Source organism: Rhinolophus ferrumequinum, chromosome 24, assembly GCF_004115265.2.
Source record: "Rhinolophus ferrumequinum isolate MPI-CBG mRhiFer1 chromosome 24, mRhiFer1_v1.p, whole genome shotgun sequence".
Classification (NCBI taxonomy): Eukaryota; Metazoa; Chordata; class Mammalia; order Chiroptera; family Rhinolophidae; genus Rhinolophus; species Rhinolophus ferrumequinum.
The window spans coordinates 6,668,346-6,956,703 of NC_046307.1; the positions used below are offsets into that span (position 1 = coordinate 6,668,346).

General features: G+C 36.5%; 2 protein-coding genes across 3 annotated transcripts; both read left to right on the top strand.

Moving 5' to 3' along the window:
• Positions 1-11,040: 11,040 nt before the first annotated feature.
• Positions 11,041-237,870, top strand: ADAMTS19 (ADAM metallopeptidase with thrombospondin type 1 motif 19). The gene is made up of 23 exons (XM_033096500.1): positions 11,041-11,213; positions 11,810-12,468; positions 60,180-60,345; positions 67,344-67,516; positions 69,077-69,160; positions 69,847-70,004; positions 81,044-81,087; positions 121,326-121,431; positions 141,634-141,774; positions 143,557-143,707; positions 155,280-155,381; positions 160,747-160,877; positions 161,792-161,964; positions 168,873-169,000; positions 172,865-172,985; positions 179,896-179,976; positions 192,229-192,386; positions 196,289-196,442; positions 208,188-208,323; positions 212,398-212,602; positions 215,442-215,594; positions 234,270-234,447; positions 236,346-237,870. Exons 1-23 carry the CDS (start codon positions 11,123-11,125, stop codon positions 236,495-236,497), a joined length of 3,645 nt encoding a protein of 1,214 aa, XP_032952391.1. The 5' UTR covers positions 11,041-11,122; the 3' UTR covers positions 236,498-237,870.
• Positions 237,871-243,961: 6,091 nt separating this feature from the next.
• MINAR2 (membrane integral NOTCH2 associated receptor 2) lies at positions 243,962-256,559 on the top strand. 2 transcript variants are annotated; one of them, XM_033097098.1, is made up of 4 exons: positions 243,962-244,126; positions 247,325-247,375; positions 252,487-252,714; positions 256,380-256,559. In XM_033097098.1, exons 1-4 carry the CDS (start codon positions 243,962-243,964, stop codon positions 256,557-256,559), a joined length of 624 nt encoding a protein of 207 aa, XP_032952989.1. The 2 variants fall into 2 exon arrangements, with proteins under 2 accessions (XP_032952989.1, XP_032952990.1); XM_033097099.1 differs by lacking the exon at positions 247,325-247,375.
• The last annotated feature ends 31,799 nt before the right edge of the window (positions 256,560-288,358 follow it).

Genomic DNA, 288,358 nt, shown 5'->3' on the forward strand with positions numbered 1-288,358 from the left:
ACAGAATGTTTTTCTTACTGGTGGGGGGTGCAAGGCACAGCAAAATATTTCTTTACTTTGAAAGGGAGATCCTGACTTGCCCCCAAATCACTAGACCCCCAGAAACTTCACTAAGGTGGTCGGCCCTTGGTCTCTCACCCTTCCCTATGTATGCTTTTCATCAGGACTGGCTCCATCATGCTTTCTGTGTTCTATCAGCTTCATTATTAATTTAATAGACAAGCATTATGTCCCTTGGGGAAATAGAAACTTTAACATTCCTGTGGATTAAATTACGGACAACATTAGAGAGTAGACATCATCCAGGAGGCATTTCTACTTTGATCTTTTTCAGGTAAAAACAAATTGTTTCCATTACTCTCCATTTATAGGGATAGAAGAGAAAAATACTACCAAATCAACAGCTGCCTAGTAATTGTCGGAAACTATATTTATTTGCCCAAGTAAAAAGACCACATCTAGAATAGCAGGTAAAATAGATTAAATATACAATGATCATTTTATTTTTCAGGGCCTGTCACCTGCACAGGTGAGTTAAACAGGAGTATTAAAACATGTCACCACCTTTGCATCTCCTAAGTCTTTGATAGAGGCACTAATTTCTATGGTTTCACAGTAATTCAGGATTACTTTGATTTATAGCTTTGTTGGAGGCGGGGTCTAGTAGTTTTCATTTCGAAACTTATTGTAATAGTTCTTACCCGATGTGTTCATAAATCCATGTGGGAGATCTGCCAGTTCTCAGTATTTCTATTTCTAGTATATACTCAGCAAGTGGAGAAAAAGCACAGCATTGTGACAGAGATTGCTAGATTTTTACTAAAATTCGCTTCCCCTTTTCCCTCAGTAAAAGGTTAGGCTATATTTTCTGCCATCCTTGCATATAGAGATGATCCTGTAACCAGATTTTGTCAAAAGAATGTCACCAGGCATGATGTGTTCCACTTCTAAGGTTTCTTGGAATCTTGACTGTCTCTTCACGTGCCTCCTTTCCTATAGGCTGGGTGCAAACAAGGCTGTGGGACATGGAAGTGCCCTAAAGAGGAAAGAGCTTGGGTCCTGACGTGTAAGGAACACCTGTCTCGACTGTTAACGTAATTGAGAAACACATTTCTGTTGTGTTTCAGCCATCATATATTTGGGAGTATATTTGTTAGTCTTATAAATATAGTATGGATTCAGGGTTTTACTGGGCCTTTCATAAGCAGACCGAAATCCAAATTCATTTATGACTTTCAGAAGCCCCCACTCCAACATGTAAATTGCAATGGATGTTGGATCCTCAGGTATGAGTGTATTCTGAATTACTGTCCAAAAGTAAGACTCAAAAGATCTGGGCATATTCTAGTCTCCAAAGCAAAATAATCTCAGTAAATAGTTATAGATTCAACCGTGCTTCTGTCATTTTCTTTGACTGTCCTGCCTGTCGTATGGTGATGTCGGCAGGAAAGAAGGAAGATTGGCTTAGACGATGTAATCAGGTATCTAGTGGTGTCTAGGCTTTCCTTCATTCAAGGGACTGGGGGCTACGTACTGAGGCAGGTCTAAGAATCTGATAAGAAGCATGTGGATGGATGGATGGTGGTAGTTCTTACTTAACTGGGGAATCCTGGAGTACATATACTCATTGATGCCTAAAATTGAAGCATTGGGGGATATCACATATTCATTTTAAGTCTTTCCTTAAATAAGTTTATTGAGACATATTTTATATACAATAGATTTCATCAATGGTAAGTATACAATGTGAATGAGTTTAAAAAAACTACAGATAAGTACCCAGTACCATAATCATGATATAGAACTTTTTCATCACCCAGGACAGTTCCCTCATGCCCCTTTGTCCTTTGTGCACCACAGGCCAGTTTCTAGCACTGATTTTTCTCTTACTTTAGTTCTGCATTTTCTAGACATTCATATAAATGGAAGCATTATTCACCTAGAAAAATGCTTTTAAGATTCATCCATGTTGTTGCATGTATTAGTATTTGTTTCCTTTTATTACTGAATGAAATTCCACTACAAGGATATAGTAAAATTCGTTTATCCATCCACCAATTGATGAACGTGTGGGTCGTCTCCAGTTTGGGGCTATTACAACTAAAGCTGGTGTGAAAATTCCGGTAGAATTTTGTCTACACATGTATCTATTTCTCTTGGTAAATATATCTAGGAATTGGGTCGCTGGGTTGTACAATAAATGTATATTTAAAGAACATAAGAAGCTGTCATTTCTTTATACCCAAAGTGGCTATATTTTGCATTCATATCAGTGATACATGAGAGTTCCAGTTGTTCCATATCCCAGCAAACATTTGGTATTGTAGGTATTTTAAATTTCCTCCTTTTTAATGGGTGTGTTGCATTATCTTCTTGTGGTTTTAATTTGCATTGAATGTTTATTTCTCTAGTTACTAATAATGTTGAGTATCCATATATAAAAATATAAACCTTTACTTTGTCTCACTTCACCTACCAAAATTAGGACAAAATGGATCAAAGACTTAAATGTAAGAGGAAAACCTTTAAAACTTCTAGAAGAAAATGTAAGAGAAAAGCATTTGATCTTGAGTTATGCAAAAATTTCTTAGACGGCAAACCAAAAGGACAAATCATAGAGGAACAATTAATAAGTTAGACTATCAAAGTCAAAAATGTTTGCTCTTCAAAGAACATTGATTGGTAAATAAAAAGGCAAGCCACAGACTAGAAGAAAATCTTCTAGTTTCAGAGGGTGCCAAAAAAATGTAGACATATTTTAAGAAAGGAAAAAACTGTATTAAAATTGTAATGCTTAATATACACTGATAACAAAAGATGAATACAAGTCACGTTTGACTTCTGCAACTACAAGAGGTTCTCAAAGTGGTTACCATCTGTACCCAGACACTTCTGATTACGGCGAACATTGTTTGGTAGACTTCTGTGGTGAGCTGTAAACTGTTCCAACACCACAGCAGAAGCAGCAGGACTTGTTGCTGTGCAAGGTCTCCCAGATCTTCCTTTGCTCATCACACAGTACCATGTATCTCAAACTTATCATGGATGTGTGAAATCATTAGGAGTGTTGGAGGTTCTCGTGCATACTCACGCCTCCATTATTGTTGCACTTCCACAACATCCTCGAATTTTAAATACTGCTTCAAAATAGGCTTGCGCTCCTTGAACAACAACCATGCTTCTGCCATTTTCTTTGACTGTCCTGCCTGTCTTATGGTGACGCTAGCATTCATTTGATTAACGCCATCTTTTGAGCAAACATCGTACTGCACAGCGCTACCGTAATTCAATTCTACTTCGAAAAGTAATACGTAGATAACATCTCTTAAAATGGGTATACATTTTTTTGGCACCCCAGTATATATCTGCTAAAGGATTCTCTCTCTCTCTCCCTCTCTCTCTCTTTCTGTTTTGATAAGTATTTCACTGTCCTTTTTGTCTTTGTTTCTCTGCATAATGTGTCTTTTTTCCTCTGGCTGCTTTTGAGATTTTCTATTTCTCTTTGATTTTTAGCTCTTTGATTAAGATGTATGTTGGCATAATTTTCATTAGGTTGGCATAATTTTTATTAGGTATGCTCTGCTTGCATGTATATATTTTCATCAAATTTGGACAATTTTCAACGTATTTCTTCAGATAGTTCCTCTTCTATTTCATTTCTCCTTCTAGGACTCTATTTACTCATATCATGGATCATTCGTTATTATCCCACAACTCACCAATGTTCAAGTCATTTCTTATGTTTTTCTCTCTGTACTTGACATAGTTTCTGTTGCTGCATCTTCAAATTCACTCATCTTTTTTTTTTTTCTTTTTTCTGAAGTGTCTAATCTGCTTTCAGTCCCACCTGATGGGTTTTTCACTTGAAATATTGTATTTTTTTTAATCTAGAATTTCCAATCGAGTGTTTTTAAAGTCCTTCTTCATCAGGTTCATCTTTTCCTCTGTCTTCTTGTAAGGTTATAGCATATCTACAAGAGGCATTTTAATGGTTTTGTTGACTCATTCTATTCTGTCATGTCTCGATCTATTTTTATTAATTGACTTTTTCCTCTTCGTTAAGAGTAATATTTTTCTGCTTTTTGCAGCCTGGAATTTATTCACTGGATGCCAGATAATGAGAAATTTACATCCTTGCTGCTTATTATTATTATTATTCTTTTAAATACAATGGACTGTCCTGATAGGCAATCACATTACTTGGAATCAAATGGATCATTTTATATCTCACATTTAAGCCTTGTTGGAATGGATTCAAATCAATTTTACTTATAGGGCTAATTTAGCCCCACCAAGCAGATAATTTTCTAAGAGGATTGTCAAACGCCCCTTGCATTATGAGGTCTTTCCAGTTCAGCTGGTGGGGACACATGGCACTTAAAGTATTGCTTGGACTAATGCTTTCTGCATCCCCTCATCCCAACTGTGGGTAGTTTGTTCACATGCATTCACAAATCAGGACACAGACAATTACTTCAAAGTTTGCTCAGCAAATATCCAGAGAGCGCTCTCTCTCTCTCTCTCTCTCTCTCTCTCTCTCTCTCTCTCTCTCTCTTTCTCTCTTTCTTTCTCTCTCATTCTTTCTCTCTCTCTCTCTCTCATTCTCTCTCTCGTAGTTTTAAGACTATGTCCACAAATGATTTGATTATTCCTCCCACCAAAGGGTGGAATCTTATTGTCTTCCCTGTGACTATGAGTGGGACTCAGTGACCCATGTCTGACAAATAGATTATGGCAGCAGTGATGAGATATCACTTCTGTGGTTAGGTCATAGAAATATTGTGGCTTCCTTCTTGGGTACACTCTCTTGCTCCTTCTTGGTTAGCTGCTCAGGGTCTGTGAAATATGATTGAGTTTTTTGATGGTGACCTTGCATCCTGTGATCTTGAGATCTAAGAACTTTTATTACTCTGAGAATTTTTTTTGCATTTATTTTGAGGATTTTCTACATAAACAATCATGTCATTCGCAAGCAGGGACAGTGTTATTTATCCTTGTCTAACTTGTATTACGTTTAATTTATTTTTCTCGCTTACACTTCTTAGAATTTCCAATACTGTGCTGAAGATGAGTGGTGAGAGAGCACATCCATGCCTTGATCTCAATTACAGGGGGATAGCATTCAGTCTTTCACTCTTAGCTGTCGTTTTTTTTTTTTGTTTTAATTCTTTATCCAGTTGAAGAATTTCCCTTCTACTCTTATTATAGATTGCTGAGAGTTTTAATCATGAATAAATGTTGAATTTTGTTAAATACTTCTGCATTAATTGGTATACTAATGAGTTTTTCTTCTTTAGCTTTTTAGGGTGCACTACCTTGATTTTGGAATATTGAACTAACCTTGCATTCCTTAAATAAATCTCACTGGTCATATTACATTATTCTTTTTATGTATTGCTAGATTCAATTTGCTAATATTTTGTTGATTTTGCATCTATATTCATGAGATATATTGGTTTGTATTTTCCCTTTTTGTACTGGCTTTGCCTGGTTTTGGTATGAGGGTAATGCTAGCCTCATAAAATTAGTTGCAAAGTGTGGTCTTCTATTTTCCGGAGAAGATTATGTAGAATTGGTGTTACTTTGAAAAAAAAGGTTCGGTAGAATGAGCCATTGAAACCATCTGGAACGAGAAATTTCTTTTTTGAATGTTTTTAAACTACAAATTTAATTTCTTTAATACCTTAAAAAAGCTTGTAGTTGAAGCTATGTGATCTTTGGTTAGGTTATAGGTGAGGGCTTGTAGGAAAGCGAGGTAAATATTATTGGAAACAAAAGGAAAGGGAATCCTTATTATATGGTGGTTAGAAAATTAAATTCACCAACACTGTTGTCTACAGTAGAAAATGGGCCTAATGAATTGGTTCATCAAGCTAAGGACATTTCAAAAAATTTTTGAAGGTGCCACCTGGTTTCTTCCTGCTTATGAACATGTGAAAGGAGAGAAGATGAATAGCAGAACACTGTTAACCAAAAGCAGCCAGGATTTGATGGCTTTGAAATTGTTCAGTCTCTTTTTTTCTGGAAAATAATGTTAAAATTAAGAACAAATTGCATCATAACAAAGATGAATTCCAGGGCATTTTCAGGAAAGCATGGTCTAATGATGAAGCCAAAGGTATGATTGTAAAATCATTTGTTAGGAAATCATAAAGATCACATGTGGCCATCCAGAGTCTCTTTCAGTCAGAGTGAAGGCCCTCTGAAGTGTTTAAGTGTGTGTCTCCCAGACCCTTTCAATCAAATATTAAGGCTTCTGAGAAGTCTAAGAGCACTGTCCATGCAACATGAAGAAGGGTTTATCTTAAAGAGATTTGAGGGTGTGGCTTTTGTCTAGTGGACTAAACTCCATAAAGATTCACAGAAGACTCACAAAGTTTGAAAAACAGAATTACGTATGCAGAAACATTTCTGGAGCAGAGACTATATAAAATAATATGGAGTGGTTGGACCCATAAATTCTACTGTCAGGGAGCCAATGGAGAAATCTACTCAGTTGCGAATGCATACAACCTTTCATGGAAACGGAAGCATGACTTAGAGGGTAGAAACAAGTTCCCAGAGGGCAAAGCCCAGAGCCATGGAGAGTTCTTCTCAGACCCTGAGACATAATCAAGGAACATGAAACATTTTCCCAGTTGGATTTCAGAATTACTGTGGACCAGTGACTCCTTCGTGCCTCTTCTTTTCCTCCCTTTTGAACAGAAATGTTTATAACAGTTATCCCCTACAGCCATATGTTGGGTGTATGGCAGGCAAATAAACTGTTTCTAATTTCACAAGTCTATAGAGGGAGAAGGACTGAATTCAAGGAGCTCTATTCAATGAACTTCACTGAGGACATTCACGCACAACTAGACGTGATTAAGATGTTGATGTTCTGGACTTCGAGCTGATGCTTTAATAGGATGAGCCTTTTGAGGGTCTTGGGAGGGGATGAGTGTAGTTTGCACATGGAGGAAATGCAATATATTTATGGTCACAGGGTATAAATACTCTCTGATGGTCCACGCATTTTTTTGATATTTCTCTCTTTGGGTGTGGGCTGGACATGGTGATTTGCTTCTGATGAATAGAATATGGTAGAAGTGATGGTATGTCACTGTCAAGAATAGGTAATAAAAAGACCATAGCTTACAGTTTGGGTGCATTTTCTCTCTTGGATCACTTGTTCTGAGCAGACACATGTAATAAGCAGTCCTATGGAGAGGTCCATGTGGCAAGTTTTCTGGCAACAGCCACGTGGCTATGAAAACATCTCTATCTCCAGTTAAGTCTTTGGAAACTATAGCCCTGGCCAGGAATTTGACTGCAATTTTGTGAGAGCTCCTGAGCCACAAATATCCAGCTTAGCTACTCCGAGATTTCTGATCCTTAGAACCCATATGAGATAGTGAATATTGGTTGTTTTACACTGCTAAGTTGGTTATGCAGCAATAGATAAATACTGCACTCTCTGTTTAGCTCCCTCATCTCTGGTACCCTGCCCTGTAAATTCCAGTCATCTCACTCTGTCTTCTCAACTCTGCTAGTCTTCAGGGTTCTTTGGATTTCTCTTCCATGTGCTGAAGCCTGGACGTTACCTCCAGATAAAAAGCTGGGTAAATTGTAGTGATCACTTGTTTGCTCCCCTTCACTCATAGGTCATAATCGTAGGCTGCCTGTTTTCCAATGTCTGAAAAACCATTGTTTTTTACAGTTTGTTGTTTTTTCTAATTGCTTAAAGTGAGAGTTAAATCTGGTTCCTGTTACTCTGTCATGGCCAGAATTAGCCTAAGTCTTGGTGTCGATTTAGATGTGAGTGTTACGGGGAGCTGGTATCCTTGCACAACTCAGTGAAAGGGGTCTTTGTATTTTCCTAAGATTTTATGGTTTCTTGGAGGGGAAAGGATTTAAGATTAGCTTTAGGTAGTGAGAGGCTTAGGGCCAATGAGGGAAGAGAGTGAGGAAGGGCTGAAGGCATCAAAGTCAACTTTATAGAAAAGCGTGGCTTCTAAAATGCAAAACGCGAGCACCTTGTGTATAAAAACAGTTGGTTCCACTTACTCTGATGCTTTGTCACTTACCTCCACCCCACAAGAGCAGTGCTTGGTTGATGCTAGCTACCATCTGGTAACATATGTATTGACCTGTCTTAAGCAGCATATTTTTCCCAGCTGCTCTCGTCTTCCCTCTAAGGTTGGTAATGCACACACATGTCACAGCCCTGCCTTTTCTCCTCTGTTTCACCACACAGTTTACTCAGTTCCAAATCAGGCTAGTTCTTTCTTTCTTATACATACATACATACATACATACATATGTGAAATTTACTCAAACCCACTTTAACTGATGCTCTTTTTTGCACATCTAAGTCTCTTCTAGTTAGAGCACAAAAACTTCCCACAAGTCATTTCTCTCTTAGGCTTGTTCTCTCTGAGGGCCAGATAAATCATGGTGATAGTCACTGATCACCAACTGAGCTAGCGTTGTAATTCCAGATCAAGAAATTGGAATTGGAATAAAATACCATGCAGATCTCAATTGCCATCATCTTCTTAAGCATCTTGGAGAATTTCCACAACTTTTCAGTGTAAATTGTTGAATTAGAGTGATGTAAACAAACAAACAAACAAATAAAAGAAATCATTCCTCCCTTTCAAAAATTGATTACTAGGAGAAATATGTACACAAACCATTATAACCCAAATGATTTATAAAAGCCTTTGAAAATATACCAATAAATTATAACAATATTTTAAATGGGAGAAAGAAAAGAGCTTGCTGGGCATTAGGCAAACCTTTCTGTAACAATTAAGACGAACCTCTACTATGAGGAATTGGTAGGGATTATGTGTTAGTGGGGAGGGGGAGGGACGGGCGGAGGGGGAAGGCAGAGATGGGGACATATATAGGCAACCTGTGTTTTTTGAGAAGTATATTTAATCGTAAAGCTCATCTAGTTTTAAGGAATCGCAAATATGTTCCAATAAATACATATAATTTAATATGTATACCTTCTACAGTTTTACACTTTTGTTGTTGTTAAAATTACATAAGAAACATTTAAGACATATCCTAGTGGAGGTATTTCATTGAAACTAGCCTTTTGCTTAATGATTTCCTCTATTTCTTAAAAATAAACTGCCTCTGATTTCTTGCCTAGTTTTAAGTCTGTATAATTAAGTTCTTTAAAAAGACATGTGTGGGTTCCTAATTCAGATATTTCTTGAGTATCTGGATTCCCACACCCATCGTAGTAACTCATTTTAGAGCTTTTGCAAGACAAGGTTTGGAGACAGGTCATTTTTGACAAACACACCTAGAGTGTCTTCATGTTTGTTTTTAAACTCTGGACGACTCACAGAAAGTATTCTAAGACCCAGCTTAATCAAACAGTGGCTTTCCTTTGAAATAAGATAGTCTGCCTCCCTTAAAGGCATAGTAGTCACCTTTGACACGAGGAACAGAAGGTAAAACAACAAAGGATGTAGGGAACCAATCTCAGTGCTGGCATTTTTTAAAAAACTGCATTAACTCTTATTTCTTGGTGTCTCACTTAGTCCAGAGGGTGCAACTGGCAGGTTAGATCAGTCACCCATGAGTCTGATGTGAAAGGTTTGATGTGGCCCAAAAAACAGGTGTGGAAAAGGGCATAGGTACCATGAAGAGCTGCCAAAAAAGAAGCAATAATATTTAAGGTTGAAATTTTCCCAAAAGACAGAAATAGCAAAAGAACAAACAAAAAAACAACACACACACACACACACAAAAAAAACAAACACGAAAAAACATACAAAAAAACACGAAACATTTGTCAATGTACAAAAAAAGTAAAAAAGGCAAATAATCTCACCTGGCCTGAGATCTTTAGAATAAATATTTAACATTGGACCCTTTAATCTCACCCTCATTAGGGGAGTGTGTGTGTGTGTGTGTGTGTGTGTGTGTGCTTGTGAGACGGAGGGGGAGGAGGAGAGAGAGGAAAGAGAGGGAGAGAAGGGGAGGAGGCGGGAGAAATTGATAGCGCTGATGAATGGGAAGCAAGAAAGATAAGGTGGGATAAGGGGCTCAGAAATGTCAGGGTGTCTACTGTCCTGGAAACCTTTGAAGCACACTCCATGACGAATTACATTATCTCCAGGCTTAGGAAATTCCTAGAGACAAAGATGGGAAGAAAAATCAAAGGTCTTTGGTAAATGGGGCTGCTGCTTTGTACTAATGTCTGCTTTGTGTGATGTGCGATGGGGGGGAGGGGTGGGGGGCGGGGGACTCGACCAAAGGAGGAGCCTGAGTAAGGGGTGGCAAGGGGGAGGCACTTCTACCTGCACGCACCTCCGCTGAGGGTGGGTGAGTGGGTGCTGTGTTAGGATGCAAATCCGGCTCCCAGAGTAGCCAATCAGGAGTCAGGTGAGGAAATTTGGGTCCCCACCCATCCCAACCAGGAGTGTGAGCACGTGTGTGGTGTTCTGGGACCTTTGTCCCGCAAAGTAACACTTGGCGGGCACCCCTTGGTCCTTTTTCTTATTGGATCTGTTTGCATCTTTTCAACTCCACACCCCACCTAGCGAGTCGAGTCTCCTCTCACCCCCCACCCCCGCCCCAAATTCCCTCCCACACCCTGCGGGTAAGAGCCTGCAGCAATTTGGTCCCCAGGCGTATGTGGAGATTGGCACACCAGTTTGCTGGGGCTGCAGCACTAGCCCCTGGCAGTTCGGCGCGGGTGCGGGCGGCTACCCTCGGCCGGGACACCACGGTTCTCCTGCCCGCGCGGGGCAGCACTCCCCGCGTCTTCAGGCAGTGCTGTGCCCGCCTTGCGCCTGCCGGCTCTCGGCTGACTGTGGGTCGGTCCTGTGGGGCTCCGGAAACTTCTGCAACATCCAGAACACAGAAAATAGACTCATCACCTAATTCGCCAGGGAGCCGGAGCGCTGCGGTGCCTGCCCCCGCTCCTCCCCCCACCCCACCCCCGCCTGTACTCAGGCAGCCTCTCGGAGTCATACAGCAGCCCCCCGCCCCCCCGGCAGACAAAGGGCCTGGGCAAACTCGCCGCCCGGCCTCCTTGCGCTCCGGGGAGGCGGCGGCGCCCGCGGTGGATCGCGCAGAGAGGCGCGCGCGGGACAGGGAGCCGCGGGAGCGCGGGATGGGGAAGAGCTGCGAGATGCGCCTGGCTCACCTCTGCTGCTGCTGCCTCCTTTACCAGATAGGGGTCTTGTCGAATGAGACCGTTTCAGGTAAGTTCTGCCGGGTCTTGCGGCTTGCTTCCCAACGTCCCCAGCGGAGAAGGGGAACGCACGGGTCGGTAGGGCTAGTGCAGCCTGTGCGTGGCGAGCAGGGCTCAGTGGGCAGCAATGAAACGAGCGTGTGGGTGCGGAGGAGGGGGTCACGCTTGAGCCCAGAACTATTCTCCAGGCCTCTTTTTAACGATCCCGAAAGGATTAGTTCCTCTATGAGAGTAATGATGTTTGCAAAGGTGCATTTACAGCACCTGGAGGAAAACTGGGAAGCACGTAAATGGATAGCTCTGCTCTGGCATGTACTTAAGAAACTCATTTAATTGTGCTCGAATCTTTGCACCTTTCAACAACCAAGTACTGTCACCAGACTTGACTGCCTCCCTCCCTCACCCCTCCCCCACATAATCGTACTTTTATTTTGAAAATGCTGGGGTCTGTAATCTGATCGCCAGGCTTCAGAGGTTGCACGACTTTCAGGGGCTAGACGGGTGGTCTCTGCCGCCTTAACGCTGGAGCCCTGGGGCTGGACCAGTGTGAGCCTGGGCATGCTTGTGCACTTCAGCCCCGCACTTCTCTGTCTGCCCCGCCCGCAGGGCTGCAGTTCGCCCCCGACCGCGAGGAGTGGGAAGTCGTGTTTCCTGCACTCTGGCGCCGGGAGCCGGTGGACGCGGCTGGCGGCAGCGGGGGCAGCGCCGACTCAGGCTGGGTGCGCGGCGTTGGCGGCGGCGGCGGCGGCGTCCGGGCGCAGGCAGCCGGCAGCTCCCGCGAGGTGCGCTCCGTGGCCCCGGCGCCGCCCGAGGAGCCCGCGGAGGGCCCTTCCGAGCGCTGTCCCCGGCCCCCAGCGCCTCCGGGGGGCGAGGAGGATGAGGAGCTCGAGTCTCAGGAGCTGCCGCGGGGATCCGGTGGGGCTGCCGCCCTGTCCCCAGGCGCTCCGGCTTCGTGGCAGCCTCCGCCGCCCCCACAACCGCCCCCGTCTCCGCCCCCGGCTCAGCAAGCCGAGCCGGAAGGCGACGAGGTGCTGCTGCGGATTCCGGCCTTCTCCCGGGACCTCTACCTGCTGCTCCGGAGAGACGGCCGCTTTCTGGCGCCGCGCTTCGCGGTGGAACAGCGACCGAGTCCCGGCCCCGGCCCCACGCGGGCAGCAGCCGCCCCGCGCCCTCCCGTGCCGCCCGACGCCTCCTGCTTCTACACCGGGGCGGTGCTGCGGCACCCCGGCTCACTGGCCTCTTTCAGCACCTGTGGAGGTGGCCTGGTAAGCGCCCTCCTTCCCACTGCACCCCGCCCCCCCAGCCACTCCTCCCTCGCCCCCCATAGGCCAGGCTGATTTGCATGCACCTCGTTCCCTGCCGAAGTGCTCGCCCTGAACTTCACCCTGGTCTGCACTACCCAGGAATCTGCAGCGCTTACCTTCCAGGGAACACATCAGGGCAGTTAGTGAATCTGAAGGCTCATTGGAAGGGTTAATAGCCTTCTTCCAGATGTTTATACGTTTCTTCCGAATACTGTAGGAAACTGTCTCCTTAGAACGCTTCCCGCTGGTTTTACTTCTTTCTGTTTTCCAAAGTAAGCCCACCACGTGGTGTCTTTCAAGAGAGTGGAAGACAACCAATCTGCTCACTGCTGAACCTCTCTCCTCCGTGTGTGTCCCCCACCTCCAGTTCCTCATCTATTTATCTTATAGTTTTTTTCATGTCCTACTTCAAAGTTGTCAGAACAGTTCTCTAAATTACGTTCTGACGACTGTTTAGAATTTAAACACATCCACAGCCTCACCGGTAAGGGACAAGCGCTGAGCTGTACCAACGGAAAGCCTGGGAGCAGTTGGCTCATGGCTGACATGAGATCCAGTCGGTTTTCAAAAGGTTATGGTTCCATGATTTAACATTTTCTTTTCTAAGGTTTGCATTTTATTTGGCAATAGTTCCTTTTCTTCTCTCCACTCCATGGAGGAAAGTAGCAGGCGCAAGAGACTTGCTAAAAGGCCTGTTGGAACTGGAGATTGAAAAAGCCATTTGCTCGGTCTGAACAGTAGAGATCTCATTCGAGTTTTTCCTCGTCTGTCTTGACGCAGGGTTTGGGATAATTGTTACCTCCTGTAAGTTGGCCTTTATTTTGTGGTAAAGTATACATAGCATAAAAGTTACCGTTTTAACCATTTTTAAATGTCTACTTCAGTGGCATTAGGTACATTCGCGTTGTTATTCCTAGTGAGCTGTTGATGAAATCCACAAGGACTTGTCTGAAAGCAACGTGTCTATTTGGAGAAAAATCTAATAGTAATTATTTAATCCTTTTCAAAGTACTTACTCTTTCTGGACCTCATTTTTCTTATTTATAGCAGAAAATATCAGCACAATCAAACGTACCCCAAACCATGAAGTGTCAAAAGATGGTTAAAAATCCAAACAAAATGAAACTGGAAATTTTTACCTATGCTCTCCTAAGGTCCCATAGTCAAATGATGTAAATTGCTGGACAGGGCTAGATTTTACCAGATGCTCATAATGATGAATATTCAAATATGGACATTTTTAGCCATGAGTGAGAAGAATTGGCATGGAAAAATCACATGAAAAGCTTTTAAAAATGTTTTTTGTGGAACTGATGTTTGAACACTTCACTGGGAGAAACTTTTTGTGGGGATTTCATTGTCCACTAGTTTTTGGCTGGGAATTAAGTAATTACATATAGAGAGTTCTTGGTGTGGTGGAAGGAATAGGGGATAAAGCATTTCACTGTGTTGAAATGTGGGCTTTTGGTCACATTTTCCAAATGAGCTATGCCTTCTCTCCATACTTAAGGGAGCAAAGTTAGAATTATGAGTAGGTTTTTCATAGACTGAATAGGAGTTTGACATACCTCCCTGTTTATCATGTTGGACTTCTACTCACTTTTCCAATTAACCACATATGTATATGTTCTGAACTGGGAAGTCTTTGTTATTGAGGAATGCTGACGTTGCCAGCAATACAGTATAGCAGTCGAACTTTGAGTAAAAAGTTAGGCAAATAGCCAGGAAGGGTGGGTTTGTTACTCCAGACTCTCCCCTGCCAGCCCTTTTCCCTGAGGGTGGGTTAGGAAAGAGTGAGCATAATCTGTTATCTGAATTCTAGCATCGGCTTGTTTCCCAATGATTGACATGTCCTTTACTTCTCTGGGCTTCAGTTTTCATAAGTAAAAGGAGAGAATTGGATAATGTAATTAGCAATTGGATGGTAGAATTAAAATTCTATTGGATGTTAAATGTATTCTTGGTCCTGTGTTAGGGGCTCATAGATTAGGAGAAGGACATCATATACAAGTAGATGAGACATAGGTTGTCATGAAACAGTGACATACTGACATGATGAATCAAATGTTATGCTTGAGGTAAAGTCCCGCTTGGGCAGTTGGAGAAGGCTGCCCAAAGCAGACAGAATTTAATTGGATTTGTAAGCACAGAGAGGCTTTCTCTTGGCATAAAAGGGCTGAAGAGAGTTTTAGATGGAGGGAAGAGACCGAGTGGAGATGCGGAATTGCAGTGTATCAAGGGAATGAAAAAAAATCTCCCATGACTAGGTCAGATGGTGCGATAAGGGAAAATGATCCTAAAATACCTGGTGAGATCAGACCTCAAAAGCCTTGGATGCTAGAGCATGGAGTTTTTAGCTGGCTGTTGATTATCACAGGACTACATTTTTGCTCCTCTATATTTCCAGAATTCTGTGATCCTGTAATTCTAATGTGAGGAATCACGATGTCTTGATATGAAGGTGAATTACTTATAAATGCAAGTGCCTTTAATTTTCAACAGTTTTTCCTTCTCTGGACCAGCTTTCTGACCCTCAGTTATCCTTTCCCTTTTCTCAGTGGCTATGCCTACTGGTGCCTGAACTCCTCAACACCTTTTGGATTGTTACATATTTGAAAGGATCCAAAAGTCTCTTCCAAAGGAAATAGACCGTCAGCTATCCAGTATTGCAAAGTGGTGAACATTTATGAGATTAGCCACTTCATTCTTAGATTTCAATCTAACTTGTGCTGTGAAGGGAAAAGTGCTAGAGTGGAGATTTTGGGTACTCGGTCAGGTGCTGCCTTTTCAAAGTGCATAATCTTTCTGGGTCTCATTTTCCCTATTTATAACATGCACACATGCACAAATGGTATTGTATATTTAACAATTGATGTATGAAGTGTTCCCCTTATTAGTCTCTAATATTGAATAATAATCTTATTTGAGCCATACAGTCACTCTAACAGGCACACAAATATCATAATACTAAGCAATTAGACATTTATTGAACAATTCATTTGAGCAAGGCATTGTGCAGATACACAGAATAAGACGAAGAAGACGAAGAAGCGTTGGTAGGTTTCAAGGAGTTCCCAACCTGGCCCTGCAATCATAAATGTAAACAGGGAAATACAGTAGGTTGAGATATGTACAAATGTAGGTATGCCCTAAGTGCCATGATGGGACTATCTTGTTCATCTCTTTTCATTTCTGCACCATTGTAAGATACCTACTTTTTAATAGGCATTCAATAAAAATCACTGAATAAAATACAACACGTAGCACTTTATTATGCTTGAAATAATCTCTAAAAAATTATAATTCAAAAAGCAACAAATTAAATTCCATGAAAAAGTGCAGCAATTATGGTTGGTCAAAATTAACACAATACTTACACACATACACACACACACACATGCACACACTAGGCTAAGGTAAACTAGATCAGCACAAACCTTGCTTATGGTTCTCTTTAGATGGACTGTTGAAATGGCTATCAGTAATATTTAGATTAATTTTCCAGGGTGATAAAAAGTGACTCCTAAAACAACTTAAATGTAGAGTTTTATATAGTAGTCATTTTGATTAGCTCTTGATACATAATCTGCAGCTTTGTGTAAATGCATTTTCTTTTTTTTGCAATTTACTCCCTTACTTGAATTAAAGTATTTGATGCCATGGCAAGTGTTGAACACTTAAATATTTGGGGGTACCCATTTTGGGCAAGGTACTTTACCAAGTACCAGTACGAAAGCAGGAGGGGAAAGTGTCAGCGCAGGGGCCGGGGGAAGAGTACTGCATAATGAGAAGAGCTGGGGTAGAAGGCACGTCAACATCCAAGTGGAAAAAGTAACACAGACTCACCTCGCACATCTACCTTCTCCATTTGAACCAAATCTTAGGAATGACAGAAAATGTATTCTAAATAAATCTAAAGCAGTATTATGAAAGAATGCCATCAGTGCATCAGACATTTTGAATATCTCCTGAAAGACTGCAAACAGTTTGGATTGGATTAATGGAAAACATATATGGATGTTAGAAAACATCTGTGAATGATGGGAGCTATGTCAGAGGAGCTGCTGCATACACAGAGAAAGAGGGTGCAGTGGGCAGAGGGGGGCCCAGAACAACAGTGTCATTGGCCTTTTCTGATGTCCAGTTATGCCAGCCAGTGGAGGCCAAATGTGTGTCCCTAGGCAAGAGCAGAGAGAACAGACAGAGCTTTTCGGGGCATATCGGTGATACCAGAGGACAGGTGAATTATTGGCTCCCTGCTTCCAGGAGATGGTCCTGTCTCTCCAAATAACTGGAGGAGAGCTGGGTACCTGAACTAGTCAACAGGTGGGGAAACCAAAAAGGGATGAGCTGACACCCAAGAATATTTTTTAAGAAAATGAACCATATAAAAGAGAGTCATCAAACTCTGGTTAGTCAATACATGAAGCAACAGAAGTAACAGAATAAATAGAATACTTCAGCAGAGAAATAAGAATGGATATATATTCATGGAAAAAAAACAGGAGTAGCTTCTATTCAGAAAAAAATGATTAGATACACTGGAATTAAAATTTTTTGATCATTAGAATTAAAAACTTTGAAAATGAACTGATGAGTAAATTTGTGACGTAGATCAAACCCAGAAATCATCCCAGAACATAATATAAAGAACAAATGGATGCAAAATATGAAAGAAAAGTTGTTAGCCATAAATCATAGATCTAGATGGTCCAAATTTCTCTAATAGGAGTTAATTTTTAAAATAAGTTATATAGAGTTTTAAAAATACATGCAATGTATCTAAACATTGGATTCTCATTTAAATCACCAAACTATACATTCATTAGCCAACCTTTGGATGTAAGGCCAGATAGTACTTACTCCACTGAGTGTAGGTCAGAGAACTGGTGTTCCAGACGAACCTAACTCAGCATTGCACCCAAACCAATTTCCAATATAGGTTTCTATATTTGGAATAAAAATTAAAGACAATTTATGTGCAGAATCCTGGACTTCTAAAATTTTCAAATCTTTTTTTTCCATTTTTACTTACATTTATTAGAATAACATTGGTGAATAACATAAATTTCAGGTATACGACTTTATAATACAACATCTGTATTCTGTAATGCGTGCTCACCACTCAAAGCCTGGTTATACAAGTACATGTGACCGTCTTTACCCTCTTCGTCCTCCCCTCATCCCCTGCCCCTCTGGTAACACCATTCTCTTGTCTCTATCTATGAGTTTGTTTTTTGTTTGTTTTGTTTGTTTATTTGTGGCTTTTTGTTTTATGTCCGACATATGAGTGATAGCATATGGTTCTTGTCCTTATCTGTCTGACTTAGTGCACGTAGCATAATACTCTCAGGCTCCATCCACATTGTTGCAAATGGCAATATTTCATTGTTTTTATGGCTGAGTAGTAGTCCGTTGTTTACATGTACCACATCTTCTTTATCCATTCACCCATCAAAGGACACTTAGGTTGTTTCCATGCCTTGGCTATTGTGAATAATGTTGCAGTGAACATAGGGATGCATATATCTTCATGAATAAGTGTTATAAAAATTTTTCTTTTGAATTTTTTACAGTTGTTTCATCCCAAATGAATTTAGAGCTTTTTTAAAAAAGTGACTTTCCAAAATAATCATGGAAACAAAGACGTCTTTTGTACTCATAATTCACTGGCTATGACATTTAGTGTTTGATTAAGTTATGTAATTTCAAAATGTTGTGCCTACATGTGCTCAAACAAATACAGTTGATTGTTGTTAAATATGCCAGCCTACTGGTGGAAATCATTGTTCGCAGTAAGACAAGGGAGGAATCTACTAGCTTTGAGCGATCAGCATGCAGTGGGTTCTGAATGACGTGTACTGTTATTTAATTCAATGATATGAGTTGCATTGGCTAATATGACCATTGTTCGTTCGTTAGACGTTAAGAGAGCTTTCTTTGTATCAGAATCAAATTTGCCAGAGATAAAGGAAGATACACACCTTCAGATGGAAGGACCGAACTCCAGACTCTGAGTGACATAAGAGAGACCCAAACACAAGCACATTGTGGCAGAATATTAGAAAATCAAAGGTAAAAAGAAAATTCTACAAGTTTAATAAAGGAGAGATTTTTCTACAAAGGAATGAGTGTCATGTTGACAATAGAGATTGAGTCTGTAAATTGGACACTAGAGGATCATGAGTTGATAGCTTCAGGGTTCTGAGGAAACGTTCTCAGGATTCTCAGGGTTCCCAGGATTTTCAATCCTGAACTCAGCCAAACTATCATTTAAACCCATAGGCAAATTCAAATCATTTTCAAAATTATAAGCACTCAAATCTTACCGCACAGAACCGCCAAAAAGTTGTGCAATGAAAAGTCTTCCACCAACACCCGTTCCCCAGTTATTACTCAGCGCTCCTTCCTATTACTCAGTATTACTCGGTTATTACTCAGAGCTTAGTAGTTCCTAATGTTTGATCTAGAGCTAGCTGATGCATAAACAAATAAATATCTATATATAAATTTGTAGCTTTTTAAGCCAACATGGTTTACACATACATGTGAAATTATTACGTCTGAGTATATTAAGAGAACCCTTTTTGTTTCGGTGGTTCCATTTTATTTGCAAGTGTGTGCCATAATCTACGTAATCAGTTTGGAGTTGCTGTACATTTGATTCCAGTATTTTCCTATTATGAACAGTGCTAAATAAATATTAGGTTGGTGCAAAAGTAATTGCAGTTTTTGCAGTTTAATCTTTTAAACTACAATTACTTTTGCACCAATCTAATAGGACTCTGTAGATATGCCGTTTTGAACATCTGCATCCAAGGGCATGTGTATTGGTCAATTGAGGCGATATTGCCTGATTCATACCATAAAGTGGTGCCGCTTTACACTCTCAGGCTCGCAGAGTATAAGAATGCGTCTTTCTCCTATGTTGTTATCAATATGGGTGTTACTAAAAATTTTGATCTTTGTGCAGTCTAATAGGCAAAAAAGTGTTTATCTCAATGTAGTTTTAATTTACATCTTTTTGTATGACGATGAGGCTGAAATCTTTTCATATTTTTATGCTTATTTCCTCTCCTGTGAACTTTCTGTTCATATCGTCTCTTTATTTTATTAGGTTTTTGGTCTTTTTCACTTCTAATTTCACAGCTTTTTTTATTAGAGCATTTTAAAATGATAAATTGTAATAACAGAATAATATATGCTGAGTATAGAAAGTTTAGAAAATATGTAAAATAAGGCATCTGTAATCCTACCCTCCATAGATAACCGCTGTTAACTTTTTAGTGGATATGCTTCAAAGGAAATACAAGTATCAAATAAACATTCACAGTATTTTTTAAATTTACTGGTAAGCTAGGAAAAGAAAATTTTCTCAAACATCATTTTTGTTCATAATATTGGCACAAATTATGCAGATTGATAATATCCAGTGGGCATGCTTGGGGAACACTTAATATTATACATTATAGGAGAATAAATTGGTAGAGCATTTTGTATGGTACATATTTAAATTTTAAATGTGCTTACCCTACTTTTCAGCAATCCTGCTTGTAGGTATCAATGTTACAGGAATATTCATATATGTGTAAAAGATTTATGGATGAGCCTATTCGTTGCAGCTGTTTTCTAGAGCAGAACACTAAATATTCATCAGTAGTGGGCTCGTTATCCCTATATTGTGCTGAATGTCCAGAGAACAAAAGATACAAGGAATGGTTCCTTGCTTCAAAGTATTTACAGTCTTCTAGGAACCGTTTCTTTGCCTCACCTTTCTGTCCTTCGTGTGTTCATCACGGTTCTTGGATTTAGTAAGTGTTTGATGTCTTTTATTAACTTAAGAAGGATCCTGTGGTTTTCCAGTTTAAAACTTAGAATGACCCAGATGATCATGGTCCTGCCGACACTCACACCTGTATTTGAGTGGGGCAATATGCAGCTACGGCATACTTAAGTCATTTGTCTTATTTAAAAAAGCAATACAGTGAATTCTAATCAAAAGGATCAGCATGCTGGTGGAATAAGTGCCGTTGTACTTTCAAAGTTAATAAACTCTTTAATCATGTATTAGTCTATGTCTTAGTGAGCTGAGAGAATTCAGGCATGGGCCAATTTTCTGAGAAGAATTTTTGTTTATTTAAATAATATTTATTAATATTAATATTATATATTTTTATGTGAAGTGTATTCACTGAATCATAAGTAGAGTATACTTTTTTAATTCAGGAAATTCTTTATAGGCGTCTTAAAATGTTTTTATGCAACAGTAAAACAGTACATTTTTATTGTGCTCGTGCATAATTGAATGTTTTTGCTTAATTGCAATGACATTTTTACCCCACATGGTTTTATTGCTTTGTGTTTGCAAAATAAAGAATAATCAGAGGAGTTCCAGGTTTCTGATAGATGGGAAGTGTGTTAAGTTAGGGACATAATCTTGACATATCTTGCGGCAGTGGGAGAACCTGTGGTCCGTTTTGGATTATGACTTGGGGGGTTTCCTGAAAGGAAGCTTTAAGATCCCCTTAGCCAAGTGAAGACCATAAGTTGATACAGAGTGCATTTAGGGTGCAGCCATGGTGAACACATCATCTTGTCTCCATCTCATCTTTATTCTAATGCCAAGCCCTAGACTGAGAGAAGTGAGAAAATGGGAACTCAGCCATTTCAATGCTCCCAGATATTTGAACAGAATTATTGCATGGCGGTGCTGGGAAGGCCCTTGGGGATGAGATAGCTTAGGACTTGTCTTTCCAGCAAGAGAGACTTGATGTCATTTCATAATTCATGTGCATATATCTGCAGCAAATTATTAACTCTTCAGGCTTGCACTCAGATGATCCAGGGGCTGGTGCTGCTGAGCCCAGGCCAGTTTTGGCATTATTAAACAGGTTCTGCTTGCTGGTTGTCTTCCATTAAAAAAAAATAAGATCTAAATATATGTTTTTCTTCACAAGCACGTAAAGATATTTTGCCCCAGCTGTTTTTCAGCCCTCTTACCTCTGCCTGGCTTCATCTAAAATATATGAGCATTTCTGCAGAGAGCCTACATGGCCAGCTATTTCCTTACACTTCTTGGTGCCCTGTTTCTTAAAGTCTGGTGTGCAGACACACCTTATCAAAGTCATGGTGGTGGGAGTGAGGTAGAGGAAGTTGGGGATTCCCCATGTAACATGAGAATCCCAGACTGAGCCTCAGACCAAGGAAATATATTTAAAAAGAATCCAAGGTAATTCTTATGCAAGCTAACATTTGAGAGCAGCCACTCTGCTGGCTCTGAAAACTCAAGGACTCATGATCTTTAATAAGTTGGTTTGCATCCACCAAACCTTACACCCTAGGTGTCGCGAATGAATTTTAATGCTCTTTTTTAGTTCCAATTATAATAAACTAGGATACCTTCTGTCTGGACCTTTAACATCCTCCCAGGAACCCCCTTAGATCCCATTGAGCTAGAAAGGATTTTATGGATTTCAAATGATAATTCAATAGGCTATCCACATGAACAAGTTGGAAGATCATATAATGGGACCTTAAGGCCAATATGAATGTTTTCCTACTCTTCAGGTGAAAAAATATTCACAAGTTGAAAGTCACTTCCCATTCTAGACTTTGGAAGTAAATAGAACAAATTATTTCAAACTATCATGAATATGGGTAATGTAGCAGGAGACTTACTCCAGATATTTCACAATTGTTATTGTAATAACATAAAATTTATCAGAATTAAAGGAAGAAACATACTTTCAGATCTGAAGGGGCCTACCGTATCCCAAGTTCAGACATGAGTAGATGAAGACCAAGGCACATTGTAGAGGAATATTAGAACATCATTGAGAAACAAGTTCACTCTTTGTGGGAGATTATCTACACTGACTGGCAGTGCATTGTGGTCAAGTTAAGAGGATGCTGGAGATGCATGAGAATTAAATGGTAAGCTATTCAAATGACAGAAATAAAATAGCAAGTTTTATCTACGCATTCACCTCCTAAGAGTTTGGATGTCCAGAGTCCCATAGAACTCATTAGAGTTAACAGTCAAAAATGAAAAAAATAACACGCTAAGAGGAGTGGTCAGGCAAATAATTGTATTGGCTAATCTGACTAGTGCAAATGGTCTGTCTCCATTATAATTTAGATTTAAATGTATGTAATAGCAGCTAAAGTGTGATACATATATCTCCACTATAAAAGTGTCACATGACCAGCAAATATTTTAGTGTGCCCTGTTCACAAATAGGCAATTCAATTATTGATAGAGGAACTTACGTATAACTAGCATAGGGTTTTTGTGTTGTTTGAGTCTGGTTGCCGGCAAAGTAAAAATAACTTCAAAATTTTATTACAGCGAAATAGAAAGTTTGAGTAATTTATCATGGAAAGAACAATTATGTATAAATGTAATTAACAAAATATTATGCCTGAGTAACTTACTGTGGAAATATCTGTCTTTTTATAAATTTAATTGTTTAGTGCACCATTTTATCTACTAACATGGATAATTCCTGTGTTTCTATAACTCTTTAATTAGAGGTGGTTGTAATTAGTAATGTTTGAAAAACATCGAATTGGTTTCTTAAGATGAAAATGCCTATGTAGAAACTTTTCTGAGAAGAACCTAATTATTTCTCATTAGTAAGATAGACTCTTGTATATGTCCATGTATATGATTTGTCAGTGTAACAAATTGAAAAGGATATTGTGAATGCTTTTTTTTTTCCTAATATTTTTTTTCTGGTATGATTTACATACCATGAAATTCACCCAAGTGTACAATCCGGTGATTTTTAGTACATTTACAGACTTGTACGACCATCATCACAATCCAGTTTTAAAACATTTCCATCACCCCAAAGAACCCCTCATGCTCAGTTGCACTCACTCTATTCCTACCTCTCCAGCCCTAAGCAACCATTAATCTACTTTCTGTTTCTATAGATTTGCCTTTACGTTTTGTATAAATGAAATCATATAAAATTTGGTCTTTTGTGTCTGGTTTCTTAAATTCAGCATAATGTTTTTGAGGTTCATCCATGTGGTAGCATGTGTCCGTAGTTTATTCTTTTTCCTTGCTGAGTAATAAACCATTGCTTAGATAGACCACATTGGTTTTACCCATTCGTCAGTTGATGGGCATTTGGATTGTCTCCATTTTTTGGCTTTGATGAAGAATGCTAATATGAACATTTGTGTACAAGTCTTTGTGTAGATACATATTTTCATTTCTCTTGGGTAGATACGTAGGAGTGGAATTACTAAGTCATATGGTAAATTTATGTTTAATATTTAAGAAACTGCCAAATTCTTTTCCAAAGGGCTGCACCATTTTAAAGGGGTTAGGGTTCCAGTTTCTCCACATCCTCAACAACACTTGATATTGTATCTTTTTTTATTATAACTCTTCTTGTATCTAGGCAGTGGTATCTCACTGTGGTTTCAATTTGCATTTCTCTAGTGACTAATTCATAGCCACTCATATATCATCTTTGGCAGAATGTGCATTCAAATTTTTTGCCTATTTTTAATTTTTTGTCTTTCTACTATGTAGTTTTTAGAGTTCTTTATATACTCTGGGTGTAAATTCTTTGTCAGATACATGATTTGCTAATATTTTCTTCCAGTCTATGAATTTCTGTTCATTTTCTTAATGATGTCTTTTAAAGCCAATTTAAAAAAAAAAAAACTTTGAAAAAAATCCAGTTTATCTGTTTTTCTTATATGGAATGTGCTTTTGGTGTATCTGAGAACTTTGTGTCTAACTCAAAGTCACATTTAGGTCTATGATTCATTTTGAATTAATGTTTGTATATGAAGTGAGATAATGTCTGAATTAATCTCTTTGAGCATATCTATATCTATATCTATCTCTATCTCTATGTCTGTATCTTTATATATATTTATTTATACTGGGGATGCCAAAAATGTATGACATGACTTGTATTCATCTTTTGTTATCAGTATATATCGAGTATTACAATTTTAATACAGTTTTTTTCCCCTTTCTTAAAATGTGTATTAGGTTGGTGCAAAATAATTGTGGTTTTTGCAATTATTTTTAACCTTTTAAACTGCAATTACTTTTGCACCAACCTAAATACATTTTTTGGCATCCTGTGTGTGTATAGATAAATAGATAGATATAGATACAGATATCTATATAGATATAGATATCTGTAGATATCTTCAATTTTCTCTCAGTACCATTTGTTGAAAAGACCATCCTTTCCTCATGAAATGCCCTAGAACTTTTCTCAAAAAAGTTCTATAATTAGTTAATTAACCATAAATATAAATGTACTTTTGAACTATAAATAGTGTTCTTTTGATCTGTATGCTTATCCTGTCAGTACCATATTGTCTTCATTTCTGTCATTTTATAATATGTTTTAAGTGCAGGACATTAAAGTCCTTCAACTTTGATTTCCTTTTTTGAAACTGTTTTAGCTATTCTGGCTCCTTCACATTTCTATGTAAACTTTAGGATCAGATCATGAATATCTCCAAAGAGTCTGCTGGGACTTTGAAAGGGGTTGTGTTTAAAGATCAATTTTGGGAGAGTTTTTGTCTTAAGTAATACACAAGGTTTTTTTTTGTTTTTGTTTTTTTTGCTATCCAAAAATGATTATCTCTAGAGCAATTATTAGAGGATATTTATGAACACCCCACTGATTAATAAGGAACAAGGTTAGCTACTGATAACTTATAATGTTTAAAATGGATGAGATTTAAAATTCATAAAGGATTTACGGAAACAAGTAATCAAAGCCATTAATTTGAGGTTCACAGACAAGGAATACAGATAAGGTATACAGATAAGGTATACAAAAGAGGAAGTTATTATTTAGTGTCTTTGCAGGATAAGGACATGAATCCAGGTATCAGACTTAAGTATTGTCGCATACATCCCACTGCTGTGAAAAAGACCACAGAATTCCTAAAGTTTATGTAGAAATGCAAAGGATCCAGAATTGTTAGGGTCAGGGTTCAAATCAAGTAAACAAATAAATGCAAACAAACTAACAAAACCCAAATCAACCTTTTCAGGAAGTAGATTTTAGGTGTAAACATTCAGAGTTATTCTGTAAATATAAACCTGTATCCATATTATTTTGTGTGTTTATTCAAACAGAACCAAGAATTCCAGGACAGTGCCTTTTATTAAAAGCCAAAGCAGTATACTCTCTCTGATCATCTGAGTTTAGGCTATAGGAATCGTGACTGAGGAAACCTTAGGGAACTAAAGGCATTTAGATAGTTATATATTAGGCGTTAATTTAATAATGACATAAAGAAGCCTAGTAAAGGTTAGAAATACTGTATTCCAATAGATAACTTTTCGCATTTTAGCAGCTCTTACATAGGGGAGTTTCATAAAACTGACGGCATCTTAAAACTGATGAAATTTGATATGAAAGCAAATGTGGACTTGGAGACATTTTAGGAAATAAGTGTTTATGAAGGTCTAGCTTCATTTGTTGTCCTGGAAAACTTGGCTCCGGAAGTAACAGGGAATAATCCTGAATGGTTCTATTCAAATCTTGGATTTTGAATAATAATAATCTATGGAGCTATACATAGGAAAGCTTTATAGGTTTTTGTTTTTTTGCTGTGCTTAAAAATCATCTGTTTAAGTTGACTCTAGGTCAAGATTAAACCAAATTTTCACTTCTATAAATTTTATATTAATTCTGAGTTTCAATGGATAACATGATGGCCCAAGAATTATATCAGGAGAGATACTTTGGATTAGTCAGAGGAAAGTGGACAAGACATATACAAATATCACTTGGAAGTTAGGCCCACATCTTAAATGGTAAAATGGTTGTAAGTTAAAGAAATATATTTGATTACTGTTTATTTTGCATTTTTCAGTTTATAGAGTTCTTTTTCCTTGTGAGGCCCCAAGAGTTGACATAATCTTTATGAATTGACACAACCTTCTTATGAAGGAGGTGGAGTCATGAGGCAGTCAGTGGGTGGAAAGATAAAAGAGAAGTAAAGTCACTGATGCATATTTAGAGTATGTTTTAAGCTTAAGAATATGGAAACCTCTTATTTTTATTTGAAATGCTTTGGAATAACATACTAAAGAATCCTTGGGGACAGCCCAACACTGCACATTAATATGGTTTCAAAGGTTTCCAAAGCATTTGCCTATAGTTAGCTCAGTTGTAGTATTTTAGTAAGTGTTCTAATAACTTGGCTGCTCTTGCCTTTGGCGGTGGAGTCTCCACAAGTGCACAGTGTCCAATTTTGGGGTGCTTGGTCACATGGTCTTACATGTTCTGAACCTATTAATAACTCACCATAGGCTTGTAAGAGAATACCTCAGACTCTATATTAGAACTGCATAATCAACTGTATACTTAATCCTTCTCTCATTTCTTCCATTACCTATTCCTCTAGAAGACACACATTCAGTCTTGTGTTCAGTGCTTCTATCTCCTCCTGTTCTGGTAATTTTGAAATAGATTTCAATTAATTAATCTTGGAGAGTTAAAAAATAATACAATATAAGTGAAAGAGAAAACAGTGGAGGACCACCGTAATAATAAAAATGGTTATAACCATAATAATAACGTAGATTTTTAAAGTACTTTACAGTTTATAACCTGCATTTACAAAACCTTTTGGTTATATTATGTCTACATGGTTTTAGGAAATAAGTGACCTGCTCAAGAAAATGCTTATGTGTAAATCTAGTTTTTATAAACTGAATTATATTTTAAGGGCCCTAAAAGGTGTAGCTATGTAAGGAAAAACTATTGGAAATTTTTTGGTAAATAAATTACAACCCCTAATTTAGAGTCACTTTTTTAGTGCAAATCTGGTTTGGAAATGCTTTATGTTTTACCTTTTAATAATTTAGAATACTCTTTATATATTTTGAAAGTGCTCATAAACTTTACATATAAAAAATAAGAATAGCTTTTTACGAGTTGTGACAATTAAGTTTGTGAACTTTGTTGTGACACTGTTGCTAACCTTTTTTTGATATCAGAGGGATTATTCATTATGAATTTGTACCAATTGGACAAATAGTTAACCAAGTTTACTATTTGCAAGTGCTGAAAAAGCTGCGTGAAAAAGTTAGATGACCTGAACTTTTGGCCAACAATTCATGGCTCTTGCATCACTACAATGCACTAGCTCACAGAGCACTGTCTGTGAGGAATTTTTTTGCCAGCAAACAAATAACTGTATTGGAACACCCTCCCTACTCACCTGATCTGGCCCCCAATGACTTCTTTCTTTATCCAAAGATCAAGGAAATATTGAAAGGAAGACATTCTGATGACAGTCAGGTCATCAAGGGTAATAAGACGACAGCTCTGATGGCAATTCCAGAAAAAATTCCAAAATTGCTTTGAAGGGTGGATTAGGTACTGGCGTCGTACATAGCTTCTCAAGGGGAGTACTTCAAATATCACGTAGTGATATTCAGCGATGAGGTATATAGCACGTTTTCTTGGGTGAGTTTGTGAACTTAATTGTCTGACCTCGTATGTCATGGCAGTGGTGCGTAGTAAATGTCAAGAGACATACCTGTAAGAAATAGAAAAGGTACTCGAGTCTTCCACTCTTCCTACCTGCAAGGAAAGGAAGCAAGTGACACCTCCACCTTTTTCTTTATCAAATCAGGGAATGGAAATGCTGCTGTTTCTGTTTACATCAATTTTAAATAAAGAATTGAGGCTGAGAACATACTGTAATAGCTACTATGTATTGAACACTACTATATGCCATACTCATACTACTATAGGCATGGCTAATTTTCATAGAAACCCACTGAGATCCATGCTCTTACTGGGTCTCATAGATAAGGATGTTGAAGCCCCTGGAGACTGAGTCGATCACCCACATCAGGCAAAGCCAGGTAAAGGCTGGAGGTGAAATTCAAAGCTGTGTGTGTGTGTGTGTGTGTGTGTGTGTGTGTGTCTATATGATGAAAATATTTTGTTGCTTCAGTGTTATCAGAGATGTATAGTACATTCGCATCATTTTAATTCTTTGATCCAAGGTATGGGGTAGAAATTGACATGGAGTAGATATAGAAGTAGAATTTGAAATAGTAGAAATGACTGGTTAAAATTTTTTTTCAATTACAGTTGACATAAACTATTATATTAGTTTCAGGTGTACAACATAGTGATTAGACATTTATATACCTTATGAAGTGATCACCTCGACAAGTCTAATACGCACATGGCACCACATAGAGTTATTACAATATTATTGACTATGTTCCCTATATGCTGTGCTGTACATGCCCGTGACTATTGTGTAACTGCCAATTTGTGCTTCTTAATCCCCTTCACCTTTCTCACCCTGCTCCCCAACCCCCTCTCCCATCTGGTGACCATCAGTTTGTTCTCTGTGTCTATGAGTTTGTTTCTGTTTTGTTTGTTCATTTATTTATTTATTTATTTTTAGCTTTCCACGTATAAGTGAAATCATATGGTAAGAAATTACTCATTTATAAGATAATCTATCTTCCTTTTCTCCATCTTGTTCCTGTCTTAGCATTCTTACAGTTTTAAAGCAAGAAATTAGCACACAAGAGAGGGATTTTCTTTAAAATATGCCTGACAGAGCCCAATATCATTAACACTTCTAGAAGCAAAGAATTTATTCATTTTGCCTACCAGTTTTATTGCTGGAAAATTCTCTTGTTGGAAAACCCTGGCATCTTGGAATTAATCTTGGTTTTGGTCTCTAACTACACAGAATGCTCCTTTGTGGTGAGACAAAGCAATGACGATGGCAATGACTACTACCAACAGTGAGAATTTATGAATTAATTAAGTTTTGGGCACCATGCCGTGTGTTTTTTAAAAGTTACATGGTTAGATTTCATAGTAACTCTGTGAGGAAGGTGTTATCACACCCATTTTGTTGATTGTGAAGTTGAGTACAGTCTTCCCTGAGTATCCATGGGGGATTGGTTCTAGGACTCCCTGTAGACACCAAAATTTGCAATGCTCAAGGTCCTTACATAAAATGGCATAGTATTTCCATATTACGTCTGCGCATCCTCCTGAATCCTTTAAATCATGTCTAGATTACTTAAAATACCTAATACAGTGTAAATGCTGTGTAAATAGTTGTTATGTGTATTGTTTAGGAAATAATGACAAGAAAAAAAAAAGTACATGTTTAGTACAGACTCAACCATCATAGGCCTAACCACATGTACAGTTAGCTATGACGTAAGTTATTTTCCCAAATATTTTTGATCTGCGGTTGGTTGAATTCACTTTGATGCAGAACCTGTGGATAGGGAACGCCAACTGTAATTTGCCTAAGGTCACCAAGGAAGCAAGCTGGCAATCAAATCAGGTCTGCCTGATTTCAAAGCTAATTTTCTTCATAGAAGTGGTTAGAAGACTGGGTTCTTCAGAGCTACACATTTCTGAAGTACTGTCTCAGGAATTGCCATGTTTCAGGTTTTGGGGTAAAATGAAGTGAAGGGAAGTAGAAGGTGACCTCTGGTCTCTTCACCCTGACTTTGGTGTGGTCAGCTCCATTGTTTTCTGTTTAATATGTTGTCTTTATATTACATTTGTTTAGAAAAAGTATCCAAGAGGAATAAAGTTTAAGAACTCCAAAACTTCACCTTCAACCATGATGAAACAGGAAGTAGAGAAGCAGATAAAACATAAATCAGTGATTTTTTAGGTGCTGGACAAAAGGCAGCACATAGTGGTAATCCCTGACAGAAAAGGAACAAATGAGGGATCTGTGCATATGTCCCAGCTTACAACCTGAGAGGTTCTGGGCTGAAGTCCTGAGAGCGAATGAGCATAGAACCCAACATTCTTGTCCAACAGGGTATGGATTTAAGAAAGCACAAGGAAACTAGGATTTGCAGAGGAAAGACCAAAGAAGAGGGAGCAGTGTACAAAGAGAGCCCTCACCATCTGCAGAGGGTGCCTCTGGAGTATTTGGCTGAAGACTGATCTAATTGGCATTTGTAGAACATTTGATTCTACCACCCCAGCATACACATTATTTTTTCAATGCGCAGAGGGTGTATTCCAATATAATACTTTATTCTGGGCTGTAAAATAAGTGTCAGTAAACTTACGGGGAATGAAATAATACAAAGTTAAGTTTCTTACTCTAATAAAATTAAATTAGAAATCCATCAGAGAAAGATATCTGGGAAATCCTCAAATATTTGGAAATGAAATAATACATTTCTAGATAATGTATAGGTCAAGGAATAAATAACAAAATAATTAGAAAATATTGGGAACTGAATGATAATGAAATACAATGTATCATAATTTGTTGAATGTGACTAAAGTGATACATAGAAGAAAATGTATAACATTAAATACATATAAAAGAAAAGGAAAAAGATCTTATTCAATGGCCTAAGCTTATGTTTGAAGAAATTAGGAAAAGAAGAGCAAATTAAACCCAAATTAAGCAAAAGGAAAAATAAAAATAAGAGTCTATCTCAATGAAAAAGAGAATAACAATAATAGGGAAAATCACTCAAATAAAAAATTGCTGCTTTGAAAAAAAATCAAAATAATTAATAATCTTCATATTTGTCAAGAACAAAAGATAGAAAACACAAATACCTAGTATAAGTAGAGTGAGGAAACCATTACAGACAGAGAGATAATGGAAATGTAATGGACAACTTTGCAACAAATTCAGCAACGTAGATGAAATGGATAAATAATGTGAAAAACACAAAAATGTGTACTGTCCAAATTTTTTATCAATTGTTGAGATTTTCTAAATGAATGGTTATGAGAACATTATCCTTTTAGAAAAATTACATTCTTATATTTTTAGGATGTATAGGGTCATAGATAAATAACTATGATATATTCATATACTTAACTTTGCGTAGATATAAATTAAATTACATATTATGGGTCTTCTATAACTTTTTCAGTTGTTTATTGACTTGTAGGAGATCGTTATATGTTTTGGATACTAATATTTTATTAACTATATACAAGCATCTCCAAATTCGTAGCCTGGAGATCACTTCATGCCATTTGTATAAATCTACTTTCTTAAACAGCTATATAATAGTTCCTGACATGAGAGCACAAACATTTATTTAGGCTGTTAATATAACTTCTTGGTTAAGAACAAGCAGCTCTGCAGTCTATTATCTTTGTTACTTTGGATACCGTTTATTCTCTCTGAGGCTCTGTTTTCTTCATACGAATAAAACGAGAAAAAACGTTTCCTACTTCATATGGTTGTAGCTGAAATTAGAGAAACAATGTGAGTAAATTACTCCAGAGCTGGGTTTCTCCACCTCAGCACTAATGACATTTTGGGTAGGATAACTGTTGGTCTAGGTGGTTGTTCTGTGCATTGCAGGATGTTTACCAGCATCCTTGGCTTCTGCCCACTAGATGCCGAGTCCTGACAGCCAAAAATGTGTCTAGACTTTGCCAAATCCTCCCCACCCCGACCCTCACCCCCATCCTGGAGTTGGGGGTACAATCGCACCCATTTGAGAACAACTGCTCTAGAGAAGAAGAGCCTGGCCTGTGGTGTCAGGTCTGCCACATGAAGCTGGACCACGCACAGCAGATGCTTTCTCTTTGATGCTTTTCCCGTGGCTCATCTTATGGGGGGTTCTGGTGCCATGGAGCCTGCCACTGCTCATTAAGAAAGGTTCCCATATTGCAAAGCTTTGACGTTGATGCCATTTTATGTTAACACAAATAACAATAATTCCACAATATACAATCAGGTCTATAGCTCTTTGCACCCCTATGTAAGTCCATCTGCAAAAGATATTCCTGGAAATACCTTTGAGTTGGGAGAGAGGGGACACAGCTTATGGTATTGCAATTTTGGTATATTCTGCCAAATCATCTCCTAAAAATGCTAGACCAATTTACACTCTCACCAAATATACCTGAGTGCCCTGTTCCTCATATCCTTATCCATAGTGAATATTAATACTCTACGTTCAAACATTTTATGAATGTTTAATCCTTCTTTATTTTGCTAATCTGTGGATTATATACTCATCATCTTTGCCCATTTTTCTATTAATCTTTTAGTCATCAAAAGCTACAACTAGATGTTCAGTTCTAAAACTATTTAAGTATACAGAAAAGTACAGAGATTAATACAGCTAACATCCAGATTTCACAAATGTTAACATTTTACCATTTTGACTTAAAATCTTTATTTTTAAATTTTGCACAAAATGTTGAAGCTGTCATGATACTCTTCCTCCAACCAATTTCTTTTCCGAGTCCCCAGATATAACCACTATTCTCACATTTGTATACATATTTTCCATACACATATTAATAACTGTGCTAAGTATGTATGCATCCATAAAAATATATGTAGCATTGTTTTGTATTTTTAAAATGGAATCATATTGTACAAATTCTTCTAGAGCTTATCTTTTTAAAATTTATGTTGTGTTTTTGAGATTTATCCAAGTTGACTCTTGTGGTTCCAGTTCACCCGTTAAACTACAATATTTATTTGTTTGAATACAATGCAGTTTATCCATTCCCCTACTGATAGATGTTCACCCCCCCTTTTTTTAGTTTTTTTGAATTACAAGCAATATAATAATCTTTTTTCCCTGTAAGTCTCACATGCACACGTGCAAGAGTATCTCTTGAGTGTATATTTATCAGTAAATTTTTGGCTTGTTTAGATCTACATCTTCATATTTATAAATATTAAATTGCTCTTCACAGTGATTATAGTACATCCTCTTGTCAGCTGTGTATTTTTCCACATCCAGATGAACAAACTCCTGGTATTCTCAGTCTGTTATTTTTTCTTCTACTCTTTGCTCACATCTCAGTAATTAGTAGAACAAATAGAAAAATAAAAAATACACACATATATGGAAAGAATGAACAATACCGTCAACCGACTTGATCTAATCGACACAGAAAATTTTGTATTTAATGCACATGGAAGTCATCAATATAGATCATATGCTGGGCTGTTAAATTAGTCTCAACAAATTTAAAACAGTTGAAAACATACTCATGTGTTTTCTCGCAACAGTGGATTTAATAGAAATCAACAAAAAGATATCTGAATTCAGCATAAATTTGCAAATGAAACTACACTACTAAATAACACATGAGTCAAAGAAGAAATCACAACTTAGAAAATATTTTGAAATGAATGAAAATGAGAACACAATATACCAAAAAAGTGGGATGCAGCTAAAGCAATAATTATGGGAAAATTTATAGCATTAAATACCTATGTTAGGAAGGAGGGTATGTGAATACTAAATTAGAATAAGAAGATAAATTAAATCCAAAATGTATATAACAAAGGAATATGTATAGGGGCAGAAATCAATAAAGTTTAAAAAAATATGAGAAAAATAAAATTTCTGAGAAGAACAATAAAATAGTTTTATCTCTGGATAGATGAATCAAAGAAAAAGAGAAAACACAAATTATCAATACTAGGAATGAACGAGAGACGTCACTACAGTTTCTTTGGAATTAAATTGTTTAAAAACTCAATCTATAGTTATTTATAAAAGTATTTCTATTTTATTGCTTTTGAGGTCTGTTTTTAAATTTAATAAAAATGTGTTTTATAACAAATAGGTATGTACAGTTTATAATAACATTAGGACAGGTGTGGCTCACCATCTTGCATAGTGTCTTGATCTACTTGTAAATGGTGAGATTTCTATTTATAGATCATAATATGTATGAAATATATTAGCATACATATGCTAATTAATATAATTGTATTTTAAAGTTTTGTTTTTCTTCTTTTTGTATATGTAAGATAATAAGTACATCGATCTTTTGTTCTGACACACTGAATTCCAACTACTGTAACTTTTCTAGATAACTTTTCTCAGTTTGAAATAATTAACCTCAGTTTGTTGAAATACTTAATTTCAGTTTGTCAATAGGGATGGTCTGTGTCCTTATTAATTGATAGTCTAATTCAGGAAAACGTGTCTTCAACTCTTAAAGCAGTTTACTCTGGCACATACTGAATTAGTGAGAACTGTCATTCATATGTATTCTTTTGGGTAGCTGTTGAATTAAACCTGAAGGGACTCATACCCATATGTGGTTTTGAAATTTACAAGTTGAATTAAGTTGAATAAATAAGTCGCAGATAAATTGGAAGACCAAAAGAAAGCATGAGGTAATGTTGTAACTCTGTATTGTGTGGGTGGCATGATTTTTAGACCTCTGGGTTTATTCATTTTTTGTAAGAGACCCTATTAATAGTCATAGCCAAGGAAAGATACCAGGCTTTTAGGTTGAACTGAAAATTTAGAATAGAATTATCTAGAGATCAAGTACTTAGGACTTTGTCAGGTAGAGCACAGGAATGGTTTAATTTCTGTAGAGATTTATAGTTGTGTAAAGTGCTTTCATGTATACCATTTCATTTAATGGACAGGAAACTGTTCTTTGTAAGATAGGAAAGAATTGCTTTAATTTCACTCTTAATGTTGCCTTTGTCCTCAGCTTTACACAGACACTCACTCCCATTTTTATCTGCCCAGCATCAGCCCAGCTCCTTAGGCTGAAAAGTGAACCCAATTTGGTGTGAGTTCCTTTATGCGAGTGAGCGGTATTTAAGGAAATTAATCCAAAGTGGAGAATATTTTAAAATGTTCCAGAGCCTCATGAATCTGTGAAGATCAGGCTTTCAATGTTACAATTGAGCCTGTTTCCCTTTATTTCATAGTTTTGGGGTACTCCCCAAGGCAGTAGATAGTAATTCTGATATCATCAAAGGCAGCACTTACTAAGTGCTCATTATGCAAAGTAAAGTGTGACTTGTACACTTAATTCAAACAGACTGTGGCTCTTCTCATCTTAAAGCTTACTATCAGAAGAAAACGAAAAATGATGTGGTAGACCTGAGAGGAAACTGTGCCCATTGAAGGAAAGGGTTGCTTAGAGGTTCTGTTTTCTGTGCTGGTTCTTGTATTCATCTCTCTGATTTAGAATCCTTTTGGTAACCAAGGTGATCCCATCTCAGTTGCATGTGGTGGGATGCTCAATGAAATCATTCCGAAGCAGCCCATGTTGTACAAAGTCTACTGGCCCATGACTGTTTCAATTTTCATTTTTTTTTTAATTTATTGGGGTGACAATTGTTAGTAAAATTACATAGATTTCAGGTGTACAATTCTGTATTACATCATCTATAAATTACATTGTGTGTTCACCACCCAGAGTCAGTTCTCCTTCCATCACCATGTATTTGATCCCCTTTACCCTCATCTCCCACCCCCTCCCCCCTTACCCTCTGGTTCAATTTTCATTTAGGACTGCAGGGCACTTAACCTTTCCTTTCTTGATTCTGTGATCTCCAATCTTCCATTTTATCTTTATGAGAATCTGATTAGGACCTTTGGCTCTTAGTTTTCTGGGTGGATAAACAATTCAGTTATCATTTTCCTGAGATTGCTTGTTTTTGTATTTTCTAGGAAGCATATATATTTTTTTCATGTTGTTGTTGTTTTTATTAGCATATTTTTATTGTTAAGGAAGCATATTTTGAATTATGCTTTGGAATACTTTGGAAGTGCCCATCTTTGTAGTTAGGGCTCTGGCTCTCTTCTTTAGAATAGTGCGTAGCGTTTGTTTTGCACGTGGTAGTTGATGGGAACTTTCTTCAGATTAATCTGCCTATTTCTTGGTAGCCATGATCAATGATCTTAGTATTCCCACACTAACAATGAGAAAATAAAACCCATGAGGCTATATTACTTGCTCCCCTGGGAGGGGCGAGACATTGACTTGGGTCTTCCAGGGCCATATCCTTTGCTTTTCCTTTATGCTTAAGGTTTCTTCTGGTTAGGTTGAATTACATGAAATTGTCCATATAAGAATATTTGACCTACAATAAAAAGCAATTTTATATGCCACAACTAAAAAAAGATCCAAATGACAACAAAACTCCATTTAAGAAAAGCTCATTTTACATGCAGCTAAAACTGAATTTTCTTTTGAAAGTTTAACAGTAAGTTTGAGGGGGAAGAAAAACTTAGTCATTAATGTTTGAAAATGAAATGCCAGGACAAACAAGCTTACTTTTGGCGTACTATTGGCTCCTTTAAACTGAGAGCATGGACTCTGGAGCCGCAGAGTGTATGGCTTTGAATCCATTCTCTTCTTTACTACCCCAGCTGTGTAACCTTAGACAATTTATTTACCTCTCAGTGCCTCTATCTCTTCACCTTTTAAGATTCAGTGAGTTACTTACATCAGCATCTGGCATCATTTATAAGGACTGAAAATAAGATGGAGATGAGAAATAGAGACAGAATATGTTCTGATATAATTCATTAAATAATTTTCTAAACCTTTCAAAACACTATTAGATATTTTGAAATTAATTAAATGGATATAGAATATTAAATTAGGTTAACATAAGTAACAGTTTACCCAAGTACAGTTTGTCCATTAATTTAAATGTACAAATTGTTTAAATAAGTCTGAGAATAGACATATAAAACTAATTATCCTTGGCATTTGGGAAATATCGGTTGGTTGATTAAACAGTTGATTGAAGTTTTCTCACCAATATTCTTTCCCCTAAATTCCTTTCAATATTTTTGTGCTGAAATGCCATCCAGAAACTGATCTCTAAGAGGACTCTGACACTTTCCCATTCAAGGACAGATAAATGACACAGTGACTTCCCGTAGCCAAGTGATCAAAGTAACTATAAAATGCACACCCACAGAGATGATGGGTTGATTTGCTTGTTTTCCTGTAACCTTCAATTTCCTATCCAGCCTTCACAAATTTCACAAGAATGTGTAGGAAACAGAAGTGAGAAGAAAATGTGCCTTGGTAGCCTGCTAGGGTCTGTGCCAAGTGCTTTACAAGGTAAGAATAAATTCATAATGTTGTATGAGAGGCAAATGAAGCACTCTAGTTCCTATGTTGACTCTACCAAATCAAATTAAAAATTACAATACTTAATTTCAACCTTGCAAAAGATAGAATAAATATTGGTCAAATGGAATCGAAGTCTAGGTAGGTAAGGAGATAAGAGAATCCCTAATTCTTCAACTAAATCTATGGATTCTGATGCAGATGTATCATTTTATCTCTGGTGACTGAGAGAATTTGCAGAGTAAACACTGAGCTGCTATTATCTTTTAAGAGCATATGTTATATAACCAACCACCTCATTTCAAATTGAACCACACGGAGGTCATTTAGGTTGTTTCCTTTTCCTTTTTTTTTTTTTAAATTATGAGAAACAATTTGCACTGCCAGTCTTGAATGCACATGTGCAAGTATTTCTTTTTGGTGAAACTGCTGAGGCATTGCGTGTGCAGAGTTTAGTCTAAGAAATAGTGCAAATTGCTCTATAACCACTCTGAGAGAGTGTTTCTACAATTATTCTACAGCCAACACTGTTTTAGAGCACCTGTTAGTCCAATAACCTCTCAACCTTCGATATTCCCTGGTTTTCAATTTTATTTCCATGTAGATGACTAAAATAGCATTCTATTAATTCCATTTTAATTTTCTTGATTATTGGTCAGTTTGGGCATCCTTTCATGTCATCGGCCATTAGGGTTTCTTTTATTATGAATCGCCTATTGTGTAATTTGGGAAGTCTTCTACTGGATTACCTTTCTATCTTAGAATTATTTATCTGAAATAAAATCCTTTATTATATATGTTGCAAATATTTTCTTCCAATCTGCCTAATTTGTTTTTGTTGTGTTTCTACATTTTCATGTGGCCAAATTAGATAATGCTGTCTAAAACGATTGTTGCATTTGGGTGCTTCTTTAAGAAGTCCTTTCCTTCTCTAGAGTCATAATCAAATCACTACTATTCTCCTATTTTAATACTTTTGTATTGAATTTCAATAAAAAGCAAGTTGCACAACAATGCAAGATTATGTTGTTATTTATGTTAAAAATAACTTATAATACTATTCAATTTCTTGAGGGTGCCTGTATGTGTATGTATAAAGATGTAAGATGATCTAGAAGGAATGACCTTAAATTGATAATAGTGAATATTTTTGGAGATATGAAGGTCAGATAATTAAGTTTGCGAACTCATCCTAGGAAAAGTGCTACATACCTCTTTGCTGAATATCACTACGGTCACCTTTGAAGTACTCCCCTTGGGAAGCTATGCACTGACACCAATGGCTAGTCCACCCTTCAAAGCAATTTTGGAACTCTTTTTCTGGAATGGCCATCAGAGCTGTCGTCGTATTACCCTTGATGTCCTGAATGTCATCAAAATGTCTTCCTTTCAATATTTCCGTTATTTTCAGGTAAAGAAAGAAGTCATTGGGGGCCAGATCAGGTGAGTAGGGAGGGTGTTCCAATACAGTTATTTGTTTACTGGCTAAAAACTCCCTCACAGACAGTGCCATGTGAGCTAGTGCATTGTAGTGATGCAAGAGCCATGAATTGTTGGTGAAAAGTTCAGGTCGTCTAACTTTTCACAGTCTTTACAGCACTTCCAAATAGTAAACTTGGTCCAGTTGGTACAAATTCATAATGAATAATCCCTCTGATACCAAAAAAGGTTAGCAACATTATTGCAACAAGTTCGTGAACTTAATTGTCACACCTTGTACGTGGAGGGGTATAGTATTGAGGATGGTAGTCTAAAATATCTTTAAATTTATTGATAATTTAGAAGCTGCTTGACAGAGAGTGCTTATGTATTGGTTGTATAATTAAAGGTCAATGTATGTGTGTACATACATATTTTTAATTTATGTACTTTAATTTATGTATTTTCATATTTTTTAACATATATTATGAAAACAGTGTGTAACCACATGAGAATTTTTTTACAAATGAAAGACATGTATATATTTTCACTATTTATAACCACTGTTACAATTTTGGTATACTTTTTTTACTACCAGTCTGTTCCCCTATGATTGCATTGAGTTTTAAAAGCTCAAATTGAAGTCAACCTACAACTTTTATCATTTTAAAAAAAACGTAACATATCATATGCATTTTACAATACTGTCACATAGACTTCAGTAACATCACAGTTAAAGACTATATAGCATGTGTTTTCCCTAAACATGACATAATTTAGCTTATTGTTTCTTTGATGGTGGACTTTGAGAAGACTTCCATTTTTTTCCATTTTGAAAAGTGAGTATTATCCTATGTGGTTGGTACTTTGTGATGTTTCTTTAAGAAGATCTTCCCTACCTCCAAAGTCATAATCATTATCCCTTCTACATATTTTTCTTTAATACTTTTTATATTGTTGAATTTAATAGAACAGGGCAAGGAGGTCTTATTTTGTAAGAATCCCCCAAAATAAATGACCAGAACTGCAGTGACTGAGTCCGAAGGTATAAGTAACGTGGCTCTACAAGGATTTCCCAGAGAACACTGCGTGATGAGGCCATCAGTGAAGTTTGAGAGCACCAGGTTGACTTTATTTTAGCCAGCTACATGTTATATAGTTTTATATGCTTATTTTTAATTGCTATTTGAAACAGTGAAATTGTGCCTGATTGTTGGAATTTACATTCTTTTAATTATTATCCAGTATGACCATGACTCCAGACATATTTCTCTACTTGTGAACTGTACATATCAATTTACTCATTTGGCTCTTAGAGTCCTAGTGATTGTCATTTGCATAACTGGCGTTATGTAATCATATTTATTCCAAATGTTTTCTCTACCTATTTTGCTTTTTCAGTTGAACTTTGGCTAAAGTTCTCCTTTTGGAGTTTCGAATAACCTTTTTTTCTATTAAGTAGGACGCTTTATAATTACTTGTTTTTTAAAGTAGCTCCTTAATCATTTGGGATAAGACTATTTAGGCAGATTTCTAACTATTTAAATGAAAGTATCTTAATACTAATATCAAACAGAAAAGGGGTTTCTAGGAAATGTCATGATTCTCTTTGATTCTGTATGTTCAATAATTTCAGTAAAAAAATAATTTCAATCAATCTCTTAGATAAGAACATTAATATGATTATAATTCAATTTGCAAATGCTAAGAATCTCTAAGTAGTTGCAAATATCCAAAAATATTTCTAATATCTTGGTTGCATCTAACAATATCAAACTTACATGAATAAAGGTGAAATCTACAATTAGTTTAAATAAAACTTTGGATGGAATAGAATGACTTAACTCATTCTGTATTTACAACTAAGATAGAAGACAGAAGTGAAAATTACCCATGTGTTATTTATTTCACAAGAATCACACCCCAGTTACTTGTCTGTTTTTCACGGTGGATTGCTCTCAAATATTTTATTTTTCCTAATATTTCATTTTTCTTTCAAACTACAGAGATTCCATGCATTAATATTAAAATTGCAAAGTCCATATGTTGTGTGATGAATTCTGAGGTCAGGCATTTTCCCCATCTTCTATTGAAATTTACGTTGCATTTATCATTAGTGAAATAAGGAATGGTAGTACTATCTAATTTTTTATTTGACTTGTAAACGAATAAGTATCTGTATTTCAGAAGAGTTCACTGCAAAGGGCAAAGGATGTGTTGCTGAGAGTGAAGTATTCACTTGGGGGTTCCAATTTTGAGTCCTCGTCTTACTTCACCATCAGCAGCTTTGGGAAGAGCTGATCATGCCCTCCCTCCTTCTTGATGTATGTTTTTATCACTTGCCATCCAGGACCCCACAACTCGCTGACTGCTCCCTTTCAGGATAATTTATTGATTATTCCTCTTCTCTGCACCTTCTTTATATTGGTGTTTCCTAGTATTCTGTCATGGGCCTTCTTTTCTACACTTATTTCATGATTTTATCCAGTCTCATGGCCTAAATGCCAACTATATACCAATGACTCCAAAATATGTAACCCTAGTTCTGACCTCTCTGTTGAGCTCCAAGTTTGTATGTCCAAGTACCTACTTGATGTTGCAATAGAAGGTCTAACAGATAGATCAAACTTAATATGTTTCAGATTCAACTCATCATTCCCCCGTCCTCCATTCACTTCTCCCACGTTACTCTCATCGTACTGATGGTCAACTGTATAGTCCAATTTGACAAGCACCAAACCTCACATTGTGGTTCTGAATTCCTCTCTTTCTTTCAAACTGCACCTTTAAACATCAGATGTTCTGTTTGCTGTACCTTCGAAATTTATCCTGAATCTGACCTGTTCCATTGCTGTTCATACCACCCTGGCCCGAGCCATCAGTCACCTCTCATCTGAACAATTTCACTAGTCTTTCTCCTTCTGTAGTCTGTCCTTAGTAGAGCCACCATCGTGATCCCTTTCGTATAGGTCCACGTGTGTTCATTGCAAAATTTGTAATAGGGAGACATAATGTAGTGAAAATTTAAAACACGAATGTAGAAGTTACACACATCTTCATTGCAGTAGTTACCTTTGAGCAGTAAGAGCAGGAACTTGCTTTTGGGAGGCGGTGCAGGTCCATTTCAACGGAATCAATAAATTGTTATATTTTTAAAAAATGATCTACAGGGAATAAATGTTAACATTTGTTAAATATTGGGAGTGGATTACTAGACATTCTACTATCGTGTGTATTTCTGAAAGTTTGAAATATTTCTAATACAGAAATAAAAAATAATAAATGAAAACACTTTCCGTCTTGTTATCCTATACCAGTCTGTACTGGGTTCTTAGACTGTTACTTTTTTTTTCAGCTCATCCTGTGTGCTAAAGACATTTTCATTCAATAGTCACTTCCATATTTTAAAATCAAAGAAAATCCAACCTTTTGGGTTTTTATAAACTTGACATTTATAAACTAGAGAACATCCAAGGAAAATGAAAACAGTGACGAAGGATAGGGAACCCGTTTCATGTCAGGAATAGTTATAGTAACTGGGCACATACAGAGAGGCTGTGAGAGTATTTGTCATATATTTGAAATGTGAAAAGGTGCTTAGGATACAGAGTCAGGACTCATGGTTTAAAGTAGTGGTGAAGAACTTTCTGGACCTTTTATAAGATTTTTTTCTGAGAGTTACCACTGTCCAATAGAGTCCTGGATTGCTTCAGCGTGGTGATTGCTCTATTAGTGATCGAAATGTGTAAACAGAATATTAAATATTCATCAGGGATGTTGATGAATGATTTCTCCTCTGGGTGGAATTTGGAACAAACTGACCCCTAATTTCTTTTTTGGATGTGCTCATGTTTATAAATGTCTTTCTTAAAACGTGACGCATGGATGTAATATTCTTGATGTGGTCTGGGATATGCAGAGTGCATAGGGTTCCCTGGTTCATACCAGATAATTTCAGCTCTTTTGGTGTATGACGTCCCGAGGTAACCTCTAATAAATAAGCCTGAGGTTACATTAGGCTTTTGAGCCTCTGTGCTTATTGATGGGACATATATGAAAAAGACTAAAGAAAGGTTGGGAGGTAAAAGGTCACGTGTGTTCTTTCACCTCTCCCTAGTCATACATTTGTATTTGGGGGTCTTGTGGTTAAGAAACAGGCCACGTGAGGAGGAACTTTGTTGGTACCAGATTTATCACTCCCTTTAAGGGGGAGAAACACCAATATAATTTATTAGATATCACTTAATGCCATCGAGAATGGGGGTAGGGGAGAATATTTGAATTATCCAAAGGTCCTAAATGGAAACAACAAGAACAACAACAACACATTTTGCTGATGTGGGTGCAAATGGGAAAGAAGACTTAAAGTCTACAACAGGTATATATATAGATGTCTGACCACTACGCTATACAGCAGAAACTTATATGAAATAATATTGAATGTCAACTGTAATTAAAAAAAGTCACGGGGATGAGTAGTGCAGTTTAGGGAATATAGTCAATCATGTTCTAATAACTATGTGCGGTGTCAGATGGGTGACTTGTTGGGGTGATCACTTGTGAGGGGTGTAAATGTCTGGTCACTATTGTTCTGCATGCCTGAAACTAATTAAAAGAAAACTACAACAAGTAAACTTCTTAATGATTATAAAAGATACTTAAGATTGTTTTAAAAAGACAGTCTGTTTTGTACACTGGTATAGTTCCCGCATCCATCACATGACATGGTTTGCACTCAGTAAATATTGTTGAATAGATTAATTATTTTATTTATTTGACCTTTAATTGAATCTGGAAAATAAGTTGCAGCACATTTTCCAAGTCTCTGAGCACCAGTACTGTGGTCCTTGAGCAGTTTGCTCCACTGATCTTGTTTCCATGGTGAAATGAATTTGCATCTACTCTCTAGGGGTGTGTAGGAGGTTGGCAACATCTCTGTTAATTGTGAGGTCACCAGAAAGACCTGGCAGCTGAGAACCAGATGAGAACTTCCCCAAATTGCAGCTGTGCAGCTTTCTCAGTGGTCTCATTCCCTTCCACGTTAAGCACACAACTGGGCTGGAATAGCATGAGATAAGTGCTGCAAGTGCTCAGCACCGTGGTGAATGGCTCCGAAAAATCGCCGAGTGACTAACCCTCCAACAACTAGACATTCCACGGAGTACACACCAACTCATTCAGTGCTAAGCTGGGGGTCAAGTGGGAAGCCTCCTTTAAGAAAGTAGATAGGTCAAGCAAAGTTAGTTAACAAGTTTGAATTTTTCTCGTGCCTCCACAAAATGGAACAAAAGCGGACCACGTTGTTGTGACTTTTGAGAACCCTGATTGATCGAGGCAGGGCAGTGTCCTTTAGCTCCGTTTTTGGGGTTGAATTTCATAGCAGCATAAACACCTGTGTTGGGTCATTTTGCAGAGGACTACTAGATTTTTAACCTGAGCAATATGGGTTAGATAAGACAGTAGCTTTTTCAGGGTGAAATGAAAGAGATTATTATGGTCTTTTCTTTCAAGCTAATATGGAAAGAGTTAATACCGTTTTTTTTCCCCAGTTAACTGTACAAACTCCCACTTTTCCTTAACCTCACCAGCCCTTCCTCTTCAGTCTCCTTCGCTGAATCCTTCTCCACTTCTCAATGTCAGAGTCCTCAGCGTGTGGTCTTAGGCCCTTTGCTGTTCTTTCTCTACATTCTCTTGCTAGATAACATCACTCATCCCCCTGGATTGAAAAATTATTATGGCAGCTCCCAGATTTAAGTTCTAGCTCAAACCCCTTCACTGAGCTCCATTTCCCAACTGTCTACTGGGCTGCTCCACTTCGATGTTTTACTTTATATCAAACGTAATAAGGTCCCATCTTGGGAGTGGCCGATTAGCTCAGTTGGTTAGAGTGTGGTGCTAATAAGGTCCCATTAGATTCTCTGCCCCCCAAATCTCTTTCATCCTTAGTGTTTGGCGTTTATATCTCAGTCACAGATATCTATCTTCCCTTCTTGAGTACTTAAGACAGAAATGCTAGAGTCATCCTTAGTTCTCTGTGTTACTGTCCCTCCATGTCCCAACATCTAAACCATTAACAAATTTGAGTGGTTGCCTGCTGGTGTGTATGAGAATCCAAAATTAATCTGAAATGTACTTACTTTTCTTCACATCCTCAGTTTAGCCCCCATGTATTGCCACTTCGTCATGCACTTGAACTACTATAATTAAATTCAAACTGATCTCCCTGATTGTACTCTTGTCACCCTATAATCTGCTCTTCAAAATTTGTATCAAATTATGCCATCCACTGACAGTTGCTTCCAATTACACTTCAAATAAAATCTAAATGCCTTATCATGGTCTTCAGAGCTCTGTATGAATATGTCCTGCCAACTCCTCTGTTCTATTTTGTCTGTGACTCGTGCTGTTGCTTCAGTTTCCATTTCATTTGTTTAACTGTCCTGGCTCATCTACAGATCTTCCTCACTGATAGATTTTATACTAATGCCACCGTTACTTATTGTTTTAATTACTACAGTAGCCTTCCAACAAGTCTTGTGTCCCGCTATTTCAACCTCTTTCTAAAATTAAAGGACAATCGAAGTCATGCATGTCCACTGTTTGAAAAGTCAGTACTTACTGCAAAATTGTAATGGGAAAATAAACTCTCCTGCCCCCTCCTCTCCATCCTAGATTTCTGCCCACTGGGAGCAATTGCATTTCTTTCTTTTAAAAAACACACATAAATATTAAAAATTTATTTACATAGCATTTAAATGTTTTTCGTTAAACACATGGCATGTGAAAATATTTATTAAAGAAAAATATTTTTGTGTCATATGTGTATAATAAAAATGTGTATAGTACTTTAAACTATGCTCCTTGGCTTCTAACTTTGCAGCAGATTTTGTGAATGAAAACATGCACTATTGAGTTTTACATACTCCAACTGCCCAAATAGCAGCTGTTTAAACAACACCCAAACAACCAAGTTGTCATTCATACTTCAGCAGTGTTAATTGATAATGTTTTTTGTATTTTTCCATTAACGTTTTTAAAAAAAGACTTTTGTTAAAATATAGCTAACATACAATATTATATTAGTTTCAGGTGTACACCATAGTTACTCAGCATTCATATACCTAAAGAAGTGATCACCATGATAAGCCCAGCAACCATCTGACACGTACCACACTATCACAATATTATTGGCTATATTCCCTGTGCTGTACATGACATCCCATGACTTATTTGTTTTATACCTAGAAATTTGGGCCTCTTATTCCCCTTTACCTTCTCCTCCCCCACTTTTTATTTTTTCAGTTACAGTTGACATTCAATATTGTTTTATATTTCAGGTGTACAGCATAGTGGTTAGACATGTATATAATTTAAGAAGTGATCCCTCTGACTAGGCTAGTACCTAACCATACATAGTTATTATCATATTATTCATTATATTCCCTATGTTTTACTTTACATCCCAATGACTATTTTATAACTACCAATTTATATTTCTTAATTGCTTCACCTTTTTCACCTTGCCCCCACCCCCTCCTGTCTATTGCCCCAATGAATCTAGTACCAATATGACACCATACATAGTTATTACAATGATATTGACTATATTTCTTATGCTGTATCCTACATCCCCATAACAACTGTGTAACAACCAATTTGTACTTCTTAATCCCACACCCTTTTACACCCACTCCCAACCCCCTTCCATCTGGCAACCATCAAAATGTTCCCTGTATCTAGGACTTTGTTTCTGTTTTGTTTGTTTATTTTGTTCTTTAGATTCCACTTATAAATGAAATCGTATGATATTTATCTTTCTTTGTCTGACTTACAATACTCAATATAATACCCTCTAGGTCCATCCATGTTGTTGCAGATGGCAAGATTTCATTCATTTTTATGGCTGAGTAATATTCAATTTGTGGCATATATGTACCACCTCTTCTTTATCTCAGGCACAGCAAGATTGCCTTCAGATCTTGGCTATTATAAATAATGCTGCAATGAACATATGGATGCATTCGTCCCCTCAAACTAGCATTTTGAGTTTCTTTGGAAAATTCCCAGAAGTGGGATTACTAGGTCCTTCTTTATCTCTTGTTATAGCCTTTGTTTTAAAGTGTATTCTATTTGGTATAAATATTGCTACCCCAGCTTTTTTGTTTGTTTCCATTTTCATGCAATGTCTTTTTCCATCCCTTTACTTTTAGACTGTGTGTGTCCTTCAATCTGAAGTGAGTCTTTTGTAGGCAGCATATGTAAGGGTCTTGTTTTCTTAATATTCAGCCATCCTATCTTTTGATAAGAGCATTCAATCCATTTATATTTAAAATAATTGTTGATGGATATGTAGTTACTTCCATTATTCATATTTTTGGTCTTTTTTTTTTTTTAATCTTAAAGAAGTCTTTCTAAGATTTCTTGTAATACTGCTTTGGTGGTGATGAATTCCTTTAGCTTTTTCTCATCTTGGAAGCTCTTTATCTGCCTTTCGATTCTAAATGATAGCTTTGCTGGGTAGAGTAATTTTGGTTGTATGTTGCTGCTTTTCATCATTTGGAATATTTCCTGCCACTCCCTTCTTGCCTGCAAAGTTTCTGTTGAGAAATCAGTTGATGGTCTTATGGGAGCTCCCTTGTAGGTAAGTACCTGCTTTTCTCTTGCTGCTTTTAAGATTCTTTCTTTGTCTTTAACCTTTAGCATTTTAATTATGATGTGTCTTGGGGTGGGCCTGTTTGGGTTCATCTTAGTTGGGACTGTCTACACTTCCTGGGCTTGTATACCTGTTTTCTTTACCAGGTTAGAGAAATTTTCCATTATTATTCCTTCAAATAAGTTTTCAATTCCTTGCTCTCTCTCTCTTCTCCTTCTGATATTCCTATAATGTGAATGTTGGTATGCTTGATGTCCCAAAAGCCCCTTAAACTATCCTCATGTTTTTTGGATTGTTTTTTTTCCCTTTTGGCTGTTCCAATTGGGTGTTTTCTGTTACCTTATCTTGTAAACTGCTGATTCGATCCTCTGCTTCATCTAATCTACTATTGATTTCCTCTAATGTAGTCTTCATTTCAGTTATTGTAGTCTTTATTTTTTTTTAAATGTTTTCTATCTCCATTTTTATGTTTCCTGTCTCATTGTTAAAGTTCCCCTGAGATCATTGAGCATCCTTATAACCAGTGTTTTGAACTCTGTATCTGGTGGATTACTTATCTTTATCTGTTTAGTTCTTTTTCTGGACCTTTGTTCTGTTCTTTTATTTGGGACATGTTTATTTGTCTCCCCATTGTGGCTGCCTCTCTGTGTTTTTTTCTATGTATTAGGTATGGCTGCCATGTCTCCCAGAGGCAGGTGCTCCAGGCGTGTCCCTTGTTTGGGTTGTATGTGCCCTCTGATTGTAGTTGAACTTTGGTTGCTGTTTGCACATCAACGGGAGGGACTGACCCTCAGGCTGATTGATTATGAGGACTGGCCCTGACTGCCATGGAGGAGTGTTGGTGCAGGGACTGACCCTACAGAAGAGGATTCTCTACAGCAGGGTCTTGTGCCTGCCTAGTGTGTCCTTTGTGTGTGTCATTCTTGGAGGCAGCTGGGTGATGCTCTGGCTTGTTTTGAAGTTGGCCACTGAGTGTGCCAGCCCTGGGGCCTCCTGGGAGGGGACCCACCACAGGCCAAGTTCAACTGCAGTCTTTGCCCTGCCGGGGGCCACCTGGCATGTGCTACAAAGTAATCCACAGATGGCTGCTGTTCATGCTGTGCTTGGAGGTACCTTGAGAGGCCATGTCATGAACCAAGGCCACCTGTTGCTAATGCCAGGCTTAGGGTTGCTCAGCCAGAGGTATGGGACACAGTGACTCCAGTTGCTGCTTGTTTGGATTTTGTGAACCTTTGAGAGCCTTAAGGAAAATCTGCAGCATTGGGCAAGGCAGGCAAAAGCCACTGGAAGCAGGTTGGTTTTGCCTGAAAGTTGTGTGGGGTGCTGTCTCAGGGAATCATCAGGGTGGGGCAGATGGTGTTAGTCAGGTTGATGGAGACTTAGATATGGTGGCCACACACCCGAAGGTTGGAGGATTCAACAAAAAACAATGGCTTCTGCCAGCTTCTCTGTCAGAGAGAAAGCTGCCCCTCTAGCCCTCGCCCTGAAGCCAGACAAGTCAGTTCCTCACTGTATATCCCTGTCACTTTTCCAGCTGCTGCCCTAGCACTGGAGCTCAGAGTAATTGAAGCTGTCAGTGAGTAAGTCCATGCATGGGCCCTTTAAGAGGGTTGCCTAGGATTGCAGCTGTCCTAGTCTCACTCAACCACAACCTCTGCTGGTTTTCACAGCCAAAAGTTATGGGGACTTCTCTCCTTGGCACTGGAACCCAGGGCTGGGACTCCTTGCTCCTCCAGAGGGGTCCTCCACAGCTGAGATATTCCAATTTTTAATGGTCACATGTGGGTGTGAGACCAGCTTGGTTCCACTTCTCTGCCCCTCCTACCATTCTCCAGGTAGTTTCTCTGTATGTCCTTAGTTGTACGGCTTTGGTTCAGCTAGACTTCAGGCAATTCTCAATGATGGTTGTTCTGTAGTTTAGTTGTAATTTTGATGTGGTCATGAGAGGAGGTAAGCATAGCATTTCCCTACTCCACCATCTTGACCAGAAATCTCACAATTGCATTTCTTTTAGTACTTGTCTGGCTTCTATATTGCTAAGGAACATATTATTTATTCCTTGTTTTTCATTTTAAAAATATATTTAACTGTGACATAAACATACAAAACACAAACCTATGCTGTTATAAATAATAACTAAAAAGTGTATGCTTGTACAAACACAAAGTTGATATATTGAGTTTCTTCTGTATATCTTCCAGGGTCATAGCCTTGGTTTGTATCATCATCTGCCTAATGCAACAGTCTTCCCTCACTTATATTCTTTTTCATATGACTGGCTTCTTTTTTAGGTCTTTTCTTAAATGCTATCTCCTTAGGTGTTATTGGGCCAGACTCTCTAGTATCTCAACTTCTGTTCTATTTCTCTCAGATCCTTATTTCTTTAATGATTCTTTCCACAATTTATAATTTCTTAAGGACATTTGTCTGAATACCTGATTTTCCCTGTTTTCCCCCTAATGTATAAGGTTTATAAAGACAGAGATTAAATCTGTTTTCATCGTTGAATCCTTAGTGTCTTGCATATTGCCATATAATAGGTATTCAGTGGGTACATTTGTAATGAACATTAAACAATCATTAAGAAGATGCAATGGGACATAATAGTTTTTGGGTAGACTGGTTGATGAACTTAGAAGTAGATTTAAAACTGACTATGCTTTCTATTTCTTAACTAGCTTTTTGGATATTTAAAGAATCTATAGACATCCCAAGGGATTAATTAAAAAGTCACTATAAGCAACAAGAGATTACAGTAAAGTGAATGGATACAAGAAAATATATATGAAAGTCATAACTTGACATGAGCTAAAATTAATTAGATTGTAAAATGAGAAATGAGGTAAGCATCATGATAACAAAGTCAATCATTTTGATAACTAAATGTTTGGATGGGACATTTGTTTTCCGTTTTATCAGTTTTTATCACTTCCATTTCACTTCTTCAACATAGAGCACTTTCTGTTTATTACCTTATTTGTGGTGTTATTTGTAATTCAGCTTAAAGGAAACATTTAGAAATTGTTTTTAAATCCGTATCTCTGTCACATGTTGGAGAAAAGTTAGAAGAGGGCGGTGTTTTTCAAGAAAATGGGAAACAAAGCATATTTTTTTCATTTGTAGGAGTGAAATCTATTCCTGTGTAATTATTATGTAGGTAAAATAAGACTGTGTTACAAAAACATAAACCCAGAAGGCCATCATGAAGCATCCCCTAGTAAAATCTGTAACAGTGTCCAAGAAACGTTAGATGATCTAAAAACCAAAGGAGGAGGGGGCTGGCCTGGTGGCTCAGGTGGTTAGAGCTCCGTGCTCCTAACTCCAAAGGCTGCCGGTTCGATTCCCACATGGGCCAGTGGGCTCTCAACCACAAGGTTGCCGGTTCAACTTCTCGAGTCCCGCAAGGGAAGGTGGGCTCCGCTCCCTGTAACTAAGCTGAGCTCTGGATGGCTCAGTTGGTTGGAGCGTGTCCTCTCAACCACAAGGTTGCTGGTTTCGATTCCCGCAAGGGATGGTGGGCTGTGCCCCCTGCAACTAGAAAACGGCAACTGGACCTGGAGCTGAGCTGCGCCCTCCACAACTAAGACTGAAAGGACAACAACTTGAAGCTGAACGGCACCCTCCACAACTAAGATTGAAAGGACAACAACTTGACTTGGAAAAAAGGCCTGGAAGTACACACTGTTCCCCAAAAGTCCTGTTCCCCTTCCCCAATAAAATCTTTAAAAAAATAAATAAATAAAAACCAAAGGAGGACTTCATCAGGGTTTATTTTGAATGTAAATCAAGTAAGTGACACTGCTTGTGTCACTTATTTGGAATGCTCCTGTGTTCCTTTCTAATAATCATTTCCCGGGTATCACTGTACTAGCTTTGCTTTTCCTGAAACATGCTAAACTTGTTCTTATCTCAGGGTCTTTGTTTCTCCCGCTGCCTAGAATGTTCTTCCCCTCTCCTTGGCCTGGCCATTTCTAATAATCTAGGCTTCTGCTCAGATGTCACCTCACCCAAAAGGCCATCTATACATCACTCTCTAGCCCCTTCATGGTACTTGGCACCTGAATACATATTATGCATATATAACTTTTCATTGAGTAAACAGGACTCTAGGGATGTTATAATAAAACAGGTGGTTTTTTGGGGGGAGGGAGGTGTTCTTCTTTCTGGTATTGTTTACTCTTAGGTTGGAGAAGTCCCCTGGTCAATTTAGTCGCAGAAAGTCTCTGTTTGCTAATTAAAATGTTTATTATATAATCATCCGACAATCCAAATTCACATAAAGTTAAAATTTCTCTGGCACACGCAGTCCAGGCTTACTTCGAGGTAATAACATGCAGTGAGGAAGGGGTGATGAGGCCAGAGCCCTCGTTATTTCCCCACCTAGAGCTTTCATTCCTTCTGCTCCGCACTCGGGGCTTCCTCTGTCTCCTCTAGGACAGAAGCTGCAGGGGAGGCGAGACGGAGGAGCTTAGGTGACTGGAGGTGACGTGGATGGTATTGCTGAGTGCTGTGTTTGATAGCTGCTTAAAATGAGCACTCTCCATCTCCCAAGGGCCACATTTGTGGGTTCCTGGGAGGTTTTCCTCTTCAGAGGCGCCCCTCAGTCCCTGGGACCTCACACTTGTGCTTGGAAGAGGGTTAACTCATCTTCTCCGGATGGTCACTTTCAGCTCCTGCCTTGGCCCCTAGGTGTTGGATGAATGGAATGCTTCCAGGCTACGTTTTAACCTTGCTTTTTCTCATGAAGTAGGACACGGACAAAAGTAAGTGTATAAATCATCAATGTAAAGCTCATTAACCAATGATCATGGAGCAATTATGTGTCATTTTGACCCAGTGTATAGGTAACACATTCTCTCGGCTCCGAAAGTGTGAGTTGGTGATGGGTCTTGCCAGCCTTATTGGCTGCTGCATCCTGAACTCTGGCTGTACAGAGTTGTACTCATAAACATTTTGTTGTCTAGAGAGTTGAATGAATGCATAGCTAATAAAATTATGATACATTTAGAAGCTAAACTATTCAAGGATTAAAAAATTAGAAAGATTATTTAATACTATTAAGAAACAAAATAACTATGAGGCTATTTCTAAATGGGAACATAAAGTAGAATATAAGACTTTAACATTTTTTTGTTTTAAAAAGATTTTATTGGGGAAGGGGAACAGGACTTTATTGGGGAACAGTGTGTGCTTCCAGGACTTTTTTCCAAGTCAAGTTGTTGTCCTTTCAATCGTAGTTGTGGAGGGCGCAGCTCAGCTCCAGGTCCAGTTGCCGTTTTCTAGTTGCAGGGGGCACAGCCCACTATCCCTTTTGGGGCTCGAGGAGTTGAACCGGCAACCTTGTGGTTGAGAGCTCACTACGGGGCCATGTGGGAATCGAACCAGCAGCCTTCGGAATTAGGAGCATGGCGCTCCAACCACCTGAGCCACCGGGCCGGCCCGACTTTAACATATTATGCATGTGTATAGGCAACACGCACGCACATGCATTGATACACACATATGTACTTAGAGTAAAAAGAAATATACATTCTATTTATTCCATATGATAGGATTTGGGATGATTATTTTCTTTACGTATTTTAAAGGTTTTGCTATTTAAAAGTTCAGGTTTTATGATCACATTTTAAGAAAGAAAATAAAGAGAATTAAAGGAAAGGAAGAAGGAAAGAAACATTAAAATCTGGAAATATCCTCCCAAATCTGCCGTGGGGGAGCTCTGGGGTCTCCGCCATTGGAGAAAGCCTGGAGATGAAACCCTCAGCCCACTGAGAAAGCCAGTGTACTTTTGGCAGCTTATAAGTCTGGTCACATAAAACAGTCAGCTTCAGATAAAGTTCAGAGTCTAATGCAGTATTTTTGTCTTCTGCTTTGTGAGGGATGGGGCCTGGCCTTGCTCTTGATATCAGATTTTGGACATCTGCCATCTGTGAGGTGTTGTGCTTGACGTCAAATCCTTAGTGCAAAATTTTTTAAAGATGAGAGTTCTTTGGAATAACAGTCCGATGGCAGGCCCAGCCTTTTCCAGATAGCCTTACAAAGCAGCATGTGCCTGAAGCCAGGCAGTCTTTGGTTTGAATCCCGTTTCGCCACTTACTGATTTGTGACCTTAGGACACAAAATGTCTTTTTGAAACTCAGTTTTGTTTTCCAACGCTAAAACTGGTGAAATGAGCTTATGTGTCCTTGCTGTTGGATAAAATGTAATAACTGACGAAATGCATATATAGTGTCTGGCACACAGGCATATCAATTTCTTATATTATTGTTTTCATATAGTAAATATTTTTGCATAAGTTTGAAAAGGGACACGTAAAGGACTATTTTTTTTTCTTTTTTTTTAGCCTGGGAAACTAGCAAAAAGAGTCATGAACAGGGGTCCGAACTTAGAGCAGAGGTGCTAGTTTGGGGAGAGTGATGGTACATGGTACAACAGCAGTGAGATGAGAAGTGACAGACACGGAGCGTGGTTCTCGATTGGAAGCAGTGGGCTGCGAGAGGGCATTTGGGAAATCATCTCTGTAGAGGGGGTTATAAAACTGTTGGGGGTGATAAATGCAGAGAACAATTGCTGACCAAAGACCTGCCTCCGAGTGAGGAACACGACCTGTTTAAGGAAACAGAAACAGTTGCTAGAAAAGAAGAAAACTAGAGCAACATAATATTTGTGGAAGGGAAAAATGGTCCAGGTTCAAATGCCTTAGGAGAATAAAGGAAAGGAAAAGGAAAGGACACTGTGGGTGGCCCAGGACAATTTCTGGAGATCAGTGGGGGAAACTATAATGTAGTTGAAAATGTAAGTAGAATATAGGTAGCAAGCAAGTGTAGAGTGATGGATTAAAACCCAAAACCACTTTGGAAATTGGGAGGCTTAGGTTGTAGCCTGGACTTTCACATGAAGTCTGTGATTTTAGGCACGTCTGCAACATTTCAAAGCCTTGGTTTTCTTGATTTTTTTAAAAATTAAAGTTTATTGGGGTGACAATGGTTAATAAAGTTACATAAGTTTCAAGTGTACGATTCTGTAATACATCATCTATATATCACAGTGTGTGTTCACTACCCAGAGTCAGTTCTCCTTCCATCATCGTGTATTTGACCCCGTTTACCCTCATCTCCCACCCCCTTCCCCCTTCCCTTGTGGTAACCACTAAGCTATTGTCTGTGTCTATGAGTTTTTGTTTATTTATTTGTTTGTCTTGTTCCTGTGTTGTTTTCAGTTTTATATCCCACATATAGTGAAATCATATGGTTCTCGGCTTTTTCTGTCTGACTTGTTTCGCTTAGGTTTTCTTGACTTTTTAAAACTCCAGTGATGGCCGGATGATTTCTAAGTTTCCTTCTTCCATTGTAGTTTCATGATTCTTTTCAAAGCCCTTTGTCAGGGAAAGAAAACAGAACAATGTTCATGAGGTGGTCACCCGCTGCTTTTCCTAAAGATAGACCTTGGGCACACAAGGAAAGCAACACTGGAAATGCCAGAAGGAAGAATACACTGAGTACAAAGCGACATTCCTTGAGCAACTGCTACGAAGCAAACCTTGCATTTGGAAGGCACGGAGAGAAGCCCTGTAGCCAGAGCCTTTCCTGAAGTAGCTCATGGTCTAATCAGAGAGACACAAAAACAACCACCTTGGTGGATTTTAGTGCAATAAGGAAAGGTCCTTATTAGTGTAGACGTGGATGGGGGAGGCAGTCATTCCTTTGGGGAGAGGACAGGGTTGGCTTGATTTTGAAGAAATAACTCTCCACAGTGACTTTCTGGACAGAGAAAACAGCATGTGCCGTGTACCAAGATGTGATCATCCAACTAACAGTTATTCTGAAACATGTTAAAATAGAAAGTTTGTTCTCACAATTAAAATTTGTTTGTTATGGTTGCAAATGACGTGTAAGTAGTAAAAATAAAGCTGGAGTGGTAGGCAAGAGTTTGTCATGACCTTAAACCTTATCTATCTTCATTAAGGATTTGGAGTTTATCCCTGTCGGCATAAAGGGAAAACATTGAAAGGATCCAGTCGGGAAGAGTATTTTAGTGTGATAAGACAGTAAGACATATGTGGTGTCCGAGTGTATTTTCCTACAGATTTGTGTGTATGTATAGAATACACAAATGCATGAAAAATCACTTACAGTAATATTGAAAGGGACATTTTTTGAATAAAGCATAAAACAAACAGTATAATTTATGTCAAGCCTATATTGTGCTTACATTTTAAGCTATATAATGCTTTATTTACTTAATGAGATATACATTCTCACATTACCATACAAGAGATACTTAGGAAAATAAAGTCAAACTTATATAGAAGTTCAGATCATGAAGAGCATCAGACATTTGTCTAAAATGTTTTTACAAGCACACACCGATGCCAGATATTTTCAGCAACTGCTATGACTGTTGTTTAGAAATAAAACACTTGTGCTACTTCCAGTATGTCACTAATTCTCTAATATGTCTTATAGTCCGGCAATAGCCTAGTTATCCTCAAACCTTCAGGATGTTGACTTTCCTTCTCCTATCAAGTACTTTGTCATTCGATGTTTTCGATTATATGCGTTCGTTTTGTAGTTTTGGGCTACATTTCCGCAATTCTCTACTCAAGCCAGGCATCTTCCAGAACTGTTCCCCAGACCCAACGTCCTCTCTTCCCTCGCTTCCCATTGCCTCCTCTCACAGGGAGTGTCCTCTCCCCAGTCTAGTCCAAATCCTGCTATCCCTCAAGACGCTTCTCCATCCTGAGATTAGAATGATGTAACGCCTTTCTCACGTCCTTTAGCACTTAGATATTTAGTTCTTGATAATGCCATATCTTTTTAAAAATAAGGTATTATCAAAGACTCTCAGAATACATAGTCTGAGCCTCAGATAAATGCCTTCGGCCGGTCCAGTGAAAGGTTAGCTAGAAAACCAAGGTTCTGGAAAATAAAGAAAATTTCCAGAAAGGAACATGGAAGAATGAAGAGCACGCTTGAGGTAACCAGAGCAGTGCGTCAGTTCTGGGAGTGAATTGGAAGAAAGGCAGTGAAGGGGATGGGTTTAACCAAGCAGGAGTGGGAATGAGAGTGGAGAATGCCATGTTGCTTTCTAAATTTTTAGTTACTTTTTAGTTATGTTTACATTAGAGCTTTAGAATCTGTTCGACCATAATTAATTTAAATTTAAACAAATGAAACATTGAGATTTGGTGAATTGAAGCAAGAATATATAAAAATTCGTGCATTGTCTAAATCAAATTTCATGTCGTGATGAGAAGTTGGTGGCATGTCAATATACCTGCATGAAGATCAGTGTTAATAGTTGTTTTAAAAAGCACAGAGGCATCTAAACAGACAAAAAAAAATATCAGAACCAGTAAGAAAAGAAATGGCAGGAAACTTATTTTCACATAAGTGATGGTCAATTTGCAAAATACTGAAATTCTTGCTAACTTGTCAAATCAAAGAATAATATTCATGAGAAAAAAAAACAAAACACAGATGCCACCCTATGAGGAAATGTATATGATGGCGGAAATAAGGTAGGGAACAACTGTCAAAATTTCATTTCCAAATATTTGCATGAAATGTCTCCAAATAGTTAAAATCATTTTGAAAAATCCAAGAAGGGCAATCTGGGAGAAAAACCTTATGTCGTTTGCATTTACTTTAGATACTGAATTGTGTCATATTAATTCACATAATCTTTTCTTTCGTTTTAAAATCGAAATATTTGCAATAAGTGAATACTGCCTGGTTGTGGACTGTTGAACACAGGGGCCGTTGTGCAGAGGAGTTTCGTACAGATTTGTGTTCTTGCGTGGCCTGTAAAATCACAGTGCAGGGAAAACAATTTATTTGATTACCGGAAAAAGCAAGTCCTTTGTGGAGACATGGAAAACCTCAAGATTTTCTGCATTTCTGCTTTATTTTATTTTACTTTTTTAGGGTGCATATTTCCCTTCCTTTTTTTGATTTGAAAGACATGTATATAACTTACGAAGTGATCCCCCTATAAGTCCAGTACCCCCCTGGCACCATACATAGTTATTACAGTACTATTGACTGTATTCCTTATGCTGTACTTTACATCCCTATGACTATTTTGTTATTACCATTGTGCGTCTTAATCCTTTCAGATTTTTCAGTTCTGCTATAATACAAGTCATTATCTTGAAATATAGCGACCTCAGCTAGAGCACTTCCTGTGCTGCAGGATAGTATTCTGGTCTCAGACAGAAAACCTTTCCCTGCAGAGAGAACACTGAACACTGGGGGCTGAGTGTGCCCCTGAGTGAACTGAGTCTGGCACACTGTGGCCAGACAGTAAATATATATTAAATGAATGAGTCACCATTTATAATTATTCCAACATTTTTTTCCTTTTTAAAAGTGGCCTTCTCATTTTAAAAAACGTCTGTCGATAACATCCTCACACAACAGATAATTCTATGTTTTGAAGAGGTTTCCAATTCTAACTAAAAGAACCCATTTATTTCAGACAATATTTAATATGCTAATAAGTGGATACAAAGAGGAATAAACTTTGCTTGTTTGGACTCTCTGAGCTCTTACTCCACACTCAGATTTTTGGGTCTTTATAGTTATTGTGGGTATTCTTATTAATAAAATAAAAATATGGTGAATATTTATGGAGTGGTTACCCAATATCAGATTGTGTGATAAGAAAAGTACATGTGCTTTTAAAAAAATGAATCTTACAGATAATGGTGCTGTAACTTTCTCATAGTTGCATAGCTAGCAGTAGGTTATGAACTCAAATAATCTTAAATCCAGAATCTGTTCTTGTAATCATTAAATTTTATATGATAGTATGCAATTACATTGTATAGGATTTATTGTTATAAATCTAACCATGCTTATATTCTTTTGAAAGAATGTGTTATGATTTTGAGACACTGAGCATGTTTATCTGAGATGCTCTAACTATCACAACAATTATTATTTTAATCATCAGCCACACTGTCAGTTTCATTAGTGCTCTTGAATACTGACAGAACCTCAGAATCACACTAACATACTATAAGAGTAACATTTCTGTATTTTCACAATCTGGATCCTCAATCCACGTGTAGACATGCTACATTTTAAATGATTATTTCCATTTATAAATCTATGTTATTCTCTCTTTCCCCCCATCAAATTACTCTCTAGGGACAATTTTTTGGGTTTCATAGAATTACTTTAAAATGCAAGCTAGTTTCATATTCGAGAGAATGAAAAACATGTATGAAAAATGAAAGAACTTATTGGAAGTCGTATTAAAATTACACAAAAGATGGCCCAAAGATATACATGTTTTGAAAGAATCATAAGAATAAATCTTTTTTGCATCATCTCCACCCCCAAATGATGTGTACATGTATGTATGTGTATGTGTGTGTGTGAAAGAGAGGGAGAGGGGGAGACCAGGAAAGAGAGAAGGGGACAGACGGAGGTGGAGGAACTGTTATTCTAGTACTAGAGAATTTTGTTGGTTATGTAAAAATTTAATAAAATGAAATTGATGAGGATTTTTAGATTTATTCTTAATGTCAATTCTTACAGAATAAAATGAGGTGGCATGTTGGCAATCACCTGGTCTTTCTGTATAGAAGAAGCAACACACTTTAATAGTTAAAACAAAAGAATAAACCCTCTTCTACACTTCTAAGGAAAACATACCTTTTTTTTTTTTTAGTGTAGATTTTTTCTAATATTCAGTTTGGAAGCATTACTATACATGAAGAAGTAATTATGTTATTACTATGCTAGGTTTAGGTGGATAAAATTAAAATGAACTATACATTTCACATAATTAAGGCAAAAGAGATTTAAGAACTTTGATTTAGCAGATTGGATATGAATAATGCAGATTCTCAGGGATTATTTCTTCAACAGTATTTACTAAAGAGTTAACGGAATAGTCAAATATATATTTATATATATTACAGTTGAGTAAAATAATAAAAATTGAAAAGATTGAGTCATATGTTCTTCCATGTGAAATATTTTCCTAGTTATAATGCACATTTATATTCTAAAAAAGGAAGGAAAGAAATGACTAGGCTTAGCCTCGATATAATAAAAGGATACCTACTTGTTATAAGTTCTTTTTATTGATCACAACCATATTTTATAGTTTTTAGCCCTCTGTCCTCAATTGGCAAATGTTAAAAACATGTCACTGTATGAAATGAAACTTGTTTATGTAAGTGATGCTTTATTTTTTCTGTAATTTATTATTCAAAGGTTTTCCAAATGTTTAGTAGAAGACTTTAAGAATATTTTTATAATAACTTCAATGCTATGTCTCCTACGTTTGCTTTGATATGTTACATGACTTATTTTATTAAATAATGATTGTCAAAAAGTTGGACTGTGTATTGTATGCAATTAAAAACTGTATTGCTCTTCTGTACACGGTGTACATGTAAGTGACCCCATGGGTCTACCAAAGTGAGCCTTTAACATTCCAGAATTTTTACTGTGCATCTGTTGCTGGCATTTAGCCTCCCACCCACACAGGCTAAGACTAACTAAATGAAGTTTATGCTGGTGCAATAAAGTACATAAAGATGAAGTAATAAAATGGGAAGACAGTTACTTTATTATGCAGTTGCTAAAATAGCTTCACTAGAAGAATGTATGCACATATGTGAACGAAAACAGAGTGTGTGTGAATAGGAGAACCTAGAAAGTAGTTTATTCAAATGGTATTTCTTATATATCTTTTTGTGTTATATATTCCAGATGGGATTTATACAGCTCAATGAGGACTTCATATTTATTGAACCACTCAATGATACAATGGCCATAACAGGTCACCCACACCGAGTATATAGGCAGAAAAGGTCCATGGAGGAGAAAGTCACAGAGAAGTCACCTCCTCACGGCCATTACTGTGGTGTCATTTCAGGTAATGCTTTCTCCTGAGAGATTTAACTAAATATGCAATGTGAGATGAATCCTTCAAATTTTTTTCTCTCTTCAGCTCTCCCTCCCTTCCTTCCCCCCTGCCTTCCACTCTCCCACCTGCCCTCCCTCCCTCCTTCCCTCCCTCCCTTCTTATCATCTACCTGGCCATCCATCCACTAGCTTTATCAGTTTTTGTTAGTATGCAATCTCTTTTGGTTAATGGCATTTAAATATATTTATTTTAGACTTGTCTTTTGAGTTTCTGTGAAGTGCTACATTTTAATATAAAAAAATAGAAACTCAAAAGGACTTCAGAGATTAATACATACAATGCCCTATATCTTTCCTGAATTGGGAAGTGTTCCTCATGGGATATGGGTCACCTCACTGGAATAGAAATGACACTGACAGAATTCCAGCTCTCCTGAAATTGATACTGTGAGCTCATGGCCTTATTTTAGTCCTCCCCTGTGAGAACATCACAGCTACCTCCTTCCTTTGACCAGAAGATTCTTCTACTCTTTCTTTTTTTCTCTTTTTATTTGACCCAAGTAAAAGTCATCTTCGAGGTTAAAATTATCAGAGGACTAGGAAGGAGAGTAAAAATTTATTCCTTTGAATTGTATTCTCAGTATCAGACTCCCTTAAATCTGGCAGTTTTCAGAAGCACATAAACATTTCCAACCACCAAATCCTCGCCTCTGTTTGTCTGCCAGTTCTTCACAGAAATAAAATTGTGACTATTTTGTACACTTCCTTACTTCATTTGGCAGAGCTCTATGGCATTAGCAAGAATGGTAAGGGAAATGAATGATTTCTCTTATTTAAGTAGAACCTGAAAGTCATAGCCATCATTCAGAAAATAACTAGAAGTTCCCTGAGGAAACATTTTTAGACATATAAACCGGACATCTCAGTGACTATCCACTGATATGAGAAATATTTCTAGTTAGAATCTAAGGAAGTAGGAATTTATTGAAGAAGTTTTGGTGTAAAGACTTTAAAATTTGACTTGCAGATTTAAAAATTAGGTGTGAATGTAATTAGTGCCAGGATATTAATTCTAAAGTTGGTTATGGTGTTTGAGGCTGGTTTAGATGTAGGAATTATGATGATGGTAACATTTACAGAGGCCATAGGTTGTTCATATCATCAGTTGTCTAGGGTGTTTGGATTCAGAAAGAATTACTGTATGTTTCTGTTTAGATATATTCACCTCAAATTAACTGTGATTTCTGTTCTCTTTCGTGAAAGCTCATGAGATCAGTCTGTATGGGGATCATCTTCAAAAGTGGTTAAGTGGTTTGTCTCTGTCACACAGTTCAAGGCACATGATCAAGTCAATCTAAATAAGGCACACCCCCTTCTTCATTTTTAGAGCTATAAACACAAAAGACATAGTAGCTGGACGAAAGTCATAGCGTGACGAACAAGCAAAAGAAAGGCTTTTGCATCCAGAAATGATAAGAGGAACAACTTGGATTTAGTCATTTAAGTAGATAGCCTTGTATGAGTTATACTGGAAATCTACACTGTGCAACTTTTGAATCATAGTAAGTTCCAGCTGTTCTAATTACTCATGTACACGGATGACACAAAGCAGGCTTTGTGTGCTGTTGTGCCTGGAGGAAAGGTTTCTAGAAAATTCTTAATTTTAATAGGTTTATAAAGCATAAATACATGGTTCGTATTTGGCAAGCATTTCTCATAAAGTTTTAATTATTTTTTTGTTAGGCATAACTGTTATATAATAATTGACCCATTTGGATCAAGCACTTGTGTGCCAGAAGTGCCAAGCTGTCATTAGTTGGATGATTTATTGAGCTTACCTATTTTCAGTTGCGTTTTAAGAGGCTAGAATTTAAAAATTCATTTTAAAATTGACAATCCGTGAAATAAAATATTAATTTACGGTATGTCTAATTGTAGCTCTTTCCTTCTTACTTCAGGATGATGTATTAACATATTAGATGCATGATTCGAATTTGAATAACATGGAAGCATTTGCCTTTGTACAATGGAATTGTCAAGTTTACTTGTATTCAACTTGGTCTTCGCACTATTTCCCTTCATCATTGTAAAGCCTTAGGTATATTAGTTTATATGTATTTATTACATGACATTTTTTTGAAACAGGGACCTTCATACTTTCAGATGATTTTGTCCTGTTCTTTTATTAAAAGACAACATAAAGGTGGGGAGGGCACATGAGCTTGAGGGTCAGCAACCCCGAGTTCAAGGCATACATTAGTCTCACTCCAGCAAGGTACTCTTACTCAGTTCCCTTAAACTTTTGACCTTTAGCTTCATTATTTGCCACATAAACACAACCTGTCACCTGACAGAAACGTAGAGCTAAATGACACAACTCTTTTCTCAAGAGGCGACCAATGTATTATTTTAGGCAAACTGTAAATGAGTAACTACACTGTAATGTGATAAGAAGTGTGAGAGACTCAGTACACAAGATCCCAAGCTTCTGATATTGGGGGGGCTGAGCCTCAAAGATAAAGTAAAACTCATCCATAGCACAGGCAGGAAAGCGGACAGCACGTGCAGTTCCCGATAATGGACTTTGGGGCCAGATGCCTGTGTTCACAGTATTGTGCTACCACTTACTAGCTGTGTGACTTTGGAAAACTTACTTTCTCTCTCAAAAGCTCCATTTACACTACACCAAAGGGGGATAGTGATACCCGAAGCTCAGAGCTGTTGTCAGAATTAAGTGAGATTATGTGTGCAAATGAAAAACGTATGTGAAATTTTTAGTGCATGTTGTTAGTCAAGGAAAGAGCATTTCGGGCAGAAGGAACCATGCATGCAGAAGTATAAAGGCAGGAGAAAGCATCGACCAGGGGAGCAGAAGCCAAATGTCTGCAATATGGTCGTGAGCTAACCCTGGGGAGGTAGTCATCGACTAGATAATGAAGGGACTTGTGTGCCCTGGGAAGTGCTTTATCTGGAAGGCAAAAATGTGGTCTTTGAAGATTTTAAGCAGGCAAGTGACATTATTGATATATATTCCTTAACAGTTTGGTATAAACTTATGTGTATGTGTGGGACTCAGAACAATACTGAAATCATTTCCATACGCCGTCCGTGACGGTTGTGGAGATTATTGTCATTATGTAAAGGATATGATGGACATCATACACCGAGCACTGGTGAACACGCATATTAAAATCTCTTCTCTAACTGCAAGTGTGCGGTATCAATTACGTTGTTTTTATACATGCATATGGGTAGAAAATGGTCTCAAGATTTATGAGATGAAGAATGAGCTCAGCATAGTTGATGCAGACAATGAAAACTTCAAAGGAAGCGACTTAATAAAAAGATTACTTCAATATGATTTTCACACACAGTGGCTAACTTTTATGATGGCATCTACCATGAAGTTCAGATTCTTAAGAAACCTAGAATGTTCCAAGTAGCCTATTTAAATATAACATGCAAATATGGGCGCCACACACTGACAGTTTGGGGCCAACAAAGCTGTCACTATATGGGGCAAGAAAGGAAACAAACTTCTCTCTCTTACATGGTCTATTTACCACTCTTGGTACAGTTCAGAAGCCCCTCATTTTATAACTTTTTATCCCCTTGGTTTCATTTTAGTTCTCCTTCAATTTTTCTTACCTCTGTCTTCTTCCGTGGCGTGTCTTCTTCCACATGAACACTCCCTAAATATAGGCATTTCCTAGAACTTCCTCCTTTTTACTTTTTATTGCACATGCTTTCCCAGGGTGATAAAATCCAAATTGATGGGTTCAGCTTCACTTACACATTGATTAGTTCCAAACTCTGTCTCCATTTAAACCTCTCTTCTGACTGTCAAGTGTGTAGTAACTTCTACTCAGATGTCTCTCAGACACCTCTGACTTAATAAATCTAAAGCTGAACCCATCATCTTCCCGCCCAAACCTCCCAATATCTACCCAGTCACTCAAAAATCAGAACTAAACAACTCCCACCCTATGCATTAACCAAAACAAACAACAGCAACAAGAAAGAGTAATTCTAACTACTTCCCTTTTTATTCCCCTAAGTTTGATCAATTTTGCTTATGATGATGTCTACTTTCTAATATTTTGCCAATCATCTTATCCTCTCTTTTCCTAGCACTGCATGGTTTTCACTCACATCGGTCTATCTATCTATCTATCTATCTATCTATCTATCTATCTATCTATCTATCTATCAGTCTGTCATCTAATTTTTCCCATCATCAGTTCATGAGGTGTTTACCCTGCCAAGATGAGTCTTTTCACCTGCTTGTACGAACATCCCCTCCTAAATATTGTAAGTTTATGTAACTGTGTACTAATGTATAACTGTAGGTAGGATTGAGATTACAATTAGAAAAACTAAAAAATTCATTCTTCACTGCCATAGATCTTAGATACTAATAAAACCACTTTCTTATGTTGTCCTTCATCAAGATCGTTGATATTAACTTCTGGTACTGCATATAAATCCCTAAAATTTACTTTTAAGTATAGTGATTCTGTTGCAGAAGGTTATTGTTTTTTCTTACATTATCTTGTTTCGTGATATAAAGCTTAATTTCATAAGTAAGGAGTCTTTGTATTTATTTTCATAACACTTTGGTTAACTTAATTAACTGACACTATTGATATTTGGGTAAAACTTTATTTGTTAAATAGCTTTTTAATCTGTGTTGCTGTGAGAAAAAGTGAGAAACTGTAAATTATGGAGATACCTGAGACCAATGAAGTTTTCAGCAATGGTGGTGAGATCCAGTTCATGTTAGCACTCAGAGCTAACTGAGTTGGCTGTAGAAATCAATAAAAGAAGGGTTCAAGAATTTAAGAGACAAATTAATTCTGGCACATGAAAAGGTGTTAGAGGGCAATACAGGTGGAATAGAGAATAGAATAGAATAGAATAGAATAGAATAGAATAGAATACAATACAATACAATACAATAGAATACAATAGAATAGAATACAATAGAATAGGCAATCCAAAGCCAAAGCACCTGGAACAAGACTCAAGAAAAGGAATTTATCAGAGACCAAGATGATGGACTAGAATGTGAGAATACTTATTTCCAAATTCAAAACAAAGTTAGAGACATCCAAGGAAATATGAATAATGAAATACACATGTTTACTTCCAGGGACTCCACAAAAATTATAGGAAGGAAATACAAGTCCAACAAGTTTGGGAAAGGCGTTGATAGCAGTTTAGTGATATCAACAGAATTTTGATAAATGGCAAGGAGCGGAGCAGGTGATACCTGATTTAACAGTGGATTGTGGAGATGGTGGCATAACTGTAGAAATTTATTAAAACTAATTGAATTGTACACTTAAATGGCTACATGTTATGGCATGTAAATTATACCTCAATACAGCTGTTAAAGTCATAAATTAATTATTGAAGAATCACATGCTTACAGGAAGTTACATAAATGATGTATAATTGCTGGATTTTCCCAAAATGAACATAGCCATGCAAATACCACTCAGATCAGAAATAGAAAATTTCAGTACCACAGATGCCCTCCTCGTGCCCACTCATAGGTACAAGTCTCTTTTGCCCTAAGATTTCCTATCCTGATGTTTAACATCATGTCTTTCTAGTTTTTGATGTTTCTATAAATGGAATCCTACCCGGCCTAGTCTGTTGTAACTGGCTTCTTGTTGTGCCAACCTTCTGTTTGGTTATGAGGTTCATCCATATTTTCACAGATTGCAGTAGTTGATTTAATGTCATTGCTATATAGCATTTCATTGTATGAATAGCCCCAAATGTCTTTATTCTTTATACTAGTGTGGTTATTTGAACTGTGTTCAAATATAGTACTGCTCTGAATAATTTGTGTATGTGATTTGCATGCATTTCTGGTGAGCATATATTTTAGACCCTGGATCACTGGGTACACATACGTTCCACTTTAGTGCGTACTGCCAATCAGGTTTTCAGTGTTTGTCCTAATTTAAACCCGCAACATGTATGTGTATGGTACTTGCAGCTGTCCCCACATTCTTGTCAACACTTGATATAATCATCTCTTTATTTTAGCCATTCTTGAGATTTTAATTAATTTAATTTATTGTGGTTTTAATTTGTATTTCCCTGAAGACCAATGAGACTGAGAACCTTCTCATATGCTTCTCATTAGCTATTTGGATATCTTTCTTGTGAGAAATGGTTGTTCAAGTCTTTTGCCAATTTTTCAATTGGGTTATCTGTCATTGATTTAGAGTAGCTTTTATTTCTTTATTATGGGAAAGCATTGTAAATATCTTCTCCCAGTTGGTGGCATGCTTTTCATTATGATAGTGGCATGTTTTAATAAACAGAAATTTTACATTTTTATGTAGTTAAATTTATAAATATGTTTATTTGTGGTTACTACTTTTATTTGGCCCTGTTTGAGGAATCTTTATTACCCTAAGGTCATAACTTGTATATGATCCTGATGGAAGGCAGAACCAAATCCTTTGTAACCCATGCATAATGTTTTAGTAATTAGGGGCACCTGCCTGAAATTAGGATGTGTGGGGAAGTCATCTCAGGCACGTTTTGCAAGTAGGCCTTTATTTTGTCACTGGTTTCAAAATAAAAATAGTGTTATCTTTTATTTATTGAGTTATTTTATTTATATGAATCTCTATGCTAGAATTTTACTAATGGGACTTATTATAAGCCCTCAACAACTCTAAAAAGTAGGTGTTAGTATTTTTCATTTTACAAATGGGGCAACTAGGGCTGACTTAGTGATGTTAGTTTCCCACATGGCAGAGCTAATGAACGTAGAAGTCCAGTGGGTCTGTTTCCAAAGTCATACTCCAAAGCCAAATGTCGTTTTCAGTTCCAGGTGTGAAGGGAACTTAACTTGGTTTTGCTCGGCATTGTATCATCATTACATGTTGGTGTTCAATACACATTTTTATAACTATTAAACAATTTCTTTTGTTCACCTTGCCAAGATGGAGGCACATTTAAAAATTCATTTCTCTGTTACAGATAAAGGAAGACCTAGATCTAAAAAAATAACAGAAAGTGGAAGAGGGAAACGCTATTCATACAAATTGCCTCAAGAATACAACATAGAGACTGTAGTGGTTGCAGACCCAGCAATGGTTTCCTATCATGGAGCAGATGCAGCCAGGAGATTCATTCTAACCATCTTAAATATGGTAGGCAAACTTTAACGTGCGCTTGGAATTTTTTCAAGAAAACTCTAAGGAAGAAATGTGTGAGTATATGAAGTTCTTTAAAAATTAACTCATTGCTATTCCTTTCTTTTATTGACATCAGTAAAAAAATTCTTTAGGTTTACCAACTTGATCCATCTCAAAAGAGATATCAGAATAATAATTCACATTGTCTAGTTAAAAGAAAAACAACAAACCCTTATCGTTCATTTTGATGTGGCAAAACTTTCTCTATTCTTTCCTCTCTTTTTTGGTGTCCTTCTTTTCATTCTCATTTATAAAGGGTCATTTGTTGACATTAGCAGAAATGTTGTAATATTTGTTTACCTGCACGGCCCCACCCACAGTACTATGGATTATGAGGTGGAAGAAAAATGGAGGTTGGTAATCCATTGAGCTCTTATATAGGTATGTAAGTGTGGATGTCAGTAATAATACTAGTTGATGAGTAAGAGCTAGTAGCTAAAATTTTAACCAGCAGAATTACATGTAGCTAACTTCAGCTGACAATTTCTGGACTGGAGAAATCTAATTTGTACCTACCATCTTATGGATGCTTACTACCCAATGAATCCTTTTACCTAATTGCATACGGTGTTGGGTAAACCGTCTTCAAGGCGGAATCAGAAGGTTGTAGTGAAGAGTGGTTCTTAGAGGACAATAAATATAAATAGAAGCCAAAGGCAAATGTCCATTTATAATTCCAGTTACCATATATAAGGGAGGGTAAGCACCACTGATTCAAGGATAAATATGTTATGTTTTTGTAAAATCGACCCCTTTTTTTAAACTATTTTTTTTGCTATCATTTGGCTTGTGTTTCCAGTGAACAGGTTTTCTCACGCGTTAGTCATTTCTGTGTACATTCAGCGACCTCCTGCACACACTCCACCAGCTTTCTGTATAGGGTAGACTAACAACCGACCGATGTCAGTCTCTTCTAAATAGTGCTATCTCAGAAAGCATGGGTTTTCTGTGCCACTTTTATATTCTATTACAAATTAAATCAATGCTGAATTTTATAGAAACTCAGGATACCACGCAAAACACTCACCTGGCTTTCCATCATTCCTGCACACACTCCGTTTTGAGAAAACCTGTTATAATGATGATCTGAAACCATTAAGCAACAATGGCCCACGAACTTGTCTTCAATGGGCACCATTGGAGGGGGGAGCTTTGAAAATCCCGTTTCTGTTTGGCCGCTAGCCTGGGAGAGAAACAAAGACTCTAAGGAATGAATTGGGAGGTGACATAAAGCAGGCTGGGTTTTCAGGACTGTTTCTCAGAAGGAAAGAGGACACTTGCGTTTTGTGAATTAAGAATTAAGAAAAATTCTAATGCTAGGTCTAAATTTCTTGGTGTCTAAAATGCATTTACTACATTGTTATTGCTTATTAAGCTAATTTTTAAATAAGTGAAAAGATTTAAAATCTATACGATTTCTCAACTGAATTGAGACTTCTCCCATGTCTGGGCTTTAAGGAAAATTAAGATGTTTCTCAGTTTTATTTTAGGATTTTTATTTTTATTTGTTTTTAGGTTTTTAACCTTTTCCAACACAAGAGTCTTGGTGTGCAGGTCAATCTTCGTGTGATAAAGCTTGTTCTGCTCCATGAAACTCCAGTAAGAAAGTCTTGAGTTTTTTGTTCAATTTTGTGGATGAGAAGTTGTGTTCAGGTTCTTTTAACTGAAGGGAATGTTACAGATGTTCTTTTTTATTGACTTAAAATCCAGAAATGTCCACGGAGTCACTTAGCGTATACATAAACTGGTCTTTAGTTTTGGTTAATGCCTCCATTTTATTCCAAAAATGGAATGTTCTGAGTTTCCAAGGATCCTGGCCACAAACCTTAACTTTCTAAAAGTAATTTTAAGAAGTCATATTTAATGACAGTTTTATTTTCTTTTGTAAACATGATGTGCTTCTAAAGCCTTTTCTTATCTGTAATTCATTTGAAGTGAAGATTGTTCTGTGACATCATTCTAGCATGCTGCTTAAATGGCACTTTGTAAAACCTTTTTTCTTAAATTATAGAAATAATGAGTTAAGTCTAAAAGTTCCACATTCTCGATATTCCATTGCACCTCTCTCCTTTTCCTGAGTAACACTAAACAAACTTTGTAATTATCGTACCTTCACAAAGTTTTCAGGTTTTTCGCTCAGGCTAAATTAATCCTGAATCGCTTTCAGGTTCTAATTAATGCCATGGCCAGCATTTGCTTTAGTAATTCAGGAAGTTCGCTCAGGTTTTAGTGTTTTTGTATATCTGAGAATAATTGGCCTTGAAATGAAATCTCTTCTTTTGTAGGCAGATCTATATATCGGGCACCATGGAGAGAAAATGCTAGAAAGCTTTTGTAAGTGGCAACATGAAGAATTTGGCAAAAAGAATGATATACATTTAGAAATGTCCACAAGCTGGGGAGAGGACATGACTTCCGTGGATGCAGCTATACTTATAACAAGGTAAATTTTCCAAAGCCAATTAAATGGCCGTTAATCTTATTAATTAATCCCTTCTTACAGCGCTTTTATTCCAGAAGGCCAGATTTTGTGTTCCAAAAAGCTTTTGGCATAATGATGTTAGTCATTTGCCTCAATTCATAATAACTGATTTTTGAACTGCCATTTATTGGATGGCATATGGACAAAACATTTGATTAGTTACTGTTTAAAAGAATAGTTTACCCTCAATTTTTAATGTGAAGATACAGCCATTGATGATGATAAGTGAAAACTATGGTGAATTTTGGTGGAACTTCGAAATTATGAACCCACAGTGTTGTCTTTTTCAGTCATCACCGTATAAAGTAACCCAATTCAGGACCTGACAAACTTTCTGGTTCCAGCTGAGAAAAATGTTTCAAGTGAATGAAGTTTGAGCTGCATTATGAATGTCTGTCTTATCACAAGCATTTGTAATAAAGTGTTATGTATATATATATATAAGAAAATGAGATAATGAGCAACAATATACTGCATATGAGCACTCTTTTAGTAATTATTGATAAATGTATCTTGTAGAGCTAGTAAAAATGAATGATAATTACTTGTTCACTAGCAACTTAATTTTAGTACCAATGGTGTTGACATTTCACATCCCATAACACACAGTAACATTTAAACATGATTTTCTGTAATGAGTGTATTGAGTACATGATAGCGTCTTGTTGCTGAACTACATAAAAGCTATCCTAATTATAAATAATTCATAAAGGTGAAAAAAATCTCTATGTAAGAACACAGTTGGACTTACACAGTCAGGTGTACCTGGTACTGGACTTTTTGTAATAAACAACCGTAAAACTGGAAAATACTTTTTTGGCTACTAGTTTCAGTCATTGGAGAATGAGCAATGCAAGACTGCAACTCTGAAAGAAGGAAGAATGATTACTGGAGCCCCACAGTCAACCAGTGTTTTTCCTGGGGACAGTGTTTGGTCAGTGTGGGGACAGAGCCCCAAAAAGCAGTTTCCAGGCTCTTGGCCTCACATAGAAAGGTGCTGGCTCAGGTAGTAAATGGCCATCGACTGTGATCAAATGGCCATCAGCTGTGGCTAGTTGGCCGTCAGCTGTAACCAGTGAGCCATTAGCCATGAATATAACTGCCGTGGCTAGGCTAGCAGGAAAAAGGGGGAGCTAGCAAGAAGATGGTGGCTGAGCCTGCAAGCGGCACAGTGAGGGTTGAGAATTGTGTTGCTCCTATTTCCTGTTTCTCCAACCCAGCCGCCAGCGAGAGTATAGAGATATGACTCTCCTACTTATGGCTCCGTGGGTGTTCCTTTTTGGCCTCACCATGTCCTGCGTTCTTATGTGGGGAGTGGGAGCTGAGACCCTGCAGGCCGTCCTGCGTGACACTTGGCGTAGTCGGCAGGATCTCCTGCACGACAGTCAGCAAGCGGAATCTCGGTGGAGTACAGTGGTCCTGCTGAGGGCACCAGAGGTGAGGGCTCGATGCAGGGAATGGTGCCAGAAGCCCATATGCAGGTCATCTGGGAGAACTTTGAAAGGCTAGTCTGAATACACACAGATGTAAACTGCCCAGAATTAACAGATGCTGTTGCTATGGAGTTTAGATGTTAAAAAGATACTAGGAAGTGAGCAGATTCAGGCCACAGGAGTAGAACAACCTTGTGAATACCTGATTATTACTCCTGACTTTTAGCTGAGAAAACAGACAGGCTGTGCCTTCATACTAGGTAGGGATCATGATTCAGGGAAATGCCTGCTCTTGATCTTCCCTAACAAATCCTGAAACCTCGTCCCCATAGTATCTTTAGGGGAGACAGCGTTTGGAGGCTGAGTCCCACCAAATTACAAAGCTGTGGGAATAATCTTGAGCTTCTGATAGATCCTCCTAACCAAAGAATAAACTCAAACTGAGCGATCAGCCAGTAACTGAGCTGCCTCCCCAAACAAGAGTTAGTACTCTTCAGAGGAAGGTAACAGAATCCTGAATCTCCATAATATATTATCCACAATGTCTAAACCATAGTAAAAATTAGCCAAGCAGAGAAACATGGAATTGTGAAGCATCGTCAAGGAAAAGTAGTCAATAGAAACCAACCCTGAGATAGCTTTGACGTTAGATTTACCAGTTAATGTGGTTGTAATTGGAATCCCTGAAGAAGAGAATGAGAATGGATAAGACCAATTATTTGAAGATGTAATGGCAAAAATTTCAACAACTTATAGACCTAGATATATCCTAGAGAAAGTGATCAAAACTAAAGATACAGAAAAGAAATTTTGAATTGGCTGGAGAAAAGAGATACATTACATAAACAGGGGAAGCAATGTTAAGATCAATGACTCACTCACTACCTGTCAGGAAAAAAGTGAGTCCAAAAGACCATTGTCTTTTCCTTAAATGATGTTTTCATTTTCATTAGATGATATCTCTTATGTATGGGGAAAAAAGCCCTATCAACAAAAATTCTTAATGAATTCTTAAGTGTACTTTATTAATCTATGAAAGGGTATTTACATGCACATAATTTATAGCCAATATCACACTTAATAGCTTTATTAAAAAAAATCAGTGTTTTGTAAGATTATAGGCAAAATAAAGGTGTGAGTCCATTAAGTTTTTTGGCAAGTAACTAAGATTTAATTCCTTTATCTCATAATTTTCTCAATTCTCTGCTAAATTTTCACAGATTTATTTAAAATATGTTTAATTCTTTGAAAATTATATTGTTAGGATTGTTAAAATATATTTCAAAAACATGTATTTTTTCTATGGTAGAGGTCCTTAATATTTCAGAGTGACAGGGTAGATTTGGAAAGATCATGTAATTAAATGTACAGGCCATTGTCAGTCACTTCATTTTGGGGGTCCTCTAAGAAATTGACTTATACTAAAATTTACCTGGTGTATGACTTTAAGCACTTTTTTGTTTGAATAAGTTTAGCAAATGTTAAAGTTTACTTAACCAAACATTTTTTAAAGAATTTCTTTGTAAAAATAATAGAGTAGCAAATATTGCTCTTAATGAAGATGATTAGGATTACTAGGGAATGTATAGACCTCATTTTTTTATTTTTAATATGAAGTTATATTTTGTAATAATTTTGCATGACAAGATTCTTCAATCTATTATAGTACTAAATATATTTCTGAAAAAAGTTTATAATGCCATATACAATCCATAGTATTATTTACGATCACATAAGTTATTGCATGTGGTTAATTTGTACTTCTAACCTATATTGACCGCCACTCTGACGTAGAGAAATTAGATTTCCAGCATGCTTTAATCATGAATCGTTTTTATATACTTTTTTCTCGATTGGTAAAATCTGTCTTCCTTCTCCTCATAGGAGTAGGTTATTGTTCTGAGACTAAAGAGGATGGTAATCATAATTAAACTACTAATTCATATTTTTCTTATATTAAAAATGTAATCCATTTATTATAAAAATTTGAGAAAGACAAGAATAAAGATAAAATATTAGCTTGTGATTCTACTACCTAGAAATAATTATAGGTAACTATTTTAAGTATATTTCTACAGTTTTATATGTTATGTATTTGTGTCACTAAATACATATATGTATAATATTGGGGTCATACTCTACATGCAAGTTTTGTCTTGCCCCACCGGTATTTCCACATTAATTCTGTTCCTTAACTCCAATACCATTTTTCTCTTTAAAACTGAAAAAAAGAATCTCCTGCATCCAATATTTTCTCTTCTGTTATAAAGCTTTAAAAGCAATGCTTTTAACTAACTATTCATCATTTGTTCTCTTGTTGCCAGCCTTCAATAGCAGTGTAAAAGGTATTCTCTTTAAAAAGAGTTGTGTGATGTATTTCATATAAAGAAAATATAGGGAATAATAAAATTAACAACTGTCTATTCACCCTTCTATGTAGAAAACAGAATATTATCCATGAAATTGAAGTCCCCATTTTATATACTGTTTTATAATACATATTTTCCCTTAAAAATCTATTTTAAATACGACCTTAGGAAATAGTTCTTTAGGAAACACTGTAGCATAATTCTCTCCCTCCCCACCCCCAAATAATGCATGAACATGTTCTCATGGTACAAGTTGCCCAAAGGTAACCAGTGTTGAGTTGGTATGTATTGTAGAGGACATCATGTCATGTGATACACTGTTTGCTCTATTTGTTTTCTGTTTTTTCCACTTTACACTATGTCTTGCAAGTCTTTTCATGTCATTCATTGTGGAAAGCAGGATAATGTGCCCCAAAGATGTTCACACCTGAATCCCTAGAACCTGGGAATATGTTCCCTTACATGGTAAAAGGGACTTTGCAGATATGATTAAGGATGTTGAGATGGGGAGATTATCCCAGATTATCTGGATGGGACCAGTGTAATCAAAGGAATCCTAAAAGATGGAAAAGGGAGTGGAAGGTCAGAGTCACAGACAGTGGATGATGCTAATGCTGCTGGTTTGGAAGATGGAGGAAGGGGGCCACAAGCCAAAGAATGCAGGCAGTCTGGAAGCTGGAGGGGGCAAGGAAACAGATTCCACCTTTGAGCCTTTTGGGAGAATGCAGCCCTGATGGCTCTGATTTTAGCCCAGCAAGAACTATAGCATTTGGCTTCGGATCTCTAGAACTGTAAGATAATACATTTCTCTTGCTTTAAGTCACTAAGTTTTGTGGTAATTTGTTACAGCAGCAATAGGAAACTGATACACTTATTGGTCTATATCATTTGGAGGGAGGAGCAGACATATTATTTTATTGCATATAAGTATCCTTATTCATATAACTACTTGATATTTGTTTAACTGTTTGATTTTTCACATTTAGAGAAAAACATCAACATTTTTATCTATATATGGTTATAAACATGCTAGTATTTATTTAGGGTCATTAAGTAGTACTTGCTCTTATGTTTAGAAATGTCTTCTTCCTTATTGTCAAATGCTCATAAAATGCAATTAAACTGCATGTTTAGTTGTAAGCTAGGGTAATATATTAAAAGAATGAACTGAAAGTGATACTATCTGGGATTTGTGAGACTACTCTAGATAATATTCTCCAGCAAAACACACAATAACCAGTATTTTGTAGTCTCAAACTGCTGGATTAGGTCAATTGATAAAATAATTATTCATCCTCAGAGTTTCAAAACTTGAACTACTACCACAGAACTAAATATGTACTTTGTATGCTCAAATTATACTTTTCAAAGATAAGATAAACTAAGGCATTGTTATTTCGAATGTATCTTTTAGTTATGGGATGGAAAACCAAAGCTTCACTGTCTGAACAGCACTTCTGCTCAAAACCAATGGAAAAGCCTTTCTTTGAGGGTAAAATTTACTACAGTTTTGCTAAACCACTTCATGTTTATTGGAAAAAAAAATCTTTGTACATCTCCTCAATCCTTTAGCAGAAATGTTGACTTCAATTTTTTTCAGCCTCATACGTAGGACTTAACAGATTGCTTCTGTATTTTTCGAAAGCAATGGAAATAAAAATCTGTGGTTGAAAATAGAAAAAAAAATCTGTCAAAGGCTATACACATATAAATTTGATAGATTCTGACAAATAATTCTCCCTTTACTCACCTGTGGAGCTAAGGTTTGTGGGGACGGTCGCTGTTTCTCCATATCATTGTTTTCATTGCAGTGAAAATCAGCCCACTAAAGGAAATGTTTTACTGGTAAGTGGCTTAGCACTGTTTGATCAGGAAAGTCTAAATGAGTGGTTTGAGTAATTAAAGAAGAATGAGGTTTTTGTGTTAGTGTAAATATAAATAAAGGTGATCAGATCTTCAGCTTTGCAAGGAAGTTGTGAAAAATAAAATAAAGATTTTAATCTCCATGGATTTCATGTTCTTATCCATATTTGACAAGCTAAACTCATAGTCAGCCTAGTTTCTAATGAACGTTCATCTTACAACATACAACATTGAATGTTGTGTGTTAAGTGAGCACATTAGAAGGAGGAAATTTTAGCTTGGCTAATTTTGGTTTCAACTAAAATGAATAACGTTTGTATAAATCCAAACCTATCTGCAGTAATATATTTGTGAAATTGTTCGGTGTGATACAATGAAGCAAATAGTTTCAAGCTGACCTAGTGCTTGTGGGCTCATAGTAACAAAAAACACAACACATATTATCCCAACCATCAACTCTATGATTTCGCAGTGTAATTTTCCCGTTTCTCTTTGAAATTGTGGAGAACAAACACTCTTTGAAATTGTGAAAACACTCTTTAATTTAGAATTTCATTTCATTAGTGATAGTTTCGCTTTTCCTATTTACTGAAATGCTTTTGGTTTATGTACAGTACTTCTGAAAATTAGTTTCAAAGTAATGCCTTTGGCAAGTAAGATAGAAAATTTAATAAAATATAGAAATGTCAGGAATATATTAATTTAATACAAATCATAGAATAATATTTGAATGAGTCATTTATAGGTATATCCCAGGGCACTATAAAACTCTACAATGAGACTTATTCTCAGATGCATCTTCATTCTTGGAAATTAAAGGCTACATTTCATTTTTTTCAATATAAATCAGAACTTAAGCAGAATTTATTGGCTTTCCCCATTGCCAAAGTCTAACAGTATCATTTCCATAAACTCACATAATGAAACTCTGTGAAGTAGACTTCAGGCACACTGAGCCAACATGAGCCAAAAATGAGAGAATTTGAATCCACACGATCACAGGTCGAGGCAAACAAACCCTCCAGCCCCCTAATAAATCTCTGAATATTATGAAATTAAGAATATATTATTTTGGTCCTCTGGAAAGAAGTTGAAGATTTAGAATTATAGTCTGATCTGAGGTTTTGAAATGCTGCTGACAATTTATTCTTCAGTTGCACCGAGAGGTTCTTCCAATGCTTTTGGATAAAAGACCTCGTGTTTTTTGAAATAATGTGCTTTATTCATTTGTTTGCTAAGTGAACAGAAATTGGCCGTGTGAGGGACTCTAAGTGCCCTTGACAATAAGCAGTGCATTTGTCATAGTTTTACCATGTTGTTTAGTTACAGATGAAGTCCCTTGTTTCACATTATGTAAATCAAATAGTCATGTTGCAGCCTTATGCTCTATGATATGATGTATTTTACGTTTAGAAAAGGCACATAAAATCCCTTTCCCCTTACATCTGAATATACTTTACACTCAGTGATTCTTGGCCCTAAGGTGAAGATTTGATTTTATGTGGTTCTTTAATTTTTTGCATTACCATATTATTCAATATCATCTGTTTTGGGTGTTTCTTTCTCCATTGCTGGCAAAGGCGATTGCAAAATAGAACTACCCATTATTTAATACAATTCCCCAGGCTTCTTCCTGGGGTCCTTATCACTTTACAGAGGTGATGGTGTTCATCCTCTTCTTCGCCTTCAGAGGAGAAGCCTATTTTATTTACCTTTGTATTCTTCCCCTTAGGCAGTGCTTGGTGTATAAGAGGCACTTAATGAATCCTAAGGTAGGTTGTATGTGACACAACAGTAGAGGGAGCCCTTTACGTCGTTGTATATGTAAATGTAACCCTAGAATTAAGCAGTATACAACCTGTACAACTAGGCACGGTGTTCCGTCATGTATTTGATTTCTGTTACCTTGTGAGGCAGAGAAAGGCTAAATGTGTCTGGCCATTTACTTGTTAAAAAAATGTCCGCAAACCTTTTCCATTCTTCTTTACCTCTAATTACGTGTATAGTCAGATTATGATTATGTTACATATTCATAGCGGGGTATATTTTCCTGTCTCATTGGTGCTTTGAGACACAGAGATCAACTTTGCCCAAGCTGAGCACCAGAAGTGTTGTCTTTTGTATTTTTTTTTTTTTTTTTAATAGCTGAAGAAGATTCTGTGTAGTACCGAGAATCAAAGGAAGAATTGAAGAACCAGGCATCAAGAAAAACAATGAAGGGATAGGGGGTCGAAAAGCAAAAAAGAAAGACAGTGAAGAAGGAAATTCTAGAAATCTTAATCACTGGGTTTGGATGATCCAGGGACATTTACATTCTCTTCCTATATCATCCAATTAAGATCCTCTGAAAAGTGGAGCTGAGTGGATGGTGGGTGAGGGGAGACAGATTCTGGGATTAGAAGCTGGTGGCCAGAACATATGATGTATTTGAAGGTGGTTTCCCAGTGGGAAGATACGAGGGGTTGGTGATAGTTAGGATTGGCCTTAGTGGCTGTTAAGGAATCCCTCAGCCTTTTAAAAACCCTGATTACAACCGTGGGCGCAAGTATTCCAATTAAGAGCAGTCTTGTTTTGCCCATATTTATAAGGGTTTCAGTTTTGTATCTTGAATATTGAAGGGGAAGTCGCCCCCTCGTTTAACTTAGGAGTTTAGGGTAGAGGAGCTTGAGTGGTTTACCTTTTACAGGATACAATTTCAGTGTGTCTTCCTTCACTTATCTAGACTTTTATTTCTAATTTTGACATGAACTTTCGGAAAGATGATTTTTTTTACAGCAAAAGACATAAATATTAAGACCCCCCCCCAAATGCTGATGGACAATCTGATTATGTAGTTCATTAAAGTTTCTAAAACATTTCCTTTTTAAAAGAAACTGAAGGAAGGAATTGGATTTCAAGAATTTGATGTGCTCGAATTTTTCAGGAGAAGACTGAAGACAATGTTTAACTTGAGCCATTTCAAATGAATGTGGTCAGTGGACTAATGTTTGTGTTCTGATCTGCAGAACCCGTGGCTGTGTTATCTTTTGTGGCAAAGGGACTTTGCAGTTGTGATTTTGTTAAGGTTTCGAGAGGGGACGGCCTAATGTAATCCCAGGGTAGAGGGAAAGAGGGAAGCAAGGCAGTCAGAAAAGGAGTTGGGACGATGGAAGCAGAGGTCAAAGCTATGCAGTTGCTGACTTTGATGGAAAGGTACCATGAGTCAAGAAATCCAGGCAGCCTTGAGAAACAGGAAAAGTCAAGGAAATGGATTCCCACCTAGAGCTTCTGGTAGGAACACAATACTGATGACGCCTTCATTTTATCCCAGGAAACTCCATTTCAGACTTCTGACTTTGAGACTGTAAGATAATGAATTCGTATTAAGGCACTAACAGTGTGGAATTTCTTACAGCAACCATAGGAAACTTAATACAGTGTGCTTTAAAATGTAAAAGTAACCATAAATTGAACATGGTCTCTTGTTACTTTTCAAAACAGTACCAGAAAAAAGAGAAAGGAAAATAAAACTAGGTGGGAAGAAAGAAAAATAAAGAAGAAAAAAATAGATAATTAACTTGGTAAATAGAATCACAGATAATAGAAAAATCCAAATACGTGTATATCCATAATAAAATATTAAATTCACTTATAGATATTATATAATGAGGTTTTACTGTCTAACCATATGATATGTGTAAGAAACTTACAAAAATGAAAGTTGAAAGTAAAACAAAGGAAAAAAGATGCCAAGCAAATATTAATGTATTACTAATAATATTTGTTAATGTCAGACACAATTGATTAACAAAGAAAACATTAAAAGGGATAAGTGGGGTGTTTACACAATAATAAAAAAACACTTCAAAATAAATTATAAAAATTTAGGGATAACTAATCTTCAACATAAACAAAGCAAAAATTGGCAGAATTATAAGGAATCATCAACATATTATAACCATATAGAATTTTAACAACTCTTCCTCAGTAACAGATGTAAAAACAAGTTACAAAATTCTCATTCTATTGAGCAATTGTATGTCAGAGCTTGTTATAGTTGGTCTAATGGATGTGTGTAGAGCTGCTCCAAACAATTAGAGAATATACATTTAAACATGCATGGAACATTTACTGGACTATGCATCGATATTAAATCACAAACGCTGCTGAGGAGCCAAGCAAAACATAATTGAAAATTAACCATTGTAATTATCAGTGTCGGTGTCATTGGTGAACTTGACAGGAGTGTAGCACTTAATTTTTAAAGTTAGTTTTCATTTAGAAATGATATTCAGATGGCTATAACAGAGAGAATTAAAAAAAAATTTTTTTTCTTTTTTATTTCTCCCTCACACACACAAAAAGACTGATTGTGGCATTGTATGTAACAGTAAATTTCTGTAAAACCTAAATGCTCATTGATAGGAAATTGCTTAAATTATGGTATAGGAATAGCAGCAGCAGCAGCAGCAACAAACAATGAAAACATCAGCTAACTTTTGAGAGCTTACTATATGCCTGGCTTTGTTTTAAATGTCTTGTATGTGCTAACACATTCAACCACATACAAAACCTATATTTTAAATGTTTTATATGTGTTAAATCATGTACCCTGTACAATACATCACTGTGCTAGACAGGTGTCATTATTCTATTTTGTAGGTGAGATGACTGAGGTACAAGAAGGTTAAGTTGCCTAAGATTACCTTGCTAGGAAAATGTAGATAAAAAGTTTTGCCTTCATACAGTTTGCCTCTAAAGTTCGTAATTTGTCAGGGAATGCTTTCCCCAAGATATAGTAGTCAAATGGGAAATTATAGAATATTATTCATGATTAGATCTCACCTAGGTAAAAATACTAATTTCTGCATGCCCTAATGAAAGTGATTATTGTCAGTCTTTTAAAATTTTTGCCAGTCTTCTGATAGAAAATGTTGTTTTAGGTTGTATTTCTTACATTTAAATCTTCAATCTGGAACTTATTTGTGTCATGTGAAGTAGAGGTCTTACAATATTTTTCAAACAGAAAAACATGTCCCAACACCACATTACTATTTTTTTGGTAATAAAAAAATGAAATCCTATAAAATTCAAAACAAGATGGAATTTTATTTTTGAAATACTGTCTATGAAATAGGACAACATGCAGGATTATGTCAGGGGAAAATGTATCAAAATTTTAAATATTCTCACATTTTCTTAGAACTAAAAATTAGTCTGATTTTCAGTTTTATTAAATTCTTGGAGATAAAGGTTGTGGTTCAGTTATTCATATAACTATTAAAAATGAGTCACAAAATCTTTATTGTTTGTGGAAAAGTTTATTTGTACTTTAATTTTCTATTTTCCTTTCTAGGAAAGATTTCTGTGTACACAAAGATGAACCATGTGATACTGTTGGTAAGTGTATATAAAATTTTTACGCTTCTGAGGAGTTCTGGGGATCTTGCACACATCATCTGTTTAGATATAGGAAATTATGTAGAGTGCTGCTTTTAATGGAATGTTTCTAGAATATCAGAGATATATATTTTCAACCTATATGTTTAATTATTTGCCAATACTTCAGTTATTAATGAAATGACTTAAAGACATGTATACACTATATATTGGAGAAAATTGTAAACAATGCTTTAAGACTATCATGAGTTCCTTTTTGTTATTCTCCCAGAGATATATACATGAGTTTAATAAAATTCTATTATTGTTGGTAAACCAAGGAAAAATGTATTAATGACAGTATGATTGACCTACTTTAGGCTAACAGATTTGTTTTTAAGTTATATATGCCAGAAGTTCTTTGCAGTGAAAGAAAGCCCATCTAATTTGCATAACTAATGATGATTTTTCTGTACATAAAGTAGCAACTTTTCTATATTTTGTCCTGGCTATCTAAAATCCCTAAGGCATAACCATATAGCCAACAGAATCCACGAAACCAGAGTTCTTAATTACAAAAGAATAACCAATATATGCTAATAAAAATGCACCTATATAAATTTACCTATCCAAATATACTGGGGGTACCAAAAAAATGTACACATTTTAAGAGATGTTATCTATGTATTACTTTTTGAAGTTGAATTGAATTACATTAGCAATGTGTAGTATGACGTTCACTCAAAAGATGACGTTAATCAAATGAATGTTAGCATCATTCATTGTATTACAATTTTAATAGTTTTTTCCTTTCTTAAAATGTGCATACATTTTTTTGGCACCCTCTGCATGTATATATAGCTATATAGTTTATATAGGTTATATACAGTTATATATATAGTTTTAAATCATATAATTGTATATTATAAGGTACTATTGGTAAGGCATATCTAAGAGTCATAATCTGGTGTTTGACATATGTGAGGTTCATTTGTTCTTTGTAAGATGAACAATAAAAAGGGGTAAAAACAGAATAAAAGGTTATAGGTTTTTTTTAAAAAAAATTCTAACAGGTTCTATTAACTTAAGTTCTCATCAGCCTCCTCAGACGATTAAAATCTGAGGTACATAGGTGGAAAATAGAATAAAGCTGATGATGTTTGGTTGAGAAGAGATTTTAAACATAAAAAGAGTTGGACCCCTAAGGAAAAACTGACTGGGTTTAGGGATGATCTTCGTAATGTTAATGCACTTTCCTGCTGCCTGCAGTTTTCTTCTCCTCTTCTTGCCTCAATCTCCAGAAATTAAATCTTGCTGTAGTTTTAATCTAACCAGGGAAGCTTGTGATTACCAATAAAGCTTGTCTCGAAATAATGACCTTTTCCTCCACTTAAACATCTCTGTTGCCCCCAAAGCCTCTTTAAATAGACAGATCAATTCGCCTCATTGGAGCATCTCAGAGAAATCCACCAGTAGGCAGTGTCTTCCTTAATTATGCCTCTTTCTAACATGGACTCACCACTAAGGAAGCAAGTACTATCCTGAGGCGAATCAGTGTCTTTTTGATGATGACTATTTCACATCTTGCTAAATCTGCTTGTTGAAAATAGCATTATATTTGTGATATATATTATCTGTGAAACTTATTTTCTGGTTTAAAGCACATTTGAATAATGAAGGATCTTGGTGTGTTTGGATGATCAGAGTATGTCCGGTTTGGCAGGGACGTCGTGTAGTCAGTCCCCAGCTCTATTAGTCCTGCCCATTACGAGCTTGTTAGAGTGCAGGATGTGGGAAGTGCAAAGCCCTGCCTGAGATCTCTCTGGATTTCTGAGTGCCTAGATTGTCAGGGTCACTGTTGGTTTCACTAAACCCTAGTTTTCCCCTCTGTATCTTATGGCAGTTCTTTTTCTCAGCCCAAATATGAGACAAGCATCTTTCTCCTATTTAGTCTTGAGCAGAATAAAAATCTGAAATATTTCTTCAGGAGGGAGAAAATGAAAACCTATAATAACCAAATCAGAAGAGTAGTCTGTTCATTCCAATCCCCACCCCCACAAAAAATCTTGTTATGCTAACCATTCTTATGCCTAGAGATGTATACACTGGTAGGATTTATAAAGACATCTGTGAGAAAAAGGCATGGTAGTTGCTACCCCACTTTCTGTGCTTCCACATGGTGTAGCCGCAATGCCATGTAGGAAAGGACACTCCTCTAGCAATGGGACTTGATTAGTCTAGGCCTGTTCAGGGGATCATTTCTAGACCTCAGGTCTCAGCCAGTCAGCAAATGGCACTGCATGTTTGGGACATGTGACCTGTCACCTGTTTGCCTCATTAAGCTGAAGAAAGGAACATATTTCATGGTGGAAGCTTGTTCGTATATGTCCCCACTGGATGTAAACAAGGAAGGATGCAACTCTGATTGCTATAATCACAAAGGAAACCAACCTTCAGATGAATCTGAACTCAAACACAGCAGGATGGAGAGATGAAAGGTGCCTTTCTCTTTATGACTTTGTCGAATCACTGGTCCTCCAACCTTGGGCCCAGTCTAACATCTGGGCTTCTGAATGAATGAGCCAATAAATATCCTTATTACTTAAGCCAATTTAAGGTGTTTATTTCTGTAACTTGCAGCCTAAGGCATAGATCTTCCCTGCCACTTATATATGCATTTATAAGAAAAAAAGAGTATGGGGCAATGTTAATAGTTTTCACTATTATTCAGAGGATGCTGGTATCCTGCTCTGTGACTCGTTCCAAAATTAAATAAGCATGTATAGCTTAATGGTCTTCTTAACAACTCTCAATCTCTAGTATAACAAACCAAAAGAGATTAAGGGCTTATATCAATAAAATGTTTATGGACACACATTTTTTAATCTCCTCATGTAATACTATGGGTTGTATGCTTTTCTTCACAAGTCAGTGTGTACCTTCTTTCCTCTTTTATCTATTACTGATGTGAAGTCAGCCCATTTCATTTTGGATACTATAATGAAAATACTGAAAGAGGAAGGAAAAAGGAAAGAAGTGAATTTAGCATTTATTAGTTTGGATAATATGGGCCTGAATGGTAAGTTTAACATGATAATTTTCCATACTCTCCTGGGTATAGTGAGAGAAGAAGGACAGCAGTTAAAAACTTTGAATATAAATTATTAACTTGAATTATAAATGGAGAGGAATGCCTGTGTTTTATTTATTTTTATACTTCTTTTTTGAGAAGAGAATTTTTCATTGGATAAATTTGACAAATAACATTGTGTAAATTTAAGGTGCACAGTGTGGTACTTTGATACATTTATACATCCTTATTACTACAATATTATTCTCTATATTCAATATACTGTACATTAGATCTCCATGGCTTATTTAGTGATCATTATAAGTTTTTACCCTAAAATCATCAATCTTATCCCCTTGCACCCCCATCCTCTAGTAACTACCATTTTATTCTTGCTCTCCTTTTTTTAACGTGTTTGATTTTTTTTTTTTGGATTCTACATATAAGTGATATCATGTAGTACTTGTCTTTCTCTGTCTGACTTGTATTACTTAGCATAATGTGCTCAAGGTCTATCTATGTTGTTGCAAATGGCAGGATATCCTTCTTTCTCATGGCTAAATAATGTTCCATTGTGTATATATATTACATCTTGAAAATTACTTTTTATTTTTCAATTATAGTTGGCATACAATATTATATTAGTTTCAGATGTACAACATAGTGATTAGACATTTATATACCTTACAAAGTGATTAGTCTAGTACCCATCTGGCACCAGATATAGTTATTACAATATTACTGTCTATATTCCCTATAGGAATGCCTATATTTTAAAAGCAATGGTAAGATTTATGCGTTGTAATTTGAGTCACACTTTCATGGACATTATCTCATTTAATTCCTTAAAATTCTGAACTCTCCAATTTTATTATCATTACTTTTATAGATCAAGAAAACTCTGAAATAGAACAGAACATGGATTGTCAAGTCAGACATCTAGATTTAAATCGGAGCTCTGCTGTTACCTACGTGAATATGGGCACATTATTTAACACCTTGGAAGTTTAGATTCCTCACATTTAAAAATAGAGGCTATAGTATCAAGTTCAAAGAATGTTGTGAAACTCTGACACTTGCAAGGCAGCTAGTTTTTAATTGACACTCAGTATGCACTAGTTTTTATCACATCCTGTTATTTCCTGCAGAGAGGTTACAAATTTGCCTACCATCACTGTTAGTAAATGGTGGTGCTGGCCTCTGCCTCAGGTCTTCTGACTGCAATTAATGAGACTCAGCTTTCCTTTATAACACGATGCATTTGTATAATATAGGACAATATAATTAGAATACTGAAGGTGAGAAAAATATCTTTGAATGAAGTTGCAGAATAAAATTATATAAATTAAAATGCAAACAAATGGCAAATATAAACTTGGAGATTCTTTTATTTGCCACCTTTTTAACTTTGAAACAATAAGGTATTTTGCTCATTTCCTGATGTAAAAGATAAGTGAATTTTATTTATTTATTTATTTATTTATTTATTTATTTATTTATTATTAGTTTCAGGTGTACAAAGCAACATAATAGTTAGACATTTACACCCCTCATAAAGTGATAACCCCCCGCCCCCAAGCTACTACCCCTCTGACATCTTATATAACTGTTACAATACCATTGACTATCTTCCTTATGCTATATTCCACCTCCCGTGACCATATATATATTTATATATGTGTGTGTGTGTGTGTGTGTGTATATATATATGTGTGTATATATATATCAATCACTCACTGGTCAGGCATCTACAGTCTAAGAAGTGATCCCCTTGATAAGTCCAGTGCCCATCTGGCACCTTACGCAATCTTTACAACATTATTGATTATATTCCTCATACTGTATTTCATATCCCCATGACTATATTGTGTCTACCAGTTTGCTCTTTCTAATCCCTTCACCTTCTCCCCCACCCCTTTCTCCATCCCATCTAGCAACCAAAAGTTTTTTTTTCTATATCTCTGAGTCTATTTCTGTTTTGTTTGCTCATTTATTCTGTTCTTTAGATTCCACATATACGTGAGATCATATGGTATTTGACTTTCTCAGTCTGACTTATTTCACTTAGAATAATATTCTCAAGGTCCATCCATGTTGTTGGAAATGGTAAGATTTCATTCTTTTTTATAACCGAGTAATACTCCATTGTATAAATGTACCACAGTTTCTTTATCCAATCGTCTATCTATGGGCAGTTTGGTTGTTTCCATATCTTGGCTATTATGAATAGTGCTGCAATAAACGTAGGGGTGCATATAGTTTTTTGAATCAGTGTTTTGGATTTCTTTGGATAGATACCCAGGAGTGGAATTGCTGGGTCATGAGGTAGTTCCAGTTTTAATTTTTTGAGGTACTTCCATATTATTTTCCACGGTGGCTGCATCCATCTGCAATCCCACCAGCAGTTCACGAGGGTTCCCTTTTCTCCACATCATTGCTAATACTTGTTGTTTGTTGATTTATTGATGATTGCCATTCTGACTTTCATCACTTTTATTCAACATAGTACTGGACCTTCTAGCCACAGCAGTCAGGCAAGAAAAAGAAATAAAAGGCATCCACATTGGAAAAGAGGAAGTAAAATTGTCATTATATGCCGATGAAAGATAAGTGCATTTTAAAAGAGCTGGGCCACAGCAATGTTATGGGATATTATAAATAAATGTTTCAATTGATAAGTTATATGAAGTGTGATCAAACAGTACGGTGAACGTTTAAATTAAAATAATTTATTATAGTAAAGGACACATTGTCATTAATCCCCCTCAAAACACTCCCCCTCACTTTGAACATACTTATCCCATCGTTCTTGCCGCTTTTTGAAGCAGTTCTAGAAGCCCTCTTTTGTGAGTGTCTTTAGTTGCACTGTTGTGGCTGCCTTGATGTCCTGAATCATTTTGATTTTGGGGAAGAGCGAGAAGTTGCATGGTGCCAGATCCAGTAAATAGGGTGGACGATGACACACCGTAATGTTTTATTTGACAGAAATTGCCATATACCAGAAGCGATGTGTGACACGGAGCATTGTCATGATGGAGGATGACTTATAGCATACTTTAAAACACACCTTCTCTCAACCATAGCTCACACCTGACTGACTGCACTGATTAAGCTAAAACTTGTAACACTGTTACTAAGGCTGGATGCGCTGCGTCCCATATTGAAGATCCCTGCCTTTCCTTTGGATGGCACTCGACAGCAGCATTCATCGTATTCTGTGAACACAACAGAAAGGCTCCGTGTCACACATTGCTTCTGGTACGGCAACTTCTGTCAAATAAAAACATCATGGTGTGTGCTCATCCACCTTATTCACCAGATCTGGCACCATGCGACATCTGGCTTTTCCCCAAAGTCAAAACAACCATGAAAGGTAAATGTTTTGAATTGATTCAGGACATTTAGGCAGCCACAACAGTGCAACTAAAGACACTCACTAAAGAGGACTTACAAAACTGCTTCAGAAAGTGGCAAGAATGATAGGATAAGTGTTTTCAAAGCGAGGGGGAATATTTTGAGGGGCAATGTGTCTTTTACTATGTAATGACGAGCGGAGAAAAGACAGGAGGACATGCTAGAGAGGGGCTAATTGATTTATTTGGCAATATCTAATCAATTTATTTAGTGAAATGTAATAGCAAAAGTCAAAGGCACTTAAAAGAATGTGCTAATGACAGAAAGTAAAGGTGGCTAAGACTAAACTATATACATTGATAACAATGTCATGTCAAAGAAGTATACATGCTTATAAGTTTAAGAGGTCTTAACATATGTTTACTATTGATTAAAAAGTCACTTGGCTAAATACACAAGTAAAATCAATAAGGAGTATCCAAAAGCGGTAATAAACTCTATAGGATAGCAACTATTACAGTAGGTGCTGAAAATTCACCAAACCATAGGAATAACACTCGAACAGTCAGGAATCAAAACCTTGCCAGGTCTTCAGCTGAGAGAAACTCAGGCATCTCCCACTGCTGCTTGCTAGTTCCCCAGAATGTTGCTGCTATTGCTGTTCCTGTTGTTGTTGTTGTTGTAAGTTAGGAAGTCTTCTGATACTGCAAGCTGCAAGCTGCATACAAGATACTAGAATGATGACAACTTGCCAACAAAAGAAGTCTTTACTGTCCATTGAGGCAAGGTCCAATCTCTTACTCTGAAACAATTCTGAAAAGCAGTCCTGAAACAGCAAATCTTCTGAATAGCAGTCTCTTGAAACAGCAATCAATTAATCCATATACCACCTGAGGTCTGTCTTATGTATTTCTTTAGATGCACCCCAGTGCCAAGTTTTGTGTTCCAGCCTCCCCTCTCAAGGAATAGCCAGTTCCGGGAGGGTTCGGCAGTTAATGATAAGATCGTTGCCTATCTGGCTGATGAAAACAATACCTACTGTTCTCGCCTGGGACCATCGGCCCAAGGTCTTCCAGAACTTGGCAATGTGCCTGTCACGTCATCCTGATATAACTTAGCTACTTCTTCACTTCATCTGCTGATGCAGGCGAAACAGACAGAGAGCAACATCATCTCATATCTCCCCTGCCGGGAATGAGACAGAAGGAGGAATTCTCTCAATCCCAACCCAAGAATTCTCTTAACCCTAAGCTAACCATCACCTCACAGGCAGTCACAGACAAAAGCTAATAGACAAAAGTTAACACCAGCCAATGAAGGCAAATTTTCTTAACATCTTCCTCACATACTGTGATAAATTTTTATTTAAACATTCACTGTATTTATTGATCACACCTCGTACATATTTATTAAGCTTATATTTGAAAAGCGATTTAGAGGGTAAAACGTGAAAGTTGTTTTAACACCCCCAAATCACACATTTTTGTGTTGTTTTAGTTAGGTGTATAGTTTGGTAGATTGGTTGGTAGGTATATAAATCCTGGAATTTTAAAAATGCTATTAAATCATACGGTTCTTGATTACAGAATTGTACACTTGAAACCTATGTAACTTTACTAACCATTGTAACCCCAATAAGCTTTAATTTAAAAATGTTATTAAATGTTTTCATCAACAAAATATTAATTTTAAAACATGTGTGTTCGCCTTTTAACATTCCTGAAATTGAGATTTATTTTGTAATCAATGGCCTACTAGAATTGTGTCATAGTTTCATTCAAAGCTTTTAAAATCTTAGTTGAATGAACCAGGATGTATGATAGTAACCTTATATTTCAGGAGAAGTAAAATATAATTCTGGATATAGGTGGCAACTATTTATCTGCTGGTATTGCTAGTGAAGTTGCCTTACTTCCTATAGCAGGTGGAATGATGGTTCCCAAAGGTGTCCTTGTCCTAATCACTGGAGCCTGGGAATATGATTACATAGCTTACATAGCACAGGGGAATGAAGACTGCAGATGAAATTAAAGTTCCCAATCAACTGACCTTACACTAGGAAGATTATCTGGGCCATCCTTGTATGCCCAGTGTAACCATAGGGTCCTTAAAAGTGGATGAGCTGAGAGTCAGGGGAGATGTGATTGCTGAAAAGGCACAGAGAGATGTTATGTGAGAAGGATTCAACTTGTGACTACTAGTTTTGAAGATGGAGGAAGGGGGCCCCAAGTAAAAAAGGCAAGGAAAAGGATTCTCCCTTAGAGCGTTCAGACATGGACGCTCCCTTCTGAACGCTCTAAGGGAGCGATGTAACTGACACCTTGACTTTAGCCAGTGAGCTCTGGTCAAATTTCTAATGTAGAGAATTGGAAGATAATAAATTTGGGTGTTTCAAGCCCCTAAATTTGTGATAATTTGTTACAGTAGCTATACAAAAACAGATACTTTCTAATACATAATTACTCCTCTAATTACTTACATAGAAGGGATAAAGAAACATGGTGTTCTCAAATCTTCAGATTGTGGCGTCATCAATTCTGGCTCTATAGTTGTAAGAATTGATGAAGATTTTGGGATTAGATTAAAAAATATAAAATTGAATTATGATATATAAATATATATGAAGAGCAACAAACTGGAGCTATGCTAATAAACACTATTAGTTATAGTTGGCCATTTCTAGCTGAGAGACTATACCAAAAAATAGTCTGTATCATCTACTATTTAAAAAATTGAATCAATTTTCAAAAATCTTTCTAAGAAAATACCAAGCCTGATGATTTACAGATGATTTCTACTAAAATTACGTATAACAGATCATTCTGATATTGTGCAAACTATTTTAGAGAATAGAAAAGGGTGGATAAAAGCCATATACATTTCTTACCAAATCTTAAAGAGGACAGTGTAAGAAAGAAAAATAATAAGATATTTCACCCAGGAACAAAAAGAAAGAATTCGAAATCAAGTATTAGCAGATATTATCTCTCAGTGTATTTTTAAAATAACCAAGTAGGGTTATCTTATTCAAGATTTATTCCAGAAATGCAGGGGTAGTTTAACATTAGAAAATCTTAACATGTAACTATGTAACCTAATTAAAGAAAGAAACCATGTGATCATCACAACAGATAAAGAAAATGTGTTTCATACAATTAAAAAACGTTCATGATAAAAACTCATGACAAATAGGACAAAGTAGGGATGAACTGGGTTAATGAAAGAGATTACAAAAAACAAACAAAAATAAGTATCTTTTTAAAAAATAGCAAAGCTATTTAAAAAGCATTAAAAGCATCCCTTTTAAAATCATAAACAAGAAGTGGATTCTATTATCACTATTTCCAGTCAACAATGCATTGGAAATGTTAGGCCTTAAAATGAAGTGGCTGTTTTGATTGTCTACATTTTAAAAAAACGAGACTATGCAATTAAATTATTAAAATTCACAGGAGAGTCAGGGGGTTAGGTATCAAATCATATTCAATAACCAATTACATTTTATATACCAGCAATTAGCAGTGAGACATTTAATTCAAAAATTATATTAAATATGTGGAAAAATACAATTCTAATAACATACATAGGACATATGGAGAAAATTATCGCGCCATCTGCCATTCAATAAAAAAGACATAACTCAATGAAATTCTAATAGAAGGTAGGGAGGAAAATTGACAGGCTGATTCTAAATGTTGTATGGAAGAGCATAGGCCTTAGAATTGGCTGGACATTAATGAAGAATGTGGAGGGGTAACCTGCCCTATCAGATATTAAGGTATCATATATAATAAAAAATAAGTAAGATATTGTATGTAATAAATAAGTAAGCCATTGTACATATTTGGGAAATTGATAAATGAGGCAGAACACTGGGTGGGGAGGCACATGATGTTAATTAATTGTTCACATGGAGAAAAGTTGAATCCCAATGGTTTAAAAATTTTTTTAATTTAGAAAATAAAATATGGAAAAATAATTTTATATTTTTGAGGTAGAGACAGATTTCTTAGAAAGGACACAAAATTGCTAACCACAAAGGAAATGCTTGATGAGTTGAACTGGATTAATACTTAAAATTTCTGTGCATCAGAAGATGATAAAGACAATGGAGAAAAAAACCAAGCTTCTATCACAGAGAACATACCATATTTCATGGATTTTAAGGTGCCTTCATTGTCACTGATTTTAAGACTATTATTTTACGTACCACTCAAGAGAAAAAAAAATGTGGTAAGTTCCAATTGTAAGACATTTTTGATTTTAAGACATAGGTGATATAGCATTTGCAACACATATAACCAACAGAGTATTAGAACCTCAAGTATAAAAACAACTTTTATAAATCTGTGAGTAAGGAACAAAAAAGCAAGTAGACATACTAAATAGGGCAAAAGACTCTAATAGCCATTTTTAGAAGAAAATACATCAAGAGTGAATTAAAAAATAGGGAAAAGTGTCAACTTCATTAGTAATAAGAGAAAGGCATATTCAGATGACAAGGAGATTTCTACCAATGAGGCTGATAAAATTACAATGAAATTTCTGACATTGTCAAGTGATGGGAAAAATGGGACTCTTAAACACTTCAGAAGAGAATGTAAATTTGCTATAAGCATGTTAGAGAACTTTTGGCAGTATCCACTAAAACTGGCATGAGTATAATCCGTGACCATTTTTAATCCCATGCTTAGGCATATACCTAAGCGAATCCTAGGTACACTGAAGACATGTACTAGATCATTAATAGTCATCAATCAAGAGTAAGTTAATTGATCGATATTTGATGAATCAGGAAACCACAGTGTCTGCGTGGTGTGTAACTGGAAAATATCGCCTGGTGGGAGAGTTGTAGAGATGATACAGTAAAAAGCCTCAAACTAAGAAGAATTTCAACATTTCCACTTTCAGTGAGAGGATGAGAACTCAGCAAGTGAAGCTGGGGAGATACATGTACCCTAGAAATTTAAACATGAATATATAACATATCAAAGTCTAAAGTTAATCTTTTTTTCTTTTCTCAGGATTATATGGTCCTTAAAACACTTCACGTACCCTGCCCTGATTGTAGGCTATTATCATTTTGAAAAAATTTATTTTATTTTTAAAACGCATAGATGTTATGGTTTTCTGTAGTCAATGCTTATTTACATTTATCCACATATTTATAATTTTATTAGTTCTTCATTCTTTCTTAAAACCCAGATCTTTCCGATCAGACTCTCCTGTTAACTGAAGTCATATTTATTAGAATTTCCTTTAGTAAAATCCGCTGGTGGCAGACTTTTAAGTTTTTGTTAGTCTGAAAAGGGTTTTATTTCACGCTCATTTGTGAAAGGTATTTTAAGTGAGTACAGAATCCCAGGATTCTGGATACATCGTTGTTTTGTTTCAGTACATCGTAGATCTACTTTATGTGTCTTCTGGCATCCATTGTTGCTCTTGAGAATTCAACTATCGGTCTGAACTCTTTTTAATGTAATCCATCTGGATTTAAGATCTTTTTTAAACTCCTTGTTCTGTGCACCCACTACGATCAATGTCCTTCCTCCCTTCCTCCTTCTCTTCTTTCTTACGTGTCTGCCTGTCATCACCCTTCCTTCCTTCCTTCCTTCCTTCCTTCTTCCTTCCTTCCTTCCTTCCTTCCTTCCTTCCTTCCTTCCTTCCTTCCTCCCTCCCTCCCTCCCTCCCTCCCTCCCTCCCTCCCTTCCTTCCTTCCTTCCTTCCTTACATCCATCCAACATGCCTAGTTCTTGAGTTCTTTTCATCCTTCTTTGTGTATTTGTCATACTTCCCGAATCTAAAGTTTCATGTCTGTTTTTGTATACTGGAGAATTCTTTTTACAGTGTTGCTTCAAATATGGTGTTTACCCTATTTCTACCATTTTTTCTGGAAATCTTAACTTACGTTGCAGCTTCTTGTTCTGATTTCCATTATCTCGTATTCATTCTTCATATCCATCTCTGTCTTTCTATATTGTGCTCCAGGTAACTTTTTAAGCTGTATTTCTTGGTTTATACTACTTTTCTAGTTTTTTAATATGCTATTTTATCTGTTTAACATATTTATCAAGAATTTTTTTTATTGCAATAACTCTTTACTTCTATACCTTCTGTTTGATCTTTTCCCTGTATCTGCTAGGGTGTTTTGATAATATATTGGGCCTTCCTCATGTTTTCAATCTCTTCTTTTTCTAAAGTCTAAATCACTTAAAGTATATTTTTGAATAGTCACTAACTAATAATTCTAATATTGAAGTTCTTGTGGTTCTAGTCCAAATTGTTGATTTTCTTGAATTCCATTAATGGTGACTTGTCATTCATAGGTTATATAATTTTGTATTTGAGCTCTTATTTCTTAAGATTTTTTTTTTCTTTTTTAATCTGTGGAAATCCTGTGTGGCCTAGAGAAGAATGGGCCTCTCTCAATAAATAATTTTTATTCACAAATACCTTAGTGGTTTTTAAATTAAGTCCTAGGGTTAGTTTTCCTGGGACCATGCAGGTAATGTAAATTAGATGTTCCAACTATATGAATGTTCTCAGGGGAGGCTTTTTAAAAAATAGAGTCTGTCAAACTGGACAAGTTTTTATGCTATGAGCTTTTGTCAGGGCGCAGTTTGTTTTTCTCACCTACCCTTTCCTTGGGTTAGCAGTTTGTGTTGAGGGAGAAGGACATGGTATCTTATTCCCCTCACTATATGTAGCAGTTTTAGCTCCAAAGCCCTACTCGAGCTGTCTCTCAAGGCTCTTTGTCTCAATGTGGTGACCAAAGCTGAACACTTTGGGGTGTGAGTTTGACAAATGCCCACAGGCCGCCCGTGCATCCGTGCTAGCTCAGAACTGCATTTCCCCTTCTTTTCTTTGTGCCCATTGGACGGTTTCCCTTACTCGTATCCCAAGCCTTGTATTTAAGAGGATTTTTGTGATTTTCATTCCAGCATTTGTATGTATAGAGTTGCAAACAGAATCATCTTGCAGCCAGACATGGAATGCCAAGAAAAACCTTAAAAGCATTATTGTCCCTATTGTTATATACTTTGCAGCTGCACTTGGTAACACAACCCACTTTCTCAATATTCACCTGTGCTCTGGCACTGATTTGGAGAATTGGTGTTATAGGTATGACAACTCCACAGGTTTTTAAAGAGTAATTTTAGAAGCTGTTCTGTAGCCTAAATTGGCTATATGCTATATGCCAGTGATGCACAAACTTTTTGGTCTTAGCATCCTTTTATATTCTTAAGAATTATTGAAGATCCCGGTGTGCTTTTTTTCATGTAGGTAATATTTATTCGTTGTCACCATATTAGAAATTAAAACAGAAATTCTAAAAATTATTTATTCAAAATGAACAGTAATAAACACCAGATATTAGCATAGAGAACATGCTTTTTACAAAATTTACTATATTATTCAAAACAAAAAATAGTGAGAAGACATGACTTTGTTTTAGATTTTTGCAAATCTTTATATCTGGCTGTAGAAGACAGCTAGCATCTTATATCTACTTACGCTTGTCAGTTGTTGCCATTTGTTATTTTGATTGAAGTGTATGAGGAAAATCTGGCCTCAAAGATTTGTAATTAGAAAATGGGTGAGTATTTTCAGATTATTGTGTATATTCCTTTTTGAACATGTCTTAATGGTTAGATGGTTGTGATGTGGAATGTGAAATCACATCAATAAACTTTTATACTTTGTTGCATTAATATCTGTTGGTATAGTTTACACTTTAAGTGGTTGTTTTAACTAAGCATGGATTTTTAGCATCATTCATTGGGCACTTAGAAGACATTGGTTCACTGAATTAGGCAGATTTTCTAAATATTGATCATTTCACCATACAATACATATTTAAAAACCTAATTTCTCAATATCACCATCGATCTCATCAGAAAATTCATTAAGTGTTGGGAGACTGTCAAGTTCAAAGCGGCAGATAAAATTTTCCAGTATTTTAATTTCAATTGAAAGTTCAAATTTTATCATTGGGGAAAAAATATCATCAGTTGGTTTCCTTGGAGTGACAGATTCCCTTTTTTCATTTTGGGGTAAATGTCAACCAAATTCCCAACTTTGAATAACTATGTTTGTTCATCAGACATTGTTTCAAGTACAAATGGTAGTCAACAAAACACAATTATTTTAGCTCATAACTCACACAATCTCATAGTACTTTCCCCAGAGACATCATCTTTTAGTCTGCAGCAGAAATGCTTTATCTATACTTCCTTTTTGTTACACGGAATGTTAAAAAATGGGGCTACTCTCCCTTGCCCTCTGGTAACCACTAATATGGTGATGGAAGGAAAACTGACTCTGGGTGGTGAATGCAAAATGCAAATTATAGATGATGTATTATAGAATTGTGCACTTGAAACCTATATAATTTTACTAACCCATGTTATCCCAATAAATTTAATAAATAAAAAAAATGGGTGTACTCAAGTGTTCAGATTTAATAAGATTAATACATTTTACTGCTTCCTTTAGGACATTTTAAAGTAGAATTGGCATGTTTTCCTTGAGGGTGGGTGGCAGTGAAAAATAAAATAAGGGACAGTGAATTTTGGTGTCACTGCCCTGATTTGTGCTAGACAATTTTATGTACCATTGCTTTTGCGCTATCAGTGCAAACATTGACAGTTTTGACCTTGTGGACCTCTTGAAAAGATCTTAGGGTACTGTCTGAAAAGATACGATGGAAGCCCAGATTCTGCAGAACACTTGGAAAATTTTGCCATTACCCAGGAATGAGGGATAATCAGTAGCGACAGTTAGTGATTGTGTGTGTGTGTGTGTGTGTGTGTGTGTGTGACGAAAACTTTTAAGGACTTTAAAGTATAGAAAATTGGCAAATACTTAGAGCTGGCAAAGGTATATGTTGATCAATATGAGTTTGCAGCTGTGAATATTTTACTAATCCTTGTTGATGAGAGAGGCTGTGTAACCTTTACCACCAGATTTCCGGTTGTGGGGTGCTTTGATTCTCTTTCCATTCTATTGCCAACTTTGATGCTTCAGTATTATTAATAAACTTTCTTCTCCTGCCTTTCAATAGGTTGAAATGATAGTTTATTCTTCTGTACACTCCTGAATAATTCTGACTTTATGTACTTGCTGATTGTCAAAGAGGCATACAGACCACCTGGGAAGCAACTGCCAAAAAGAAACATAGTCAGAGACTAAAACATACTTAAATCACCCTGTTATGTTGATGCATGTGAGAATCTCCAGACACTTCCCTTTCCAAACACCAGCAGGTTCTCCAAATTCTCCAAACCACATTTCAGCAGAAGAAATCATTTTTATTGGGTGAGAAGGAGAGGTCAAGCCAATTTTTTAAAGTAGCTTGATTTTCATTAAATAGCAGTTGTGACATTTTTTTTCTAGCATCATGACACCTAAAGCACAGAGGATTTCAGAGAATGAAAGTACTTAAAGAAATTACTGAGATCATCTCTCTACTTTAATACCCTTCTGGTTAGAACTGTATTTTTTCTACTGAAAAACTGTATTAGTTTAATATTCAGTATTTTGAAATTTGCAATCCTTTGAACTAGGCAAAGAATAAAGTGAACTTTTTTTCTATATAAATCTTTCGTAAGTGAATTAGTAGTGTAATTCAGTCTTCAAGGGAGTTCAAATACACTTATTGGGTATTTAACGTATGCACAGGTCCATGGCAAGCTTTGTGATGGATTCAAGAATGACAGTGGGACATGCATTTTACCAAAAGAGATCATCAAACATATTAGAAGTATGTATCAGCCTTAAATGTGGATGATTTTATATAAACTAGGGTCAGGTTTGAAATACCTAAAAGTCATTGCATTTGTGTGAGATATGTTGTTATGAAGTGCTGCTCAGGGTTTGATGTGCACGTTGTCAGAAATGCAAATGGAATCTATTCAGTGCGGTAGACAGAATTCTGAAGGTGACACTCCTAAAATTTCTTTACTGTAGTTGTTCACTAATCTAGGTTCTGCTATGAAGGGATTTTGCAGGTGTAATTATAATCCTTCAGTTAATCTTAAAATACTGAGATCTAACCCCATTTGCCGTTTAAAGCAGAAGCGAGGAACTGAATTGTGCCAACAACCTAGATGAATTTGGAAGCTGATGCTTCCCCAGAGCTTTAAGATAAGAGCCCAACCTGGATGACACCTTGATTTTGGCCTTGGGAGACCATAAACAGTTAAGTTGTCCCAGACTTTGACCTATAGAACCATACGATAATAAATGAGTGTTGCTTCTCCAACTCCCCCCGCCCAACATGAGTGTTATTTTAAGCCACTACATTTATAGTAATTTGTTATGCAGCAATTGAAAACTAACACATTCAGATTAAAGGATGCATATTATTATACATTGATTTGGGATTTAAATACTGGAGGAAATTAGGCCTCTTGGATGAAAGTACAGTTTATGGCCCTCTGTGAAAGCACAGTCAGAAAAAAGAAAATTGTTTTGTAAAGAATGAAATTTCAGGGAGAAATTCAAAGAGATTTCCACTCATCGCACCTAATGGGACAGCAGAACAATGAAAGGATTTTAAGAGGATTTTCCAGCGTTCACTACAATCCTTCAATCTTTGCAATTTCTCCATATTTAATATTTCTTTTCTCTTGTCTCATCAGTGATGAACAAAAACACACTAAACTGAAAAGGGTCTAAACAGTTGTCCTGTGGAGCAGAAAGGAAAGAGATGTGAAAACTGGGTGTTGATGGAGGAAATTGGGTGGCACCAACTCAGAATATAGGAAAATGTATCACTCTATGGGCTTCCAGCAAAGAAAATAAGAAAACCTTAGAGAGTCAGACAGACAAAGCTGGGGTATGACTCTAGCTCTGCCACAAAAAGCCCATGTTCATCTTTTGATAAAGAGATTGGATAATCTATATGCATACTGAGACACTTTGAAAAGTTAAGGGAGGTATAATTAATAATTATGCTTGGACAAAAGCATAAAATGAGGTGCTCCAGGCAAACTAAGCTATATGGTCCTCTATTATTAATGGACATGTTTGAGACATAGTTTTATATATTGATCAAAATTGTATATTATAGGAGGTCTGACAATTAAGTTTGTAAACTTGTTGTAACAGTGTTGCTAATCTTTTTTTGATATCAGAGGGATTATTCTTTATGAGTTTGTACCGACTGGACAACAGTTAACCAAGTTTACTATTTGGAAGTGCTGAAAAGGCTGTGTGAAAAAGTTAGATGACCTGAACTTTTTGCCAACAATTCATGGCTGTTGCATCATGACAATGCACCAGCTCACGTGGCACTGTCTGTGAGGGAGGTTTTAGCTAGTAAACAAATAACTGTATTGGAACACCCTCCCTACTCACCTGATCTGGCCCCCAATGACTTTTTCTTTACTCGAAGATAAAGGAAATATTAAAAGGAAGACATTTTTTTTCTTTAATTAAAGTTTATTGGCAATTGTTGGTCAAGTTACATAGATTTCAGGTGTACAGTTCTGTAATACATCATCTATATCTCACATTGTATGTTCACTTCCAGAGTCAGTTCTCCTTCTATCACCATATATTAGATCCTGTTTACCCTTTTCTAGAATTCCCCCTCTCCGCTTACCCTCTGGTAGCCCCTAAACTATTGTCTATGTCTATGAGTTTTTGTTTCTCCATTTGTTTGTCTTGTTCTTTTGTTGTTTTCAGTTTTATATACCACATATCAATGAAATCATATGGTTCTCTACTTTTTCTGTATGACTTATTTTGCTTAGCATTATAATCTCAAGATCCATCCATATTGTCACAAATGGTACTATTTCATCTTTTCTTATGGCAGAATAGTATTCCATTGTGTATATATACCACAACTTCTTTATCCAATCATCTATTGAAGGACACTTTAGTTGTTTTCATGTCTTGGCCACTATAAATAAAGCTTCAATGAATATTGGAGCACATATGTCATTATGGATAAATGTTTCCAGATTTTTTTGGTAGATATACCCGGACCGTATTACTCAAAGCAATATAAAGATTTAATATGATCCCCATCAAAATCCCAATGGCATTTTTTAAAGAAATGGAACAAAAAATCATCAGCTTTGTATGGAACCACAAAAGACCCCGAATAGTCAAAGCAATCCTAAGAAAAAAGAACAATGCTGGAGGCATCACACTCCCTGACTTCACTTTGTACTACAGGGCAAAAATAATCAAAACAGCATGGTATTGGCAGAAAAACAGACACACAGACCAATGGAATAGAATTGAGAACACAGAAATAAAGCCACATAAATATGGACAGATAATTTTTACAAAGAAGCAAAAAACATACAATGGAGAAAAGACAGCCTCTTCAATAAATGGTACTGGGAGAATTGGAAAGCCACACGCAAAAGAATGAAACTAGACTGCTATCTGTCACCTTGTACTAAAATTAATTCAAAAGGGATCAAAGACCTAGACATAAGACCTGAAACAATAAACTGTATAGAAGAAAACATAGGTAGTAAACTTATGGACCTTGGGTTCAAAGAGCATTTTATGAGTTTGACTCCAAAGGCAAGGGAAGTAAAAGCTGAAATAAATGAATGGGACTATTATCAAACTAAAAAGCTGTACAGAAAAAGAAACCATCGACAAATAAAGAGGCAGCCAACGAATGGGGAAGATTTTTGCAAACAAGGAAGATATTTTGATGACATTTAGGACATCAAAGGTAATATGACGACACCTCTGATGGCCATTCCAGAAAAAGAGTTTCAAAATTGCTTTGAAGACACTGGTGTCAGTGCATAGCTTCCCAAGGGGAGTACTTCGAAGTTGACCGTAGTGATATTCAGCAATGAAATACGTAGCTCTTTTTCTAGGATGAGTTTGCAAACTTAATTGTCAGAACTTCATACAGTAAGAGTACTTATTTCAGAAAAATTAAGCTATAAAATTATTTTTGTAATATAGATAATTCATTACTTAATCCCCCAATAATAATAATAATTAAACTCACTAAAAATCAATGTATGAACATATTTGCTGCATGTTTTAGAGGCTTTTTTCACCCCATTTCTCTCAACCTTGCTTTCCTTCAATCCAGAGGAACCCAGAGCATTGGCTATTGTACATTATAATGGTCTGAGTCTCAGGTATTTCAGATATTAAAAGGGTATAATCCTCATCATGTTCTTAATTCTGGTATTTGAAATGGTTCTCTACTGTTATGCAGCAATTGAAAACTAACACCTTCAGATTAAAGGATGCATATTATTATACATTCAGATAGAAACATATTTAGGACGCCTAGAAACATACTTAGGAGGTCATAGGAACTGTGCTTTTTTATTTGTCTTTCTTCCTCAATTTTTATTAGTTCTTTCATTTCAGATGATCTTCTTTTCACTTCTCTGGATCTTTATCTCTCGATTTTTGTTTATTTACTTGATTTTCTCTAATACTTTGGATACCTGCTCTGTGCCTGAAAGCATATTAGGTGCTAGAGATAGAGTGGTGACAAAAATGAATCCCTTGGTACATCTTTTAAATCTTTTTCTTTTTGCTATGCTTTTCTTACTCTTGCCTTGGAAACAAAAATTTTTTTGTATTTGTCTTTCTTTTACTGTGAGCCAACATTCACTCCATAATTAAACTATCATGACTTCCATGCATACATAGATTGATACACATCTCTTAAGCATGGAGAAACCTTAGTATTTTTTTAAACCTGTGTATCACCTGTCATCAAATTTTAGTAATTGTGTCATGATTGGACAACCGTGTCTTGACACATTAAAATTTTTTCTATATAATTTATTTAGGTGTATTTGAGAAAACTGACAGTTTACAAATTATTTTTACTTTCTATCTAATTATTAGTATGTAATAACATTAATATAACCTATATTATTTTAATGTAACTGTTTGGTAGGTCAGTTCTATGGTGTATAGAATATTATCAATTAGTACAAGGCAAAAATGCGGAAATTGTGTAAGCCCGTAGAGAAGGAAATGCTTTTTTAGATATTGCAGTGATTTGTGTCTCTAATGCCTAATAATCCAGTGTTGTGTTGTGTTTGCCTTCGTCTTCCCAGTTGTGGTCCTTAAGTAGTTGGGAAATGGTAATGACTCTAGAGAATATTGAGATTATTGAGGTGCTTCATTTGCATTGTAGAAACAATAAAATTTCATAGGTAATTTTCTTTAAATTACAAGTGCTAGTTTTTATTGTCTTTTTGTAGAAAGAAGCAATCTGTGCCTAGTTTAAGGTAAGCTGGAGTCAGCACACTCCACCCTTTTCTTTCATTGAATGCAGCTATAAGATGTGGGAGAATGGAACAGCTGCTAGAGGATTTTAAAAGGCAAATAGTAGCATGCAAATTGGGAAGAAAACAAGGATTTGCAATGCCACAAAACCAGCAGTGAGTTTAGTATTTTTCTCTCTCCTGGGCTTAACGCAGCCCCAATTTAGGGCATGTACAGAGAGAGCTCTAGGGATCCCTCTAGTTTGGATCAAGGATTAGGAAGGTCCCTTACGGTTCAGAGAAAGTAAGGGTAATCCCCACTTAAAACAATTGTCTGCATTCTGTCCTGCTGCATCCGCAAAGAAATCCTGTGATACTGGCAGTGAGGACAGCGACCGTGCCAGCAGATAACGGTCACAAAACTCTGAGATGAACCTTCCACTCTGATCTGCAGAACTTTTATTCTAGGAGGACAGAGACAAAAAACAAAGGGGTCAATCCATCGCTTTTTGTCTCTGTCCTCCGTTTGCTCAGACCTAGAAGTAGACAGAGTAATGAAAAGTGCACAGCAGAGTGAGGTAACTAAAGCCCAACATTTCTGGAAGCAAGACTGAAATGAGAACCACAGGGAGATGGAAGGTGCCAGGGAGATAATGGAGATGCAGAAGCTAGGGAAAGTAACCCCACAAAGTTGTTTGTCAACTCCTTTGCTCTCCTCTAAGCTTTGCATGTGTGAATATGACCCTAAAATTTCTTTGGAAAATGAGCTGCTAAGATACTATACCACCCAGGTTCCAGACTGGTTACTAGGTAACAAACACACAGGATAGATTCGAATAACAATGAAAAGGCTTTGAAAATTTGGCAAACAAAAGCCCACAGAAGACTTGGAAGTTTGGAACTTACATCCTGAACCCAACTAGGTGATTTTACGCTAAAAAATTTAAAAGATCAGCATTCTTCATAGGGTTTCATTAAGACTGAGGGTCTCAATATAAATTCAGAATTCCAGGATACAGTCCAAAATTACACTGCCTATAAAGAAATGCAAGAATCTCAATTTACATGGGTGAAGACACTCAACAGATCCCAACTCTGAAATAGCACATTTTTGGAATTACCTGACCAAGATTAAAACATCTATTATAAAGATGTTGCAAACAAGGGCAAACATTCTTGAAATGAATGGAAAGATAGAAAGTTTCAGCATACAACTATTCTTATATAAAGAGAAACCAAGTGGAAATAATTAGAAATAAGAAAAGAATAACAAAATAAAAATCTCTTATGTAATGAATAATAGACTGTAGATCACAGAGAAAAGAGTCAGTGAACTTATAATGACAGATCACAAGAAGTTATCCAATCTGAGCATTAGAGAGAAAGGAAGATTGGGAATAAATACAAATAGTCACATATCTGTGGGAAATATCACAGGTCGTCATCATGGGCCTCAGAAGGACACAGAAGGAGAGAAGAAATATGACCGAAGACTTCTCAAATTTGGCAAAATTTAAATAATCAGATTCAAGAAGCTACGGAAACTCCAGACTAGAAATACCTGAAGAAATGCACAGTCAGAAATATAATCCAACTCTGAAAGGTAAAGATAAAGGAAAAAAATGATACAAACAAACCTTGTTATTTTTAGGGGACAGGGATACTAATGACAGCAGATTTCTCATGAGAAACCGTGAAGACCAGAGGGTGGCTCAACGTTTTTAAAATTCCAAAAGAAAGGATTGTCAGTATAGGTGTGAAGGTTAAAGAAGGGCATTCTCAGATAAAGGAAAACTAAGAAAATTAATAACCAAAAGAGCTACTTTAAAAGAATCAGCAAAGTAAGTAATTCTGCCAGACGGAAAATTATACTTAAAGAAAACTTGGAACATTAGGAATGAAAAAAGAGAGAGAGAAAAAAAAAAAAAAGCAAATATCTGGGTAAATACAATATGTAGACTTTTTCTCATCTTGAGTATTTTAAATATGTTAGATAATTGGAAGCCAAAATTATAACATTGTCTGATGAAATTTATAATGTATGTGGATGTAATACATTAGAGAACTGCAGCGAGCATGGAGAAGGGTAAAGGGACCTACATGGTATTAAACTTTCTACATGTCACTTGAAGTGGCAAAATACTGATTCTAAGTAGACTTTGAAAGCCGAATAGGTATAAAGTTAAACCTATAGTGAGCAACCACTAAACAAGTATATAGGAAGATATAGTTAAAAATATAATAAATTAAAATTGAATTCTAAAAAATTTGAAACCTTTCCTGTTTTCAAAGGTTTTTGTTTAAGTGAGTAAAAGAAAGGCAGGAAAAGAAAACAGAGGGTACAAACAACATCAACAACAAATAACAAAATGGTAGCCCTAAGTCCCAACATACCAGTAATTACATTAAATATCAATAGTCTAAAACATACCATTAAAAGAAAGACATGACCACAATGGATTAAAGAAACAAAGAAACAAGTCTTTGCTGTCTGTAAGAAACTTACTTCAAATATAATAGGTAGGCTAAGAGTAAAGATATGAAAAATATATGCCATAAAAAAACTGATAAAAATTAAAAGTCTCAAGTGGCTATATTAATATCAGACAACTTAGATTTCAGAAGAAAGAAAATTGGCAAGAACTAAGAGGGACATTATATAATAATAAAGAATCTTAATTCATTAAGAAGATAATAATTATCTTAAACGTTTCAGCACTTAACAGTAGTGCTTTAAAATTCATGAAACAAAAAATGAAGAAATAAAAGGAAAAGAAGACAAATGCACAATTATGTTTGGAAAATGTCAACACCCCTCTTGGTAATTGACAGAACTAGTCAACAGAAAATCAGCAAGCATATAAAAGAACTGAATTACACTATTACAGATTCTGTGTGCTAAAATACAAAATGCTGATCAGAGCAATGAAAGATCTAGATAAATGGTGAGACATACTGTGTTCATAGATTGGAAGACAGCATAGCACAGATGCAAACTCTTCTCAAGTTTATCTATATTTAACACAATTTCAATCAAAGTTTGGACACTTTTTTTTGTGCACATAGACAAGATAATTCTAAAATTGATATGAAAAGGCAAATAACAATAGCCAAAACAATTTTGAAAAGAAAAATAGTTTCGGAGGGATCATACTACTCAATTGTAAGACTTACTACAAAACTTTAGTAACCAGACAGTGTGGTGTTGGTTAAGGAATAGGTACATAGGTCAGTGGATCAAAATAGTTTCCAGAAAGAGATCCGTATGAATATGGCCAATTGTTTTTCTGCAAAGATACAAACTGTTCAGAAGAAAAATAGTCTTTCAACAATGGTCTTGAAAAGATTAGACATCAATATGCCAAATAATGAACTTTATATAAAATGTAATATAAAATGGATTATTGATCTAAATGTAATACGTAAAACTATAAAAACTTAGAAGAAAGCATAAGAGAAATCCTTTGTAACATGGAATTAGGTAAAGATTTCTTAGCTATGACACCAAATGCATAAACTATGAAAGGAAAACTGAGTAAACTGGATTTCATTGAGATTAAAACAACAACAAGAAAAATACTTTGCTGTTAAGGGATTAAAAATACAAATTATGGACCAGGAGAAATACGTATCACATATGCAGATACAAGGGCTTGTATACAGAATATATAAAGAACTCTCAAAGCTCGATACTAGAAAACAAACAATTTAAAAATATGCAAAAGACTTGAAATGACAGTTCACAAAAAGGTTATATGGATGGTAAAGAAACACATGGAAAGATGCTCAATGTCATTTGTCATTAAAGATATGCAAATTAAAACCACAACGAGACATCACTATATATCTCTTATAAAATAGAAAACACAAATAAAATAAAAATACTGACAATACCAAGGGCTGACAAGAACGTAGATCAACTTTAACGCTCATACCTGGCTTGTGAGAAAACAAAATTTTGCAGCCACTTGGGAAAACAGTTTGGCAGTTTCTTATAAAGATGAACATTCACGTACCACATGACCCAGTATTCCCATTGCTAAGTATATGAAGTGTGACAATTAAGTTTGCCAACTTGTTGCAACGATGTTGCTAACCTTTTTTGATATCAGAGGGATTATTCACTATGAATTCTGTACCAACTGTACAAACAGTTAATCAAGTTTGCTATTTGGAAGAGCTGAAAAGGCTGCGTGAAAAATTTAGACGACCTGAACTTTTCGCCAATTCATGGCTCTTGCATCACAACAAGGCAGCAGCTCACATGACACTGTCTGTGAGGGAGTTTTTAGCTAGTGAACAAATAACTGTATTGGAACACCCTTCCTACTCACCTGATCTGGCCCCCTATGTCTTCTTTCTTTACCCGAAAAGAAAGGAAATACTGAAAGGAAGATATTTTGATGACATTTAGGTCATCAAGAGTAATACGACAACAGTTCTGATGGCCATTCCAGAAAAAGGGTTCCAAAATTGCTTTGAAGGGTGAACTAGGTGCTGGCTTCGGTGCATAGCTTCCCAAGGGGAGTACTTTGAAAGCGACTGTAGTGATATTCAGCAATGAGGTATGTAGCACTTTTTCTACGACGAGTTTGTGAACTTAATTGTCATACTTCAGAAAAAGGAGCCTGCGTTCACCCAAAACCTACTCATGCATGTTTATATCTGCTTTATTCATAATTGCCCCAAACTGGAAATGTTCCAAATGTTCTTCAGCAGGTGAATGGATAAACAATCTGTGGTACAGTCATACAATGCAGTGTTATTTGGATAGGGACGGGAATGAACTATCACCCATCTGACAGTTTGGAAGAATGTTGAAGAATTATGCTGAATGAAAGAAGCTAATTTGAAAAGGTTCTATACTGTATGAGTACTTTTTCTGACACTCTCCAGAAGTCAAACCTACAACGATCACTGTTTGTTAGGGTTGGGGATTGTGTAACTATAAAGCACAAGGCAGTTTGGGGGAATGATGGACTGTTCTGGCACTTGTGGTTACTCACATCAATACGCATGTTCAAACTCATAGAGCTGTACAATAAAAAGTAAATGTTACCGTACAGGAATTTAAAAAGTAAGTGAATACAACAGGGAAAGAAATTATATGGTCATTAGGTTTTCTTTTAGCATTACAACTGAGAATTCCACGAAGGTTTCCGGAGGCTGTGTCCTGCACAAGGGTGTCTATCTACGCAGGGCTTAAGAGGGAGGAGGGACTGAAATTCTGCCCAGACTTCCCCTACGAAACTCTTTCTAATCCTTCCATTTGCTTGGGAAAACTTTTAAAAAGATTGTCTGCCTCCCCAGGGTTGTGCCTCTTTTAAGAAAAATTTTATTAAATTTATTGGGGTGACTTTGGTTAATAAGATTATATGTTTCCGGTGTATAGTTCTGTAATACATCATCCGTATATTGCACTGTGTGCTCACCACCCAAAGTCTAGTCCCTCTCCGTCACCATGTATCTGACCCCCTTTACTCTCTTCTACCCTCACCCCCACATCTCTTTCCCTCTGGTAACCACCATACTGTTGTCTGTGTCTGAGTTTTTTGTTCGTTTGTTGCTTTCTGTGCCTCTTTTTAATTCACACGAACACATTCTTCTATCTGAGGCTCTGCTAAGAACCAATAATTTTTATAGATTTTAGTGTGTGTTTAAATGTATTGTTTTAGAATTTCCAAATGGAAGGCTATTTGTTTGTTGTCCTTTTCCCCCGTTATCCCTGTTTATGTTCTAGCCATTCTTCAGAATTCTGATTAATTTCCACTTTTGGACTTCCTGGATTGTCTCTCACTCTACCACCCATGAACTTGGTGGACATCTGTACACTTTTCGGTAACTTGCCTTCCATTCACTCCTTCTCCTTCTAACCTCTTTGTGATCAAGGACCTTGTTCAATGCTCTGTGTCCTCAGCAAATAGTACAGTGATTGAGCGTCCCAGATGCTCAGTCTATGTATTTCTGAATAGAAATGAATTCCTGATAAGACAATTACATTTTTTCTATGGTTTACAATAAAAGCAAGGCTGAACTTATCTCGTTTAATTCTTGGCAGCTGGTGTCTGTCTATTAGGCACTGGCCAGAACATTAATCAGACACTTTATATTTCTATTTTGGCAAGATGTTGCAGCGATAAGACTTGGATACATAATTCTTAAGGAATTACTATGAAAAGAGGTTGTTCTCTTCTCAAGATATTTCTCTTCTCAAGAGCCTTTATTGTTAAAAATTGATTTTAATTATAGAATTTTCTGTTGTTAGAAAATGTTTTAATAGTGTCAGTAAACACCATATGAATATTAAAACATGCTGAATATACCCTTGGGAAACAAAAACCATCTTAATTAGAATGCTCCCTGAGGTCTTGTAGATTTTAGAGTTGTTATTCTAAGTGTCTGGAAGTATAGCTTTGTGTTTCACATACACACACAATATTGTCAGTGAACAGTGACACTTGTTAAGTATCTACCATGTGTTTTTAAATATATCACCTCTTTTAACCCTTCAAGAGTTCTCTGTCATAAGGGATTGTTACCTCATTTTACAAATAAGAAAATTACATTTAGTATTTAATGGCTACCATGTTTCAGCTATGCCAGCATATGCTTGCAATATGTTATCTAAATATATTAGCATTCCCAAGACAAGTTATTGATCTCCCAGTTGTACTGTTTGGAAAACTGAGGATCGGAAGACAGAACTAACTTTTCTATGGTCACAAAGCTAAAAATTGAGGCTGGGACTCAAACCCTAGAATATTTGACACAAAATCATCAATATTTAAAACTTTCTTTGCATTTGGCCTTTTTTTTTTTTTACACTGAATTAGAAACCAGGTCACGAAAAATTATTATTGAATTCCAATCAGAATTTTAGAAAGTGTCCAATTATTTTGGAGAAAAATGTTAACCAATTTACTATTAACTGCCTTTGTGTACAGAGCTAAAAAACATCTAGAGTTGGAATCACTTGTTCTTAAGTAAACATACATTTTACTTAACAAGTTATGTCAAACTTAATATTTTAAATATGAGTAGTTGAGATTAAAGAACATCAAATATTTGTAACCGTAACTATATTGTAATTTTAATTGTATTTTTTAGCTTTTTCTCAGGTTATAGAAGTATTTCTTTACTTGAATAAAAACACTGACCATACTAAATAGAAAGCACTTATGAATAAAAAATGACTAAAAACTGACCTGTGTAAAAAGAATGTTTTGTCAAACTGTTTTGAAGATTGAGTTGGTTTGTAGTTATGTTGCATGCTGTCAATGTTTTTACTAGCATACTAAAAAAGCAATTTAAACAGCTTTTTAATAACATGATATTTTTAGTTTTAATTGTCCCTGTTTAATGCCTTCAGGGTATGATTACATTATAACATTATTAAAATGCGTTAGCTGTAATTCCTGATTTATATACAATCAGAAAACTTTAAATGTTTTCCAGTTGTATACCAACAGTTACTTCACGAAAATCTTTAGCTGTGATTCATCCTACCTATTTTTTTTTTAAAGTCATGACAGGTGTTTAATCTCCAAGGCAGATGAAATCATTAAACTTAATTGGTCTTTTTTTCTGTTTTTTTTGCTTGCAAGCAAAGTCATAGAGAAAGCCTAAGAACTCTGATTTATCTATTTTTACATTAACATAACAACGAGAACACCAATTTCCAGCCATGTTTGTGGTAGACTGCGCAGTAAAGTTCTTGTTACTGATTTACAAGAATTAGATGTGTAATCTACCACATATGGCTTTTTCAGTGTGCCACAAGAATTATGTTTTTCAGAGTTGCACTGAAATCTAAATTAAGAATTTCAAGTGGTATGTAATATTAATAGTGTATTAATGATATATGAAAACCACAATAATGTACATTGGAGTCTGGCTTAATTTAAATTCTCCAGGGATTTGAGAGTTTAACTTTTAAATCCATCCAGTAACCTGCCCTTAAATTTTCTGATGAGAGGTAAGAAGTGAATGTGAAGTAGAATTAATCTAGGATACAATAGCAGGAGCACAAAACTATCCTGCAGACATAAATTTTCTTAATTATTCTCCCTTCCGTACAAAAGCAACCCTTTTTATTATCTTAATGTGGGTGGGAGGAGGTGGGTGAACTTAATGGTGTGGTTTATTCTAAAGCTTAAAGGAAGCGTGAAAACAACAAAAACAAGAAAACCTATTTTGGAACTGTCCTGTACAGTGACATCCTCTCCATCTCTCAGAACAGAATTTAGGAATTGGCCACCTGTACTTACCCTATATTTCACTCTCCCTCTGGACTCCCTTTCTTTCACTAAGTTTCCTAAACACTTACTTGAGCCATCTTTCACCTTCTTCTTCCTGCATGATATTAATATTCCACATAAAAGCTTGCCAAAGATTTACAAGTGGTGTGTATATGTTCTTTAGTCCAGTAGTTCACTGATCTTAGATACCCCCATCAGACCTTAAGACAATAAAATAAAATGACTTGTTTTTCACTGTTTTATTTTCCTTTAGAAACCCATTATGAATCACACATTTCTTAAATGTGCCTATTCCCATCTGTAGTTACTTTTGTCTCAATACACATACCAAGGTCAAAAATTATACTGTATTAGGTGAAGAAAATGTATCTAGCTTTCTACAGTGTGTTAAATCTTTCTCTCACAAATCCTTACCTCACTTGATTCCAAGAAAGTGAAAACTTAAACTTGTCAATTAATGTTATTTTTCTTCTAGTTTAAATGACTTTATTCATATACCTTGTATTTGTGTTTGCCTTGTTTTAGCTTATACTCATTTTTTCCCACATAGTCCCCCGAAACTCTCATTTGATCTTTTCCAAGTCGCTGGGGTGGTGGGCTACAAACGGCAATCAGTGCTTTGACAGCCTTCAGAGACCTTAGGTCTTTGTATCTTTGCAATGAATTCCTTAGCCTGCATGACATCAGAGCTCACTCCTGGACTTGGCTACCAGGATGCAGGTTGGGTTCAAGTCAAGAATGTTGGCTTGGTCAAGGCCCTGTGACCTTTCTCTTCAACTCTCTATGGTCCCACCCACTCCATACCCCACCCTTTCAGCTCTTACTGCTGCTGAGGACACTGCTAATTTTAGCCATATCATCCTTGCATCCCCTACACCTGTAGCCTCCTGTTCAGGGAGAGTCAAAGGCGGCTCAGAAATAACAGCTCTGCCTAGTCATGGTGGTATGTTCAGTAATTCTCTACTTGAGCCATCCTGTATTGGCCTGCGGTTTTCAATCCACTGTCTCCCAGAATGCCAAAAGTCTACCACTAATCCTTATCCCTTCCCATCTGCTGTCAGAGAGAAGCCTTTAGGTGACGGGGAAGACATCACCAACATGGCAATGCAAAGGAGAAATGCCCGCTAATGCACTTCAACGTTTATATGACTGTACTGTGCAAACCATGGTTCTACACACTGGCGATGAACAGATTGATTTCTCCATGCTTTCTTTCTCTGGTGGTGCTTACATTCTGATAGGTCACTACCCATAATAAATAATCAAATTAATTGGTATAGTAAAAAATTAAACTGGCATAGAAAAAAATAGATCTAAATAAGGGATAATCTGGGAGTTCCAGGGTGGGGAGAAGCGTACTTAGAATTTTAAATCTGGTGATCAAGAAATGCCTCATGGAACAAAAGTGATATTTTAAAAAGATTTGAAGAAGGTCTGGGAAGAGATAGCTAGGAAGAGAATGTTCCAGACAGTGAAAAGCCAGTGAAGAGGTCTTGAGGTGAAAACATGCTTGTCACATTTGAGAAATGACACACAAATACACACACACACACACACACACACACACAAACGCACACACACACACCAATGTAGTTGGAGTAGAAAGAACAAAGAGGATAGTTACAGGAAATTTCAGATTTTGTATTTCTTCTTTTGACCACTTTGGTAAATTGTAAAGTTTATTGGCATGGTTTCTTTTATATTACCTTGATGTGTTTAGGAATTGTTGAGATAGTTCCATATTCATTTTGATACTGGTAATTTGTATTTGTCTCTCTCTTATTCTTGATCAGTTTACTAGGGAATTATCAATTTTTGCCAATTACCTTTTACATTCACTTTATTGTTTGTTAATCAATGAACAAATAAACAATGAACAAATAATCTTCTTTATTATTTCCTTTCTTCTATTCTCTTTTTTTTTAATTAAAGTTTATTGGGGTGACAATTGTTAGTAGGGTTTCCAGGCGGGAATTCCTGCCCGTTCTCAGGAATTGTTTTCACTTTCCCCTTCCTGAATCCCAAGAAAAGTTGGTCGGGAAATCAGGAAAATCGGCTCCTTGAACCCAGTAATACCCACAATGGGAAATAAACGTACTACTCACAATGTATCTCTTCGACATATTTCCTATTTAATGCTAGGGTTTCTGGGCGGGAATTCCCACCTGTTCTCGGGAATTTTTTCGCTTTCCTATTCCCAAATCCCAAGAAAAGTTGGCTGGGAAATCGGGAAAATCGGTTCCTTGAACCCAGGTGGTTGGTAGTATCAGCCGTCACTTTGTGGAAACGATTCATCATGGAGATCAGAAAACAGTTTATATCTCGGGATTCGGGAACAGGAAAGTGAAAAAGATTCCTGAAAACAGATGGGAATTCCTGCCTGGAAACCCTAATTGTTAGTAAAGTTACTAGATTTCAGGTGTACAATTCTGTAATACATTATCTATATCTCACATTGTGTGTTCATCACCCAGAGTCAGTTCTCTTTCCATCACCATATATTAGACCCCTTTTACCCTCTTCTAGAGCCCCTCTCCCCTCTTACCCTCTGGTAACCCCTACCTAAACTGTTGTCTATGTCTATGGGTTTTTGTTCCTTCTTCTGTTTGTCTTATTCTTTTGTTGTTTTCAGTTTTATATACCGCATATCAGTGAAATCATATGGTTCTCTAATTTTTCTGTCTGACTTATTTCACTTAGTATTATTATCTCAAGATCCATCCATGTTGTCACAAATGGTCCTATTTCATCTTTTCTTACCACCGAACAGTATTCCGTTGTGTATATATACCACAACTTCTTTATCCATTCATCTATCGAAGGACATTTTGGTTGTTTCCAGGTTGTGGCCACCATAAATAAAGCTGCAATGAACATTGTAGCACACATGTCTTTATGGATAAATGTTTTCAGATTTTTTGGGTAGATACCCAGGAGAGGGATTGCTGGGTCATATGGGAATTCTATTCCTTATTTTTTGAGGAAAAGCTTTGATTCTCACTTGTTTTCCCAGATTCTCACTTCCTTCCAGGGAAGGAAGTTTAACCACTGATTTTCAGTGTTGTTAAAGTTTTTCTAATATATGCTATGAATTTCCCTAAGCACTGTTGTTTCAGCCCACACATTTTTGATATGTTCTATTTTTATTATGATTATGTTTAAAATATTTTCTAATTTCCATTATAATTTCTTTTTTCACTTGTGGACTATTTAGACATGTATCATCCCATTTTTAGGCTGTTTTGGTTTTTCTAGTTATCTTTTTAGTTCTTGATTTCTTAATTATTTCTACTGTGGCTAGTGAACACACTTTGGATGATTTCCACTTTTGAAATTTGTTGAAGTTTTTTTTTTTTTCACTTCTCAGTATGTGGTCAATTTTTATAAATGTATCATGTATACTTAAAAAGAAAACAGTGTAGAGATTCCTCAAAAAATTACAAATAGAACTACCATATGATCCAGCCATTCCCGTTCTGTGTATTTGTCCAAAGCATACGAGAACACTAGTTCTAAAAAGATATGTGCACCACTATGTTCATTGCAACGTTATTTACAATAGCCAAGATACAGGAGCAACCTAAGTGTCCCTCAATGGATGAATGGATAAAGAAGATGTGATGTCACACACACACACACACACACACACACACACACACACACAATAGAATAGTACACAAAATGGAAGCCATAAATAAGAATGAAATCTTGCCATTTGTAATCACTTCAAATATTATGCTAAGTGAAATAAGTCATACAGAGAAAGACAGTGATTTCACTTATATGTGGAATCCAAAACAACAAAACTAAGGAACAATCAAGAGAACAACAAACTCATAGATACAGGAACAGACTGGTGGTTACCACAGGGTAAGAGGGTTGGGGGGTGGGCTAAATGGGTGAAGGGATCAATTGTATGGTGATGGATGGTAACTAGACTTTTGGTGGTGATCACTTTGTAGCATATATAGATGTCAAGTTACAATGTACAATTGAAATGTATATAATGTTATATATCAATTTTACCTTAATAAAAAAAAGAATGAAATTTGTTGTTGGGTGAAGTGTTTTAGTATGTCAATTAAGACATACTTGCTAGATTTTGTTCAAATATTTAGGTCCTTAGTGAATTTTTTTATGGTTCTATGTGCTATTAAAAGACACATGTTAGGGTGGCCAGTTAGCTCAGCTGGTTGGAGCGTGGTGCGAATAACATCAAAGTTGCCAGTTCGATCCCCTCTACTGTGGGGATACACATTGGCTACTGTGAGCTGCGCCCACCTTAAAAAAAGAGACATGTTAACGTCTTCCAATTTAGTTGTGGATTTGTCTATTTCTCTTCTTAATTCTATTCATTTTTTGGTCTGTATATTTTGAGGATTACTTATTGTATAAATATCGATATAGAATTGTGATGTCTTGATGGAGTGATCCTTTTATCACAAGAATATCCCTCATTATCTCTCCTTATGCTTGTGGCTTAAATTCAATATGTCTAATTTTGTATATTTAAAATATTTATATTGTCACCCTTGCTCTGTTTTGGTTAATGTTTGAATATTATATCTTTTTCTGTTCTTTTGCTTTTAACCTACCTATGCCCTTATATTTAAAGTATATTACTTCTAAGCAGAATAGAGTTGGGGTTTATGTTTTTTAACCCAGTCTTATAATCTTAGTTTTGACTTAGCACAGTCTTTTTTATTTAATGAAATTTTTAGCATGAAATGCTATCTTTCTGTTTGTTTCCTATTTGATGTTATTTCATGTTTTTTTCCTCCTTACTTGCATTTTAAAATAGATAAATCCAATATTTGTATGCCATTTTCTATATACAATTATTGGTTATGTATTAGTTTACTATTCTTTTGCATTTATCCTATGTATATGACATGTATTCCTTTATCACTCTCCTGATATTGCTAGAACTTTTGAACACTTGTACTCCATTTGGTCACATGTATTTTGGTTCCCTATATTTTAAATTTTGAAGACATTAAAATTAGTGTTTTGTGTATTTAACATTTGTTTATAGTTACCCATCTACTTACTCTTTCTAGTGTTCTCAGTCTCCTCCTTCATTTCCATGTTTTCGTCTGGGATCTTTTCTTCTGCTTGAAGAAATTTCTTTAACATTTCTTTATACTAGTATTTTGATATCATGATGATTGGTTTCTTTCTTTAATTTGCGAAAACATGCCTTTGGATTGTGATGGCCCAGTGAATGTGGATTTCAAGCTCCCAATCTTTATGTTAAAAATGTCTTTATTTCATTATAATTTTTTCTATAGTTTTTATATCAGTGGCCTCCCTCTCACAGCATACTACTTTTTCCATTTGTTTGTAGTTTTTATTTGTGAGCTCATCATCAGTGGGAATTTACTGCTTGCTGAGATGCTAAAGTGTTTTATCATAGTGAAAATTCTTTTGTTTTTACTGAACTGAAGTGGATTTCCCCAGTGTAGGGCCAATTTGTACCTTATATTTATGGATTAGTATTTGTGTATGAATCTTAGTTCCTTACTCACTAATACCTGTCCCTGAGATACTTTGAAACACACCCATTATTTAATAAGACTGATATCTTATCTGATACCCAGGTTGTGACATCAGTAGCTCATGATCTTATCATTCCAGATCTGAATTTTTAAAAATTAATTCTTATACTTGGGAATTCTTTTTCCTTCAAGCTTAACTATAGGTTAAAATTTATGTACATTGCATGTTATTTGGCATGTCTATATATTTTTCTCAAAAGGAGGCTCTGTTTACCATGATGCAGGAACACATAAACAACATTTTAGTGCCTATACAATATTCTGCCTTATCTGACTCTAGAGATTCACTATACGTTTATTAAACTAATATCTTTTCTTTTTGTTAAAAGTCACTTTTTCCTTAATGTTCATAAAAACTGTACTGTTAAGAATGCTATAGATTATGTGAACATTTAAGAGAATCTGGAAGCCTGTTTTAAAAACACATTTATAACTATACTGATATTAAACTCATAACTTGTATAATTGTACTTTTATATTATTGGATCATCATCTTGCCTTTTAATGGAACATAGACAGATAATTAGCAAACTAGTAAGGCAAATTATTGTTTTCAGTTTGAATGTAATCATGTAAATGGGTTTCATATTATCTGGGCACCATCATTAAATCATCCTACATATTTTTTTCTAATTAGTGGATAAAATACATTTTGATTTCTCAAAACTATATTTTTATTTAAGGCCCTGCATTGAATCACATTTTATATAAGTCTTTGTTTCAGGGAATTTCTCTATGTAATTTCTTTAACACACCCCTTATTGAGGATGTACTAAATACAGCGTTGATGCAGACATGTACTACATGGCTTGCACCTTTAAAGAACCCAAGCTATGAGTGACATCAGCTCTCGCAACCATCTCCTTACCCTTTTTCCTGCTTAATCCTTTGTTCAGGAGTCCCCACACCCTCCCAATTTCCACTCAGTGGAAACCTCTGGCTAACCTCTGCCCACTCAGTGATACTGCCAAACTGTTTCCTTCTCTAAAACCCTTTCCAGCTTTGATTTTTCCCTGTCTGTCTCTTCTTTTATTCTCACATAAGATCCTATGTACATCTTTATGTCTTAATGATCACATTTTAAAATGAGTATTTGTGGCTCACGCTTCTGAAGGCATGATCAGCATGTATTCATCTTTGGACCTTTGGTACTTATCACATATAACATTACTTGTCCCATTAGGCCCCCAAGTAATAGTGGCAATCATAGGTAAATAACACATATGGTACAATCACAGCATAAATAAGTGACCTAGGACTGTGCCAGGATTTTGTGTTAGGAGAACAAGTATTTTGAACTCAGGTAGTCTAGCCAGTGGTGAAAAACAACAGTTCTGGGGCTGAATCACTTACTTTTGTTAGGATACATCCATCTGAATACATTAAAACTCTGATTTGCCAATTAGTCCATTGTTGTAGCATGCATTTTAGGGGTCTCTGATCATCTTAATAAGGTATATCATATCATGTCCAACTGTACGATGTGTGTGTTGTTTTCAATGAGAGATTCTGTTGACTCCCAGTGCGTGCTTTGATTCATTTTTAGGTGAAAAATTATAGGTTATTTTGATTTCCTTTGTATTTCCAGAATTTTTATATTAAAAAGAGTGCTTTAAAAAGGGTCTGTACTACATCTATCTTTAAATAACAGCTGTATTAAATCCTTTTTCCTCCTAACCTCTACCCCTTATTATAATAAGAAACATGTGAGCTTTGGAAGGGAACCGAAAAGCATGGTCTTTTAAGCAGAATAATGCAAGTCATTTAAATTAGTCATGGTTACAATCATTCTCCATAACTTTCAAGTCAAAGAAAATCTTCTTGGTGTGCCAAATGAAAGAACAATGAAATTCAAATTTATCAAAGTCTTAGTCAAAGATTCAGACCTTACACTTAAATAAAAGAAGATTAGGAATAGAGGTTCATATTTGGTTGTCAAATTATACCCTGGTCTGTAAGAGATTCTATTAATTACTATTTAAATTTCATAGACATGATTATCATTTTTACAACTTTAATTTTCTCATTATAAACACTTACGTGAATTTGAAAAATGGGGAAAGAGGGAAAAAATTACCTACAATCTCTCCACGTAATACAATTGCTATTAGCTAGTTAACATATTTATGTAGTAGTTTTGTTCTGCTATGAAAATGTGGTTGTATAGATTTTTTTAATACTTAGTTGTAATCATATGTCTATGTCAATATGTACTCATCATTCTTGAATTATATTTTATAATATATATCTTATATATTAATTAATATTTATCACCATGATTTTTTACATGACTACACAATATTCACTGATTTCCCATAACCTTGTGAGAAATCGAGTGCTCCCAGAGAGGTCACTGTTCATTCTTTCCCTTCCCCTCTACCACGCGCTGGTGCCAGGCAGATACCAAAGTTGCATTCCTCTAGCTTCCCGCTGCTGCTTCTAAATCAAATCTCTCCTGCCTCATATAAAAACTCTTCACTTGAAGCTGAAGCTCTTGAGCTTTACAGTCTTATCCCTCATTGTCGCTGTGATTGATTTATCTCCTTGATTCTCACTCAGATGTCCTGTGAATATTGGCCACCTTTCCCACCTTCCTGAGTTCATTGTGATTACGTGCAGTTTAATGTTTGTATAATCAGCCCACCCGACACTACTTAATAATTCTTTGACCTCATTCTTGATGATTTCTACCTCTTCCCTTTTCTACTCTCGTGGCAATACCTAATCATGTCGTGAAACTTGACTTCTGAAATCTTAAACCCCTCAATCCCAACCTCTTACCACAATTTCCAATACTTTTTTGGGAAGTGTCTACTCTTTTTCTTCATTGGATGACTCCATTCTCCTGACCACTGTATTCTGTTCTCCAAATTATCAGGTTCCCTTTGACCCTACTTTTTCACTTATCTAGCATAGAGCCCTACAAGTTCTGTTCCTTCTTTTCACTCTCAGTTTGATTGACAACTTTTATACTCTTTGATTCTTCCTTTATAGCTGATCTACAAAACCTCAACCCAAATTAATTCAAATATTACTCTTCTCTGCTTCAGCCATTAGGTTGAATGTCACTCAACTGGGTGTATTAATGTTCCTCCAGGCGCATGCTCTCCATCCTCAGCTGAACCATGTATTTTCTGACCCATGTACATTAAATATTTCACTAGTACTTAATCAGCTGTCTTTCCCTTTTCTCTCTGCTTCTCTATTCTAAGCTTTCATTTCTTTTCCAAAAAATATTATCTAACTCCCATCCACCTTTGACCCATGCATCAGATTACATTGCCTTCTTTTTCACCTAGACGCACAAGAATATCAGAAAGTAATTCCTTAACTTAACAAGCTATAACTATGAAAGTCCTACAGCAAACATATTCTATTGTGAGACTGTAAACAATATAGAAATGTAGAAGAGAAAGAATAATATAGATGGGATAAGAACTGGAAACAAGTGACAAAACTATTTTATTGGGGGGTCGTATATTTGAAGGGGTATAGGAGAAGAAATGTAAAACTTATTAAAGTGAGTAAATTTGATATGTACTGGCCCATGGAGCAAAGGGATATATGAAATGGTGACAAGCCACATTAACTGAATTTTAAATCTTTATATGGTGATGGATTATTTTAGTTGTGCTGAAAGAAGTGGTGAAATAGATGGGTGTCCTAAGGGAAATTTCGTACCAAACACTGGTCATTGGCATGCTGAGCTCAATTTAGTATTAATTTAGTATTTTTGTGGGACATTTAATCCCAAATTATATCTTTAAAAAATGTTTAAGTGCTCAAGAGAATTTTAATACTCTATTAATAGGAGATACATTTCTTTCACCTTCCTTCCCTCCCTTCTTTCTGTCTTCTTCCTTTTTTCAATTATGACACAAGTTAAATTAACTCCCAAGTCTTCCTTTTCCATTTTTGATTGTATTAATAAGTACGTGACTTAGCGCTCTTAAAATTCATGTTACGTTTAAGAATTTTAACAGTTTTTATTTCATTTGTTGTTTAATGGAACTAGATAAAGAGTATTTTCTCTTTCTCCTCTTCTGTCTTCCCCAGCCCCTCTCTGTTTATCACTACCTCAGTTTTTCCTTCCTATTTTATTTTGATTTAACCCTGAAGTAAGTTCAATTGCCTTAATAAGCCAAAGTAGGGCTTATTGTGTCTATTCATCCATTATCCGTCCATCCACCTATCCATTCATAAAGAAGTCATTTCATCTTTTTGTAGATTTCATCTATTTGTAGATTTAAGTTCTATAAAATCTTTATTTCTAAATATATAGCGAAAATAACGTCTATATGTATATTTCCCCTCTTAGCTGTTTTTTCCTATAATTATATTTTTAAAATAATAGGTTTATACTACATTTTGCTTAAAGAATATAGCTCATTTCACTGGTAGGCCAGTGAATACCAGGCATTGCCATTCTGCATGAAGGTTTGAATGTGTAGTTGAGGAATTCAGATATACTTTCAGCTAATTTCCATTTTCAACCTTCCTGCGAGGCCTCTCCTTAAACCTTGTATGCTTTTGTCTTCAACCTCCCTGGGGGTTCTGCCACACTCATAAAATCCTTCTCTCCTGTCACTTTGGCTGTGGCTGCACTGAATTAATTAATATCCTTCCTCAATCTTCTATGTTTCCCAAACATTGGCAAAGTGAGTTATTCTTTTATTTAAACTTAATGATTCCCTACCATTTCTTTTTTAAGTTTCTGGAGACAGGAGAAAACTCAAAGGCAGTCAGGTAACCAGCAACTCTGCACTAAATTGTTATCAGAAGCAAAATAAATGTTGGCTGGTAAATGGATTCAAAGTTGAGTTCAAACCCCCATTCTATCATATTTAGTAGTCATGTGATTTTTGGCAAATCATTTTGCCCATCAAGACCTTAATATTTTAATAAAATAAGATTAAATTTATTTTATAAGGATATGAGGATTAGAGAATATACAATGAATTCAATAAATACTAGATATTACTTTAATGACTTCTGTTATTAGAAATGCATTAAAACCCTTGGAAGATTCCAATCCCTTTTGTTAAATGATATCTATTCAGGGATTTATCTTAATTGGTAAATAGTACATAAGTCTTTAATTAAACAGTATCAATGATTTCAGATATTATCATCTTTACTGATAATTTAAACCAAAAGATCAAATATCTTGCTGTAAGTTTTATCTTAAATAATATTTCAGTATCATATGCTCTGCAGTCAGGCCATGTTATTAGCCTACAAATTTTCAGAGGCAACATTTTCAATTTTTCAAGTATCACAGTTTTTATGTCCTATTAGTTAAAATAGTGTTCCACAAAATTAAACTTCAAAATTTTATTAACTGAAAATAGAAATCTATGTTCAAGAATGTTCTATATGTACTTTATTTTATTTTAAGGTTTTTCTTTGAAACTAGGTTCTTCATGAGAATTGAAAAATATCTTAACATAATCATTGTTTTTAAAATTTACATTTCTAAGTTGTAACTGTTCATTTATCTTCAATGACAATGAAAAGTAGTATTTATAAAGTGCATTCTTACAGTTTGCCCTTTGAGAATTGGATAACTGATAAAATAATTTCAGCTAACATATAAAATTGAAGAGAATACTAACGCTTTATTGAGTGACTTATCCATGTGCATCTTCCCCTAAAATTCCATTTACAAGGGCTAGATACCAAATTTAACATTGACATATTTTTTATTTCTTAACTTTTTGTTTGTTCTATTAATACCTAGCATAAATATTTACATTTTAATTCTGACACATCACAATTAGTGTTTGTATTTTTCTAGGTATCGCTTACTTGAGTGGAATGTGTAGTGAAAAGAGAAAATGTATTATTGCTGAAGACAATGGCCTGAATCTGGCATTTACAATTGCTCATGAAATGGGTCACAAGTAAGTAACAATTCTGGCTATTCTGGCATATTAGCATATAACATTATAATTTGAGTTGTTGAATTACTTGCTTATTTTTTCTTTTTTTCTTTGAGCTCAAGTTTTTGAAAACTTAGGGGAACAAAAAGAGGTGGAGAAGATCATCTAAATTTAAAGAGTGTCTTCTGAATGTTGTAACCATTCCTGACAGTTTGAATAACATTTTATTACATTATTAAAATCCTTATCAGGACAATCATTGCATGGCACATGATTGATTTCACTACACATTTTCAAGTGATAAAAATATTGAAATAATTGTGACACTGCAAAGCTATGTATTATTTAAGCATCCAAGGAAAATACTTCATGCAAGTGAAAATACTTGCAGCCTGTAACAGTACGATGCTTGTCACTACCCAACACAGAGTGAAGCAATTCATCTGCATGGTTTAGGAGTAATGAAATTGGAAGAGAAGTAAACTGGACACACAATTTATATGTAATGTACATTAACTATATCTCAGGCACAACCTAAGCACTTTACATAGATTAGTTCATTTAAAACTTACAAAAAGCAAGGATCTCATTTTACAGATAATATTAATAGTAGCATCAATAATTAGTAATAGTAACACTTATATAGCACCTACTATGTGCCAGGCACATTTCTACATGCTTTATATATCCTTACATTTTTGTGTGGTAGTGCTGTTAGAGTACTCATCTTACATGGGAGAAAACTGGAGTATAGAGAAGTTAATTTACCAACCCCACCACCATAGTTATAAAAATACTAAGTGTTGGAAGAAGGATATGAACTCAAGTCATTTAACTAGGTCATACTATTTTGAATTTCTTCATTAAGCTTTCTGCTACCTTTGGGCCTTAGATACCTCATCAATAAAATGGGGATAATACATGTGTTATTAGGTTGGTTCTGGATTCCAATTACATAAGAACTATGCACATATTTACAGGCAGTATATTCTCGTAGAAATACTGTGGGGTAGGGAATCAGACTTAATGTTGACTGGTTTCCCTACATGGTAGCAGTATCAGCCATACAGATGAGAAGTATTTTAATTGGACTCAGATTTAGTAAGGTTTTTCTCAGGGAGGTGATCTTTCTGGAAGCTTCTTTGGTCAAAGACATATTTAGTTTGGCTGGCAGTGTTTTAAAACTTGAATCAGCTGCCAACATTAAAAAGTATAAATGTGACATAAAAATCAAATTTCCAGACCTGGCAACACTAGAATCACAGTCCCATACGGCAGTAATTCCTGGGAGCTGAGTAGCATCTATACCCTGGAGACTGGGCCCGTCTTTCCCAGCCCATCACAGGCTATAACATTCTAGTATCATACACCCAGCTCACTTCATTTTCATTATATGCCTGGACTTTGTAGACTATTGAGTAAAGTTAAGTTGGCAGTGAAATTTGATTGGTGTCAGAAAGCTTAGAAGATAATTTATACAGGACATAGCAGTGTTTGATTAAAAAAAAATCCTTTTTATTCAAGTAGACTGAAGTACAGGAAAATGATCAAGTCATAATTATGCAGCTCAATGAGTTATCAAAAATTGAATATCTCCATGTGCCCATAACCTAGTCCGAGATATAGGACATTATCAACAGTGATTGATTTTTGAGGTCACTTTTTATATGTGTGGCTAGACTTTCATTTTCTCCCGTGCAGGCTTTGAGTCTTCAGTCGAGTGCTCTAGAATACAAGTTTGTTATTCAAAAAAGAAACCAATAAAATAAATAAATAAATGAATAAATACACATTAAAGTCATCATCCTTTAGGGAAAGTATGAAGTGCAATAACCTCATTTAGTATTGCCCTGCAGAAATGATGGGATTTAGAATCTTAATTCTGATACAATTTTTTAGATAATTTTAGTTTAATCATACTAGGAAAAACCACATGCATAATTTGAATGAAAAATGTTGAGAATAATGTCTAAAGGGAAGAAAAAGTTACTACTGTAAAATTTTAAGACAATAAATGCAAATCAATCCTAAACATAATTCTTATAAATTAAATGTTTTGAATTATAATTTTCACTCTTTAGCTATGTATTAATAGCTTGATATATAAGCAATCTGAGTACATTTTAATGAAACGGATGTTAAATAATTTTGTTAAATACCCTAAATAGTAGAGAGTTCATTTAGAAAAGTTCATTTACTTTTAAAAAGCAGATAAGTAAAATTACTTTCTTCAATTTTGTTGTATTCTAAAATGTAAGAAAAGCACTAATTCAGAGAAGCAACCACAATACATGTTACTTTATGAACATGTAAAAGCTTGGTCAAGAACCTACAACTACTTAAACGAAAAACTAACTGATATGATTTAAAGAAAGGCCACTTCAGCTTTATGTAGTAGAAACATTGGTTTATGATCAGGAACTCAGGTTGGAATGGTGAAAATGGTAGTAAAGTATCCTTTTATTTGACTTTTATAGAGCTGTACCCAAAATCAATAGAGATGTGCTAAAGGTATGTGAAATGTTTGATGAATTAAGACCAGTAGGACGTGCAATATATGTTGAACTACTTAGTTGCTAAAAGTTACTAATAAGCAATATTTGTCTTGAAAGTAGAGACTAGTGTTTTCCTGATGCTAGAGAGTGGGAGACACCAGCAGGGAGAATAACGGTGTCTTTATAAAGAACAAGCAGACAGGAGGGAGTTCATCTGTTAAATTAGATCATCATCATCCAGTGTAAGACATAAAGCACAACGAAAGAAAAATGTAGGAAGAGGAAATTTTAAAAATGTGTATCTATATATAGCCTCTTAAATAGGGAAAGTTTTCATAGTTATCAGATAATTACATCTGTGGATCCTGTGTACGTACACACACACACACACATACACACACACACACACACACATCAATAGAGCTCTTTTAATTATAGGTATAATTAAGAGTCAGCTACTTAAGTAAAACTATTAAATTCTTATTGTTTTTTTTCTTTTTGGATTTCTTTCTCTTCTTTTTTCTTTTTTTGGTTATAACTTCTTCCCATATAGGTCCTAATATAGGCAGAAAATGGATCATATAATTCTGCAACCCACAATTTTAGAGTGGCAGAATGATCCCATTTAGATTTGTCAATCCAAGAATGCCTTTGTAATCACAGATAAGATGTTTTTAAACTGATTTGGGGTGAGTATACTTATGTTTGTTGCCTTGAATTTGATTTCTAGAAAATCCCAGAGCAACACCACATATAGCTGGAAAAATCTGTATGGACCACTTGACTCTTGGGGTGAGAATTTAAGTAACTGAAGAGAAGAAAAAAATTCCGTCTTTGACTATTACAAAGGAATCTTAAATAATGTCAGCAGAAATATATTGAATTTTTCCTTTGGGAAATTGCTAATTTAAAAAAATCTTATATATGATTATATACAAAGTGTGGGTTAGAATTCATAGTAAGAAAGGTGCAATAAATGATTTATACCAATGTTTTATGTTTCCCTTTCAAAATTATTTTTCCTTTTAAACAATAGGTCAGGGGAGTGATTATTTTTCTTATAACCAAAATATTTCAAGAATGGAATTTTTATTGGTATTGTTTTTATAATTATGAAATATGAGTGAGATCTTTATTAATTTACTGTGACAAAGGCTGAAAGTTTATTTTTATAAATAAAAGTATTTTAGGTAACTGTGCATGTATTTGACAGGATTTGTTCAGTGCATATGTATATACATATTTACTACATTTTATATATTTTAGATGATCTTTATGAACAACAACTTGTTTGATTTCAAGCCATAATTTATTATTAATATATTATCTGTGGTTGGGGGCCAGATTCAGTGATTTGCTAAAGGACTCACAAAGCTCAGCAAAGCTGTTTTACTCACAGTGATAGTTTATTCCAATGAAAGGATATAGATTAAAATCAGCAAAGGAAAAAGGCACACAAGGCAGGGTCCAGGAGACACCTGACACAAGCCTTCCTTTGTCCTCTCCCATTGGAGTTGTGCAGACAGTGCTTAATTTTCCTAGCAATAATGTATGAAAAATACACAGCTTATTGCCAACCAGAAAAGCTAACCTGAGTCCTGGTGTCCAGGGTTTTTACTGGAGTTCGGTCATGTGGCTATCGCTGACCACCCACAAGACAGACCTTCAGTCTCCATCCCCTTCAAAGGTCAAGCTGGTCCAAGTCCCCTCACCACCAATCACATTGTTTGTATCAACTGTCTGGCATGTCCCAGGGTCCCCAGGTAAACAGAGATATTCTTATCAGGCAGGATATTTCAGAGGCTTAGAAGTTGCCTCTTAGGAGCTGGACGAGGACCAGACCTTTCTTTGGAACAGTGCAGGTTTTGGACCACCCAAACTTGCAGAGTTAACTCTTTACTGCCCAATTACACAATATTTTTAAAGTCTTAAAAAATACTTTTATTAGGTTGCTAAAGGCTACCTAGCAAAAATAATGCCTTCTTTTAACAGCAGGCATTGCACTAAATACTGTGTATTCATATCTAATCCAATCTCACAAAAATCTTGAACTGAGCATTTTTTTGCAGAGGAGGAACTGAAGCTAAGAGAGATTAATTTTTCAGGGGTTCTTTTGCTATTAAGAGCACACTTTTCGTATCAAATATATACTGTTAAGATTTTCTTTTAGTTAACTTAATCTTGTTTTTTAATGTTTTTGATCTACAGATAGTGTTTAGTTGTCAAATCTCATATTGTCTTTTATTATTTATAGTTTTTTTGCAATTAGAAGTGCTTCCTCATTCTAAAATTAGGTAAACATATTTTTGTCTAGTTGTTTTACATTTTCTTCTCTCTCTCTCTCTCTCTCTCTCTCTCTCTCTCTCTCTCTCTCTCTCTCTCTCTCTCTCGTTTTCTTTCTCTCTTTATCTCTAGCCATTTAACACCAGAAGTCCATCTAGAACCTACTTTAGTGTATGTAAAAAAGTTCTCTCCATTAAATTTGATTTTCTCATTAACTGCTCAGTAAATGATCTTACTTTTCAAAATGTGGTTTGTGATAAGGAGCAATGCCAGAATATATATAGTACATTTCTTGCTTCATTGAAAAAGTCTTGAAATGAAAAAAAAAAGTTAGCTGAACTAAACTGTGTGCTTAGTGATGTACCTGACTTACCTTCTATGCCAGCTACTTATCTAGATACAAATCTGTAAAAAGGAATTTGCCTAATGGAGCCCGGGGCACAGACCACACGCTGAGTAGCCCTGCCCCGTAACACTTATTAATGCTGAGTCAGTATTGCATAGGAAGTCACATGTGAGCTGCTAGCCAGCATTCTTTTTATTTTAGCCTGAAAGGTGGTCTGTGCATGGATCATATAGCTCTGTCCTTATATATTTATGAAGTACTTTTAGACATAAGTCCTGGATGAAATCCATTGCAAATATTAAAAGTTGTTCTTTTATACAGGTACTTTGTGGTGTTTTAGACTGTTATATAAATATAAAAGTATATTCACACCATACACACCACATATGGTATATCTACGGTATATATTTATACTTTTTGTTTTATATATGTTATATATTATACATCTCACATCCTTTTTTCTTTAGGACCACAAATAAATTCAGTCATCTGTGAATTCCAACCAAAAGTAAAATAACCCCTTTAATATTGCAGAAGATTTTGCTAAAATTTAACATCAGGTCTTGGATATTATGAAATATGTAAAATATCAGGGAAATAGTAATTTTAAAAGTAATTGTTAATAACATAATCCTGTGAGTATTCTTCTGACCTTTCTAAATCTGGAGATGTGTTGGACAGCAAAACTTTCCTGGCTTAGCATTGAGGCCAAAGACTTATGCTCCTACATGAAAAAGGAAGGCAAGAATATTAGCTTTATTTTAGAAATGATGATTGCCAAAGCTCATAGAGCTAATAACCTGAGTGAATGTTCAAATTCAAGTCTATCCAAATCTAAAATGCATATTATTAATTACTTCAGGAATACCGAAGGGTACTTCTAGTTAACTTAACTTTACTCAGTATACTACTGGGCTGGTCTGTATTATCTGCCCCACCTATTTCTTTCACTATACTTCAGACTATGCTTCCTTTCTTTCTCAGCACTAGAGTTTTTACAATGTTTCTAGTGTACCATGGTTCCTCACACTTTAGGATATTGTCGCATGCCACTCCCTCTGTCTAGAATACTCTTACTTTCCAGCTTTGAGTAATTGTCTCCTGCTGCTCATAATTCATATAGCATATCTACCATTTCTTGCAGTATGTGTTCTGTGTAGGGCAGTCACTATATTATATACGTAAGAGCATCATTGCTTTATAAATGTACATTATTTATCTATTAGATACATAATTCATAGTCTGTAAGCACTAAGAGGGAGTGAACCATGCCTATATTTGATTATCATGGGATTTCGAATGCATTTCACAGTGGTTGGTTCATATTAGACAGTCAATAAATAGGGATTAAATAAATGAATGCTTTAATATAGTAATTAGTAGAATATTCTTATGCATAGAACATCCATGGAAATTTATTAGAGAAATACATACATTCCAAAACTTACAAGCATGCTTTTGAAAAACACATAGGTCAAAGAAAGAATCATTAGGGAAACTAGACTATTCTCAGGTTTAAACAATAACAAATATACTATTTAGCAACTTTGTAGCATTCAGATAGAGCAGCAGATAGAGGAAAATAAGTAGTTTTCAGTAAACATAAAAATTGAATGAGGAAATAAATAATCTAAGTCTTAAAATTAAGAAGTTAGAAAACTAAAAATAAAGGTAAAGAAATTAGAAAGTAGAAATCATAAAGACTAGGAAATAATAAAAGAGAAAAATGCAATAATAATAATTAGATCTACTAAGTGCAAATAAAGTAGACCAATTTGATTGATCAAGAGGAAAAAAGGGCACAATTCAACAGTATTAGAAATGAGAAAAGGAGGCATAAAAGGAGGCATAAAAGATACCAAAGATATTAAAGATACTGATACACTGAATATTTTAGTGGCAAAAAAAATTAAAAACAGATGAAATAGAAAAATTTGAAGAAAATATAAGAAGAACATAAAGCTCTATAACCATTTAAAGAAATTGAATCAGCACTTTAAGACCTTCCCCCCAAAAATACCAGGTTCAGGTATAGGAATAGATTCAAACAATAAATAATACTAATATTAATCTAATTTTTCTAGAAAATGAAGGAACATTCTCCAACTCATTTGAGTCTAGTATTATTGTAATATACAAATCTAAAAAGGGCAAATATGAGGGTGAAAATTACAGTCATAATCTGAGAATGTTGCAAAAGTGACAAGGAAACATTTTCTTTCTTTTATTTTTTTAAATTGAGGAATATTGGGGAATAGTGTGTTTCTCCAGGGCCCATCAGCTCCAAGTCAAGTCACTGTCCTTCAATCTAGTTGTGGAGGGCACAGCTCAGCTCCAAGTCTAGTCCAAATGAGCCATCCAGCCGCCCCTCTGGGGGCTCAGCGAGCTGGAGGGCACAGCTCACTGGCCCATGTGGGAATTGAACCAGCAACCATGTCGTTCAGAGTCCATGCTCTAACCAACTGAGCTGTCCAGCTGCCCAGGAAACATTTTCAAAATAAAGCAGTCATGTATAAACAAAGGTAATATACAAGGGAATAGAGTTGACTTTCTATCAGGATAGCAAAGGTCACTTATCATTTAAAAATCTTAATCCCCACATTAACAAATTAAAGATAAAAACTACACTCTCTCAGTAGAAACAGAAAAAAATCCAATAAAATAAAATTTACTCACATATATTACCAAAACCAATAGGAAACGTTATTCTTAGTGGTGAAATACTAGAAACATCCTCTACAAAATTAAGAAAACAACAAGGATCTCAGTACACCTGCTTCTATATGTGTGATGGGAATACAAACAAGTGCAGCATGTTGGAAAAATAAATAAAAGGTATAGGGATGAGAATAGAAGACACAAAGCTATTTTAATTTGCAAATATGATTGCCTATATAAAAACACGAAAGAATGTACAAGTATGGAATTAATTGATGAGTTTAGTAAGATTATTGGATATATGACAGATATACAAAAATCAAATGTCAACACAGAAATAAATAATATTTTTAAAAGGATACTATTTACTATCACAATAGAAAACACAAAGTACTTAGGAATAAATCCAATGAAATAGGGAAAGTATATACTCTTTAAAATTCATTAAATTAAACCTTTACCAACGAAAATATGCCATGTTTGTAAATAAATACAGTAACTTACAGCTGTCAATTCTGCTGTAAATGATTTAGAGGGAGGTTCATGAAAATTCTAATAAATGTACCATCACAGCTTTTCTTATGGAAATTGGCAAAGCATTTCCAAAATTTGTGTATAAATCCAAATTGCCAAAATCGTCTTGGAGAAGGAATAGATGAAGGTCGAGGCAAAGGTAGAGGAAGATGAGGAAGAGAATGATGTGGGAATCTTGCTCTAACAGAAATCAAGACCTATTATGAAACTATAGGAGCTAAGACATTTTGATATTTATGCAGATATGGTCAGATTAAAAGAATAAAATACAGTCATAAACAGGTCCATGCGTATATGAAAACCTGATATCTGACCATGGATTGTAAATCAGTAGAGAAGAAAGTTGACTATTCAGAAAAATGTGATGGTTTTCTGCATGTATATAAATGAAATTAAATACCTTCATATGATTTGTAAAAATCAATTCCGGGTAAAATAAAGACTGATAGATCACTGATAAGACTTTTAAGAGAAAATATGTGCATAACTTTAAAACTTAAGGCTTGAAATGATTTCTGAAAAGCACACTTTTTGTGGGCCTTCTTTTTGAAGGCAGAGGCATGAGGTATGATGGAAAAGTCTGACAGCGATCTTAGAATTGGTCTTTTTCACATTTCTTATTTGTGTGATGTTCCCTGTGATACTTAAGTTATATTAGCCTGTGCAATACACATACAGATACACACATATGTATATATATAATGTATAAACACATAGCATTTTTTATGAAAATATTTCATAATTGTAAAATAAAAATAAAACTAGAAAGGAATGGCAAAATGAGCATTATATGTGTAATTGGAAAACTCAAGACAATCTAAAAAAAACCTTTTATAACAATAAAAGAATTTTTATTGGCCTGTTGTAAAACTATTTAAAAATTTTGCTTCCCAATGCATAAACAACAGCCACTTGCAAACTATTAAGAAAGAAAAAAAAATCAGTGTATATTGAAGATACCAAAAAAATAAAGTAAAAATTTAAAAGATAAAGTACCTAGGAATATACTTACAAAGGAATGTATAAGATTTATAAAAGGAAAAATTTATAACCACACAGAGAGTCATAAAAGTGGTTTAAATAAATGGAAAGACATTTCCTGGTTTGGAATAGGAACAGACGATATTATAAAATGACAATTATCTATATATAAATGTAATGCGATCTGCCCAAAAATACCAATATAATTTTTTTTTCATTTCTTTTTTTTATTGGACATACTGATTATATAGTCCATATGGAAAAATCAACATAAGAAATTTCTTGTTAAAAAAGTGGTGGAGAGAAGAGAGTGAATGCTATCAGATATTAATACATTTCATAGTAGATAAAGCAGTTTGTGTTGGGGCTTGACTAGGCAGACAAGTCAGTGGAAGAGAGAATAAAAAGAATTCCATTATAAGCAGGAAGTGATATGGAAACGTAGCATACACTACTAAAAGCTGCACTATAATCAGTGGGAGAAAATGAATCATTCAGTAATGAAAGTAGTCAGAACCGGATTCTGTACCTTAGACATTACATCAGAACACACCAAAATGATTCTGTACTTTGAGATATTTCGTTTTGTTTTGTTGGCTTTTTTCGTCTTTTAATAGGGGATGTCAATGATTCTACATATGCAATTCTACAAATATTTAGGGAGAATTCACATAAAAGTAACTACTTGAAATTAAATACCAACTCAAAGAAAAACATACAACTATCAGATGTACCACAATCAGTGAAAGTATTTGCAACATATATGGCAAAGTAATATTTTCCTTAATATAAAAAGAGCTCTTACAAATCAATACACAAAATGAACAAAGCCCCACTTGAAAAATGGCAAAGGATGTAACCACACAGCTCATAGAGATATATTCATGGCTTATAGAAAATAATTTCAGCATCATTCATAGAATGCGTATTCAGACCATAAAGCAATTCTACTTTTACCCATCAGATGACATAAATCTATACAGATGAATCTGTGTTTACTCTCCCTATAAGGTCCATTTGTTTCCCTTGGCAAGAAAACTTCTGCTCTCTTCCTTCATTTTCTCTTTCTCTTCTTTAGATCATTTCTTCAGTGAAGTAGTCCACAAGTAGGTTAAATCCCTTAATATATGCTCTTATAGAGTCTATGTAGTTTTCACTTCTAATGTTTTTCACAGTTGCTGGTTTACGTTATTTGTATGATTATTTGGTGCTTAATTCGATTGTGCTTCCTGAGTACTGTGTGTTGTTTGTGTGTGTGTTTGTGTGTGTGTTATTGTTTGACAGTGTATCTCTAACACCTTTCGTACGTGCTCAGTAAATAGCTGTTAAATGATGTTTTGATAACAGTGTGAAGTAAATGAAAAGTGTTGGAATGTGTGGAAAAACATATTCTTAATATATTTTTGAGTGGAGTATAAAGTGGTGCACTATTTTTGGAGACCATATGGCACTATTTATCTAAATTTAAATAGAGGATTGCTTGTGAATACAGTTTCAGCTCATTTTGCCAGCTTGAGTAGAGAACATTTTAAATTATAATTTAATTTGTATTTATGTTTCTTTGTTTACTAAAATGGTTGAACATCTCACCTTTTTCTGGCTTCCTATATTTAGCTCCATTACATAAAAATATGTAGCCAATAAAAATAATCATAAGGACTTAAAAATGGTCACTGTTTTACATTAATAAGATAGTACTTATTTTTTGACCATTTAGTACCTGATGGTTTAGCACTGCCCTTTTCTAATTATAAGAAGTGCCCCTTTAAGATATGTTATATTCTTGAAATAATTCTACGGACATAAAATTGTGCACAAAATTGTTTGTCTTGATATCAGTATATGAAATCAGTATATGTAATTGGACGTTAGCACATTTATGAGAATTCATACTTTTAATAGTGTCAAGAAAATGAAAAAGCTCTACCAGAGTTCTATATTTTTACAAGTTAAAACAAACTGCATTAAACATATGCAACGTATTCACTGATTCAGAATCTCATATGGTAATTAGATTGCTTACTTCATAAAGATGTGGAGTGGATATAATTATGTAAGTTAGGGAAACTTAGTTATAAATCATATCATTATAAAAACAGAACTTTTTTTACCTTTTTAGATGTAATTAATTTCATTGTAAATTTATACAATTTGTCTACAACATCAGAATCTCTGAGAATCTGTTTTTTAAGATGCCCCTCCGTGTGGTTCCTGCACACATTGAAGTGAGAGAACCTTTATTTTTTTTAATTAAAACTGTTTTTCAATTATAGCAAATGCTTATGTGTTTTTGGCTTTTGTTTTGCCTTTTGAATCGGGGGGAAAGACTAATATATATCACTAAACTTGGGCATGGAGACATGGTGTTTCCACTAAGTTGGCAATTCAGAAGTTTCTTCAGAACAGAGAGGCTAATGAGGCAATAAATAAATATACAAAGTTAGCTCCTTGAAGGCAATACAGATTTGGGACACCTGTTAAAGTTTTAAGTATTGCCAGAGTACCAAGAATACAGATGCCTGCCTGTGACTAGTGAGCCTTTGAAGTCCATGACATTTGCTTACATAATTCTGCTGGAAATCGTATCTGGACAGAACCAAGGGTAGGGCCAGGTTAGAAACCCTCTTCTTGGGACATTTGCATTTCTGTTATTGCCATCAATATTGTTATCAGTTCTTTAGCGGAGCCATTGGAAATGTCTTTATCTCTTTCTCCCCTTAGTTCTCCACAAATTCTACTCATTCTTCATCTGAAATAGCTATCTCATCTGTCCGTTCTCTGTTGCTACTCCTTCTGGCTTGGACTACTGCAGTATCTACCTGAGCGGTCTTCTTGCCTTAGCGTGTTGTCTTTCTAATCTATCTCACACGTTAGATTCAACTTCCTGAATCACGGTCCTGATCTTCAGTTTAGGAATTTTTATTGCCCTTCACCACCTAATGAATTCCAAATTCCTCAGCCTTAGATTCGTGAGTTTTATCGAGTGGTCCCAATCTACCTTTCTAACTTTATAATCCATGTCTCTATTTCATGAATGCAAACAGGCCATACTTTTCAAACTTCATGTCTTTATTAATGCTTTTTTCTTATCCCAACTCCCAGCTATACCTTTTCCACTTTTACTTATCCATTAATGACCAAGACAAATGCTGTCACTGGGGAAATTAGACCTGAAATTTGGCTAGAAATGTATTTCCTTTTATAACTCCCTTGCACTGTTCATTGTAAATATTACCTGTCACTTAATTTCTAATATGTACTGATTTATACTGATATTTACTTACACACACACTCTAATGGACAACAATCTCTATGAAAATAGGATTACCTTCTAATACATTTTTTCTCCCGATATTGAGTACATTGTACATTATAGGCATTTAAACATTGGTCTTATGAATGAATAAGCATTTGTTGTACAAATACTCATCTCTTGAGATCCGGAGTAGAAGGTAATTGAGTTTCACAAGTAGAGAAGAGGAATTCTTTTAGGTTAAAGAATGCAATTGTCTTCACTGAGTAAAAGGAAATACTGTTTTATGACTATACGAATATAAATATGGCAAAATATATTCCTGTTTTGATACATGATATTTTGAATTCCTATGTAAAATAAACTATGTGGAAACACAGTAGGTAAATTATGTATCAGTTATGATGAGTCTACCTTGAAGTCTGGTTCCAGGCCTATCCAATTATTTCATGCAAGTCCTGAAGTCATGGACTTGGAAGAGCCAAATCCAGCAGTTTCAGCAATTGAACTATTTAATCTAAAATTCTGCTAATTCAATGAGAAGCTAGCATATACCCCAGGAGGCACCCTGTCAAACATAGATTTGGCTAGTAGCTCTCATCTTGCCGGAAGAGTCCTTTTTAGACGGGAATAAAGTTTTTGCCTTTAATTCTGCATTAATGTGCAAAGTATATCGACTACAAGAGAAGATATATTCTAAGGGGAGAGTAGACACACAGTAAGAAGTAAATAAATGAAAATAAAGGCAATACATCATCAGCTAGTACTTTTATTTAGGATGGGAAATATATGAGCTGATAACAGATTGCAATTAATAGACAAAAAATAAGGATACTCTTACCTCTAGAAATCCACTGTTCCTTAAAATGTTCAAAATTAACTATTCTGTTATTAATCCTCCTTGGCCCACTTAAATTGGTAATAGCTGCCTGTAGATTTTCTGGCCCCACATTGTACTTTTTAGAATTCCCTGTAGTAAAAGTCACAAGTGTCTTCCTCTAACACACACCCCTTGGTTAAGGTTGGAAACTACAGAGTGGGCAGAGGAGAGAAAAAGCACATGAGAGAAACGCAGACTTGGACCTGAGTTTTTGTCCTGCCAGCCACTCACTGACTGACATTTAGGCAAGTCAAACTGAACTGATTTTCTTTATCTCTAAAATTTGGATAGCTTTTCCTTTTATAGTTCCTTATTAGATTGGTGTTGCCCTAATTGCATGACACAATGGTTGACACATAATACAGAGTGAATTATTAATACTAATAATGCATATTATAATGTTTATGAATACTTTGATTTATACAGGAAATTTTCAGCCCCCGATGGGCATATATCTCTCAATTCATTCAAGGAGTGATTTCACATCCTTCCGAATTCTTATTGGATTGGCAGGAAGTGTGCTTATTATGGAGAGTCTTGCAGACCACTAACAGAGCTTTTGTATTTGATACTTTATTTAGATGATACCAGTTAGGGTAATAAGGAGTTTGTCCAAGTTAATAACGATAGTGGACTTCAGCCAGTGTAGATGTGGCAGCATTCCCACACCAGATTCTAGCCAAATGCAGGTTTGGATGTCATAGTCAGTAGGTAGAAGAGGGGCATAAAACCACTCAGCTAATGAGTGGCCTTACAAGAACTAGCCTTCTCTTTGCATTTCTCTAACATATCTTGGCATACGTATGTTCTAGAGTAAGGCAAGCAAACTTACTTGAGCAGAGTACCTACAGACTTTTCAGGCTACAGTTTCTCTAAGTCAGTAAGAGTCCACATGAGTTTCAACGTTCCCTCAGATTTACAGAGAATATTTTAATTGCTTCTATGGTTCTATATCAGTTGATAAACCTGTTGACATGTATTTAATATGGTATTGAACTAAATAGTTGAAGGAATTAAAAAGAAAAATGTGACAACTTTTGTTCTCTGGACACTTAAATTCTAGGTGATAATAGTTTATATATATTACTAAAACTTCACCAGAAACAAAAGGTAGTCCTGATATGTTTTACATGCCATATATCCAGCACAGAAGTTAAGGATCATGAGAAATATATGCTAGAATTTACTGAAGAATCCTTTATACAGGAAGAAGGCTTTACAATTTGAGTTGTATTTGTAAATGCAGATGAGCTGGGGAAAGGATTCTGGTAGGACAGGAGTATACGAAAAGGTAGGCTGGAATGAATGTTCTAGTGAAAATTTATTTCATTGAAGTCAGTTTGCAGAACATTTGAAAACCAAGATTAAAAGTTTGGATTTGATCCTGAAGATCATCGGTTCTCAGAATTTTGAGTAAGAATTACCTAGAAAATGTGTTAAAATGTAGTTTCTTAGGTCTTATCTCTAAATATTTTCTTTAATTGGTTTAGGTTGAGCCAAGGAATCTGCATTTTTACTAACCTCCCGTCGTCATGCCCTCCGATTCTGATGCCCCTGGGTCACGTTTTCAGTATTAGTGCTTTCCAAGAAAAATGAACTGACTTTGCCTAGTACACGAGTTTTTTTTAAAAAAAAAATATTAATGTATCCATAAGAAACTAGGGCAATTAAAGTATTGTACAGTAAGACAAAGAGTTAAGGGGCAGGAAGTCAGCTGGACAGACATTACAGCATCCAGAAGAGAAGAGAATCAGTACTCATTTTGCTTGGCAGCAGTTGTAGTCGGGAGGGAGAGACGATGGGTAGAGAGTTTTAAGGAATATAGAACTAAACAGGGTCTCCATGAGGGCAGGGGATAGCGTGTGCCAACCCCAGTAGATAGTCAACTTCTTGAGGGTTGGAACTGGATCTTAATTCATTTTTACAAGAGTTTTTCAAATTGCTAGATCAACCCATTATATCATACACAGCAAAGTCAAAAAGAATTTTTTGCACCTCAACCTTTTTTAACCTGTGATTTTTTTACCTAGTTGAAGTGCTTTACGTTGCCTTTTGACTTGCCAATAGAAATACATATTTGATTATTTTGTGCAAGTTGAAATGATTTAAATTATTGAAAATATAAAATGTAATGAAAATATCTTGTATTAATGTCGGGCTTTGTCCCATGAGGACACAGCAGTGGAGCCACATCAAAGCAGATACAGCCACTGAATTATATGAAATTGTCATTTTGTGGAAATATCATCCACTTCCAGTTAGATATCATCCACTTCCAAAATACACATTATTTTCAAATATACATGTCACTAGGGAGAAGGTAAGGTGAAAGCTATATTGATTTTTTCTTGTTTAAATTGATTTTTCTTCATAATACATGGCTTTTAGTGGGAACTATATCCTGATAAAGTGTTTAATATGTTCAGCACAAAAATACTTACTCTTTTAAAGTATCACTGTTAACAAATCTGATCTTTGCCAAATTATCCAAAAAATGTGAGTGAATTCATAAATGTTCTCTAACTCTTTAAACATCAAAAGGGACCATCTTCAAACTCCAAATGCTTCTCCAGCTTTCCGCAGGATATCACAAAACTTCCTGGCAGGGACTTTTAAACAAGTTGAGAAGTTTTATAAGATAAAAATATTTTTTCAGTTGACTTGACAACCATGTACAATGTTAGTGGAGAGTTTATTTGCCCAAGGCTCTTTGTCAAAATGAATTTAAACTGAGATTATTAAAATGGAGCTCAGTTGCACAGTCTGAGTGAGGTGTTGCTAAGGTCTTACTTCGAGAAGTTTTCCATACAATGCATGCGACTTGGGGATGGGACGACATATTAAAGGTGCATTTCTGCTGACTGCGAGGACACATTTAAAATTATTCAGAATACAGTAAACCATTTGCCTAAATGGAGAGTTCCGATCCAGAAAGAGAAGCACTGTAGTTTGGAGGTTTCGAGGTCTCTGCTTGACCCTCGGGTGGGTTGGTTCCGAGTCCCCGGCTCCACCATGGACTCAGCACCTTCCTCAGCTGTGCAATGGAAGTCATGATAATAGAAACGCGATGAGGATATTGTGAGGAGTAAATGATATCATCATTGTACATGATTAATATAGTGACTGGAACAGATTCACGATTAATTGTTTTATTTCAAATCTGTGGAATCAGGACTAAGCAATGTCTCCTGATGATAGTTCCAGATGTGTGGTTAAAAAAAAAAAAAAGAAAAAAAAATCTCTGTCCCCATGTAACGATAACCTTTTCTGTTTCAAGTTAAATAGCTTTAGGAAAATTTAACTAATGGTAAACAATGCTTGAATCACCAGATCTCTCCGTGGCTGTAGCTAATTTCTTACATGAGAATCAGGATCCCAAAAGGAAAATGATCATCTGGATGAGAAGTTGTAATCTTCCCAATTTGGAAAATCACATTACACTACTTTTGGGGAAATGTCCAAATTGCTAAATCTTGGAAGTAGTCCCTCTTCTTCTCTCAAACGGACACATTATTTAAGAAGTTTTTATTATTTCTGAAAATGACCAGTTGCCTTTCAAACATAATAGCATTTGTGTATGGTTTGAAAGACTGCATACCACAGATGGAAGAGTTGAGCGTGTTCCACATGGCAAGTGGCTGCTGTCACAGGGTCACCCAGCGACTGTGCCGCAGCCAGAATCTCTGGTAGAGGTGAGACAGTGATGCTGGCAGGGCTGCATCAGAACCGTGCAGTTAGAAATGCATTAGGCACCTTTATCCCTCCATGGGATTGTGCCATATTTACAATTTCTTATTTTAATTTAACATCCGAACAAAGTGAATTCTTGCCATTATCATGTACTTGGTTTTCCTTAAGTCCATGACTTTCATCAAAGTCAGTAAATACAGCAAATTACCTTTAATGATGTTTACCTCTTTGTGTGTGTGTGTGTGTGTGTGTGTGTGTGTGTGTGTGTGTGTGTTTTGACAAATAAGAATGATAAGGTAAAATTTCTCTGATTTACTGCCCCAATAAAAAGAACAGTTATTCATTCCTATTGTAGTCCAGCATTGTGCAACCTTTTACATCACCCTCGTGTAATATTCACAGTCAGGCAAGTACCGTGTTTCCCCGAAAATAAGACCTAACTGGAAAATAAGCCCTAGCATGAGTTTTCAAGATGACATCGCCTGAACATAAACCCTAATGAGTCTTTTGGAGCAAAACTTAATATAAGACCCGGTCTTGTTTTCGGGGGAACATGGTATTTTAAACAAGTGAGAAAACTGAGACACATTTTTTAATTATTATTATTTAACTTGCATCTGTTCACATAAATAAGGAGATATAGGATTCAAATCTCTTTCTGACGCCAACATTTTTCACTCCACCCCCCAGTAACCGAACTGGCCTATACCTCTAGCATCTCTTATTTTTTCTCATCATCTTCAAAGTATGAAAAACACATATCTTTCTATTCTCTCTGTCAGTCATTCTATTAATGTGTGTTGATACAGACCCTATTTAAAGACATCAATTAGACTAGAAAAGAAAAATATGATTCGTCATATAGCTGAGTTTTTCTAACACCAAAAACGAAAAATAGTATTCAATAATGTGATTTTCATTTTATTTAAACCATAATTTTCACAGTCTTGAAAGTTAGGAAACATAGTGAGCTTTTACTTCATTACTTTTATTCATAAATTAATTAATTTATTCCATGTATATAATTCCTTCTTTTAAATATATTAAATATAACTATTTGTCTTCACTTTTTAATTTATTTTGGTGAAAATGTAGTTCGATAGTCTTGAGAATTTTTATTTTTCTTTGAGAAAATTTAGTTGTGGTTTTCCTTGGCAAGTTCTATAATAATTCTTTTATTAGTGTTTTAAAGTATAATAGAGATATTTTGGTTATTCAGAATTTTTCATTATGAAAGACTATTACGTAGATCATTGCACAGTGAGAAAAGGAAACGTTTGACCTTCTCTGGCTATCATCTCAAAGTAGGATGTTCAAAACCAAACTTTCCTTTTTCTGCTTCTTCATTATTAACCCTCACTCACAACCAATTATTTTAATGGCCTCATTATGAGAATTTATAGGAGGCTGTGTGAAATTTTTACTGAAATAGAAGTGATTCTGAATGCTCACTTGGTTCAGCAGTGAGGCATGGTTTATAGAGTCTGATTCCAATATGCCAGGATCTCAGAGAGATGAGTAAGTCCCTATCCTCAAGAAATCTCAGTGAAAAACAAAACTGTATAATGCACTGTAGGAAACGCTGTAACAGTGCTGTTTACATGGACCCTATGGTGGGAAAAACAGATCGTACACATACATGAGGTGGGAATTAATAAAAGAAAACCTGCTGAAGGTAATCTACATGAATCTCGAAAATTAAGTAGAATTTATCCAGGTGAAGACATTGAAGGAAAGGCACGTGGGACAGGACAGGGGAGGGAACGGAATTCATAGACGGTAAATGTGCAATGGTTAGTCACATGATTCTAGAGCCAGCCACCTCAGTTCAAACATCACCACTTTCCACTTTTTCACCGAATACTCTTAGGAAAGTTACTTCTCATCAGCAAAGTGGGTGTTATCATAGTTCCTACATCCTAGAATTAACTCAGTCTTATAAATCCTTTTGAATAGTGTCTGATGCATAGAAAAATGCTGAAGAACTATTAACTACAAGAGACTAAGAAATAACATAATGTTTGAGAAACTAGAAATAATTGGATATTACTGAAAAGAAAATGTAAAAAGTGGCTTGGAAGAAGGTGAAGAGGCTATGTACAGTGTTAAACAACTGGAAATTACATATAGGTCATCGGAAAGCAGAGGAATGGCCATCCAATTGCATTTTAAATAGACATCACTAAGGCAGAGTAGGAAGAGTAAAAGGGAGAATGTTGGTAAAGATTAGATGCACAGAACCCAGTTAGAATGCCATAGTAATTGCCCAACCTAAATTATTTTATAATCCTCTTTAATAGTAACAAAAGGAATTGAAAGGAGATGACAGTTGAGAGAAATATTTATACGGTAGAATTGGCAGGGCTTGCTCCTTACATTTAGTAAGTAACATAGCCTGGGTGATAATTTGGGAGAGGAAGGAATAAATTAGGATCTAAAGACTCTTGCTTTGGGAGAGTGGGTGGCTAGCAAAGGCACACAAAATAGCAAGAGAAGAAGAGAATACAGGAGCAAACAGAGGTTAGAAAGAGAAAATAATGAGGGCAGTTTTAGACATATTGAATTTAACATTCTTTTAGCACATGCTAAGTCAGAATTTTAGAATTGAATTCCACCTTAAGAGAACAGATTCAGGATTCAATAGAAAAGATAAAGATGACCATGAATATGAAGGTTTCCCAGAGACAGTTTATTATGTGATGAGTGGAAGAAGATGGTCCAATGAAGCAGATGGGGAAAATAATAGTTTAATGTGGTTTCAGATTTGATAAAAGGTATGAATAAAGGATCTCCAGGAAAGAACAAGAATGTGGTTGAATAGAAACTTACTATTTCTATGTGTTTCGTACATACTACTATGTGAAACCTACATCTATAGGTCATTTACCAGGTTGACTGGGAAAATGTCTTTTACGAAATAAAAATATTTACTTTTAATCTAGAGAGCAAATTGTAAAAATAAATCAATCAGAAATCTATTATTTTAACCTTTAAAACTAACTTTTCTCCCATTATTTTAAGTATGTAGCTGTTATTTGCACTTATAAAAAGCTAAAAAAATATCTAACGTCATTTTTAAAATTTTAATTATATTCCAAATCAGCATGGGCATTCATCATGACAATGACCACCCATCATGTGCTGATGGTCTTCATATCATGTCTGGTGAATGGATTAAAGGACAAAATCTTGGTGATGTTTCATGGTCCCGATGTAGCAAGGAAGATTTGGAAAGATTTCTAAGGTACTGAGGTCACTTACTGTTGTTGTATCATGAATGTTTGCGTGTGCCTGCTTCCTCTCCACCAGGGAAGGTGGTGTGGCAGAGCAGAAAGGACACTAGGTTAGGAATCAAGGTACTTGGTTCCACTTCTGGCTCTTCCATTGACTCATAGTGTGAATTGGGACATATTATTTAACGCATCTGCTTCTTAATTTCCACATTTTCAAATACAAGGATGGGCAACATGATTTGTAAGGTTGAAAAATTATTATAATGATAAACTCTGTCACTGTATTTAATTGCCTTTTCACAATTTCCCAGTGGAAACATTCTCATTGCTTATCATTCGGCACATCTGTTGTTAACACAAAGAACCTCTTTCACAAAAGCTCCACCTTTTCATTGTGATACTTCTCAACTCTGACTTTTTTTTCATTACTACATAATTTTCACCATTATAAATAGTCTTCGATTCTCATCCATCATGAAGAGCAATAACACTTAGCTTCTGCCTGGTTGGAAAAAGAAATGAAAAATGTTGCTATTGTTCTAATTTTTATTTTCTTTGTTTGAGAGGCCATATGAAATCACATTTAATTTTTGTTGCTAAACTACACAGGTTTTATAATATACTAAACTATAATATAATAAACTATACTTTAATATAATATAATAAACTATACTTTAAAAAATACTTTAAAAATCTGATGAGTTCTTCGAATGCCGTTTTTTAATGACAGTTGAATATTATGGGGAGAAATTATATTGAATCCCAATCTTTGTCTTACCATTCTATATGTAATATGTATATGGTGATGGAAGATCTAATTTTCATTTTAAAGCCCTTGTTCTTTACTTATTCCTTTGGTAATAGAAGGAGCAGCTGAAACAGTAGGTGATATGCACAGTAGTGAGTGAGTGGTGAGAGTTGCTTAAAGTATCCAAAAGTCTAAGTCAGAAATAGAGGAATACCTAGCTAGCTAATTTCATTGCACAGATCAATTTCATTCATTTTTTCCATACTATTTAAGTTGGCAAGACTATTTTTTCTGCTAAATGACTAAATACACTAAATATTAATATACTATACTATAGTAATATACTATTAATATACTAAAATATAATATATTATCATAACTCTGCTCTGAAATATATGCAACATAATCTATACATGCTCTTTGTCATGACAGTATAGACGACGGCGCTCAGAACATGGAATAGTTTGAACACACCACCTCACTAGAACAGTGACCCTTCAGTGGGTGCTAATGAGTTCCTTTGGCTGCCTTCACGTGAATCAGAACTATGATAAAATTAAATGTCACCTCATAAATGGAACTTGTGTTACAATGTCAAGTACAAACATATTCGTACTATGAATACTCCCTAGAGAATGCTTTCTGTAGTCTTTCAGTCCCTGAATGCAGTTGATTTCTTACCTTCACACATGACTTTTGGGCAAGTTAATTTCTGAGTCTGAGCTTTTTGAACTTATAAATGTGTAAAACAGTAAGCCCCTCCCAGTATTATGGAGATTAGCTGACTTAATCCATATGAAAGACCTTTTATAAACCAAAAAAATTCTGGTACCTTGAACAGTATTATTCTTAGGATTATCTTAAATAATTGTAAATAAATGATTCTCATATTTGAAATAATTTCTATACGCATGAAATAGAAGAGCTTATCAATAAAAGTAAGAAAATATTTTTAATATTATGCAGTGTTTCCTGTAACATGCTAATGATAACAACTTTTGACATCCTTAAATTCAAAATTTTACACCTATCTGCATATTGCCAGGTCAAAGGCCAGTAACTGCTTGCTACAGACAAATCCCCAGAGTGTCAATTCCGTGATGGTTCCATCCAAGCTGCCAGGGATGACATACACTGCTGATGAGCAATGTCAGATTCTCTTTGGGCCGCTGGCTTCCTTTTGTCAAGAGATGCAGGTAAGGGCTGTGTCCAGGTGGGGTTTTCAAAGTGTATGTTCACATTCACTGTTTGCAAGTATTGTCTAGAGGAGAGGAGGATGACTTTGTTTTAGAGTTTGTGGCTCAAAATCACCTCAATCTTGGAACGAGGGAATTTTCTAAGAAAACGTTTCTGCATTTTTTTTCCCTGGCACTTAGGCAGTGATAGAAATAAGGTGTGGTTCTTTAATTAATGAGGAATGACCCAAGAATTTCTACTTTGAAATAGCACTGAAGACAGGGAAGTACTTGCATTATGCCATTTCAGTGGTCCTATTTTGAATCTTTTGCTTTCTTACATGGTAGGAAACTGGGTGAAAATGTAATAAAAGTGTTATATGAATATGTAATTGTGGACGAAGAGTTACATATTTTAACCCTGAAAATAACATGTTAACAATATGTGCTATAGGAACAAAAATTAGAGGGTACATTTTTAAATAGTTCAACTAGAGGAAAAGAGTGAATGTATAATGGCAGACTAAGCAGTGTCTGTATGTGAGTATTTGCTCATTAATTACTCAGGCCAGTTGTACCAGTCTAGAAATCTGAGGTCTGAAGGAGTGAGCAAAACGACCTTCTTAATTGATGTAAGAATTTTAACTTTATTTACCCTTTCTTCCTTCTTTCTTTCTCTCTTCCTACTGCCCATCCCCTAGCTGCCCACCTCTTCCCAATACACACACACACACTTTGTATTTCAGGAATAAACTGATAGCCATATTTAGAGTGAATTGGTAGCTGTATTTCACTCTTCCTAAGTTTCTATGATGAGGTCAAAGGAATTTGCTTTTGTTGGAGATAATACTGTTTTGGATTAGGGGCAACGTAATTAAAATCCATTATAAGGAAAAGAGTATAAATCCATTATAAAAAAAAAAGAGCATTGTGACATATTTTATGCTCTCTCTGCTGTGTAGTTCTTATCAAAGGAGTTGTTTACTAGTTTGTTTATTATTTTTCTCTTCTTAATTCCCCACACTAGTGTGTAAGCTCCCAGAGGAAGTTTCTTTAGCATCTAGTCCAGTGGCTGGCACATGGTAGGCACTCGGTGAATATTTGACTTACGATTAAAATGAGTGAATGTATAAAGGAATTAGAACTGCATTAAATATGATGTGTGAAAGGATGTGTAGACTGTAATACTCATCTGGCAATAGTGGAGCTCGAAAGGAACTGGTACAGGTGAATGGTTGTGACCTGATACCCAAGGGTGTGCATGTGGCAGGATCATGGATGCATGGAACGTGACATCATCATGCTGTGATGATGACAGCAGCAGCCAGGCTGGTTCTGCGATCTGTTCCTGACAGCTCTCTGTTCTCATCTACTAGTCTTCTTGTCCATTCTACTGTCACCTCCAGACCTTTAGATAATCAAAAATTGGGTCACAATCGTCTTTCTTAAATTTTCAAGGTAAAATAAATGTTTTGAGATACATAGGGTTGGTTTTGTGGGTAGACACTCCTACACGCTGAGATTATCATTGTTCTGGAAAACAGAGTAGGCCATGCATGGTTACTATTGTAGTGTTGTGCAGGAGATCGTTTCAATTTATGCAGCGTAGAGAATTGATAGAGCTGATGAATGGAAAATGTTCATGTTTTATCAAGTCACCCAAGTGTTAGGAAAACTCAGCAAATATTCAACTACAAACATGATATTGGTAAATTTTAGATTATTTTACATAAATGTTATTTTTAAAAGCTTTTTTAATGATATAGTGCAGTTAGTTAAACTTTGCTAGTACCATTCTACAATATTTTGACTCGAAAATATATGCCACAGTGTGTAAATCAATTATGTTTATGATCCATTTTGATTCTTATAACAATTATATGCTGGAGTTAGTATTCAATTCTATTTTACAATTCGACAATTTTATCTGCTATAAGCATCTACACCATCAGGATTAGAAAATATCTTAATCGATATATTTTTCTAGGCATTTTGCTCTATTTATTTGATTATTTCTTGCTGACTTACTGGCATGGATTTTTTTTTTTTCATCTCTGAAAGTATAAATGGTTTTAAGGGATCTAGGTTTCTCAATATCCTCGCAAATAAAATTAGGCTTTAGGTTTTAGTTATCAGAAATGTTCTCCTTTGTTCCCCCTCAAATTATATGTATGTGACATTTTTATTTATAGAATTAGTTTTTCTCTAGTTGTATCTGTCAGTATCTTTATCAAGGACAATTTAAAAAATAATACCAGAAAGATTGAGTTGTTGTGGGCAGCCAAGGAATAACAGTGCCTCTGAGTCTGGGTTTGGTTGGAGATCTCTGGCTGGAGAGGCAGGAAGCCTGGGTTCTATCTGTGGTTGTGCCTCTTATTAGGTGTTAACCTCAAAGCTCTTTTTCTTTCTACGCCACAGTCTGTAGAATGAGAAGTGGGACTACATTATCCTACAGAGGCTCTTAGGGCCTGGACTTCTGCGATTCCAAAATATTATTTTGATACTGCCCTTAAAAATCATCATTTCCATCCCAAATTGGTGCAGCGTGCAGTGTGGGAACTAGATAGACTGATCGATCGATCGATCGATAGATAGATAGAGCCATTGAAGAGATTATTTACAAATTCAATCTCTGATTTGGCAAATGTTTATTGAGTTCCAACTACTTTCCAGGCACTGCCATATGCACGACAATAGAGCAGAAAAAAGATCCCACCTTCATGGAGCATACATTTTAGTTTGTGGAAACAGACAATAAGCAAATACATACATAATATATCTGTTGGTCGTTAAGTGTTTTGGAGAAGCATAAACTCAGATAAGACGGTTAGGGAATACAACCAGTAATGGGAGAGTGGGAATGGTGCTATTTTATATGGGGTGATCTGGGGAGGCTTCCTGTAGAAGTTGGTATTTGTTTAGAGATCTGAAGGAAGTGTGATACCAAAACATGCATTTATCTTGGAAGGAAGATAACAAGAGGAAATAGAAAAACCAAATGCCCTGCAAATGGAGTTTTGGTTATATTTTAAGTTTAAAATGTCCATTAGCCATCCAAATAGAGATGTAAGTAGGTCCAGGATTGATAGTATCAGGAAGATAACTTAAAAATATAAGGGGAAATAGTTACAAGTGTAGAAGATTGAAGGGTTCTACTTAAGTCACACACATACACCATCAAGTGGATACACGTGGAATCACCACATCTACCAATCTGACATCTAGACTACACAAAACAAATCTCTTAGACAGCAAGCTCCGTAGCCTCAAAAGAGTTGTCAGTCCTTTTAATCACTGTACCTCTAGCACCTGAAAGAGTGCTCCATAAATATTTGTTAAATTGAATAAGTGAATCCATTGAATGATGGAATAGTGATTCTAAAATTTCACTCATATAAATAGTTGATTCTTAGATAGAAACACGCATACTCATTTTATTGCAGTTCATGTTATTGAGCTTTGCGAATATTGTGGTTTTTTTTTTTACAAACGGGAGGTTTGTGGTAATCCTGCATCAGGCAAGCCTACCAGCGCCATTTCACCAATAGGCTCAGATGACGCTTAGCATTTTTCAGTCCTAAAGCACTTTTTAATTAAGGTGTATGTACATTGGTTTTTAGGCACAATGCTATTACATGCGTATTAGACAACAACATAGTACAAACACAAGTTTTACATATACTGGGAAACCACAAAAAATTGCAATATTTGCTTTTTTGCAGTGGTCTGGAACTGAACCCACAATATCTTCAAGGTATGCCTGTATATAACATATCAAGATAACATGAAGATAACCTTCTAAAAGATTGATTTAACCAACTGAATTAACGCATTAAATTCAATAATTCATTAATTTCATAAAATAGTAATTTATGGCTACATAAAAACCAACCTACAAGGGCAGATAGCTTGTTTCACAACTTATAATAAGGTAATCAGGCATCCTTATCACCATCCATTTCCAATCAATTATAAAGAACTATCAGGCTGCATGGAGTGAGGATTCCTAGCAACTTTTCAACATGTGTGTTTCTGGTAGAATCTTAAAGACAACAGCAGGCGGTCTACTATTTGCATTAGCCGTTGCTCTTCCATACTTGTAAACAGTTATGCACAAGCACTAGAGACTCCAACCTACCCTACATGTTGATCTAACTTATGATATAAATTTACCCTTAGGATAGCAACCTACATCTGCAAAATGTTGCCAGGCATAGCTGTTAGAGGTGCTTGGGAAACATCTTGACTCCGAGCAAGAATAGCTCACTCTTCTGCACTAACATGCTCACTTCTTGGATGTCCTGATTCCCTAGTCCTTAGCAAGTGGTGCCTCTAGGCCTCTGGCACCTGGTGGCTGAGCCAGCTCCAACTGCTTCAAGTTATTTAGCTGCCTGAAATGACTTAGCCTCACTAAGGACACAGAGGTATGGATGTTTCCCTAGAATCAGGAAGAAGTGGCCATAAAAGAGTTATGTTTTTGAGTAAGAAGGAAGTGTGCTAAAAAATTGACGACCTCCAGGAAACTTAAGGCTCTGCCTTCGGTTTTGGACTAGGCACAGTGTGAATTGCATCTATAGCATATTGTATAGAAAATTTTTTAGTGTAATTGAATCATATGGTAACTTTAAAAAGTTGCCTAGAACGTTCCAATTTTACATTTCTCTTATATCGACTCGATGCATCAAAATCTGTCAGACTTCTCAAACCTCTCTTTTGATCCAGTGAACAGGCTGGCATGGAATTCAGATACCCTACGAAAAGTTCTAGAAGACTAAGTCACTGTAAGTTGGGATTGTGTAATGCCAGAGGCAACAGGAATTTGGGCTTTAAAAGGCTTAACAAGAAATGGCCTTTGATGGCTAGTAGTTGTTTGGGCAACTAAAACAGCATCATTGCTAAATAAAATGTTGAGATTCATGAAGTTGTAGGTTTATAAAGTCCTTCCCTCCTATAAGATCTATAAAGTTATGGTGGGTTCAGGCTACCAGGAATTGATTCTGCCTGTTTTGCCATCTAATCAAAGCTCCATCTTATTCTTTGAGTCTTAATGCTACACAGTCTATGAGTACATGAGTTTGATGGCAGCTTGTTTGACTGGCTAATCTAGCTCTTTAATTTGTTTTCTTAGAACTAATTTTTTCCATGACTTCTTATTGACATGTTGTTCTCTCTTGTTTTATGTTCCATCTTACACAAATTCTTCCCTATTCTGGAATTAAATTCTTATATGGTACATTCATTTTCTTTTAGCTTAAATATTTCTTTAGCACCAGAGACATTTTGCATTTGTTTTGTAATTTATTAATGAAGGCGGTTTTTAAAAGATAACTTTTTGTTGTTTATGCCAACTTTTATTGCACTGCAATAAGATGAAGTAGTCTATATGATGCCAAATCTTTACAATTTATTGGTTTCCTGTTTAATGTAATACATGGTAAATTTTAGTAATTGTTCTCTGTATACTTGAAAGAATGTGTGTGTTCTTTAAAATTCATTATCTGTCACTAATCTGAGATGAAGCATATTAATATTATTCAAAATATCTATTTGTTTGCTTTACTTTGGTTTGATTGATCTATCGGTAACTGACAGACATGTGCTAAAATACTCATCTCTAACTATCGATTTATTTATTTCTCTCTGTAATTCTGTCAGTTGTTATCTTATAAAATGTTTAGTTATATTACAAGATGTATACACATTTATGGATTTTCATCTATTTGTGTATGTGTTTTCATCAGCTAGTTTAACATTTTTACATTTATTTAAATTTGTGTTTTTAGGATCTTTATTCTGTCAACCTATTTTGTGTTTGTGTTTCATTTTTATGCCTATTGTTTCCTCTTTTTCTCCTTTCTACTTTACATTGGAGAAGCCAAACTTCCTCTGCATTCAAAAGTCATACACTCTTTTTATGTTTTTAAGTATATCAGTAATTGGTTCTTTTTTCTTGCTGAATAGTAGTCTACTGGTAGATAAAATATTTGGTTTATCACTTCACTTCTTAGTAAACATCTGGGATGTTAGCTATTCTGAGTAAGGCTACTCTAAACATTTGTGAATGATTATTTGTGTAGACATGTTTTTATTCTGCAATATTAATACATTAACACATTATATATTAATAGATTAATTTCTTTTAAACTCTGACCTAGGGACAGGCTAACTGTTTTGGGAAATAAAGTCTTACTGGAACACAGTCACCCGCATTTGTTCACATGTCCTCTTTGGCTGCCTTCAAGCTACAATGACAGTGTTGAAGACTTGCAACAGAGTCCATATGGCCCACAAGCCTAAAATAGATACTATTTGGTACTGTACAGAAACATTTACTGAAACCTGTTGTAGCTACTCTGGCTTCTGTTATATTCCTGCAAAGAATGTTTGTTTGTTTGTTTTACCCACAGGCAATTAAGTTTGTTAGATTCAAACTGGAAACTTCGTCTTACATACAGTGTACAGCAGCTCATATCTTGGATCAATTTGCTCTTCCCTTATCTCAGCGATTTTGAATGTGTCTTATGTATGTATGGGTCAGGTGCCTGCTGAAGACTTAGGCTTCTCTAACGCTTTATCTTTTGGGATTATCCCTTCAGTTTTTGTCAGCTCTGACCACCCTCGTTTCTGTCTTCAGGCGTCTAAAACAATGGCATGTTTTTTTACTGCTGCTTTAGCCACACAGTGTCATGCCATGACCACAGGCCATTATTAGGTCAAAGCTGCAAAGAAAGTGAACTTAACTTGTGCCAATCCTTTCAGCTCCCCCCAAAATTTACTTGCCTTTGTTCACTCTCTGGAGCCATCAGAAAGTTGTTTTTTTGTGTGTGTTCTATCCATAGTTTATGGTTGTTATCGACAGGAGGGTAGGTCTCTGGGGATTTACCCCACTCTTCCAGAAGGGGAAACTGTTTATCTTATATCTTGCTTTCATACTAAGGAATTCTGGATCATTTTTCTTTCACATAGTTTCTTCCCACTTTTCATTCTTTTCTTTGGGGCTTCATTAACTAGATATTGACAGTTCTTCTTTCTCTAAATTTCCTATTAGTCTTTGACTTTCTTTAACACTTTCTGATGTGTTCCATTGAGGAGTCATTGCAGCTTGCTACTTCATTTGTTGGCCAGGCATAGACTACATTTTCCTTCCCATGTCTATTACTTAATTTCTGCCACTAGCAATCTGAAAGTACATGGAGTCAGGGAGGAAAAAGGAAGACATAAACTTATTTAATAGTTATAGGCCAACTCTTCTCTGTTAAGGGTTAAAGTTTTAAGATGTAAATAAGCTACATTTCTAGTATTTCTCCCACTAAAAAGGTTTATAATAATGGCTACTATCCAATTATTGTTGCTTTACGATGAGTATGTAGTCAATGTTTGTTTAGATGTATCCTCATTTTTATCAGTTTCTTTGCCATTCATTGCTTTTCAGCCCTTTCTTATCAGATCATATTCCTTCTTGAAATGCATTATGTCAGTGTTGCTTTTGGGCAGATCTGTTGGTGGTAGATACTCAATGTTTGTTTCCTTGTTCCTTTATTTAACTTTCAGCCTTGAGTAAAATTTTAGCTGAGTTTAGAAGTATAGATTGACAATCATTTTTTCCTCTTGCCACTTTGAGTATATCGTGTATTCACTTCCTTAGTTGGTGCCAAGGTACCATTTTTGCCATTTTCCTAATCTTAAAAGAAAACCTCCAACATTTCAGTGTTTTTTTGTAATGTTCGCTGTAGATTTTCATAGATGTCCATTAGTCATGAAGACACATCCTTCAATGTCTCGTTTGCTAAGATTTTTCTTTTTAAATGAATGTTTGAATGGACATTGAATTCTATCACATGCTCTGTATCCATATATGTAAGAATCAGAGATTTTAAAGTTATTGACATGCTTGGTTGCATTAATTAAATTTCTAATATTGCGGTAACCTTGTATTCCAAGGAAAAACCCAACTTAGTCATGTTACATTGCATTTTTTGTGCATTGCTGGTCAATCGCTGGTTAAAATTTGTTTAGCGTATTTAGATCTAAGTTAATAAATGAGGTAGATCACTATTTTCACTTTCTTTTAAAATTCCTGTCTGGTTTGGGTATCTTAAAGTGTGTTTAAAAGTGTTCTCTCTTTTTCTGTTCTCTAGAGAGTTTGTGTAAATTGAGAATCTAAGTTTCTTGAAAGATTGTTAGTTACAATCTTGTGGTTACAGAATTGTGGTTACAGAATACTTAAGCTTTTCTATTCTTGTGTCCATTTTAGTAAGTTTTAAAAAAATATTTTTTCCATTTTTTATATTATCAGCTTTATTGGCATAAAGTTCATAAAGCCTTCCTATTTCTGTTTAAACTTTACATTATCTGTAGTTATGCCTTCAGTTTTTATTCCTAACAGTGTTTATTTTTGCCTTCTGTTTTTTCTTGATAATTTTCAATTTGTACTACAAAGAACTAGATTTCAGTTTTTTATTATTTCTTTTGAGTCTTTTTTCCTATTTTTTAATACCTCTCTTTCTTCCTCTCTTCCATTCTTAATAATACTAGGGTGTTCTATGATGGCAAATGCTTTTGAAAATATTATCCCATACTGAATCACATTTGCAGTCAAATGTTAAGTTATTGAAATTGTGTTTTGGAAGATACTATATGGAAGAACAAAGAGTTACATGTTCAAGATTTAATTGTTACTTCCATCTACTTAAGTTTTTTTATTTTAGCACAAATTTTAGAACATCTTAATGGAACTGTGAACTCTAAAGAAAGACATGGGTACAAGTTTTCTTTGAAGATAAATTTTATTATGTTTATACATGGACAATTAATCTTCCATTTAAATTGTTTAATTTAAAATATATAGTATTTTCATGTAAACACTTTAAAAGCCTACTTGAGATAAGCATCCAGATTCATAATTATATGCTTTTAATAGTCTTTTCTTAGTATGGAAGAATCAAAAAGGGATATTGTATTATTTTTATTAGTTTTCTAGGAAATGCTGAATTGTACATTTCTGTCCTGGATTCCTAAGCATTTTAAGTTTTAAAGTTATTTTCTTAATTGATATATTAATGGTTTCAGCAATTAAGTTGGAAAAAAAAAAGTTGACTCTGAGCTGTGTAACATATGGAAAGTGTTTGGTTCTAACAAAATACCCAGTTCTGCCCCTCATTATCTTAAGAGAGGGTGTGATATTACATAGCTCTAGTATCACACATCTGAGAGATTCCACTTCCTGTTCCAAGTCGTCAACATTTTCTTGCTCCACCTTTTGACAGTTTGGTTTGAAATTCTGAATCTGAGTTATTTTTCAGAATGAGGCTATGATTTACTTACCATAAGATCCCTAGACCTGCAGAACATAAAGTGTAAAGAGATCTCCTCTGTGAGAGATTTATTTTACATGACTGTGCTTATCTTGAAAAGCTGCCAAGTTTGCTTTTATGCTCTCAGTGCCTCAAGTGGAAATCAATTAAAGTACCTGCTGTTTTGAATAGCAGATAATGGTGGAAGGTCAGCATTCAGACCACCAACAGTGTTCAACAAGCAAGTGTTATTCTAAAACTACAGCCCAGAAGATTGGCTTTTTAGTTCAATATACATTGGTTAACTAACGAACTGGACTAAAGTAATTCGTGTTATCACACAACTAAGTTTTATTGAATATAAGTAAAGCAAAATTCTTCCTTGGTAGAAAATTCAGCATTTGACCCTGTAGTTATAAAACATCTTTAGCAGAAAGGTCTTAGCGAGCGTGTGGGTGGGAGAACTTTTAGGAACTAAAGTTTTCAGGTTAGAGATCCGTTCATTCAAATATAAATGTGTCCCGTCCACAAAGTACATCAAATGATTAACCTCTCTGTTTATTTTCAAGAATCTAAAATATTGTAGAGAAATAATTTGATTTAGGCATTTTTAAAAACAAGTTCCTGGGTGAATTTTTAGTAAATGATATGTGCAAATAAAAGCATGGAAGTTAAACTACATCATATCCTAAATATTATAAGATGTACTTGTACGAAATATGACAGAAAAACTATCTGTCACAGCAGATAAAATAATGCAAATAAAATATATCACACTCTTGCATAGACTGTTAAATTTTTAAGAGGTTACAAACATTTCAGAAATCTAAATATTTAAATAAAGAAAGGATAGGAAAATAATATTTTGGGAGTTGTGACAAATCCAGTACTCAAGTTGTAATAGAGCTGTTTAAAACGTTAGCTTAAATATGTCTTTCCCAAAGTATTTAGTAGACTTGGGTCATAAGTTAACTTGAACTTTGCAGTGATTTTTTAGTCTGCTTTGAACACTATTGCCAGAGTAGAATTCCTAAAATAGCTTATTTATCTTATCAACCTTCTGGTCAACTGCTAAGTGGCCTCTTATTCCCTCCAAATATGGATCCCTAGTCCTTCCTGGTATTCAAGATCTGGGTCTTCTATCTTTAAAATCTTATTCACTACTCCCTTCCTTCTCCCATGACACTGGTCTTCTCACCCTTGCATGATCGTGTCTTTCACATTTCCACTTGTTCTGTCTTTACTGACCTGTTCGCTTCCACCCTCTTATCCAAGTGCCTGGATAGTTAGTAACACAATCATCTTCACTAAGATTGCTCTGATCGCCTTTAAATATTCCTCATGGATTTCACACTTCTGTGCAATTTATGAATAGTATGCTTGTCGCTAAAAAACTTAACCATCAAGGAGAACTGACTCTGGGTGGTGAACACACAATGGGCTTTATAGATGATGTAATACAGAATTGTACACCTGAAATCTATGTAACTTGACTAACAATTGTCACCCCAATAAACTTTAATTTAAAAAACAAAAAACCAAACCAAAACAAACAAATCTTAACCATCTTATAGAAATAGAAAGTCCTTAGGGACGTGCCAGTTGTGCCCCTTTATATCTGTCTCTGGGCTGACCACAATGGTAGCTCCGGCATCGATTTCCGATGGTCCTCCCTCTTGAATTTTCCCAGAACTCTTCTTTCATTATGTCTTGCTGCTTTATCCCAGTGCTTGTTTTTATTCCTTTCCACGTTTCCTTAGAAAAAGTTCATTGTGTCCTGGAGATCTAGAACTCGTTCATACTGAGGTAAAATGACTGATAACTTCCAGAAACATACGCACTGAGAGCCTCTGTATTGTGTCAAGGGCCAAGGCTATGTATTGGAATCAGGAAGCACTAGCCGTGGCGTAAGTGACAGTCTTCAGGAAGGAGGCATTCAATTTATACCACAAGCACATCACTTTAATTCTTCCAGCCTGGTTCATATGATGGTACAAATATTGATTTTTTTAGCTTGTATTTTTCTGTTGTAGCTACTTAATGTTATGTAATCACATGTGTTTTAGTTAAATTTGAAGAGATTTAAATTTATTGCACAGATTTCCTGTTTTTATGCATCCATTTTCTCATCATTATAAATAAGCTATAAACTAGTTCAATCATAAATTCAGTATTGAAAGTATCACAACATATTTTTCTTGAATTAACTTCTGTTCTATCAAAGTAGCTTTCTCAAAAAATTGTTTATGTCATCTCAAAAATGTGATACCTTCCTCTTATTATTATGCCCTTGTTTTCAGCATGTTATTTGTACAGGGTTATGGTGCAAGGTAGAAGGTGAGAAAGAATGCAGAACCAAACTTGATCCACCAATGGATGGAACTGATTGTGACGCTGGTAAGGTAAGTCATTTATGTTACCTCAAGTTAATTAGAATATTACATGAAACTTAAGAAACTTGCGTTTTCTCCTGCCAGTCACATGTATCCCTGTTAACACTAGTGATATACTTTCAGTATATAGAAAAGTTGAAGCATTTCATCTATTTTCAATTTTAACTTTTATATTTTTTCCAATCTGTCATTTTGTTAATATCAATGCAATTATTTTTTATCGTTGGTTATGAGAATATTGAGAGTCGATATATGTATTGCCTTAAAAAGAACTCATTTTTTTTACTATGCAAATTAAACATAAGTAAAATAATAGCATATATAGTGAAACTTCTCAGAGATAATGAAAACTTTCAGGTATAAAATATTGTCTCAGGAGAGCCACTGAGTATAAGTTTTCCTTGTCACTCCAAGCATCATAAATAAAATACTGTAATTGACATTTTGGGGATCAGTGAATATTTGACTGTCTAAGTTATTTAATCTAATGTGTTTCATAAGGCAGTAAGAGTTTATTAGTTTATATTTCCAGATCAAAATAATTACTGTTGAAATTTTCTTTTGGAGAACATGAAGGAGGGAGATCCCATGTAAACTTATAATTATGGTTAATTTAATCAACAGGTAACAGTTCAGTAGTTTACATACATTTTTAATTCTTATTCTACAAAGGGGAAGTGGACCAGTTATCAGAAACCTTGCTTCCGAAGAACATAAATTTTTATTACATTTGAAAAGAAACAACAACGTAAAGAATACTTGGGGAAAACACTTAGTGAAAAAATTGAGTTATGTAGAGTGGTAGTTTAGAAACACATTGATTTGAAGAGATGGACAGAATGGAAATCAAGCAATTCCACTTCTAGATTTTGTTCTAGGGAAATACACATGTGCACAAAAATAGGTATGTGTGCATGGATACACACACACACACACACACACACACACACACGTTTACGTAAATGCAATTTGCCATGGCGAGAAATGAGAAACAACAAAAATATTAATCAGGAGAGGAATGGTTAGAGTGTAGCTGTTAAAAGAATAATATATATATGTACATATAAATCTGTATATATACATATAAATATGTACATATACATATAAATATAAAATATGTACATATACATATAAAATATGTACATATACATATAAAATGAAAAGATCTACAAGACATGGTGGTTAATACATAGGTATGTCAGGAAAATAATACTTTATGATACCATTTGAGTTTTAAGAGAAAAGGTTTGTATTCAGATGTGAATATACATACACATAGTATATATTTTTAAACTCAGAAAACGGTTTGAAAATATAAACTCCAAGCTATAATTTGTAGGGAGGGAAGTGGAATTGATGGATGGGAGTAAAGCAACAGGAGGTGAAGGTGAATATAACTTTTCTCCAGACATTTTTGGATTGTTTGACATGAGCACATAGTCATTTATTACTTCTATGATTTCTTTAATTAGAGAAAGAAACAATGTGCAAATTAAGTCCAAAATATTTTTTGAAAAGACTAGAAATGTTTCATCATTAGATACAATCAATAAGAAAATGGTTTCATGAAAGGGAACTTCTATGAAGTATCATTCAGTTGTTCACATACTGAGCTAAATATTTTTCTATGATCTTATGTAGAGTCAGAATTTGGGTTTGTTTTATTTTTTAAATTATGCACAAAGTATAATAGCATGTGTATATTGAGCAAGCCTTATAGTATTGCACTGAGTAATCCATTGCTTGAATCATAAAACTCTGCACCAGCAATAGTTTTTATCATTCCAGCAACACAAAAGCACTAATAAAGATAACCAAATATTGAGTCATATTTTTTCAAACATCACACAACCCATTCGCCTTACTTAGTTCTTCTTTATCAATATAAAATCTTTTTCTTTTTGTAATCTACTTTGCTAAGTAGTTTTCTACTATTATTTTTTTCTATCGATATTTATGAGAATAATTTGCATTCTTGAGGTCTCTAAATTTATTCTTTGAGCAATCAAAACTGTAATTACTCATCAAAAGTAAAATGTTTTATTTCCCTGTTATTGTGCTAATGATATTCTTGTAGTGGTTCTGTAATGTTTTGTGTGTTAAAGTAACTAATGAACTTCTCAGTTCCTCAGGCCAGTGGGTTTCTTCACCTATCCATCTGTTCCAGCTGTTTTAGAAGCCATCATGAGAATAGCTTCCAACACTGCAGTTGAGTGCCACATAGTGCTGAAATATTTGAATGCTTGCAAGCTCGCACTAAACACTGCTAGCTCGATACGTTGCAAATCAAGAAACAAAGCTGGGAATTTTGTTATGTGTTACACTCTAACGATGTTAATCTAGCTGTATAACTAGTTTACCTATGAGTATACAACTAAGTCGGAGAAAGTGCCTACAGAATTTTATGATTCAAAATGCCTGGGAAGATAGGGATTAATCTCTTTATACATAGCATTTTCCCAAATTCAGAGCATCCTGTTTTCTTTCCTATTTTCTCTTTGTAATATTATCATCTGTGTTTACATTTATATTGAACAGAGGTGAAGGAGTTGATAAATGATTTGATAAAAACCAAGAAATATGTGTTTTTTACTTATAATATTTGCTAGGAATTGAGGGGAAAGGAAAGTATGATACCAATTTACTAGCAATTTAGACTATTTTGAAGGACCTTACATAATATACTTTAGTTATTTACTTTCCTAAATTGAGATTCTTGAAGTTACTATGATCATTCTTTATTGAAAAAATAAAGCCTGTAATATCCTTGCAATCTCACATTTGCAAATGTACAGGGTTTCTTACCTTCTTTCTTTTCTCCTCTTTTCTTCCCTCCCCCAACAATGTATGTATGAGAAGATTTGGTTAGAAAACAATGTTTGTTATTTTTTTTTTTACGTCTTTTTTTTTTTTTACACCTCCAATGGGGTGTTTTTGTGAACTTCCTAGACATATCTGTATAGAAATTTGACAGAATAGAAATATCACCCATTTTTTTAGGTCATGTACTGTCCCAGAAATAGTTTATATTTTATACTCTCTTAGCATCTTCATAAATCACACAGAATTAGTCAATGTGACAAATTTTTACATTTTTGGACCATGTATAATACCTTTTTTGAGGCTAAAAGATACAAATGAGACAAAACATGCTGCTAGAAAATTTATGAAAAACTCCATTAGGATCATTTTATATACAAACCTAATAGACTATGTGGTATAATAATTTAAAGAACACATTTGACATTTGCCCCAGTATTGAAGCACACCACTACCTAGAAGACATAAAAGCAGTTCTCTATTGTTTCATCCAGAGATCTGCTTATCGGCAAGGTGATGAACTTCAAATATTATATTTTGCTTTCTTTAAATTTCAGCTTATTTGTGTGTGCAAATTTGGCTTACATATCTGTTTCCATTTCTCTTCGTCTGCCAGATATGGTCCAGTTCAAATGATGTGCAAGTGTGGGTCCCGGTCTTTTCCAGAATATTTTTAGTCTGATGTGAACTCTAGCCCAGTGTTTTAATGCCAGTTTGCTGCTAAATGGGCAAGGAGCTATGACATTCACTCTGGGAAAAATAAACACCCTTCAAGTAGGCCAAAACAATTTGACCAACTGAAGTTTGACAGCTTTCACTTTGAATTCTTTTTTTTCCATGAATGGCATAGCATTGTGAAATGCTAAAAACCAGTAAGTTGTTTAAAAGTTTTCACAGGGTATGTGTTTTCCCCCCTTTTGAAATTTTTAGACTGAATCTTCCTACAAAATCTCAATTTATTTAATGACAGACTTAGCATATCAATACATTCTGAGTTGTTGGGGTTTATTTTTTTTTAAGCCTGGATTTAAAACTTCTTGAATCTAAAAGAGGTTGAATTTAACATGATTAGAGAAAATTTTGCAGGAACTAATTATTTTTTTGCGTAGAAAAGCATTAACTGGGCTCAAACAAAACTATGTAGTGTAATTTTTAAGTTCTCTCTTCTAAAAACAGCATTTAAAAACACATTCTCAAAATAAATTTTTAAAGAAATACAGATCGATTAAGAGCAGAATGAATAGAATTGTGATTAGATTTCTGGAAACTTATTAATAACAGTAATGTAATCACACATAATTTATTATTGTTGTTAATAAATTAAACAACAGGATTTTTTAAATCCTGAGCAGGGGCTATGCGTTGTGCTTAGTGCTTCATTCAAACTCTGAAAAAAATCCATTAGGTAAATATGATTATCATTCACATTTTGAAATGGGAAAACTGAGGGTCAGAGTGTTTCTGTAATTTCTTCAAAATTCCTTATAGATCAGGTTGCCCTTAGGTGCAGAAAATTGTTTAGCACTTGAAGGATAAGCTTGCTTTACCCCGTCATTATACAATTATTAATCTAAATTTTCCTAATCTTTATTTATTATTCTCAACATGCTTTTGTTCAGTTAATTTTCACCTTGAACATGTGTGCCATGACCATCACATATCTGATTTTCCAGGAATAAGGAGAAATTATAATAATCTGTCCATCAAGTCCGCGCAGCCATTCCTCGGTAACCCCAGCAATAGCCTCTTTCACTGCTTTTGTTTAATGAAAAAATAAATATAGAAAAGAGAAGGAGCATACTCTTTTCTCTTCCTTCACCGTTGCTTTTCTCAGTGAATAAATAAATACCGAACAAGCTACAGAATAATTAGAATGAAATGACAGAATTTCATTCAAAGAGTCTAATTGCCCAAGTAGTTCCAACTAACACTTTTCAGAAGAAAACATGCTATAATGTTAAGGCTTGAATTTGATTGGGAACTCTTTCAGAAAAAAGAAACAAAAAACATAAAGGGAAGTGCTAAAATTAAATAATACTTATTTTTGAACTATAAGGAGAGTCCCCGGATCACTGACATTTCGAATCAAAATCGCTAAATTTGCTACAATGTCTGCCTCACCCTATTTATAGAAGCACAATTATGTCTTGTTTTCCATTCTTACATATGAATCTATGCTTTTTTTAATTCATCTCTTAAATTGTTTTGTTTCTTAGAGTGTGTTAGTTTTCCTTTCCTGGCCAGTGCCAGGAACCCCACATTCCCTCCTCACCCTACCCCTGTGCCAGTCCTGACTTCTCAGGGCTATCGTACAGATAACTGTGTGCTCTTTTCATGACAAGACTGTATGATCTGACATGAGAACTGGGAAAGCAGGACCATTGTGTTACCATGACAAAAAGCAAGTGCGAACTTACCAGTGGTCTTTTTCAATTCCATGTGTTTGGGGCTCTAGTAGACCCGATTTAATCGAAATTCCTGTGACTCTATAGGCCAGTGAATGATTTTCCATTGTGCCCTGATTTGTTCACCTAAGACATAACTTTTGGAATAGTGGTGTAAGGCTGGAGAATGTACCAGCAGGACCTCAGCACCTGGACATGCGGCCGGAGAGTGGAGCGTGTGGAGTCCCTGTAGCCGAACCTGCAGTTCTGGGATCAGCAGCCGAGAGCGCGAGTGTCCTGGGTAAACGCACAGTTCTGGGCTTGGGGGAGGGCAGGTTTTTCTTCACGTTTGGGATGCAGAGACTTTACTGATAAGCCATGTTGGAAAGCAAAAGGAGCCCCTCAGACCCTCCTCCACATTGGGAACAGAAGTCCCTCGATTTCTTTATTTTATATAGTAACTCCCTTTGAGAAAAAAAGAGTAAGACCCATCCTTCTAGTAAGAATAAATAAATGCTACAAAGGGTGATTTCTTGATTAAATCAAATACAATGTGGGATTTGAATAAGCAGTGGATATGTATTAGATGAAGTAAGTCCAGATTTAAAGGAGCTGTGAGAAGCGCAAGAAGGTGGTAGGACTTCAGAAAAGGAGGGAGGGCCTGAGAACAAAATGAATGTCAAAAGAAGCTGAGAATGATGAGAAATGAAAACATGTTAAGCACGTGTACTGACGGGGAGCATGAGAAGCATCCTTCAAAAGCGATCCTAGGAGAGTGTGTGAGAAAATCGTTTCGGCTTTACGCGTTAGCTCTGGGTGTGGGCTCGGTGGCCCAAACCCTTGTCAAGCGATTATGAAGAACTTGTATGAAAACGTTAGAAGCACCGCCTTAGTAATTCTTAGGACCAAACCCCTTCGTGGGAATTGTAGGCTTTCTATTTTTGTCCCGAGTCTCTGCCCTTTTCTCTTTGATTTTCATGGCAAGTTGGCTTTTATTCCTCATGTATTTTGGAAGTTAAATTGATTGAGGATTGGAAAAGATGTGTGGTCAGATAGAGTTCCAAATATTACCAATTATTTAGGGAGTCCACATTTTCAAAAGTAGATTTAATGTAAAGGAGTATACCTAAATTTTTTATTTTTACTTTGTAAAAAATACAATGAGTAGCTAACATAAAAAAAGATAAAATTGATTGTTTGTACTATCTTTTCTAGGCTAGGTTCTGAAGCAAGGGATTGTAATGGTCCCAGAAAACAATACAGAATATGTGAGAATCCACCTTGTCCTGCAGGTTTGCCTGGATTCAGAGACTGGCAATGTCAGGCCTATAGTGTTAGAACTTCGTACCCAAAGCATGTGCTTCAGTGGCAAGCTGTCATGGATGAAGGTATGATCGACCAGATCACCACCGTCTTACTGAAGTAGACGTCTAGGTTTGCCAAGTGCTTTGTTTACAACAGTAGTGAGTGTGATTTCACGGATTCTATTCTAAGTACTTCAGAGCTCTGTTGTTTCTACCTTTACTGACATGTAACAATGACAAGCACTGACTCAAAATATATTTAAAAGTAGAGAGATATTACTACACACCTATTAGAGCAACTAAAATAGAAAAGAGTGACACCACCAAATGCTGGTGAGGATAAGACACTGGGTCTCTCACACATTGCTGATAGGAAAGTAAAATGCTGTGTACAGCCACTCTGAAAAAAGTGGGGCAGTTTCTTAAATAACTAAACACATAGGTATCATATAATTTAGAAAATGCAGTCCTGGGCATTTATCCCAGAAAAGTGGAAAAGTTTACAATCATGAAAAATTCTGTATACACATGTTCATGGCAGCTTTGTTTTCAGTAGCCCCAAACTGGAAACAACTGAAAAGGTTCTGAGTAGCTGAATGGTTAAAGAAACTGAGGTGCAGCCATACCCTGGGATATTATGCAGCAATAAAAGGAACAAAGTATTGATATGCACAGTGACTTTTTTCACCTCAGAGCATTATGCTGATTGAAAAAAAGCCAATGTCAAAAGGCCACGTACTTTGTGATCCCATTTATATTGCATTCTTGAAATGACAACACTATGGAGATGGAAAACAGGTAGATTAGTGGTTGCCAGGAATTAGGGATGGTGGTGGGGAGTGGGATAGCTGTCATAATGAGGGGGTAGCACAAGGTAGAACGTTGTGCTGATGAAACAGTTCAGTATATTGATTGTGGCGTTGACTATAAAATCTACACATGTGGTAAAATGGCATAGAACTAGACACATACATGCACGAATGTCAACTTCCTGGGTTGGCTATTGTACCATAGTTACTGAGGTGTAACCATGGTGGGAAGCTGGGTGAAAGGTATATGGAACCTCTCTGTAGTATTTTGTGCAACTTCCTGTAAATCTTTAATCAGAATAAAAATACGAAGAAAATTATACGTTGCCTTATTACTTGAGACCGACCATTCTTGCTCATGGTCAGCGGGCTGTGTGTTTGACCTGCAGTGACCAAAAGTGACGGTGAATTCTGTCTTAATCGACCATCATACCCCTAGTCTTGCCTTTCATTGCTTCTCCTCTTAGTTAGGAGTATGCTTTCCGTAATGACACTCCTGTTATTAGCCTAGATTCCATTGTTTATCAGTTCCAGTGCTCCCATCTGATAAAACTCTTCCCTCTGTGTAAGCATCGGAGCATACAAAGCACTAATGGGAAGTGCCAAACAATAGGGCAAATGATTCCACTACATAATGGGAGAAAAGCAGCCAGCAGAAGATTACCTCCTCGACTTCTTGCTATCAAACACAGAAGCCTAACTATATCTGCAGGCATTCCACCTGCTTTCTAGTATATAGCAGAATTTTCATTCCTCCTTTCTAAAGCCAGTTGCTCCAACTGTACCCTGAATGTCATCCCCATCTTACCTTTCCAGCTCGCTTATTGAGTCACCCCTACTTTCTCTTATATACTTAGTCTGCTCTCTCTGATTTTTCACATCCGATGTTTAAACATATTTAGTACTCCTCCATGAAAAAATGCAAACCTTCCTTCAAGCTCATAGCTCACCTCCAGCTAGTGCACTTATACTCTTCCGTCCTCATAGACACACTTCTCAAAAGAGCTTCTGTTCTCCAGCCCTCTGTTTCATTACTTTCAGCCTGGATGTCAACAGCACAAATCTCACTAGTGTCATCAAGGACTGTCATGGAAATTAAACCTAATGAGTTGTTTCCAGTCCTTTTTATACTTGACCTCTCAGATGCATTCAAATAGTTGGCCACCCCTTGGTTCTTGAAACATTCTGTGTCTTTACTTCCATGACATGACAGCGTCCTGGCTTTCTTACCCTATGTCTGGTGTGTTCTTCTGTCTATCCCAGATGCTGTTCTGTTTTGACTCTACATATTCTTCTTAGGTGATCTCATCTATTCTCATGACTTCAAATATGCAAATAACTCCTGAATTTCTGTCTTCAGCCACATTTTTCCTTTGAGCTCCAAACTTGTATGTTCAACTTCCTCCTTGAAATTTCTACTTGACTATCTGCAGGTTTAAGACTAAATTCATGCTTTTAATCCTTCCAATCCATGTCCATTCTGATCCTGTTTAGTGTGTCCTTTGTCAGTGAAGGTTATACCAGCTCTTCAGCTGCATAAGCCAGAAATGTGTCATTCTTAACATTTCCATCTTCCTCCCCATGTATCCAGTCCATCACCCTGTCTTATATATTTTACTTCCTGAGTATCTGTCCACTCCATCTCCACTCTCACTACTCTAAACTTCAATTTCCAGAGTCTCTTGCTTGGGCTCCTGTAATGGCTCCAAAGTAGCATTTTTGCTTTCACTCTACTCCTACCTCAGTTCTCTCCTCATAGAGCAGCCTAGAGATCTTTCTGTAAACTACAAATCTGATCCTTTCAATCTCCCATTTAAAACGTTTCAGAAGCTTCCCAAAACTCTTCAGGTAAAGATCAAATTACACGACATAACCCTCCCACTCTGCTCCTGTCTCTTATCTCCTGCTTCATCTAAAACCGCTGGCTTTCACACTGCACTCCTGATCCTGCTCTTGTTTCACGGCCTCAAACATGTCATGTTCTCTTCCCCCACACCATCCATCGCCAGACATATTGTTTCCTCAGTTGAGAAGAAGTGATAACACAATCTTCTGTTTACACAATCCTCTTCACTGGTAGTTCCGTCTTTCCAGATGCTTACATCAAACACCTTGTAGTCATCTTTTTTTCCCCTTCCTTTTCTTTCTCCTTTACTGTACATGTAAAACATCAGTAAGGTCACATTAGCCCTATCTTTAAAACACCTCCAGAATCTGATCATTTTCCCACATCTCCAGAACTGTCTCACTGAGATGACTGAAGGAGCTTCTAACTGGTCTCACACCTGTGTCTTTACCCCACCTTCATTCTCAACGTAACAGCGAAAGTGATACATTTAACATGTCAGTCATATCACATCATTCTTCCATTCAAAACTTTTCAATATCTTCACTACTCACTAAGAGTTCAAGTCCAAAGGTCTTCTAATAGCCTATAAGGACCTCTGCTACCTTCCTGTTGTCCTCTAATTTCTTCTCTGCTATTCCCTCATCACACCCTTCTGCCCACAGTGGCTCCCATGTTCCTCCCAGAATAAGTCAGGTGTCTTAGAAGTTGTTTTCCCTCCTGAAGCACTTCCCCCAGATATCAGTATGATCCACTCTCTCACCTCCTTCAGGTCTTTTTTTAAATATTAACTTGAAGCCTTTCCTTTCCCTTCTTTATTCTTTTTCCACAGAGCTTATCCTCTGCCATAATACTTTTATGTTTTATTTATTATCTATCCCACAATAATGGTTGTAAGGACAGGGCTCGTTGTCATATTTCGTGCACTGGTGCATCTTTAGCGTCATAAACAGTACCTGAAACGGCTAGGCACCGAATAAATATTAGGTGAATGAATGATACGTCTAATGGGAGTTTTCCAGTGATCTGTCTTGGCCCCTCTTGTCTTCTCCCTGGGATAATCTGACTTATTTGGTAGGTTTTGTTTATCATCTGTATATACTGCAGGGACACATATATTCATCTCCAGCCCAGATTGCTCTGTCCTGAGCTCCTTAGCTGCTTACTCATGTGTTGCACGGACATCTCCACCCGATATCCCATTCATCTCTAATCAGCGTGCTCCAAGTTGAACATACCCCCTGCTCCTTTCCTCCCTCACACTCCCACCTTCTGCTTCTCTTACTGGGCTCTCTCACAGAGAATGGCATCAGCACTGACCCCATTACCAAGCTAAGCCACAATCCTTCTTCTGTCTCCATTCACCTGGAATCAGTCAGCAAACCCTGTTGGTCCAAACCTTTCCACTGCCAGCATCTTTGTTCATTATTGCACCATCTCTCACCTGGATTCCTCACCTTCGCTCTGGCTGCAGCCTCACCCTCCAGCCCCTACTCCTTGTTTCAGCCAGGTTGGCCTTTTTAAAGGCCAGATCTGTCTATTACTGTGCCAAGCAATACCCTTCCCTGAGTCCTATGGCTCTCAGGACCAATCTCAAACTTTCCTACCTGGTTTATAAGGACGTTTTTGTGACCCGCCCTTGGACTTCTCTCATTCCTTCTAGTCTCCAGCACAGGAAGGCCGAATGCTATTTCCTGCGTCATATCCACCTTGCCCTCTTATTTCTGAGCCCGTAAACATGCTCGTTTCTTGGCATAATACCTTTTCTTTCTCAAGCCTTGATCTCTCTCTCTCCTAATTTACTTACCTTGAAAACTTCTACTGATTTTTTTGTACTCAATTTATTTCAAGTCCTCTAGAAAAAAAAAAATCCCCCAGATCTTTCCAACTGGGTATGTGTCTCTTTCAAGTACCCCACAAGCACCCTGTGACAGCAGATTTTATTATGTCTGTATTCTCTCTGTTGTCTGCGCCTAGTGTTCAGTCTGGCAATGAAGCTTTTGATGAATATTTGTTGCATAAATTTGAAATATATAAACAATATATTTTCATTGTAAAAAAATAATCAAGATGACTATTCAGGTCATGAAAATCATCATCTGATATTTTGAGGGTTAATCCTGACTCTGCCTCTAACTGGCTGTGCAGTTTGATCACATTAAATTCGTCTGAAATCTGCTTCCTCAGATGTGAAATAAGAGATAGGAAATAGGTTCCCTTCAGATTAAAAAAAAAAAAAAATCAGGATTGGATGGGGATCAATTTAAAATGTTGAAGACACTGGCAATCATAATCCAATAAATTCCTAACTCTTATAAAGCGATGCTTATCACCAGAATAATCCATAATAGATATTTGTATAGTGAAGAGGTTAGTGTTTTTGATAATACATTTTTGCAACACGTATCATCAGTCAGTATGATGAACAAACTACACAGTAGTCTTCATATATTACAGCACTATGGAAGAAATGGAAATATACAACGCCTTTATTTATTTATTTATTTATTTATTTATTTATTTATTTTTTATTTTTTAAGGAGGGCACAGCTCACAGTGGCCCATATGGGGATCGAACTGGCAACCTTGGTGTTATTAGCACCACGCTCTAAGCAACTGAGCTAACCGGCCACCCCCTGAAATATACAATGCTTTTAAAAATTCCAAGTCTTAATAACATATGGCACCTTAAAATGCAAGTGACTGTTTCTGTTATATAATACATGTACATGGATCTATGGCTAAGAGACTTAAATGGAGGATATCAATGCAGTGGTGAACATTTATTTTTAGAGAAAAAAGAGGCATGGCTTTAACATGCAGGTATTTTGCATACTCGTGCTGAAATTTGGCTGAAATCCATGTTTAATGCATATCGTGGAAAGGGTTGGTCTCTTAAATCAAGACAGAGCCTACCTGCCAAGTCCTGGCATGTTAAATGGATCTCTATAATGTCCCAGTCTCGAGGGTGCACTCCAGGAAGGAAGATTGGTATCAAATGTTTATGTCATCTGTAAAGCTAAAGTAAGCACAGCGAATTGACAGTATGTTGTAAAAGGAGAAATACAAAGATTTTTATCTGCAGTCTTGCTTGGAATGTGAGTGGAATTTTCTAGACTAACTCCTGTCAACATTATTCATGTATCTGGTTTGCTCCTCTTTTCAATGAAAACCCCAGAAAGAGAATTATACATAAATACATACCACTTTTAAAGTGTTACAATTACAGCAGCTGTTTTTAAGTCCAAAGATATGACATAAAGCAGTCATTGAATAAACATAACCTACTTTGAGGTGTTAGAGCACACTGAAATGCTTTATTGCAGCTTCTAATGGCATCTTAAAGGAAAATCTCAAAACCATGCACATTGACGGCCTTGTTCCAACTCCTCAGAATTGTTCAGAGCAGGACTCAGAAGCCACATGTGAAAACTGTTTGAAATGTTCAATTCTGAAGGCTCATTTAACTGTCTGTCTTCTCTTTGCAAAGTGATAGCCAGTTCCCTGCCTCTGGCTGTTATTTGGTATTTATAGAACCCCAGCAGCATACGTGGAACTTAACTGAAGACATAGCGGAGATCAGTGTCAGAGACTGTAAACTATTTTCCATTCTATTTATATGAGCTTAATAAACAGTAAAGGGCCCCACTGGTGTCAAGCCAATAGAGTAGTAATGTAGCATGGAAATTGCTCTGAAGTTTCAGATTTGGATAATCCTACTACTGGTGTTACCAAATACTACAGCTCCTTTTTGGATGCTTAGAAATAGAAACGGCACTTGAGAAATGTTTTGGCATTCTTTGACTGAGCCTAATAGGTAAGTGTTTTAACTCTAACCATCCTACCGTATTGTTTCATGAAGCACTGAAGAAGACGCTCGGCCATTCAAGAATTCTTCACCTAGAACAGTGGTTCTCAACCTCGATACCTTATGTACCAACATGCTTTTTGACTAAGCCGTAACGGGGGCTGAGTCCTAGCCAGGACCTCAGTGACTGTGCATACCAGTGGTTGTTCTCATGGGGTTGTATTGCATTTCTAAACATCCTCGTAATGGAAAATCTTCTGAGAATTGCTCATCTTGGAAGTTCTTCTTTCTCCCTTTAGTAACTTTTCAATTAGAAAACACTAAATGCATAGGATTGAAAATTAGTGTATTGGACTTTAAAAGTGAGATATAATAACCCTCCAGTATTATCTACTCTAATATAACATTACCCAGTTCACATCAAATTATATTTTTCACTCATCAACTGTTCTGAAAAATAAAGCTTGAGATAAAAATACTTATGGAGTCACTTATGCTTAGTATTTTTTTTTATCCACTCTGTATGTAGAAAAACCATGTGCCTTGTTTTGCTCTCCTGTTGGAAAGGAACAGCCTATTCTTCTGTCAGAAAAAGTGATGGATGGAACTTCTTGTGGCTATCAGGGATTGGATATCTGTGCAAATGGCAGGTGTCAGGTAAGACATTCTAAAAGGGAGAATGTGTCTGCTGAGGTAGGACTGGGGACCACCGAGCAGCCACACGGTACGGTGCAGAACTGTGCACCAAGATTCAAAAGATGAGGATGGATTCCTGACTCAACTCTGACCTTGACCAAGTCTGATCTACTTTGTAGAATGTAGGGTTTGGACTAGCTAATCTTTAATACCCATTACTATCTGAAAGAATCTGAGATTTTAATTCTGTCATATGCATATAACAGGTCTAAAATTGTAACACTTTGGGCTTTTTATGTCAAAACATTCCAGATCAAAAATGCAAGCACTCCAGTTCTCCATGTGCTGGGTCTAAGACTAAGCCATGTGGTAAAAAGCTAAAAAACCAGTCCTATTGTTCGCTTAATCTTAAAGCATTTCAACATCTTGTATCAACTGATTTTGAAATGTATATTCAATTATCTTATTATTCTTAACCCTTTCATTTCCCTTTCTCTTCCTTTTAAGAAATAATCTTCATCTACTACATGCATTTGTGTGCGTTTCTTCATTTGTCATTAGAAAGATAGAAATTCTGTTAAAGTGAGGATGAAGAGCATAGTGGAAAGAGTAAAGGCTAGGACTTAGAAGTTACTAGTTACTGCTCTGCCACTATCTCAGGTTGGCTTTCCCGGAAGATTAATGTGCGGGGAGTTTAATGCCAAGTGTTTTCATGATCAACACCGGTGTGGGAGGGGAAGGAGGCAGGATTCGGCAGAGGGGACGTTGGGCTGTAGTGAAGTCACGAGGCCTCAGCCGACCCTCTGGGGAGCATGGAAACTTGGATGGCTCTTCAGAGTTGTCCCCATTTGGGGTGAGATAAACTGCCATTTTTACCCCCAACATCTGCAAACATTTGGATGCAAGTTGCCCCGGGAAGGAGACGATGACCTTGGGAAAGGCAGTTTTCTTCAGGCGAGGCAATTTCTGAAAAGGGTTGATGGCTGAGAGCCATCAACTGATAAACTTCCCAGGCATGGGATGGAAATACATCCTTTAGTTATGAAAATGAGTATCTGAGTGGAGCAGCACCGGATCCATGGCAGCTACTAGGAAATTGTGTTCTTGGGAAAATCACTTAAAATATGTTTGCAAATGTTAACTCATTTGTGAAATGAAGTTGTTGGACCAATGGTCATTGACTTTCTTGTGTAATACACTCCTTTGAGAATTTGAGGAAAAAATTTGCTTTTCCCTCCCAGGAAAATGCACACCTGAACACACACACACACACACACACACACACACACACCAAAATTTGAAAACAATTGTGAGCTATGAATGGATCCTTCTGTAGTCCAAAAGAAGTCTATGGACTTCTGGGTAAAAACTTGAAAACAACATGAAACTTAAATGCTTCACCAGCTCTAAAGTTCTGTATTTTCCCAGGATGCTATTAAGTTTACAGCACAGAATCATGTAATACCATTGGCATAAGAAACAGTCTTATAATTACATATTAATTTCCTTTATTCTTTACCAGAATATGGCAGTAACCCGAAATATAGTTTTCATTTGTCTGTAAAAAAAAAAAAACAACAACAACAACAACAAAAAAAACCATTGCAGGTATTTACCTCTACTTTTTTTTTCAGAAGTAGATGATGGGCAATTAAAGCTTTTAATTTTATTTTGTCATTTTATGTAAATCTGTCAGGTTAGTGTATGTCTTAAGTTAATTTATTTTTCAAAAAAATTATTTTTCCAACTGTATATGCAGCGTACAATAGCCTAAATTGCTATGCTTTCATTTAACAGTATTGTGTAAGCAGGGCCCTAGCTAGACATTAAAATTACAGCAACAAAAAATTATGCATAAGTGCTATGTGAATCTGATTATTATAATTAAAGTTCTGTGAAATGGATTGTGACTTCTGAGAACATTGGAATACTTCAAGATTCTGGCTTTTTAACTAAAATGCTTTATTCAGTCTTTCAATATAATTAAAAACATGCTTCTTTTAAGTACTGACAACCTTCTATATATTGGGTTTGGCTTGAGTGTTTTGTTTTATCACAAAGCACATAGTAGCACTGAAGCTGAATGTAGAATTCTAAATTTGGTGAGTGGACTAAGAAGGGCAGTTGAAAACCGCTTTCTCCTGGTGACCCAATTTGGCTCTGTGACGTTTACATCATGGAAAAGATGGAGAAAGCTCTACTCTGTATTATCACATTATCCTCCCATCTCTATCATGCCAGTGGTACCTCAGGTACCACTAGTTAAACAAAGTCATCCATCTTCAACTTTTGGAGTTAATGTGAGCATATTTTGATAAGTGTGGATATTTGAGACTATCAATTACAAATGCAAAATCTTTGATTCTTATATTAAAAATATATGATCTTGGAGCCATGGTGTTATGTCTGTGCCTGACTTTTATTGTAGGTTTGCAGACTTGTAATATCCCAGCTACAAGGGTTAGAAAAACCTGAGACACTACTAGGTACTAATTTATGTAATCATCTATCTACCATTTCTTGAGTTTGTTGTATTTGCCAAGAAACAAACGGGACGCTAGGAAGAAAGCAAAACATGGTGCTTTTGTTATTTCAAAACCACTTTAGGCTCTACTCTAAATTTTTTCTTCATTAGAACATGAAGGAGAGTTTTTTTTTCCGTACCCCAGGACTCCCAGGTCATTTCATGGCTCCTGCTTAGTGAACTCTTCCCATACCTTTGTTGTATTTTGTGGATTTCCTGTGGTGGCCACCTCTTTCATTCGGAGATATTCTCTTTATTTCTCCTCAAATAAGCTTTGATTTGCTGATCAGAATTCTCCGCTAATGCATTGCTTTATCTCTCTTGATGCTGATATACCCTCCCTTGACGAAAGGAAAGGATGCAATATTATGTAGGTTTCGTGTGATTTTTGTTCTCTCAGGGTATTTATCCAGCAGCTGCATTTTATCATCGCCTGCTTCCCCCATCACAGCACCAACACCCACAACAAAAGACCCTGGTTTTTTTTCTGTTTTATTTAATATTTTAAAAATTTCTCTAAAATAGTTTTAACTTGTTCTAAGTGGATATATTATCTGTCTCTCTTGCAGCTCCTATTTCGAGGTAATTGTGTCATCCTACCATTTATTTCTGATGATACTGACATATTAAATTCTGCCCTTTGAGGATGCACAGCTTGGCAAAATACGATCATATTTACTGAACGTCGGTGGGAGACTAACATTATTCACTAGGAAAGAGTCAGTGATTTAATCTCAGAAGATTTTTACTAAAAAAATTCTTCTGGGAGCATATAAAAATTAATTTCCCCACTGTTTATATTTTCTTATAGCAGCCATGGGTTGTGAGCAGTTCTTACTCACATTTGTGTGCTGGATGCCAAAGAAGACGGGCATAGAAGTTTATTCGTGAACTGCAGTGAAAATAAACATTTATGTTTGGTTTTCACAAAGTTAACATTTAATATTCAGCATTGACTTTGCAACCACTTTAGAAGTGAAGCCATCCATATAATGAATATGTTATCTGTTCTATGTTGAGTAGAATGAATTAGATTAATTGTGTTATATTTAATAGAAATGAAATTTCCTTTGGGCCTTGTGTAAATTGCATTTGTCTCAATATTTTTCCAAATTGCTTTAGTATATCATTTAATTTTAATATACGAAAAATACTCTCATCACTATCGTGCTAGTTGATCACTTGACAGATAATATTATTTGACGTGAGCTTGCTGTATTGCTTTGCACCAAAGAATATGACATTTTACTAGTTTGTCAATTAAATATGTCTAGGTTGTAGAGACTAAGTTTGTCCTAAATTAGTGGTTAAAACAGAAAAAGAAAAATCTCACTTTATGATGTATTGTTCTCTTGTTACAGAAAGTTGGCTGTGACGGTTTATTAGGGTCTCTTGCAAGGGAAGATCATTGTGGTATATGCAATGGCAATGGAAAATCATGCAAAATCATTAAAGGAGATTTTAATCACACCAGAGGAGCAGGTAATTATTTTTTTTATTTTTTTCAAAATTAATAATCCGAACAGTCTTTGGGGACAGAATTTACATAGAACCTTGACTTAACACATCACGGTTTTGATTCCGTTGAAGATTTTTGTAATGGGTATTGAATGATTTGTCTTGATGATATACAATACATGTGATATGAGCCAGAAATTCTAACAAGCCCATTTCCCAATAATGAAAATATGAAGTCATCTGTTGTGCATTTAATAAATTGTAGCAGCAAGGGAATAATCTAATTTGCATTGGCAAATGTTATCAGATTTCTACAGACCTTATTCTCCAATGCAAAGCATGATGTCTAAAAGAATAATTGATTTTTAACAGGTTGAAGCAACTATTGAGAGTATTTGTCTTCAGGTTTTCAGCTTTCCATTTTCTTTATTTTTTCTTAGTGTTTTACTAACTTTGGAGGGAAAAGAAAACAGAGTCTTTAGCAGTGTAGCATGGTGGGAACAATAACAGGGGAGTCAGAAGATGGAATGATGTTCTGGGCATATTAATAGTGGCAAGTCATTCTCTATTCTTTTGTTTCCTCGTCTATAAATATTATTATTCAGGGAATATGAGGAGGAAATTATTATGAATGATATATACAGTGTAAGTTTTAAAGTGATCCCCAACAAAAAGTAATATTATCTATACTGAAATATAATGACCCACAAATATGCTTTATATACAGATAATGCTTTATACTCAGGTCCTCAAGCTCACTGGAAGGAAGCAGACATTGCAGTGTTTACATTAGTTTCTTAGCTGGACATCTACCTATTGAACTGTCTTAGTATTTGTGATTATATTTTTATCATCTTTAATATGCTTATATTCCATAAGTCAACTTTTTCCTATTTGAAATTCCTTTCTTGTTCAAATACCAAAAACCCTGAGACTAAACTGTGTATTAGTTTAAATACAATGGACAAGCCATTTATGTTTGAATATGCAAGAAAACAGTTCATTTTAGATAAAAGTCCTTCAGAAAAGAAAATTAAACACAGCCCTCTAAAGTTGAATACAGCCTTTTGCTAGACCCCAGTAGAATAAAAGGTAAGTAAGCTGGAAAATTTTGAAGCCTAAAAGTAACTAAGGCCCAGGGTAAATTGTAGATCAAAATCTCAGTCTCCAAAGCCATGAAAAAGGTGACAGGTCCTACAAGTCAAAATCTGCCAGAACTCAATGAGAAAAGTCATACGTAAGTGTAACAGGCTCTCAGACTTTCAACTAAGAAGTACAATTATAGTGCAATTATCAGCCTGATTGTGATGGGTAAAGTATTTATGATGCATAAGTTCAAATAAAGACTGAAAGACTAAAGATTGAAAGATACTAGAATTTCTGAAGCGCGTTCTTGCCCAGTTATTTAATATGCATGGAAACAGTTCACCAAAGAATACTGGTGCATATTCAGCACTGATATCTTCATTTTATTGTAAAAACACTTGATTTTCCCACCAAGCATAGAAAACAGAAATAACCGGTTAACACTCGAGTGATGCTCGTCATTCCGTCGGCAGTTATGTGGATACATTTTTTTCCCCAGATTCCTACTCAACCTCCTGTGTTTTTATTGCACCTTAATTTATACTTGCGTTCATTTGTTTGTTTGCTATAGTTAAGTTATACTAATGGCATCTGGCATTTGGAAAATGTCTATGATGCCTAAGATATTGGGAGTGTCAGAGACTAATAATATTACTTCCTAAAAGTCCATGCTAGTTTCACATTGCTCACAGGGTAGAGACAACAATTCTTAACTTTGACCATAAAAAAATGTCCTACGTGATGCTGTTTCTACTTGTCTGTCCGGCATCCTCTCATACCCAGGTCCCTTTCCTTCTCTAAGCTGTGGCCACTAGATTTCTTACAAATGCTCCAACTATCCATGCATCCTCCAACACCGTGCTTTTAAAAATATGGTTCAGTTAGCTTCCCCTTAGTTTTGCCTGGTTCATTCCTAGACATCACTGAGATCTCGGTTCATATGTCACTTATTCAGTGCAGTGTTCCCGGAACAACCTCCACCTCTTACCACTGACAACTAGTTTGGTGATGCTAACCATGTTTGTATCCATATGGTGTAGCTCCAGGCACATTTGCAATTGAACATTCATTGGTCTTTACTTGCCCACTAGACTCGAAGATCAATGAAGAAAAATTGCATTCCGATTTTTGTTCAGGACCATGTTCTCAGTGGTCAGCGTAGTGTGTGATCCAGTACTATGTGTAAATTCAATGGGTAATGAAACGTTACACTGAGGACTTTCAAAAGCAAAAATCTGCTCAAGTCCTTAATTATATCACGGGCTTCATCTCCTTGTGACTTTCGGAATGTTGTATTCATTTCCCTTGAGACAATTTTATCCTTATAGTTTATGGACTTCCTAAAATATCTTGAAGGAATTGCAGCCTTACATGGTCCAGTTGGCCATGCATGCTGTATATATTGTATGAGTAACACATGTGCAGACACAAGTGGGTGTTTTCCGTCCCTGTGCTCTATTTAGGGTTTGCTCAATCATTTTTGTTGGAGCTAGAAAATAAACTTAAGAGGGTTTTTTTTTCTTTTTGTACATTTATCATGTTTTTCATTGTAACTTGCCTAGCCAGGGGATAATTTTTTCAAGGAACTTTTAAAGGTAAATTATGTATTTGGCCAGTTGTGGAACTATGTAGTTATCAGTATGAGGTCTGACAATTAAGTTCGCGAACTCATCCTAGAAAAAGTGCTACATACCTCACTGCTGAATATCACTATGGTTACCTTTGAAGTACTCCCCTTGTGAAGCTATGCACTGACGCCAATTCCTAGTCCACACATCAAAGCCATTTTGGAACTCTTTTTCTGAAATGGCCATCAGAGCTGTCGTCGTATTACCCTGGATGTCCTGAATGTCATTAAAATGACTTCCTTTCAGTGTTTCCTTTATCTTAGGGTAAAGAAAGAAGTCACTGGGGGCCAGATCAGGTGAGTAAGCGAGGGTGTTTCAATGCAATTATTTGTTTACTGGCTGAAAACTCCCTCACAGACAGTGCCGTGTGAGCTGATACATTGTCGTGATGCAAGAGCCATGAATTTTTGGCGAAAAGTTCAGGTTGTCTAATTTTTTCACGCAGCCTTTTCAGCACTTCCAACTAGTAAACTTGGTTAACTGTCCAGTTGATACAAATTCATAATGAATAATTCCTCTGTTACAAAAAAGGTTAACAACATTGTTGCAACAAGTTCGTGAACTTAGTTGTCAGACCTCGTATACACTAAGAAGAAAATGCGCATAAAATGTATTATTCTTAGTATAAGAACACAGCTCTTAGACTCTGTTTGCCACAGCAGTAGGAGAGTCATAGTGTCACGTATTCTGTTCTATAAAATAGTAGCAGTGGGTCATAACTATAGAATCAGAGAGATCGGAGTTGAAAGCTTGAGTCAGCTTATTACTGACAATACAGTCATGAAAAAGGTTTGTTTTTTTTTTTACTACCTTTATTTTCTCATCTATTAAATAAGAAATGTAATATATACCTTGGATGTACATAGGAACATCCTATCTTATAACCAAAACTCCCATTATTAATCAACCATCTTAAAATGCTGATAACAATCATTTTCGTGGTAGTTACAATGTGGACATGTGAGATTTTGGATATGTGACATGTGAGACGTGAGATTTTTTAATAGCATAAAACGGAAATAGAAGAGAGTAAACAAGTTCTAGAAGGAAGCTGTTTTCAAGATGTATCCAACCTGAAAACCCTTTACTTTTATCCCCACCTACTTTACTTTTATCCCCACCTTGGATGTCATCATTATGATCAAATGTAATAACGTATGTAAATAATAGTAGTGACTAGCATATAGCAGTTGTTCAAAATGTGGTATTTTTCATTGTAACTACCACGAAAATGATTGTTATCGGCATTTTAAGATGGTTGGTTAATAATGGGATTTTTAGTTATAAGATAAGATAGGATAGGATGTTCCTATGTACAAAGCAAATTGTCATACCGTGAGGATAAAATTTATGATATTGACCTCATAGGTTCTATTGCAACTTCTAAGCTTGGCAGTAGCCACTCTTACATTCACTTCTTTAAAAAATGCACATTCTCAATTATACTAAATGGCTCATTTACTGAAAAATATCTAGCCCCCCAGTCATTGGCTATCTTTCTTCAAATGTCTGCTTAATATTTTTCTTCCTCTCTTTCTTCTTTAATTAAATTCAGTTTAATTCACCTATCCTCCAAACCATTCCAATTGAATGATAGAAAATTGCTGTACTGTAACTATAAACTTAGATATAACTATTGTCTTAATGTACAGTAGTTTACTGCTAAACTCAAAGAGGAGTTTGCAGTTACTTTTCCCTATCTACTCTTCTTTTTTACATCTCCAAACACTGCTGAATTCATTTGCTCAGAGATTAAGTCATCTCTTGATTGTGACATCCACTCACAATGTCCTTTCTCTTCGATGGCTCTACAGTTTATGACACAGTTGACCAATAACTCTTCTTGAGATATTCTAATCCTTTAATCCCATTGTACCAAAATAACCAACTTTCCACCTTCTCAGGATTATTCCTTCTCTGCTCTTTCCTGCTTTGTTTTTAATCTCTCTGTTAATGATTGTCACCAAGGTGGAGTCTCTCTCAGTTTTCTCCACTTACTTTCATGGCTTAAATGACTGCCTCTGCAAAGATGCCTCCCAAAGGTACTTCAGTAGCCTGACCTTGCTCTGGAGTTCCAGAGATCTTCCTGGATATTTTTACTGGTGTGCTACACCATTTTATTAACTACCAATTCCAAACCTGTGTTTATTAGACTATTACTACAACTTGACTTCCGCATTCCTGTAAACAATGGCCCCATTCTCACATAATAATAATAAATAATAATAATAATAATAATAATAATAATAATAAAACATTATGTTCAATGTTTATTTTCCCACTTTCTGTTGGTTTTCAAGTTCAGAATATTTTTTCCTTCACAGTGCCTTCTGGATTTTCTTAGCCTCCACGGATTTTTACATTAGACGCCTGACACTGTTATTCACAACTACATTGCTGGGCATCCTGCACCTGCTGCCAGACAAAGCCTCTTAAACCAGTATCTAATCAACAAGTTCATTGCTATAGAATGTCCAGTAGCTGCACATTGATAAATTCAGTGTCCTGGGCATACGTTTAAACTCTCTTCAGTAGAGCCATCTTCTTACATCTTCTTAGTCTGTCAGAATTGTTTTATTTTTGTGCTACTAAGGATACCACTTACTTCCTTACTTTTATTTATTATATACAGTGAACACATCATGCACGTACACGTGCACACACACACACACACACACACACATATCCTATCCATTCTTCAAAGACAGTTCATCTATTTCCTCCTTTGTGAAGCTTTCCTTGACTGTCTCTCCCCTGAATCATAGTGGTTCCGGCTGATGTCAGCATTTCTCAAACATGAGTAATGTATATAAACATTTACAAGGGAAAAAGGAAAAATAAATCCCACTTCTGTGAGTTAAAAATAGCAGCAAACCTTTTGAGTGGTGATGTGATCAGAAGAGGAGGACAGTTTAAACAACATACGAATATCCTTTAGCAGGGAGGTAACCATGACATTTTGCATGGGATCTTTTAAACATAATTTTTGAAGTTTTAGTTAACTGATATATATATAAGGTATTTCTGCCTTGTTTTCCCAATTTGATTATAAGCTCATTGAGTGCAGAGACTTTCTTACCTTACTTCTGAGGACAAATAGGCAGTAAGCATTTGTTTCCATTTCCATTGCTGCCTATTTGTTCATGTAACAAAATGATAATGTTTGTATGGCTTGGTATTAGTAAAAATGGTTAAATTGAATAAGCAGTGTTCGCTAATGGAAATTATGATTGGAAAACACATGCCTCTAATTCCAGCCACTGCCACCAGGTGGGGTATACGCCACCTTTTGGTATATACCAAATCATTGCAACAGTTTGAGGAATTTGAATAATTAAGCAGACGACTCTGGGATTAGCTATGGTGCCTTTTTAAAAGTATTTTGAAATTAGGTTTTTATCAGATATATGGAACTACACAGTTATACTAAGGAGAATATTAAATATTATTTCAACATAATTTTAAAACATAACTATTCAGTCAAAAGTAGGCGTCTACTCTATACTATTCTGCACTAAATGAAGTCTTGATTTTGACTTTTTCTGCACATTCTCTCTTCTATCCCACTGTATCTTAGTTCACTTCAAGCATTACTTTTCTAAACCTCTGCCGAAAAATCTTGCCTGAGCAACAACAAATTGTGTCTTGTTTCTAGCTGCCTGACACCTTCCTGGGTGACACTAGAGTGCTTTGGACGGAGGGAGGGCCTTACACTTAGTTGTCTCCAGCCTATTTCAGAGCCCCTGCTTAGTCTCCTCAGGGAGGGCGCGGTCTCTCCTGTCCTATGCTCAGCTACTGCAGGGACCTGATCCCTTCTGGCTGTTTCTCTCCAGCTGCCTGTCCTTCTTCCCCACACTTTCTAACTTAAAGGAGTCCCAGGAGCAAAATCCGAGGTTGCTTGCTGTCGTCCAAAATCCACTGTGTTTCTAACCAGCTTGCCCATTGTGTTTTTTCTTGACTCACAGTTCATAAGATATCAGTGAGCTTTTCACATAAAACGCAGTTACCTGTTTGTCCTTGGTAGTGCTCTGGACTTAACACCTTTCCAAGAAACTGCTCCACTTGAAATGATGACAGCTTTTGTATGTAGAATTTGTGTCCCCATAGGTATTGAAATATCATAGAGAAAACCAAAACCAAAAGAAGAAATGACAAGTCAATTAAGAAAAGAGATCGTGTAAGAACTCAAAAATTATTTCATATTTTATTGACTCTTGCAGGTTATGTGGAAGTGCTGGTGATACCTCCCGGAGCAAGAAGAATCAAAGTCGTGGAGGAAAAGCCGGCGCATAGCTATTTAGGTAATCTGTGTTACAGACACAGAGACCATCCAACCTCGAGCCCAGCTCCCTGCCCTGAGACTTCTGTGGTGACAAGGATGTTAACCTGTTTCTGGTTACCTGTTTGAATTTCCCAGGAAGCACCTCTTGTCATATCAAGTAGAAATTTCTTTTCTACTTGCTCCTAGGGACTTCCCAGGAGCAAAAGCAATCTGGCTGTCTGTGTGTTTTTGGGGGGGTATGAATTGCTTCCACATGTTAGTGCAAGTTAAAAAAAACAACAACATTCATTGGATGATTTGGGTATGCTTTATTTCATATATATGCATTTATATAAAGTACATTTCATAAATATATTAATATCATATATGTGCATATAGTTATACATATTATTTATACTTATTGCGTATGTAAATACATATACATAGGGTGTGTATATAAAACGATTACTTTAGAATTAGGAAATCTTGTGGAATTCTTAAAAATATTTCTACATACTAAAAGGACTTAATCTTTTAATGGGGAAAAAATGCTCTCTCTTGCCTCACTTCAGGTATACTCCTATGAAGAGAGTATTTTAATTTTTTAATTATTGCTGTGCTAGGAATCGTATCAGCTGTTTTAATTAGGCTAATTAAAGATTTTTAAATATATGAAAGAAAATACTAAGTTGTCAAAATACATAGTGCTTTGTCCATTAAATTTCAAACTAAATCATATGAAATGATCTTTTATTAGTCACAGATAGAGAGATCTAATGTGATTAGGTCTGACAAAACATTTAATATTCTCCCAGAATTTAAATATTGTATGTATATTATTTTTAAAGAAAGCCTTCATGTCTTTTCTTAACAAAAATAATGTCCTCATTTTTCTTTCCCAATAGGGAAATACTTTGTACATCGTAAAATCCAATATTACGTGATTGTTTCTACTCTGCAGTATTTAAGATAGTCTACACTTGGATCGGATTATTTTTCTCATTAGGGTTTGCTTTCTAGGAGTAGGAAAATTTGAGGAAAGGGGAAAGTAAAGAAATTCTTTGTCATGTGGCACACTGATTAATTTGTTATTCCTAATATTTAAATTTGTATGCTTTTACCTACTATGGATGGTTTTTAAATGCATTTTAAGTGCAAGTAAATCATCCCAGATGTCCAAATTCAGATTAAAGCTCTAATACCCAGTTTTTGGAGACACTGTGCAAACTCTAAACAATTTTAGTACATTCATTCACTAGCAAATATTTGGCTATTACACTGGGGAATAAGTTTTCTTTTTTTTCCAAGCTGGAAAGGAATATAGATGTCTCAAATGGAGTTTTCTCAAATTCTTCAAAACTCTCCGTTGTACAACGATTTTTAGTAACCTCAAGAATGTGGTTAAATAAACAAGCCAATTGCACAAATGGGAAGTCTCCATGCTCTCTCTAACTCCTTACTTCCCAGGCTCTTTAACCAATCTGTTCTCATTTCTGTCTCTTGTCTGCAGCAACTGCCTTTGTCAAGGTCCGCATGTGCCTTCCATATTGGACAATTCAATGGTCACATGTTATTTGACCTATAAGCAGCATTCAAAACTATTGACCTTTCCTCAGTTCATTAAATACTTTCTTCTTTAGGCTTCTAGCACCTGAGGCTTCATTGGATGCCCCTTACTGGTCACTTTTGTAGGGTTTTCAACCTCTGTGTGGTTTCCATACTGTTGGCTCAAGCTGGTCCCTGCTCTCCTCCCTGCTAACTATTTCCCTAGGGAATTGCAGCTAGCCCCATTGCTTTTCCCTATTTATTTAATGCAAATTATCAAATGTGTTATTTGCAAGGAATACCCATTCCTTGCCTCTTCCAGCTTCTGATGGCTACCAGCCCTCTTTTGCTTGTGACCACACCGTTCCAGTATCTGCTTCCCTAGTGTCATTGCCTTCTCCTCTTTTTCTGTGTTCAAACCTCCCTCTTCCCACCCCTTCTAAGGGTACATGTTGACTGCATTTCAGGCCCACCTGGATAATCCCTCTATGTCAAGATCCTTAACTTAATCATGTCTACAAAGTTATTTGTTTGTTGCTTGCCATGTAAGGTAGCATTTTAGGTTCCAGGAATTCAGATATGGATCTCTCTCTCTCTCTCTCTTCTTTCCTTTTTTTTTTTTTTTTTTTTTTACTTAATAACACTTTTTTTAAATTGTGGTAAAAATACACATAAAATTTACCATCTCAGCTATGTTAAGTGTCCAGTTCAGTGGCATTGAGTACATTCACCTTGTTGCACAACCGCCACCACCATCGTCTCCAGAAGTCTTTTCATCTTGCAAAACTGAAAGTCTTTACCCCTTAAACAATAACTCCCTGTTCCCCCTCCACCTTTCTGCTTCTTACCACCGTTGTGCTTTCTATCTGCATGGATTCGACCATTCTACATACCTCATATACGTGGGATCATACAGTAACTATCCTTTTGTCACTGACTTGTATCACTTAGGATAATGTCCTCAAGATTTATCCAGGCTATAGCAGTGCCAGAATTTCCTTTCTTCTTGGCTTAATAATGCTCCGTCAGTTGTATATATCATTTTTTGCTTATCCATTCCTTCATCCAGGGATACTTGGGTTGCTTCTATGTTTAGCTCTTGTCACTATTGCGTCTATGAACATGGGTGTACAAATATTTACGACCCTGATCTTCATTCTTTTGAGCAAATACCCAGCAGTAGAATTGCTGAATCATGTGGTAATTCTATTTTTAATTTTTTTGAGACACTGCCACACATCATTTTCTATTCTCATCAATAGTGTGCAAGGGTTCCAGTTTCTCTATATCCTCCCCAACGTTTGTGGGTTTGTTTATTTTAACAGTAGCCATCTTAATGGGTGTGAGGTGATATTTCAGTGTGGTTTTGATTTGCATTTCCCTAATGATTACAATGTTGAACATCTTTTTGTATGCTTGTTGGCCATTTATATATCTTCTTTGGATAAATGTCTATTCTAGGTACTTTGCCCATTTTTCAATTAGTTTGATTAGGTTGTTTGGTTTTTTTTATTGATGAGTTTTAGGAGTTCTGTATATATCTTGGATATTAATCCCTTATCAGACAGATGACTTAGAATATTATCTCCTTTTCTGTGGATTTTTATTCTGTTAATAGTGTCTTTGGATGCACAAAAATTTATATATATATGCAATTATTTTTAATTTTTCATGAAGTTCAATTTGTCTGTTTTCTCTTTTATTACCTGTGCCTTTGGTGCCACATCCAAGAAATCACTGCCAGATTCAGTGTCCTGAAGCTTTTGCCTTATGTTTTCTTCTAAGAATTTTATAATTTTAGGTCTTACATTTAGATCTTTGATCCATTTTGAGTTAATTTTTGTATATGGTTCGACTTCCTTTTTCTGCATGTGGTTACTCCATTTTCTTAGCACCACTGGTTGAAAGACTGTCCTTTCTCTACTGAATGATCTCGGCACCCTTGTCAGAAATCATTTGGCCATATATGAGAAAGTTTATTTCTGGGATCTGTATTCTGTTCCATTGGTCTATGTGTCTGTTTTTATGCCAGTAGCACACTGTTTTGATTACTGTAGCTTTCTAGTAAGTTTTGAAATCAGGAAGTATGAGTCTCCAGCTTTGTTCCTCTTTTACAAGATTATTTTGGCTATTTTGGGTCACTTGAGATTCCATATGAATTTTTAAATAGGGCTTTTTTTTTATTTCTGCAAAAAATAGGACATTGGGATTTTGATAGGGATTGCATTGAATTTGTAGGTTATTTTTGGATAATGTTGACATCTTAACAATATCAAGTCTTCCAATCCATGAACCTGGAATGTGTTTCCATTTATGTCTTCTTTAATTTCTTTCAACAATGTTTTTTAATTTTCATTGTATAAGTCTTTTATCTCCTTGATTAAGTTAATTCCCAAGTATTTTATTCTTTTGGATGCTATAATACTATAAATAGAATTGTTTTCTTAATTTCATTTTCTGATTGTTCATTGTTAATGTATAGAAATGCAACTTCTTTTTGTGTGTTGACTTTATATCCTATTACTTTGCTGAATCCATGTATTAATTCTAACAGAGTTTTTCTTTTTGGTAGACTATTTAGGGTTTTCTACATATAAGATCATATCTGCGAAGAGAAATACTTTTACTTCTTCCTTGCTGATTTGGATGTTTTTTTGTCCTCCTGGATTTGGTTTGCTAGTATTTTGTTGAGGAATTTTACATCAATGTTCATAAGGGAAATTGGTTTGTAGTTTTGTTTTTGTTTGTTTGTTTTGTTTTTTGTAGTGTTTTTGTCCAGCTTTGTGTGGCGACAGAGCCAGGAGTGCAGTTTCCAGGCTCTTGGCCTTATGTGGAAAGGTGCTGGCTCAGGTAGTAAATGGCCATCAACTGTGATTGGATGCCCGTCAGCCGTGGCTAGTTGGCCGTCAGCTATAACCAGTGAGCCATTGGCCACTAATATAACTGCCATGGCTATGCTAGCAGCAAATGGGGGCTAGCAAGAAGATGGTGGCTGAACTAGCAAGAGTGAATTGCAGTTAGCATGGCAGATTGCAGCTAGTAAGTGAGGTTGGTTGGCAGAGAGAAGTGGATGGCAGGTTGCGGACAGTGTGGCTCCTACCACCTGTATCTCCAACCCAGTCTCCAGCGAGACTATAGTGGTATGACTCCCCTACCTCTGGCTCCGTGGGTGTTCCTTTTTGGCCTCACCATGTCCTGCATTCTTATGTGGGGAGCGGGACCAGAGACATCGCCTGACACCCTGCACAACACTTTGGTATCGTGAAAATGCTGGCCTTGTAGAATGAATTAAGAAGTCTTCCTTCCACTTCAATTATTCGGAAAATTTGAGGATTGGTGTTGGTTCTTCTTTAAATGTTTGATAGAATTTATCAATGAAGCCATAAAGTCCAGAACTTTTTTTTTGTTGAGATATTTTTGGTTACTGATTCAGTCTGCTTACTAGTTACAGGTATATTTAGGATTTTTGTTTCTTTGTGATTCAGCCTTGGTAGGTTTTCTCTTTTGAGGAATTTGTTCATTTCATTTAGGTTATCCAGTTTGTTAGCATGCAATCGTTCGTAATATTTTTTTATAATCCTCTGTATTTCTGTAATATCTGTAATGTTCCCACTTTGATTCCTGATTTTCAGTTGTGTCTTTTTTCCTTCTTAGTCCATCTAGCTACAGGTTTGTCAATTCTGTTGATCTCTTCAAAGAACCAACTTCTGATTTTGTTGATTTTTCTCAATTATTTTTTCATTGTTTATTTCACTTATCCCTGCTCTAATCTTTATTATTTTGTTCCTTCTGGTAGCTTTGAGTCTAGTTTATTCTTCTAGTCCCTTAAGTTATAAAATTAGGTTGGTCAATTTGAGATCTTCCTTCTTTTTTAATGTAAGTGTTTATAGTTATAAATTTCCTCCATAGCGCTCCTTTCACTGTGTCCCATCAGTTTTGGGATGTTGTATTTTCATCTCCATTTGTCTCAAGATATTTTCTAATTTCCCTTGTGATTTCTTCTTTGCTCCATTCGTTGTTTGAGTATGTTGTTTCATTTCCACTAATTTGTGATTTTCCAGTGTTCTTTCTGTTACTGATTTCTAGCTTCATCCCATTGTGGTCAGAGAAGAATCTTTGTATGATATCTAACTTTTAGGACATGGATATCTTTGGGGGGAGGACATTATTTATCCTACCACAGTCACTGATTTCTATCCAGTTGTTTATACTCAAGCTAGGAGTTCCCCTTGATAACTCTCTTTACCATTCAAATACAAACCACTCTCTATTTCATTGTCCTGCTTTATTTCCTTTATAGCACTTATCACTCTGAATTTTCTTACTTGTTTACGTGCATGCTTTCATATTGTCTATGTCCACTGTTAATTCTTGCAGGCAAGGATCATTTAGTTCAGAGCTATAACTGCAGTAACTGAAACAGAGTCTGGCACACAGGAAATAATGAAGACTTTCTGAGTGAATTTTAATTAAGAAAAGATGGTTCACATATGTATAGTGATTAGTATGAGCCAGCGCAGTAAATATAGCCATTAAATAAATCCTCACAACCTCTCTGTGAAGTATGTACTACTAATTTCCCAGTTTTTAAAATCAGATAGTAAAGGAACAGAGAATGTAAGTTTCTTTTCCAAGGTCCCATGTAGCCGCGCAACAGCTTAACCTTTTGTTCCCTTCCAGCTGCCCCCATAGAAAGTAGAGTCTGTAAGACGATCCTTTCAGGGACTTTGTTAAACCTTTGTGTTTGCACCCTATGCCTCTCTGTTTGGTCCCAAAAAGGTGACTGGACAGTCAATGACGAGTAAGATTCCTCACAGAAGGAACAACTCAAGCCAGACCAGTCATGGGGACCAACAGGAGAACTCCCGGGGTTCACAGAGGTGGGCACAGCCCCCACCTTCCTCAGGCTAAGGAAAGCCTCAGCCTCTGTGGCTGCATTTTTTCCCAAAACTTGCAAGGGAAGTGATTCAATGAGGTGCTCTCCATCTATTCATATGCATATAGGTTTTGTCGCTTGGTGAAGTTGAGACTTACGGTTCAGCTGTCTGCAGGCAAGGGTGATTGACTCCAATCGGTTTTCTATTAAGATGTATGAGATTCACAGACTGTGGAATAAATAATGCTAATATCTTATGTGAATATCAATAAAAGCCTCCAGTCTGCCCGATTCTGGGCTCCAGTCTTCCAGGCTGCGGGGCCCCCTGGCCTTCTGAGATTTAACTGCCTCAAGTCTCTGCTTCTTTCATTTTTAAAAAACTTAACCTTAAGCCGCCCCTTTTCGTTCCCTCACTGCCCGTGTTGCGCTGCACGCGACAGTCACACACCTGAAAAGCTATGATCCTGGATTTAAACCCAAGCAGTGTGACCATAATATCTGGTTCCTACAGTCTCCCTTTTATTTTTTAATCATTGACTTCCATGCAACACTTGTAATTTTTAAAGTACAGTCATACATAAACAAATTTTCCTTGAACTTCCCCCAGATTCCCTCTTTTCCCTCTTCTCTTAACTAATATGATCAATTGTTACATAGAATTAATTCAGCGGAATACAAATCATGAAATGACAGTTTGGTTCTCCAATCACTACCTCCAAGTCTGCCAGATCCTATCCACTTTCCCTGATGCAGATCTCTAAATGTAAATCTCTAATCACTTTTTATTAAAAGACCATTCAACTTAAAAATGGAATCACATATCTGTGTTAAGTGTCTGGCCTTATTGATGTCACTTTTCCTTGTGCTTAATATTAGGCTTACGCCTAAATTGCCAGGGTCTTTTTCTTGTATAGGAAATAGCATCAGTGCCCTTAAGCATCCCGAGTATTAGTCTGGAGATTAAATCAAGGTTGAAAATAGTAATACGTTACCATGTTTATTCGAGAACCCACTAAGTTTCCTTACTTGCTTAAGTGAGAAAAAAAAATTCTGATGAATAGTGGGAGGGTGCAAGAATGAAGACAGATCAGCTGTCTAATCCAATCAAGAGATTAGGAGTGGGGAAAATGCAGAGCCTTCTAGAGACATTGGAGAAGTTAAACTGTTGAAACTTGTTGGAAAATGCATGTGAATATTGATAGAAGATGAAGATTCGAAGATGACTTGTAGGTTTCTGGGTGAAACAACTGGGCAAATAATGATGGCATTTATTGAGATAGGGCCCACGGATGAGGGGCACATTTAGAAAAAAGAAAGAAATGACCCTTATTAAAATCCTAGATTTCAAGTGTAGAATGCTAGATTTCAAGCCTGTGATATGTATTCTCTGCCTAAAGAATGGCAGAGAATACATATCATAAATCACATTCCCTAAAGGCTCCTTTGGGCATTGGAAGGAAGTCATTGAAAAATCTTCATCTGAAAAAGCATTAGCCAAAAGAAAGGAAAAGAGATCATATCCTGGCAAACTGATCATTCTGTAACAAATTAACTTGTCTACTTCAAACTATATATTATCTCATAGGAGACATTTAATTTCCTCCCAATCCAGTTACTCTTTTTCATTACTCTCTCTTTGAATTGTATTCCCATATGCAATTATCATCTGCTTTTCTGAAGATCGTGACTTTATTATTTGGTTACTAATTTAATAATTTATCAAAAAGCCTGAAATGGAGAGTAAAGTAGGTCAGATAGATCACATGTAATATCTTTACAAAATCATTATAGCTTATGATTTTAAAAAAATCTAAAAGAGATCATATGGGTCAACTTACCTTGCCTGAAGCTTTGCATACAATCCTCTATGGAAAAACTTCTCAGTAAAAACAATTATAAGTGTTGAGGAAAACACAAAAGGAGGAAAAAATTACCTAAATTACCTCTGAACTGGAAAGAAATTAAGGAATCCTCACATGCCAAAAACAAAGTGAGAACAGGAAGTCAGAGTATTTAGCTGCCTGAAGCCCCACTGATGCCTAATCCTGGGGACCAGTTTAGGCTTCCAGGGCCCAGGGATACTGTGGTCAGAAAACAAAGCCTAAGACCTTTGCAAAGTAGTAACTCTAATAGGAGACCCCTTCATGAAGCAGGACCCCAAAGGGCTACAAGCTCAGTGCAAAGGAGAGATAGAAATGCAATTGCACCTAAAAGGAGAAAGAAAGGAAATGTGTCTGTATTAACATGGATACTTGGCAGAGGTAGAAAATCAACTTCCCTGAAAATTTGTAACCGAAACCAAATGTTCATACAGATTTGCAGCACTAATTTACCTTAACTATGAAGTCCAAAACCCTCAAGGCGTTTATTTTCATGAGGTTACTACGGTGGCTGGCATGTGCAAACGCAAAATTTTTTTGAAGTAATGCACCTTCAAACCAGGCCTCAAAGACCAAAAAAAAAAAACCAGGCCATAAATTGCAACAAATAAAATTTTATGATTAAAGAAAAAAGACATTCAGAAAACACAAAAGGAAATGTATAAACAAAACACAGTGAAAATATGGGAGAGCAGAATCAGACATTTATATATTTTTATCATATACAGAAAATAGAACAATCTACAGAAAATAGAACAATTTTATGGTCGATATGTTTAAATATATAAAAGAAGGATTTACCAATAAGAATAAAAATTGACTAAAAACATATTTAGAGAACCAAATATAATTTTTAAAATGAAATTTAAAAAAATCAGCAGAAAACAAGATAGGAGAAAAATAACAGAAATACATAGTAAGCAGGAAAAAAGAAAACACAAAGTAAGATGGTATAAACAAACCAAAATATGCCAGCATTCTTAACATTTAAAAATTTAAATCTCTAGTTGAAAGACAAAATTTATAAGACTGGATTTTAAAAATAATTTAGGTATATAGTATTTTTTAGGAAGTTTTTTTCAGGCATTTTTATTAGAGATTTTTCAAAAAAATATTCTTTTATAATTGTGCCTGGAATATATATATATATATTAAAATACAGGGGATATAAAACAAGAAATTATACTGGCCATAGTACAAATCTAGGCCAAAAAATGATTTCTCAAAATATTTAATAGACTTTAAAAGAAATACAAGGAAACACTTCACCTTATAGGCAAAATCATTAGTTTTTAAATCAATTTAACATTACCTGAAGTGGCATAATGCCACTTCAGATGGTATTGTAGATGGTCATAGCTAATTTGCAAAGTGTTGAGAGTTTTCTGTCAACGTATTTCTTTTCAAGTTTAAAATTCAAAGTAAAAATTAATATTTGTATATTTTTCATAAATATGAAAACATGTATGCTTAATATTTTATCTTAAACATACTTTACCCTGATTCCCTGAAAATAAAACCTAGCTGGACAATCACCTCTAATGCGTCTTTTGGAGCAAAAGCTAATATAAGACCCGGTATTATATTATATTATATTATATTACATTATATTATACCCAGTCTTATAGTAAAATAAGACTGGGCCTTATATTAATTTTTGCTCCAAAAGACACATTAGAGCTGATTGTCCAGCTAGGTCTTATTTTCAGGGAAACACGGTAATGCAGTGCATGATAAAGATATAATTAATAGAAATTAAGATCGATGAGATAAAATTTCAATAAATTTATTAATACATTGCTTGTAATAATGTGAATATAAGCACCAGAAAAACCCCTCAGTGGACTGGAAATACCTTACAGATAATGAATAATTTATTTAATTAATTTAAATAAAAATGCAAATGACAAATAAGCAAATGAAAAATATCTTGAACTTCCATAGCAATAAAACAAGAGATTAAAAAAACAAACCTTAGATTGTTCAAAATTTAACTCCTGATATTTGTCCTCACCCATTTCTTTTTCTAGACTTTCCCATCTCGTTATTTGCCATCATAACCCACCCATTTTCTCATCCTAGGAACCTGGTGTCATACCTGACACTTCCTTTCAACCAGGATAACCAAGTCATCATCATATTTTATCAACTTCACTCTTAAATTCCTCTTGTTATTTTTTTTCCATACCCTAATTTAAGCCACCGTTATTTTCAGTTGGGTAACTGTGTTAATGTCATATCCTGTCTTCCCTATCCAAATTTGTCCTACCTCACCTCAGTCCATTTTCTGCATAATATTGTTCAAAATCTCTTTTAGCTTTACATTCTTTTCCCTCAGGGAAAAACCCTCAAAATATTAACAAGGCCTATCAGGTCTGGCTGTTCCTTACTTCTCCAGCTTCATCACTTTGTGGCTCACTTCTATGCATTTGGCGTCACGCACACTTGTCTCTGATGCTCACCGAGCTGCATTGAGCTTTAAGTCCTTTCCATTAGTCGTTTCCTCAGTCCTGACTGCTCTCTCTCTGCTTCTCTTTTCTTAACATCTTCAGTAAAAGACATCCTTCAGGCAAGCCTTTCCTGACTCCTCCCACACAACCTTCAGCATAATTAGGATGTTGGTGACTTACATGTAACTTGTTTAATTTCTCATTCACCAGCTAAATTATAAATTCCATAAAGCCAGAGAATATATTTATATTGTTTACTTTGGGAGGTCCCAGGACTTTGAGTATTTCCCGATTTCTAGCTGATATTTGATACATATTTATTTAGTCTTGATTAAATATTATACAAGAGGAAGGCGCTTCCGAGAAGGTATTCAGAAATGGGCACACTTAGTCACTGTTATGGAAACATAAATTGATGTAATCTTTACAAAAATCAATTTGAAATTGTTTTTCCGAATCTATAAGTGTTCAATTTCTTTGGCTCTGTAATCCCAAATCTGGGACTCTATCCAACGGAAATATTCAGATATACACATAATTAGTGTACAGTATATTTATCTGAGCATTATGTACAATATAAAAAACTTGGAAACCCTCAAACATTCAATAAATAGTGATTAGCTAGAATAAAAGTTAGGAAGATTTATTGGCTTACAACATTTTCATAGAATTATGACATAAAAAAGAATGAACATGTAAATATCTTTTTGGAAGAGAATTCAATCATATGGGAAAGTCAAAAAACTTAAATTTAAAAAAATTAAACAATTTGGAAATAAATAAGAAGAAAATTTTAATTTAAATTGGTATCATGACATTACACTTCCATGTCATGAATCTTATTTAAATAGTAGCAGAGATCAGTTCAAAACAGAAATAGAGAAAAAGTATACATAAACATGTTATCCTGTAAAATCCCATACAAATGGTAGCTGTTTACGAGTGAGAATTAGCATGTATCTTCCATTTTTGTACAGAGCAAATCACAAACTAGGGATGTGAAAAGGTCCTGAGTTTTGTTTTTAAAACTAACATAATAGTTTTGAAATTTTTCAATGAATGTAACCCTGTCATTTTGATCTGGTAACATGCTGTTTAATGACCTTTCTTTAATGACACACTTTCCTGGGAGGCATAGGAGATGCCAAGCATGTAAAAGATGTCATGCCAGCCCTCACGTTGTTCGCAAGATCATTGCATAGACAGCACAGACACGCAGAGTCTTCAAACAAGAATATGTTAAACGGTTAAGGATTAGGGACCAAAAGAAGGGTTACAGACACCAAGTGTCCAAAGGAGGTTGGAGGAGGCCATATTTATGGCCACGTGGTTGTGGACAGTTTCAGGAAGGGAAGGCGAGCTTGTGGCATTTCGTATGATTTCAGGCTTTCCCAGTGAGGACTTGCCTCCTGGGTTAGGTCAGGGCGTTGACGCATTAGTTTAGAAATGAATGAATTACTTTTAATGAAGTCACGTGAAGTAGATATTGATTAATGCTGCTTACTTGTTAATACTCATACCATTTTTGAACCTCTTTACAGCTCTCCGAGATACTGGAAAACAGTCTATCAATAGTGACTGGAAGATTGAACACTCTGGAGCATTCAACTTAGCGGGAACTACTGTTCATTACGTAAGACGAGGCCTCTGGGAGAAGATCTCTGCCAAAGGTCCTACTACATCACCTTTACACCTCCTGGTATGAGGGAAAGAGTCGATAACATTGCGTAATCAGCTCCCTGTGGCAAAGGACAGTGCCACTGTGCCTTCTCTAATCTTTGTTCCAAATCTGAAGTGTCAGCTAGACGTTTAAAATTATATGGGTGTTTAGGGATTTTTTTCAAATGTGTTTTAAATCGTGATATATAAAAATGGAAACTATTACAAAAGGAATGAGATTTTTTTTAGGGATTCCAGGCTCAAAGTAGAGGTGAATTACAGGCAATAGGGAACCTCTTTTTCTGAAAAGCATACTGGTGCTAACGAGAGTGGATGTCTGTGAAAAGAGTGCCATACTATAGTAAATCATAGCATTTTATATATCCACGAAGTGGGCATTGTCTGAATCTATAAAATGCCTTTGATAAAATGGTACTGTTTTTTGGGGAAAAGATTTGGTAACTATATCTAGCAGTGCTTCCATTTACCCTGTTGTGTTTTCTTACTAGGTTAATTGATCCCTGAAAAGAATTATGAAATTTGGGATGTTTGGGATAAGTTTCTTTACTATGTAATAAATGATGAGATATGAGGCAGGACAGAGTTTGGAGTAAAAGAAACAGGACAGTGGCGCTCTGTGCCCAAGCTCATGGCAGGTTCAAATGCCCTTTTTGACCTTGATCATTGCAGTCCATGCTAACGGCTCAGGAGCCAGAGGGCTGACTGCAGAGCTGGCATGTTTTCCATCCTAGTGACAAAGTCTAAAATTCAGACACTTCAACACCTCTTTAAGTCCACACATAAAAACAACTCTAAAACACGATCAACTGACTCTTTATTTGGAGTGTGGTATGCCACATTATTTAATATCTCCACACAATTTAAGTTGAATTTGTCTTCAATTGGAGACATCTGTGTTGCTGGTCTAGGAGCCAGAGGTTCAAATCACATATTGGCCCATTTGCTTTTCCGACTTTAAAGTGCCTGCAAAGCACCCAGGGTTCTTGTTAAAAGGCATTCTCTGATTCCTTTGCTCTGGGGCCGGCCCTGAGATCTGCATTTCTAACCAGCTCCTAGGTGACACCACCTCTGCTGGTCCATGGACCACATTTCAAGTAATAATCTTTTCTAGAACTGCAATCGATAAATTTTACCAACAGGGATAAAAGGAGCAAGGAGAGATGCATGGGGACCCTCTGTTCCATATCTTGTTGACGACGACGATGATGATAATGACCACCATTCATTAAGAACTACGAGTCAGACGTTGTCCTAAAGTGCTTTATGTTCATTACAGCATTCAATCCTCCCAATAACCCTGTGTAATATACTCCATTTTACTGATTGAAAAAAACAACTAAGCATGAGGAAGGATAAGTAATGTGTACAGTAATCCCAATAAGTTATTTAGCCGTGAATAAACCAGGTGTTAATTAATCTTCTATGCTGCCTCTCCCGGTAGAATGCTCTTTATACCAGACAACCTTGGATCACCAATGTATGTATACTTTGAATAATTATTTGTTCATCTCCCCACAATTCCTTCAGATTCTATTATTTCATTCGAATTGGAAATTCCACTCTGTGCCCCGTGCCATCTGGAGAGAGGGGGAAAAAAATGACTAAACAAACATTGTATGACCAATATCTGGCTCATTCCATGATTGGGTCACTTATTTTTTTAAATTTCATTTTCACTTACAGTTGACGTACGAAATTATATTAGTTTCAGATACACAACACAGTGATTAGACATTTACATACCTTACGAAGTACTCACCCCGGAATAGCAACATTCCCAACAACAAACATTTTTAACGATCGGATTGCAAGAAATCTGAATGTTACCTACATTTTAATTAATTAATTTTTTATGGAATTAAATCGAAGCTCTTTTACTGAACCTCTAATGCAAAATCTTAAAACAGTTTATGTGAGACCTCAGTGTTGGGCAGGGGGAGTTTCCTTGCTGCAGAGTCCTTAATCTGACTAGTAATTACCAAGGTTTTTCCTGGAAGCATGAAACATAATTAAAGTCAGTGAACTATGTCTAAAAGAAGGCATCTGTGTGACCTGGATTTATTCAGTAATCCAAGGGAAACTGCACTTCTAAGATATTTTTCTTTAATGACTATTACAGATCGAAAGCCAGCACTGCATTCGCAAAAGCAATACCTCCCGCTGCCATGCTGCAGTCTGTACCCCTCAGCTGTAACACGGTCACACTTTCCTTCTGGCAAAAGCACGCTGCCAACTTCACATGGTTTCAGAGAGAGCTAATGGTGGTGTAGCCCATGTCTCTATTTTAAATGGCATTATTTACTCAAGGACAATCTAAAGTTCTGTCAATGAAAAGGTAGTTTTTTGGGAAAAATAGACACATTTTCATTGAGTTAAATAAGTTGGCAAATAACTTATTTATATGTTCATTTCTTCAATTTAAAAACTATGTGGTATTCGGTTATGTCCATAAATAGGGTACGTCAATCTCTCTCTCTCTCTCTCTGTCTCTCTCTTTCTCTCTCCCCTCTCTCTTTCTCTCTCTTGCTCTCAGCTAATTTAGCTGAAAGTCACTTATTACTGGCAACATCAAATGAGATACTTCAAGTCAAAATTAACGCTGTGATGTACTTAGAATTAGTACCCAGTATGTTATGTACATGTGAATTTAAAAACTGTCATTTTTATTGCTGACATAGTTGACTTATAATGCCATCATGCTAGTTCCCCAATCCACATATTAAAATATTTCTTAGTATTTCTGTTGATATATTGAACAGAATTTGAAAAAAGAAGTAAAGAATATTAACCTTCGGCTCCTTTAAATTTTTTCCCATGGAGTGTTTACTCTGAATTGTCTATTATTACATCTACCTCGATACAGTTTAAATATTGAATAAAGTTCCCTAATAATTTAATATAATTTAAAGTTTAGATATATACGTTTTTATGTATCACGTTATGTTATATAGATCGCTATCATAAATCCTCAGATTCATAGACGTGCTACGTCCCTTGGAGTTGTTTGGTCATTTTGTGCAAATGTGTTTCTAAAGAAACATATACTCTTATTCTTTTATTTAAAATGAGTATATTTCAGCTATATTTCTTTCATTTAAAATATGTATGATTGCCCATGATGACCAGTTTTGAGCTTGGCACAGGATACTAGGGGAGAACAAAGTGGACAGGACCCCTGCTTATGTCCCGCGTGGCCCCAAATTCAGTTATTCTTATATACCCTTTATGCTTTATTGCACTTTTTACATATGTGTACATAACTGTACCGTTAAGTTAATATTTATTAAAAAGTTCATTTTCACATAAGTTTCTTTTTGAAGGAAGTGATCTTTGCTACAAATGGAAAAGTAGCAACCTTGCCAAAATTAAAAGTTGACTGTATGCATCATGGAATAAAATTCGTGCCCTCCATTGGCTTAGAAGTTCTCTGCCCTTATGGAGTAAAATGAATCCCAAAGTCTTTTATCCTCTTCCTCTTTTGATCCAGGGACTTTCTGGATCTTCCTGTTTTAGAAGAACAGGAAAGCTACATTTGACATTAGATTGTAGCTTACTCTTAATGTTAGATAGGACACATATTCGTGTCCCCCTACTTACGTCATCTTGTATACGTGCCACGCTTTGGCAAACTGTCTAATCCATTGACTTAAAAGAAAATGATCTGGTATCTCTGACCTCATCCATGTGGACTTTTCTTCAATGATGTCTTTACCTCAGAGGTAAGAGGAACTTCAATCTTTTCAGAAATATGACAGTGTCAACAGTTGAGCAATAATGTCACATTTCTACAATGTATTAAGGAAGCACGCACACCTTGCAATAAGCGTTGGAGGTTATCAATAGCCTGAGTTTCATACTTCACATTGAACACGCTCTCCTTGGACCCATAGGCTGTGATCACTTTTGTGTATTATATTGTAGGTTCTGCTGTTTCAAGACCAGAGTTACGGTCTTCACTATGAATACACCATTCCGTCAGACCCTCCTCCAGAGAATCAGAGCTCTAAAGCCCCAGATCCCCTTTTCATGTGGACACACACGGGCTGGGAAGACTGCGATGCCACGTGTGGAGGAGGTAAAGGATTTTCCAATATTTATCTTTCCAAAAGAGTAATTGTCTCCTGATTAACCATGGATAATCAAGACAGATCTTCAAGCCCTTATCTTGAATTCCAAAATACTGAAAGAACTGGAAACTGAATGTTTTTTTGTCGTACAATTAGTGGCTAAACACCTGAACGATTTTGTGGCAAAATCTGACATGAATTGAAGAAAGGCTATTGAGAGTTGTTAACCTATCTCAGTTAATATTACTTTGCGTAAGTATTAATGTATTTGCTGATGGGGGCTGCCCTAGCTACCCTACTGGTTGTTATGTCATATACATGTACTTTTATATTCACTTTTTATATTTTACTTTTTTATTTTTATAAAATCTTAAAAGTTCTACATTCCAAAGTATATCTGCCCACAGGAGTTGCAGACCTGAAATGAGGGCCAAGGTGCTGGGAGAGAGGAGTATTGAGTTTTCTTCCGTGTTGTCTGCATAGTTAAGTTAAATATGTATAAAGCATATGAAGAAAATAATTTAATTTCCCCAGATTCCTTTATTTTGATTTGTTTTAGAGTATATCACTACTTTCAATACATATAGAAGTATCCTGAACTCTCACTCAAAGATTTATTTTTGTTTTCATATTAGAAGTTGAGGAGGCAAAAAACCAAAATTACTTCAGCGTAAAATGTGAAAGTAGGAAGTCACGTAATCCTACTGATGAGACAGCTGAGTACCACAGCTTAAGTCAGTTGCCTGCAGAACCAGTTCACAGTCAGGCCAAGGCAAGAGGCCCAGTCTTGAGACTCCCAACTTCTGTTCGTATCCTGTGTGTCGGCAGCACGGTAGTTCAGTTCTCATTTACAAATTCCCCGCTGCTCTGTAGTAACAGATGCTTTCTAGGGCTAAAAGGAAATATTTTGTTAAATTATACGCAAGTATAATATATACATAATTATCTATATAATATAAACTGGTTTGTGCAAAGAAGCAGAACATCAACTTCGTTTCCTAGGCAAAGAAACTATTGCTCCACTAGACTAAATTTGCTGCAGGAGGAGTTGGTAAAGGTGCATGAAAGACGAGCATGTGAAAGAGAGTGTTTGGGGAAAAGGGAAACAAATTATACACGGACATAAGTAGTACAGTATAGTATCAAATTTTGATAAGTACTCTGGATAAAAATTAAACAAGAGAGGGAAGTAAATAGGGGATGTGAAGATGGGAGGGGTAGGTGCAGAATGCGATAGTCAGACAAGGCCTCAATGAGAAGATTTGGTTTAAAAATCCGAAGTGGATATGAACGGGCTCCAGCTATCAGGGTAGCTGGGGACAAAGAGCTCCATGCAAAGGCCCCGAGGCACCAGTAGAGCTGGCATGCTCAAGGGGTAGCAGGAATGCTAGTGTGTCCTTTCTTTACTCTGAGTGATGTGAGATGCCTTTGGAGTGCTCGAATAGAGGAGTGACTTATTCTGGCTTATGTTTTTAACAGTTATTTCTGTTTCTGAGTTGAGAGTAGATGGAATGAAGGAAACGGTGGAAGCAGAGAGATCAGTCAGGGGGTTATTACAATAATCCAGGAAAGAGATGATAGTAGTTTGACCATGGTGGTGGCGATGCAGGTAGGCGGAAGTGGTCGGGTTCTGTACGAGTATATATTTTGCAGGTGGAAGTAATCAAACATGCTGATAGTCTGGACGTGGAGTGTGAGAGAAAGAGGGATGACAAAGATGACTTGTGATGGTTTTGGCAATAAGGTTACTACTGGCTTCCGTAGGAAAGCCTGTGGCGTAGCAGGATTAGGGGAGAGTGTGAGTTTTAGCATCGATTTGAGATACCCATTGGATTTCTAAGTATGAAGTCAAGTAAGCAGTTGGATATATAAATCTGGGGTCAGGAGAAAAGATTAGGCTAGTAATATACAATATATGGGTGATATATTCAATGCTATGAAGTCACATAAGGAGCGAGATTTTGAAAAGGGAGAGAAGCTGTTGGAGGATTGAGCCTTGGGATACTATATCTTTTTGAGTTCAGAGAGATGAGAAGGGACCAGCAAAGCAGGTTGAAATGAGTAGCCAACAACATAGGTGAAAAAACAGGCAGATGAGAATGGTTTCCTGTAAGGCAAGTGAGAACGTATTAGAAGAGAATGATGCAATATACAGATGATGTATTGTAGAAATGCACACTTGAAACCTATATAATTTTATTAACCATGTTACCCCAATAAACTTAATAAAAATAAATAAATAAATAAAATTTAACAGGAAAAAGGAAGAGAATATACATCTATATCGTAGCTGCTAAAAAGTCAAAACTGTAGACTGAGAATTGACTGTTATATCTAAATATATGTATTCTATTTTAAAATACATTTGTTATATTTGAAACAAAGTGGTCAATGATGACCCTGTTGAAATGAACTTTAATGAAGTATTTGGTTCAAAAGACTAAGTGGAGTGGATACAAGAGAAAAATAGCATGTAATGAATCGGGGAAGGACTTCAGGTAACTCAGGAAATGTTGCTGAAAGAAGAAAACAGAGAAGTGTGGCAGTAATCGGAGGAGAATATGAACCAAAGAGTTTGTTGTTTTTAATGGGGGAAATAACATGTGATTATTTACCAGTCTTCATTTTCTAGAATAGAACAGAAAACAAGTGATGCAAAAGAGAGAGCAAAAAATGGCTGGAGTGATATCCTTGAGTCGACAAGATGCGATGGAATGGAGTAGAAATATGGACAGTCCATCACTAATAGCAGGAGAAAAGACAGTCTTTGTGAACTTATGCTGGTACTCTTCTGGTTGCATCATTTCATCAGGAAAGGCCACCTTGCTGAGAGGGGAGGGGAAAAGGAGACATTGGAAATTTGAAAAGACGTCACTTAAGAGAATGAGAGAATGAATGCAACATGGATTTTTAATTGTGTGGTAGCACTGATTGTCCACTTGAAGTTACTGGTCATGAATTTAGTCAGACACCAATCATTATAATGTATGTTACCCTCTAGCTGTGTATACCATGCAGATGTGTTTCTGCACTAAGTTTGGGAATTGCCAGGTGAGTGTAATAAGATGAAAAGAGAGCAAGACCGACCCGAGGTTGTTTGCAAGGAGTGGAAAATGGTTGGCCATGGGATTTAGTTGCATAAAGAGGAAAGTTAAGGCATGAGGGACTTGAAAGACAGTGAAAAGGTGGGAGGACTGTTGGCTTACAGGGCCTGGTCGAGTCAAAGAACTTTTAGATTCAGGGTATCAAAGAGAGAGGACTGGAAATACAAGAGATGGTGGCAGAAAATAGAGCTGAGACTATGGAGGGGTTCTAGTTATTGGTAATAACAAGACCAGGGGGGTTGGTGGCCTAAGTAAAGTGAAAGGCAAGATCTCTGGGATGGGGAGAGGCCTCTGTGGTAGAAGAATCATTGCAATAGACATCGTAATTGCAAAAATTGTGCGAGGAGTAGTCATAGAAAATATAACAATAATGCAGCAGCTGAAATCAAAGTAAAGAGAGGGAGTGGCCCTGCGGTTGGTGTTTGAGTAGAGTAAGCGGGGAAATGGGTGGCATAGTTGGAACCATAGCTGGAGGTTTAGGAAGAAGAAAGGGAGAAGGGGCTCGAGGTGACAGGGAGGAGCACAGATACCCACGCTGCCTCCAGATCCAAAGGTGCAGGGCAGTCAGCAAGCAAATGGCCACGCACTGGAGGCTGTGGGGAAAGCAAGAGAGTGTCTTCAAGGGAGAGAAAAAAGGTACCAGGCACATCTGGGGGTGTGGAGGGAGGAGGGAGCAGCTTTTGTCAGAGCTCTGAGCTCTGGGGTTCTCTGACTCCCAGAGCGCCTGGCCCTCTGGGGCTACCGGAGCAAAGACAGCTGGTGACAGGAGAAGGAGATGACACAGTTTGCCCCCAAGGATATAGAAGAATGACAACAAAGGGATTTCAAGTCATTCTTGCAATTTAGAAACTGTTATCGGTCATGCGTGCCACAATACAATGTTCATTGGCCAAGTGTCTCCCAGGGCCACACAATTGCCATGGACTCAGCATCCTCTAACCTCCTGTCTTGCTAGATACACCCACTCCTGTTCCCCTGCTCCAAGCGCTCTTCACCGATGCCAGAGCCCACTTCACTTATGGGCTTCTGCTTTATATCCTCTATCCAAACAAAAAACAAAAACCCAAGTAGGAACAAGCATATTTGAAATGAAAATCTGTATGGTTAGAATGTTCTCTGTATGATAATTCAGAAAAGAATGACCAGCCCCCATCCAATGGCGGGTTGTGGGGGAGTGGAGTGATGGAAAGGTTGATGGTTTCTGTTAGAGCACTGACAGGCAGTCCTTACTATCTGTTTACATTTGAAATTCTAGACGGGAAAATGTTTCCTCAGCGAATTTTATTATCCTCACTTTTTTCCTTCTATAATCATAGTCTAATAAAAGCTGCATCAGAAATAAGCATTCAGAACTTGTCAGTCTTCAGTTTGAATAAACAAATTATTAGGGTTAAATTTTTTTTCCCCCAAATCACCTTTATTTTACAACCTAAAATATGTTTTGCCAATTGCCAAACCTTAAGGAATAGAAATTCACTAAACAAGTCTTTTAGTTATAGAGTTAGAGGGCTTTTTGATATTAAGCATAGCTTAATTGTTAACAATGAAATTGAAAGGCGAAGAGAGTAACTTACCAAGGTCATGTGCCCATTGTGGTGGAGCCAGGATTAGAATCCAGGATTCTTGAGTTCAAGTTTCTTTTCCTCCTCCCCATATACTTCCTTCAAGAGCATCTCAGGAGGCTTAAAGTGATTCCCACAAAATAGGTCAAATGCCTTAGAGATTATATAGGTTTTCTTTGGATTGGAAGACAGGTTTTATTATAATCTGTTAAAACCAGACAGTAAAGGACAAGAACCATACAATTTCACTCATATGTGGGCTATAAAACAGAAAGCAACAAACAAACAAGCAAACAAAAACCCTCATGGACACAGGCAACAGAATGGTGGTTGGGGGGGCAGGCAGGGGTGGGTAGAAGAGGGAAAGCAGGGTCAAGTACCTGATGATGGAAGGAGACTAGACTTTGGGTGGTGAACACACCAACATACAGATGGTGTATTACAGTACTGTACATTAGAAACTTGCATAGTCTTATTAACCAATGTCACCCCAATAAATTTAATAAAAAAATAACATTAAAATTTTTAAGAGTTTAGATGTGTTCTTATTTTCATTTCAAATGGCTTGTTTTGAAAAATAGCCCTAGTTATACACAGCCTCTATCTGATTTGTGCTTGAGTAGACCTTCCTTCTCAAAGCTGTTCCATTGTGTTCAGTCAACAGTTTTCAATTATCTCTGATATGTTAATAGGGCGCATATTCATTTCAGTGCCAAAATATTTCTGGGCTTTTGGATATTATTTTCCTTTGCAGTTCATAAATAAAGTGGATGGACAGGATTTCAGACTCTCATCATTTCTGACTTAGCACTGTCGATTTTATAGCCAGAAAGAGCTTTGTAATCTTTCAGCATATTCATGAATTAAATGAGAGTAAGTTCAAAGCACAGAACATTGGAAACAGATTTATGCAAAATTTATCTTCACCAGAAAAGAGGAATAATAGCACTAGTCTACTTCACAGGAAAATATTAAGCAAGAGCAAATAAAGTATCACAAGGCAGTATAAAATTTCATTGTTTGACATAAGTTGCTTTTTGAATTCTATTGTAAGACATTAGATTGCCAGCAATAAGTGGGAAAAAGAAATTTAAAAAAAATGCCTAGTGTCATGTAGCTAAATTTGTATTATAATGATCTTTTACATTAGTTTCTCCAACTAAATTATAAAATAACCAAATTCAAGTTAATTTATTATGCATTTCTATTAATTTATTAATACTACGTAGTTATTACAAGATATGAAAATCCTAAGATGTAAAAATCCCTTCTTTTAGAAGAAATATTATTTTAAAATACGTAATGGATGCTGGTGGTCTCAAGTAAATATTTCCAAAGTTTAACATATATACACTTCTTTTCACCATCTTTTCAAATTCTAATGATAATTCTAGAAAAATTTGAGTAGATATATCATTGTTTTTAATTTTAGCATTAGCCATTGAAATCAGTCCTTTTATTTTCAAACAGCTGAAAATGTATTTGTGAAAGAAATGTTTACTTTGCCTTGGTGTTCTAAAACATCTAAAAAAATCCCTGAAGGAATGTTTCAAGTTTATTTTGGCACCTCTGAAGTGTGGGTCAGTGGATAAAGTTCTTTTTGACCTAAAAGACCTGTTTTAAGTGATCTTGGTCTTCAGAGGTATTAGAGATGTGATCATCCCATAATACCTGAGGGTTGTGCATGGAATCAGCATTCCATACACACTGCATGTAGTAACTGCATTCGCTAAGATTTATTATGATCCTGTGGGTGAATTAGTGAACTAACACCTGAAATGAAGACCCCAAAATGCAGTAACGTCTTTTGAAATAAGTGAAGAGGTGAACATATTTTTAAGAAGTCTAAGTAGATACAATTTAAAGGGGGAAAAAATAAGCCAACATTCCACATTCTTCAGATTGGTCCAAATCCTGCCAGCTACCACTCTCATGCTATTTAGCCTTGAATCGTGATATCCTTGTTCATGGCCAGATTCCAGGGAGACCTCCTAGCCTTTGGGATCAAGTTCAGGTCACATCTCCGTATACAAATGCCTGTGTCTTTTCTAGGGTGCACTTTGTTTCTTTTTCCATTTTAAAGGCACTTTGCATGTACCAAAATAAATGTTATTAGCCAAAGAAAATACATCAAAATCGATGTTTCTTTGCATTATTTTATTTTACTTTATTGATTAAAGTTTATTGGGATGACAGTTGTTAGCAAAGTTATAGACAATAGTTTAGTGGTTACCAGAGGGTAAGGGTGGTGGGGTGGTGGTAGATGAGGGTAAAGGGGATCAAATATATGGTGATGGAAGGAGAACTGACTCTGGGTGGTGAACACACAATGTGATATACAGATGATGTATTACAGAATTGCACACCTGAAATCTACATAACTTTACATTATTTTACTTCAGTAATATTTAAGACAATTTTGTATCCTATTTTCTTTACTTAAATTAATGGGAACACGTTTGTATTAATGTAAACTATTCATAAACTTGAATAACTAAATGATAACTCATTAACTGGATTTGCTGTAGATAACTATTCCTCATAATTAGTCATTTAATTTGCAGACGATTTTTCACCATTTTAGGAAATACTGTATTGAGATGAACCTCTTCATACAGAGAGCATTTGGGGCTTGAATTAGTATATGCTTATGTTTCACTCATTGATTCCTTCACCAATACTGACTGTGCACTTACTGTTGCTGGGTGGTCCAAAGATGAGTGCTTTCTGCTTTTAGAGAATTCGTTGTCCGTCTCATAGTGGTCAGATAATAAAAAAAAGTCACTATACAGAGTGATATGGGGAGATGTAGAAAGGCTTCCAGCGATCTGCATAGGGGCAAAGGTACTGGGATTAGCGAGAATGTTTATTACCAGGGTATAAAATATGAGAATCAAGCTGTGGGAAATGATTTGACCAGAAAAATAGAAGGAAGCTAGTTCATGAAGGTTCTTTTGTGTTATGATGGCACTCATGTTACATTTAACTTGAAAGTGATGAGATCCCATTAAAATATTTGTGCATGGAAATGACAAGATCAGTTTGGATTATATATTGGGTGTTGGGAATAATACAAAATTAAAACTTTCTCATTGAAATAAACAAAATAGTCATTTTAATATTAAGCCAAAACCCTGAGGGAAAAAAAAATCATAGAAATAAAACAGAATGGCTAAGAAATAAATGGCATGACATGATTTTGGAAGTTGTTCAAGTTTAAAAAATGTATATGCTTACAAAATAACCAGTATATTATGTATCTCTAAGAAATGCTCAGAGGAAAGGCCTTCATCCTCATTAAAGTATATTAACTTTTGATTCGCTTGCCTGCTACCCCTTGTTAATTCAATAAATATAAATTAATTAAAAATGTATTTAATATAATAAAGAAAAAGAAAATTATGAAGACGAATATGTGTAATCTCTGTCTTACAGAGTTCCACAATTTTATTTAAAAGTTTGAAATGTCTAGGAACGTATAGAGAATTTCAATTATGCATATCGAAACGCTAAACCCACTCTCAAGAACGTGTTTCCACATTTATGATTCAAGTTGTAGAAATATGATCTACATGGATAGAATATAGTTTTATTAAAAATATCCATTTCAGGGGTAAAATACAAAGCATAGAATAAAGTATCAGTTTATTTCTGAGCCTGGGAAAGAAGAGCACAGTGTAATATCTAGTCTTCGTCAAATGTCTTCAGAGAACAAAGAACGAGTCAGTAAATAAAAATTACCTTACATTTTCAGATTTTGCCCCAATTCAGTAAAGAGACAAATGCATAGTGGTTATTTTATTTTTTTCATAATTGTATTCAAAACATCAAAACAGATTTTCCCAGTACTGATTTAATGGGAATGACCCAGAGGTGAAGTTAATTGCCATAAAGCAAATAATACACTGTCAACAGCCTGCAGCTACTCATGGTTGAGGCAGGAGGCCAGTTACTTCATCACTTTCTGTTCGTCCCGAGGTTCCACGGTACTGGATGCGTTATAAATACTGCTATTAAATGCTAGAATGGAAATTTCCTGTGTTGGCGGGGACATAAAAATATATAAAAGAAAAAAAATCAAACAATAACATTCCCATATGGCTTTATGATCTTAGTTGTATTTTCATAGGCATGAAGTGTCTGTAGCTCAGCAATAGATTTTTCCCCCCGATTGTTTTTGTTCAATAATAAAAAATAAAAGATAAATTAGGGCTAAGCTTCTCCTATCTGCCAAAAAAACTTATGATACGAGCTTCCTTGCTATATTGTGGATATGTCCCAACTCACACACCTTTAAGCTTTATAGAGCACCATGTCGGCTCTCTGAAATGGTGCTGATAGCTTTATCCCTTTTGATGTATCAATACTTAAAAGAGTTTTTTTCAATAGTTCAGTATGTTAGCTCTGAGCTAACATAACTGAGGTTAGATATTTTCTGAGGACAAGGAAAAAGTGCGGTGTAATTAGCCCTGCGTTGTTTATTCCGTGACTACATATATGTTTAGCAAAAGCCTTCCGGATAATGTCTGTCTGCCATCTTTTTGTGTTGTAGTTGGCAAAATGCCATTATTTAAATTAGTTTAGACAACTACATCTCATATTGTACAAAAGAGTATCTTATGACTGTGAAGGCTTTGAATTAGACTTTTAAATTAACAGTTATATTCCATGGAAGTAACATTTTTTCTTTTTCAATTAAAGTTTATTGGGGTGACAATTGTTAGTAACTAAGTTACATGGATTTCAGGGGTACAATTCTGTATTACATCATCTATAAATCCCATTGTGTGTTCACCACCCAGAGTCAGTTCTCCTTCATGGAAGTAACATTTTGATCCTACTTTTAGGTTGGCATCATTGTAATGTAGAAATAATCCTTGCATATACTAGCATTATACAAAATTGGCGTAATGTCTAATGTCTGTATCATGTCATAAAGGAGCACCTGAAGCATTGAAAACTAGGAGGAACTTGACCACAAATGTGTCCCAAATTCTCATATTTAGATAACCTCTACCTTGTAGGGCCAGTTTTCTCTGTGAAAAAAATGAACATAGTAAGTCATTTCTGCTTCTCGAGCAGTTTATTTGAAAATTATGTGAAGTTAGTAGGTATTGAACGCTGGTATGATGAGGGCTAATGTCGTACTCTATGCTTCTTGACTTCTCAAAGAATAAATAGCTTGGACAGACCCAAAGAGTTTGCCTGGGGCATGAAAAGTTCCCTTTTCTCTACAAGTTAGCATCAGATTGCCTGGCTGCGTGAGCCGCTCAGGTCAGGCTGGAGGACTTCTGAGGCACAGCCGTGGCCCGCCATAAAGTCCTGGGTCCATGGACCGCAGTCCAGCCTATGCTCCACTTGCCAGGCTGTGCACCCTGTTACAGGACAGCTTCTGTGTGGAGAAGGGAGCACTGTTTGCTAAGTCACCTGCCAGAGAGGTGACTTTTTCCTAATCTCTATGCCCTGAGAGGCACCTTTTACTAATCTGTGGTTGGATGTCCCTCCCGAAGCCTTCCCCATTGTGGGCACCTTAGTGTCCCAGGGCCCCAGAGTTCCCTGGGGTCCTAGCTGGAGGCACACCTTCTCCACTCAAAGGGAAGGACCTGGTACTCTCCTGGCACACTGTGGTCTGTACTGAGCTCCCAATGAGTAATTGCCTTGCTCCAGAACCCTTGGGTTCTCCAGATGGGGAATAATTTGGCTAACATTGTGCTGCCTATGCTAGAAGATACGAATGAAGGTCTGAATGATTTCAATCACATGATATGCAGTAACCACAGGTATTGTTGGTTAATCCACACACATATACAGATGTAGTCATGTTTTTAAACTGCAAATTGCCGTGGACTGAGCTCAGTGTGGCTGGGTGGGAAATCAAGGGACGATCCTGAGCTACTCTTGCTCTTTTGCCTTTGACTTGTCTCCCCCACCCCCCATTCAAGTCAAAGTAAAAGATACTCAAAAATTAATGAAGTCCCTCTCTCTCTCTCTGTCTGTCTCTCTCTCTTCTCCTTCCCCCCATCCCTTCTCTTCTCCTTCCTTAATGCCGGCCTTTCCTTTCTGTGAATGACAGAGTGACCTCTGTGCCACCAGCCCAGGCTGTCCTGTTTGGCGTGACCAGCAGGAACATTCTGAGCTTCCTAATTATCGTTGCAAAGCAGTCATAGGACCCTAGCGAGAGGGCCTTCAGTAGTGCCCCAGCAGACCTGTGATTGTTTTCTTAATCCTTCATGATCCATCTGGTTTTAAAATTGTTGGCTGATTTAATTATTTTACAATGTCAAACAATAAGTTAAATTAGATTACAAACTCTTATCTAGACATTTAGACTTTTGCAGAGAAATCAAATTAGCACCTGTTAGATAGTCTTTTTAAGTGTAAGATGAAACAATAAAAGGTGGTCAATAAGCACGCGTATAGGGCTCGCTGAAAAATGAATACAACATACAAATGGTTGTTTTTACCTCCGATAACCAGACTTCATCATACCAGAGAAAGTATAGAAAAGCCAGTTTTCGGAAGTCTGGTGAGAAGTGGTAAGAGTCCTATGGCTTTTCTTAGAGAACGTGATAATCATTAGGGAGTGAGGATTTTTAGAGTTCTTGGGGTCTTTATCAGAGGCGATAACAATAAAGGTCTGAGTCATATTCAGAGTAAGCTTGCTTCTCATCGCTTACCGCAGAGCACTGATGGTGTGTGACCGAATGAAAAAGGGAAAGGCATGTCTGTTTATGTACCGTCATGGAGGCACATAGGTGTTATGCAAATACATTTTCCCACCACTTAATGCTAAAAGATAGGCTAGCCCTTTACAACAAATCTTTAATATCTTATCAACTTATGCTGCCACAATCCCTTTGTACTATAAAACTTGCCATTTAATTTCTAACAAGGAAAAAAATTACCATTCATCTTCCTTAAGCCTAGGGATACATTTTGTTATGTAAATAATATCATCTGCATTGATCTAACCTAAACTTTGTTTAAAATATCTACAAAAATTACAGCAAGCCTGTGAACACCTCCCAAATCCATTAGATAAAGGCCTATGATAACATTTCTTTGTATGTTCATTCGCTCTTCTCAGGAGAAAGGAAGACAACAGTGTCTTGCACAAAAATCATGAACAAAAATATCAGTATTGTGGACAACAAGAAATGCAAATACTTAACCAAGCCAGAGCCACAGATTCGCAAGTGCAACGAGCAACCCTGCCAAACCAGGTAAGGCTGACCCACCGCTCCTTAAGGCATTGTTTCGCCATTATATTACTGGTCTTTACAACACACTCAAAATATTAAGGAAATCACGTTTTCTTAAAAACAATGCAAGGGATCTGTACCAAAATGCAAAGTTTTAAATTAGCAAAGTCTAACAAAGAAAGATAATAGATGGAATGAATATTGATTGGAGCATCAAGTTTGGGGGTTACATTGACTTTAACTGAGCTCCCCACAGTGTGAAAACAACCACTAACTGGGATGGAGGGGAAGAACTTATTAAAATTACTTGGTAACCCGTTGGTCATCTCTTCCAAAATCTGGTTATTGGGTTGAATGCAGCTATTCATTCCTGAATTCTTCGAAATGGTGTGTTAGAACTTGCCAAGGGTGATATAAACGAAAACAGGACTGGCCAGGACCCAGTCCCCTGCTCAGCCATCGGGGGCCAGTGTGGCTCTCCTGGTTCCCAGCTGGACCCTCACTTCCTCTCCCAAAGCAAACAGCCCGAAACCTGATCTCTGATCACCAGACTCCTGACCTGAGTTCTATTTGCTGGGCAGTTAGTTGCTTTGGTCCCCTGTGACTTCCCCAGTGAGTATTAGGCAACACAGCAGGCAAGAAGGTCATGAGTTAGGGGACAAAACGGCAATGCTGAGTAGCTGGAAGTGACTTCGAAAGAAGCCACATCTTACTCACCTGCAGAGACAAATGAGTGGAGCCTTAGTACAATTTTGGAGCAGGGTAGCAGCAAGGCTATTTGGAATGGATCCCATCACTGGGCTCCTGAAAATCCACATGCTTTCATGTAAAACTTGATGGTGGACTTGAGGGGGACTAAGTCCCAGTGTCAAAACTCCTGAAAAGTTTTAGGGATGGCATGACAAAAAGAGGCTGTGAGGCTGAATTGATTCTTCTAGAATATGAGGACAGGGACATTTCCATCTTGACCCTCAGAGGTTTGTAGAAACTCAGTGAGTTAGGGTAGTAGTGAGTTCTTGGGGCATCCAACAGAGAGTTGAGCTCCCTTCACAATAGTTTCTGCAGTGGAGTCAGTGAATTTATACATCCTGCAGCTCAGATATGCAAAGAACTCATAGCTGAGTAGTGATCTATCACGAACATCATCTTCAGGACCCTCCACCCCCTGAAATAAGGACCCCCGCGAAAGGGGGAGGAGGGACACAGTGGCCAATGGACTCTCTAGGCTTTTCTGTCCTCAGTAATCTCTTTGGGGATTAGTGTCATGCAGGCTGGTGCTCAGCTCCTCTGGTTTCTTTGTTTCCCACCACACCCCCTTCTGCAGGAGTAGCGCTGCCTCCTGAGTGCCCGTGATTCTTGCTTATTGCAAAACTCAGTGATGGGACCCTCCAGATCCGGCTCATGCTGTGTTAATGAGAGAGAAAGCTTAAAAGCACTGGGAAAATCCTTTCTTCCTCTACAGAGCTGAAATTTTGAGACTTGCTTCTCTGTAGATTCGATGCATTTTGGATGTCACAAGCTGATTACCACCCTTTCCTTCCCTGTACATTCCTGCTCTACCAATCCTGCCCCTCCCACAGGCAAAAATGTGCTTCTAGGGAATAGGACAAAAGAATGATGTGTATACAAATGTGGGAAAGATACATGTACACTGCCATACTTTCAGTAATTTATGTTCCTGCCTGGCTATATGCTTTTGAGCCTAACTCCATGAGTAGGTCAACTAATTAAGCTTTTTTATAAGGCAGTGTAGTAATCAACAGGAAGGGTGACCTAAGGAATTATTATCACCTGTGGTCAGGTCCTTGAGCCCTTTGCATTCAGTGCTGGACAGAGAAACAGAGTTTTTGGCCTTTGCCCTGTCAGCTAAAGAAACTTGACCCTTTTTGTTATTATTATTCCTAAGAATTCTCCTTTCTTTCTCCATTTTTTAAATACGTATTAAAATACGAATTTGTCTTATGTGTAGTAATTTGCTAAAATATTTGAAAACACCATTTATGTACCATAAAACTTTTGCATATGGATGAAAGAGCAATGGCTTTTTCTGATATATCAGGAATCTTGAATGAGCTAGACTGGAGTGTATTTGTCACTTCCAAACGTGGTCATGAAGGATCCAAAGGTACGGTGCCCGCCATTTGCTGTCCTCAGCTATCTTGGGGGCAATGCCTCGATAATGATTTGGTAAAATGAATGGTTTTAAAGGGCCAGTACATTTCTGAGTGTGGAATTAGTTTTGCAGCTGGAGACTGGAAGTCTTTTTGTTAGAGATGAGTATTTTCCTTCTCTTGGAAAAGGAGGCTCTATTTTGTGAACCACCAAGAAGGGATGTTGATGAGGTTAACTGAAATACTGGCAAGTAAGAAATGGACACAGGCGATTATTCGGGGTCATCACAGAAAAGCTTTCTAAGGCTTTGTGTAACTGGTATCGCACAACTGTTATTTCTTCTGCCTCTGCTTTGCCCCACCCTAGTAAGACTTGTTGTAATTTCTGTTCACATTTGATGGAACCCTATGTGCCAAATATAAAATATAGTGATGCACCAGTAAATAGCTTTGCAAAAAGGAATCTTAAAGATAACGAAATAGATCATTCCAAATTAGATGAATTCTAAAATACAGAATGTTTTCTCTCATTGTGAGTTTAGTTTACATGTTAGTTCTTATTTTTGAGTTTTCTCAAGGAATGGAAAAAGTAACTTTTTAATCATCATATGAAGGATCTCTAAAATAAATTTTATTTAAAAAATATGAGGTTCGATGAAATTGCAACTACTTCTCTTTTCAATCATGTCTTCTGGATTCCATAGTTGGGGAAAAGGTACTAAGATGTATTTAAAGTATTGTGCTCGTAGCCTGGGTATCCTTGTGCAGAGAGAGGAAGCAGAAACTAAATAAAATTGGAAGATAAATATTCACTTTAGGATACACCCACTAGGGGACTCCAAAGCAAAATGGTAGGACCTCATCATACTTAACAGGCCAGCAGACAAGGACCTTGCTACAGGCACTACTGGAGTGCAAATGTTATCATGAATTTTTTCTTATTTTCAGAAAGAGAAGCATAGAATCATTTAGACTTAAACCATCATACAGATGAGGAAACTAGGCTGGAAGAGGATGTAACATATCAAACTTCGATTTATTGCCAAGAACATAGGGGCTCAAGTAAATTCGGAAGCATTGAGGCTATCTCTAGAAAACAGAGAGGAACATAAATTCCATCTCAAGAAATGTTTAATGCAAAGCTATTGTATGAAAAGTGTTACGGGTGCAAAGCAAAATAAGGCATTGATTTTTGCCTTTGAAGAGCTTCTATATCAGGAAGAGAAGGTCAAATTCTGTAGGTAGCCTTTGAGCCTCTCCGCTTCCCTAGAGAATATCTATTATAATAAGTGTCGTGTGAGTGCCACAAGCCAGGTGACAGAGGGCGGAGGAGAACACAATCCCTGTGGGTTGGATGGAGAAGACCTTTCTAGGAGGAAGGAACTGAGAGCTGACTCTCAAGCGTCTCCAGAAGCAAGTGCCATGATATGAAAACAGAAAGTGTTTTAGGAGCAAGCTGAGCATATGGTTTATTTTCCAAACAAGTGGGTGATGAAGCTAGAGAAATCTATGAATAAGTATAAGATATTTATAAATATACTGTAATACATGTGGTATATATTATATACTGAGTACCTATTGTATGTCAGGTAATATACTAATAAACACTTTTACACGTGAGAAAGTGGGAACTGAACAGCTGTTAAGAATTGTTTTAAGAATGTGCCCCTAGTAAGGAACCCAGAATTAAGCTCCGGCTTCTGATCGCCTGCTCTGTGCTAAACTAGGATTGTGCGGGTGTTTTAGTGGGGTATTCAGATCCCCCATAAGGTTGTCCAAATAATAGGAAATGCAGAGAGGATTTTATTGACAGGAATCATACGAATCCGAATTTCATAAATCACTTTACTGGCATAGGCTTGGCTTTCTTCCTGACATAAATTCGGAGGGGTGTTTGAATTCCTGGTCCTTCAGGGAGATTCCAACTCCTTAGAAATGGTAGCTGTCTTCAAACTTGTTTCAGTGCCTCTTGCATTGCTTTTAGGTGGATGATGACAGAATGGACCCCGTGTTCACGAACTTGTGGAAAAGGGATGCAGAGCAGACAAGTGGCATGTACCCAACAACTAAGCAACGGCACCCTGATCAGGGCCCGGGAGAGGGACTGCGCGGGGCCCAAGCCGGCCTCTGCCCAACGCTGCGAGGGCCAGGACTGCATGACCGTGTGGGAGGCGGGGGTGTGGTCAGAGGTGCGGACACGCCCCCTTTCTTTTCCTTTTCCTTTTCCTTTTGGTTTTTTTGACGCTTAGCTTGTATAAGGTCCTGTCATATTATGTTCAGAATCTCTCTGCATGGCAGTCGATATTTTTCAATACCATCTGCTGATTTTGCTGATTATATATATATATATATATGCGCTCATTATAAATAATTTCGAAAACAGGACAGAACAAAGAGATTTACTCTTTATTCTGTAAATATTGTAACATGCATAAGAGTATATTTTATATGCATTTAGAATCCTGCTTTTTCATTTATATGTCATAAGTATACCCTTAAGTGGGCACATATTAAAATACACATTTGACTCATTATATATCCCTGAACATTTAAAAGGGGAAGAACAAAGCGATTAACATTAACAATCATTTTCTGTGAGCAAGGACTGTGTTTTGACTTCATATATAGAATATTGTCTATATTTAATCACCAATGCGAGAAAGGTAGCAGTTTTACCATTTTGTAATATAGCTCAGAGAAATGAAATAGTTTACCCAAAGTCCTACCTGAGTGGTAGAGCTGGGATTTGAACCTACTGCTGTCTAACTCACTGCACCACACACCCACTAATTTGTAGTGTATATCACAGGGGTGTGTTCCATGCCAAAGTATAGGCTTTATTTTCTGTTTTCATGATATATCTCTTTATGTAATAATAAACACCAGTCATTATATTTCCTCACTGCTCTGAAGCATATCAGGTGAGTATGTGGGTGCACCACACACACACACACACACACACACTCACATTTATATACCCATTCACATGTGCAAAGACCAGTGCATACACATATCCAGAGCAAAATCACCCATGCGCTTAATTTCAGAATATTAAACAGGATATAAAAATGACAAATAGAAAATGCTAGGTTGCAGTAAGAAGCCATTCTTATGAAAATGAGTATAAAGTAGCTTAGATAATAAGATTTGTGAAATTATTCAATGAACCCACTCCCGCTAAAAGCACATTAGCAAATCACGTGACTTTCTGTTGTCTTACTTTCCTGATCTGTACCTTGCTGTTTAATAGATTCCTCTTCATGTGTAATGTGTGCTTTTGAGAATGAGTGCAATATCCAATTTGACATCAGTATGAATCAGGAATCAGTTCAGTCTGAAGAGAAGAATCACGTGAACATCAGAGAAACAAAAATACCCCACCTCCAGCCTAACCATAATTCTTTAGCAAACTCTTCAGGAGGCAATAGGTCACAAAGAGTCTACTACACAGATTTTGGCACCAGCCGGAAGAAATGATGTCTCAATGCAATATGCCAATGAAAAGATGGCTCTATTGTTTTTATTTCATTTAAAATTGATTTTTATGGATCAGGGTTAGTTTTAGTTGCAAGAAACAAAAGTATAAATATTAAAATACCAAATCACACATATAGTCTCAAGCTCAACACACTCAAACACAAGGCATAGATTATGAGATAATTACTTATTTGTGCAAAATTTAGTATATTGAAAACGTCATTAGTTCCATGCTCAAGTTATCAGGAACACAACTGTTGGAATCCACATGGTTACTCTGGTGCTACATCATTACTAAATGTTTATCTGCACCTCTTTCTTTAGACCTTTTGGAGACACAAATATAGATTGGATTTTCAAGTTTTGCCATAGCTCTCATTCCCCCACCCTCCCCTGTCCCACCCAATGCCATTTTGGTCTCTGTGTCCAGATAGTCAGTGATGCATACCTTTGTAAAACTGGGAGCTTTATACATATTCCACAATAGGAAGCATAAAGGTAAATGACAGGGAAAGTTTCACCTAAAAGATTGGTGGACTATACATGTGTGCTTCCTATCTGTATGTTATCATTGTCAATCAAGCATCAATTATTTATGAAGTGAACTAAACTATTTTGAACCGAATTATATTTCAATCCATACAACCATTCTGAATGATGATTTCTATATACCCTGTTTCCCTGAAAATAAGACCTAGCCAGACAATCAGCTCTAATGCGTCTTTTGGAGCAAAAAATAATATAAGACACGGTATTATATTATGTTTTATGTTATGTTATGTTATATTATGTTATGATGTTATGTTATGTTATGTTATACCCGGTCTTATAGTATAGTAAAATAAGACCGGGTCTTATATGAATTTTTGCTCCAAAACACACGTTAGAGCTGATTGTCCGGCTAGGCCTTATTTTCGGGGAAACACAGTAATTATGTAAAAAAATTCTTTGGTTTATTTTTGTTAAGATTTTCTCTGTTTTAGCTTTAAGAATGGTTTGGAAAAAATGACATTCTGTAAGAAATTGTCACTTTTCACAAACATTTCTTCAGGCTAAAACAGTAAATCTTAGCAAAAATAAAATAATGAATGTTCTTACATAATTTCATGTAAAAATTTGATGTCAGTCAAATGTAGTATTTACATTTGATCATTGTATATTTGTCTTTCATCAATAATCCATATGACATATTACGCTCTGTAATAATGGACCTGTGTTTCTGAAGCCCTTTCAGCTCCAGCACTGTGCTCTAAGCTCCATCTGGCCTCTGGTCCTGGTGCATAGTATATTGTTTATATACTGGTGCATAGCCCGTTCTCCTTATTCTTTATTTCTTTATTCTTTTATTAGGTTGGGGCAAAAGTAATTACGGTTTAAAAGGTTAAAAATAATTGCAAACACCACAATTACGTTTGCACCCACCTAATACCTGGACTTTATGTGAGTTATAGGCTTATGAGATGATTAGAACTAACGCTTAACATAATTTCATCATTCATCTGTATCTCTTAATGACTGACTTTATCCAGACTCTCTAATGTTATCTTCCAGTGCTCGGTAAAGTGCGGCAAAGGTGTCCGTCACCGGACCGTGAGGTGTACTAACCCGAGAAAGAAATGCGTCCTCTCCACCAGGCCCAGGGAGGCCGAGGACTGTGAGGATTACTCGAAATGCTACGTGTGGCGAATGGGTGACTGGTCTAAGGTAAGAATCATGCTGTACATCCTCAGTATTAGGTTTCAATAACGTCAGCATTGCCGCGGGTACCACATCCATACAGTATGAAGTTTAGGAGGGATGGAGGGTAGACGTAAAGATCATAGGATGTGGACTATTATATCCCCAGGTTCAAATCCTGCCTGTCTGTCCGTGATCATGATCTGTATAAAACTGTTTTAAAGATTAAGTAAGATAAACTGTATAAAGCACGTAACACCATTTTTGACGCAAAGAACGTTCTCAGAAATATTATTATTGTTGTTTTGTGGCTGGTTTTTGTGATATAGTTCTTTGTCAAAGTATTTTTGCATAAAACTTACCTAATAAATAGACTATTATCTGGTAAGTCCATTCAAAATATAATTAAGGCAAGTATTGGTAGAATCAAACAAAGGAATTACCATCATAATGGATAGTAGACATTCTTTTCCCCACCAACATTTGGGGTTGTATATGGAAGAGATGGGAAGGGACAGAATTCTTGAAGCCGTTTGGTCAAATCAAGGGGACACACTCACGTGGCAGTTGAACAGTAGATTTAATACGATAATAGTAATACCTCACATATAAGTGAGGTATAGAAAATAGGTCACATATTCACTCTACAAAGTATTAATAAACCCCTGGTTTAATATAAAATTCCAATCATATCTAGGTGAAACAGCTCTCAAATACTAGTTTTCAAAAATGTATTAATCAAATGGTCCCCTGTGCCTCGCCACATTTAGCTGTGATACTATTTACCTATTGTCATGGGATCATAAAATTCTAGGGCTTAGAAGAGCCATAATAAATCCTTTCTTCTTCCCTTTTATTGTATAAATAAAAAATAAACAAAAGTGGTGGCTGCCGGGGCATGGTGCAGAGTGTGGCAGCTATTCATAAATAACACTGAGGAACATTCTGGAAGAAATCTTTTCATTGTGTAATGCACTGTGTCTAACCAGTTTGCCCAACGTTGCCCCCAAAAAAACCCATGACATTTAAAATCTATTTTCTTGTGATTATTCATGTCTTTCCTCCTTAACAAAAGTTTGCATGTAAACATCGCATTTAAGTTTTCAGTATACTGCTCTCTCTTTCCACTACATACAACCTTCAGAGTTCATCTTGGGACTCTTAAAAGATGCATTTGTAAACTATGTAAATTAGTCCCTGATTACAGAAATAGGAAATATTCATCCCAAAACCGGCAGCTTTTAACTGGTGAAGCATATAAGGAAACTTCCTCCTTTATAGTGAAAGAGAATTCCCGATTAATCACAAATAATTTTGTTTTATGTTCAGGATTACATTTCCCTAATTCTGAGAGAGAGAAATAAATAGAGTAGGATGAGAGGGAAAGACAATGGTTTGAAAGTCCATAGACATGATGGGAACAGTTTGGGCTCCCTCATTGTGTAGACGGCCACATTGGTTAAGCCACTGATTACGTTTGTGTCTTTATGTCCATATGAGTGAAATAAGGAAAATTGACATCACTATTGTTTTCAAGCTACATGTGTATAGTAAATCTTCATTTAGCACTGAAGGTATAAGATAGGATGAGAAAATACAGTACCAGCTGGAAGGGTGTAGGGGAGATCGTCTCTTGCTCACTTTCAATTATTTTGGCTAGTGAAATTCTGAATGTTTTCCTTAAATGAAATGATTCTGCTGTAAGGAAAAAGTTTAAAAACCACTAGAATAGATGAGCTATATTTTTCCAGCTTCATTAATTAATAGAAATATTTTAAGTGATAAATATTGTTTACCTCCAGTTAACTACAAAAACCAAATATTGTGATTGCAAAAACAGACGATCCAGGTTTTATTGTAATTTATGACAGAACTGTAAGCTCCTACATTGCAGCATATAGAAATATGGCTAGTGAATTCTATTTGCATGATAAATACTATTACTATAGATTAAAATGTGCCTATTATGTAGCCTCTGGTTAAATCTTAAGCAAAATCAAAATTACCTGGGGAGATCATAGAAAATGTTAATTTTGGTTTTTCACGTAAACCTTAAAAAAACATATTTAAGCATTTTACCACAATTATATATATTCGTATGATGTCATTTTAAATCTACTTGGAATGAATTACTTTAAATTGATTTTGTTGTGCTACTATATTGCTCCCCAGCTAGAACATAACCGTTATGAGTAAGGAAAGAAACAGATAGGCACAATGAGTATTCATCTTTATTCCATGACTTTTTACCTTTGTTTGTTGGACTGTTTATTTCTTTGTTTCCTTATTTAGAAGATCCAGCATGTGGCTTTTTTTGTCTTACTCTTTATATGAATATAAGCCTCTCTCTCCTTAAAGCCGTTTTGTCATTCTTCATTCCTAACTGAGGTCTCGGCATAGCAGATTCACACAGTGTGTACAAATTAAAGCCCAGTGGTTCCACATGAACTTTTCGTACTTTACCTCTCCTTTTGTAATTCTAAGATGTCACTTTCATGTTAAAATGAAGACCATCCCAAAATAATTACATAATAAAAGAATAATACTGTGATTTTTAAGTTTCAGTGGTTAAAATGTTAATGGACAGAGGAAACACACAGATCTTTTATTCTTATCAGCTCTGACGGTGGAACGAGACCAGCAGTTAGATGTGTGCAGTTGTGGGTGGATTTCTGTGCTCCTCTGAGGTCAATTATTCTGTTAGTTTCTACTCAAATTCTGCTAATATTTTTTAACTATTGATAAATCTAAGAGGACTTAAATTAGACCTTGGATTCTTTAGTCTGGAATATTCAATGGACTTTCCATAAAGTCTAGCTCTGAAACCCTGCTTCTCCCTTGATAATATGGATGAATTACTATGGAATCAGTTAAACGAAAAATACACTCTCAGGTTCTCCCACTGTCTAAAAGTTATTGAACTGTTGGGACAAAGTCGTATTGACTAAATGGAGGTTTATTAAGAATATGGCTTATGCCTCAAACTGTGTTCAGGGTATTTGGATCAGTCTGTGTGATTTCTAGCATGTATGTTTTGGTGGCAAACAGTGGAAAAATTGCTCTCAGCAGGAGAGGGGGAAAACATAGATCCAGGTATATTCAAAGAGAAAGGTGTCCTGACATAAAATTATTACCTCTGATTTCTAAGTAGATGTAATGCAACCTTTGCTGAACAATGCTCATGTTTATTTCATTGAGCCTGGAAAGTTGGTAAAAATGGAACACAGTGTGGTTGCTTTACTCTGGCAGGGGTTAACCATCAACACAATTATAAGCCACATTCTGGCTGTATCTCTGATACAGATATGGCTGTAGGGTCTTTCCTGGGAGAGCACAACACAACCCATATGTTTCCTGGCCATATAAACCCATGTTTCTACGTTAAAGTTATCCTAAGTATAGAACACTGACTTTAAAAATAACATAGTCCCTTATGTTTCATGAAATGCCATATTTTCTGCCTGAATTTGGCCTGTCTGCCTTTATTTGAACTTCTGCAACTTCTTGTTTTCATTATTAGAGGCCAGTAGAGGAGCCAATAAAAGAGTATTGTTTTATATACTTACCTGTTAAACAGAATTTGGTCCTTCATGAAACTCTTATAGAGTTAACTTTTCTGTGCAGTGTCAGCAAGTGGTCTATACTTATTGAGGTGAGTTATAATGAAACAAAACAGCTTGGAATTGCACATAATTATTCTTGGTTTATTCTTAGAATCAATTCATACTCTACAATTTGAATTTAATTTCGTCCTTTAAAAGTCTGGAAAATGAATAGTTTTGGCTACATATCAAATTATGACATGATTAATAGAGTTTTCAATGAGAGATTGAGTCTTCTTGTGATGATGTAATTCAAAATAATGCTGGAAGCATAGTAAATCATTTTGGATGATTTAATTATACAGATAGTGTGGGATATCTTTATTTAGAAGTGGTAAATATAAAGCTTGCATTAAAACAAGGCATTTTTAATTTTTTCTGCAAAAGGAAATCCCAATTATATTTAGCATATTTAGTTGAATAGCAGAGGAATTAGATAGAAGAGGAATCCAAAAATTAAGGTAATTTTCCCTAATGAATAGGGGAAACCTATCAAACTAAATACATGCTTTCTAACTGTGAAACTTGCATTTAAGACATTAGGAATTCTACTTGTTCTGAGATCATTTTCATTCTCACAGAGAAGATTTTCTATTCATGTCATTAGAAATCTCAAGATGGCGTTTTACAAATTTATTTTGTGTTTTCTCTGAAAACAGTGTTGTTGCAGAAACTCAAAACATATTGATTGCTTAATAATTTATTTTTATAACTATTAACGACCTGCATATATCTGGATTATTTCTAATAAAACTAATTTTCTTACCACAGATATTACAGATATTATTGAAATCCACCTAGTGTGTTATGTTGTCCTAGAACTCTGAAATAACTATGGGAAAAGAACTACTTTTCCTGAGTCATTAACACTCTAATTTCTTCAAAGAAGCTCCAAAACAGAATTTCAAATTAATCAAGTAGCTTATGCCAGATCATTCTTTAAGGTGGCTTTGCAAAATCGAGCGTTATAACCTTAAATGTTCTCATTTTGCATAATTAGTAAATCAAAACAATTCAACAGGAAAGTGCAAGATCAACAAAACAACAATTCCTCCACCAATTCCTTACTTTCATTCTCAAAACAAGTCTAGAGAAACAAACAGAGGATTTATTACCCTGTCATACTTTTATCCAGATTGGCCAGCAGTCAATGTAAGTGGCTTTGTTTGCACATTTTCTTATATCCCTGAAAAAAAAAATTCTTTTATTTCTTACTCTTTGGATTCTTAGACAGACAGACAGATCATGTGATTTTGAACCTCTGCCCCCGATTCTCATGGGACCCTTGGCCTGATGATCTGCCTTCTGTTTGCTACGCAGAAGATGGTCACTCCTTAAAATTAACATTGACAGTGATACTTGTGACTTATCACAGTTGGTAGGCAATTATGAATAATCCCGGGTAAATTTCTTTCCTCTGGAGGAAAACTCAGTGACTCACAAAGAAACCCAAAGAAACAAATCTCAATCAATGCAATCAAGAATATCTTAAATTAAATGACTAGATAATACCGTGCTTTTAATCACGCATTTCTGCAGCCTAGTGTTTTTGCATTAAGTCAAAAGGGTCAAAAAGAACCAGATCCAAAAATCCCAAAGGAAGACTTTCTTGTTGCTTATGACCAGGCTAGGGTCTTAGTACTATACATTCCTACATGTCCGACTGACCCAATGCTGGTATATACATAGAGATAGAGAGAGAGATAGAGATATATCCCACCCCAATTAAAGTCAACTTACAGGAGGTCCCAGAATCCCACTGAGGCTATATATACCTTGATGATTTTAATACCAATAAAACTAACTGGATTGTTACAGGTTAGGAGAGGGGAGCTCAGTCAGTTGTTAGAAGGATTTCTCATTCAAATTTAAAGAAATAATTAGTAGCAACAGCAAATGACCAAATTAAATACCCTAGTAGAATGTAAAAATAGAAAATGTTAAATATCGGCTAAAACTAGAGAATAAAAGAATTAATAAAATGAGAATTGCCATTATATGATGAGTAAATATTCTGTGATGTAGATACTTTAGTAAAATTGGTATTTACTGAAGTCCTGAATGTCATCATTTTTATAAGACTAAATTCATAATAATTTATGAATTCTTGAAACTTCCATTCCCAAAATTATATTCCAGGGAAAACGTATTCCCTGGAATGTGGTCGCCATGTATGAGAAATTCTGTAGTTAAATCATGATAAGCAAATACCTTTTGCTGTAGGACTTTTCAGATCCTTTACCATTCTTCTGTACTTGGTAAATCCCAAAGAGAGACTAGAGTATTCTTTTTTTCCCCTTTATTAAAGATCACTTTTGCAGAGCTAGTTTTTTAGTGTAATATACATTGGGGAAGCTTACACTAGATTATTCCAATTTCAAAGTTTTGTAAATATATTTTTTTCAAATGAGAGAAAATTGTAGACTGAAGCCAAACTGAAGTTATCTATAAATTAAAAAACTGTTCTTGACATGGGTTATCATTTCTATTCAGAATTGTGTTCTGATTATGTCTGCAAATCTTGGTATTAGGCAAAAAATAACTGCTTATCATTTTTATAACTATAAATAATTTCATAAGAGGAAAGTATGAGCAGCTACTTCATAAACAAATAGGAAAGTATCACACTGAAGTTCCATCATAGTTTGATCAATGAATTATATAAATCAAAGATTGTGGGCCTGGTTTTAAACATTTGGACCTTGAAGAAACCTATCCCAAGTTGTCCTATATAAGAGATCATTTACATTATAGGGACATTTATTTGAAAACTCACTTGTCCATGAATAAGCTGTTCACACTAAAGAAATTACTCAATGATATATAGGATCATTTTCCTCAAGAAAAACTTTTTACTATTTTCTTTAAATACCTCCACTGAACATTTACAGAATGTGCTACTCACCATTCTGTCTGGAGAATATAGCTCTCCTAAATCACGCGCAAAATCCCTAACCTGTTGACTATCGGATTTTTTTTTGCCTCTGTCTCTTTGCACTTCCAGAGAATGGAACTTTTTTTTTGCATTGCTATCAATTTTATTTTTAAAGACCTCCTGAGAGTCATATTATTGCCCCAGATATATTTCGAAAATTGAATTTTCTCAGTGTTCGAATTACTCAATGTAGTCAAATACATTTGGCTGGCATGATTGAACATAAAAGAAATATATTAGCTTCAAAAGAATGAGGCACACATACTATGTTTTCTATCTAGAAAAAATTATATAATTTAGAGAGATCACAGTAGTGTCTCTCTCTCTCTCTCTCTCTCTCTCTCTCCCTCTCCCACACACACTCTGTCTTTCTATATGTGTGTATATGGGTATGTATATGTGTATATGTATATATAATGTATATATCATATGCGCATATACATGTAGAATTATATTATAAATGCAGATGTAAGAATATGTGTTTAACATTCTTTGGATCGTAAAAAGCAAGAGAAATTTTTTTGAAAATATCCACAGGGCTTAATAATACTGTCTTCTTAATAGATCCTTGAAGAATCACTAGACTCTTAAAGTAATACTATCAGTGATCTTATGCTGCACAGCTACAATTTCACCTTGTATATAAAACCTGAAAGTAATTCAGTAAATAAATGTGATTGAGTTAAACATTACTCTTGATGTTATTTATAGGGGGTGGAGCATGTCAAAACTCACTTTGAGGACATTGGACATCATGGAGGAGGGAGATTTTTTTCATATTAAAAGTGTCGTGAAATTTGATAAGAATGTTATCAAATTAGAATCAGTAGTCTTAGCATTGAGTGCTTTTTACTGAGATATAGTGAAGTGTATGTTCATCAAATACCAGAGGATATTCAGAGAGAGACAATACCAGATCACCAGGACACCCAGAGAAAGACGTGCTTAAAATGCAAGGAAAATATGCAATGACCAGCCAGTTAAAAAGGCATCATACAGGTCTTTGGATGCAAATGTCATGAAAGGGAAAATTGTTTCAACAAACACATCCCAGCTGCTTCTGCTTGACTGGGTGGCACTCCAGCTTTTGCACAGCCAAGGTGCACAACCAGCATCAATCTTGGATGCAGAGGACCCGTTCTTAACCCCCAAGTCTCCATCCCCACATTTGTAAAGTGTGCCAAAGCAACGATAGGTCTGTGAACTTCAAAATGCTCTAACTGTGCAAGTAAAAGTAATGATCCAGTGTCAGTGGTGTGCATAGTTCAAGGAAAAGTATTTTGAGTTACTTAAAATGAAGGACCTACCTTAGGAGACAAAACACAAATAGCATTAATGGATTAGAAAAATACAAATTTATAACCTTGTGCACTATATACAGAATATGTACAAGTCCATATAGCATAATAAATAAAACTAACAAACATGTTTAGAAACACACACACACACACACACACACACACACACACACACACACACGACGTCAGGGCTCAGAGGGGCAATGAGAAGTGGGTTGCAGGATGCAGTGGAACAACCAGAAAGCGCCATATAAAGGGAGTAGATTCTGCTCAGTTCCGTCCAATTGCTTCCACGATGTTTCCCCATAGTACTTCTAAGGTTAGATGTTATCAAACTTTTTTACCAATTTGATAAGTAAAAACAAATGATACCTCATTTTGAAACGCACGCATTCTTGAACTCAACAATTCTATTGCCAAAGATTTCCCTTACAGACATTCTTACATCATTTGCTAACCGTACTTATGAAAATGCTCATGCAGCCTTGTTCGGAACAACAAAAATTTGGAAGCAATCCATATATCCATTGACTGGTTATGTAAATCATAATGAGAAATTCAAACAGTGGAATGCTCTAGTTTTTAAAATATATTTGTAAATGCATGCTGATGAAATTTCACCAAGACCTACTATTGAGTAAGTAAATGTTAGGCAGAAGAGTTACATAGTGGGATTACAGTTATTTACATATATTCTTTGTATACACACTAAAAATTTTCTGCACAGGTATACAAAGACCAGTTTATCTGAATTAACATTGGAGGGAAGGACCTTCTTTGCTCATAATACTGTCATATCCATATGTTACTTTTAATTTTATAAACAGCTTCTGTATGAAATTAAAAGAAAACTCAGACTTTCTTAATACAAGTTTTTCAGGCAGTAATTTCCAAAAACAATTGATGCTGTGGATACAGAGAGGTGGTGAGAACATCTTAGAGAATTAGGGAAGGGAGAGGATTTGGGACTTTAAGAGGTAAGATAGCTCAGTGTGTGGAGTCAGATTGCATTGGGTTTGAATTCTGGCTATTCTGTTCAAATAAGTAAATGAATCCAAAGGAAGTAATTAGCATAGCGTCAGATATGTAGTAACTACATAAATGCTGACTATTCATATTGTCTTGTCAGTAGAGATGCGGAGAAATGGCTTTGAGAAATTGTTAGGAGGTTAAAATGAACAGAACTGGGGTTGATTATCTTTGGGGGAGGTGAGAAAGAAGGAGGTGTTGACGTGTTAAAAAGGACTCCCAGGTTAGCTTTCTGGTCTGAACAACTTGTATGGATGCTGATTCTTTGATACGAGATGGGAAACCCTAGACAAGAATCAAGTTAGTGGGGAAAGATTACGAATTCTGTTTTGGGCCATGTTTTCATGTGCCCATAAAAGAGTTACACACTTGTGTCTAGTTGGTAGCTCAGAGGAGAGGACTGGGATGAAAATAGAAATTTTGGAGTCATGAAACACCAAATTTTGATGTTTAAATTTTTAAAGTGTACGTGTGCCTGTGCAGGCAGTGTAGGTAGCGAAGAAAAGATGCATCCTTAAAGAACTCCCTTTACAGGCATGTGAGACAAACAGCAACTGCTAGCAATTCGACTGGGAAAGAGGTATTCAAAGGAACAGGAGGGAAATTGTGAAAAACAGGAGAAGAAAGTATTTTTAAGAAAATTCGATGAAATGGGACTGAGCAGGAGGGAGTTGAGGGGGGCCTCCATCTTTATTCTCAACTTAAATTTCAGCCGCCCTAGGACTCTGCCATATGTATCCCACCAGTTCCTCAAATTCTGTATATTTCAAAGAAAATTCCTCATTTTATTTCCTTAATCCATGTCCTGCTCCCAATTTCCTTTTTCTGGAAAAATGTCAATATCATCTTCCCATTGACCCAGGCTAGAAGCTCTCCTTGGCCCTTCTATACACTAAAAGTAGGGTTTTGCCTCAGTTGCTCTTCATTCCCAATGTAACACTGTCGTCCTTCTTATGTTTTCACAAGGAGTAGCGTAACAGTTTCTAATGTGCTCTCTGACCCCCTTCTCCTCCTATTTCAGATCATCCACTCATAGGGATGACTGCAAATACTTCCAGAGAGTTACCCAGGACTGTGCTGTCAACTACCAGACACTTTGGAATTCCCAGCTTTCCATATTCTGGTCCTAACCTACCTATTGAAAAATGTCTCATTATTCTCATTAATGTAGTGTCTCTACTGGGCTCAGGCCTGCGCAGTTGGTGCTTCTACACTCTTCGTGTCTGTGTTTATACAGTTCTCTTTGCCTGCAAATGTGCTTCTTCCAATTATCCAAGTCCTTTAAAGAGCAGCTCACGTGCCTTAATTTTTCGAAGGGCTTCCCCAATAAATGGCAGAATTTGTTTTCACTTACTGACTATATTACTTTTTCTTAACTAATTATGTGTTGCCTTATATTGTTGCTGTTTCATTATGAATGACTTAACCCCTTCACTCTTCTCATAAATCTAAGTGACCAGAACATTGCACTACATGTAGTGATGTTTATTAAATAAATGACGGCTAGCGTTTTTCAAGTAAACAAAAAAAATGCGTGATACATCTAAGCACTGTATTTCCTTTCTTCTGATCCGTTTCATTTTTCTGAATCTAATTCTATAACAACTACAATGTTTCATACATTTTACTACAAAAGAATTAGTAACTACGTAGCATGTTTTTCTCTGGGAAAATTAAACTAACCAATATAATTTTATGTAAACACATGACTCCCCTGACATTTTCCTGTATGGTAAATCAAACTATTATACTTAAAAATGTGGTTTTTAAAAATAAAGCAAATCCACCCTTATTTGAATAACATGCTATTGAAGCCAAAACGTGCTCCAGGGAAGCTGGCAGCCCTCCTTTGCATTCTTGTGAATCCTTTAGCTGGAATACCTGCCATCAGGTTAGATAGCAATTATCTAACATAGAAGTAAAGCAGTGGGTAGGAGCAAAACCAATTTTTCTCTGCGAACTGGCAAACACGTCTTCATTTCGGGTTGGAATAAGCTAAAGGTAGCTACATAATGTTCTCTGTGCTATTTTAAATCAAGACTTTATGTATTAAAACAAAACAAAACACACACTTCTCCAACATGGCCACAGAAGGATCTGATCCATCTTGACACAGAATTGTTGTACTAGACCTGGAAAGTATTTTATTTGAAAAGAAAGTTCAATCACTCTCATTCCCAACAGTTGTCCGTGGTGAGATGTTTCCCAGGAAGGATGGTGATAAAACAGAAATGTCTTGATAGTCCTTCTTTCACCTCTGCAGCACCCCATGATTCGTAGGCTGAGTACTGGCCGAATTGCACATGTACCCAAAACTTTGTGTTTATTAATTACTTCTTAATGCAAAACATCTCTTGTTTTCTTCCATCATTGTGGTAATCAATGTGTACTTTGATATAAAAATGATTTTTCAGTTATTTTGACAGCCCTTTCATGACATATTCAGTTTCTGCTAAATCATTCATAAGCAATCTGCTTGATTTTGCCACACACATTTTCTTGATTTGTTATAACTATATGCAAATGTTTTCATTAAAGAAACAAAAATAGTTTGTAGAAACAAACGATGAATTAATTAAACACATATGCAAAAAACCCCAAAAAAATCCTCAAATGTCTGACCTCCAGAAATAGGTTCAATTCCAGATACCCACGTGTTAAATAAAGCAGATGAACTACTTTTAAAAGCCGCCGAAACACGGACCCAAATAAATAGCAAATCTTAAGAAATAAACCTAACTTTTGTTCCTTAGTATGTTTGTTTCACACTCACTTTATTAAAAAGTTGAAAGATGGAACTGCCAAACATACACATAAATGAATAGGAATGTTGTGCTAATAATTTCCAGTAGAAGTCATCATTTAGTTTCCTTATGAGGTCCAGTCTCCACTGTGAGTGCTACCTCACTCTTGTTAAAACCACTTTGGAATAATCCATTTATTCCCAAAGACAAATTATTCAAGTTGTGCTGTCAACCTTGTTATAGATTGACACTGATCATTACAGATTGTATCAGGTTCTGCATGATTGTCTATTATGTTGGTCAAAAAATTTTTTGAACTATGTTTGCCAGTGACAATTTTCTCTTAATTTAGGAATTCCTATTTCTTACAGAGGCCAGCTGGAAATGAGTAAAGCATTACCGAGCCTTTCTTAGCTGTTGGCCTGGAGAATACACATTCTCTCCAAAATATATATCTTTGGCACAGTCTGGAAGGAAGGAATCTCGGGTAATATCTGTGCTGGCCAAGTGTGAGAATTATTATTTTTAACCCTTAAATACACTGAAATTTGTTTTTTTCAGGAATTCAAAAGCAGACCAGTATTAGTTTAGTTATGTTTGTGAACCCACAAAATTCCAAATAAATACCTTATAATAGTATGTATTTTTACTATTGGGTTTTCTGCCTCTTTGGTTTGTGATGTTTAAGAGGACATTTTACAAGACTTAGAGCTTGAAGAGTTTTACAGTTTAACATGCACAGATTAATAGTTCTATAAACTCACTGGCGAACTAGTTGATTATTTAACCTAAGTCTACAAATGTATTATACCTTAATGTCCTCGTTGGTTCCCAAAACTAAGTTATCTCAATATTCAGAGTAACAAACAACTAACTAGCACCAAAATTTTAATTGATGTGACTATTCTGAAGTCCTGAAGAGAAAGGTAGAAACTAACATTTAACCACTAATTTTAAAGTTTGGCGTTTTACCGTAGAATCCCAATACCTAAGAGTAGATGCAGAAATCTATTTTTTTACCTCCATGTTCAAGATCACGTATGTGGAAGAAGTCTGCTTGATATCAGCACCCGTAGAGCACAGAAGCGCTAAAATAATCTGAGATAAGTAGAAAGGATGAGTGTCTCCTCTCTAAATAGGAGAATAGAGATATTTATGGATATTCCACTTATAAAGGGTTCTTCAGTGAAATTAAGTTGTCCACACGTATGTACCGGTAGGTTACTTCTTGGACAAGATGACAAAGGACAAGAATGTCCTTTGCTGAATTTGATACACATGGGACTAGGTAGATTACACCATGAGCCATTATGGAAATTTCTACGTGATTCATGAATTTCCAGTGACAGAGAGATAACTTTATACTTTGCAAAAGTAGAGTCAAGTGGTACTATGGACAAGCTTTGAGAGCCTCCTAAAATCTTGGTGGCTGTTCTCCTACCTCATTTGGACACTTTGTAAATTTGTAGATGACTTTTATTGGCCTGTGTCACCCTTTTTCTTTGAATTAAACATGTTTTACTCATGTCAATATATTACAGAGCAGACTTACAATCATCACTAGTACTTACTGTTTTAAGCATACTGGCATCCATAGAAACTTTGGGGAGCAATACATGTAGATTATTTTTAAAAGACGAAGATTCTTAATAAACATATTCAAATCATAAAAGGAGCATTTCTATATAAAATAATGAACATTTAGCAACAGAGTACACTCTTACATGTAGTGTTTGTTCCATTGAAAACTTATTTATGCCATTGTGCTAATTAAGACCTAATTATCCTCAATGCATCAATCATATTAGACTTAAAAGCTTAATTTCATCAGACCACAGTTATTTAACAGCACACACTCACTGCCCTTGAACCTGAAATAGTAACATCAGTAAGTTGTCTTGGGATATGGCCTTTGCTTGAACACCTTCCATTAAGTGTTTACATATCTCCTAAAGTATTAAACCAAGATTTTAGCAACGCTGTCTATTAATGCCATAGATAATACTGTCAGGAATGAAATTTCCATGGTCACTTTCTTCCTGCAATTTACTTTTAGGGCAGTGTCTCATTACTGAACCCTTATAATGGCAGAAAGAATTCCTGACCTAGGCTTGTCTATTAGATGGACTTCACAGTCGTTCAGAGTTCATTTCATCCCTTTGTTTCTATGATAATGCCACAGTTAAGAATTTGTTAAGAATTTTTGTGGGGTTTCTTTTCCTCTGCATTTTAAAAAAATTTTCTCTCATTTGTTTGGTGAAGTCAATCCATCAATTTGCCAAATCATTCTGGTATCTTAACCTGTCTTTACCAGCACTGGCAAACCCTGCGCTCTCAGTGCTATCACCTAACTTATTCAATAATACTTTCCAAGAGTTCACATCTATGTCTATCACCAGAGCATCCTTGGCCATTTTTAGAAAAATATAAACATCTGAGTTAATTCTTGTATAGCCTACTGTGCATTTTCACCAACTTGGATATTGCTTATATGTCCCCAGGTGGTTCCCTTTCAGTTAGTTTATCTAGATAAAATTTTCTCAGGTCAAATAAAGTCAGTCAGCTCTGATTACCTGGTATAAGAATGACAAAAGGAAAATGAAGTTTTGGACAATGAAAATGATTATAAGGTTCTATAATGTCGATCTCATTTTGAAAGAAGATAAAGCCTTTTTCCTGTTGTTTTGCTACCATTTGTATTAGTGATTCTCATTTACTAAACTTTTTCTAATCATTTTAATAATCCGAACTGTTTGAATTACTGAGAAAATTTCCCTTACTATGTTCAATATTTGGCATGCAAGCTACAGCTTAGACACTATTTAATACAGTCTTAGAAATTGTCACTAATGTCCTAGGTCAAGGAAGGATTTATTCCATTACAAGAGAAATCTACAGCAATATTATGTAAAAATATTACTCATGTGTGCCCAAGTTCAGGAAAGGTCATGCTTTTCTCGGGGAGATTGAAATGTTGACTATCACTAAGTCAATAAAACAAATTTCATTTTAAAAGATGTAGAGGCTCAACTTTTTTGGGGGGGAAGCGGGAGCAACATAAGTTTTCCTCGTGCCATGTTATCTCTATCAAAAACCTGTTTTTAACTCCAAAATCATATGAGCAATTTTCTAAGATGTTCAAGTTTGTTCTAAAGATTACTGTTTCCTTTTTACTCTGATAAAACTGGGGTATTAAAATTGTGTTTGCTGTTTAGAAGTAAAGGCTTCTAGTTCATGGAATTGTTTCATGGGGTACTTTGTTTCAAAGGTCCTTCAGGGCAATAATAAACTGTTTGGGGAACAGCATATTTGTCAGCTAGTACAAGTCTCTCTTTTTAAAATACTTCAGTTAGGAAACTTTCCTAACTTATAAAAGAAAGATCATTGGCAAGTTATCTGGTACACCCTGTGTTTGCTTACCAATGGCTGATAAATTGATGTTGACAATTTAGCATTTTGGCCTTTCATGGAAGTCTATAGTGCTATTTTATATCATTGTGTTTTGCGATAATGTTTATTGAATAAAATACCAGCTCTGTAGTATTAATAATTTCTGTTTTTATTTTCTGCATAGGATCCTGAACATAAAGGGTAATCAATAAATATTTGAAAACCCATAAATGAATATTCAAGCAAACTATATTTTGAGACTTCATTTAGTGTAATTTCTGTCTTACCATTGTTGAGTGATACCATGAATAATTAGATAATGAAATTAGAGTCTTTATTATTACATAGCTTCACCACTTAAAACTTGCCGGACTACAGTAACTTTTAATAATAAGATATTTGGAACTTTTACTTTCTTAGTAATTTCGACCTGAAAGTGTTGCTATGATCCACTCCAGTGCTTTGCTTGCCAAAAATGAAAAATAAGTCCCAGGTAAAGTAGTTGCTAGGGACAATAGTAGGGCCCAGGTCTCCTCCTTTCAAGGTCAGAATTATCCTGGCTTGTTCTTTTAATGTCTATCTTTAATCATAGTGATGTGATTTGAGAAAATATCCAGTTATTTAGTAGTATCCTCTATAATAAAGAGATAGTTTAGGAGATACCTTGGGATTTCAATTGTTCCATTTCAAATATCTGTTCATTTTTCACACATTTGTAATAAAAGGTTTTCCAAAATACATCTTACAAAGAAAATAATTACTAGTAAGAGCTTGATATTTTTATTATTAATGTGTTCTAATGAAAACCAGATTCTAAGGCTATTGGGTTTTTTAACTCCATATTCCATAATAAAGCTTATTTTATTAGTTTCAAAGTCAGAAATGAGACTGTTTAGTTAAATGAATTCTAGAACTTTCATTATTTCCTGGATACTGTTTTTATTTCCAGATACAAGTGACAAAATTTAACTTGCTTAAGGAAGGCAACTACATTTTTTTTCTCTTAAATTTTCCAAATTTGTATGAAAGACTCTATTCAGCCATTATCTGCTAAAATTATGTATTCTGAGTTATCATATGTCTATAGTTTGCTTAATTTTTTATAGTTCTGGAAAATGATGTGTTACTTTGGTTTGCTCATGTGCTTTGGAGTTAATATAAGATTAATCAAAAGTATCAAGAATAGTCTGTGACTGATTCCTGGGCTTTGTTGACACATGACGAGAACCTTTGCTATTGTGTCATAATGAGTTCATCTGTTATAAAACTTCTGTTAGTCTTTTGGTTTCTCAAATATTGTGATTACTTTCAAGATCTACACAAATTTTAGGAGTAGATGCTAGAATGATATTTTTCTGTATTAGCTTAACCCCTTAAAATTTTTAGTTTAACTATTTTTAATTTTCCTGAAAATGTTTTGGTAAGAAGCACGATGTCTTCATTTATATAATTATATCCATTCTATAGAGTAGTATTAAGATGCTTTCAAGGAAGAAATGCCATGTCAAACAGTTACTCCTCTAACAGTTTTAAGTTATAATAAAGCTTAAACTGAACTGTAAACATTCAGATCTTGTAAAGGTTAATGAGAAAAAAAATCAGGTTTAAAGGGATATAACATTCCAGTTGTTGCTTCTTCATCTGCTATTGGCAGAAAGCTATGAAGTCATTAGATACAAAGAGGGGATTGTGCAGAAATATTTACAGAATAAAATGTTGAATGATCAATTATCTGGAGAGTCGCTTCGTATAATGTCATGCACATAAAATTCCCTTATTCTTAGTGAGCTATTTTCATACCTGACATGTAGGTTTTATTATTGAAGGTGACATGACAAGCCTTTTGAGAGATTTACCATCTACCTGAAGAGAAAGACTAGATGCATTAAAAGATATTAATCAAGTATAAGAAATAATACAAATTGGTTTGTGTTAAATACAGAACACAAACTATGGACCAGTAGTTTCCAACTCAGGCTACGTAACAGACTTACCTCGATACTTTTTTTAAAAAAACTGCATAGTCCCATACCCCATCTGAGTTTATTGACTTAGAAATTCTAGGCCTTAAACTCTATAATTGAAAAACAATTTTTTTTCTAAGTGAGTCTAAGGGATAGCCTTAGATTTATGGATATATACTTTTAAACCCTAAATATGCATAAGAAGTTGGGATAATTATGAAACACTTCATGGAGGGAGTGGATTCAAGATTGTGATTTGAAAAGCAGCCAATCTTTTGGAAAGGAGTAATACTATCTACACAGTTGTAGATGTGAGAATAGAAATTGCATGGGCGTGATTAGTTTATAATAGAGCAAATGATTCCTAAAGTGAAGGGTGGAAAATAAGGTTGAGGGGTTAGATAAATGCCAGTCTGAAGATTCTGGGACACTGGGCTTTATCTTGTAGGCAATGGACTCAATAACCAAAGATTTTTATCCCAGGAGATTATATATGTAAAGACATTTTGAAAGAATACATATTCAGTATTAATACATGGGGATTAATAACAAAGCAAACAGTAGTAGACTAGGCTTGACATGACGAGGGTTTGTGTAGAATGTTTCTTGTGCAAGTGAAAATAAGAAGAGCTGGGACCCATGATAACAGTAAAGCAAGAATTGATAGTAAAGGGTGCAGTCCTAATTCTGACTTGGTAAAGCACAAAGGGAAAATAAAAACATTACAAACCTTATGTCTGTATATCTAAAAGGTGACAATGTATTTACCAATTTTTGATTAGAATACACTGAGATCATCTCTTTACAAAAGAGCTCTAAAGAATTTAGAAAACAGTCAAGTATGGCTAAATCTTTACCATATAGAAAAGAATATGACATAAATAAGTCATTATTTTCAACAACACAAGCATGTTCCCTCTCTTACGTGTCGTTGCGATACCATAAAATCATTGTGTTTTCTCAGTCAAATAAGTACTAGCTTATTTGTGTAAAAAATTAAATAGTGATATGTGTGGACCCAATAAATTTCTCTAGTAAAAAGCCATTGTACATTGAATTTCTCTAGTAAAAGACCATTGTACATTGAATTGCAAAATATGTTACAAATGAAGACAAACTACATTTTGCTGAAATACAAGGACTCCATTAAAAGGGTATTTTATTAGAAAAATCCAGGTTATCAAATACTTTTATTAGCACGATATTAGATGTCATGTAATCTGCCACCAAATAGCAGTTATTTCAATAGCACATCGGGTTGAGGAGCCATGTTGGTATCGTTGATGAATATTTTAAGGCCAAAACAAATGGAGTGGATGAGTAGATGGCAAGACTCTAACAGGATCCAGCTCCATATGCTAACTCTTGAGCGTCAATGACTGAATTAAAAAATAGCAAAGTATTTGCGGCAAACTAGATATTAGAATTTTAAAAACTGTCTGCCCCATGTACTGGTATCAGTCACTGTCTTTCACTCCCACTCATACTCTCCACCTTTTTCTAACCATCTTTACTCACCTATGCCCTTCGTTGCCCCAAGCTCTGCCTTAGGTCAGCCAGAGGACACAGAAAACTTTATGGCCAACTTATGAGCATCAACACTTCTCACCCATGTTTTTGCATCAACTCTGGATGTTGTGGCTCATGCTCAATTTTAAGAAATATAGGGAGAAGGAGGCTCACAGTCTAGAAAAAAAGAAATGGAAAGAGGACTTTTAACAAGGCTTGTGTCTCTCCCAGTGCTCAATTACCTGTGGCAAAGGAATGCAGTCCCGTGTTATCCAGTGCATGCATAAGATCACAGGAAGACATGGAAATGAATGTTTTTCTTCAGAAAAACCTGCAGCATACAGGCCATGCCACCTTCAGCCCTGCAATGAGAAGATAAACGTAAATACCATAACATCACCCAGGCTGGGTAAGCCGACCATGAAAGGGGATGGTTTTGAGAAATATGGAAATGCGCATGGCTTCTTCTATTTCACAAACCACTTTAAAATTTAGTTATAAATGTATACTCATTCATTTGGTTCTGACTAAATTGACATTACTTAACTATGGTTTAGTCTGAATGGCCAGGTGGGTACAAAATCCTAAAGACTAAACTATTTTGATTCCTGAAACTGCCTACTCAGAGCCAGGCTCTGGGTGTGTGACCCAGGGTCGTCTTATAAAGGACTTAAGGCTGTAACCATATTTTGGGTTCTGACCAGTCCTGTGGCAGAACTTTCAATTAAGATAACGTATAGTAGAAAGGTGAGGTTATAGTGTATACCTTAGATGTCTTCATTGTTAATAGCCTTCTTTGTGATCCTGGGTACAAAGTATCCTGTAGAGAGACACAGAGTAAGATATGACTTTCAAGAAGAATGGTGCATGGATCTACACCACCAAACAAGAAGTATCATTTTTTTCATATTTAAGGACACAGTATTAAATAAAAAATAAATACTAGTAACATTGATTTGCATCGTTTTTATGTTCTACAATGCATTCTTATATATTCTCAAGTCCTGTTATTCAATCTAATCCATCATGAAGAAATAGAATACAAGTATGTATTTGAAGTAAATATAGCTTGCACTTGCATAATAAATATTCATAAATAAATAGGCCTTTATTCCTGTGTAAACAAGTGGCTTTTAACAGCACTGCTATCTGGCTGTTATTGGGTTAATTTATGTTTAACACCTTTAGTTTTTATCTGTGCATATAATCTCCAGGGGAACAATTTAATCATAAATTGTTATCATTTTCCAGGCATAAGATTCAATCTTATGGAAAACTTTGGTTCTTCATGCAAATACAGAAATTCTCTTTTTCAAGCCAAATAATGAACATTTCTAAGAAATAATCAGTTCAAGTTAAGTCAAAAAATTAAGCAATCCTAGAGCAGCTACACTAAATCCATGTATTCAAAACAACATAATCTCTTTCTCCGACAATTACTCACCGTCCTTCTTGAAGTGTGGCAGAAAATAAGGGATTAAAAGAATTTAATTAAAATTATATTTTCTCTGTTTATTTTTTCCTCGAAGGTATATCCCCAAACACAGAAGCACAGTGGTTGGAAAATCTAAAGGTTTTTAAAAGTAAAATAATAAATCATATTAGAATAGTGGCAAAAGAAAGAATTGTAGCAGGACTGACTTTTATTATACGTGCACACTATTATACGGGCACACTATTTCTTCAGAAAACCTGAAGCTAAATTTACATGACCAAATCTTTTATATCTAGTTCTCATTCTAAACACTTTGTTGCTATAAATTTCAGTCACTTGTAATAATCAGCTTTGATTCAAAAGATCCCTGATATCCCAGTTAGATGCGTCTGCTATCTAGGAAATGAGGGATCTGAGATGTGTGAGCTTTTTTTTGTTTTGCTGTTTCTTTCCAATTTCATCCATGACAATATTGACTAATTTTTAGTCCCATAAAGGTAGATATATCAAGCATATTTACTTTTCTTTGTGATCCTCTCAACTAGAAATCCAAAAGAACCCTAAATGAAAGCTGTAAAATTGAACCTTAAAAGCCATTAGCAATACAACTCATGGAGGTTGGGAATTCTATCTTCAATAAGCCTATAAAAGCTCATAAATGAGAACATTCATTCCCTTTACTCCTTTGTTATAGGGGTTGTGTGCATGTTTGTGTCTGTGAGTGTATCTCTGTCTTTTAAGTTCCAGAAGGTAATACTATGAATGTGTCGAAATGAGTGTACACATCCCCCATTTCCATGATTGCTAGTTGCTTCTACTCGGGACATCTGGTATACCTGCGTGTATTGAGTTCCCTTTGTTCCGCTTTACAGCTGCTCTGACTTTCAAGTGCCTGGGCGATCAGTGGCCTGTGTACTGCCGAGTGATACGCGAGAAGAACCTGTGTCAGGACATGCGGTGGTATCAGCGCTGCTGTGAGACATGCAGGGACTTCTACGCCCAAAAGCTGCAGCAGAAGAGTTGACCTCTGGCAGCCTGGCTGGCTCACAGCTCTTTGCAATGACATTATTTATAAACACACACACTAGCATGTTTTTCAGACCAAATATTATCAGATTACATATAATTTAATCAAATTAATTTATTTTGGGGGCCTGCCAAACATCCAAGATGGTGTTTGTTTTGGTAATACAAACATTTTGATTTATACTATATGGCTTCATAAGTAATTTTATATGAATAAGTTGGATCCAGTTACCAGAAGAAAAAGAAAAAGGAAAAAAAAAACCACTAAGATCATTAAGCTTTAAAAAAACATTTTTTTTAAAAAAAAATTTAGGGCTGTCTCTAAGGTGCTACTCTCTCCCCACTAATATCGCTGAGTTATGCAGAATGTATACTAATTTAGCATATAGTGTAGCTATCTATGGAGAGAAATCATTTTTGTATTTGGGTGTCCTGATGCAGAATTAGCCCATTTTCTCTAATCTGCAGATGTGTAAACGGAACAAACCTCATAGTGTTAACAGGACTTTAGAGAATGTATTATGAATTTGGTTCAGATTTAGAGACATCCATAGGAAAATTTCTACTGTAATTATAGCCTTATTTTAATAATGGAAAGGAAAAAGTCAAAACAGAGACTTTGATCATGTTCATGAACATGTACTTGAACACAAGTATTGTAACAATGAAACACTGTAATGATTTACACTGAATCACCATTGCACTGTTGATATAGTGTAGAGAAACCGTTATAGAAAGGGTAACATCCTACAAAAATGTGTATTATTTTAACATGCTGTCATTAGATTTTAGCTTTTCTAAGTATTTTGAACAAAAAAATCATTGATCCACCCATTTCCTTGTATCTTTTTAGCAGATTTTAAAAGAATAGAGTACTTAGCCTCAGAAATCATAATGAGAAAATTTACTGACTATTTTTCAGCCTTTTCCCTAGAAACAAGGAAAAACAAAAAGCTGATAATACTGTGGTAGTTTCATTGTGTTTTTTCTTTTTAAAAATTAAAGTTTTACAATTCTGTGAAACGTTAAAAAAACCAATTTAAATTTTTTTCTTGTGAGAAAATATTGTACATGATTCACATGATTTCTTAGATTTTTCAATAAAATATGTGAAATTTCCTGTTGGGAGGCAATTCTTCTTAGGTCTCTCATATTTCCACATGTCTTGGCACTGTCTGCTTTTGTTCTGGAATATCTTCTAAGGGATGTTTGTGCAGAGAACAGCCTTGGAAGATAAAGTTGGTGTCTTTCTTTGGAGCAAAGGGCAGACATACTTATTTCTCATTACAAAAGTTTCAGATTCCATACATTGGCGCCCCTCACCTGTAATACAACCCACTGCGTGTGCAGGTATCATCTGGCTTTCTTCATATTCTAGCAGCTTCCATTGGCATTGCTGTCATAAAAACCCTCATTCCAACAACAAGGGGGTCAGGGGTTTGGCCAGTTGCTGTTTTTTGTTGTTGTTTTTTGTTTGTTTTTAATTATTAGGATAACATTGGTTAATAGCATTATGTAAATTTCAGGTGTACAACTTTATAATGGGATATCTGTATATTCTATTGTGTGTTCACCACCCATACTCTTCTGAGTGTGTCTATTTCAAATAATACTTTCCAGAATTAGAAAAATTACTATGGGGTGGGTCCAAGGGCTCTTGGGTCCACTATGAGACAAATTTAAGCCAAAGCTTGATTAAATTTTCTGACTTCCATAAGCTCTTGCTCTGACTGTGGGACTACAGTGGCAATTTAGGGTCCCGAGGAATTAATTTAGAGCCAGCAATCCGGTAATCATCAAAGAGTCTGATTATTTCCCTTTCCACCAATATACAGTTCCCATCAGGAAAGACTAGGAAGCAGATTAACACTATGAATTTTGGACAGTGTAGCAGAATCCTTCCTCAAGGAGATGTAGCCTCGCCTTCATTCAAAGAGTTCTGGATCTGTGAACATGCTCTCCTATGGAACTTGATCAACAGATGCAGTCCTCTGCTGTGGTGAGTCCAGTCAGACTTCTGTTCACCAAGCCTAGAGATATATTTAGTCCTCGACTCCCTGATCAATTAGCCAATACCCAGAATCTTTGCAGGTCAAACCATTCCTTTTACCCCTTTGACTCTACTGCCCTTTATGGTAACCGTGCTTATCTGGTCTCTGGCAGTGAAGTGCTGTCATTTGGTTCCTGCCCTTCTGGAATGCCATATTTTCATTAAATTCAAGAAGTCCCGTTCGATGGCAGCATTTCTCAGTGTCACTCCTGGCTTTCCGAGAATAGGCACTTCAGAGTTCTTTAAGGATTCCAATGCTGCCTTCTCTAGTATATTTTTCAAAGCCCTGGTGAAGGAAATGCCCTCTGGACGCTCTTAGGGGACATATGTAACAGGTGAGTGAGCACATCTATCATAGTAAAGCCAACTCCCCGAAACCTTTGTATACCTTCCTCTGTGCTACATCACAACATGGAAGTTTTGGCGTCTCAACTTCATTCAGTGTAGGCCACCCTCAGGTCCAGTGTTCACATAAATTGTGAGAATTATTCCAAGCCATATGAACTAACACTTTCAATCCAGAATCCTTACCTAGTGAACCCATATCAAATGCATCTAGTCTAATTCAACATTGTATTCCTTTCATCCTAATACAACACTCTTAAGAAAAACATCTAAACATACCTTGGCTTTCAGTAAATATGCATTAGTGAAATCTTGCAATGCCTTTGGTATGTATGGTACCACCTCACACATCACCGTTTCTGCCTGGCCCCCTTGAACCTTCCAGGACTCGAATCTGGATATGGGTTTAGAAGACATGACAAATGGTGGAACCTCAGCAGTAGAGTTAAAAGGGTTTTATGTTAAGATAGTCATGTGAGCTGTCTGGGTCCCAACTTAGACCTTGAGCTAGGCCTATAAAACCCCAGTCTTATTATTCAATTTCTTGAAGTTCTCTCGCCTATTTAGAAGCAATGAATCAACCTCACAGTCATTATTCTCTTTGTTTCTATGAAAACATTCTAATGTAGCCAGTACTTGGTAACTCAGAGCCCTGCTTTCTATAGGCACGTTACCCCAGGTGACTACACGTGAGAATTTAAATATTCATTTTGCCACTGTATGCCATGGATGACCATGGTCCCACTTACTACAGAAAACAGGGTCCCTAATGCCTTTTAAGTCTAGTCAGATCAGAGAGCTCATTCTAGATTCCATTTTAGAAATTTTGTTCTTGTCCCAGTAATTGTCGTGATTCCATCAGCAGAACAGTGTTGGAGTTTTATGGGATAATGGATTTGAATTCACACAATGGCAGGAGGAGCTGGGGAAGGTCCATAAGAGGAGTTGGAGCATCAGAGCCATAACCAACCAGTCTGAGCAGCCAGACACAGCCAGGTAAGTATGACTGTGAAAGTTTAATCTGTACAGGTGTCTGTGGGATGCTGTTGCCTCTGTATAGCTTCCTCCTTTGTACGTCCACAGCCAATCTGGCAGTGGATCTGAGTTTGCTGTTGGTCAATAGGACCAATAGTTAGGAAGAAGATATGGGTATGGAGCTCAAGAGAGCAGAGGCTATCTGGAACCTGCCAAGCACCTATGCCTCTTTCGCTGCATCTGATGCAAAAAGACCTTCAGGTTAATGGTTGCTGCTTCCATTTTGCCTTTCAAATCTCATGCAAGTTCCTCTTTTGGCCGATTTTAATCCAGAATCACACAAAGAAGGGGATTCTGGGAAATGTAGTTTGCTTTTTAGCTTTAGATGGCTAATATGACATTAATTTTTTTCCAGTTTGCTTTGTATCAGAGGCAGCTGAAATGAAAGTCTATGTTATTCTTTATTAACAGTGAACCTTGTTAAGTACTTAAATATGCTAAGCATTCTATTAACCACTATACCTACTAAACCTCACAGAAACCTTGCAAGGTACTATTAGTACCGTGTTTCCCTGAAAATAAGACCAGGTCTTATATTAAGGTTTGTTCCAAAAGACGCATTAGGGCTTATGTTCAGGGGATGTCATCCTGAAAAATCATGCTAAGGCTTATTTTCCGGTTACGTCTTATTTTCAGGGAGACACGGTATCTTCATATTATAGCTGAGCAAACTGAGGCTCAGAAAGTTACAGTAACTTGCCCAAGAACACAATTTTGTTGGATGTAATAAATCCATTAGGACTCCAAATTCTGTGTTCTCAGTTACCCTGATTGCCTCCCTTGTTCACCAGTTTTGAAAATGCTTTATAATAGGTGCACAAGGATTTATAACCTCAGCACAGGCTTTCTTTGTCATCAACACTATCCAACTAATTTTGAAACTCTCTCAGATAATTTGATGAATCCCAACTGCTCATCTGGACATTGTACAGTGTTTTCAGCTGGAAATACTTTCAGATATTCAGTAGATTATTGGTACAATTTACACTGAAGGAAAAGAAGAAACAAGGAAGGAAAGGGAAGGGAAGGGAAGGGAAGGGAAAGGAAAGGAAAGGAAAGGAAGAAAAGAAAAGGATGAAGAAAAAGGGAGGGAGGAAAAGAAGGAGAAAGAAGAAGGGGAGAGAGGAAGGAAGGGGAGAGGATGAGAAGAGAGAAAAGAAGAAAATAAAGTTAATTAATATGTAGAGAGTTTTGTCTAGTGAACCATATTTAATTCTGTGTTTACAATTCTCATAGTTCAAAAAAACAGTAATCTGGGTCCAAATCCAAGGACAAATGATACTTTCATAAAATTTTGCTGTAAAGGAAGAGAGCCGATCATTACCTACATAGTAAGGGTGGAGAAGTCCCAGATATCCACATTTCCACCAGATTTTCCCGACAATATAGCTCTTTATTTATATTTACTGATACCTTTTGTCACTCTAGAATGAAGGTATTAACAACAGTAAAGAAATAGAAATCCTAAGTCAATATTTGTCCAATTAGTCTCAGGTAAATTTTTGAAAAGTTAAAAGGAAAACAATGAAATGGGTGTTATGTGATCAAGTAAAGTTGAAAATTGCTAGAGTTAACAAAGCCAAGCTCTCAGAGTCTTCAGTATGAGTTTGTGCATTATTAACTACCAGAAGAGAATCCAGAGTGTGTTCTAAATATTTTGGGCAATGGATTCCTTTTTCGCTGAGCATGGTTGATTGGAAAACAGAGCACTGAGCCATTTTGAAAATCAAATTTAATTGGATTATCAATTTCCAACCAGAGTAGATCCCTTCTTAAGGCTCTGGAAAAAACAACAACCATCATTATTGAGCAAAAAGTTTCATGAGGATCTTCAGAGATGACTCATGGGGGGAAGAAAGCATCCAATAGGGCTATTCTCTGTATCACCTAGTATGGGGACTCATAAAAGAAAATTAGATAAACAAATCACTCTAAGATTTCAAATGAGGGAAAAATCATTCCTAGTGAAGAAAATATGTAAAAGTTTTGTGAAAGGCTAGGAAGGGTGATTAAGAGGAGGCCAACAGCCAGAGTTGGGAAGAACTGTTTCCAGGTAGAAGAACTGGCCCAAGCAGAGGCACAGGTTTGGTGGGGCAGGGGTGGGGTATGGTCGGTAGCAGAGGAGGGAGCAGAAAGCTTGGCTTCCCTATTGTCAGTTGTGTGGGCTGCCTACAGAGATAGTGAGAAATAAGAACTGAAGGTTTTGGGGTGAGGGTAAACAAAAGATGATGTGAGAAGATGAAGAGTCTGAGACTAAACTTGACTTGTCAACAGAAAGCGACAGTAAACAACCCTCTGGCCACCTAGAACATGGAGGAGGACTCTAAAGGAAGGACCCCTAAAGAAAACCTTAGGCTCATTTCACCTACCTCATACTTTGGCTAAGGAAAAGTCCTGGCCTAATCAATATATTTGGATCTAAGTTCTGTGTCTCCCCTTGCCAATACAGAGAGCCAAAGAGAAGTAAGGTTCTTCTTGAAGATGTTTGTTATTCCCCAAAGAATCTTTTAGGAAAAGCAAACAGCCTGAGAAATATTTGTTCATTAGCTGTATTCTGGCAGCAGTCAGAAAAATCCAGAAAGTACCAAGCAAATGCACATGCACATAATACACTTTATTCTTGAAATACTAGTGATTTAACTGTTTTGTTATTAACTGTCATTATGAAGTTACCTCTTACTTTCTCCAGTAAATGTATTGATAAAACCACCCAAATGTACTTTAAATATTGAAAGACAGTGACAGAGTTTGGGTCCAAAACCTTTGTACAGAAAATGTTGATTGTTTAATCCAGTTTTACAACTATAAGTCGGACAGATGATTTTAACAACCTCATGCTTATTGCTATAAAGAAGGTAAGTACTCTCTAGTGTCTTGCTCGCTTCAAGAACATCCTGGCTGCAGTTCTTATAAGCTATATGGCACTCTTCTGAAATCTGGTGGTGATACATTCCACATGTAACCCCATTACCCCCGGAAGAGCAGTCTTCCTGCTGAGTCAGATGGGTTTACAGAGGTGCAAACATAACAAACAATTTATGTGTTTTAGAAACTGCTGATGCCTCCATCCTTAGCCTTCTCACAAGCGGGAAGGTTTCCTCTTTCTCTAGATGGAAATCTATACTTTCCCAGTGGGAAGGATGGGTTGCCGAAAGTGGAATGGCTTCAGATGATAGAGCTTATCTCCACTAAAGTCATCAGCACTTCCTGGCTTAATACACTGTCCATAGCCTCGTCTTGGCTCCTTGATCAGCAGATGGGTTTACTTAGAACAGCACGTCATCCGAACCCAGCAGCAGGGTCCTCGTTGGCTCCAAAGGTACTGTGCAAACACCAGAACACATCAGAGGAGTTTATACAGCCAGGAAGAGAGTCAAAGGGACCTCAGATAGTGAATGGGTCAAGGCAGTACGCTGGGACACTAAATTACTGTAGCAAACTAGAAAGCAAATTCTTGCCATTTCCCTACTCAGAACGAAGCTGACAGCCCAAACAGGGTTAGGTTTCACATGAGCCTGAGACCCTGGGAGTCAAAACATGAGAAGAAACAAGATCCTGCGTATCACATGTGAGACTGGCCGCGTAGGGCCAAGTCAGCTGGGTTAGGGCAGTCATGGTCAGAGAGAAAATTGAATAGCTTTCTGCAGGTGACTATCGCATGTGCTCCAAACTAGGGACTGTGACACTTTACCCAAAGTTCCTCTTTCCTAAACTGTTATTTCTGACTCTATGGAGAGGCATTAAGAGCTGCACAGATCTCATTTGGGCATCCTATAAAATTTAATGAGTGTAGCCCCATCTTTCCATCCCAGCACTCTAAGCGCGTTTGTGTGTGTGTGTGTTGGGTGAGAGAGAAGGCAGGCTTCTGCGTTGTTCCCGTGTTGACGTGTCATTTCGAGAGTGGCGTCCCAGTGCAGCGGAGAGACCTGGTTTCATATGCCAATCGGAGCATCCTCAGGCTCATGAATAATGGACGAGCCTGACAGGGGCTGCCTCACCTGCCTTTGTTGCCTGCTGTAGACGAAAGGAGACATGGATCTCTCTGCTTTGCCAAATAACAACCATCCTGACAAATTCCTGCAGCTTGACGTGAAGTATTTAATGAGGAACTCGGCCCTTCTTCAGGCCAGCCTGGTGAGGTTCCCAGGGGGCAGTTATCCTGCTGCACAACACTGGCAAAACCTCGTCTACTCACAGGTAAGACCTGGGAGCACATAAGGATGGGGCGTGAGGGGCTCCTTTCTTCTCGCTGTCTGCCATCTCATCATCCGTGCAAAAGGAAGGTTACAGGGAACACGGGACAAAGTAGCTGCTCACTCTTGCCATAGAGAAAAGGCCTTTCTTCCTGAATGTAAGGCTCTCTGATCACTTTATAAGATATGTGGATTCTCCCACCCATTCATTTCCCTCCAAGCACTAGCTTCTCGGCGGCGTGTCCTCATTTTCAAGTTTGCCCAGCCCTCCTTTTACTCCATTCCTTCAGGATTTTCTAAACCAATTGTTACATTTGCAAATAAGGCTCCTGGATTCTAAGCACAAAGCATCAGATACCCCCATTCAGACCGGCTCCCTTTCATTTCATGCAGAGAAGAGTCAGACAGCAGAACAATGGAAATTTAATGACAGAAGGAAAAAAATACAGAGGGAACTCTCTACCTTGGAAAGGTGTGAGCTATTATTTTCAGTACTCTTATTTTCCACAAGTGCCCACGTGGACAGGACAGACTAATCAGACCCTCCAGCCCCACGCAGACTTGATTTCTTGCTTTCTTCTTTTGCATCTTCCTTCTTTCTGCTGACCAGAAGAGAAGAATAAAACTGTGATGAGTTCCATGTGCTGGAATGAACATAAAGACCCTGACTATTGCACAGCTCATGAAACAGGAATAATCTTTGTTTTAAGATGTGAGGGCTAATGGGGGTGAGGGTTAGTCCCTTTAGAAACAGGAAGAAGCATTTCATTTCAGAACAGATGTGACTGACCTACAAACCCCTGCAAGTCATTAAATCCTTTGGAGGGGTTCAAATTCCCTGAACAGAAATTTGTTTTCTTTTAAGAAACAGTTGCTACTCATGAGTCCCGGTGTAAAGTGACTCCTTTGTGGTGCGTTTTGTGGGTTCCTCGGGACCTTTATCGTGAGATCATTCAAAATCAAATATACTCGAATGATTATGTAAGTGTTTCCTCCACCTATAAGGGTTTTAATTTATTTCCATGGTAAGGCAGCCCTAGTGTGACAACTGATTTTTTTAAAATGTCGCATCTTTCCCATTTGTAATCCTCAGAACGCTTCCACCCATTCATACTCACTTTTTGGGTTATGGTTTTTGTGTTTTGTTAAGTTTTAGGCTAAACTCAATGAAATTCCTCCTTGTTATTCCTTATTGTTTATATCATAGCATAAAAGGATTCCAAAATCAGTTCAGGAAACCTTGGCTCTCCTACGCTATAAGGTTTAGTCTAAGAAAACATTTCCAGTAAATTCCTTTGAGTTTGGAACACATCGCTCTAACATCTTTTGTTTGGTGCCGGAATTGATCGATTTCCTTCATGTGGAACTTTACAGTTGCAAGCTCTGTTGAATGTTGTTCCTAAACCTGAACTAAACCCAAATTTTTAAAGGGCATCTTTTTCGACAGGTTCTAATGGGTGGAAATAGTTTTCAAGGAAAAACCAAGGAGGTGAAAATCTGCTTCCTGTGTCTTTGAATGAGTGGTTGATAATTATAAACTGCAGATAAACTTGATTTCATTATCCTTTTACCCTAAAAAGAAATATTAAATGACCAAATAAAGGCCCACCTACTGTTGAAATAATGCATGGAAGGGGAAGTAAATCAATTACAAAATCAGATCTTTGGGTAGGTGTGGTGCAAATTATGAGTAACAATAATTATATTCACTACTTCAGATTGCAGTATGTCAATAAGTAGTTCTCTCATTGGCTGGGTCTTGAAATCTGGGAGTGATATGTTCATTGGATAAAACATAACTCTAAAATAAACGGACGTATGAAAGTTTTAAGTAGCTGTAATGACACCCTGGGAGAAAGCACTGAATGTACCAGGTGTGTTGGGATGTTGGCATATGTACGGTGGCAGCTGTCAGGTGGTTCTTAATTGAAAACCCTCACTCTGTTGGGGAGACAGTAAGCCAATGGCAGGAATATTGAATAAAGAGGTTAGAAACTTGATTCCTTGTGTCAAATGCAGAGGAAGGCAGTTTGAAAGACATCTATTATGGCCTTCATCCAGTCCATGCCACAGTATTTCCACTTGCAAAATTAGGATATATTCATTTTACATATTTCCTTAAAAGTGAGAGCAAATAAAGTGATGTTAAAACAATTGAGAAAAAGGGTTTCCTAGAAGAATACAAGATTATGTATTATTATCATTTGCCAGTATTTCAAAGTGTGTTGAAATTATCCTTTCCCTAGAATGTGGAAAATAACCAATAACCTTGCTTGTATTTTTAAATTTATCCTGGGGATGGAAGGATGTGGGGTGTGTGTGTGTGGATGGTGGTGTTGGAGGATGGACTCAGTACATCTGTCAAGCTATGCAGTTGATTTTATGCTAACCTGAAACCCACACAAACTTTGGAGCTGTGTCAGCTTATCCTTTGGCTTCACACCACCCAGGTGCATGGTGGTTGGGACTCAGACTACCTCATAGAATGTCAAAGGACTTAACCTATTAACATTGCCTTCAAAATTGGTGGTAATGCAGCAGTTAAAACAAAGATCCTCTAGAACCCAAATATGATATTGAATTCTTAAATATATAATACGTGTCATATTTATATCCATGATTGATATTTTAAGCTTTTTTAAAATTCACAATTTCACCTTCAGAGGAAATTCTCTCTGCCATATTTACATGAACTAAGGCAACATGGTGCATAAAGAAAAGTGAGCCACTGAGGTTCTCAGCTGTGTCCTGGAAACGGTCATGTCCCTTCTGTGCAGATACACGGATCACCCATATTTGCAGAGAGTACAAGCAAATATTTCTTGATCCCACTAGATTTATACTCCTTCTTCTTAAATTCTTTCACTAGAGACATAAAGAAGCTTCACAATAAATTTCATTTATAGTGCAATGGGCAACTTTTCTCCAAAACCTAATGTTTCTGGTTGTTAAAATTATTTGGGGCATGTATCTGATGAAGGCATTTGGAATTGCATTCCAAATATTTCTGCCAATCCCTTTATACAACGAGGTAATGACAGGAAAAGACTGATTTTTTTTTGTTTAGTTTAAATGATAAAATATGTATTTTTAGACATTGTGTTAGACCTTGTTTTTTTCTGATTAGCAGTTAGACTTCAGAATCTTGTCTGACTAATCTCTTTGTTATGTCTTTTCCTGGCTTCCATCACGTGTGTTTCAGAACCCAGGAGCATTGCATACCAAACCTGTGAGCTGGAGCAAAAGGCCAAGGGTAAGAGGTTGTTCTTCCCTTGACTTCTAGGCAGTGTCCTTTACTGGGTTTATTTTCTCATCCCCTTTCCTCACTTGGATGTTTTATGCCCATGAAGAAGACATGGATTTGGTGAGTATCTAGCGAGGCTCTGCCACAGTCTTTCTGTTTAACATACAAACTATATATATAGATATGTAGATATAGATATAGATATTTCTATAGATATAGATATTTCTATAGATAGATATTTATATAGATATTTATATAGATATAGATATATATAAATATATACAGATCTATAGATATATAGAGCTATAGACATGTAGATGTGTATATATACATATACATATACATATATACATATATATGTATATATATAAAATTCTTCCTTTCTGAATGGGAAAATGAAAGACACAGCAGTCACCCTTCCAAAGTAATTTTGAGACCCACTGGGAACAATTTGTGTGACCTCCTTCCTTGAAGGTGGGGAAACTTGATTAAACCATGATTCTGCTTTGTAGGCGACCTCCTGACGCGTTGTTCTCTGTAGGCCTTGGCTCCACCCTCTAGGAGACTCCCCCTGTTCATCCTTCTCTTTTGCCATATCAGAAATTGGTCCTCCTTCAAGGCTGTGTAGGCCTTGCTCCTGCTCATGGATATTTGGAGGCCTAGGGTTAGTATTGTTTTGTTTTTTAATTTCAAACAATCAAAAGCTTTTGGGTGCAGGTTTCTTTGGTAACACATATCTTGCAAAATTAGTAAGCTATTTATTAATGTAATCTCATCTATATACTTGAAATCAGTTCTATACATCAATAAACACATCTAAAGTTCTTTGAAGGCATAGTTCTCTACTAAGCTTTCATGCTGTGCTTTTCTTTCTTTTGACTCAATGGCAACCACGTGGAGGCTGTCAGGAATAATAGTTATGAAACCACACCCTTGACCTGCGTTACCCTTGTTTCCCCAAAAATAAGACCTAGCCGGACAATCATCTGTAATGCGTCTTTGGGGGCAAAAATTAATATAAGATCCGGTATTATATTATATTATACCCAGTCTTATAGTAAAATAAGACCGGGTCTTATATTAATTTTTGCTCCAAAAGACGCATTAGACCTGATTGTCTGGCTAGGTCATATTTTCAGGGAAACACGGTACTTCATTGAGCTGAGAAATTTTAATGGGCTTTTTTTGGCTCAATGTTTAAAAAAAAGATAAGTCTATGTCTTAGTATTTGGGGTCTATAAACAGATTTTAACAATAGAAGGCATCAAATTTCTAGACTCTTTACTCTTTTTCATTTCTTCTTGCAAACTGTCCAGTTCTTTACCTAATCTCATCTCTTTCTTGTATTACGCCAATGCTTTGATTCCTGTACTATCATTATATGTACATAAATGCTCTGGTAATTTATAGGTATTTCTTCTAGAGCTATTTCTTCTAGGTGACTAGATACCAGTGGCCACAGATGATATTTATGCCAAGTGTTTTTCATTGTATTTTGTGAATAGCCATCATTCCAGTCTCTGATATCACTTTATCCCTTTCGACTTCTTGACGGCTAAGCCAATGCCATACATTTGTGTAATTTCAAGATACCACTTTCTATTTTAGGGAAGGTAGGCCAGGATACACTATAATGACATACCCCACAGAATATCAGTAACTATAAAGAAAAAACATTTTTGCTTATGAAAAGTCTGAGGAGCTGCAGATGTGTTTGGAGGTAGCTCTTTTCCAAGCTATAACTCAGGGCTTCATGTTCTTTATTCTGGGGCTCTGCCACCTCAGAACCCTTGATTACAGTGGCACAAGTGAGGAAAAGTGGGGTCAAAAATCTTGTGTGAGATTTCAAGGCTCAGGCTTGGAAATGGTCTCTGTTATTTTTGTCTACATCTCATCAACTAGAAAAGAGCTGGCCCCAGTTTAAATTCAAGAAAGACTGGGAAAGGCAGTTATCCTACGTGCTCAGGAAGAGAAAACAAAATTGGTGTGCATTTAACCAGTCACCACAACACCCAGCTCTCGTTTGTTTATATTTGCCTGCTATATTTTTTTATATTCATTCACTCTCATTCTTTCTGAGTTCTTATATTTATAAATATCATGTTATATAATTGAATTTAACATTTAAACTGATCTGACAATCTCTGTCATTTAAATAGAGGGTTTAGTCTATTTACATTTAATGTGATTATTTCTAAAATGTTTCTTATTTTCCTGAGGCTTCCTCCCTCCTATAGTCTTTGTTTCATTTTTCTTGTCTTGTTTTCACCTTTCTCTTACTTTTTATCTGTAGCTCTACTGAATTAAGCAATACATTTTCCTCTGTTTTTTAGTAATATCTCTATCTCTCACTGAAATTTCTTAAAGCGTCCTCATCAAAAAATATCTGTTAAACTTGTTAATGTTCAGTGTTTTAGTTGTCTCTTATTTTAATACACAAATTATTTCTATTTTACCATAAAATTAATGTGTGCTTAGATCTACACATATATTTATCAGTTTTCTTTCTTTCTTTCTTTCTTTCTTTCTTTCTTTCTTTCTTTCTTCCTTCCTTTCTTTCTTCCTTCCTTTCTTTCTTTCTTTCTTTCTTTTTTTCTTGCTCAGCATTCCTTTTTGCATCTGAACTTTCCTTCTGGTATCAATTTTCTTGTGCTTGAAATACGTTTTTTTGGAGATTCCTTCTTTATTGGCCTATTAATTGTATGTGCTCACTGTTTGTCTAAATATGTCTTCTATTTCACTCTTTTTACTGAATAATAGTTTACTTATACATAAAAGATATAAATAATAATTAAAGTGTATAAACAAGAAATGGACTAAGTAATGGTTAATGCTGAAAAGTCAAGGTAAGCTTTGAAATATTACTTTCCTTATATAAATATCTTAAAATATAAATTATTTTAGAGTCTATATAACTAAAATAATGGAATTAATGTTGAGTTTTCCTTTGCTTAATATAATCTATCTAAAATGTGGATGAAGAGTTGGAATCAAATACATGCTTTTTTCCTTTCTTAAGCTTTTTGAAAAAATTTTCAAAATACCAATGAACCTCAACCATAATTAGCGTTTTTATCCAGCCATCAAATTCTTAATAAAGTTTTCTATTAATTTCCTATTCACATGTCTTTCAGGCATGAAATTGTCATGCAATCCAAAAATAAATGGTACCATGTTCTAGGAAAAACCTCAAACTTTCAAGAATGTGCTTTAGAATTAAGGGCTTGAATGTTCTTTTTAGAATATAGCTCTGATTATTTTGCTATTTTTTGTATATTAGTTTGTCAAGGTTCTTATACATTGTAATAGAGTACATTATTTTTCTTGATCCCTGAAACTATATTTTCCTCATTTATAGAGGTTTCTTATTTAAGAAGTTCAAGGAATAGTCTAGCAGGCAAGAAAACTGACAATACCAATTTATCAATGTCAGACGAATTATCCCTCTTCAGAGATGATCAAAGATGTCTAGCCTTAAAGAAAAAAAACTTGAGTCAGAGTTATGCTAATCTAAAACAATCTAAATTTCATATCAAATTGTTTTTCCTCAATTCAGAAACATTTTTATGAGGTCATCCATCTTAAGACAAATACTAATTCAAGATGATTTATTATTTCAATGCAAACTTCAGTATTATAGACTATAAATTGATTTTGAGCAGATCAACAACCTAATAAACTCAGAGAAGATCTCCACGTTGATCTCTACTTCTGTAAAAAAAAAAAAAAAAAAAAAAAAAAAAAAAAAAAAAAGAACACCTAAGGCCAAAGAAAATGTGAATGGTTTTATTTAGGTATTTTCTGGGGGGAGAGAGAGGATTACCAGCCATTTCAGAAGGAAACTATATGTAATAGTACCTTACAGCTTACCTTATTACACAATGCATATAAATTACACAAATGCATATTTAATGTGAGCTACATCTCCCAGTAGATGCTGACGGGATCAATGTACGGATCATAAATAAGACTTAGAGGAATACTAACTGTTGTTAAACTTTCTCTGTTTAAGGAGACTGGAATATGTGAAACACATATATTGAAAAATTCCTGTAAATTAATAAAATTTACCATCAGTTTTTAAGGGCTAAACCAAAGTTTTCTTAGAATTAACTTATGTAGAATTTCTCCCCCTTGATGCCCCATGATAAATGAGCCACTATTCTATAAGCTTTTTGGTCTTTGTCAATTTTATTTGGCCAATGAACAAATTATAATTAAAAAATTTTCTACCTTCATGATAGTTTTGCAGTCAAAAGAAAAAAAAAACAAAGCAAAGGTCAAATTGAAGGTCCAACTAGCTACAGAAAACACACATTGCATGATTCCGTTGATATAAAATACAAAATGAGTCGAAACAGACCTACGCTGTTAAATTAGGGGTACTGGGTATCCTTGAGCAGAGGGATGGATAGTGATTGGAAGGGAGCATAGGGTATGCTGATAATCTTCTATTTTGTGGGAGAATTTTAGGTTTCTTTGGTTTGTGAAAAATGTATCGAGCTATACATTTATGATATGTGCACTTTTCTATATACATATTATGGTTCAATAAAAAAGTTTTTAAAAATGTGAAAGTCAATACTAGAGCCATCTACTAATAGCCAGCTGGTCTATAGAGACATACAGGAGTGCAAGGCAAAGTTAGTCCAGTTCCCCAAGCTATCTGAAATAGGAGTCCCAAGAGAGTTTTCATGAAAGCCAAAGTGTATCTATAAAATGCCTTTTAATTTTGATTTTGCTGGATTAATTCTTATCAATCATGGAATGCACAAACAGAACAAAGTAAAATGTCATTAAATCTCAATGTAAGTGAGCTGGAAAAAAATGGTTTTCTTCAGAATTCTACTGTTTGAATTAAAGAACAGGTTCTTTCTCTGTAGTTGTAAAATAGCTACTGAATGATTACTGAAGATGAACAAGATTACGGGCAAAGAAAGAACTCAATGATAGGATTCTAGGTCAAACTAGATTTTAGAATCCTTTTCTCATTCATTGTCCTAATCTGTTGAGTTTCCGGGCAGAATCAACAAATTCTCAGGTACAGTTATTTCCCATTATATTCTCTGCCATCAGTGACCCAGTGGTAAGAGAAGCCTTCTCTCTATGCCTCCTAACAGAGAGATAAGAAGAATATAACTGCTCGACGAATGAGGGGGTCCACTGTGGAGGGTGCTGTCGCTGTAGATATACCCCCACCATCCCTGTCATCAGTTCTGAAGAATAACCCACTATATGGTGACATAAGTTTGGAGGAAGCTATGGAAGAAAGAAAAAAGAATCCTTCATGGACCATCGAGGAATATGACAAGCGCTCCCTGCACACAAACCTTTCTGGGCATCTGAAGGTACTCACGGCAAAGAACCAGCTTCTTCAATTGATGAGGGAGATAAGTTAAATAATCCTAAAAGACATGAGAATTAAGTGGACAGGCACTCTTCACGAGGCACAAAATCTGCAGGTTTCAGGTCATTTGGCCTCTGGCTTCCCTTTCTCTCTCCTCATCATTATTTGTGTTTATTTATTAATATTTGTTTTGAGTTTGACAATTTCTGCAATTACTGGCATCAGATTAGTGTAAAGAGGAAGAAACGATGTGGCACAGAAGAAAGGTTTACCCAGAAGGTAAATGGTTTTTGAAAATTGATTTGCCAGATTATGTATGTTTTCCCCTGGTTTTATGGTCATTTATGTTCATGAATACTTATGACTCCTTTAGTCGACATGAATTCAAAAACATTTATTAAATGTTCTGTCTTCAGCACTATGCAAGGCAGTTCTCATCAAAGATCATTTTATTTCAAGCCCACTCACTGCTTCAAGATTGCAGATTGCCATTTTGGACTCTTTCCTGTCTCAGTAACAAAACAAAACAAAAGCATTTCAACACAGGAAAAGTATGCAATGAACTCATTCACCCAGCGTAAACCCAACTGAAGTTTTTCTTTCTATTTTTTCCCCCTGGTGTCACCCATCACATAGAAGATTTAGAAATACCTGCAAAGCAGGGAGAGTGGCCCTCTGTTTTCTTCATGCACTGGATTCCTACCCAGGCTTGGCTTGGCCTCTGCTGCCCTGGGGCCAGGAAGTCCTGACATTTCCAGGTACCCTTCATTCAGCCCCATACCTTAAGAACCTGGAGATTTTTTTCTTTTGAAAGGGACAGCTTTATGTCCCCTTCAAATCTTACACTTTTTAAAATCTCAAATATGTACTACTTGAAATATCTTTCTGTCTAGCGTCTTGGAAAGTTCTTAATCTCCTAGTATACTTAATGTATCTCCTTCTTAATGTAGCCTCTTTTCCAGAGAAGTTTCCATAATAGATGCTTCCCCATAAGCAACAATAATCTTGTGCTTTTTATCAGGAGTCTCCAGATCAGGACCTCTAGGAAGGCACCTTCTACAAGTGGGGAAAAACGTATTGATTTATTTCACAAACATTTCTTGACTGTATGATAGAGTCTCTTCTATTCTCTTTGTTGTTTACATGAATGACTAGGGGACTCTAAAGATGAATATAACTGTCCCTGCCCTCAAACATTTCCTCTAACTGAGCAAAGTAACGAATGACAACTACAGAATAAGATAGAGGAAATGACAAGATGAAGGAAGGGGACAGTGACAGTAATGATAGTACAAGTGATATCCAGATTCGGAAGAGGACGAAATCACATTGGATTATAAAAAAGCTTTCACAAACAAGTTAATTTATGGTGGGCTTGAAGAATGTATACAATTCCAAAAGATAGAGATGGTTTGCATGAGTGGGGAGGCTCTTCTGTCAGGAGTAGCAAGACAAAGCCACAAATAAAAGGACGTGAGAGAGTCTGTCAGAACAATAAGCACTTCGGTTTTGTTGGAGCTACAACTGAAGAACTAGAATAATGGGAAAATAAGGCTGAAGAGCAGGCCAAAAGAAAACGTTCGAATGTAAGGCTAAGGAAATGGAACATCATTGGCAATGAGGGGTCATTTTTTTTGTTGTTGGACAATTCCATGAGTTATGTTTAGGAAGATCAAACAAGAAGATGATGGATATATTGCTTTACTAAAACAGGGTCTGTCCCCTCTCCACACGTGCCGCTCACTCACCTCAAAGCAGTGGCCCCTCAGGTCACAGACCCGTTTACACCCTCATGATGCTATTCTTCAGCACTAACTTCTGTTGAGGGATGCTCTGGGAGTTATAACTTTTGTTTTCATTGTAATTTCTTCCTGTACCTCATTGATTCAACTGATTTCATCACCATCCCTATCCATATCTCATAATTAGCAGACAGAGCCCTTAACGTATTTTCTGAAAACTTGTCACCATTTACGGGCTGTAAAAGTTCCAAGTTCCTTTGGCCACTAAGTTGCTGAGAGTTTATATCGTGTTTCCCCGAAAATAAGACCTAGCTGGACAATCAGCTCTAATTTATCTTTTGGAGCAAAAATTAATATAAGACCCGGTCTTATTTTACTGTAAGGCTGGGTCTAATATAATGTAATGTAACGTAATGTAATATAATATAATGTAATATAATATAATATAATACTGGGACTTATATAAGACTGGGTCTTGTATTAATTTTTGCTCCAAAAGACACATTAAAGCTGATGGTCTGGCTAGGTCTGATTTTCGGGGAAACATGGTAAGTAAGAAAGGAGAAAAGAAGCCCCCTACTTAGTTACCAAGCAAGCTACAAGCAGAATGGAGAGGATGGTCTCCACTGTGGAAGTTCTTACTGGAGAATGGAGGCATTAACCTTGCAGGCACAGGGCAGGCCTCTGATGAGGATACAAACAAAATAAAGGATGAGAGGAAAGTAAGCAAGGATTTTTAAATAATCCTTCTGCACAAGTCATCCAGGTTTTATTTTAATATTTTAGTTTTTCTAAAACTAGGAAGTTGAAACTAGTTGCAATGAGACAGGAGAATTGTATTGCCGTACCCAGAATCCACCCAGCTCCCTACATGCGTGCACGTCGCTCTCTAGCCGTGCATCCCTAAGTCTGAAGCTAGGCCATTGACTCCTATGGCTGGCTGGCCATGGAAACTGGCTGACTTTAAGTCCACTTAGACTAGAGAGTCAGAGAGAGGGTGGGCAGCCGAGCTGCAAGCCGTTGCAATAATCCAGATGAGAAATCATGACGCCGGAAGTGGGTCTGTGGAAACAGAGATTCAGTGCTCACCACACATTTGTTGTATGCTTACTTGAGCACTGAAACACAGCAGGAGATAACAGAAGAGAACTTTTTTTTTTAATGTGTGGACAGTAGAGTTTGCAGGTGATTTATTGGACCTAGGAGATGGGATTGAGTTGAAGACAATTCTGCAGAAGTGAAAGAAAATGAGGCACGGGAATAGGAGCTGATATGGGGAAGGATATATATTGGGTCCTTTCTTTAGGAGGTCAAACAGTGCCAAAGTTTCTGCACATTGAACATACCGTAGCCCACTCTAAGGGAGACCAGCAGCCTGAGATGCGTGGAAGGGACCCTTGACTCTCAGTCTTACTACTCCTTCCATGGCAGTCAGCTTCTGGATTTACTGAAAAACTCACTAAATATGTTTATCCTAACCATGCCGATCAAACTGCTAAGGCTCATCTAAAGCAAGGCATTTTAATTTTTTTAATATTTCAACTCACTAACCTGATTGACATGCACTATTTATGAGATGTATGAGACACTAAATTGGCTAAAACGTGATAGAAACACTCATGTGTTTCTGAGCCTCCAATGTGAGCAATTTAGTCAATAAATCAGGCAGGTCTCCCCATGAATTGTCACACAGACCTACAGATCGGAGCTGCCCGGACTCCTGGTGGATCAGGAGGCTGTACCTGCCCATGTGTGCTCTTCAGGGAAGCCTAGCCTCTCTTACTTGAGCCGTGACACATAAGCCTCACCCAGGACATGGTGACTGTGACGATGGACCTCCAGTGCCTCTGACAATGTTTTGTTTTGCAATCTCAATTAGTCTGTCACACTGATTGATCCTATTCTCCATGTAATTTTCTTCTAGGAAAATCCTAATGACCTACGGTTTTGGTTGGGAGACATGTACACGCCTGGTTTTGATACCTTATTGAAAAAGGAAGAGGAACAAGAAAAGCATTCAAAATACTGCCGTATAGGTCTGATTTTGCTCCTCGTGGCCTGCATCTTGGTTTCCATAGTGACTGTTAGCACTTTTTTCACCTAAAGAAACTGCCACAGACACAGCCACTTGAAATTTCTTAAAAATCTTTGCAAATAAACATTTGCAGAAAAACGCGTTCGTGCAGTGTGACTATATTGTCGATTGTACAGTTAAAGTGTAATTGTCTTGTAGGAAGCAAATTCGCTTGAGATCTGCTGGCTTTCTCTACTTTGTTCTCTGAAACTTGTGTAAGAATTCCAGTCTGAGCTTTGTCCTTTGGGAAGAAGGACTTCTGGGGATCAAAACCACAGAAAAGTGACTATATATAATCAAAAGTAAACACTTTGATAGAGAACAAAACAGCACCAATAATTGTCACCAGTTTTGTCTTAATGCTCAAACTATATTCAAACTTTTGTTTTTAAAAGTTTCCTTCTCATCTCACCCCCTTGTCCTCACTAGGAAAGTTTAGCAGATCATTTTTTGGCCAACTGCCAGGTATATAGGATAAAAGCTTCGGATTGGATTCATGATGTTTTATCTTCCTTTATTGCTGTGTAAGCCAGAAAAAAAGGGGAAAGGGGGACTTTCTCAAACATATTGTTATTTTCCCAGTAATTCTTTATAATACCTCACTTTTGTGTTGCAATTTTAGTAGACCTAAACTTGGACAGGCCATAGTTGTAATTAATTACCTTTAGATCCAACTGTGCTTACTAATTGGTCCAAATTGGCTAGTGTGACCCCTGGTGGCAGTCAGTAAGTATATATCACCAGCCATGGCCAAGGAGAAGGGCCCTAGAAAAGCAGCGGGAATACTTCTAAGAAAACAGGGTTTGAATCCCAATTGTGTCTTTTGCTAACTGTTGGATCCCTAGGCAAGGTATTCTCTCCCAAGACAGGATAATATCACCTCTCCTACAGGACTTGCCTAAGCAATAAATAAGAAACATAGATAAGAGTAATACCTGGCTCCTAGTAAGTAGATGCATAGTTCATGGCAGCTGTTACTAATATGTGCTAGCTTATTGGCACCCTAGGTCACCTTGCATTGCCTCCAAATACCTGGGGCTATGGTTCTGGCCCCATATGAAAAATAATCACCACCCTTCCCTAAGTCCCTCATCCCCACTTCTTTATCCCCACCCCCACCCCAGCCCCAGACTTCATCTTGTGCAAGAAACAAAAACGGGACTTTCTCCTCTTCTCATTAGTCAGCATTTGTCCTTTGGAGTTGTTGCATTTCTCTTAAATACTTGCAATAAACTACATTAAAAGTGCAGCTTGGCTGTACGATAAAATCATTGTTCACAAAAATCATCTTAAAAGACTATTTGAAGCCCTTGACCTCTTATTCCTCCTCTCCTCTATAATAGGTTCTAGTCTAATTTAGAACTCAATCAGAAATGAAGGTCCACGGGACTTCTTCAGGGCAGCCCCCCGTCTCACTGTGGACACCTCGTAGATAACCACATGCTATTACAGTTGGCCCTTGAAGCATGCGTGAATAGGAACCCCCCAGCCGTGTAGTCGAAAATCCATGTGTTAGTACTTTTGACTCTACAGTCAGCTCTTGGCATCCGCAGATTCCACAAACCGCCCGTTGGAAACAGTATTTTCCGTGGCTGGGAATCCGCAGTTGGGAATGTGAAAATACTGTTTTCACCTGCAGTTGGTTGAATCTGTAGATGAGAAGCCTCCGAATAGGAAGGGCCCACTGTATAGAAAAGCGAAAAACAAAACAAAACAACAAAAACCCACCTACTGATCTGCACCATCCAAGCCCGTGTTGTTCAGGGGTCAACCGTACTCTGTTTTCAAAGCTTGACTGCTCAATGTTTGCTTCTGAATAACTCAAAGCCTGTTCAGGTCTCTGCTACACAAGGAAAGCATTTGTGCTGCATCGAGTTACTTCTGGGCCGTATACAGGTAAGACTCTCTAAAGGCACTAAGCAGGGGCACCCTTAGAAATGAGAAGCTGCTCCCCTGCACTCCCAGCCCCCTCACCCCCATCTCATCCCTCTTCTCTTCTGTGGAGTCAAATAAATACCTAACATTCTTCTACTCTCTCTAGCCCTCCTCTACTCTCATCTAGCAGCCATCTCTATTTCAGCATGAATGAGTTTATTACTTTGCTATTGCTCCCAAACCAATCTTCATTTTTAGCCTTTAAAGTAACTAGAGAATCAAAATATATTATTGTCCCTCACTGGATTAATGTTATGCAACTACATAAGAGGGAAAGTCATAAATAGACAGAATATATCCCTGTGTGCACGCAAAATCAAATCGTGAAAGCAGTTCCAATTTTTCCTGCAGTATGGGTTTTGGAAATGGCTCAAGCAGAAAAAGCATGATAAGGTCATGGAAAATACAGAGGTGATGGCCCTCAAAAGGCTTAGGGGATGGCCCTAAAATCTGGGCTTTCTTCAAAAGCTCCGATCCAGATTCAACGAATCATACTTTCTACATTTCATGTTTTCAAAGCATTTAAATACCAGGGGGTGCCAAAAAAAAAATGTGTACATTTTTTTGGTATGTGGACACTTTGGTCAACGTTGCTCAAGCAGTAGTTCGCTGTAATCAGAAGTGTCTGGACGCTGATGGTAACCACTTTGAGCACCTCTTGTAATTGCAGAAGTCAAACGTGACTTGTATTCATTTTTTGTTATCGGTATATATTGAGTATTACAATTTTAGTACAGTTTTCCTTTCTTAAAATGTATATACATTTTATTGGCGCCCTCTGTATAATTCTTGGCACAATACAGTAGGTGGTCAATAAATAATAACTGTTATCTTCAAAGAAGTGACAATTTTAGTCACTTTTTTCCCCTAAATTGGGCTCTAAATCTGGGCTCCATAAATCCTTAAGTAATAGTTGTTTCAAATAGTAATCTTTCTCTGGTTCTTTACAAGATGAACACCCAAAAAGTTTGGGATTTTTTGGTTTTGTTTTTATGTATTACGTTAATGTGTGGGAGGCCTACAAGCAAATAGTACAGCATTCTCTAAAGATAAAAAAAGCTCCAACTCTGGATACTTTAAATTTTAAAGTGCTGCTCTTATGTTTAAAAGAGTTAAATGTGTTTGTTATATAACCCATTAATGGCTATTCCAATTATATTCATGTTGCTGTCACCTAGTGGAGAGGTTATTTACTGAGTGGAAAACAAAGAGGAAAGGTCTATGGCTGTTTCATTTATCCAGAGTGCACTTCTGCCACCTGGTGGTGACGTTTACTGTACCTGCCCTCAGCCCATGAAAAAGCATTTTATCAAAGGGACATTTTGCAGGTGAAGACCTAAGTATGCCTCTGTGGTTAGAAGCACTTTGATTGGGTGGGCAAGAACCCCTGCCTCTTGTCTTGCAACCAATATTTTGATACCCCCATTTTGCAAGAAAAGAGATCTAGCCTAGAGACATATTGATACTTGATCTAGAGTCCTATGGACATTTGAAGGCAGGGCTGGGACCCTCGGCATAAACTCTGACGCTACTACACATAATATGCTAAAGCGAAGGGTAGAGGTCTTCATAATAGCCCCGCCCCTAACGTCTTCCAATCGGTTAAGATTTTAGGGATACTTAATAATTTACTGCTTGTTTCAGATGTGGTATGATCTGACTTTCTACATTTTTAGCTCTCTACTGAGTGTCTTTAAATATTTTTAAATTCCTTTTTCCTATACCCATTGTTTCTTATCAGTTGTTAACTTCTTACCTCATATAATTGAAGAGGTAAGTTTATTATATGTGAGAAATAATTTTTAAAATTGTCAGTAGGTAGAGCCGTTAACTCTCAACCCTTATAGGTTGTACTTACACACCCCCAGTCTAACGGACTCTGTATTTTAAAGGAAAGATAACTTTTTTGGTTCCTTCCCAATAATCACTTAGTCCAGGCTATTGCCCAGTTTGAGGTGAGAATATTCAACCAAAGTGAGCAACCTCAGAAACTGTGCACAGCTTTCTGCCAGAGCCGTCCGTTGTTCTGCTCTCATTTTATGGACACTATGACTCATGTACCTGATTAAATTTCCCTCTTTGTGCAGACTGCTGGAAAAGTCAGGACCAAATTGGGGCCCTCTCTTCTTAAGAAGTGCGTAGGACTTCCTCCTGTGCTTTCCTGTCCTAGGCCTCGCTCATGGCTCCATCTCCTGATCTGTCCTTTGCCTCATCTTCTTCAGATGGTATCTCATGGTGCTCTATTTTTGTTTCTCAGTGCTGTGGACCCGTTGAAAAGACACAGAAAATATAGAGATAGAGGGTATAGAGAATTATATGCATTTATTACATATGCATCTATATGTATATAAAACCCAAATAGAAAAGTCTCTTTCAAAAGAAAAATTTGAAATTAAACATAAAATAAAGAAATTAGGTTTCTTAGTAAGAAATATTCCCTACGTGTCTTTAGCCAAAAGAATTGAGATTCAAGACTCACGCAGTCTTACTTGTACTGTACTTGTTTCAAGTTCCTAACTAAAAGAAGAAAGTAAGAATTCTTCTTATGCTAATCAAACTTGTTCTTCCCAATTATGAAATAAGGATTAAAATCCCTTGCATTTGAATTAGATTCAAGGTTGGTGAAACACTGTTTTGATTAAGTACCTGAATAATAAAACAATGGCTAGGCTAGATTTAAAACTTTATCGGTCACTAAAAATGAAATAACAGTTAAGCTTCTTTCTAAAAATATCTCATTTCAAGGCCAATACATTTAGAATCAACAGTTAAGAGTTGAGACGATAATTTCACTGTTACTGCTGCTATGGTTTTCTTTTTTTAATATAAGGATCATAAACCTCTTTCATTAATTCCAAATACGTTTTTTAAAAGCTTTATTTTGCTTATTATCATCAACACATAAATGCACCTTTAAAGCCATTTTTGTAGTTATTCAGAAGGATTCCCGGTGGATGCCCTTGGACCCCAGTCTCTCCTACACCCTCGTACCTGCTGCCCACACACCTGAACCTTTCTGTCCGGCCTCCATTTGAGCTGTCTCGGGTTGATACACACACAGCAGACATAATCATACTTTCTACATTTCATCATTTCAAAACCCTTCCACCTCTACAGACTCATTTCATCTCAGCTATAATCTTGTGAGATTAAGTGTAAAACCTGTGTTTTACAAGAGAAGAGATGGAGCCTCAGGGCCATCAAAAGACTTGTCAGCATAAAACTGGAATGAGAGCCTAGATCTTCTGAACTTCTTGGACGCTTTTCCACCCTAATTTTTATTTTCTCGTGACTGTAAGGAGAGCTTAGTATATTCCCGATGTTGAAAAAAACAGAAGTTTTTCTGTTCTCTCTTCCACCCACAGCCATGTTCCTTTCCAGCTCAGTTTCCAAAAGTGAATACAGAAAATGCATGATTTAAATAAGTGCACACAGTGTGCCCAGAATGCCAATAAACCCGAATGCCATCGGGTTGCACCGTTTTGTCAATGTAGTTCACGTGGCTTCTTTGTAAGATAAAAAGTGAACCCTAGATGCCATCATGAAGAATATTCATGGATTACTTACTTACTCAGTAAATAATGTTGCTAGAATGTCTTTCCCTCATCACAGTGTTCCAGAGTACAGGATCTGATTTGTCCAGCCTTGTCTTGGATCATCCCTAAATTACATGTCGGCCCCAGGACGCCCCCACTCATCTCGAGGCCGGACAGGAGTCTGGTTCCGGAGGAGCTAACCCCAAACCCACTTGAAAGACATAACCTCCTGCAAACCTTCAGGTCCACAACAGCATCAGAGGTGTTAGTGGACTGAATCCCTCAAACGCCCAATCTCCAAATCCACCAGGTAAGGCACAACTTGGCAATTGTACCTTTTAAATTTTACACTGACCAAACTCTCTCTGAGTTGTCCACCGTGAAGGGGCAAGGACAGGCAGAAAGAGATGACTTGAATTTCCGTGTCTTGGAGTTTACCTCTCACCACCAGGTGGCAGGTGTGCACCAGGATGCGAAACTGTTTCCCACACAATTTGAGGACTAGTTCTTTGGTGTCAAAACACGGAAATCCTGACAAATGAGTGGAGAACTGCCAAAGAACAGGAGTGATTAACTGCTGGTTAAGAACTAGTGGAGGAGCAGAGGGCCTGCCGAGTGCTGAGAGCATCAGTGCAGGACATGACAGGAGTCGGGGTACCGTGCTGAGAAGGCTTCAGACCAAGGCAGTTCAAGCTGTGCCTCAAAACTCATTAACCAACTCCTCTCTGGCTTCTTTACTCAAATTGTGGTTCATGCTTGTTAAAAAGTGCAGAATCCCAGGACGGCTCAATCAGAATCTTCATGTTTAACAAGCTCCCTGGGTGATTCTTTCTCTCTTAGGTTTGAGAAAAGATCTTGAAGCGTGCGGGCTCCTTAGCAAACTCAAAGCTAGGGTTCAGGGGTGGGGAGGCCCGTAGTGCTCCTGGGAGGTACTGTGAATTTTAAAACACTCACTTCCGGCTCCCATGAAAGTACGGTCGCCTTGGTAGCTTTTCCCTCTGGGACAAAAAGGCAGACATGGAGCTGTAAGTCAGCTCTTTGTCCTGGCTCTTTCCTTCGCCTGCCTTTTCATTCTCCTCGGGAATACAAAATTCAGGAGCAATTTAACCCTTAAGATATTTAAAAATTGATCTTTATTCAGTAGGTACTTTCTGTTTAAAAGGTTGAGTTGAAATTGGTGCTGCATTTTAAATGAAGTCTTAGAAATGTGTTTTGTGATTGAAGAAATACTGAGAAAGCCTCAGCCATCACGGATAACGCAGTAACAATTCCTTGGGCGTCCGAGGGATTTCTGTGTGAGTCAGGTCGGCACTCCAACCACACGCCATCTCTGAAGCTGGTTTCTGGGATCCAAAGCCAATCCTCCTGGCCCCAAATTTGTGTAACAGGTTAAAATTCTACAGTCGCCAACTTGAGTGAGAAGAAAAGGACCTACTGATCTGCTTCCAGAAAAATAGTCTTGGCATAAATTCAGTTCCAAATTCAGGATTACTAATTCAGTCTCAGTCAAGTTCAAGTTTTAAGTCTGAGTTTCCTACCCCCTTTTTCAAGGGGGTGCAAGTCTAGGAAATAGAAATCCGTTCAGATAATCACCCACACATCCATGGCAGGGAGGGTGAGGTTCCTTTTCCTTTCTGTGGCACATGCTCTGCGGTACTGGCTCTTGAGGGTGACACATGGTCACCGTACAGTGTGCTGGAGTTGCCAGCCATCAGCTCCCTTCCAAAGATTCATATACATCGCTGTAATATGCTTCTCCACAATCTATGACTTTGTTTTAGCCAGGTGGCATCTGGAAGTGGGCGTCAGCTCACTGTCCAAGCTAATTTCCACCTCTTACCCTGGAGCCATGGGAACAGAATGCACCCCTCCAGTGCCTCTCCTGAGCCACAGGGAATGCCACGTCGGACTAGGATCTTCTCTTGTCCTGATACACTGCTTAATCATCTCTGCTGTTTTCCCCAGAACTCGTTGTGTAGGGCGCATCTCTGAGATTTCTGCTCTCAAACTGCATCCAAGAAATGGCACATTTGTCTCTACATTACTCAGAAACCCTCAGTTTTCAAGGAACCCACTTATATAGGCTGTCTTTCCCTTCTTCACCTACCCCAGGGAGGAAGTGAGAATCTGTTCCTCTCTCCATCTGAAACCACATTCCCTAGTCAGGTGTGTCCTTCTAGAGCTTGAATTTTATTTTATTTTATTTTAATTAAAGTTTATTGGGGTGACAATTGTTAGTAAAGTTACATAGATTTCAGGTGCACAATTCTGTATCACATCATCTATAAATCCCATTGTGTGTTCACCACCCAGAGTCAGTTCTCCTTCCATCACCATATATTTGATGCCCTTTACCCTCATCTTGAATTTTGAATATCATTCCAAGGCAGGAGAAAATCCGTTTGATCTCTTATACCCCCACTTCGAGTCCGTCCTGTTTTGTGCTATGAGCAGCATCTTTGAATAATACAATTTACACGATGGTCCTTGCTCTCTGTGGAAGGCTTCTTCACATCTGTTAACGCAGTTGGAGACAGAAGTCAGATGGGGTGATAGCAACACATATCCTGGGGCAAGTGAAAGGAGTTCGTATGAATATTAGGTTATTCCTTCCCCTTCTCTTGCCACGTGTGTTTGTGCCCATACAGGGTGAATCGTGATACCGTCTTAAACTCCTTTATCTGTTTCAACACAATTCTTCTCAGAGCCTTTCCACAAGGAAGTGATTAATATTACCACCTTCACCCAGAGGATAAGAGATTCCTGGAATTTCCCCGGAGTGGTTGGGATCCTTGTGGGAAACACTAAGTAAAATGTATTTGACCAGAGGCAAAAGTATAGCCATGGAGAAAAGATGAGCTGTAGTCAAGAGTTGGGGTATGTGACTACAGAGGGGCAGCCTGAAGGGGTTTTGAGGGTAACAAAACCACTCTTTATCCTGATTCTGGTAGCAGATACACAGATCTGTAAATATGCTAAAACTTATAAAGCTATGCACCAAAATGCAAGTTTTATTGTATGTTATCTATCTATCTATCTATCTATCATCTATCTATCTAATCTGTCCTTGAATAACAGGTGAAAACTTATTCTCAGAAAGTTCTGTATTCAACAGCTTCTATAAATAGGCTTACATGAGCTGCCATTTAAAAAGTAGATGAATGTTGAGATTGTGTTAGAGTTTTATGTTGTGTTTGTTCTCTAAGATAGCCTGGCTCTACCATCTGCAAATGAATTTATAAAGCAAACAGTCATGCATTTCCTTAAGTTCTATAAAACATAACAACCACAGTCTCACAGTATCTAACTTATAGATTGTTCTTTTCATTGTTTACACATTTAATATTTTGGGAACCTTTTCAATTTCATTCAATATTATAAAACAATTACATTTTCACTTATCTAAAAATATGCTGTAAACTGCATCCTGTGTATTCATTATATGTGTTTGTTGAATCTTTAGAGCTCACTTATATGGGACACTCTTAAACAGAATTCTATGTCTTCATATCCTCTCCTTTAAAAAAAATGCAATATATAAAAGTAGAGACATTTTTGGTAAATTGCTACTATAAATACTCCTGGAATTGAGTGTTATTAATGTTTGAATAAAAAGAATAGAAATCCCAACAGAAATAAATGTGATCTCTGACTTGAGTTTTAAGTTTTCTCATTGAGGAGGAACAGAATGGGGATTGATAAGATTTTTCCTTAAACTACATAAAGCATGGAAATAAAGAAAGCTTTAAAAAAATAAAAAAGCGTGGCAGACATCCAGAATCAAATCAAGTATGACACAGTTTAGAGCACCAAGGCATCTCCTGGCAAGGGTAGCAAGAAATTATAAATAATTTTTTTTCTGTTAGTCCTATCCTCCCACCGCTCTCCACTATGCAACCATCAGTTAGTTCTCTGTATCTACAGGTCTGTTTCTATTTTGTTTTGTTTATTCATTTAGTTTGTTTTTTTAGATTCTACATATAAATGAAATCATACAATACTTGTCTTTCTCTGTCTGACATATTTCACTTAGCATAATACCCTCTAGGTCCATCTATGTTGTTGCAAATGGCAAGATTTCAGTATGGTTTTTTTTGATTGCTGAATAATATTCCATTGTATATATGTACCACCTCTTCTTTTTCTATTCATCTGTTGATGGACATCTAGATTGCTTCCATATCTTGGCTATTACCAGTAATGCTGCAATGAACATAAAGGTGCATATATCTTTTCAAATTAGTGGGATTTTTTTCCTTCAGATAAATACCCAGAAATGGCATTGCTGGATGTTATGGAAGCTCTATTTTTAATTTTTTGAGGGACCTCCATACTGTTTTCCCTAGTGGCTGCACCAATTTTCAGACCCACCAACAGTGCACAAGGGTTCCCTTTTCTCCACATTCTCACCAGCACTTGTCATGTGTTTATTTACTGATGATAGCCATTCTGACAGGAGTGAGGTGGTATCTCATTGTGGTTTTGATTTGTATTTCCCTGATCATTAGTGAGCATCTTTTTGTATGTCTGTTGGTCATCTATATGTGTCCTCTTCAGAAAAGTGTCTGTTCAGGTCCTCAGCCTGTTTTTTAGTTGAATTATTTGCTTTTTATTGTTAAGTTGTATAAGTTCCTTATATATGTTGGATATTAACTCCTTATCAGATGTATCATTAGAAAATATCTCCTTCCATTCAGTAAGTTGTCTTTTTGTTTTATTAGTGCTTTCCTTTGATGTGCAAAAATATTTTAATTTGATGAAGTCCCATTTGTTTAGTTTTTCTTTTGTTCCCTTGCCCAAGGAGACATATCCAAAAAAATATTACTAAGAGAGATGTCAAAGGGTTTACTTCCTATGTTTTCTTCTAGGAGTTTTATGGTTTCAGGTCTTACATTTAAGTCTTTAATCCATTTTGAGTTTTTAATATATGGTGTAAGAAATTGGCCCAATTTCATTTTTTTGCATGTATCTGTCCAGTTTTCCCAATGCCATTTATTGAAGAGACTGTCTTTACCCCATTGTATATCCTTGCCTAGATTAATTGAGCACATAACCGAGGATTTATTTCTGGGCTTCTATTCTGTTCCTTTGATCTATGTATCTGTTTTTATGCCAGTACCATACTGTTTTGTTTTGTGTATTTTTAAAGGTATTTATTTATTTATTTATTTATTTTTATCGGGGAAGAGGAACAGGACTTTATTGGGGAACAGTGTGTACTTCCAGGACTTTTTTTCAAGTCAAGTTGTTGTCCTTTCAATCATGATTGTGGAGGGCGCAGCTCAGCTCCAGGTCCAGTTGCCATTGCTAGTTGCAGGGGGCACAGCCCACCATCCCTGGGGGGAGTCGAGGAATCAAACCGACAACCTTGTGGTTGAGAGCCCACTGGCCCATGTGGGAATCAAACCAGTAGCCTTTGGCATTAGGAGCACAGAGCTCCAACCACCTGAGCCACCGGGCTGGCTCGTTTTGTGTATTTTTAAATTAAAAGACATAACAAGAACAAAGGTCAAAATACAAATATCCACGTAACAGCATCAGTGTTTTATTTCCCCTATAAATAAAATTAAAGATGAGCAATATTTTCAAAGTACTAGCTACTATCTTCGTAGCTAACTACTCTCTATCTACCACCAGTAATTACTACCAGTAATTATCCCCACCACCCCGGCTAACTCTCTACTATCTAACTGCCACCACCACCAGTAGCAGCACCACCAGCACTACCTAACTACCTGCTATCTTTCTCGCTAGCTATGAGGGAGAATGAAGAGTGTTTTCAGTCCAGTGCCTCAGGTACTGGGAGTCTAATGGAGACAGTAAAACAGGTCCACAACAGCTGAAAGGCAATATATCATAAATCCAGTATAGTTGGTATCAACTGTATGTACTATAGCAGGCTGAAGGTGAAAGGAGCCTTTCTTGATTGGGGAATCAGAAAACTTGCAGAAGATACATGCTATAAGTTGAACACTGAGGACCAACATGGATTTCAACAAGAGAATTAGGGGGACGTATTTCCTGGGAGGAATAATATGAGATTGGAAAGGCACATGTTCAGGAAATGACAGGCAAAAAGCGATTGCCCCATTTCTCTGTCTCTTTACAATAAATTTGAAAGTATTGTCAAAATCACATCTTAACCTTCTCGCATTCTCTCTTGAACCCACTCCGTTCATTTCATGCTTTTATCCCCATCAATCTCCTAAAATTCCCCTGTCAAGACTATCAGTGATCTCCGTGTTGCCAAACCCAATACTCAGTTTCAGTTCTCAGCTAGTCAGTTTGTCAAGAGCATTTGTCTGGGGGATCCTTCTAGAAGAACATTCTTTACTTGGCCTCCGGATCACCTACTTTCTCGCGATGTTGAGTGGCTACTCCTTTTCATCTGTCTTTGCTGGATCTTCCCTCATTTCTCATCCTATATGTGAGTGCCCTAGGTCTCTGTCCTCATAGCTTCTTGTCTACCCTCATTTCCGTAGTGATCTTATACAGCCCCATGATTTCACATTCCAACTGATAATTCCAAATATTCCAATGCCTGAGCTATACTCTCAACTCTAACTTGGATATCGAACTACCTACTCAACCTTGCTGGTCAGATGTCTGATTGGCATTTCAAATTTACCATGAACTCTTCTTGGATTGTTATAATAGCTGCTTAACTGGTCACCCTGTTTTCCTGCTTGCCCAGTTACAATGTATTCTCAACAGCTAGAATAGATTGTAAAGTCTATTGTAGAATAAGTTGTAAAGTCTTTTACAACTTAATTCGAGCATGTCATTCTGCTATTCAAAACCTTTCAGTGGTTTTCCTGCCATTATGGACTGAACATTTGTGTCCCTTCAAAATCCCTATGTTGCAATCCTAACCCCCAACGTGATAGTATTCAGAGACTGGGCCTTTGGGAGGTGACTAGGTCATGAGGATGGAGCCTTCTTAGGTGAGATTAGTGCCTTATACAAGGGACCCCGGATTGCTCTCTTACTCTCTGCACCATGTGAGGACACAGTGAGACCATAGCCTCTCACCATCTAGAAGAGGGCTCTCATCAGACGCCAACCATGCTGGCACCCTGATCTTAAACTTCCAGTCTCCAGAACCGTGAGAAACACATTTCTATCGTTTCTAAGCCACCCTGTCTACGAGATTCTGTTATAGCAGCCCCATCTGCTTAAAACACCTGTCTTGTTCAGAATAAAAGCTAAAATCTGTACTGTGACCTAAGGTTCCACACGCTCTGGCTCCCTGCACACTCTCTGACCTCATCTCCTCATTAGTCTCAAGTCACACTGAATTCCTAGGTATGTTTTGAAAACACCAAGTATATTCCCAACTTTTTCTTTTGGATCATCGCATTTACTCTTCCTTGCACCAGAAAAGCTCTTCTCCTAGCTGACCTCATGGCTGGCCCACTAATTTATTTCAATTCTCTGCTCTAATTTCTGTTTTTCGGAGTCCTTCTCTAACCATTCTATATAAAATAGTCTATCTTCACCCATGCTACCCCAAGTGTCCATCTCCCCTTACCTGAAAGAATTTTCTCCATAGAACCTATCACTCCGAACATTATTTGTTTGTTTATTGTCTGTCATCCTATCCATCACTCCCTTGTTCCCACTTCATGTGCCACCACCACCAGAGTGAACAAACCATAGGAGCAAAGAGGGTTTTGGTTTTATTCACTGCAGTAGCCCCAGTACTCAATTCACAAACTGACTAATTACATTACATGGTCAGTAAAGTAGAAGATGCACAAACATTGAATATTGGGGCCATGGATGCGTTTTTAATATTTTAAAAATACGCAGCTCTAATTAAAATTTTGACAAAGCTATTGACATATTAAACATTGTGATTTTACACTTTGGGTTTATGACTTCTGTTGAAAAATTAGACATTGCTCATTTTAGTTGACATTTAGTGCATTCTAGGCATTGTTGTAATTGCTTTATAAGTATCACAAAGAATTATTGCAGTTAGTCATAAAATAGTTCTGTGATGAATTACAATCACGGAAGCACAGAAGCGTTAAGAACTTTTCTGTTGGCTTCTGTCTAGTTGCCTTGGAATCCGGATTCACACTTAATGTGACTTCACAGCTCATGTCTTTAACACTATCCTCTCTGAAAGCAGCATTCCTGAAAGGCTATAAACAGTTGGAGCCAGTCTCCCTGTTTACTTGGAGCAAGCACTCTGTTCTTTGCCAAGAATAGATAAACCTATGTTCAGTAATTAATGTTTTGGTATTTTATCTTATTTGGAAATGATCTAGCTATTCAATGAATATCCATCATTTAACTTAACTTACATCATCATATAACTTTAAGGTTTCAAGTTACCAAAAAGATTTTGGAAAATATTTTGAAGTAGAAATACTATAAAACATAAATATTGTTGAAAAGTTCACTTATAAACTTTTATTGTACTTACATCTATGTGTCGTTAATAGTTCATGAAAATTTCATGAGACATTAAACAGTAACCATCGTTGTTAGTTATTTTGCTTGCTGACAAATTTAATAGGATATAGCATGAACTTATGATTAGAACTCCCAGGTAGAATAAAAGTTGTATGTCTGAGTTATATTTAAAATTGATAACTCTTGACGACATGCCTATTTTAATTAAGCCAGCAAACTTAAGCTACCTTTTATTTATTGAAGATTATCCTAGGTCACATGACTTGAAAAATATTTAGGTTAGTTTTTATATTCCTGAGAGTGTGCTTAATTTATGTAAACACTTACTTATTAAGGTAATTAAATAGAGGCCTTTACAAATTAATTTTGGCAATACCATCCAGAGGTAGAAAAATATCACACATTTATAATATAAATATATAGACATACATAAACATACAGACAGAGAACTTATAGTTTTCATTAAAAAATTTTAGCCATAAGACAGGTACAATAACGTACAATAATGCAAAACTCACTAGTTTCTAAAAGAACAATTGGATCCAAACTGTGTGTCTGGCAGATGGAATAAAGCAAGGTTACACACACAGGTGGCTAAAGCTTTTGCCCAACATTCGTGGAAAAGAGTTTTAAGATTTTCCATTCACCTAATTTCCAAACAACTTATTTTTTCTTCTTCTTCTGGTAAGAATTATCTCCCCGAAGTTTGCATTTCAAGAGATGGTTCTGGGTTCCTAATGAAAATAGAATATTTCCACTCAAAGGCACAAAGAAAGAATGTAAGTTTCTCTAAGGGCTTTTGTTTCCTAAATCCAGATCTTTTACAATATCTACAAGCCTTTTGAGATGAATAGGGGAGGTTTGGGAATCGATAAAAAGCATAGGTAGTTTTGAATTGTTTCTAAAGCTGCATATCTGTTCTTGTTGTCCAGGTAAGAAATATCCAAAACTGAAGAGAATTTTTATAAAAATTTATTTGAGCTAACCTGAGGATATACCTGGAAGCAAGATCTCAAGAGATTGAGGAAATGCTTCCCAGAATGGCAGTTTGCAGCTTCTTTTATGCATTTGGAATTAAGTAAGGAAGATTATATGAAGGTGGGAGAAAGCAAGGTGGGCAGTGAGTGGATTACAGGATAGTTAACAAGATTAGGTAGCAAAAGAGGCATTTCAAGTGTGTGTTAACCTGGATGCACCAAAGCAATGGGCAAAGCTGCTTAAGGCAAAAATAAGCCTTTTACTAAAGAAGTTATAGGCCTGGGGCGTGACCACCGTGACCAGCATCTAAGGAATTTATGATCAGATCACCCTGTGAGCTTACTTTCCATAGAACTCCTTTTCATCCACATTGTAAAGACTCAACTTGTAAGACAAGTGTAGTGGTTTTTAATTCCTCTAAAAATTGGGTTACAGCCTGATGTCAAGAGGCTGACACACCCACCTAACTACATTATCTTCAATTTGCTTCTTTGTATCAGGGAGATCTTCAACTAAGATGGCAATCAAAGAGTCTTTTGTTGTAGATTTAGAGCTGTGTGTCTTTAGAATGTTTTCGTAATTCCTTCCACAAATGGCTTCAGAATATTTTTCTTTCCTCCTGGGTACATAGTTTCATTTTAGCTTAGGGAAGAAGGCCTTTAACAAGTTCCTGTCAGGCTCCAAATATAAGCTTCCAATTTGGCCAACTTCTGACCATAGAGCGACTTTGAAGAAAAAAGAAAAATTATTTTGAATATCTTGTCAGAGTTCAGCTGGGACAACAGTAAGTGTTCCTGGAAGTATTGAACAATATCATGGACTCCAGAGGTTTCCCCAAAGAGGGTGCAAAAGATATTACCCTCCCAGGCACCAAAGCCACTCCCAAAGATAAACAAAAGAAAGAAAGAATTAGACAATTATTCTGAGAGCTGGGTAAATAGTCCTAGCCATAAATGGAGTGTAACCCCCATTTCGGTCTGGCCATATTTTGGGGCCTCCAACTTGACAACTGAGGTGCCTGCACACACAAGACCCGGCATGCCCCAAGCAGGGAGAAAGCCAAGTTCTCAGGACGTGAGATGAGACTAACAAGCAGGCAATAGCTGACCCTGGGAGAGAAAGGATCTGTAACCAATGGGTACCCAAAAGCAAAGTCATGAGTCACAACTCGATCTGAATTTGGAAAGGAAGAGACAACATGAAATTTCGGTAAGAAAGTTTTCTTACCCTTTGCCGGTTTCTGTCAGTTTTCCCAGGATTCTGTCCGCAGGATCTGGAGGGAGTGGGGTGTCCCAGCGGGTCTGCTCTTAGTCACCAGAAACTGTAGAGGAGGAAAAACAATTTTCCCTCTGCTCTCCATAATGAGTGCTTGGCTGAAACCCCTTTTTCTCTAGGGTACCTTATAAATGGGTAAGCTTATCTAGGTTAGAGGTTCTCCTCTGTGGCCACTGTAATTCAAGATTTTCTTTGGTAAGGGTAACAACCTCCTTGTTCAGCCTTAATACAGAATTTGATTTATCTCGGGCCTCACACTGGACTGAGTCCAGGTTAAGGCGGACCCAGTCCAATCCTGGACCCAATCCAGTTTCTAAGTCAGACCTCAGACCCAGTCTGACTCTGGCCAGTTTTAGGTGCCAGTCCAAAAAAAGAAACGCTCAAATGCAGCCTGAAAGCTCATAACATGAAAGCAAACTGCGGAGCTAGGATCTGAGAGGGACTGACCCAAGACCTCCAAAGGTGGCAAGGAAGCCACGAGCTCAAGGGACTTGGCTGGTCCCTATGTCTGGTTGCTTGCTGCTCCTGGGGGCATCTGGGGTCTCCTTTGGGTCCCTCTTCTGATGCCAGAACTGTTAAAGTTAAACTGAGGCACGTTAAACATTTTAAGAGTTTATTTGAGCAAAAATCAATTTGAATTGGGCAGTGCCAAGCTGGAAGTGGCAGGAAGGCTCTGTGGACAGGAGCCGGGGGGAAGGGAAAGACTTTTATACAGAGAAAGGGCAGAAACAGAGAAAGGAAATTATTGATTGGCTACAGCTTAAAGCCTAGCTGACTCTTTGTAATTGGTGGTCCTTCGCATTTGATTTCATAATCTTGAGGCATTTACAGGCTTAGATCTTGGATTGCTCACCTAGGCTGCCACGGCGTTACAGCCACTTCAGTCTGAACACCTCCGTGTTTAATTCACTGAACAGCGCGTAGAAAGTAAGTATTATAAAACAACAAAGGAGCACAAGGAAACTACAGTGATAGTTCAAAAGAAAAAGGGCTTGTACCTGGTCGAGGGCATCAGAGGTTTCATGGCAGAAGGGAATCGTTGAAGTAGGTCTAAAAGAACTGGTACCATTTTAGCAGGCCGAAATAAATGGAAGTACTTTCCAGACCCATAAAAGTGAGTCGACCGAAGTATTCGGACTGTATGCACTGGAGTTTGGCAACTGCTGAGGATATTGAACAGGAGGTAAATGTTGATTTTCTTTTGACATATACTTGGCTTAAGAAGATAATTGCAAATGGATCTATGCTATAAAAAAATTAATAACTAGGAAGCATTTTTTCTCAGTCTGGTGAGAGCTTGTTCCCAGGCATATCCTCTGTTTGGCTCAAATAAATTTTTATAAAGATTCTCAAAAGAAAAGCAACAAAAAAACGAAAAATCAATAACTAAAGCAAAAGTGAGATTCTGGCTTTGATTTATTTACAGGGTAAGCTGTGGCAGTTTTCCAAGTTCTCAACCCCGTGTAACAAGGTAGTTCTGTCCAATTTCTCTCTTTCCCCCCAAATCAGTCAGCAAAGATATTGGGTTGGGAGACAGCAGGCTTAGTTACCACTGGTGTGACCTTGGGCAAGTCACCCCTCAGCCTGAAGTTCTTCATCCATTAAAAAATAATAAATCATTTCATGCCTTTCTCACAACACTGGAATGATCAAATGAGTGAAGAAACTTACAGCAAGAATTCTTTGTAAGCTATGAAGTGCTCTGCCAAAGAAAGACAGCTTTGTTCTGTCATTCTTTGTTGTCCGCAGCTGGCCTCAGCAGCGTAATGAGGGCACGTGTGAAAGCCTATAAGGATGTGATGGTATAAAACTGTACTTTATTACTCAGCAGTTTTGATTGTTCACATGCGCAATGATTGCTGGAAAGGACAAATGTTCCTGGCCTATCTGAAATACAAAGTGACACTGTGCCTTCGTGTTCCTTTGCTGTTGCAAAGGGTATCATTTTCTATTTGCTGAGAAAAACTTTTAACGAGGGTAAAATGATTCAAAGCCAAAAAGTATGCTGACATTTATGGAGTCAACCTGGGCCCAAGAATAAGTGTAGCACAAGCACCATGACATTAATTAGGAAGACTTTGGGTGTTTAGTGAACAATGATGGCACAAGCTATTTGTGTCCCAAGCAAAAGAAAATTATTATGAAAGGAGTGTGACATTAAAAAAAAAAAAAATAGGGCAGGTTCCACAGAAGAGAAAACTGGACTACAAATATATTGTGGCCCCATAGTTACTCTAAGCAGTGAGACACCATTCATGATAGTGAGCAATTTGAGGATGATCTAGAATCTAATGGATGGTCAAAATTTCAAGTTACAAATGAACTCTTCTGGGGAACTAAGTTAACTCATGTTAAACTTCTATTCTTCTATTTCTGTCAGCTTCTCTGAGAGTTTCCACACCCTAATTAAATGAGCTGAAATGAAATTAACTGAGCATAGTCTTTACTTCTGGCCCTAAGAAAAAAATGTAAATAAGGTAAAGCTTTTTCTTTTCTTTTTTCTTTTTTTTTTATAATTACCTGCCTCACTCTCAAACCCCCTGTGAAATTCCTTTCATTACCCTTGCTGCTTTTTAGACATCTACTTCCTTTCTTCCCGCCCCCACCACTCTTATATATCCATCTATCTCATGGGTGGTCACTTACACACAGGGTAACTCCTCTTCCATACCACATATTTCATTTCCATCTCAAATATGTCTGGATACTAAAGTTTACCTACAGTGCGTACCAATTCCTCTGGAACTTTCCTTCTACTCATGTGATGATAACTGATAACGAATTATTGATATGCCCTTCTCCCAAGAAATATATTTACATTTTAATTGGGTCTTCTGAAAACATAAATTTAATACAGTTACATTTCAAATAGTGAGAATTTAGTTGTAGAAAACAAACAAAAGGAACTTTGTAACAAGGCTCGCAAAAGTATTCCTTATAGCCATGGCTATATGGAATAGTTTTTGACAAAGTATTGTCAAAATGCTGACAAAACTCACTTTAAATATGAAGACATAGGTAGGTTAAAAGTAAAAGAATGGAAAAAGCTATACCATGCAAACACTAACCACAAGATAGCTGGAGTCGCTATATTAATAATATTAGACAAAACAGACTTCAGAAAAAGGAATATTAATGGGGATAAAGAGGGACATATAATAATAATAATAAAAGGTCAATTTTCCAGAAAACAAACGTAACAATCTGAAATATGTATGCACCTAATAACAAATCTTCAATGTACATGAGGCAAAAATGATAGAATTTAAAGGAGAAATAGATGTATCCACAATCAGAGTTGAAGACGTCAACAATCCTCTCTAAGGAAATGACAGAACAATAAGATAATAAATCAGTAAAGCTGTCTTGGGGCTTTGTAGTGTGTCAGTTCAGCTAGACTGAACTACATTCCCCACATTTCCCTTTCCTATACATTTCTGGTGAGGGTGGATCAAAAGAGGCATTCCTGTGTAAGATGAGACAGAGAAAAGTCAGCCATTTTGCAGCTCACACCTCATTGTCTATCTGCTGGCTCTTCTTGTTGGAAAGGGGTGGCCATAAAATCCACCTTCCCCTGATTCCTTCAGTTTCTCTAACTCCTGAGCCAAGTGTGTCAAATTCTATGATGAAGGTCAACAGCCACAGCTTCTTTAGCAAGACATCCATACTATCCAGGCCAGAGGAAGCTGGGACCGATGTGTGTTTTAGTCCATCCTCTTCTGTTCCAGCCCTTGTGTGTGGGTCACAACTTGTCTCTGCTCTACCCTTCATGACACCCGTCTTTCCTTCCTGACTGTCTGCCTTGTGGACTTCAGCTCCGGCATCAGATGCAGAGACAGTGTCTTACAGACACCGACTAACAAGCTCCCTTAAGAGTACAAGGTCAAAATGTGTAGCAAATCCTTTAATCTGTCTCTATCTGTATCTATATAGCTCTATCTCTGTATATCTGCATGTAATTTATATCTACGTCTTAGGTACATCTCCTAACGGTTCTGCTTCTCTGATTGAAGGCAGACTGAATTTGGTACCAGGAGTGGTTCTAAAGGAACAGAATCTTTAGTATCTATTCTCTGGAATGGTTTTAGTTTTCTGGACTGACCTAATTAAACTTCTAGGCATTAATGACCTCATTTCCAGGGGTAAAGGGAACATTGGCCATCTATGGCACACAGTGGCAAAATAGTTACTCATTATCACCTAAAGATAACTAATCAAGTGCCTATAAAGCCATGGTTCTGGGTGGCCTACTAATGGATACCATAGAATATTTTAGTGAAAATAAGGAGTGTAATGGAGTTGGTTGGCTGTGGTGTGGTAGAAATGGGGGAGAGAAAATAATGAGTTCAGAGCTTTAAATTCTAAGCTTGAAGTCTGCATAAGGGACCTGAAAGTTTCAATAACTGTCCAAAAGGAAAGTTTTCTCTTGTAGCCATAGAGATCTTTCTAAAAACCAAATGCAATGTGTGATCCTGTGGATGGCTGAATTAAAATGCAAATTGAATTTCCAATTCCATAGAATCTGTATTGTTAAAGTGAGAGGATTGGTATAGTTGGTGTATTACCTGAAAAAATGGGACGGGATCATGTAGGCAGATTCCGATGGAGCTCAAGACTTTGAAGCTCCCCATTCTGCCAAGCCTTCTTCACCTGTAGAAGCAGGCTTTTCATCTCTGCCTAAGCAGGGTGGTCTCCCCTTGCCTGAAGAACCTGTACTGGCATTCCCTGAGGTAGTTGTCTTGTAAGGTATCACTAATATTCCTCAGAATCTACTCCCACCATCTTTTTCATTCTAAACTGATGACTAAACTCAAGACTCAGTGAACTGCAGAGAGTGAAACACAAACTATGACCTGTGAGGACATCTGATACATACAAAATAATGACTTTTCCAGAAGCCTGGAAAACATATGTAGGAATGTATTTTAAGAGTGTAGGATCAAGGTGAAAGCAATATAAAGTTGGATCAGGATGAATTTATTGACAGGGCTTAATCAGAGATTCTGTATTCAAAAATGAAGGGCTGGAAATGGCTCTACCAGTTTTCTTGGTTAGTTGTCCAAAATGTGGACCCAAAGATGGCCTACACTAAATTAAGTTCAAGTGCCAGATTTTTGGTATACTATAGAGTAAGTTATCTGAAAGTTAGGGAAATTGAACTATTTTGAGTGAATTTAGTGATTATTTAATGTATGCATTCTCTGCTCAATATATGTAAAGTTTTATTTATAGCTATTAGTTTGAGCTTATTAATTAAATTATTCAGCTTTGGTATTGGTGATGCTTTTTCTTCTTCACCTACCTGCTTCTTAGCATATGCTAGAACTCTCTGACCACAGTGGTTTATTTGTCTCTTTCTCCTGATTCTTTTGCTTTTTAAATGAAAATCATTCTCTAATGCTAAAAAAAAAAAAAAAAAAAAAAAATTATATACTTCTTTCTTTCTTTAAGTTTGTAACTTGGCCTTCTCCTTTGGGCTCTCCCCCAATAAAATTCTCTTTGCAAGGAGCATTAAAAAGTAATGATGATTTTATTAAAGTTAACACGGGTCACATGGAAAGGGATTATACTTCACAGTGTATAGCATTCATTTAAACATTTTCATTATAAAAGACGAATACAAAACAGAACTAAAATACAAATCAAAAAGAAAATATCCATTATATTTGCCCCCTTTCTGGGCTCATGTCCTTCAGGTGTCCCCCTTCCCTTTTCTTCCCTCTGACTCTATAATTCTTGCCTCCATCCTGTGTTACCCAAACCACTCCATTCACCGCTACTAAAGCCATCACCGGTCTCTCTTGGTTTATTGTGTATAGCAATTCAGCTCCATCCCAGATTCTTGCTCCAAACCATATGATTTAACCCACCATTGCATACAAATTCAGTATATCAAAGGCCATTTTGATGAGGAGAGACATGTTGGTTATGCTAAGAATAATCCAGCATCTAGGTCCCATCTTTCCTAGGAGGCAATTGGGCTTACACATTTGATAATGTAATATATTTCAATTCAAAATAAGACATTTTTTATATTGAAAGAGGAAAGAGACAAAATTGCATTTTTTTTCTGGTTATCTAGAGTTATGAGTGACAACCTGAATTAATTGAACTGGATCTATGTTTTTATTCTAGGTTTTAGTCAATTTCAATTAGTTTCAGCATCTCTCATGGGCAGCCACTCTGACTACTGCCAGTCGGACACCATCACTTCATTCAGTTCTCGTCTAAGATCATGACAAGAAAAAATGCTGAACTTTCTTGGAAAATCAATGAACTGTCATGTTCTTTTTATCATTGAATGATTTGTTGACAATGCTTTCTCTGCACACACATCTACACACAGAAAAGGGTCTCATTTTAACATAAATTATATAATGTTTTCGATGATAAGGTATTAGTAATGACTAATTGCAGATTAGTAATGACAATCATCGAAGCCCAGCTAACTCATGAGGGAGAAAATATGTAACTTAATATTATATCATTCATCTTTACTTATATTTCAAGTCTACACATCTCTTCTGATAGCAGGAAATACTATAAACTTAATCCTAGGTCACTTCAGGCATAAAGTCACTTCTGGAATTTCTCCTATTTCTGTCTCTCTCTGTGGCATCATCTAAGTTCAAGAGAGCTCATACGGGATGAATTATCTGGTCTGTGACCATCGGCTCTGTCCACTCTGGTATCTGCTGAGATTCTCTCACTGAGGCTGGTCTGTACACGTGGTATCTTCTGCTGGCTTTTCCATATAAGATGCCAGTCTGGTCATAGCCCGCCTTTTCCACATCCTAGTTGAGTGAAGTCTTCAGATCTGCCATCCCTCTCACACATAATCCTGCACCTTCTTGATGGCCAGTGGAAAGCTGGAACTGTTCCAAGCCATTCTGGATCTTCAGAAATTTCAGTGGAGGTCTGTGGAGAAATTTCATTAGAAGTCTGTTCTGACTCTAAAAATCCATGCAGCCAATTCTGTTCTACTTCTCCAGTATCTGGAAGATAAGGCTGTCACTGCTGCTTGAATGGGAGGCAGGCCATTGCACCCTCTACACTTGAATCCCTGAATTAGCTGTTTGTATAGGCACACACCCCCCAACCCTTGAAGAACTGGTCCTGAGCGAGGCAGGGTGCGAGCCCACAAGAGCGTCTAAATCTCTGAAAAGTCCTTTCTCAGTCTATTTGAGTATTTTAAAAGTCCAGTGCGTAGCAATTAACCAACGAAGACTCTTGTTCTGTTTTACTTCCCACCACAAACCCCCACAGCTTAGCTTCCATCTAAAATTAAAGGAGAGGGATAGGGCAAAAAAAAAAGAAAAAAGAATATTTGAAACCAAAAAGCACGTAAATTTATATCACTGCAAATAAGAACTGGGTTTGTAGTCATGGTTCTTTTACTAATCCACCATATGGCACTGAATCATTTAACCTTTCTGAGGATTAGTTTCCTCCTTTTTAAATTAAAGGTGTTGAACGAGGTGATTTTCAGAGTCCTTACCAGCGCTAACCTTCTGTAAGTACATGTTTGCCGACTACAAACACATTCAAAGTCCAGAGTTGACAAGTTGCATGGATAATCATCCCCGCACAGCTTGAAGAGGATGACATTATATAATTCACATTAAAGTGCTTTGAAAAGTTAAATGTACCATATAAGTAGACCTTGGTGTACAGCAATTTGATGTCCAGCAATTTTCTTTTATAGCCTCCAGCCAATTAAATCTACTCGTATGTTATCAATTTACTACACTCATTGCCAGCAGACAGCACAAAAATGAACCTTAAGCTGCCATTCTCCTTCTTAATGGACTCCAGGTACTAGACCCAGCATCATCGAACCTTTCCCATTTTCCTATGACCCTCTGCCATCCCTTTTCCATGGGGCCAGGCAAGTGAGGTGGGGACTGCAAAAGAGGCTTTGGGCCAGTGACAGCTGTCCCTGACGCAGTGTAAGGATGATGGTTGCTATCTATTGTTGCAGTTTTCATGCTTTAAACACTCTAAGCTATTCAAGTGAGGTGATCCCAAATGCTATTTGGGGTAATGGTATATTACTTCCCTAACAGCTCCTTCCAAGAGTTCTACGTGAGTTTTGCTCATGTTCATGCAAACCTTGGGCTCTGAAGTTGGACAAACTAGAGCTAAATCCACACTTGACTCTTACTGCCTTGGTAGCCACCTTGGACAGGTTAGCCCTTTGGTTAGCCCACCTTAGCCCTTTGAGCCTCAATTGTTTGTCTTTTTAAAATGTTGATTTAAGAAAAAAACCCAAAAAACAACTTACCCAACGGAGAGTAGTGAGGGAAGATTAGAGATTAATGTTAATATATGTACCAGCTGTCGAGTGCTTGGCACATTGTGGCCCCTCCGTGCTGGGTCAGTTCCACCTCTTGTCAGGGCTGCCACTAGGTGTGGGGGGCCCTGGGCAGGTATTTTGTATGGGGCCTCTGTCTGTGCAAGCAATTTGATTTGAAACAGTTATTACAAAATGTGTTGGCACATGTGAGATATATTGATTTATTGATAAAGATTTAGAGTAAGAAGAAGAGGTATCTATGGACTTGTTTATTATCCAGTCAGTGCACATGAAGATTCTTTGTGGTATCCAGAGACCACGTCTTTCTGTTTAGGTCCAAGAATCACTTCTTGTGACTTTTATTGTTGCACCACCATCCTGTCTAATTTCATGTCTCCCACTGTGAGAAAAGAGGTAGCAACACTGTAATTACAGACAATGCCATGCTCTTCAGAACCTGCCTTTGTATTTTGTGTTGAAAACAACTATACCCCCTGCCTCTGTAATTCTCTAATACCATTGGTTTAGTGCTGGCTCCATCATTACTCATGACACTGCCCCTTTCCTCTTGTGGCCCATGAAGCGTTGCCGTGAGCATTGGCTCCCCATGATCGTCTCAAAGGTTGTTACTGAGCTTTGTTGATGGTGACCACAAATGCATGTGAACCCAGAGTATGCAAAGAGGTGTGACCAAGAATTTATTTTCTCGTCAAGTTTATCATTTGAACTTTTATAGCCTAAAATGTAGAACCACGTATCTTCCAACTGTATCTCTTTGGGCCTCACGAAATCATGGTATTCCTGGAATGTGATCACTTTCAGTGTTGCCCACACTCCTTCCTTCCATGTGTCGCCACCTGTGAGGAGGATAAGGGAGGTGTTTCATGGCCAGAGTGAGAGGAATGTCTGTCCTTCCTGAGCATGATTTAGGGAGGCTTAGTGTGCTGAGATGTGAAGCAAGAGAGGACTTGATCAGAAGGGCCAGTGGTGTTGTGAGTGACAGCCCCGAAAGCCCTCACGTTCTCAGAAGAGACAGGCCTGGCCCCCCCAGGACGCCTGACTCTGGTGCTGAGCTTGCATGCAGAGTTGGTGTGACCACCCTGAGTGCCAGTGGACGGGGGTTGTAGATTAAAGGACAGTCAGCATACACCTGCTCCCCTTGGGTGCTGTAGACTAGAGAAGGTAACTTGGGTATAACACAGATGGGTGAGGGGTCATGCACATGGCCCAGGGATTGGCAGTGGACTCACAGTGTCCCTTATTTCACACTCAGTGTGAGTGTCACCCACAATCAGCATGTTAATGCCATTCTGGGGCACACATTTACACCATTCCACAAAACAAATAACCATATTGGCAGCCGGAGTGGTACGCTCACCAGGCTGCCCATCTGGAATGGCGAGCTGGTTACTGGCTCCTGGAAAACCCAATAGGCCTCATGCTCCTTGGGATCTCTGATCAACCTCACATCTTTGGGAGGGTGACAGGTTGGAAAGCTCCCCCACAGAGGAAAATAGGGACTGGAACCCACTAGGTTCCTGGCTGGGCCTGGCGCTTTAGCATAGATGACATTGCATGTTCTAATAAACATGTTAAAAATTTAATGTTGAGCTCTGCGGCCCTTCAGTGCGGTTTCAGAAATTATGTGGCTAATATCCTGAGATGGAAAGTTAATGTTGTCTTAGTATAAACTCCTTGAGAGACAGGAATTGACCATTTTTATTTCTAGGCTCCAGGCCCAGGCATCTACTGGGAAGATGATAAGAATATGAGAAAAACAACTGTTGGGACTAGAAAAAGGAAAGATTTTTAGGTGACTAAATGGACTAAATTGAAAATATAGAATCTCTGTCTAGTATGAGATGCTATTTTATATTTTCTTCATACAAACTCAGGTGTATGAAGCATAGAATATAGCAGTTTACCTAGATTGAAATTCCTAACATCAATACATTGTTAATAATAAGAAATCCCATATTAAAAAAAACAAAGATTAGGCCATTTTACCTTAAGACTGTAGTGCTGACTTGATGCCTGGCTGATACCATCTCTGGCCTTTCTCTTCTTAACTCCAGTAGGATGTTCCCTTCTAGTCTCTGCCCATATCTATTCTTTTATGAAGAAGAAAGATTCACAGAATATCCTGACATCTGCATTTTCAATAAATTTCATAAGTTAAATATTCTGACAAGACTAAAATATAAAACAGTGAAATATATTTTCCATTAATCTTCTTTTGTCATTGATTAATAATAAAGCTTTTTAAATTATTGAGATAAAATGCCTTTCAGGCAAAAACATATCCTTTTACGATGCGTTTCATTTACTAGTTAATATATGTTATGTCCAGACTAGGGCTTCCAAAATATATTTGGTAATTCAAATATTTAATGAATCAAATAATACTTTATTAGGCATAATACACAAGACTGTAATAAAGATAACATTTTGCTTTAAATGTCTTTACCATCTATGGCCAGGAGGACAATATTTCTGAATTATTCATATTTCTAAATCTTATTTTTTTAATGTGATATATTGGTACATGGCAAAAGACAGAACTTCAGGAAAATTAAACCACAGATAGGGGACAGAAATTAATGAGTTAGAGGATAGAAAAACTAGAAAACTTAATTAATAAATAAAATGATTGTGTTTTGGAAAAGATCAGCAAAATAGCTCAAAATAGCTAACTTGATTAAGGAAAAAAGGAAAAACCAGAAAAATACAAAATGAAATGATAAGGGAGGAAATAACATTGAAACAGAAGAAATTTTTTTAAAAAATCATAAGATACTGTTTTGCAGACTCCTATACAAATAAATTTGAAAATCTAGGCCAAATTGATAATTTCTTAAGGAAATACAGATAATAGACATGAAACTTATTAGAGTTAACAAGCTTATATAGACCATTTTCCGTAAAGGAATTAAAGAAAATTATTAAGCAGCTACCCCACATAAAGCACCGGGCCCAGATGGTTTCACAGGTGAATTATACCAAATTTCACTGTATTATGTAAAGGAGGCTCAATGTATATGTCCCTCCTGTTGTTTTTTTGTGTTTTTTTTTTTTTTTTAAAGATTTTTCTTAAATTTTAGCTAACATACAACATTATGTTAGTTTTAGGTGAATAACCATAGTTATTCAACGTTTGTATACCTAAAGAAGTGATCACCACAGTAAGTCCAGCGACCATCTGACTCTATGCTATCACAATATTATTGACTATATTCTCTATGTTATATATTACATTTCCATGACTTATTTGTTTTATACCTGGAAATTTGGACCTATTATTCCCCTTCACCTTTTCCCTCTTTTTAATTTTAAGTTACAGTTGATCTTCAATATTATTGAATATTAATTTCAGGTGTACAGAACAGTGGTTAGACATTTATATAAAAGAAATCATCCCCCTGACTAGTCGGATACTCACCTGGCACTCTACATAGTTATTAATATTATCATATTACTGACTATATAACCTATGCTTTACTTTACATCCCATGATTATTTTGTAATTATCAGTTTGTACTTCTCACTCCCTTTATATTTTATACCCTGCCCCCAACCCCTTTCCATACATCACTACAACAGATCTAGCACCCATCTGACACCATACATAGTTACTACAATATTACTGACTACATTCCTTATGCTACACCCTACTTCCCCATGATTACTGTGTAACAACAATTTGTGCTTCTTCCACTTTTTCATGCATCCCAACCCCCTCCTATCTGACAACCATCAAAATGTTCTCTGTATCTATGAGTTTGTTTCTGTTTTGTTCGTTTATTTTGTTCTTTAAGTTTCCACATGTAAGCAAAATCACATTTCATCTGTCTTTCTCTGTCTTACACTCCACTCAGCACAGTACCCTCCAGGTCCATCCATGCCACCGCAGATGGCAAGAACCCATTCCCTTCCCTGGCTGATGCAATATTCCATTGTACATATATACTGCCACCTCTTTATCTATTCTTCTATCAACAGACACCCAGGCTGCCTCCACATCTTGGTGATTGTAAACAATGCTGCAATGAACATATGGCGTTTGGGTTTTTTCAGATAAATACCCTAGAGTGGGATTACTGGGTCCTTCTTTGTCTTTTGTTATAGCCTCTGTTTTAAAGTTTATTTTGTCTGGTATAAGTATTGCTACTCTGAATTTTTTGTTTCTTTTTCATTTTCACGAAATATCTTTTTCTATCCATTTACAGACCATTTGTGTGTGTCTTTCAATCTGAAGTGAGTCTCTTATAGGTAGCATATGTAGGGTCTTGTTTTCTTATCCATTGAGCCCTCCTATGTCTTTTGAGCATTTAATCCATTTACATTGAAAGTAATTGTTGATAGATATGTAGCTATTGCCATTTTATTATTCATAATTTTGATCTTTTTTTTTTTTTTTCCATCTTGAAGAAGTCGCACTAACATTCCTTGTCATAGGAAACACCTGGTTTGGTGATAATAAACTCCTTTAGTTTTTTCCTTGTCTGAGAAGCTCTTTATCTGTCCTTCGATTCTAAGTGATAACTTTGTTAGATAGAGTAATCTTGGTTGTACGTCCTAGCTTTTCATCACATTGACTATTTTGTGCTAACCCCTTCTGGCCTGCAAAGTTTCTGTTGAGAAATCAGCTGACAGGCTTATGGGGACTCCCTTATAAGTTACTAGTTGCCTTTCTCTTGCTGCTTTTAGGACTCTATGTTTGTCTTTAACCTTTGCCATTCTTATTATAATGTGTCTTGGTGTGGGCTTGGTGTGGGCTGTTTGAGTTCATCTTGTTTGGGACTCTCAGCGCTTCCTAGACTTGTATGTCTATTTCCTTTACCAGGTTAGGAAAGTTTTCCATCATTATTTCTTCAAATAGGTTCTCAATCCCTTGCTTTCTCTCTTCTCCTTCTGGTACCCCTATGATGCAAATGTTGTTATGTGCAATGTTGTCCCAGAGATCTCTTAAACTATCCTTATTTTTTTGGATTATTTTTTCTTTTTGCTGTTCTGATTAGATGTTCTTTGCTACCTTGTCTTCCAATTCGGTGATTCGATCCTCTGCTCCATCTAGTCTGCTGGCTATTCCCTCTAGTGTATTCTTCATTTCAGTTATTGTACTCTTCACTTCTGACTGGTTTTTTTTTTTACAGTTTCTGTGTCCTTTTTTATGCTGCTATCTCTCTGTTGAAATTCTCACTAAGTTCCTTGAGCATACTTATAACCCATGTTTTGAACTCTGTATCTGGTAGGTTGCTTGCCTTCATTTTGTTTAGTTCTTTTTCTGGAGTTTTCTCTTGTTCTTTCATTTGGTATATATTTCTTTGTTTCCACATTTTGGTTGCCTCTTTGTTTGTTTTTGTGTATTATGTAGGGCAGCTATGTCTTCCTGTCTTGGCCAGGTGGCCTTATATAGCAGGTGTCCTGTGGGGCCCAGTGGCACAGTATCCCTGGTCACCTGCACAGAGTGTCCCTTATGTAGGGGACACTTATGTGTCTCTTATGTGCTCCAAGAGTGTCCTTATGTAGGTTATAGTTGAGCCTTGGTTGCTATTGGTACATTAGTAGGTAGGATTGACCCTCAGGCTGACTGGCTGTGGGGTTTTACCCACATCCACAGCTTATAGGTTGCTTTTCGGCATTATGGGCTGCTTACCCCACTGAATGGGATTCACCCCAGTGGGCTCTGGTGTCTGTTGACATCGCCCTTTGTGTGTGCTGCTTGTGGGCTAATTGGATGGTGCTTTGCTGTGGTCTGAAGCCAACTTACAAGTATGTTTGTTCTGGGGCCTCTTATGAGAGGCTCTGGTGCAGACCCAGGTCATCCACTGGCTGGTAGGAGCTACAAAGCAATCCACAGTTTTTCGCTGCCTGTGCTAACCTCGGAGGTGTGTGGGAGAGGCCATGCTGTGAACCAAGGACATCTGCCACCAGTGCTGAGCCCGGGGTAGCTCCACTAAAAGCCAGGACACCCTGAGGCCTGCTGCCACCTGCCAGCTTCCTTAAGGTCACCTGCCACCTGCCAGCCACTGTTAAAGCCTTGTGTTGTATGAAAGTCAGGTGAGACGGAGTCTCAGGGAGTCACTATAGTGGGAAGAGTTGTCACCGGGTTAATGTAAATTCTGGTTTGGTGCCAGTGCTGAGCCTGACGTTACTCAACAAAAGTCTCAGAGCACACCGAGACCAGTCACTACCTGCTTGGGGTCTGTTGGACTCTGATAATTTTCCAAAAAAGAGTGCGATACAGGTGGAGTTGGCTGCTTTTGGAGAAAGTGTCTCTGGCATTAGACGAGTTTGGGTGGGTTGGATGGGGTCTCAGTGGGTCAGCAGGGTGGATCTGCAGAGCTCACCAGACCAATCAGATTGAGATTTGGCTGTAAGCATAGGGGGAGAGCTCAACACAGTAAATATGGCAACTGCCTGCTGGCTGCTTGGGAGAAGGACCCCACATAGGAAAAATGCCAACTGTCCTCCAGCTCTTGTTTCGAAGCCACACAACTCAGTCTGCCCCCCATATGTCTCCAACACCCCCCGAGTTACTGTCCTTCCTCTGGAGCCCAAGGTGAGTGGCTGGGAGTGAGAGAGTCTGTGTGCGGGCCCTTTAAGAGGTTGTCTGGATTTCTCGTCAACTTCGGTCTCACTGGATTGTTGTGACCGCATTGTTTTTTCACAGCCAGATGTTGTGGGGGCTCCTCTTCCTGGCACCAGTACTCTGGGTTGGGGAATCCGGTGTGGGGTTGGGGTCCCTCGCTCCTCTGGGGGGAAAACTCCATGGCTGAGATATCCCTCCTTGTTCTCAACTGCCACATGGAGGTTTGGGATTAGCCAGTTCCATGTCTCTGCCCCTCCTTCTAGTCTCAATGTGGCTTTTTTTTGGTTTCATATCCTTAATTATAAAACTTCTGTTCAGCTAGACTTCAGGTGGTTCTCCAGGTTGATTGTTCTATAATTTAGTTGTAATTTTAATTTGTTCACGGAAGGAAGCAGGCACAGTGTTTATCTACTCTGCCATCTTGGATCTCCCCCTCCTGTCCTTTATTAGTGCCATTAATATAATCTGGCATTATTTGGGACATGTATTTCTTAGAGGAACTCAGGAAATGTCATACATTCCACTTGCTACAGCATGGGAAATTAGTTTTTCGGAAAGGCTACATTTTACTTGCTTAAAATTTACAATTTGCTAATGTTATCATTTTTCTTAAGAGAGAGACAAAAATCATCAAATTGATAAGTATGAAGTGATTGATTTCATACCACATAGGGGAATCTGACCAATGGTTTCACGCTCAGAAATAACACCAAGACATCTGGGGTTCCAGTTACTTCCTATTCTTCAAGGTCTGTGGGCATGATGTTAACCCTGTGTAAACCACACTGTCCCG

Coding starts and splice junctions, on each gene's coding strand:
- ADAMTS19 (XM_033096500.1), top strand. CDS start 11,123: ATGGGGAAGAGCTGCGAGATGCGCCTGGCTCACCTCTGCTGCTGCTGC. Junction 143,708..155,279: donor CCTTTTGTCAAGAGATGCAG/GTAAGGGCTGTG, acceptor CCTTGTTTTCAG/CATGTTATTTGTACAGGGTT. Junction 215,595..234,269: donor GAATGGGTGACTGGTCTAAG/GTAAGAATCATG, acceptor TGTCTCTCCCAG/TGCTCAATTACCTGTGGCAA.
- MINAR2 (XM_033097098.1), top strand. CDS start 243,962: ATGGATCTCTCTGCTTTGCCAAATAACAACCATCCTGACAAATTCCTG. Junction 247,376..252,486: donor GCTGGAGCAAAAGGCCAAGG/GTAAGAGGTTGT, acceptor GCCTCCTAACAG/AGAGATAAGAAGAATATAAC. Junction 252,715..256,379: donor ACCTTTCTGGGCATCTGAAG/GTACTCACGGCA, acceptor ATTTTCTTCTAG/GAAAATCCTAATGACCTACG.